The sequence below is a fragment of the Carassius gibelio genome, chromosome B7 (genome assembly GCF_023724105.1).
Source record: "Carassius gibelio isolate Cgi1373 ecotype wild population from Czech Republic chromosome B7, carGib1.2-hapl.c, whole genome shotgun sequence".
Taxonomy (NCBI): Eukaryota; Metazoa; Chordata; class Actinopteri; order Cypriniformes; family Cyprinidae; genus Carassius; species Carassius gibelio.
Genome location: NC_068402.1, coordinates 23,494,953 through 23,783,310, shown reverse-complemented (window position 1 = coordinate 23,783,310; position 288,358 = coordinate 23,494,953). Strand labels below are relative to the sequence as shown.

General features: G+C 39.0%; 1 protein-coding gene across 6 annotated transcripts; it reads right to left on the bottom strand.

The window, feature by feature from the left end:
- Window positions 1–105,789: 105,789 nt before the first annotated feature.
- On the bottom strand, window positions 105,790–284,094 carry znf536 (zinc finger protein 536). 6 transcript variants are annotated; one of them, XM_052561464.1, is made up of 9 exons: window positions 283,549–284,094; window positions 276,341–276,374; window positions 222,622–222,736; window positions 215,123–215,223; window positions 195,189–197,440; window positions 164,227–164,385; window positions 155,258–156,967; window positions 141,318–141,417; window positions 121,163–123,359 (listed from the first exon to the last, which is right to left on the bottom strand). In XM_052561464.1, exons 4-9 carry the CDS (start codon window positions 215,182–215,184, stop codon window positions 123,302–123,304), a joined length of 4,341 nt encoding a protein of 1,446 aa, XP_052417424.1. In that variant the 5' UTR covers window positions 215,185–215,223; window positions 222,622–222,736; window positions 276,341–276,374; window positions 283,549–284,094; the 3' UTR covers window positions 121,163–123,301. The 6 variants fall into 6 exon arrangements, with proteins under 6 accessions (XP_052417420.1, XP_052417421.1, XP_052417422.1 ...); XM_052561460.1 differs by lacking the exons at window positions 121,163–123,359; window positions 141,318–141,417 and adding an exon at window positions 105,790–108,348; XM_052561461.1 differs by lacking the exons at window positions 121,163–123,359; window positions 141,318–141,417; window positions 283,549–284,094 and adding exons at window positions 105,790–108,348; window positions 282,865–283,410.
- Window positions 284,095–288,358: the final 4,264 nt, after the last annotated feature.

Sequence of the window (288,358 nt, the reverse complement as noted above, 5' to 3'; positions counted from 1 at the left end):
TTGCTGCACATTCCTGCTGATTGGCTACAAGTTTGTTTTGGTACTTGGCAGACTCAGTACATTTAATAGGATGCATTTTATATAAAATATTATCATAAAGTGTTGACATAGGATCATTTTCTCTAGTCACAAATAAGCAGCGTTGGGGAAAGTTACTTTCAAAGTAATGCATTACAATATTGCGTTACTCCCTAAAAAGTTCATGTTCAAAGTAAATGTTCATATATAGTCTAGAACTACAGTAAGCATCATGTTCACACAAGCGCTCACAACACCTCTGCACTTACTCCCTATTTTCTCTCAACTTGGCAACACGTGAGCTGTTAGTAATGACAAGGAAAACAAAGTAACTGATGTTACTTATTTGAAAAAGTAACTCAGATATCTCCTTCTAAATGTTACTTTAATAGTTATTTTAAAAAGTAAGATTACGTAACTTTCTAATACATTGAGCTGCATGTGATGATCATCTGGATGAACAATTGAGAGGTCAACCTGGAAAGTTTTTTTTTTTTTTTTAATAAAAACCTTCCCACACGATCCCACATCCTCATCAGCAAGAGAAATACTATAAAAAGGACTGCCGCTGAAATCCTTCCTTCCTGCTCCTCTCTCTCCCTCCCTGTCTCACTGCTCTTAGCCCCACGGAGAGAGCCGTCAGATGTAGTTTGTCCTGACGGCTGATGGATCGGCCAAAGACACTCGTCTCTGGGCACTTCTCTATATATCGTTAATTTAATGCATGATGACGTGGCCAATTACAGGGCGGCTGCACGCTCAAATAGCATGTCAAAACCTGTGTATCAATCTATTAGATCTTGTCTCTTCGTGGCATGAGTAGGCACCTTAAAGTAGTGGTGAGACGCTGGGGGAAAAGAGAAAGTGCTGACCTCATGGGGATCCAGCCTCTGATCTCACACAGAATAAAAAACAGCTTTAACAAGATATGCTAGCAGGTGAGCTTGCACCTTCCATCTGAATAGAGCTCTCATGTTAATGTGTGTGTGTGTGTGTGTGATATCTAAGAATAATGAACTAAGAGTCAAGTTGTGTCTAATGTAGGCAAATATACACTACTGCTCAAAAGTTTGGAATCAATAAGATTGTTTTCTTTGGAAAATTTTCTTTGTTTTCTTTTATTCAGCAAGGATGCATTAAATATATCCAGCCTGATCTCACAGCAATTCTTACATATTTTATGAGGTGGCTAATTCGTATGGATTTGTACGACCTCATTCACACAAATTCATATGATTTGTGCTTAATCGTACATATTTTGCGAGTTGCACAATTTGTATACATTTGTAAGAATGACCCCTAAACCTACCCATCACTGGGGTCTAGGCTAATTGTACGAGTGAGGTGGTACGAATTCGTACGAATTAGCCACCTCATAAAATACATAAATGCTGTTCTTAAAACTTTCTGTTCACTCTTCAATAAGCAGCACCCATTTTTTTTAAACTAATTATGACAAGTTTATGTTACACCGAAGACTGAAGACTAATGTTACACTTAATAGCTGCTGAAAATGCAGCTTTGCCAAACACAAAGATAAATTGCTTTTTTAAAATAGACTAAAATAGAAAACATTTATTTTAAATGTAAATGATATTTCCCAAAATGTTTGTTTTTGACAGCATTTTTGTAAAGTGAACATAAGACAAAACTTACTGAATTTTTTAATGTTACTGAATGTCATGTTTGATTACAAGGAAAATACATGCTCTTTGAATAATTTGTATTTTATCATATATTGATAAATACAATGAATATTATAAATACATAAAAAATATAATACATTTATTACATATTTTATAAATATTAATGTGTAAAAAATGAAAAAGAAAGTTTATTCATTATGTCACTATTAAAATAAAGACATTCCTAAAAAAAGACAATGCAATAGGTTGCACAAAAGAAAATATATGTATACATTAGATCAAATTTCTCTGAATCAAGTGTTCCACCACACCTGTCCTTGGTATAAGGGCACAGACTCCAGGGCTCTGGCACAGTCATGCCCCCTAAGAAGACTGGCATCTCGCCCCACTGTCATTCCACACGGACGCTCACACTCTGTCTGGGAGCGATGCCCCTCTGTCACACTGATGAAAGTTTTTAATAAGTCCAGCACAGGCTGATGAGATGCTGTTGATTGAGGTTGATCCCACTGGCACATCTTAAGATGGAAGCTTCCTAGTGACTAGGATGGATTATTCAACCTTCAATATATATTTAGTTTTAAACAATTTTAGATGTTACTATCACACAGGATGAGCGAGAGACACAGAGGATAGGATCAGCACTGAGCTTTTTTTTGATGAATGTCAGAGGCAAGAACTAAACAGAAATGTAAACAATGGAGTAAGGTAAGATCTTCAAACTGGAGGGTAACAGACTGGGGAAGCTCAAGGAAAAGGAGTAACAGCAGGTAAGTATAGCAGGTGAGTCCTTTACTCACTGGATACAGAAGAGACCAGACAAGTAGTGTTGTGAGAAAGTAGTGTTTAAATACAGTCCATAACTTACATGTATACAGCATGCATATTCAAAGTGTTCATAAACCTGTCGCTTTTGTTAAATATACCATGTGTCTATGTGGGCCTATCTGCATGTGCAAATTAGGGAGTCTATCCCACAATAACCCTCAAGCTCTTTTCTTGCTCGTATACTCTCTCTCTCTCTTTAGTCTTCCTTTCCACCCTCTCTTGGGATTTCATATCTGATAGAGAGGCTGTAAAGTTTGTCTGCTTTAGCTCACTCTTTGATCCTGTCACATTTGATCGGCTCAGAAAGTTCTGGCCCATCAGCTGCTTGCAAATTAGCATGTCCTTGTACATGGAGTAACAATTGTGCAGCCGTCTGCATCTTGTTTCATACCCACCACAAAGAAGCAGGTCCAGGCCCCAGTATTTTGTGACACTCACCTAGACTGGAATTGACCAAGGTATCAAATAGGGTAATCAAGAAAAGTAATTGCAAAAATGACAAAATTTTTTGGTGCTGGTCCCCAAAGGATGGTGTACCAACAAGGTTTCTTGACCAGCAACACTTACTACATTGATATTCGTTATGGTCTAAGCAGGATTGTGCCCAATTCAGAACTTAATTAATAATGATAAAGATTTCCAGCTGAATTTGTATTTAGGTAGCAAACATGATGTAGAACTGCAATTCAAATTTAAATATAAGGAAGTAAAATTCAAATGAATTCAATTTCTTGTAGCTGAAAATTTGTCTAGACAATCTTTGAATGTTGGTTTGACAAACTTCCCAAAACCATAAAAACAAAAATACTTGTGTGAATGTTATACAATTTTTTTTCCAGTCACTCCTCTGATGTGACCAGTTTAATTCAGTTTCCAACCCATGAACTGAAAAATAGCACATTTTTCAATTCTGAACTGAATTCAAGCCTGGTTATAAAATGGTCTAGACAGTCAAGATATATATTCCCCATGCTAGTTGCTAGGAAAAAGTGCTACATATGGGAGAAATGTATGAATGCTGAGAAATAATGCAGAACTGGCAGTCTACTCCACACTAAGATAGCTGAAGGTATTGTTCTAAATATGTGACATTTGAAAAATCACACGATTGCAGAGCATGAAGCGCAAATTGCAGTCAAGATCCGTGAAACCTTCAAGTCTTTCTAAGCTTCCACTCATTTTCCATCCATAGCGAGACTTCTGTCTTTTTCTCCAGTCCCAGAAGCCTGTTTGCATACAGTGCTTGTAGCAGTGGCTCTTTTCCTCAATCTTGTCGCATTAGCATATGCTCGTGACAGCTCTGGACGCCAGTGGGTGGATCTCTGCACCTCTCGTGTGAGGTAGAGGGTATCGCTCGTGTCTCTTATGTAAACCGTAGGCTTTAGATGGAGCTCGGCTGACGATGTGACGTGGCCCTCGCCATCTTCCAGTGAGGGAGTGGACCCGACAGGCCCTGATCGCTCGAATGACAGAACTAATCTCCAGACCCGGTGCCGTGCTCCGAACTGCGCTCTGATCAGCTCCCATTAGAACTAAACACTTTGAATGATTTGGAATGAAATCAAAATCAATTTGCGCAGCCCTCTATTCCTAGCCGTCCCCCTGGGCAACGGGCCTTGTCACATCCTGTCGTGCCGAAATTGACGTTTTGACACACGCATGCAGGGGAAAAAAGCACGAGAGTAAGCGAGTGGGGGTAGACGAATGAGTGAAGATGAGAAAAGGCAAAGCCCGATGAAGACGAGGCGCTGGTAGTTTAGGAGTACTCCAACGTGTCACTGCTGAGGAAGGACAATCATGAGCTGTCAGTCAACTCATTTGCAGGACTGGAAGCCTTTGGCTTGCTGGAGAGTTTCTTTGACTCATGGGGTTTGCGTCCACGCTCTTGTCCGACACATGCTTTAGCTCTGTAGGCTGAGATTGACAGAGTGACAGGAGACAGGTAACCATATGGACAGGTCTGTGATGCCAGGTTTGAATGACAGGATTTGTCATAAGGTTGGACATGGTGAAATGTGATTGGCAGGCCAGCTTTTGCCTGGGAACACAACTTTTTTTTTTTTTCCCTTCCCTCTGCCTGTGACATTGTACATCTGCCAGAGACATGCACGTCTAGGCAACAAGATGGGGAAGAGAGACAGAACGAGAGATTCGTTGTGTGTCTCTCTGCGTATCTGCATGAGATGTGCGCTCGTGTTTGTATACACTCACTTTCGAGCGTATATTTGCAACGTGTTCGTGTGTACATCGAATCAGGTCACTGTGAGGTGAGTGCCCTTATCAGGCACGCACAGAAGATGTCGTCCATTTGCAATGACACGGGCTGCGATATCAGGGCTCTGCTTGCAGGGGAGATGTACTGTTTGTCGTTTTGACAGTTTTGGGTGGGCTCAGTGCATTTCACGGCGCACACAGTGTGAACTTTGCTGTAGAAACGTCAGTCTCTGGGCTGTCTTGTGGGGATTTCAATCTTAAACAAAACAGGGAGAGCGTAAAAGAGTGTGGATATCACAGACAGGATCCTTTAATCAGTCCTGGTACTGTATCACTGCAAAAAACAGATGTAGTTTTTTTTCCTCCTCTATTGGAGATGTTATAACTACAGAAATGTTCAAAATAACTTCATAGATTGTAGGGAAATTAATTGACGCCGACACCCACGGGCAGAGGTGCGGTTAGCTGCCACCTCCGTTGTTTTGCTAGAACACGAACATACGAATAATAACAATGATGTTGTTTACTTACCCGTGCGCTTGGGTTGAAAATAAGTAGAGTGTCTTGGAACCACTTTGGTGTAGTGAAATTATTTTCAGGTTGTCTTTAATTAATGATATAATTAGTCTGTGTTGTAATGATAATTAATTACTCCAGAATTAAAGGTCCATCAATGGACATTAATTTAAAGTGTTGGCTAATTAATCTTTTCTTTGACGATTGCACCTGGATATGTGCTTTGCCTTAAGCAGATGTGCAGCTCGTGGCCAGCCAGAGCAGAAACATCTGGAGCCACTTCATGTGTGATATGATTCCTCCACTGGTCAGTAGCCAAGTGTGGATACGACACTCTCACTAAACAAGCAAATCGGAAATGTCAGTTCATTGTATACTCACTGACATTGAGGGCTTGGCTGGCTGGTTTGGGGGTCTGCATGTCACTTTTGACCCTGTGGAGACACAAGGCCTTCACTGCGATTAGTCACAGACGCACACTTGACTTTAACATCCACTGAGAGGCGGAAATGTTGCTCTGCCTGATCAAAGTTGTCTGATTCTCTGGAAACATCTTTAGCAATTGCACTGCAGCCAAGAAGGATTTTACAGTTAGATGCAAGGTTCAGATGCTAATGTCATCCACTGGTCAGAAGGTCATTTTTTTAATATGTAGAAAAACAGGGAAGAACATTACAAGCCAGTATTTATGCAGAGTGTGTAATATTGTCATATATCTATCTATATCCAAGGCATTATCTGAGCACACTACACAACTATGCCACTTCAAATACATACGAACCCGTACACTAGTGTCTGCAAATCACTATGCACAAAGTGTTCAGTTGAAGTACAGTCGTAGCAGTGTTGATGACATACGTTGCATGCAAGAAAGCCTAAAAAACATGTAAATATATGTCATCTTTGCATTCAGTGTAACACATCCTAAAAGATAATGATGTAGGGAAAAAAAACTTTATCTGCGATGTGTCCCTCGAGATGAAATCAGTCACTTTTTCTTTGCTAATGTTTACACGTTTCAGCTACAATGGGCAGGTGATTAGACAGGATGGGGGACAGTGGCAGCGGAGACCTCTCTCTCTCGCTCTCATCGCTAATGACGAGTCACATGTGTGCAGCTCTCCAGCTTTGACAGACACAGTGTCAATCATCACCACGGAAACAGACCCCATGATGTCACCCAGCTGGCCCCACTCGACAGCTGATGGGCATCAGAGACAGAGCTGATGCCTTTCCTGCACTCTGATTGGCTGGATTATTCTGCTGCAGTGCTAATGACTATGGTGCAAAATGGCTGTAATCTCATTATGGCTAAAAAAGCACAGGATTTATTCCTCTCACATGTACATGCTCCGATATGGTTTTTCAGTTCTGATATTCTTATTTATTTCATGATTTTTAATGCAATTTAATTTCAATCCATTGTATTATTCTTTATGTTATGTATTTGCTAAAGACGTCTTTCTTGTTTATCCTTTCCCCCTCAAATTTCAGGCTTGTGGATAAACCTATACAGAAAGAAATCCACACAGAAATCACAAAGGCACACACAATCCTACACAAACTTAATTCTTAGAGTATAAACAATTCAGTTTACAAGTGCTGCTGAATGTCAGGAGGCTGTAGTCAAGCAGAGAGGAGAAGGAGAGGGGTGAAGGGTGTACAATAGACTGCACACTCCCATGGGTGTAATCTCGCTTTGTTTACGCTACCAGAGTGTTATTTTAGCTGTCTGTTTGGGCCACAGCATGAGTGACGTGGATACGGATACACTGTCTGAGAAAGGGTTGGCTGCACATCTTGACTCTCTTGACTTAATGAATCAACACAGATTTTACATATTAAAATACAGAAAAATGCAGCGGGTAAAATAAATATTGAACACCTCACTATTTTCCCAGTAAATACGTTTCTAAAGGTGCTGTTGACTTGAAATTTTCACCAGATGTTGGTAACAACCGAAGTAATCCATACATACAAAGAATACAAAACAAATAGGCTCATAAATTAAGTTAGGTGTAATAGAATGGAATGACACAGGAACAAATGATTGAAATACTGAACTTTATGTAATACTTATTATAAAAGCATTTTTTTTTTGGGGGGGGGGGGGGTATGGGGGGGGGGGGGGGTATTTAGTTCTTATTTTCTATTGGATTCAAGTCTGATTTGGCTAGGCCATTCTAGCAGCTTTATTTTCTTTTTTTTTTTTTTTGAAACCAACTGAGAGTTTTTAAAGACTGTGTTTGGGATCATTGTCTTGCTGAAATGTCCACCCTTTTTTCATTTTCATCATCCTGGTACTGTAGGTGTTGGGACTGAACCAGCTAATATTAATTCCCACTGACTAGGGGCAGGATTGTTTTCTAATTAGTGACAGATTTCAGCTAATGTCTTGGCTTTCCATGCCTTTTTGCACCTCCGTTTCTTCATGTGTTTCCATGCCTTTTTGCACCTCCGTTTCTTCATGTGTTAAATATTTTCCCCTGTGTCATTCCATTCAATTCTATTACATTATATAACTTAATTCTTAAACGTGTTTGTTTTGTTTGTATGTATGGATTGCTTGGGATTTAACGACATCTGGTAACAATTCAAAGTCAACAGCACCTTTAGAAATATATTTACTGAAGGAAAAATGCTGACATGTTCAATACTTATTTTACCCACTGTATTATCTGTTTATGTTATCTTGCAATATGGTCATTTACATTATCATTGTACACTCCACATGAAAATAAAACTCTTACCCTTACAAAAATAGAATGGTTGTAAAAAAATATTTATACATAAATTGTACAATAGAATCTGTATTTCCACTGTATTACACAAACACCTGCTTGCATTGTTGCACAGACTTTACAGTTTCAGTCCCATCTTAATGTAAACACGCACATTCTCTCATATTGTTGGTTTGACCATTATTTAAGATATACAGTATGCCTTTCTCAGATGTATATACAAAGATTGTATGTTATTTTGTAGGTTGCACAATGCAAACACCAAATTGCAGGTCTCTGCTTGCAATAGCATCAGTGTAAGCCCTGTGAGCTGAAAGCAAGGATTTGTATATAGCACTCTCGTTCCTGGGTGGGAACCTGGACTAATAGAATATATTAGAAGATTATATTTAACAAAGTGTCCATCTTAAATAAGGTCCATTTTTCATGTGACAGCCATTCCAGGGAGGCCCAGAGAGGAAGAGAGGGAGGAAAAGATGGCTGTCTAAAAAAGCTGGTTTGAGATTGGCTTGGTATCCATTAAAGTGTGGAGCATGGTGCATATTTTCATTATTCACACAAAGGTACGTGTCAGCTAATCACGGCAAAATCGCAAGCGTTTAAAAAGCCAACAGACAGACTCCATCCATTACGTCAATTATGAATTAGCACCTCTCCGCCATCTCACTGCACGGAAATGTCTAGTGCTGTCTTAATTAGCCAAACACAGGGCATCAATTCCTCCCAGCCAATGCTGTCTCCTCCTGCGCGCACACACGCGCACATACGCACACTGAGCCGAGATTTGAAATGGCGCATGGGGACATTTAATGAGACAAGCGCTCGTGTTTGTCATGCTTTGACGATACATTACTGATCTGATATCTTCGCCCATTTCAAGTGTAAAATACATCAGCTGTACTAGTCCTGAGCCAGATTTCAGAGGAAAACTAAACTGCCAGACACAATATATCATATTAATGCACACACCTGCTGCAATCACATCCTTTCATACATCTAATAAATAAATAAAAAAGATACAAAAAGAAAAAGAGAGACCGTCTCGCAGAACACCTCACAATGATGAATCAAGTATAAAGTCAACAAGCAGAATGGGTTCTCTCCATTGTCCAGCTTCAACCGTGTCACTGTCTCTTTAAATTAGCCCCTCCCTGTCCCTCCCGCTGCCACGGTTACAGCCAACAAGCATTGTGAAGTGTGACATGATCATGCTCACTTTCCGTAGTTAAGCCCTCGCCGGGGGTCGGCCTCTCCAGCTGCTCAATGAGTCATTTGATTGTCATCCACCTAGTGCACTCACAGAGAGAGGAAAGAAAGAGAGGCAGACAGCGACCGAGAGGGAGGGAGATGTGGAGGGAGGGACACATTGGAGGCAATGGGAGAGAATGAGAGGAAAGGAGGGGAGTGAGTTGAGAGGAAGAAAGACAGAAGTCAGTTTGAGAGAGGGAGAGAGAAACGGAGCCCGGAGCATCGTCTGCCGAGGATGACAAGCAGTCACAGAGTCTAAACCCCCGCGCAGAAATAAGTGAGTTAGAACAGGGCTTCTGGCTCTGTAATAAACCGTTTAATGGACAGACAGCCTCTCCTTTCCTTCCTCAGGGTAACACTAAATCCCTCTTTATTGTAGTTTGCACAGATGTTAGTGAGTTATCCATTTCTCTAATCACACTGGATGCTGGCACATCCATCTCGAGGTGAAAAATAACCCCTCGCCTTTTCTCCCACAAACATCCCACAATTCCTCTCTCTTGCTCCATCTCTCTACCCCTTTAATGTCGGCAGTGAGTCATATAAGGGTCAGTTGCACCAATACAAATAGAATTCAAACAATATTGTGTCCCGTTTCGAGGCTTCATGCGATTACGAACAGCCTGCGGTCAGGTTTGTTTTATAGGTTATGGTGCCGTTTCAGGGGTGCGGCATCTGGACATGATATTGCAGAGCGCCTCGTCATAAAGACAGACATTGTCCCGAGGCCTTCGTCGCAATAACGCGATTCGCCACCATAGAGCAGAGACAACAATGTCAGATTGTTTTTGAACTGCACAATTTCATAACGGCCTCACAGTCTCAGCCAACAGCAGCAAACGCAATTAAGTCATTGATAAACAACAAAGTGTGCTGGAAAAGTAAGTTTGGATTACAGGAGTCTATGTGAAGATAAAACGATAAGCAAGGCCATATTCGATTTCACCTGATGCAATCACGTTTATTAAAAATCAATGCAGCAAGGGAAGTACAGTCATATCTTTAACAGAAAATATTTGGAGCGTTTTCCTAGTCTTAATGCGCTCTTCGGCTATTCTGACCTCTCGACAGCTGTTTTTGTGTGTTCATTTGATCGTTTTAGGTGATTTCAACCTACACAATATTTAACCTTCATCAGACCATTGTGAGAGATGGACTGTCTCTGACACCGACCCGGTGAGATATTTTTAAAAAAGAAAGAAGAAAAGAAAGAAGGCAGAGAGAGAAAAAAAAGAAAGAAGCGAGACCGATTCGGCATTCAGTGAAACGCAGACGGGTTAAATCTGGAAGCGTGACAAAAATGTGTCCAGCCTAATGATGTCAACTAGTGTTCACTCTGCAGAATGTGCCTTCCTGCTTTCTCTCTCCTTCTCATTTTCCTAACTGCTGAGAAAAGCAAAGTTCTGACACAAACACAGTGTCATGTAAACACATCCACTCTACTTCTTCCACTTATTACTGTAATCTCACTATCAAACACAGACATGAAAATAAACTGCTTTTCTGAGAGATGAGGTGAGAGTATGCGGAACGAATCGAGCTACACCGACATGTTGTGTCTTTAGGCTCTAACTAGGTGTAGAGGACTGTAAGTTCTGGAGAGGAGCGTAAGGGAAAGGTCACATGGAGTTCAGACTGAGCGGATGAGTGATGGCCATGGAGTGAGGGGCTCTGTTGCCGGGTCTTGTACTTTTCTGTGCTGGCTGATGGGCCTCACAGCAGTAGCCTGAGTCTTGATGGATTGGCAGGCAGTGAAAGGAAATGTTGCCCCCCTCCTCTTTTTTTTTTTTTACACAAACACACACACACTCCACCATCCCATCATTTCACCTCCCACCGCTAGAGTGAGAGATTTGCCCTCATCTTGGTTTCCCTCCTCCCACCTCCAGCTGCCCCAGGGCTGCTCAGAAGTCTTGGGGAACGAGGGGTAAAGGGTTTAGGGGTCCGGACATCTCATGACCAGGTCAGCGGAGGAGCGCTGGCCCCTAAAGGCAGCCAGACTGGCTGGGGCTGAGCTTGAGCTTGTTGTACCTGGCTGGACACAAAAGGACCTGGAGCAGCAGGGGTGGGCTACTAAAATAAACATCAAAGGAGTGGAGGGGATGCGTAGCGGACCCTTTTGTTGCCTGGAAATGGAGGGCTCCCCTGGGGGGTGTCGGCACTAAATGAGATGGTCTGTCTCGGGCGCGCTTCCTGGTGAAATATTTTTGATAAATAAATCACAGGACCCTCGACACGTTAACCGCTTAGCGACCAGCAGGCCAAGAGATAATCGGAACGACTTTTTTAAACCCCTTCTCCATCCCTCTTTTTCTGCAACTGGAAGCCAGCGTGTCATTTGAATAACAGCTTGCGGTGTTTGCTTCCTTTAGAAAGCATCATACACATTCGGATTGTGTTCCACCTATTGTTTGCCGAGCTCACTCCCCTGAAAATAACAAATCCATTCTGATGTGTGTCTCTGCCGTGTCAAAACAGAGCCCTGATAATGACATGAACCTAAACCTCTGGAGGTGTCTCTAGGGCTCCGGTGCTCTTCCAGCTATTAGGATTTGTTTGCTTGTTTGTTTTCTGTGTGTAGGGTCCCCATGGATGTGTCTAATTGCTTGACGTGATTGTGTAATATATTCACAGTCAAGGAGAATAGACAGGGTATAATGTGTGCGTGTGTGTCTCGAGTTCCTCTGTGAGTACTGGTATAAGTGTGTCTCATTTGTACCTTGTGTTCTAATAAATGTTAAGCTGTCAAATAATGTGTCGTGCCACACAACGTGCTGTGGACTTTGTGCAAAAGAAGTGACGCTCTACAAACCCTCTGCAACAATAAGACAAAGCCATTCAATGAGATTTGTGTACTACTGTATGACTGTTTCCACATATGTCGAGTGGGAGGTTGTGTTTGTGTGCGTGCATCTGCGTGTGTGCACTGCACCGATTTAAACTGCTTTGCTAGCAAATGATCGTGAGCGTGAGATTGTGTGTGCGTGTCTGTGTATGTGTGCGTGCACTCAAGCGGTTGAGATGGTGGCGGTGAAGGGAGGGCTTCTGGGGAAGAGATGATTATGCCCATCTGTGGTGGATGCCAGGTGTGTACTCCCCACCCCACCTCTTCCCTTCCCGTTCCTCCCCTCCATCCCGGTTACGCTCAACTCCACTCATCACCCTCCATCAGCGCGCTCCAGCTGCCAGCCACCATGCTAACTAGTACCAAGGGGCGCTAGCGTGCCTTCACAGATCGCACTTACTGGTGAAACCAGAGCAACTCTGCAGTCTATAAAAGCACAACTGGATGAGACGCGGTCCAACAGGGCCTGACACCTGCTGCTGTCATGGACTTCCTCTCAGCATGGCTGCCCTGTGAAAACTCATAAAAACGAGCCCAGGACTCTAGTGCACTGATATTGACCACTGCATCAGATTTTGTTGCTGTCGATTGCTTGTTGCTTTCTAGTCAATTTAGATTCTCCTCACCTCCAGAAGCTGCAGTTTGTGTTTGGTCACAAGGGTGATTTCTGTGATCACTCCACCGGCGTTCGTGTGAGAGCTGCTTGATTTGCGGCAGCACCCAGTTTCTGTGAGGCTGTCACCCACATAGACACACACATGTTCACACTACGGTGCCACCCCACACAGAGAGGATGCGCCTCGTAAAACACCCCGCGATGGGCTAGATTGATCCCCTGGTGAAAATGGGCAATATTCCTACTGCATCGATATCAATAAAGCGTCTCAGGCTGGAGGCTGTGCAGGCCTTCTTTTTGTTTCCCTTCTGTGGTGGGTAGAGGGAGGAAAAAATCCATAGACAATTGATGGTGTCTGGAAGAAAGGCTCTATTGGAGTATATCAAATCAGGGTATCGAAGAGAGGAAAGTTTGCCCTATAAATTAGATTGTTTGCTCCAAGTTCAGTGATAAAGAGAATGGAATAGGAATGTCTTTTTTTGCCTATGCCAAATGGTGAATGGTGTGCATCTGTACCCTTCCGTCAGACATGGAATGTTAATATATCGAACAACATAGGGATTTGCGCAAGTATCATTGAACTTTTATAGTTGATTGACAGTAAAAGGACAATTTTGATATTAAAGGGACAGTTCACCCTAAAATAAAAATTAAGTCATTGTTTACTCACTCTCATGTCATTCTGAAGCTTTATGATTTTATTTCTTCTGTGCAGCATAAAATGAGTTAATATATATATATATATATATATATATATATATATATATATATATATATATATATTAGGGGTACGCGTATTCGTATTGAACCGTTTGGTTTTATGTTATGTTTATGTTTACGTTCGCATTATGTATACCGAACGGTTCGTTGGACTAATTAATTATATTTGAAAAAAAAAAGAGAGAAATATAATGATATGCGTTCAACAAGGTAGCCCAATAACCCAAACGACATAACAGGCAACGCCCCTGACACTCCCGAAGAAGAAAAAAACACCAACTTATATGTTTATGTTAGGCTACTCAGTCAGGCGCTCGCTCACGAGCAGTTCATGCACGGTACGCGGTGGCCAATGCGTTTAACAGACCAGAAATAGAAGATCCTCCAATAACCAACAGGTCTGGTGTTTAGGTGCACTTTGGACTCCAACTGTAGTCTGTTTAATGTGTATGCTTGTTGGAAGAAGCTGAGCTACAATCATATTAAATATTGTAGTAAGTGTATTTTAGTCAATTTTATTTGGACCACATAACATTTAAAATAAATGTTTGCTTTATTCAGGTTGAAATCTAACTCTTAAAGTGCATGTTAAAGCATATACTGATTGTTGACGTGATGCTCTTGTTGTGAGCAAACCTATTTCTGTCATCTCTCTTTTTCTGTTTGCTGGGTTAGTGGTGTGGAGGTATGGTGCCCTTCACAGAATGCTTTGTAGATGAAATCAGGCCAATCAGTAGCATAATGAGAGGTGTAATATGTCCCCTGAGAGAGAAGAGAGGGAAATGGGGGTTTATCATATTGCCAGAGCCTCTATAATCTCTATTAATCTCTCCACAGATACTCACGTACACACTCACACAGTGTGCCATCCTCAACAAATATCTTCTAATTTTCATACACTTTTACCTTTCTGCATTATTCCATGTCTTTCAATTTTCAATCCATGTTGTCCCTGTTCTGCTATCAGAAGTGCATCTACTGTATAACCAGACAATCCTCATGATAATTATTCAATAGCAGTGAAAACACACAGTCTAATTGTAGTCTAGTCCTAATTACACATGGCTTTGTTTTCTAGGAATGCATTTCAAAGGCACATCAAACACTTTGAGTTGGGTGAAAAGCAATATAGCTGGGAAAAATGCAGACCTACTTTAGACCAAGTAAATAAATTCATTGTTGGTGTATGATAACAAGAAATGGAAAAAATAGAACCAGAAAAAAAGCAAACAGATATATATGTAAGTGAGTCATGTTTATTATCTCTTATCTTGGATGTATTAGCATATGCATGAGATTATATATATATATATATATATATACTCAAACCAGCTTGCAAGAAATCCCTCATTGACAAGAATAAGAATTCAATATCAGCAGAATTAAAAGTTTCCAGCTTTAATATGGAAATGACGCATTTGAGTCCAGTAAAGCAGACCCCTGGATTACTACACACGCAGTGATGTGCTGTTACTGACAATAGAATGTACATATGTGTTCTATGAGTTCCGATAGGTAAATGCTGCACACATTTAGTTATGAAATACATTAATTTGCAGTGACTCTCTGCTGCGAATGAGGTGATTTTATTATTCAGTATGTTTTCATATGTTGGGCCACCAATAAACTTCTGACAACCCACATGCACGATAAACAGGTGTTGAATTTTTCTGAATCATTACAAATGTGTGGGACTATCTTACAAATAATGTAAGATATTTGCAACCCCCCCCCCCCCCCCCCCCAAAAAAGGAGGGGAAAAATTACAGAAAGGTAATGTTGCAAACAAACACAGTCTCCACCAATAATATTTTGACATTTCTATGCTTGATGCCACATTTTTAGACGTTTCATAGAAAGGCACCAAAGTACTTCAGCGGCTGCCTTTCATTTCTTTAAAACCACATAATGTCTGAAGCGACTTAATTGGATTGGGGAAGGCTGTCTATTTCCAGTTTCTCTCTCTTATTCTTGTTATTTTCTACATTCCCTCAGGAACGTGGAATCCACAACATTCACTTTTGTCTGGTGTCTGTCAAAGAATAAACATCAGATATGAAATTGGAAAGAAAAAGTGCATTCCATCACTGGAAGGATGTACTTCGCTCTTATCAGATATTTGCATCTAAATTGGAGTCTTGCTCTGCCTTTGAAAAGAGCACCATATTGAGCACACACACGCAGTGTTTCGACTGGAACGTAACACATTGTTAAATGTCCAGTCACGAATAGTTGTTAGCTTTATCCTGGCCATTCATTCTCTAGAAGTATTATGTCCTTTAGCAAGACTTCTCTGATGACATGCATGGCCTGCAAAGTGACCTCTATAGCCTTTTGAATTAGCAATTTAGTTGTCCATTCTGCCTTTCTTGCTTCTAGTCTCTTTTGTAACCCAACTATAGATAACTGATAAAAAAAAAATTGTGCATGACAGAACTTTTAAGCATTTTTCATTGATTTGATTGATTTATTGATTAGGTCTCCCTAGATTTATGGATATGTCTCATTATTATCTTGAAATGCCTTTATCTTATTTTTTTAATAATTACTATTTTAATAAAAAATGTTAGTCTTAATGCACTGTAAAGGGTCTGCTGAATGCATACACTTATTTATTTGAATATATATATATATATATATATATATATATATATATATATATATATATATATATATTCAACAGTTTTCCATGAAACTTCAAATACTATGTTCACGTCTGAATGTAAGTATAGTAGTTTCCCCCCAAATTCATGAACAGACAAAGTGGATATGTTTTGAAATTAAATGCAGAATCCATCCTAACACTTTTGACAAATGAAAACACTGTCAATTCAACTGTAAAATTATTTTAGTCAGTGTAATTTAAATGGAAGCAAATGCCGTGGTTCAAGTGGACAGAATGGCATATTTGGCAGCACCTCTGCTCTTCCCCTGATGGAGTTCATTAGAATTCTGTCCTTTACATACATGTGTGTATGTGTGTGTGTGTGTGTAGTGTGTATATATGTGTGTTTCTGGTCTTCCTGGTCCAGTCCTTCTTCAGATTGATTCCATCAGCACTGCCTCTAATCCACTTACTTAATGAAATACATAATTAACATATTATAATTGCAGTGAAGATGGTTTTGACAGAAATCATTTCCCGTATCTAATACCATAGTAATTTAATCTGTTCCCCACTCCCTAACACGACCCCTCCTGATTAAGTTTCATCCCTTCATTTTTCGATGTACAAAGAGCGTGAGTCGGTGTGTGTGTGTGTGTGTGTATGGATGTGTACTTTCTCCTCTCTGCCTAGTTTGTCATGATTATTATTCTGCATTGTCCCTATCTTTGATTGATTGACAGGGCTGTGGTGTGCAGATGGGTCATGTGACCTGGCAGATGGCGGAGAGGAATGAGTGAGCAGTTTCCCTGCTTGTGTGGTCTCACGCTTCTTTTCTTGATATGTTTCATAAACAAAGTATTACAGCAAGAGCAAAGGCAGCTAACAAACGAGAGAGAGAGAGAGAGAGAGAACCTCTTGAGTTTTTCCTTTATTCTTGTTCTGTGTTATGAGGGTGAGATAAACCTTGTGTGTTTCATTGGAAACTATAAACTACTCCTCTAACTCTGTCAATGGGCTTTGTGAACACCCAGCACACTCTGGTAACAACTTGTAATCATTTGTATAAGATGAAGAAACGGCAAGATGTCATAAAAATTGGGCTTGTAAGAAAAAGTATGACTTTTATTATTTCTGTATGAGTTTGTTTGTTTTCAGTATTGGTTTGTTTTTGTACAATATCTTGTAATTCCCCAATTCCGGATACACACACACACACACAAACACACACACACACACAAAAAAAACTACTAATGAACTCTATATAAAGAGTTTGGTTCCAAGACGCTATATATCCATTTTGATTAATTTGAGTAAAAATTTGCCAAGAAAGTTTCAAGATGAAAACCACTATTTTCTGTTTCGAACTTTCACATAGCATCTTTAAAAATTCAAATGCAGATTTAGATTTTCAAAGATTTATTACAAAAACTGCCCCCCCCCCCAAAAAATACAAAAAATAAAGATAAAAAAAAAAATACACTAAATCCATTTAATCAATATAAAAGTTAGTTTTCATATTAAAACTGCTGAAAATACACAACAAATTTGATCCACATATGACAGCCTCTGAACTTGGTCAATACCAATCTTTATTAATATCTTACGTTTCTTCCCCACCGCAGAAACCACCACAGGTTCATCAATGCCGTCAAAATAATTTTTTTTTAGGGCTGCATGATAAATCGCATGTGATTGTCATGTGCATCTCTTCAGTAGGGACGGTTCTGTTTGTAATTAGTAGTAAAAAAACTCCATCATGTGCTTTCAGATGGAGCAGCATTTAATACACAGAGACCTAGTTCACCAACAAGCTATGCAATATTGGGTTCATAATTGAAGGTGATTCATCTGTGATTATGAATGTGATATTGCATAGCTTGTCAGTGGAATGGTGCACTGTGATTGGTTGAGAGGACATATCACATTCTGCAAAAAGGGGAGACTTGCGTTTATTGCAGTTTGGAAAGAGAGGGAGAAAATAATCAAATGTAAAATAGCACTGCATAGTCTTCACTCTAAAAAATAAATATTCAGCCAAGCCAAAATTTATTCAGACACCTTTAACATATATCACATTATCACAGTTTATTTGCTATAGTTTAGAAAATGGTAATAAAATATGAGAAGAACTTATTCCTCTCATTCAACTAGAGAAAATTCATATTGATAATGTCAGATACTGTAACTTTGATAGAAAGTTATGTAATGGATTGCAATCAACCAACATGTAATTCTCCATAACTTTTAGTGTGACAATATTTGCACAACTATCAATACTTTGTTGACAATTTACAAAGCAATGTTTAATTTTGTTCAGTCTGTGGTGCAAAAAAAAATGTGCATTAGCAATTAAAGAAATATGGTTATAATATGTCACAGTGTTCTTTATTTTGCTAATCACTGCTAAAACATAAACAAAATAAATAAATAAATAAAACCTGCAGCTTGTGATGATAAATTGATGTGTAAAGACACAAAACAATCGGTCTGTGAAGGAAACTGAACAGTATTTATATAGTTTTTTTTTTTTTTTTTTTTACCTCTGATTCAAAAAAAACATTAAAAATACTGTTCAGTTTATTGCACAGACCGATAGTTTTGTGTCTTTACACATCAATTTATCATCACAAGCTGCAGGTTTTAATTTGGTTTTGTTTGAGTATGTTTTTATTTTTTTATTTGTATTTTTTTATTGTATGTTTTAGCTGAGATTCCCATTCACCTCCATTATAAGACTGACAGACTACAATGTTGTAAAAAAAATCTTTGTTTGCGTTCTACTTAAGAAAAAAAGTCACCTACATATTGGATGCCCTGGGGGTGAGCGTTTTCATTTTTGGGTGAACTGTCCCTTTAAGTACACGACAGTAGCGTGAATTAGGCGCTGTCACTTTAAGAGAAAATGCATCCATTATAATGATACACATCTTTCTCCAGTGGTTACTTTCAAGGATAATCTCCAAGATGAGTATTTTGACATGCTTTTGTTTATATTTGTCAGTACAAGAACAAGAGCGATCCCAGCTCTTAATGCATGGTTTTTCCTTATGGAGCATTAGTGAGCATTTGAAACTTCTGTAATAGTTGCACATGAGTCCATCAAAAGATGGATCTCAAAATCATAGAGTCAATTTTGGCAACGGTCCACATATGCAGAAGCTGGAAAACCAAAAAATGTGCAGGAGCTGGAGTATTTTTCTGATGAACAGTATAGTTAAACTGCTCAGAACCAACACAGGACTCATGAAAAACTATCACAAAACAGAAAAACAGCCATGGATCATTCAGGAAACGACCAACAGAATTAAGATTCGAAGGTATGCAAACTTTTGAAAGTGGTTATTTTTATGAAAAAAAAAAAAAAAAAAAAAAAAAAAAATATATATATATATATATATATATATATATATATATATACATATACATATACAATATATACATATATATATATATATATATATATATATATATATATTTTTTTTTTTTGGAGTATATATAAGCATCTGTTATGTAAAATAACTTATTCAGGACCATAATAATAATAATTTTGTTAAAATTATTAACATTTGCATATTCTGCAAGGGGTATGTAAACCAATGAACACAACATATATAGTTCAACAGTTGTTTTCGTTGTGTGTGTGTGTGTGTGTGTGTGTGTGTGCTGTTTATGTCTATGATGTGTTATACTACTAATAATAATGTTGTTGTTGTTCCTATTGCTGTTAACAAAAAGAATACTTATACTAATACACTGTGTGATTAATAATAATTTAACTGTTAATAATAATGTTTTTGTCAATGTCCATTTGAATATTTTGATATTATTATTATTATTATTATTATTATTATTATTATTATTATTATTATTATTATTATTGTTGTTATTGTTATTGTTGTATTTTTAGTATCCAGTATTAGTATTGTTGTTGTAACCACAGCAATACTAATACTAATACTAATACTAAAACACTGTGTGCTTAATAATAATTGAACAATTAATAATAATGATTTTTTTTTTTCATTTGTTTAAAGATTTATTTGAGGATTATTATTATTATTATTATTATTATTATTATTATTATTATTATTATTATTATTATTATTATTATGTTACAGTGAATTGTATTGTAGCAGCTGCTGTGGGGTATTGTAGAGATGCCAGAGTTCAGGCAGAGAATGGGCTTAAATCTTAAAGCACAGATAGAGTAACAATGAGTGATTATTGCTCTAAAGAGCCGCAGGCTCCAGGGATGTCTGTAATGCCATTACCCACTACATCATCTATCCCAGCCAATAGGCAACTGACCCCACACTGGCCCTAGGTCACAGCAAGTTCAGGAGGTGGAAGAGCCAAGGCGTGAGGTAACACAATCAAAACACCAGTCCTCCGGTTCTTTCTCCCATAAACACATACAGTACAACACAAACACACCCCTCACATACTTCACTGGCTTCAGACATCAGCATCAGCATAAGGTCCAGCCAGCAACCTGAGACGCATGATGAAATGTTGGCCTGTTGATCAAAAGGCCTGTTCTCATCTCCTCTTCATTGCACGTTTGACAGAGACTGAATGCAGTCAATAATGACATTAATCTAATCCAGTAAGGCACCAGACATGCATTAGTTACTCTTATGGAGATGCAGAACAAAAGCAGGGGACTGATAGATGGAGGGGTGGATCCGACTCCATGCTGAAACCAGAGACTTTGCCGAAGAAAACAGAGAGGGAGGAGGGGAAAAAGAGTGTGTGAATGTGTGCATGTTGGTGAAAGAAAAAGAGCAAGAGGTGGAGGGACTCGGAAAGAAAGAGAGAGAGAGAGAGAGAGAGAGCAAGAGATTGTGTTGAGTAATGAGCACTGTGCTCCCAGAACAATCACGCTCTCCATTTTGTAGTGTGTTTTCACCTGATGTATTGTCTCTGTTGAGGGAGGCCTTGTAATAAGACCATTTGGGCCCCTCATTTGTGCGCATTAGAGGCAAATATCTTACAGTGCCCTTAAAAGAGCCTGGAGGCCTGGAGAAACAGCAGTCCTGAAGTGCATTTGGAGCAGGTGACGTAAAGAGAACGCTCCTGATTATCTGCTAAAAACAAGAGCACATTTACCACAGGTCTCCGTTTTCCTTCCTCTATCCTTTAGACTCCTCCTGCACTTATTTTTAGCAGGTGTGTAACTTATGACTGCAAACTAAGGAGCTGATAATCAAAGCTCTGTGATTATTACAGTATATATGATATTCTCTCTGACGTCTATATCAGAAATGAGAGAGGAATAAATCCTGGGAGATTTGCTGTGTCGTCTCTTCACTGACTGCCATGTACTCCTCTTTTGATTACGCACGTGCTGTGCGATCAGATTGAATTGAATATGTGTTTGTGTGTGTAAATAGGCCATCCGGGCACGTGAGGGATATGACAAGATGAAGAGGCTTCCAGAAGCATCAGTAGATGCAGCGTGGAGAGTGATTTTAATCAAACTCACACCACTTATCAGAGCCAGCAGATGGAGGAGCCAGATTCTCTTCCCTTAAGCTAAAGATGGCCACCTGAGAAAAAGATGTGTTCTGGCAAAACTTTCCTGTATGGCCATGCTCGATTTTGGCTGTAAATATATCTTTAAGACAAAAGAGCTATTTAAACTGAACTTAGAAAAAAAAAAGATAGAATACATAAAATAGGTTGAATATTAGTAATTTATATATATAAATACCCGGCACACTCATAATAAAAAGCTATATATATATATATATATATATATATATATATATATATATATATATATATATATATATATATATATATATATATATATATATATATATATATAATTGTTAATGTGTTGCTATGTTGTATAATTATATTGTTTTGTTTAATTATTTATTTTTGAATACTAAATACAAGACACTGTGCATTTCTTGTGTTTGTTTTCTTGTTTTGTTGATATTTGGGGTATGAGAAAAGTGCACAATAATTAAAATAAATTGTTATTATTAGTATTATAATATACATAATTATATAATATAATATTATTATAATTAGTATTCAGGAGTCAGGTTTGAATTATATAAATATAAATATATAATTCAAACCTGACTCCTGTGTAAGAACATGAAAACAGGTATCTGTTTAATATCTATTTTGAAAGTGAAATAAAATACACACATTTTTATTATTTTAATTGAATATAATAATTTATACATATATTCCTAATATATTATGAATATATGTCACTTGCTGAAGTACTACTGTGCATATTGTGGCCGATCTGAACGTACTGTAACTGTGATATAAAAACAACACAACAACCTACGGGTTCCCTTTCAAACGTGAGTCACTCTGATTCACTCGCTGTGCCGCATGCACACACACACAAACATATTTACATAGCACCTCCTATGTCAGGGTCACGCGGTGTCTTTCTCAGAGACAGGCCGACATGTGTGAGGAGACACGGCAGTTAAAGCAGGGGGTGGGGCGAGCAGGATAAGGATGGACTGAATGGCAAGCGTACACGAATACCGCCACATCAACTGCCAATATGTTTGGAGGCCTTGGTAACAGCATGTGGTCTCTGGGGAGAGCTGCAGCAGTTCAGGAGAATATCAGACGGAGGGGGAAACAATTTCTGGTGCCAATAATGCAGCACAGATGAAAAATGTTTTAATATTTGCTGCTGCTTTATGGCAGCCACTGTGACAGTGATGGAGTCAATGTCAGCTTTTTTCTTTTAAATGTCATGCTCTCTCTCTGTGTGTGTGTGTCTCCCCCACCCGTGTGTGTGTGTGTGTGTGTGTGAGAATGAAAATGTTTGTGCGGCACGTGTGGATGTGTGTTATTTTTATGCTGTGTGTGTGAGATATCCAGCTGGCAGAGTTCACTCTTCCTCTCTCCATTGATCACACTGTGTTTTTCCCCTCATCATTCAGTAATAGCACACATGCCCAATGCCCAAATCCAAAAATGCCTTTTCGTCTGTAATGAGCGATTTACCCCCTAAACGCCCTCATCACCTCCCGTCTCTCACACGCATACACACATTTCTCAGTCATAACAAAACTGCTCTTCACTGTCAAAGAAGACTCAACAGCGTGGTTTCGGTTTATTATTTATTTTTAATTAGCTTTACATGCAATGACGATGGAAGGAATTAATTAGAAAACACAGCATGGTTAATTATGTATACTATAAACTGTGCACATATAATAACTACAGTATCTAAGTAACCATGTTTAAATCATTACATCACACACAAACGGCCGCCTGCGCATAACCTCGTGACCTCATTCAGATTTAAATGAAGCATTAAAAAAGCTTTGACCCCTTCATGAACTGTGACTCCACCCAGTCCCGCATGACCCAGACATGCACCCAGTCAGCGGGAGAAGGAGTGAATTAGTTTTCTATTGTCATTCAGCCCACAGCGCAGCACACTAAAGAGAAGCAGTCATCTCCTAATGACAGGCGGCCCGGGGAGCGCTGCTACACTAAAACCACAAGGTCAGGCAGAGATCACAGACAAACTGATCTGAGCTCACTTTCAGCATTTACATGACCCTTATCGCCAGGGGTGCACATTTCTCAAAGAGCAATGCTTCTCTAACATTCTGCAGTAAAGAAAATGATATATAGAAATGTTTTTGCATAAGTGTAAAAGCTAATCTTCAGAAAGACAGATTAATGAGGTAACACTTTATAGTGTGAACAATGCAAATTAGGACAGTTTTTTTTAGCAAACAATGTTTAACAATATTTTATTTACAGACTTCTGAACACATTTAGCACTATTTCAGCAATTTAAGCACTGAAAAAAGTTAAATTGGCTTCTATATGAAATATGGGATTTATAATGTATGCCTGCTGTGGAGGGGGAGGGGATCATAACAGTATCCTATAAGATGTTCAAATTGATTCTGTGAACATTTTGTTTGGTTTGTTTCTGGTTCAAGTTGTTTTACCACCTCTAACTTAACAAAGATGGTCTACCAGCATGTCTTCAGCCCCATCATCTGGCAGTGCGACTGATCAATCATCTAGAACAGCTTGGACCAGCTAATTACCACAAATGACCTGCTTAGTTCAGCTGGTAATAATGTCATTATATCATCAGAAGAAAGTTTAACTGGATTTGCCTGTAAGATGCAACCAGATCACTTACGATAGCTTAACAATTGTAAAATCTACATGTATTGACTGAATAATACACCTGCATGCTTTCTTATTGCTTCTGCTTCACATTGGGATGGGGCAGGTAAATTATCATTCTGTATGTAACCTCATGTTTGTGTTTTAGTACAGCTATGGCCTCTTAGCAGATGTTCAGACTTTAAATGTTGTATGAAATAGTGTATGCTGTGAACATACTAGTATGATTATTAATGAAAACAATTCATGACAACAAAGACAACTATTTTCCTCAAACTTTACCTATGAGCCATAAAAGGTAAATGTACAAAAATGTATTTACAGCTGTTGGAGCTGTATATATTGATTGCTCGCTGTACTATTATACACATGCATCATTGAAATCTCTGAAACCCCAATAAATCAATCAATTGTTTCCTAAAGCCTTTACATTTATGAAAGCATTGTTGGTGAATTTTCCATGTTCTTGTTGAGGCTTGATTAGATGATGAAGCTTGATCACATATACTTCAATAATGTCAGGGAAACTAAAACATTTCCATAATGACAGAGACCCTTGTGGTAATTACTAATGACTGTTACATTTGATTGTCTCCTGATATTTAAAGGGCAATCAATCATGAGACACATTTGTCACACTTTACCTGATTTCCCACTTTTGCTGAACTCACTCTAATAACTTTCATTAACAAGTCGTTAGCAAACAGTATGTTATTCCTATGAGATAATTAGGTCATGTACATTCAGACATGAATGTGCATTTAATGAAAATATATGCATAAAGTTTCATCACATTCATAACTATTTTATAACTCATGATCTAAACATTATATGAAGTAATAATGTTTGTTTTTGTTATTAAATAAAGTTATTATAAAGTGTTACCATTACTGAAATTATATACAGTATATATATAATTTCGTTTTTGTTTTTTATGTTCTCGGTACTATTTCTTTGTGGTCTATCTAAAATGTGGGCCCTCACAAATGACTAAAAGAAAACCATTGTTGTTCTAAACTCACCCTTTTCTTCTGAGCCCAATTAAGAGCCTTAATCAGCTAACGACTTTGGCGCGGCCCGTTAGAGGGGAATTAAGCAGGTAGAAATGATAGGGTGAGGAGGAAGGCAAAATGCTGAGGAGACTGTTTGTGCATCTCTGGTGTAAAATTAAAAAAGAAAGAAAAAGCGATTAAAAGAGAACAAGCTGGAGCAGAACGAGGGCTAGCACTCTTTGGAGGCGCTGAATTAGCCAATCACACACACACGCACTGTCGAAAATTAATATGGTGAGCCGCCTCAAAGTGGCAATATTAAAACTGGCCTGTTTATCAAAGCAAACTTCTTGAAAGAATAAATAAATACATGCATATATACATACATACATAAACAAAGAACATACGTTGAAATAAGGAAACAGATTTCCCATTGGGAGGTTTATTCTGTTTTTGTGCTTGTTTGCCTTTGAGACTGTTTAAATTTTGATGATGCATTACTTCCCCCTCCCGAACATATGATCTCAATTTCAACTGACTAGAAAGTTCTCTTGAGCTCAGCTGAACTTCTTCAGCAATTTTCATTCATTGTGAATGCATATTTCGAGCAGATGAAGTAATAATGTCATAATCACCACTGTAAAACACAAAAAGACTGACATTAATTAACACATACATGAAAATATAAGAAAAAGCAAAGCATAATACATTCTAGTCTAATCTCCACACACACACACACACACACACACACACACACACACAAATGAAAAACTGGTCGCCATACACAGCTGAATGAATTCACAGAATGACCAAATCATCTGTCAATCAACTGACAAATCACAGAGCAATTCTTTAATTTCTGTCATATCAAAACGCCAATTACAGACAAAAAGACTTTTGTAAACTAAGCACAATGTTAACAACTGACACCCGTTTTTAATGCAATGTTACCTTATATTAAAAAATACATATATTAATATATATTTAACAATTGTACTTTATATTATTGATCACATTATCACATATGTAAAATGATTCCATGATATTATGTCTGCAATTATCATTTCTGGGCCATGTTTGCAGCATTAAACGGTCTATTTAAATGCACCTCAGGATATCTGAAGACATTTGACGAAATAAAGCATATCTTATTTTGAACACAACTGATATTTCATGGGAATTGTGTTAGTTGTCATCTTTCTGGGTGTGCGGTTTTATATTCCATTGAATTCGGTTATGCTCGCAACCCTGTTATGAAGACTTTAATGCATTGACGACGAGTGTAACTAACCCGTTTTCTTCCCTCTCAGGCTCGTCTTTCTTGCGTGTTTGCGAGCGGGAGGAGGCAGGGGGCTGCTGGAGTTGCTGAGAGTAGCTTTAACTTTTGCCAGAGGCTTTAGCAGCCATAAAAACGGGCCCGGGTTAGAGCAGCGGCTGGTTAATCTCTTCATATCTGGTGAGGCCCATTCTGCCTGACGCCGAGGGGTGCCACGCTCTGTATTTCACTCAACCTTTTTTTCCACTTCTCCATTTCTTAGCCTTTCTCTCTTTTCAGTCTATTGGATGACTCCCAAAACAAATCAGGCTCATCTTCTGGTGACTGCATGGGAGAGGAAGAGAGAAGAGGGTGTGATGCTAGCGCTCTGTGCCTACCCCTGTCTTCAGCCTATCTTTCTTTAGGCCTCAAGCAGTCAGCATCTGGTAGCCCCCGAAAGGGGCGAGCGTGTGTGTGGTGCCGCAAGCTCAAGACACACACTGGCAGCGTTTGAACGACAATAAAGACGCACAGCCTCACACACACACACACACACTAGCTAGCTAGCGGTGTAGCGCTGTCTGAGTGATGGCTAAAGAGACAGCTGGTGTGTACTCAGCCAAAGTTCCTCAGCCAAACATAAGCTTGTCCGACCTTCAGAGGTCTGGCAGAGGAGGCTGCGTTCTGGGCATTCTTTACTGACAACTCGCAAAGACAGGTTCTAGCACTCACCTATGCTATAATAACTCAAACCATTACTCTCCCTGGATCTATCATGTCCTGATGAGGTTTATGGCAACTTTGTTTATTTCTCTGGATGTGTTTGTATGTTTGTCATCTCATTCTCCGTCTCAGTTCATCAAGTTTCGACAGCATGGAGAAGACAGGTAGGCTATGAGTGTAAATCAGCGAGTGTGTGTGGGTGTGTGTTTGTGAATATGTGTGTTCTTTCATGTCAAAGCAGGTATGAGGTTGTGAATGTGTATGTGCGCTCGTGTCCAGGTGTGTGTGTATGTGTGTGTGTGTATGAGACATCGCGAACGCTGAGAAGGGCTGAGTGTTTTCTGACGCCTGTCGGACTGGGCCTGTCACAGTGGAACAGGAAGGTGTCATCAGCCCAGGCCTCAGAGCCGGAGCCCGTCAGCCAGCCGGACCTGAACACCCTGATGAGCTGACAGCCGGCACAGCACAGGCCTGTCTCAGGCCTCCCAGAGAGAGAAAGCACCTGCAACCAGCCATCTACCTGTCTGTCTGACTGACTATGGGATACACTTGATACAATGTACATCCACAACTAACCGCGGCCCTCTTTGAGTTTTCCGGGTGTGTGTGTGTGTGTGTGTGCGTGTGTGTGCATGTCTCGGCTCCTACCTCTTCTGAGTCTTAACTTCTGAGTTCCAAGGTGCACCTAAACCTCAAAGTGCCAGTTTTACAAATATGTCAAAATAAATATGAATAATATGCACAAACAACAAAATATTTGGATGTTAAAACTGTACGAACGCCATTGGATTAGGCAACAAAGTATAAATCCAAGTGAAATATGCAAACAAATAATGAGCTTTTTCCAGAAATGAGTTCAGTACCTTCACTTAACCAATTTGTTAAAAACAGCTAGTTCCAAAGTCATTTTAATTGATAGAATATAATAAAATATTTATCCATCCATGTTGCTTTATCCTTTATCCTTTATGCTTTCTGGAGCATATATAATAAGTATAATATAAACTGATATGATATGATATGATATGATATGATATGATATGATATGATATAAGATTATATAATATAATAATGTATAGAAATAAAATTCTGAATGTATAAAACTGTTTTTTTTTTTTTTTTTACATTTTTACATTCTAACTGGCTCCAGGCGATTTTAGTGGATGCAATATATTAAAATAATGTTCATTAAATATATATTATATTTAAAGCAAATTGTGTATGTATATGCACACAAACACACACACACACACACACATATATATATTGCATTTACATTTTCATCATGTTGTCATATGTAATCATATGTGTTATATGTGTTACAGTTACATATGTAAGTGTATCAAATCGTATGTTATTTAAACCCAATGCACTTGTTTTTGTGAAATGTTCTGTGTTCCTTTTAAAATAAATGACATGTTTTGAGATCACTGTAAAACAAAATACATCGAACACAATCTGACAATTTCACATGTTGGGAGAAAACTCAGGTTGTTTTTCGCTTTGATGACTGAAATTGTCACATTACAGATGTTCAAGCCCATTGACATCACACATGCACGACAATTTTTGTACCACAAGCCAGCAAAGTCAAAATTTAGGAATCAAAAATGCTTTATGGCACCGCCGCGTTAAATTATCAAACAAGATGCTTTATCTCGCCGCAGCCACGTTCCCTTGGGTCTTTGTTAAAACTGACATTACCCACGACGCTCAGCGTTGCTGCCTCTGCTCGCCTGTATTACGCTCATTTTCTGGGTGGCAATAAATATTAGAATGAACTGTGCCAAAGCGAGGCTGGTCAGGGCCTCTGTTCCCTGTCTGCTCCGGTTGCCACGGCAGCTGAGTGACAGACAAGCCTAAGGGGGCTGGATTAGATGAGGTGAAAGAGGCTAAGAAACCAAAGGCCTCTTTTTTTCTCTCTTCATCCTTTTTTCCCTCTTTTTTCCTCGTCAAGTAAATTTAGCCTGCAGGAAGGATGAACATCATAAAGATGCGAGAGGAGGAGAGAGGCCCTCTGTGATTGTTGATCTCTGCCAATAAATCAGATTTTTAATTATCGGACACGCGACAAGGAGCAATGGCAGCGTGTTTTGCCCCCACCTAAGAGACTCCTTCCAGCCGGTTCACTGGAGAACGCTCTGTCAGCCGCAGTCAGATTGAAGAGAACTGACACCATAGAAGAATACGGCTGTATTCTCACACCCTCTTCACCTCCTCGGCCACACAGTCACACTGAAGACAAGTGCTAAACAAACACTTACAAGTGAAATCACGTGTTGCGGTATGGCCAGTGTACAATAACTGAAAGCGAGAGACCTTTTGAACTAAGTGCATGCTGGGAGGGGCACTGCAGGACTCGAGCATGCTGGGTACGAGTATGCTTCATGACCAGCGAGCGAACATGCGTTTGACATTTATTCCCATATGTCTATTGATTATGTGACAGCAGTAATTTGTTTTCCCTGAGGAATTTCATTACTAACCATGATATTGGCTAAATCTAAGGAAATGTGGTTTTAGACTGTAAGCTAGCAGCAAATATGATCTCAGCTGCGCAAGCTTTACTTCTTTGTTGCTCCCGCAAGCGGGGGGTTCACCATCTACACCCCTCAGAATGTGACTTTTATGTAAGTCGTTCTGTGTAGATTCAATAACTCTTGTAAAAGCCCACTGGCTTGCCATTTTATCTATTTCACTGTGGAAAATAAGGCACATTTGCAGCAAGTTCAAAACCACAACACGGAGAAAACATTCGGCAGTTGAATAGCATCCAGGTATCTGTCACGAGCCACATGTGTTTGTGTTTTTGCTCCGTTTTACATTACCTCTTTAAGAAAAGCTTATCATGTGGTCCGTGTGCAGTTATGTCATGTCAAAGTAATGTCTGCTCAAGTGCAGACATGTCCTCATGTAGACGTCTTTGTAGAGAACAACATCTATCACTAATCGGGGAGCAGATTTCAAACAGAACTTGATGAAATATTCCATTAATCTAAGTGTGCTGTAAGTGTCTAGTCCTCACCACAACAATCTAATATCTTCTGCGATGGAGCCACTAAAACTTAATGAATCAAGCAACGTTCGAACCACAGACATCATTACGTGTTTTTTGATCACATTTGTCATTGTGGTTTATTCTGTTTCACACTGAAATCCATATAGATAACTGTGTTTTAGCCCCTTTGGACTGATGAGCTGCCACTGTCAATAAACGCTCCCTCAAAGCTCTCTGTGACAGCAAGACTCAAGTTCCATCAAGTTTTTTGCAGCACTTCTATACTGTACGAAATAAGGTTGTAAAAAAATTATATGGCAAATTGGTTGCACTTTATTTTACAGTACGTGTACTAACATGTACTTATAGTGTACTTACAGTGTATTTATCTAAGAAAGTTCTGGTAATACAAGGTAACTACATGGGGTAGGGTTAGGTTTAGGGGTAGGTTCAGGGTTAGTACCTAGTTATTACATAGTTATTGTAATTACTATAATAAGTACATAGTATGTACATGAGGAACAGGACTGTAAAATTAAGTGCTACCAATATTTTTATATTATATATATTAATAATAATAATAATAGCTATTATTATTGTTGTCGTTGTTGTTGTTATTACTCTGTGATTAATCACAATTAATTGCACTTGACATTAGCATTTGGAATCATGGTTGCACTTTATTTTACAGTACGTGTACTAACGTACTTACAGTGTATTTATCTAAGAAAGTTATGGTAATACAAGGTAACTACATGGGGTAGGGTTAGGTTTAGGGGTAGGTTCAGGGTAAGTACCTAGTTATTTCATAGTTATGGTAATTACTATAATAAGTACATAGTATGTACATGAGGAACAGGACTGTAAAATTAAGTGCTACCGGAATCATACATATACTAAACTGATACCTAATACTAATACTAATACTGATACCTCCTAAGTTTTTTTTTTTTTTTTTTTTTTTTTTAAAGACTATTTAGTTTAAGACTATTTTAGACTATTTAACATAAAAAAAATTACCATAATTGAGGCCTTAACTGCAAATGATCAGACTACTATGTTTGTTAAACATTTATTGATAACAATTGCATAATAATAATAATAATAATAATAATAATAATAATAATAATAATAATAATAATAAATAATAATAATAATAATAATAATAATAATAATAATAATAATAATAATAATAATAATAATAATTTAAATACTAATTGCAATCATTAGGCTCATTGCAATACTAGTAATGTTACATTTCTCTTTGCCTTTAAAGCATTTTAAAGCTAAAATGCCTTAAGATGCTAAAAATACACAGTTTTCATATCATCATATCATTTCATATCATACCAGCTCTGTTCGCTGTTATTCTCACTCCGCTGTTGACACAATCTTCTCACACTATATCACCTTTCTGGATTTCCCCCAGATGATGGCATATTACTTCAGCCCTGCACCCCTAGACCTATAGACACTCCTCCTCTTATTCCTTCACTCAAACCATGCTGAAGTCCAAGAGGTTTTTTTTTTTTTGTGCTCAGAGCCACAGGAAGAGAGAGCTACAGCGCTGTGATTTACGAGTGCTTAGCTCACTAATTCTTGCTGGCCCGAGCAGGACGCATGCATGTTTATGTTGAGCACATGTTTGACAAATCTGAATGTCTAAAGGTCCTAAATTATGAGACCATACACAAGATGTTCTCCATGTTATTATTATTATTTTTTATTATTATTAATTTTATTTCATTTAATTATTTTTCATATATATTATGAATTATTATTTTAATTCCATTTAGTGGATCAGTGGTAGAGCATTGCTTTAGCAGCGCAAAAGGTTGTGGGTTTGATTCCCAGGGAACACATGTAAGGTAAAAATTGTTAACATGAATGCACTGTAAGTCGCTTTGGATAAAAGTCTCTAAATGCATAAACTTATTTAATTTTATTTATTTGTGTATACTTATGTATTCAGTTTTAGATAAATAAAAAATAGTAATACTAATTACAAGTAATAAATGTAATATAAAAAAGCATTATTGTATTATTATAAATCATATATAAATCATACACACACACACACACACACACACACACAGAGAGAGAGAGAGATAGAGAGAGAGACTTTTGTACTCCTTTTTTATATCTGACTCTCCCTCTTCAACATTTTGTCAGCTGTCATGACTACTTGCACACATCTACTTTTTAGCAGTTTTAATACATAAATGGAAATTGAGTGCCATCACTTCACTTCATTTGTCCTGTAGGGGGCGACAAGCTTTTTTGGTGAGTTACATTTATTTTATCCAAAACGTAAAAGAAATACACCCTTACATACCATATATATATATATATATATATATATATATATATATATATATATATATATGTAAATCAAATAAAAGCCATTTTATATATCTATGGAGTCAAGCATCAATGACTTACACGTCTGTTAGGAAAGAAGCCCATGTCAGTGCAACACATTCTGAGTGTTTTTGATCAGCACTCAAGAAGCTTAAGTAGTTAAGACATGCTTTAGCAGACTTGGAAGGAGTCCAGCAGCCATAGATGAGACAGAGGGAGAAACAAAGAACTAGTTAGAGAGAGAGAGAGAGAGAGAGAGAGAGACATAATGTGAATCACAATTTTCCAAAACAGAACTTAAAAACATCTCTAACATATGTCTCGAGCGACAGGCGAAAGAGGGCGCGTTAAAAATGTGATTTTGTCCGTGATTGCCGTTGCAGAATTTAAAAGGGCACAAGAGAGGCAGCTAATTTTGCACAATGGACTGGATAACCTTTTAAGATCAGCGGATTATGGCCTGATTAATCAGCCATGATTAGCATTTATCAAGATCTGTGGAATCAGCCCTGTCATGACTGTTTTAGAAATGCCATTTATTTATTTAGTCCTATTTTGAGAAAACATTACGCCAGGTTGTCATGCTGACAGGAGCGCTATCACTATTCATTAAAGCTTTAAAAAACGAGAAGAAAAAGTAGAATCAGTCTCTTGGCCTGTCACAGGTTCCTTTAATGGACTGTTTTGATGTTTGGGATGTGCGGAGCAATAGCTGAGCTGTTATAGAGGAGTGCGGCCCACGGTGACGGTACAGTTCCCTCTCAGGAGTTGAGCGGCTCTGGAAATATGGACGTCGAGAGAGAATGTGGCAGATGGCTGACAAGGCATTTTTACCCATAACGCCCCAGTAAAACTTTAACTCCCGAGATTTAGTGCTAGCGCTCTGCACTTAGCAAGCTGCAGCCAGGGTCATATTTTTTCAAAAGTCCCAAACTGATGGTTCTGCAAGGTTTGCATAAACATGCTTTATTGATTGCATTGTTAAAAGATTCAAAGGGTCAGTATCATTTAACGAAAGACAGTTTTAGAGGACAAATAAAAGCTAAAAATTGCTAAACATTTGGGTGGGGAATATTGTTTTTTTTTTTTTTTTTTTTTTTTTTTTGCGAGTCGAGGAAGAAGTAATTAAATTATTCATTGTGTTATAATTATGATTGATGTAGGGATTAAGGAGTCGTTTCCAAAAAAGAAAAAAAAAAGTTTTTAAATAATATAGTTTATGCAAGCAAGATTATACCTTAAAGACCCCTAGTCGACTCCAAAAGAGCGAATGCTTAAAAAGACGCATTAAGGGTAAAAATAAAGAAGCCCAAATCGCTTGAACTGAAATATCGTTTGACGTGTTCATTCTCCTCATGACAGCCTCGGCAGAAACTAACAGCCGGCTTTGTCTTCATTGTAGCAAGTTTATGAAAACATTTCACTTCCACAGTCATTTGTATTCGACTATGCAAAACAAGCTCCCTGATAGGATGTGTCATCCTAATTGGGCCCATGATGCCAGTAGGGCGGGAATTATGGGAAGGGGCTGATGTGGAGACCGGCTGAGCGGAGGAAGGGATGTGCCGAGAGAGTCATCCCTCTTACCACGCCAGACACCAGCCGAGTCTGAGGGGCACACAAGGGGGGCTGATGAGAGCGTGCCGGGGGGGTACGAGGGGGCATTATGAGGCACAGGTGACAGAGTCTCACATCTGCAGCTGCCAGCATTTGGGTTGGCTTGTTTGTTGTAGTTTGAATGGATAGGGGGTGGGGTTGCTGAGGCCGTGGAGACTTGGTGAGGGGGTAAAAGAGAATTTTCTTTATAGTGCACAGCTGCTTGTGTCACTTCTAGGGACCCGTAAAAGCAAAACGCAAGAACAGCTGAAAATCAGCAAAGAAAACTGGATGCTCACTTTGTCTTTCTCATCCTCCCTAATGTCTCATTTAAATTCAAAGTCACAAGAAGTCTACAAGTGCATTTATATAAATATTTAAAAGTGTGCAACAGTTCGCTCCGGGACTCGAATGTGATCTAAACTGTGTTCCAATATACAGTGTGTGTCTGTGTATTAGTGTTTAGAGATATTTCAGTGACTATGTACACTATTTAATCTTTATGCCATTAGGTGGTGACAAGTGACTGTTTTTGAAGTGAGTCACTGAAGCATTCACTCAGGTGATTCATTCAGAAACAAACAAATGAGTGGTCCTTACTATGTCCTTACTATACTGTATGGCAAACAGTAAAGAGGAGTGAAATGAGTAGCGCGTCTGACTTCACAGTATTCATTAAACAGTAGGCAAAAAGTACCCGGATGACTTCCGGCAGGATTCTGAAGTGCACATCCGGTGGACACTTCACTATGCCATGAGGCCACAGAAGAGGAATGACAGTAAAGAATTTGCAACTGTCGCTGGTAAGTCACATGACAATGATAAAATGGTTACTTTAATACAGTTAATATAGGATAATACTCACTCTACACATGTAGAACTACATTTTTAGGAGTCACAAAGTAATTACTTATTACTTAATTCAGTATTTGAGTCATCAAATCATTAACGCAACTGATTTGTTCAAAATAGTAAGTCATTCAATTATTTAGTTGTTGAATCATTTACTTAACTGATTCATTCAAAACTGATGTATTAAGGATTGAAACAACTGACTATGTATGAGTGAGTTGTCAAATTTTTCACTCAACTGATTCATTCAAAACACTGATTTATAAAGGAATGAAACATAATAATAAAATAAATAAAACAAAATAATGTATTTACAAGCGAGTCTCCACTGATTCGTTCAAAATACTGATTCAGAAATAAAACACCACCATTGAGTGTTGGTAGAAGCGTGCAATGGTACAGACAATTTTATCGACTCCAATGTTATCCCATTAGTTAACAATAAAAAATCTATAGTTTATCCATTGACTCACACAATCTCAGCAACAACTGTGACTTGTAAGGATGACGCTATCAGATAAAATGTCATATTTAATGTAACATATATAACAAATATGTTTGTTCGAGAACTACAGTGGGTAAGCATGGATTGTTTTTCCCTAACAAAGTTAACGACAACTCATTTTATGTTGACAAAATTACATTTAATGTGTTAGTGAAATTTACCATTTCAAACTGTAATTTTACTGTTTGTACATTTGTTAATTGTACATTACCTTGTTATTCAGAAATATGAAAATACTAAACCATAGTAAATCCCTGCTTACATATAAAACATTTTTAACAAAAGTAGTTAATAATAATGTACACATCCCTTTTCGTTTTGGAAGAAATTTCTTTCATTAGTAAACTCACCACTGTATTCCCCATCGCCAAGCTTGACTTTTGCCCAACAATTCCCGCTCGTAGTTTTATTATCATCATTTCAGTAGGACCTTGGTCCAGTGTAGGCACGTACCTGACATCTACACCCGGGAGCAGTGCCATCCGTTAAGCATGACGACATAGAAAAATGGGGCAACTGCGCACGGGCCCGAGAAAACCACTGAGGTGGACACTGGCGGGACCAGCTCGGTTTATCTTCCAGCATTAACATGATGGAAAATATGAATACTTGAATCTTATCGCAGGTGTGCTTTATAACAACATTCATCATAAGACGTATTATGTTTTTATCAAGTCGGGTGGAGAGATGGGAAGCCACTGATTCCATTTCCACTCTGGTCAGCACAGGATCCTGCTTGCCTCTATTATCCTGATTTCAAGAGAAAGAAAAAAAAAAGTGTAGGGAAAAGATTATAAATCCTGCTGAGGCTTTTTTTCCCCCACTCTTTGTTGCCAACTCTGTCTTGAAATTAACTCAGGATATGCGGGCCCAGGGCTTTAATAGCAGAAAATAATAAAACAGACATCGGCAGGATCCGTTACATTTATATATTAAAGGCTAGAGAGGGTGTGATGTACTGGCCGATAAATGTAAGGAAATCCTTCAAGTCTTTCTCTTTTAATAATTCTGTCAGCCTTGCAAACCTTCTGACCATTGTGCTATTAAAGTAATTTTTTAGGTAAAAAAAGAAGAAATATCATCAGTCATTACTATCATTTAATACATCTTTTTGTGCTCTTTTACTTTCCTGCTTTGACTCAGAACCCAGAAGAACCGAACGCATATCTAACCGTGTTGCAGAAATCCATTAAAAGGGAGAGCAGGAGAATGGGAAGTTTGCCACCGAACAGTAGGAACGAGATTCGATGATGGCTGCCTGTTTTACTGAGTCTGTGGGGAACTTACAGATGGTGGATCTGTATCATTAATTCACTGTGGCTGGAACTCAGCTGAACTGATTCATTGTCTGTGGCACAAGTGAGAGTTAATGATAGTTTATTCATAGTTTTAAAATGTCTTTAGTCAGAACATGGCTGTCCACTTAAATTTCTGTTAATACATCAGATTGCTACATAGCATATCTAAGCATTTTCATGTCTTTTTGATTCAGGGTACAAACGAGCCGCTCGTCCTTTTCACTGTCAATCAGGCCATGACAGTTTGGATACCATCAAAGTCATAACTCTTGTCAGAAATCATTTGCTAAACATTTCTATGTCTTAATGCCTTCTGAAAGCCTACTACAATTAAAATGTAAAGTTCAACAGAGATTTATGATGGAGGAGACTCAGGATGGTTGACATCAGGTAAACCCCCTCTTTCAGTCAATTTCTTGGTTAAAAACACTTAGATTTTTATTTTTATTTTTATTTTTATTATTATTATTATTATTATTATTATTATTATTATTCAGCAATTGTATTCAATAGTTTATTCAGCAAGGATTCATTCAATTAATAAGAAGTGACCTATATATAGCAACTCAGCATATTACAATGTTTTCTGGAGGATCATGTAACGGGTTCTAAATATTCAGCTTTGCCAACACGTTAATATATTCAGCTTTAACATATATTCAAATGGAAAACAGTTGTAAATTGTAACATTTGTAATCATACTAATAATAACAAATATTATTTTTTGGCAGATGGGCAGGGTTTCAACACTGCTTTCCTTATTTACTTCCAAGTGAGTGTGTCTATATTTTGTTTTTCAATTGTTGGTTCATGTATTAGCTATTGTTCAATGACTTTTTTTAAAGAAACATTAAAACAAAGTTTCACAACCATTTCTAGTCTTGCATTTGCTATCATGACTTGTACTGCAACATGATACTGTCCCATCAAAATACCATGTCATAAAAATTTCTCCATGTCAATTTTCTGACCCAGTATTCCGTATGTACTTTTATTGTTCATACTATAAACAGGAACAAAGTGAGATTTAGCTTACTTGGCTAAACCTGCATTTCAAACAAAAGTGAATGAAACACCAAGTTAAGCTCACATTGTATCCCCCCTCGGTTTAATTGTGCTAGCTAAATACATGGGACTTAATCAAGCTTAAAAAATAACAAACAAACAAATAAAAGAGGTCCTCGGAGAACTCATTAGAGGCCTTGTCAAACTCCAAGAGACTACATAATTACTAACCAAAATAAAAATGCAAAGCTATTTTGTTTGTATTCCCTTCTTCTTTAAAATTACTGCTGAACTAAGGTCAATGAAAGCCAAAGTTTCACTTATTTGAAACATTTGATTGAGTAATGGAAACTGTAGCACGTATGATCCTCCCGCTCGAAAGAAAGAGAATTTCTTTTCTTTTAGAATAGACTCAGACATATGTATGTGTCTCAAATAGAATATGAACAACCACTTATGCTGATGCTCTAGATCTCACTGTGAGGAAAAAGAAAGGAAAATTACATTTGCTGACTTCTCTCATTAAAGCAGAAACGTAGGCCTGCTGACAGCGAAGGGAAAATAGTTAAACATAATTTCTATAAATAAATCTTTTTTTTTTTTCTTCTTTTTAGTCATTTTAATTACTGGATCAACGGTGCCTCAGATGAATGGTCATCCCATCAATCTTTAATTAAAGTCACGCATTGCAGATTTAGCACGATGTTGTGGCTGATTGAAAAATAAGGGAATGATATTTCTATTAGAGACTTTTTTATTAATAACATGTCAGGGCTCTAAAACACCAATCCAACAGAGAGTCAATCAAAAGGAAATGATAGACAACCTATACGTCAGGGACGGCATATTGCATATGCCTTTTTCTCTTTTTTTATTTATTTTTTTTATTTTGCTCCTTAGATGTTTTCCTATTTTTGCCTTTCACTTTTTTGTGCAGATGTCAAGTCTTTCTTTAACTGTCAGGTCTAGAAAGACTTGTCATTATGCATTAAACTCAACAAACAAACAGCAAGCGTATGAATACTTACAGCTCACAAACTATTTAAAAAATGAATTTTAAGAAAATACAATGGCTTTAAAAATTATTTGGATGTCAATAAGCATACTTTTGTACAATTTAAGGATAGTTGCCATCTCCAAACCTTTCTATCTCACTCTCTTTTGTTTCTATCTTTCTTTGGCAACTATAAATGAATTTAAATGAATAAAATATAATAACAAAATGTAATCATTTATAATATTTCATAAAATGAATAAAAGTTTAGACATCATTAAAATCGACATTTTTAAACTCCCATAAATCCATGCACGCTCAAGCCAAGAACAATGAGGTATTTTGTGGATGCGATTGCATCAGCCCGAGGAAAGTTTTATAACTTTCCCCACTTTCCAAAGTGTTACTTCTCTGTCCCTGTTTTAATCTTTAATGCTTCCTCTTCTAAAGAGAGAAAGAGTCAGGGAGCTCATGCTATGCTCTTGACCCCAATGCTACATGTTTGTTGTGTTGGGTAATTCTTCTTCCTTCCCTCCCAAGATGAGCCCTCCGGTTTATTTTTAAGTCATCAATTACTCAAACTTCAGCCCAGCTATCTCTCCCCTACCATCTGGGTTCCATACCATGGTCTTAAATGTAGCCCGGATAATGACAACCTTCTCCCGACTGTTAATTTACGAGGCCGGGGAGTCGTATTTCATGTGTTATCATGCCTCTCCATTTGATCTCGCGTATCTTCTTCCCCCTGCATCTGTGCGCCCGTGTGCATAAATCTCTTCGTCTCACACCTTGTCACCAGGCCAAAAGATGCTCAAGGCACAAGGAACCCTGTATTAGCTCTTTTAAACTAAAAAAGAGATGGGGCAGCAGAAAGAACAAAGAAGAAGAAGGAAGGAAGGCAGAAAACAAAAAGCAAAGTGGCCGCAGGTATTAAAAGCCGAATCAGATGTGACAAAACCTGGCCGGCGAGCTGATGAATAAGTTTCTACCTTCGCTAATCACCCAAAAAAATTAAATTAACAGCACTTTGGATTGTATTTCAAAACATGTGTTGACTGGATCTGTGCATTTAACAGTTCTTTAATGAAGTTCAAATCTACCTTGCTTATGAGTTTCATATTTCACACGGTTTATGCCATTTCTCTACGGCTTAGTTTTATTTTTATGCTCCAAACTAAACGTAAAACACAATGTTCTGCTCCAGTTTGGGAGATTTGCTACTTTTGTTTATCTCCACTGTCTCTCCTAAGTCTTTCTTCCGTGCAACACTTTCCATGGTCTATTTTCATCTTCATTGTAGTGTTATTTTCACCCCTAATGAAATCACACGCAAATCGCCCAAAGTGCTGACGGAGGCTGCGGGCGTTAAAAGCCAATCCTCTGCGGGCCTCGTTTAGAAAGCAACCATTTTATTTATTGTGCGTCTCATCTCATCTCATCTCCTCCTCCTTCTCTTCTCCTCTGGACTCCTTAGAGAGATCACCAAAATGTCCCCGCACTTCTTAAAGCTCACTGGCCACAACAAACTAAGAGGGCTTAACCTAAGCCAGGCAGAAAATAACAATAATAATAATATAGTGAAAATATCACACACGCATGCAGACACATATATATATATGCTCGCACAGTCTCGTAAAGTTCTTTGTATCTTTCTTTGAAGGACGAGCCCCATATTTCCTCTCTGAAATGACACTTTAATTAAGCAAATTACTCTAGTGAGGGTAGAGGAACCGTCAAGAGCTTGATAAGGCTGTGGAGATAAACCCTTATTGAGAGTGTTTATCAAAGACGCCGGGATCTAAACCTTTAATAGGTAATACCGAGATAAGTAAGCCTTTGTGATGTTACTAGCGCAGGGATATTTTCAGAGGGGCTTATGGAAGAGGGTAAAAGAAAGGGATGAAATGTTGTGAGAATGAGTCAGTGCTTAAGAAAAAGAGCGGACGATCACATCCTCACCCCGCTCGGAGCTCTTTTGTGTGAGGGACTTAGGTTTCGGGGAGCAAGAGTGAAAAATACAACACACGCTGTTATGACTTCCTCAATAGCAGAGCTTGTTTTATAAGACTATTAGCAAGTTTCATGGATACACTTTTGGGGAAACATTTAGAGGTGAGTATTTTTAGTAGTATTACCTGTCAGAGACTAAAACTTTTCTCTTTGATTTGAATACATATTGCGATGTTATTCTGAATCACGTTTACTTTACACTATGAGGAATTGCAAGTAAACTGACACTAAAGTAAATATTTGGTATTCAAGATCTCATACGCTTCAGATATGTAGAATATGAAATCTCCTCATGTGATATTTCTTTATGTAACCATGTTAAAAAAAGTTTTTATATCCATGGGTGATCAGACTAGTAAAACACATTCCCAGCAAATAATTAGTTTGATGTACATTTTTCATTTATTTAACTCTGTCATCAAGCTCCTATATTTCATAATAAATAGGCAACCCCTTTTAATCTCCCTCATTATTTTACCAAAGTTACAGGACAAAACCTGCTGGATGGATGATATAGTTAAGGACATCCACATAAATGTCTCCAAGACAAGCAAAGATGCAGTGATGTAATGTTTATATGGCATTTCTACAAACAAATACGCTCGAGATGAAAACCCTAAGATCCCCATCCTGCCGTCTACCTTGTAATTGCCTCCTTACTTGCTCTCTTTTCTTTTCTCTCCCTCACTATCTCTCATACTCTCTTTCTGTGATCTACATGTGGTTTAGGTTATGCGAGCGTTTTATACTGCCGTGTGGACACACTGCTGCTGTAAGTGTAGGGCCAGTAAAGGAGTGAATGAAAGGTAGACAGAGAGAAAGAGACTGTTCGGCGGCGAGGAGGAGGTGCAGCGTTGTGCTACAGCAGCACCCAGGCTTCTCTCTGCAGAAAGTCATAAAAACCTTACAGGCACCCAGCTGGGCGACCATGTAGGAGAGCCACAGATCACTTCCTTTTACATACTTCAGCACTCATGTTTCTCTGCAGGAGGAGGCCTCTGCTTTCCCAGAATTCCTGTGCAGGGTTCAGGGACCACCGTGGTGTGTGTGCGGTCTGCGCATAGTTACGGCTAATAATGTGTTTCTGAGAGAGAGAGAGAGAGAGAGAGAGAGAGAGAGAGCAGGGTGTATGCTGTGCAGTGCGTCCTCTAACTGTCTCGCGTGGTAATGCTTAACAGCTGTAGACTTAGTGTTCTACTTAAAAGACATCAGCAACACAAATCCTATCTTTTTGATTGTGTGAGCTATTAAAAATGATCTAACACAATATGTACTTAGCATGAAAAGTATTAATTTTCTACACAAACCGGATGTCTGCATTCTCACTTAAAAGTGTGATTCTGTTCTTACCTCTTGACCATCCAAACATAATTTTAATAGAAATAGTAAAAACTATGTTCAATTACAAAAAAAAAAAAAAAAAAAAAAAACATAAAAAATTAGAATAGAATTTGTGCCGCATTTACATCAAGCATGATTTCATAAAAAAAAAAAAAATCAATTTTTACCATTCAGACCCAATTTTATAACCTATCCATAGAAAGTGATGCTGTTTTAAAGGATTTTACTTGTAGATTAAATCTTTTTAGATGAAAACATCTGTAAATGTTTTCTTTAAAATGCCTTTTTGTATAACACATTAGTATAGGCATCCATTCTCACTATTAACTAGTTGTTCATTAGCATGCCTATTATTAACATATTGGCTGTTCATTAATACTCATAAAGCACTTATTCTGCATGAACATATTCTACATCCCTAATCCTGCCCAATACCTAAACTTAACAACTATCTTACTAACTATTAATATGCAGCAAATTAGGACTTTACTGAGGCGAAAGACATAGTTAATGCTTTGTTAATTACAAATTGGACCATGAAATAAAGTGTGTGCAAACTCTCTTACTATTTTCTAATCATTACAGATGTGGAGTACAGTCATCTTAATGCAGACCTTTTATCTTTCTTGTTATCTGAAATTAAATTAAAGAAATGAGCTTATCATCATTGTGGATGAGCCCAGGATGCTTTAAGAAGAACAGCGTAGGGGGAAGAAAGAGAACTCTCTTCATCAATATCAGTCTAAACCGCTGTTAGATCTCAGCCTGTCACTTACCTGAAGCTGCCACTTCTCCTTAGCATAAGCAAGCGTGAAATGTTTACTTGAACACATTTCGGCGGGAAAGCGTGGAATAGAAGATGGCACAAGCTGCATAGGAGGTATAGGTATGTGACAGATATATAACACAGAGAGAGAGGGGGAATGAGGGGTAGAAAAACAGAGAGAGAGAGAAGGGAGGATGAAGAGAGAGGGCTGACACTTGTTATTGCGGCAATGCTCAGCTGAGGTGTATCTTTTCTGAGGAGGATAAATTCAACGTGATGTGCCCGTCCTTTTGCCTTCAAAGCACTGACATTGGCATGCAGTTCACGTCATGGGACAGACACACATTAGCTGTCAAACACTTCTTTCATCTTCTGACTTCAAAGGGACCGATTGATTAGTCTAAATGGCCATTACCAAACATCCGCCACTGCAGCATGAAGCAGCAAGCGTGACAAAGAAGAATACAAAATCAAAAGCTGCCGAATATGATAGAGAAAGAGGTAGAGAGAGGGGGATGAAGACAGGAAGAGGGCTGCAACAAAAGAACAAAAACATGCTTTCCGTCTAATTTGCAGAGGGAGATGCTCTTTTCTTCCGTAATCCGCTGAGATTAGCAGCAGATTATGAGCGTTCTCCACTGTATCACTAGCATTCCAGTATAAAGAGCTTTTTGTTGCTGCTGTCATCTCTTCGAAGCGTGAGGTGTGTTTTGCACTCTACAAAAGTGACTCGACTGCATCAATATACAATACAGGACTGAAGTTGACGAAATATTATTAATTATTACTAGTAATATGGGTTTTATGCATTCATTTTTTATTTCAACTAACACCTATAGTGGTGTGGGTGTGTTTGTCTGGTCATGTGATCTACATAAGGCAGACCTCAGCTTCATGCTTCAAGTACTTTCAAAAATTTGAACCTGTTATTTGAGTTTAAATAGATTTTATTTATTTATTTAAATTTCAAAACACACATTTAATTCATATATGTTTATATGAATATGTAGAATTTCTACATCAAAGCAGGCACATAGCAGCAAATAATTTCAGTCTAATTCTACAAATATTGAACACAAATATCTAGCAAATTCAAACACTGAACCTTGCTATTTGAGTTATCTTTTTTTGGCAAATATATTTGTATAAATTGAATTCATTTAAATGTATACAAATATGCAGCATTACCATTTCTACAGTATGGAAGGAAGACAAGTAAAGAATTTTAGATACAGAATACAAATATTTGTATAATAAAACTGTAATTCTGTCACTCGTCAATAGATATTTTTCTTCAATTTGTGGTAAATACAAATTTATCAACAATAACTTCAAACATGTCTTTAATTTAGAACATTTCTCTCTTTCATGTGTAACACTTAAGGATCATTAGCTAACATTAGTTAACTAAATCAGTCAACATGAACTAAGAATAAACAATACTTCTACACCATTTAATTATCTTAAAGTTAATTTCAGCATTTACAAATGATTAAAATCACAAGCTGTGTTTGTCACCATTAGTTAATGCACTAACATGAACAAACAATGAACCGACTGTATTTTTATTAACTAAAATTAACAAAGATTAATAAATAGTTAAAAAAATGTATTGTTCATTATTAGTTCAGGTTAGTTAATACATTGCCTAATGTTAACATATGACACTTTATTGTAAAGTGTTACCCTTTCAAGTATTGTTTATTGCTAGAAATTTGTAATAAATCATACACCTCATGGATATAACTTCACAATTTATTTTTAATTAAATTAGTTGTAAACAAAAGTTTTTATTTTATTTTATTTTATTTTTTTATCATTTGTTCATTATAAATTGCTTACATTTTGCTTTGTTCATGCAACTGGACAAGTAGTGAGAGTTAGCAAACAAAAAAAACAAACAAACAAATAAAAAATCTAAACATAAAGTCTTGTGATTCCTCAAGAATTCCCCCAAGTCTCAAAAAGCTGTTGATGGGCGCTTGTAGATCCTTGTTTTGAGTCTCTGACGCCTGTTTCATAAAGAGCAACAGCGGAAGATATTAATTAATTTGCCATTATTTTTAGCATTACAATGCTAATGGTTTCACTGCCTAGTCAAAACATTTCCCCAGCTTATCCCCACTCAACATATGGCTACACGCGTGCTCCCACCCACCCACACACACACACACACACACAATCACAGCAATGAAAAATGAAATCAAAAGCTATGCCCTCGTAAAAGTGGAATAAAGCCTCTGTTTCCTTGAAGACGGCATGTGCGTGTTTCTTGGAGACAGATGGTGGTGTTGCTGGATATATTTTACCTCTCTTCTCCCCTCACACTGAGGCTGGGGACACTAAAAAGCCCATAAAACTCAAAGATGAGCGGATAGAGCTAATAATATAATCATTGGAAACACCTGCAAAAGGCGCAGATGGGCCATCACGGCCCGCCTGTCCATCAGCGGTGCGAGGGTCCGCCTCCCCATATGGAACAGAGGGGTCCACACATACACGGCCTCTCACTCAGTTGTGTCTGTATCTCTCTAACTCATTCACTCTCTTTTGCTTTTTTTTTCTCCTCTACCCAAGAGAAGAGCATATGCAGGCTTTTTATAGCGCAGGGCTGGGCTGCCGGGTGTCACAGTCAATCCTGTCCCTCTGCAGAATTGGTGTGCCGCTCTGTGAGGAGGTTGTGAGCTGCACGATGCCAAGGATGTGTCACCCGTACACTTCCTTAGATGAGGACGCACACACACACACACACACACACACACACACACGCACGCACATACTTTCCAGACACACTCTTCCTCACGCTTTGTCTCTCTAACTGTATTTCGCATGCCCTGCGAGAAGCTTTCTCTTTATATTGAAGGCATCATTCTAATGGGCAGGTCACGAAGATGAGTCTTGTTGACATCTAGGACATTGGATGGTGCTGATAGGAGCCGAGCATCGATGAGTATGTCACTGTAATGGCTTTACAGCAGATAACGGCTAAAGACACTCTTCCTGAAGAGTCTGGGGGGGGGGGGGGGGGGGGGGGGGATTCTGATCCCAAATCAGGGGCTCAGGGTAACTCCTCTTTCCTCTGATCTCCACCTGAATTTCATTCGTCTTGACAATAAGAGATACTGCTCTCTGACAGCCTTTAGTCGACAAGCCCTTTACAAACGGACTGGCTCGCGCAGGTTCTTCTGCTTCAGAGTGTCTGATTTAAATATTTAGTTAATCATCTTTTAGAAAGCAGATGGTTGTATGTTTTTCCTCTAGTGTACGTATACATTCGCACACACGCACACAAACAGCCAACAGAGTCAAAATCTCTTTCCCCTTCCACGCTGTGAAGCAGCGTTCCTTTGAAGATATTAGAAGAAAGTGAACACAACTCAACGGCGTCATCAATTTTACTGTGCAGCAATATTTTGTTTAAAGAGTCGAAAGAGAGGAGACACTCCTGGCTGTTGCTGTCATGATGTGATAACTTTGCAGAGCTCTCTTAAAGTGTCTGACACTGAGGCGCTCTTTAAAGGAAGGATTGGGCTATTTACTCTTCTCCCTGCTACTGCCTCTTGCCTCTGTTTAAAGAGGAGTGCTGGTCCCTCACAAATTATTCAATCATGCAGGTCAGTGACATGATAATCGGATTTTTTTTTTTTTTTTTTTTTTTTAAATATGCATTACAAATGCAAGACATGAATGTATCAGTTTGGAAACAGGTGAGCATGTTTTTAACTACTGAATTAAAATTCATTTTGTCTGTCCAGTCTAAGCCATTGTGCAGAAACATTCAGAGGAAAAGCACATTTTAATAGGGAGGATGCCTGCAGATCCTCATGACTTTGTGTCTACGTCCAGAAGTCTCTTTAAATACCAGGTACTCTGAAAAAAAATATAATAATTCACTCAGAAATTGTTGTAAATTTCATAAACAATTACAAAGAAATGGAAAGTTACAATTGATTAAACATTTCATTCTGAAGTAGAACAATTGAAATAGTATTTTCTTGTCAAATGTACTCTAATAATCTTTATTGTATTTAAAATATTCAGTCTAATCTGACTTTTTTTTTTTTTTTTTTTTGGCAAAAATAGTTCTCATTGTAAAATGCTATGCAACTCCCCAAAAACGCAATGATATATATCAATTAATAATATTTGTTCAAGTATTTACAATACTATTTACAATGTTCAAGTATTTAAAATACGTTTTGAAATTACTTTCCACATTTCTATTGAAAAACATCATGGCCAAACATTCAAAAATAAGATGAAGAAAAAGAAGCAAATAAAAAAAGGAAATGATTTTGTAAAAAGGATACCTGCAGACCTTTTATTTCTGCAGGTGCCTAGGTATCCTATGCCTAGGTCTCTTAAGATATCAAGTGATCTGACTTTTATTTATTGATATGGCAAGATTTCTTCATACTGTTATGCATCCCCCCAAAATGTAATGATATTTATGATTTACTAATTATATTATAACTTATATTATACAAATAAAAGTAAATTTAAAGTCGGGTCACACTTTATTTTGAAGTTCAGTTGTCATTATTTGCAAATTACAACTTTTGCCTAAATAAACTACTAATTTGCTGCTTAATAATAGCTAGTCAGTTTGTTAGGTTTAGGTATTGGGTAAGATTAGGGATGTAGAATTGTCACAGTTATGGAATGTTTGTGGTGTTTTCTCCCTCATGTTCCCATATTTGGTCGTTCCTGTTCTCGTTGTGTCATTATTAGTTGATCCTCTTCAACAGTCTGCCCCTCATTATTAACCCTAGTTTTAGTCAAGTCTGTTCATTCTATCTTTGTCCTGTATTGTGAATGTTGCCGTTTGTGTGTGTGTGTGTGTGTGTGTGTGTGCGTGTGTGTGTGTGTGTGTGTGTGTGTGTGTGCGCTCTTGTTTTTTGTGACATAGCAAGACTCAGCTTTGTATAATGACATGGGTATGACACAGGTATTACAAGGAGAGGGTGACTTATGAGGACAAAGCCCATGTCCCCATTTTTCAAAACACTTATAAATCATACATAATTTGTTTTTTTGAGAAAGTAAAAATGCACAAAGGGTTAGGTTTAGGGGTAGAGTTGGTGTAGGGCGATAGAATATACAAACATTTCTGTGTGTGTGTGTGTGTGTGTGTGTGTTCATGTTCCTACCCTCTCTGGAGATTATCTGTGCTGGAATTTTTAAAGTGTGTTTGAACTTATTTATCTTCATCGTCCTGCCTCCTCCCACATGCTATAATTGTGACGTGGGTGCCACTCAAAGGTTAGCCGCTTGCTAGCAGTAGCCTGCTGCATTACAGTACAAGAAATACACACATACACAGAGTAAGGACAAATGTCTGATAGGATGACAGCAAATGATTTGCAGATCCTGAGCACCAATGACAAACATCTAATTTTGTCAAATGTGTGGTAAGCACTGCAGCTCCATAGTATAGAGTCCTTGTGATTGCAAATCTCAAAAGTGAAAGTTTTCTCCCTGAAGCAATCAGGATGTCTGCTTAACATTGTGATGTCTGTCAGCCATCAGCTGGACGCATTGTCTATCGGCCCAACCCTACTGAGGATCGCCCTGGAGCCAGAGCCTCAAACGATGTCAGTCCAGGGGTGCAAGCTGACTATTAAACACGTGACAGTGGAAATTGCAGTAGGAAGCAAGCGCATGGAGAATTGCCCCGCCCACTGCACCACCGCTAGTGGTGAGCTGAGGTTGTACTCAGAAGATATGCCTTGTCTTCTCCCATCATCTGTCTGTCCTGTCACTACCACATAATTTGTGATTGAATTTTCTGTCCTGAATTGACCACCGAGGTCATATTTGAACTGTCTGTCAGTCTGGAGATAATTGTCTGCCCTGAAGTATCTGCCTGTACTATAATGACCATGGTGGTCGTTACCCTGTTTTTGGTGCTCATGGTGCTGGAAGTGGCTTCATGGTGTGTCTGGGCAGCACACATCATCCCTAAGCAACCTGAGCATCCTAAACTCCCACCACCTCTGCACCAGTCCTCACCATTGCCTCCACTGGCAGCCCCTCTGTTAACCCTCAGACCACCAACTGTGCGGTCGGATCACCGAGGTCTGCAAGTCTCCATTGGCGTCATTGGATCCATTGGATCTCTTGTCTACACCTCTAGTTTCTGAGTCCTGGATTCCATCTCGGCCCTTCGACCCAGCGGCTCCACCATGGCTCCTAGCACCCTCATCTCCACCGAGGCACGTCAGTCCACCAGCTCTACTGGGCTCCATCATCCCTCCAGCTCTGCCTTGGTCAGTCGTTGACCATTCACCACCTTGGGACACGAATGGTAACACCTCCGGCTACACCTTGTCCCTCTGTGCCTCTGGCTCTGTAAGGTTACTCTTTCTTTCCGGCTCGATCTTGGTCCTGTTTCACTCTGGCTCCACCATGGTCTTCCAGATTCCCAACAGTTATAGAATGTTTGTGGTGTTTTCAGCCAATATGGTAATAATAGGCTTGCTTATAAGCAATTAGTAAATAGTGAGAATTGGTCCCTATACTGTTACCTAAAACTTAAAATTATCGCCACTGCTCTATGTATTTATTTCTGTATTTTTTTTTTAATCCCAATATAAATATTTCAATACCATATGAAATGAACATGAATATATATATATTACAATTGCTCACATACTAAATTTGCTATTTGTTATGCATTAGTATTGTAGACGTTTGTAGAAAAATCCATCATGTTATGATCAGCCCCTCCCCATGCAAATATGGGTGTGATACAGTGGCACATCGGTCCTTTATAACACTGTGGGTGGCACACACCCACACACTTGCACTTCTTCCTCATATAAACTCACTTGCTGTTGTTTCTGAGTGAGGCATGCAGGAGTTGATTAGTACCTGCTTGCAGTTTTGATTTCGATGTTATTTTTTCTGTTTTGACAAGGGGAATATGAGGATACGATGTGACTTGGCCCTGTCATTCACGGCTGGCTGACAGGTGTACTTGTCAAGGACGGGCCTGTCTCTGCCCATTAAGTGACACGTAAATCCTGGGAGGGTGGAGAACAGCTATTTTGGAGGGCTTGGGCTTGACATAAATCCAGTGTGGAAAAGCTTCCATCTCCTGCCTTCCTACCCGTCAAACATACAGATCCACTCTGATGCCTGTTTCAAAAAAATGCCCAACCTGCACGCAGACACACACACAGACACACACACACACACACACACACATACACGCACATCAAAACTACCTCTGCAGACTCACGATCTTGTGATTAGACAAGGGAAAAGGCCAATAACTACTAATCCTTCTTTATTAGTATACATATGATCCTTGTATGTATCTGTATATATATATATATATATACACAGTGCCCTATTGTCCTAAGTATTGGAACAGTTAAGACAAATTTGTTCTGTTTGCTGTGGAGTCAAGAAATCTGTAAACATGATTCAAAGATGAATATGAGACAAAACTACAGAAAGTCATATTTAATTATTGGGTGGATCAACACAAAATGTTTCACCAGCTAAAAAGATCAGCACTTTTAGAGTTTCATCTCCCTATCTGATATGAGCATAAGTATTGAAACATTGGCCTCACAGGTCTTTCTAAGTGTTCAGCTGTGTCCTGTTACATTAATTCTTTAGATATTAAAATCAGGGAATGTGTCTTATCAGTTATATCCATTGCTTCTGCATTCTAAGTCCTGAATTCAATGATGACACACACAAACCAGGATGAAAATGAGGAAGCCAACTCTGAAAGAAAAGCAAGCAATTTGGATGCTAAAACAAAAGAGGAAGTCAAGAACTTTAGGAAAAACAAAGGGTATGGAGAAATCAAGAGTTTGGAAGCTACCGTCGACATCAGCAACTGACGACGACCTGATCGGCTGAGAAAAACAACAGTAGTTGATGACAGACAAATCATAAAAGCTGTGAAAATGAACCCTAAAATACATGTCTGTAAAATCACCAACAACCTCCAGAAAGCTGGGGTGATGCTCTGTCAATCTACATTACGCAGGAGAGTTTGACATGGAGTTACAGAAGCTATACAGCAAGATGCTAACCTCTGATCAGCACAAAAAATAGAAAGGCAAGACAGTGGCGTCATGGCATGAGCATGCATGGCTGTCTCTAGAACAGGACATCTTCATTTTAACCCTTGTGGATTGTTCAAATTCACTACCCTTTCGAGTTGTTCGTGGATGAAAACATCCACTCAATTAAACTGCAGTAAAAATTTATCAGTTTAATATTTTTTGTATAAATCTGTTAATCAACTTCAGTCCTGATCAAAACTACCAAATGTTAAAAAAATCAATATAAAAATTTAACTCTTTAATTGCCAAGTTCATAAATGATGTCACTGATTTGGGGGAAAAACACACAAAATGACTTATATTCAATATAAGAGTAATTGTGGCTGGATTTTTTTTAAACTTTTTATGACATTCTTGGGCATGTCAAAGATTAGTAGCAGCATTGGCTTTGATGCATTTTTAGTTTTTGTGCAGCATTAGATTAAAATTTGTTCTCCCTAATTAGTTGTTGGTGGCTGTTTTTGCCCCATTGACTTCCATTATAACGACATTTTTTGATTGCAAAGCCATGACACCATATAATCATGCATTCTTGATTGTTTGTGGTTTTCCCTTTTGGGAAGAGGTAAAATTTGTTATTTTTACAGTTGATAACTAGGTGGGACCATTAACCCTTTAGATAGGCATGTGCAAAAAAAGGCTTAGTTTCTGGCTTGTATATGGAGTTATATGGAGTATAACAGCAAATTACAGTGTTTGTGTGTGTGTAAGATTCTTGATTGTCAGTGGTTTTCCCTGTTGGGAAGAGGTAACATTTGTTATTTTTACAGTTGATCACTAGGTGGAACCATTAACCCTTTAGATAGGCCTGTGCCAAAAAAAGCTTAGTTTCTGACTTGTATATGAAGCTATATGGAGTATAACAGCATATTATATTGTGTGTGTATGTGTGTGTGTTTGAGAAACCAACAATCAAGAATCTCACACACACACAAACACTATAATTTGCTGTTATACTCCATATAACTCCATATACAAGCCAGGAACTAAGCCTTTTTTTGCACAGCCCTATCTAAAGGGTTAATGGTCCCACCTAGTTATCAACTGTAAAAATAAAAAATTTTACCTCAAGAATCAAGATTATATGGTGTCATGGCTTTGCAATAAAAAAATGTTGTTATAATGGAAGTCAATGGGGGCAAAAACAGCCACCAACAACTAATTAGGGAGAAAAAAAATTAAATCTAATGCTGCACAAAAACTAACAATGCATCAAAGCCAATTTTATTACTAATCTTTGACATGCCCAAGACTGTGATAAAAGGTAAAAATAAATATCCAGTCCACAATCACTTTTTATATTGAAAATATGTAATTTTGTGTGTTTTTTTCCCAAATCAGTGACATCATTTATGAACTTGGTAATTAAAAAGTTAAAATCTTGGAATGTTTTTAAACATTCAGTAGTTTTGATCAGGACTGAAGTTGATTAATAGAGTTATGCAAAAAAAAAAAGAAAAAATTCAAAGCATTTTCACAAAATATGGGTCAAAATAAGATTTGTCACCAAAAATCATTCCATTAGCTCAAACACAGAGAAAGTTGTGGCCAAAATAAGACTCAACTTTACCCCCTAGTGGACGAAAACGTCCCCAACAACCCACGATGGCAGTAGCAGAATGAATTTGGAAGGTAACAAAATCATCTTGGCTATCAATACTCAAGAAAATGCCACCAAACTTATTAGAAAGCATTTCGTATTGGATCAGGATACTGATCCAAAGAACCCTGCCAGTTCAGTCAAGGACTTTATCAGGGCAAAGAAATGTAAAGTCTTAGATTGCCCAAGTCAATCTCCAGATTTAAACCCGATTGAACATTAATTTCACCAGCTGAAGAGGAGACTAAAGACAGAAGCTCCCCAAAACAAGAAACAGCCGGAATTGGCTGCATTTAAGGCTGGAGAAAAGCAATTCAAAGCATAAGACCAAGAGTCTGGTGATGTCTATGGATTGCAGACTCATTGCTCTGGGAGAAATTGGAAGTACAGAGGCATTGTGTTGGTCATATAATTAGAATATAATCAAAAAGTTGATTTATTTAACTTATTTCATTTTATTATGGAATTATATTAATTGTATTCATTCATTACAGACAGACTGATATATTTCAAATGTTTATTTCTTTTAATTTTGAGGATTATAACCAGTGGTGTCAAAAGTATTGGCTTTCATTACTCAAGTAGAAGTATAGATACTAGGTCTTAAAAAGACTTTTGTAGAAGTTGAAGTATCAACTCATGCTTTTTACTCAAGTAAATGTGTAAAAGTACTGGTTTAAAAAACTACTTAAAGTATAAAAGTAAAAGTAATGTAAGGGAACAAATGCCATTAAGAACAAAAGCTTAGGCCGCACGACAGGGGCCTATTGTGAACTACCCCATCTCCTAAAAAAAACATTTTTCTAAAGGCCATAATGAATATAATGTTATATTAAATGTTCATGTTGAAAAATTTGGGATGCACTAGGCTACATGTTTCAGCAACATATATGCCCATTGAAAATGAACGCATTTTAGTACAATGCAAATACATTAAAGGACTAGAGATATGATTACTAGTTGCCAATAAGTATTGTTATGGTGCAAAAAGTCAAACTTTAGAGGCATGTCATCAATAACCTTTAATGGAATGTAAATGTACATCCAAGCTTAGCTGCAGGAATCTGCGAGGGCAATAGACAAGAACATTGGTGCAGGCTTAGTAACAATTACTCTTGTAACGTTGTCTATTTACAATAAGCATTATAGTGCTGTCAAAATTAATGATTAATCCAAGTGATTAATCAATAACTAAAAAGGAAAATTAACTCATAATCCCGATACCTTCTTGATTGACAGCTTCCTGTATTCGGTACATACGTATGCTATGTTAAGTTACAAAGTTGGTATAGCCTAGATATCACAACATTGTCAATCGCAAACGATAATTTATTAAAACGTCTCACTACCGAACTACCAACAGTAGCTTTATTTGTGGAGAACGAAGATAAAGCAGCCATTTGGTAAATGAACCAGTGAGAAATAATAACTTTTAAATAGGGTCCAGTGCCTTTTCGATACTTTTAAAACAGTACAGGCGCCTAAATGGTGCCTGAACCTATACTTAAAAAAAAGAACCTAAAAAAAAAAAAAACTATGGATAACTTAAAAGAACATTCCAAATATTTTAAATAAATCCATAGCTTTCACCTTGGATGCTCTCACTTTCCAAGTTGTGCTTCCCTTAATCTAAGGCTAATAAATGTATTTCACAATCTGGGTCATTATTTAATATAAAACCACACATAATTCTACTGTATATCTGTCACTCACTCTGATATTTAGTTAAGATGAGTGCTGTCTGTCACTGTCTTAAATCAGTTCTGTGAATGACTGTATGCTCATTCTTTATAAAGTAGCAACAATGTCGTTTGTAAAGTACAGTAATGTGCAAAAGTCTTAGGCACATTAGTATTTTCACCCCAAAAAAGGGTTTTAAGCCAGTTATTTAAATCTTTTGCTTTAGTGTGTCCATAGTAAATATCAGTTTGCCATTAATTTTAATAATAATCTAGTGCGATTTTGAATACACAAGCAGTTTGACAACGGCAAAATGAATGTTTGGAAATGTAAACTGATATTTTCTACCGACACACTACAGCAAAATATATAAATAGCCGAACACTATTGTTTTAAGTGAAAATACTAACGTGCCTAAGACTTTTGTACAGTAGTTAGTGTATGTATAAAGTACATATGATTAAATTAATATTTAGTATAAGTATATTTAAATAAGTGTAATTAAAGTATTTGTTCGGTCATATGTGTTAAGGGCTAGATTTTCACTGGAGGAAACGGCTGTGACAAGCGAAAACTTTACAGTAGATGAGAAAGCGACAGCTTCTTCGTGACCTTTTGTAAACTGTATTTATGACAAATAACTTCACTGATACAGATTCTAACAATCTATTGATAAACACACACCTTGTGTCCTCTGTCTCTGTTTGAGCTCGTGCTGCTCCGCCGCGGTCTGCGGATTGAAGAGCGCGCTGAAAGACGGGGAGGAGACCGGTCTAACGCCGGTTTCATATGAAATTTAAGCCGACTGACTCTGAGGCGATCGGATACCGGTTCCATACCCAACCCTACTTTTAAGAAATACATTTTATGATAAACGAACCAAAAACTGTCTATGCCCTTGCTGGAGGGTGATGTAATTTGTGTCATGTGCAGGTGCGATGGATCGCATACAAACCAATAGGGTGTCGGGATGGTATCTGTTTATACTTTTCATCCAACCACAATCAAATTCACTCCATCCGGATGGCGCGATTTATCTGGATAGGTTTTTTTTTATATATATATATATATATATATTTTTTTTTTTTTTTTTTTTTTTGAGTGATGACAAGCCGGAATGAAAACAAGGCGAAATGAAATACCAGTAACGAAGCTATTTTTAAAATGTAAGGAGTAGAAAGTACAGATACTTGCGTGAAAATGTAAGGAGTAGAAGTAAAAAGTCGGCTGAAAAATAATTACTCAAGTAAAGTATAGATACCCCAAATTTCTACTTAAGTACAGTAACGAAGTATTTGTACTTCGTTACTTGACACCTCTGATTATAACTGACAACTAAGGAAAACCCTTATTCAGTATCTCAGAAAATTTGAATATTGTGAAAAGGTTCAATATTGAAGACACCTGGTGCCACACTCTAATCAGCTAATTAACTCAAAACACCTGCAAAGGCCTTTAAATGGTCTCTCAGTCTAGTTCTGTAGGCTACACAATCATGGGGAAGACTGCTGACTTGACAGTTGTCCAAAAGACAACCATTGACATCTTGCACAAGGAGGGCAAGACACAAAAGGTCATTGCAAAAGAGGCTGGTTGTTCACAGAGTTCTGTGTCCAAGCACATTAATAGAGAGGTGAAGGGAAGGAAAATATGTGGTAATCCTGGAGAGGATTGTGAAACAGAACCCATTCAAAAATGTGGGGGAGATTAACAAAGAGTGGACTGCACTTGGAGTCAGTGCTTCAAGAACCACTACACACAGACATATGCGAGACATGGGTTTCAGCTGTCGCATTCCTTGTGTCAAGCCGCTCTTGAACAACAGACAGCGTCAGAAGCGTCTAAAGACAAAAGGGACTGGACTGCTGCGGAGTGGTCCAAAGTTATGTTCTCTGATGAAAGTACATTTTGCATTTCCTTTGGAAACCAAGGTCCCAGAGTCTGGAGGAAGAGAGGAAAGTCAGGCACACAATCCACATTGATTGAGTTCCAGAGTAAAGTTTCCACAGTGAGTGATGGTTTGGGGTGCCATGTCATCTGCTGGTGTTGGTCCACTGTGTTTTCTGAGGTCCAAGGTCAACACAGCCGTATACCGGGAAGTTTTAAAGCACTTAATGCTTCCTGCTGCTTGCCAACTTAATCGAGATGCAGATTTCATTTTCCAACAGGACTTGGCACCTGCACACAGTGCCAAAGCTACCAGTACCTGGTTTAAGGACCATGGTATCCCTGTTCTTAATTGGCCAGCAAACTCGCCTGACCTTAACCCCATAGAAAATCTATGGGATATTGTGAAAAGGAAGATGCTATATGCCAGACCCAAGAATGCAGAAGAGCTGAAGGCCACTATCAGAGCAACCTGGGCTTTCATAACACCTGATCAGTGCTACAGACTGATCGACTGCATGCCACGCCGCACTGGTGCAGTAATTCAGGCAAAAAGAGCCCCAACTAAGTATTGAGTTCTGTACATACTCATACTTTTCATGTTCATACTTTTCAGTTGGCCAAGATTTCTAAAATTCCTTTCTTTGTATTGGTCTTAAGTAATATTCAAATTTTCTTAGATACTGAATTTGGGATTTTCCAAATAAATATTTAACATAAACACATCTTTAAAGCATTTATGTGTCAGGTTCAACATGTCAGGACTTTTGCTTTATTCATAATTTCTTGTCAGAGGTGGAATACTCAGTGCCCTATTAATAAAGCAGGGATATTGTGTTGGGTTTGCAAATAAATAAAGGTGTAAAATAATTGTGACTTTCCCAGTCACTTTGGGCAACTGTGTCACCAGCTGATGATGAGATGCCATGCATCTTGCCATCTGTGATGTCACTTGTGATATGCAGTGATATTTTGGTGTTATCAAGCATCACTTCAACTCAGCTGGCTGAAACATTACTTTCTGTCTCAACTAGGAAAGGAGGAAACAGTCACAACTTTTTGTTCTTTATATGCTGCCTATGCTACTCCTATTAGAGTTTTCATAAGCATATCAATACATTTTCAAATATTTGTTAAATCAATAGATGTATATGGCGAATATATATATATATATATATATATATATATATATATATATATATATATATATATATATATATATATATATATATATATATATTAGTGCTGTCAAAATTAGCGCGTTAACGCATTCGATTAATTTGAAATATTTAACGCGTTAAAAAAAAATAACGCAATTAACGCGGTTGCAGTTTTTTTTTATTTCCAGTTGTGGCCTATGTGTGTTCAACGTGCAAAGAAATATGGATAAGACCAAGGAAGGACTTTTAGACGGAAAGTTTCAGTATAAAACTCTGCCGGATTACTCTTCAGTCTGCCACAAGAAACAGCAACATTAAAATCATGAACTCTAATGTCATTGTTTAAAAAAAAAAAAAAAAAACAATGACTGTAACAGTGCGTAAATCAGACCTTTCTGTAACGCTAACGTTAATAAGCTTAAACAAAAATAACGAAATAATTGTGTAGCGGAGTATTTTTTGTACACAGTGCCGCGAACTGTCAATCACTCCTGTACGCGTGCATCACTGTCCTCCTCAGCTGCAGCAACTTGCGCTCTCTCTCTTCATCAAGCTTTAAAACAAAAAGGGAACAAAAAGATCATATTGTCTTTGTGCATAGGCTATAGATTAATTAGATAAATGAATATCTAAATTTGTGCCTTGCCGTCTACGGTATTTGTTTAGAACTTAGAAAAAAGATGCTGCAGCCAATGAACAGCCAGCGGGGGCTGCAGGACGACTCAACCTCCGCAGACAGTTTTTAATGTTTATCAGACAATAAATACTCAAGATTTTGCTTTAGTATAACTCACAACGAGTTTCACACACCTTCTCCGGCCACGTTGAGTTGTTGACACTTAACAGTGGGAAAAGCGACACATGCGCTATTCACTTGTATAACTTAAGGGTAAATGGGTAATGTAGTTTCTGCTCTGGGTGGGATGAATTAAGAAGCTTGCATTGTGAAGGGTGCTCTGAAAATCGGCAGTGCAGGTAAAAGATTAAAACCTCTATTAAAACAGATGTCCAAATGAGCGTACCGGTACGCTACAAGCACGTTCTGGGCGCACAGAGAGGTGGCGGTAAGCTCAAGAGCTATATTTGGAAGTGGCGGTACTGAGTACCGGTGCATACCGGCCCACTTAAAGCACTGGCAATGACTATACTTTGGAATTTTTTTGCAGTCCACTTAGAATTCAACATGGAAATCATTTTTGTTTTTTATTGGCATTGATTGTTTTGAAATTCAAATGGTACTTACATGCCTGTGTTTTTATTTCTGTAATAAATATGGCTTTCAAGCCAACAGTTAATTTGGAGGATATTGATGGTTTATTGCAGGTATGTTGTTTACATGAGAAAATCTGTGTTACAAGTTAAACAAAAATTCCAATAAACAATCATATTTTGAATTTAAATAGTTTCTTTGTCTTGAGTTTACATTAATTATTTACATTTTACATTTACATATCCAAAAAGTTTCAGTCTTTTAATTGCGATTAATCGCGATTAATCGCGATTAATTTTAAAAAATTGTGCGATTAATTAGTTAATTTTTTTTAATCGATTGACAGCACTAATATATATATATATGGCGAAATCAGGAATATTAAACAAAATGAATAATTAAATTACCTTATACAAATCAAAAGAGTAGTCAAAGCTCTAGCCTTTGCTTATAGTTAATATGCAGATGTTAATCAAGCTGTTGTGACTGAAACCATTGTTGCAAAATAATTAAGTCTAAGACAGAATTATACAATATGCTTCCTCAAATTATAGCACACAGGAATGAAAATAACAAAAGAAAAAAAAGTAAATGACTTGACTTTCTGAGAAACAATAAATTAAACCTGACTTCTATTTAAAGTTTCATTTCAAAAGTTTGTAAATATTGTTACCCGCTTAGCTCTAATATGGAAAAAATTACCTCTTGTGACAATTTAAACATTTCATTGTAATCAGACAGAAAGGGAGCCATCATAATGTTTAAAATTAGACTTTAATATTTCATCGCATCAGAAGGCTGGCTCTTATTAAAGATGTGGGCTTTTTTCTCAAAGCCTAAATGTCATGAGGAGGAATGTGTGAAGATGCTTCTGTTTGCTGAAGTATTCCGCCTCTGTGCAGACAGCGTCCAGTGATCATATCGACTGAATGATTTAGATATTAAAATACATATGTATTTATTTAAATGAAGCCATTTCAAAGAAGGCATAATACCAGAAATGGTTACATAACCAATATATTTTTACCCTACCTTTACACATTTTTTTTTAAACCTAAATGTTATTACCAAACCAATACAACCTTAAACAAGACGTGCATATATACAAAATCTTCTATTCTACTCTGAGATTGTTTCCTAATGTAGAAGATTATACATTGTATGCTATGAATATTGTTGGATCTATGACAAATTCCAATATTGTATGTCAATAAGTATCTCCAAAATGCATAAATCAACGAATAGAATAGAATAGAATAGAATCATTATTTGTGCAGTTTTTTTCAATGCCATTAGGGGTGTAGAAATTATTACATACTTTAATCTCATATTATTACTCTGTTTAGATTCAGTTTCATCAAATGCGCTTTCAGACAAACAAAAATGAATAAATACATAAATAGATATTAGCACTACTTGCAGTACCTGGCCTACAATGTATCCCTCTCTGACGTTACCGGAACCCCACTTCGTAAAGGTCGGGAACAAAGAAACTAATTTCATCATTTCATTATGACATGTCACTCACGCCACTACTCCTGGAGTTAAATAAATAAATAATAAAAAGTGAAAATAAGCTGCTAGTGGATATTCATTGATAAAGGCACAAGATTAATGGTAAGTGCCTTTCAAACTACAATTTAGAGTTGTTAAACAGAAAGACTGCATATAAAATAAACCTATTCACTGAATATGCTCTCTGGGGATTTTCGTATATTTCAGCACCACTCATTGTATTCTAATGCACATTCTAATGCTCAATGCATTTATACACACACACACATTTACACACAAACACACACACACACTCTTCTAGAGACCACAGCCCCTGCCCACTCCCCCCAGGGACTACTCTATTGCTTTTGGTTTATCACGGTCCAGCGTGCAGTTGGCCAGAGTAATTAGAAAACCTCAGACATGCATTTGAAGTGTCCTGCTTAGGCCCAGATCACCAATAACAGCATTTATTGTTTTCTAATCAGGGGCCCTTCGGCTGCCCCAATCACTCAGTAAATAATGGAGATGTCAATACTCTCAGGCCCGTGACTCACCCAAACCTCTGCTCCCGCTCACCATAAAAAGCCCTCATTAATCACCCTGTACCTTTGAAAAGAGTTAAAACTGTCAGTCGGTGAAAACCTGTCTTCCTCCACTACTTCTCCACCGTCCACGTCACCCCAACCACCAATCTTTCTAACCCCTTTTCCTCATCAGCGGTCAAGCGGCTCAAATCTTCCTGGGTAACAAGGGCACCTGAATTGATTAGCGCACTCATAGGCAGGTCCCACTGCAGGAATTACTCCACTAATTCTCAGTGAGTAGAGTTTTTTCTTCACACAAGCCCAATCAGCAATGTAAATGCGAGCCCACTGTGGGTTTGCTTTAAGCTTTCTGAACTAAACATACATCCTGTGCTAGTTTCTAAGACAGACATAATTTGAGTGTCCACTCACTAAATAAAGCAGGAAGACATGACTTGTAATTTGATTTGCATCCAAGCTGTACTACAGTACATATTATCAGAATTTCATTATTCTCCTCAGTCACATTGATTCTAATTTACTTCTCATCATGCAATTGTAAACAGGTATTAGTGAACTAATGCTTGTAACTGGCAGTATATACTGAGTTAATAGAAAATTCTGGGCTTTACATCACCATGTGGTTGTAATATGAAATTGCAAGTTACTTGCAGAGGAAATATTTCTGAGAATCTGAAAGTAGACCCATAGTCTATGATCACTACTTTATTTCAGAATAGATTTGATTAGATACACAAAAATCATTGCTAGCAAGAAAAAAAAGTCCTAAAAAATTATAAATAGCACAGTAGCAAGACCTCTCTTTCTTTGGTGCAAACAGGACATAAATGCGTAAAGATAACCGATGGAAGTCAGAATTTTCTCTGCAAATAAAACCCAAAAGTTGTGATCAAAATTCAGGATACTGTAGGCTTATCGTAGTTTTTAATGCACTTGTATTTAATTCATTTTAACCAAAAAATAAATTAAAAAAATTGGTGTGGTGCTTTTAAATTTGAGGTCACAGTATTACTTGAGCATTCTCAAATGTTAGTAAATGGAGCTCGCAACTCCAAGGTCATGGGTTTAATTTCCAGGGAACACATGCCAATAAAAAAAAAAAAATCTTGAAAGCAATATAAGTCGCTTTGCATGAAACATCTGCCAAATGCATAAATAGACATGTGCTCCCATATGCACAAGGTTAGTTAGAGACAAGTCTCTACGGTGGAATGCCCCAACATTACATGACGGCTGGAAGATCTGCTTTCAGTCTGGCCTTGATTTCCCCTGATGAGGTCATGCCTTGCTAGTATTTAGACAAGATATTGTGCAATTTTAATGCCCTTTTTATCTAAACAAAAATGAAATGGTGGATCGGTGTGTGCAGCTGTATTACAATACATTATTAGCGTGCTCCTACATCATTTTATTTAACTTCAAATGACAGAGTGAGTTGTTTGACTGTGACAGAACAGATATTTGAAAACTCACTCGACATGAGACTTGATTGGAGGAGGCTCAAAGGCTGCCACCACTGAACAAGTGCCCTAAATCTCCTTGATGGGGTACATATTCTTTGCCCATATTTCTGTCATGTAGAAGGTAGAATGATGTTGGCTGTGTTCTGCCTGTGACCCAGTGTTAGGTGGACTGTTGGGACAGCTTCAGGTTCAGTCTCGGTATAGTGTAATGCCGGTTTGAGCCCCTCCAAAATGTTCCCCTTAATTAGGCTATGCACCACATGAAAGTTACTGTGTTACTGTACAGGAAGTGATTCAACATTTTCCCCTGTCAAACATTTCCCCCCTTCTTCTGCATGTCTCTAATGAGATTTAGGGTTTTACATAAAATGTTGTTTAGATTGGTTTCTCTCCATTTGGCAAGGCCTTTGAAAGAAAAAAAAGAAAAATAAAATGACTGACTCTGTCGGCAACCTCCCCTCTGTATGTCTAATCTGAGCCTGTAATTAGTTATTGCTCCACATCATGAACTCATTAGATATCTGCCTACGGGACATCAACAGAGCTCTGCGTCGCTGCTTTACTTTACTGTTGTTTCAGACCAAGAAAGGCCCTTAAATCATAATTGTCACTTTTACAAAATAACATAAATTACTAACCAAAATCGTCTTGTTTTTCAAACCGCATGCAGACATACGGGTCATTACTCGAGAATGGCTCCTGAAATCTGTTTCTTTATCATGTGAACTGGCATTCACGTTAGTTGTCTACAGTTTCTAAACAGTTTATGACAGATAAATTACGGCAGGCTCATGTATTTGCGGTTCAGCATTGATGTATAACATGGCCTCTCAGATCGTGGCTCAGACTGATAATGGAGTGCATCCTCAGTGGGACTGTCCTCTCTTGGGCTCGATTTGAACTGAATATGAATCAGGGCTGGGTCTGTCTTAGAGCAGACCTTTAGTAGACACCCCCTCCCCATCTCCCTGTTGCCTATTTATACATTTTTCTTCTCCACAGATAAAGATCTCAGCTATCTCAACTACCCCCTCCCCCCTCCCCCAGCGTGTTTCTGCAGTTGTAACATGCTTTGCAACACTCTACACTACACGCATACCAAGAAGACGCATGCGCCCGCTGCGCGCCGATGTCTAATGGCATCAGGAAGCTGAAAAAAAAGCCATTTCCTCTCCCTCCCGTCCTCCACCCCACCAGCCCGCCCTGATGATGAAAACACAGACAGCTCAAGCAGAAAGCCATTTTTCAAGTTAAATGCCATGTGGTTATGTAGTGTGGTATTCACTCTGAAATTAAACGCCTCGTGCCCTGAAAGCTGTCACACAACAAAGGGACCATAAGAGGCTGGGGTTCACCCAGCATAGCCACAACGTCGCTTAGACGCTGGACGTTCATTTTATGACTCATTCCATCCCATGCAGTGTTTAGCTGGGTGCGTGCCTGTGGCGTTATGATCGCTGCAGGATCACCATGTTCAGCTGGTTTCATGTCTAATTTAATATTATTTGGCTGCTAAGAAGTCTCAGTTATTTCATTATGTCCCGAGTTTCTTTAGAGCAGCAGACTTTGTAATTCAGTGCAAAAGTTGGAAAGCACTCTACGTGTCATCATGTAGCCCAATGCTACATTAGCATAAACCCTTATTATTTTGTGATGACTTTACATTGAAAAGAGACAACATAAAAGCTGGATAAACACCTTGATTAACTATGGACTTAATATGAACTTGGAATTATGAAATCTCAAGATAATTTTTACTCTTATGTCAGTGTTTACTGCACTAATTTTCAGTGGGATAGTTTAAAGTGGTCCACTGTAATATGATTATATATTTTATATGTAGGTTTATAAAAGGTTTATAATTTAATTTATTTTATTCAAATTAAAGTTTACTTTAGTCATCCATATATTTGTTTTTTTTATTGCACTGAATAAGTTGTATAGTGTGTTTGTTAGGCCTTGTTGTTAATTATTTACATTAATATAGATTTTAAGCACAAAATAAACATGAATGAACATCAGAACAGAAGATATTAAATTTCAACCGTGGAAAGACATCAGTACAGAAATGTTTTTTTTTTTTTTTTTTTTTTTTTTTTTTAGTTTAAGTCCACCAAAGTTAATCTACTCTCTGATTTGTTTGTCGGGCAAATGGCATTATGTCAGCATTATCATTGGTCAGATCGCCTATCAATCAAGCTGTTTGTGAATAGTCAGCTGGCTATCAGTAATGCCCATATTGTCTCTTTTTTGTCTAAAGCATTTCTATAAAAAAAGTTCAACCCTTATTTTACCATAACCTCTTCTCAAGCTTGTCACTGGGGCTGTAAAGGGATACATTACCTTTTACCATATCTACTACTAAAATGTGCATATTATTAACTTAGGGTAATATATACACTTAATGTAATATAATGAACCTTCTAGGGGCAAATAAGGTAATGTACAAAGATGTCTGCCCCAAATATATTGTCCCAGTGAGAATGTATTGCACTTCTGTTGAATGACGATAGTTTGTGATGGTGATTAACAGAATCCTTCTTGTAACTTTATGTTTAATGGAGCTATTCAATGAAATTAAAGCTTACATCAGAGAAGGCCCAGACCTCTTCAGCCTTCACAAGGGACCTTTCACCTCAGTCGAGATACTTTGGTGACCTCGTCCCATCTCAGGCGACTGCTGTCCCTGTTCGTAGCTTCGATCGATGGAGGCTTTCAGTGGGCCCTGCCATCCATTCCCTCTCGTTAATGACAGCCATAATTCACAGGAGTGGAAAATATATATATAAATATTTCACCCCCGAGCAGTGACCTTTCTGTCTCCCAGCTGACAGCTGAGGGGGGAAAGGGTGTCAATTAATGACATTTAGAAATTTCATATCACTCTCAATAACCCTGAGATTTTTACTGGGACCAGCAGGTGGGGGGCCACGGGATAGGCTGGGTGCTCACACGGAGCAACTTTCATGAGGTAAGAGAGGATCTGTGGCAAGCCATTAATGTCACTCGCTCCACCTGCAATCATTTCAAACCTGGGTCAGCATTAAATCTAATTGATCACCATGATTGTCTTTTGGGATGATATAGCCCTCATCACATCAATGCCCAGCCCTTTCTGTTCAGGGGCAGTAGGCAAGAAAAATGTCTTTGAAAGGTGATAAAGTTGGACAAAATCTGTATAAAAAGATCTGGTTTGAGACTATTGGCTCCCAAAATGGCTCCTTAGTTATGTTTTTATTAGGTCCTTACTCCCTAATGAGACAGGTCTTGTCATTGATATTGAGAGAGTTTGATGCATTTGATGATACAGGGAATCGTAAAAGACTATCCCTGCAAAGCTTGTTGGGGGACAACATTTTTTATGGCTCGGCTAAAAAAAATACATTTACTAACTGTCAGGTTGCTCCAAACCTGCATGATTTTCTTTATGTGGGAAACATTTTAACTATCTATGTAATGAAAGTTAATGAGTCCAAAACTTAGGTCTAGGTGTAGCATAAAATCAGCTCACATGACCCAACTGGTATATTGTCTTCTAAAACAACACAATCAGTCTGTATGATGAACAGACTGAAATGTATGCCATTATTAAGAGCAAAACATTTATTAACAGACAGATACAGAGGCTACATTCAACAACAATATGTCTAGTCATCTTTGTTTAAGAACCAATGGAGTTTGGCGTTATTTTTTATGTTTGTGTAGCCATATTGGATGTAGTTGTGATGTGTATGCATGAGTTGAGCAATGTTTAGTTTTTTTTTTTTTTTTTTATCTTTTGGTCCCACTCACTTACGTATTATGGACAAAGACACTCTTTACAAAACATTCTTTCCACAGAAAACAGAAAGGCAATAAATATTCAAAATTTCGGGAGAACTATCCCAAAATATGAGCATCCACTTACAGCTGCCACACAAGCTATTTCTTGCCTTTTCTTGACTGTAAAGTTTGTAAAATATGCTGAGTTACAAAAGCAACCAGTGAGCTTGATCGTAATATCTAACGGCACATTATTCCATTGTTCCTTAAATGACAGGCCTCTCAGGCTACACTGTCACGCCAGCATCCCTGAGGATCTGAAACATGGAGCAATCTTGCACGGATCAGCCACACATTACTAAGCAATCATCTTGTTCACATACGAATACAATGACATGGAATCTGGCAATACTTCCCCCTTTCCCTCCAAGCCTCCCAGTCAATCTCGCCCACAATCTCCATTCCACTCAAATGCTAGATCTGTTCCATATCAGTGGTGCTGGGCCTGCAGTTGAATATCAACCCCATTCAAATCGGGGGGTAAATAGCTAAGGGGTGACATAACCTTTCGTGTAGAGCACGGCCGCACCATATACAAATAATTGAAACCCTTGACCCTTTCTCACCGCATACGGCTGTAAGTACAAACTTGACATTTTGATTCAGCTCCTGGGCCCTTTTCTCACTTGTTATTTTTCTATTTCAATAATCCATGACGGGCAGCGGAAAAAGAGAAGGGAGATGGAGGGGAAAGCGTGAATGATTAAGACTGTCAAGATCAAATAATGTCCTTCGAAGGCAGCCCATAAATCTGCTTTTGTGACATTTGCAAACCTGACACACCACCAACAGTTCGCTACCCCCAAATGTTTCACATGTTTTATTTATTTGTTTATTTATCACTATTTGCTCATCTGGTTTGGCCCATCTCACAGGCAGAGAGAAGAATGTGACCTTCCCCTTAGTCGCAATGGCTAAAAATCAGACCGTATTATGATAATGCCAGATAGTGTCAGTGATGAGGAAGATTCTAAGATTGAAAAGTCAATGCCTTTCAGTTACCCAATGTGCTGTGGTGAGCACATACTAACAGTGTGAGTCGTTTTAGACTGACAGCTATCGATAAGGTTGGCTTGTCTAGGGTACTGCACCACACCGTTACTGTGTCCTAAGGAAGGATGTACTCATTTTCCCATTGACTGGCTTCGGTTCAGTCGATGGTCATCGCCTTCTATAGTCGCTCATTATAATATCAGTTTAACCACCTTCGTTCCTTTTCCTTTTCAACCCCCTCTCCATCTTTAACAGCCCCGTTTTAATCATTGCCCCATGCGGGCTTACTGTCTTGTCCTGGAATTTATACCCCATCAACTGCATTTGCATATTGCCTAATATGGACATTTCCAATTGAGAGTGTCACTGATAGCCTGCATGTTTCATGGCTATTATCCGGCACAATACACCGATAAGAAGGATGAGGTTAATTCCTGACCTTAAGATTCACTCGTTTCATCTCCAAATCGTTTCTCATTTGCCTCTGATCTGTATTATGATTCTGATATTCTTGTTGGTGCTCACATACATGCATAATTTACAGTATAATGAAAATCGCATTCGTTGGAAAATGGAGGTAGGTGCACTTGGTTAAATGTTTGATGACATGGAGACTACGGCTTTTGAATAAGACAGAACAAACAGGTTCAAGTCTCAAGGTTTAATAGGGGTTTTACCGCTAAAATCCAAGTCTGAGCAAAACTTTGATAAGAGCTTTAGTAGTGAAAAATGGGGTTGTTTGCGGAGCATTTTAAATGAAGTCTTGAGGCCATGCCACATCCTGGCTCTTCCTTCTTCCTTCCCCTCCCCCTTCCTTCCCCTCCCTCTTGCTTGCATCTTCACCTCTTTAATGCTGCTGTGTTGTGATAAACAGCTGCCATCAGTGTGAAATATTAATAGCGGGGGCTGATTTGGGGTGTTGAGCAGTGTCATTCATTTGCCTTTTTAATCTACCAGCAAACAAAAAAAGGAAAAGAACTTCCCTCGCAGTCTTTCACAGTGTCAAAGTCCTCCCAAAGTCAGCCACTTCCACACTGACAGCTGTATTTTGAATGTCGGCGAGAGAATGAGCATTTGCGTGCCTACCCTGTTCACGACATACAGTAGAGGTGCCACACATGAAAGTTTAAACATGACACAAGGCATCATTGGCATCCCTCCAAACACTGTTGTTAAGAAGGAGACAACTCACCGTGACACATTTTAAATATTTCACGATCAACAGAGGCCTGCTTGCCATGCCGACAGAACAAAATGGCCACAGAGTTGCAAAAAGTTAGCTCCTTCTTGCATTTTGAACACCACACAATTGTCAAAGAGATGTCTTTGCATCTGAATCTATCTCTAATGCACATGATTATAGAGATCTCTGCTTCAGCTTTGTTTGGAGGATTTATTTTGCTTTTCTTTGTCTATGGATTCCGTCTTAACTCCTAATGTGAATGCAGTCAGCGGCGCACAGAGGAAGATCTTTGATTAATGTGAATGCATTTATAATTCTGCTTAATTTCACTATCATAATAATTGCATTAATCATCTCAACCCATTGACAGCATTAATGTTTCTCCAAATGTGATCACACACCAAGCACATATTTAAACATGACGATCTTTTATTCAGAGCCACCGATAAAAATGTCTCTTTGTGACGATACCTGTCTCAGCAGAGAGAGAAAGATTTATAACTCTGTTTAAACTCAAAGAAAATACTCTGTTGTATCTCTCCTTGCCCCTTTGTCTTGATTTTAATAAGGGTATCCAATTAATATTTATGGAATAATTGCCTCTTTCCTTTTTTCGGCAGAAAAGGAATAACAAGGCCAAAATACTGTTGTTGGTAATTAAGACAAATGCATCAATTATTAAAGATGCAAACATGTCAAGCAAGCATAACTAATTATTTGAGCGTGTTAACAGTTGTTTAATGTTAGCAGCTGATGAATTATTTAGTGTGCGCATGCCATTTTTGGATTGTTTGAAATGTGGAATGCTAAGTAGGGTGAAGAAAGTCACGGTCTCTTTTAAAAAGAAAGAAAACAAGTCAGCCAAGTTTTACAGATGGCGCCCACCTATAAATACATAGCTCAAGTTTCTAGGGGTTTCACGGTAAGTGTTTGTGCACATGCAAATGTGTGTGTGCATATGCGTACATGTTCACATGTGTGTACAAAGCATTTCCGGTACCTTGGGGGTACACCAGGGAAGCAGATTTGACACCATTGCTTTGTTGTGGGGCACTGGGAGGATGGCGAGACGGTGGGGGTAAGTGAAAGTGACAGCAAACAATTTATTTTGTTACATCTTAATTGTCACCTGATGCGCTTACAATCTGGAGCCCTGTCAAAAAAAAAAAAAAAAGCACTCATATCCCACTCATCTGTGCAAGGGAGGGGGGTGGAGAGCTGTGGTAGATGAAATAGCAAAATCTTACTAGGACTTTTCACCAAAATAATGAAACCTTTAACATAAAAAATCAAGTCAGTCTTGTCTATTACTTAAAATGGTTCTGCTGTAAAATAATAATAATAAAATAAATAAAAATAAAAATAAAAACAAATTAAAAATATTTATTTTCTTTTCATTTTAAATAAATAAAATAAGGCTCCAAATATTGTTTGCATTATTTCTTTGGCTATATATATAGCATGGATAGTTCTTCAAAATTAAGAAAATGCTGGTGTAAAAAACAGCAATTATATTGCTCTCCTCCTAATGTACCATTCTCAGCTCTTCTTTTAACATTTTGTTTCCTTGCCAAACGGATTAAGCATGCCAAGATCCTTTAATGTGGAACGCTTGACAAAAATCACCATACTGCTGTCCTGCGTAACAAATAAGCATTGCTATTATGGTAAAATTGACAATTATGTTTCATTTTGAGAGGCATACACAATTCATTTATCACTGTCAGTCCTAATTTGGTCCATGGAAATATTAACCAGAAAATCCAAAAGAGATATTTTATGAGGTAAATATCATGAAAGTGGAAGAAAAATCAAACACTGGTTAGCATACTGTCTTTTACAGTTAACTGCTGTGAAGATTTACAAATCCGTTTTGAGACATTGAAATTGCAGGGTACTAGTTTCCATACATAAAAAAAATAGCATTACAAATCTTTCAACCACACCAAATGGATAGAAATTCTACTTTGCCTTCAAAATACACTGTACATCTACTACAATCCTTAGACTCATTTGAAACGCTAATGCAGTAGCTTGCAATGCAAATAGACTGGACACAACAGCTAAGACTTCAAATGATAAATCTCCAACTCTGAGGGGGGTTGAACAAGAATGTGATGCAAGATGTAGCAACACAGTCCATATACAACTTTGAGTACATCTGTTGGCTGGAATCAATCCCCTCAATGATCCATTGATTAAGCAGTACACTGTTGCATCAGATTTCACTGCATGTGTACTGCACAGCCCTCAGTCCTGTCACTCTCAATCAACGGTGCAGTGGGTTAAACATCCCTCTTGCACATGCAAAGAAACCATCCAGGCTCACTTTTAGCCTTTCGACTACCCAAACAAACACACAAAATGTCTTTTGCATCCCCACCGTTTGTGCATAAGCACCCTACAAGTACTCTAATAGATCCTCAAAACCCCTTCCGGTGGTGTGTATAAGGAGAACTGCGTAGGTGTGAGATTTGCCCCCGACCCCTCCCACTCCCACCCATCTCCACCCCACTCCTCATCTTTCTAGCTATGATTTATGGGCTGATTCTGGCCAGTGGGGAGTTGACAGTTGCTTTCATTTTCTTCTATATATTTTCCCTCTCCGCCAAGGTCATAGGGGAGTAGGGCTTCTCCAAGTTTTCCCCCTCCACTCGTCCTCCATCACCCCTCCCTTCCTCTCCTCCTCTGATGGTCCCATGAATCATCTCGTCTTCCCATCGAACCTTCTGACGCCTCCCTCCCGATGTGCCCGCCCCGACTTCCGCCATCCCTCTTCATTCCCACTAACAATTTGGTAATGAAATATCGATTTTTAGTTAGATTCAAATGGATGTTATTACATTTGCATTGATAAATGGCCCCCTCGTCCAGCCATGGAAGCATCTCAGTCAAAAGTGGGGTCCATGCAGACACACCTGGTGGTGTGTTGACTGGGACGGCTAGTTTATGTCCCAATAAACTACATGTAGTTTTGCCAATCCTGACATCCCACTGCAGACTAAACCCATCACCTATCACACATATACTACCGAAAAAACATGACCTCACAAATGCTACAAATGCATGGAAATCCTAAGAAAGTTAACACTTACATTACATACAGTATTAATGACTTGGTTTATTAGTGGTTTTATTAATGATTTGTTTAGTTTTCGAAGAAAGACTTTAGAAAAAAAGAAATGTAATTCAATTGCTAAATCATGAAATACTGTTGGTAATGATAATGATTAAAAAAATAATGATTGAAAAAAAAAAAAAAAACACAACAAACACAACCCAATATTTAGCCTTAACTATATGATAAATAATTACTTTAAAAAAAAAAAGTTATATTTCCATCATTCCTTTATTTTTTATGAAATACATGTAGGTTCATATGAGTACTTTACAATTCAAATAATATTATTAATACAATAAATTGATTTAGAATCTCTTATCTCATGATAATAATTCATTCCAGAATCCGACAACACGTTTTGTTCTGTATGTGTTTAAGGTACTAAAACCAATTTGATCATAAGAGTCATCCATTTAGCAATCAGATTAAACTGGTCACACTGTATGTGTCTGATTATGATCTGGCTCATATAAGTTATTTGTTCAGGAATCCTTCTTTACTGGTTGATGTGTATATTCAGTAGCGTTTTTCTTACTATCAGATTGTTTTAGGGTGTTTTAGTACTGTCAATGGAATGAAATGTCTTTCGGTTCAAGTATGAAAACAGTTCACCTAATCTATATGATCTAAATCACTGTTCTTACACTGCAAAAGAAAGTTTACAGTACATATATGCGTGTAGATGTGTCAGTAATATCAGAGCGGCCAAATGAAGGTGAAGCTGATGCAGGATGATACTGTGTACAGGTGTTTATTTTCTCTTTCACCGCATTTCTCAGAGGTGCAAGGAGACATTTAAAGCTTCTAGAACAAGCTTCAAGGCACTTGGAGGAAATTCCATGATAGGGGAGTTTTCTCTTTTCAGGACAGCTGTTTATTTTAGCTTCACCTGTGCATTTAAACGCACCTGACAGAGAGGTGTGTTTTAAGAAAGTGACATTTCCTCCGCAAGGCCTGCTTTTACAGGCAGCTCCCGTTTTCGTTGTTTTTACATGGTAATTGTTCTGTGTATTTACTCTCCGGGGGATTTAAACACATGCCTTCATACTCGCAGCCTTTCAGTCACAGCTCCATCTTTCTCTCTCAGTTTCTCTCTCTGCGATTTTTCTTTCTTTTTTTTATTTCACAATGCCTTTCCAAACCACATCGGGCAACAGTAGATTCTTTCAGCTAACCAAACAGGACGCCTGCTGGTGAAAAAAAAAAAAAGAAAAAAAAAAAAAGAAGACAATATAAGTGTGGTATTAAAAAGGCAGCTTTGACACAAGATGGACACCCTGAGGTGGGGGGCTATGGATGGGACCCCAGGGTGCATATGAGGTGTCCTTTCCGGGGAAGGGTATTTACATTTTTCTCCAGCGTCCCAGTGACAGGGACACAATTTCCTGTCCCGCCTGGCATGGTTTGACGTGAGCCTGGACTGAAATGTAATCTTGTGCTGAGACGTGGTTCTTCCCAAGAGTATTGCAGAAACCTTGGACTTCGGTTCAGTAATCCCCCTTTTTTGAACCCACTTCCATTTTGCCTGTAAAGAGCAACAAACTAAGGATGTGATGCTTAATTCTGATGGCCTATCATTCATCCTTTTTCCACCCTGTGCATTTAGAAACAGCCAAAACGAAAGAAGATATTGAAATACTTAATAAAGAAGTGCTGTTGTTTTGTTGGGGGGTGCAAGGGTCCAAGTCGAAGTACGAGTGTGTGTGTGTGTTCTAGAGGTCACAGACATTTCTCGGGAGACCACAGCCTGGTAGAGGACGTGGGTTGTTCTGTCACTGTGATTAATGCATGGACACACACATACACACACACACACAGTCTACCGACAAGTCTCACAAACTGGCACATGCGGGTTTGACATGTTCATGACCATGTTCAGCCCAAGTGAGCATGCATGACCTGTGAGTGACACTCCACATAAACATGCTAACATACATGCACTAGACTCTGTGCTGAGGTGTGCTCCTACATCCCAATTGCTTGATTTACAGATAATAAATGAAATACATATTGGGATAAGGCTCCAACAGAACTGAATTTTGGTCAAATCACACTCACCTTCATTCTTGCATTTAGAAAACAATATTGTGCTAAGCATTGCCAACTGAAACTTAATTTTCACAGGGGAAAAAAGAGCCAGATGCAGTAAATTATTATGTTTGTTACACACACCCAAATCCTTTCCCATCCCCCTGAGCACTGCAACCTTCTTCTTCTTTTTTTTCCAAGGTGGATGGAGGACCATATCAAATCCTCATCCAGCTGCTTCAAAGAGAGCAGTACTTGTCTCTTGCTGCATGTAGATAACCCATGTTATTAGCTACCCAATAGCCAATCAATAAAGCACTTCCATGGCCATGGAGATGAACTAAGTCTGCGAGCTGATAAACATCTCTCTCATGCTGTCGCTGTAATTGGTAGCCTCTCAGTCCTGGCCTGTCTGACAAGGACTTTGCATATTGAAATACAGCCAGCGAGGTTCGCTATCAGAATTACTGCTGATCACAAAGACATCTCGGTTTAAGTGCTGATGCAAAGCGCTCTTGGATGGTGCTGTGAAAGAAGCATACATCTCAACACTTGTGTCAGTCACACCCAGAAACATAACTGTCTGACCATAAAAAAGAAAAAAAAGAAAAAAGAAAGTGACTAAAAAGTGCTGAAAATAATTTAGCTGCCACTAAATTATATTTAGATTTATACACAACTGAAGGTCATGATTGCTCAAACACATGAACTCAAAGGTTTAATAGTGGGCAAGTACAAGGTTAATCATCACTTAGTAATTATGATTTTTAATAATTTACTTATTTTTAAAGGTTTCATGAATATCTAAGGCATGTCTCACTATGTGTGTATATAGACACATTTCCCTTATGTATGGCAATCTAATATATAAGTATTACATATTGCCATATATGTTACATATAAGCTAATAAATAATTTTCACATACATGCATTCTCTGGATAGATGAAGAAAAACCATATGTTTTAGCATATGAATAAAATTCATATGTACATGATAACAATATATTATATTTCTATGGTATTACATGTAGCAAAAATACGTCAACGATATTGGCTGGCGTCTAGTAGTGCAGAGTTATTTGGTGATGCAAAAGAGCGATAATTAGAGAATGGACTAGTAGATACTTCATACTGTGCTTTACCAGTGGCCACAATGGGAGAATCAGTACCTGTACGGCCAAAGAAACAAAAAAAAATTAAGACAGAGAAAAACACCAAAAAAAAAAAAAAAAAAAAAAAAAAAAAAAAAAATGAGGCTATGAGGTTTGTGTATACTACTATCTAAAACATTATAGCACAATTTACGTAAACAATACAATGCTGAATCACATAAAAAGATGGCAATGCAATGTCTAACACTATTGTTGTCTCTTTCATGTAAATCTTCAGTAATACATTTTTGTTCAAAGGACCCTGCATTATGTTTGGTGTGTGGATTGCCTTTTGCTTTTTGTATTTTTCCCAATGACTGAAAATACGAACCCAGTTATATCTTTTATTTTAATCCATTGTCACAAATTTTATTTATTTATTTATTTATTTATTTATTTATTTCAACTATTGTGGGTACCACTACTGGAATGCACCATTAAAAATCAATATACTGACTACTTTCGTTACGATACTGACCTGAGTATACAATATAAAGAAGTGATCAATAGCATATGAAATCGAAGCTACTGTCAAGAAATCTATTCTTGCACTATACATACTGTAGCTATACCTAAACATAATATAAAATGATCTAAGATCCCAGTGTATAACTATACAGAATACTAATTAAAGTGTATTCATATTCATACTATGAGATCAGTGAAAACAATCAAACTTTCTTTTCAGAGAAGCACATGAATCTCCGGTGACCTCAGTCATTTTATCAGGCGAAGGCTTGCAATAGACAGACTGGTAATTATATGAAGGAAGACATAATGAGAGCTGGATCCAGAGCGTGATCCAGATGCATGCTAAATGGAGACGTGTACGAGCGGCAGATTGGTCCGCTGATGTGGGGAGGAGATGTCCCAGTCGTCCAGTTCTCTGCGGAGCAGTGCAGTGAGACAAGTCCCCTGTGGAGAGGGACAGAAATGGGGCTCAAATGTTGTTGAAACCAAAACACTCATCCGTCTGTCTAACTCTTCTTTCTCTGTATTTTCCTCCACTCCACCCTTTTCCCTTTGTTCTGGCTTTTGTCTGCAGTACGCAAGCGGCTTACATTCAAAATAGCTTCTCGTGACATCTTCATAGATAGACTGTGACAGGTCTCTTTGAGGATTTTTTTTGTGATTGTGTTTTCTGATATCTCAGTCTGTTTGTTTTGTGGCAGAGGCGGGGACGTTCTCTCCTGAGAGGAATAGGAGATGGAGAGTGTTGACAGCGGTGCAGGCCGGAGGGTGGAAGGGTTGACAGTCGCGTGCGTGCCTGACCAGACTGCTGGTCGTTGGCTTTCTCCTAGACCAGACTCTAGGGGAGAAGAGCGAGTACCAGGCTGGGAGGAGGAAGGCTGTCAGAGTTGGATCAGTAGGCTGGGAGGCCACGTCGGAGCTGGTTTACCCCTTAAACCTCCACTGGGGGACAGACAGCAGTCCCTTGGTGCTGTAGAGAAACTCACCACTGAACTCCAGAGCATTTAGATTCAGACATTAACACACTCTGTAAATCACACACACACACACACACACACACAGACCGCAGACAAACGCAAACAATCTGTGCATCCAGCTCCTCTTTTGGCAAATGTAATGTATACAAATCTTGATTGTCTCACACAAACACGCACTCAAAGTCACACAAAGACAAACTATGATTAATTCACTCTGGAAACACAGGCCCAGTTTTAAAATCCGTTGTTGTTCTACCCCCCCCCCTCCCCCCAATTACGGTGTTTCCATTGTTATTGTTTAATTCAAATGTAATAATCAAAAAGAGTGTCCAATTGATTTAGACATTAAAAATCTAATATTTTACCAAAATGCTAACAACATGTAATTATGTTTTTGTTTTCTGTGTTGTCTGTTGTAATTATTATTATTATTATTATTATTATTATTATTATTATTATTACTGTAAATATACACTTTCAATTTTATTAGTGGTGACAAATTAAATGAATGCATAAAATTAATAATTGAATTATTATTTAAAATGTAATCAAATTAAATTAGGACAATTCCTTTTTTACTGTATTTGAAGTGCTGCAGACAGAGAATAAAAGGTGTGTTATTGTGTGATAATTATTTTAAAAAACAATCCTATAAATTTTAGTATTATTGTTACTATTTTTCTAGTGTTCAGTGGGAAAATATTTCTGTCATGCAGTAATTTCTAAAGTCAAATCAGACTTTCATCTTGGTGGGTTTGTGTAAAGACCTTCGAGTCTATGTGTGTATCAGATGACAATTTGCCATATTCTGTGACATTCTACATGATGTTACACAGTGAATTACACTTTCATGATTGAATTATGTGATTCTCTCCATGTTTTTCACATCGCAAAAATCATAGGGGGGTCAGTATCGCTGTAGGGTGCCTTTTGGTGCCCTGAACATAAACAAGTCATTTGCCATGATAACTTTACATAAAAATGACTATGAAAGGGTGTATTATATTAGGCTAAGTTTTTATATTCAGAACAAGAACATTACTTGGCTCTTTAGATACATGTGTGTGTGTGTGCGTGGGTGTGCGTGTGTGTGTGTGTGTGGGTGTGTGTGTGTGTGTGTAAGAGGATGCGTCATTTCATAATGTCCCATTGACTGCAAATTAAATTAGAATGATAAAAGATTATTGTCAACTAATAAAAAATGTAGACAGATAGATAGATAGATAGATAGATAGATAGATAGATAGATAGATAGATAGATAGATACATACATACATACATACATATATAGATAGATCCTAATTATTTTGTTATAATAAGAGATAATTCAATTTGAATGTTTTGATCATTTGGTAATAAAAACTATATTTTTGTTTAAAGGTTTATTTTTTACTATTTTTTTTAATTGTGGCTCTTCATGACGTAAACCAGGGTGGAACTCCTTACATGGGCATTTCTGCTGGAAAAAACTGCACGCATCGACCAGGGGTGCGTTTCTTGTACAAAGGCATAACTCGCTGATTAACCACCATAGTACGATGCATCGATATTGAAACGCACTAGATAGTCACGACTGTTTCCCGAAACCATGGCACCTGTGTCGTAGATCCATAGTTCAAACTATGTTGGTTTGAGCATTTCATTCTGCTTCTTCTTCGATCTAATAGCTGACCTGAACCATGAGCACATACCTACAGTAACATGGTTTCATTTTCTATTTTCTTCGACTCGAACTACGCTTTTGAAATGACCTTACATAGGAGTCGAGTAATAACAAATCATTCATTTATTCGGCACTACTTTATATACACACACGGAGTTAAAAATTTGCTCTTTTCTGATCCCAATGTCAATAATTTCACAATTTCATATAAATACTATTTCTTATTGAATATTAATAGGCTACTTAACCACAACTGAAAAAGATTGGTTTTAAAAATCTGTGATGTAATGTTGTGGACACCTGTTGCTTATTTAGCTAAATTTTTCCTATTTAAGTCTCGTTACCATTCAGCCATGTGTTAATGAAAATTACACGAAAACCCCAAATTTCAGGAGGTGGAAAATAATAAAGTCCAGCTATTTTCAAAGCTGAAAAAATAGCATTACAAATGCTGACAAAAAATAAATCTGGGCAGAAATCACTCAAAAAATAAATGATGCTGGCTATGGATACGAACAAAGCACAGAAGAAGTCAGGAATAAGTGGAGGGACTTTGCAAATGTGACAAAACGGAGGGTTGTGGCATGTAAGAGGGAAGCAAACAAAACGATGGGGTATCAATACAGTTCCTCCTGTCCCAGAGGAAGAGAAAGTTTTGGCCATCCTGGGGCCTGTTGCAATGGAAGGCCTTTGCCTTCAAAGTTCAGGCCTCAAACATCAGGCCTTTTCAACCCTCGGCCTCCAACATCGGGCCCCCTTCTGCCTGGCCCTTCAACATCAGGCCCCCTTCGAACGAATCATTCAGTTCACCAAATCGAACTGAATCATTTTAAACGGTTCGCATCTCTTCGCATCTCATATATATATATATATATATATATATATATATATATATATATATATATATATATATATATATATATATACGTACATTCAAGCACAAACACATTTGTAGAGAGAATTCTATATTCTAATTCTGTAAACACAACAAAATCACTCACTTATTTATACATTTTTGTTACTTTATTTTGGTACATTCATTTAGTATAAAATACTATGATTTGAGTGTTAACAATACTATAAGTGGAAACCAATATTGTTATATGAGAAATATGTGTTTTGGAATGTTTTTACAAAGATAACTCACTCGACAAATGCACCGTTCCAATCGGCATGATTAATGCTTTCAAAGGGCACTTCGAAGGGAGAATAATTGCGAGGGCCACACTGCTATATAGTTTCAAACTGAATTTGTAATAATAATAAAGAAGGCGAATTAGGTAACTCTGAATAGAACACAGCCCACGTGTGGCACAATCAATGACGCCGATGCCGTTTGCGAATCTTGAATGAGTGGGGTATATCAATGTGACTGAGGATGTAATTATATTATTTATTATTTATTTTTTATCATTATTATGTTCTTTTTTAAAATAACCCTGTTAAGGAAAGGGACATCATTCCTTTCAGAAAACATAATTTGCATCTTAATTTTGCAATGAAAACATATTTAACAGTAATATACTGTATTTGTCCATGACAGGGTGGACAAGTCTTATGGTTTATGCTTCGAATAAAGGCCCTATAATTATCTAAAACAATGTGTGGGAGCTCAGCTATGTTTCTATAGTACCTGAGAGTCTAATATTTATGATATGACATAAAGCAAATGGGAAATTAAAACCAAAATGTTTGAGTACTGTGAGGGTTGAAAGTCACTCTATGGTGATGTTGACCCAGGGCCCTACTTACTGTATACAGCTATTCTACTGTTTGTTGTATGGCAATCCCATCTACATAACATACTACATTCAAGCACATACAGTAGATTTCCATTAAATGAAAATCAAACAGAATGTATCCACTATACTTAGAGCACTGTTTTCCGATTTGTAACTAAGGTGAATCCCAATTACTAAGAGATAAGAATTATGCCCCACTTTCCTAACTGTAAGTTACCACGTTTTTGTTCTGTCAAAATAAATTACGGTCTTTTAAGAATATGGGGTTGTTTTGAGGGGAATGTTTCTGTTAAATCATGTATTAACACGTGGCAGACATATTCTTCATCGCACTGGAAGGAAACAGCATTGAGGTCTTTGCAAAAAAGAGCAATTACAGCTATTAAGAAAGCAAAGCATGCCAATGTGTCATAATTCAACTTCCACTTCTACATTTCTCAAGAACATAAATCTCAAGCTCAGATGAAAAACATCTCATTTTCGCTCTGTGCCAAGGAATCTTGAGAGGCAACTCCTTAATCAAAATATTGCTCTTCCGTTCTTCTTTCATTTTTTACCCCTTTCCTCCTCTGGGCATCTCTTAATGTTAACGCTGTTGGTCTTCACCTCTCTTTCAATCTCTGATCACTTTTCATGCTTATTTGATATTACAGCAAAGTGAGGACTCACAACATCAATCTAGCATTTTGTTTTTCAATGAACTACGCCAATGCAAATGTAAAAAGATACCACTTGTGCACTTGTGAACCCACTACTAGTATTTAAATGATGGGTTTAAGTGCACTACAAGTGGTAACTAATTAAAAAAAAAAAAAAATGATAGAGAGTATGTTAAAAGCTCAGTTTAGTTCATATTCATGTTATCCCAAAATAGCACAGTTGAGTATAATTAGATGTTCTTAAGATTATGTTAAGAAGTAATAAAAAATATTTGTTAGTGTATAAAGTAGAAAATGAGTGCATGAAAATAGAGCACTTTAAGTACATTATGGAAGCACACTTTTTTTTCTTCCTAAGAATATGGCTTTTCACACTTAAACAATGTTTAACCCTGGGTCATCCTAATCCCTGGATAAACAGAATCCTGGGTTATCTGTAATCACGTTTCACACTGATCATATTATACCTGGGGTTAACTGTCAATCCTGGATATTCATTAACAGACGTTTCACACCGTGCATTCCTAAACCCGGGGTTAATGTTCTTATTTGCATATTTATGGTCTCACTGTCACTGATTGGATGAACCGCAAGATACCTGTTTACACAGCTTTTCCCGTGTCTTGAAGGTTATTTAAAAAAATAAATAAATGTCACTGCGTAGGTCATTTTAAAACTAAAGGCAAAAACAAATAGAAACAAATATATACATTTCTTGATTTTCTCTCATTAGCTGCTGTTGCTGTTTACACAACGTGTATTTCTTGTTACTGATGTGGCAAGAGCCTCGTTGCTCAATATCTGATTGGCTGTCAGTTGCAAAGTGTCCAGCAGCAACAAACAAACACCACTCCATTACACCATGAACAATCTTAGCACTGCGATGTGGGGTTAAAACCGCAAATGTACAACTTCACATCCAGTAATATATATATATATATATATATATATATATATATATATATATATATATATATATATATATATATATATATATATATATATATATACACACACACACACACACACACACACACACACACACAATAAAAGTGAACAAGTCCATTATATTTAATTTCATTATTATATATATATATATATATATATATATATATATATATATATATATATATATATATATATATATATATATTAAACCATCAATTCCGATGCATGCCATTTATACCACCCTTTATGAATTTGTTGGTTTACTATACAAAAAAATTATTTATCAATGAAATTACTCCATTTACTCAATTGTTTTTGTTTCGATGATAGATAGATAGATAGATAGATAGATAGATAGATAGATAGATAGATAGATAGATAGATAGATAGATAGATAGAGGAAGGAAGGAATGAAGAAAGGATCATATTTTAAGCTCCCTGATCCTCTGGTCAGAGGTGAACAGGAGGCTACTGGAGCATGCCCAGCGATAGGCCACTACTGATGGGTCTGAGTCCATAAAGTGGCCTCCCATCATGAATCAGCCCCATCTTCCCCCTCCACACACCCCCTTCATATTTTTGTGGAGTGTGTGTGTATGTGGATGGGTACTCTACCATTACTGACTAATGAGCCGTGCAGAAGAATACACCTTCAGCTGCCACATGATGAGGGCTCACTGACACCATATCCCGCATCAGGCACGGGCCGCGCTCACACCACCCGCACATGATAGTGTGTATTGGACTGTGTGTGCATGTGTGCTCATGTACGCTCTCTTATTTTGTCCATCAATCACATCATTAGTCAAAGCAGACAGAACTGTCAGAGTGTTCTGGCAGGAGGGCCAACAGATAGGTGTTAGCGTGTTAGCGGCTCACCCACTGCTAGCATCTGCAGCGAAGCAGCCATCCAGACTACACCCTCACACAATACCATGCTACAGCAGAATGGAAAGAGAGATGGAGAAGGCTAGTGGGCAAAGAGGACAGGTCAGGGACAAGTACAGGAGGGTACTTGAAAGTTACATACTACTGTATGTAACAATAACTTAAAACATACATGAAGGTGAAAATTATGGACATTTCTAGTTCAATAGTGAATATGAACTACTGTTTAAAAGCTTGAGGTTATTTATATATTTTGTTCAGCATTTCAGCTTTTATTATCTTATTTTGTCCATCAATCACATCATTAGTCAAAGCAGACAGACTGTCGGTGTTCTGGCAGGATATGGAGAGCCAAATTACTCAAAATTAAATAATTAAATAAATGTTTAAATATATAAATAAATCGTTAAATACATAATTTTAAACATAAATGCAGAAATGAATAAATAAATATATGAATATTGATTGATTAATTTTTTAATTGATTAATTTATTCATTTATTTATTTACAGTATGTATGCATGTATGTATTTATTTATGTATTTATTTATTTATTCATTTATTTATTTATTTCCTCCCTGATGCGTGGGCACGTCACTCAGTGGGTGGTGTCACCTTTCAAACTCGATTTCTTTGGTCTTTCTAATTTAGGCACCTTTTTCTTGTTTTTCACATCATGAGCTATAGCTGAGGATGGTACAGTAAAAGATCTGTTGTTGAATCTTGCAGATGAAGTTATCAATCAAAACTGACAACTTCATCTCCATCTTCAGATCCAACAGATCTTTTACTGTACCATCCTCAGCTATAGCTTGTAGCATCCATAGAAAATAGAAATGAGCTTGATTTCACCAAGTACAACATGTTCCTGGATCAACATCCTTGTTGATCCTGGAACAACATTCCAATCAACCAATCATAATTCAGATATAACTTTTCAGGAAATATCTGTTTTAGGCTTAAAATCAGGGTTGGGTGCTTCTACACTCTTGTTAATCAGCTATAATTTCCCACTGATTTTAGGAATAAATTATGGGTAGGGTTAGGTTTAGGGGTAGGGATTGGGTTAAATCTATATTTTTAATAACAATGTTGATCCAGGATCAACAAAAGATGTTGATCCAGGAACATGTCGTACTTGGCAAAATCACGGCAACCCCATTATACATGAATCACCCTTAAATTAGAAGTGCAATAAACTAAAATAAAAATAATAAATATATAAAAATTAAAACAGTCCCATGCAGAATCAAAACAAAATGTCAAATGAAAATAAATAAATACAAATTATATATATATTTTTTTCAATAAGAAATCAAGTTCCTATATTTTTCAAACATAACAGCCATATATTCTAAAAAAATATATATAGGGAGAGAGAAAGTAAAAACAAACCGTCAGCAGGGTTTGTTAAGTGGGGAAGTGCTTTAAAGAATGCCCATAGCACGCAACAAAGTGAAGAGCCGCAAATAATATTCTATTATATTCATTGTTTCTCTACCCCGAGTGTGCCGTCTATTGAAATTGGCTGATCTGTAAGCTATCTGTCGGTTGCTTCATGTTTGTGCATTCCTTCTCTTCAGGTCAGTCCATCCTTTATCAAATTTGATATTCGTATTTGGGCAGAAATTCCATTTTTAAAAAAAGAAGAAGAAGAAGAAAAAAAAAGATAGTGTCAACAGAGTGAGATAAATTTTTAAATGAGAAATTAAGTCATATTTGGAGTAAGAATGTGACTAAGCTTTGGGCTCTACAAGCAGCCATTACTAAAATCTTCAGTCAGTCTTCACTGTATTTGAAAGAGTAATCTTTTGCCAGTAAGAGAATAATCTTTTGGGGAAGTCGTGGCCTAGTGGTTAGAGAGTTTGACTCCTAACCCTAGTCTCAGGCTGGCAATACCATGACTTAGGTGCCCTTGAGCAAGGCACTGAACCCCCAGTTGCTCCCTGGGTGACGCAGCATAAATGGCTGCCCACTGCTTGGGGTGTGATATCACTGCTGTGTGTGTGTGCACTTTGAATGGGTTAAATGAAGAGTATGGGTCACTATACTTGGCTGTGTGTCACTTCACTTTCAGTAAGTCTTTACTGTCACTTTTGGTCAATTTAATGCATTCTTATTGTATAAAAAAAAAAGAAAAAAAAATAAAATAATAACTGCTGACCTCAAACTGTTAACAAACGGAAAAAGTACAGAACAACATTCCAATCAACCAATCATAATTCAGATATAACTTTTCAGGAAATATCTGTTTTAGGCTTAAAATCAGGGTTGGGTGCTTCTACACTCTTGTTAATCAGCTATAATTTCCCACTGATTTTAGGAATAAATTATGGGTAGGGTTAGGTTTAGGGGTAGGGATTGGGTTAAATCTATATTTTTAATAACAATGTTGATCCAGGATCAACAAAAGATGTTGATCCAGGAACATGTCGTACTTGGCAAAATCACGGCAACCCCATTATACATGAATCACCCTTAAATTAGAAGTGCAATAAACTAAAATAAAAATAATAAATATATAAAAATTAAAACAGTCCCATGCAGAATCAAAACAAAATGTCAAATGAAAATAAATAAATACACATTTTATATATATATATATATATATATATTTTTTTTTTTTTTCAATAAGAAATCAAGTGCCTATATTTTTCAAACATAACAGCCATATATTCCAAAAAAAAAAATACTGTGCTACACAATTTTCAGCACGGAAAACTTAAAACCAAAATGCAGCAGACTCATATGGCCACATATCAGTCTTCTCAGATGGCCACATCAGAATATGGCTGCCTTCTCAACGCAAGACACAACTTTTATCACTGCCTTCTTGCTTTACAACACTCACCAGTGATAAGGAGTGATTATGACAGACACTAATTTCCTCCATGTGTACTCCAATACTTTTGGGGGTCTTTCAAAATGGGCATGCTCAAAGCTGTCTCTGTTTTATTAGTAGTAGTAGTAGTAGTAGTAGTAGTAGTAGTAATAGTATTATTATTATTAGTAGTAGTATTATTAGTATTATTATATTGTAATGTTTCATATGTTGATGACATAGCTTAAGGCCCAGTGAAGTGAAGGCTTACTACAACAAATTCATCTGAAGTTTGAGAACAATGGAATAGCAGACAGCAGACTCTCATTTACTGTACTGTATACCATTCACTGTTTTGCATATTTATGAAAATAATGAAAAATCTAAAAAACATGAAAAAAAAAAAAAAACATTTAGTTTTTCCCCTTTTCACTGCCAACATTTTGCGTTTTTGTGTTCCGTCCCTGAGGAGGTCAATTTCCAACTAACAAACTTTTGAAAAACTCACAAACTCAAAGAAGAAATAATTACAAAAAAGTCAAGCCTGGCCTCTCCCTCTCAGTTAAGAAGTTGACTTTAATTATGCCTGTTAGAGCCCAACTATAAATCTGGGAAATCTGCTTGTAGCAACATCTGGCATGTATCACTACAGAATCAACTGTCTCTCCAATCAAACTTGAGGTAGAAAGAGTGAGACAGAGAAGAAGAAAGAGTGAGAACCATTAAGACATAAGGAGACAGAAAGCAGAGCAGGAGGGCACTGGAACGCTGGCGTTGATTAGAGAAGCGGATGATTTAGACCTGGATGCTGACATTTCCAGTGTTCCCAGGAAATAGGTTACAAATGATTGAATAGATAATCAGGATATGCTGCTATTGCTCTCAGACTTGCTTTGTTGGCTGCCCTTCTTTCCTGTTCTGATGGTTGCCCAAGGCCTTGAGACATTCCCACACAAACACACACACACAAGTATGCCTTAGAACAACTTGAGAAGATTTCTATTTCTAGCGGATGGTCAATTTATATGTTGCAAAGGGAATGTAAATTTTCTGTGAATCGAGAGACTGTACTCTAAACACAGCCACCTGTCAACATGAAAGAGAGGTGCTCAGAGACTCCTGGCACAAAGACATTTTCCGGATTTTTCTGAAAGCTACGTCAGCATTCAGCCACGGTGGTCCTCGTCTGATTTCATTCACTCATAACTCTGGCTTATGAAGAGTGGCAGCCAAACTTTGTCCATCTTTAGTCCTATTTCTTTCCCTCAAATTCTCATTGTCATATTCCTTGACTTTTTTGGTGTGTGCATGCTTCCTGAAGAAGATTTATCAAGCTAGCGGGTTTATAAATAATATTTAATGTTTAGAGACACTGAAAATAATAAGAAGAACATGAACATGCCACAGCAGCCACACCTGGACTCTCTGGGATAGCTCACATCGGTAAAGCATTTTCTACTTTATTAACCCGTCTTTAGGGTGCAGACACCGTGTCTCCAGCATCCTGCCCTTCAGGGCCTCCAGATTTATGCCAAAACCTTTTTTTTTTCTTCTCCTTTGTTTTATGATATCCTATAGTCTCAGATTTCCCACTATCTATGTCTGCTTAATATATAATCTTCAGCACTTTCGATTGTAGCACTACAATGTCTAGACCAAAATAAGTTTTATTTGGGTTGAGAGTAGGATGCTGTCTTATTGAATTCGGGTGTCTGAACTGCCAGTGAAAAATCACCTCACTATAGTAAGTCAGACATAGCATGTTTGTTTTTAGCATTTGATACTGTGTAGGAAGTTATGAAAGTGCCATAATAAAGAAAATGTGCTTTAAATGATCCTATGTGTAGTAAATGTTAGTCAGAAGCAAATAGAATAAAACACTACCACAATGCAATATCCACAGTTACATTCAAAGCTAAGGATATAGTTGAAACTACTGCAAGTAATAAGTCTACACAGGCTTTTACCATGCAAAGCCTTCTCACCAGTGTTGGGAAGGTTACTTTGGAAATGTAATAGGTTACAGATTACAAGTTACCCTGTTTAAAATGTAATAGTAGTGTAACTTTTTCAATTACTTTATTAAAGTAATGTAACTAATTACTTTTGAGTACTTTTTGATTACTTTTTCTAAATTTGTGAACATTATAATAAATAAAAGCATATATATCAACTCAAATACAGTTATCTAATAAGCATGTGTCATATGCTGTTTAATAAACTCCTGAAACATTGGTGTTTTTTTTTTTTTAACTGCTGTCTCTTTATATATGATATGATGATAGTTTTCTCAAAATAAGCAAAATGCATGAAGTGACAGAGCAGTTCTAGAAATTATGTGTATGTGCTCGTGTACTCATATATTGAGACGGCAGAGGTTGAAAACACTGCAAGCTTCAGTAGGCCTATGTGTAGTAAATGAAACTGCATGTCTTTGCCATTAATTTACAGGAGGGGCAGACTGGGAAAAAAAAATCAGAATGGAAAATTCAAACTCATACAAACAAATTCATGGACAATACTATTTTTTGGATGGACCTGACATAAAAAAGGTTTAAATCTTTAATATGGGGACATGTCAAATAATTAAAAGTTCTCTCCTGAACGGCACCTTCACTTCCATTTTTCTCTTCAGTCTCATTATTTTGCCCCGTTATCCATCTTAATACTCAAGATTGAACAAAACTGTACTTTACAATACAATACTCTACAATACTACAATATATTTATAGAAAAATCCTAATACTGTACACCAGTCATGTTTTTCCCTTACAAAAATTTACCATGCTTTTATTAGCCTATATAAAAGTACAATAACTTTGTATGGTTTTTTGTTTTGCAAATGGATTCGCATTTATTTTTAAATAAATAAATTTGTAAAATAATTTTAAATTTTTGGTTACCACAGTTAAACAATAGTAACCATTTTCACTGGATTTATAGTAAAATAATAAAATGTTAATTTTCGCAAGGGTTGTGTCAAAAAAGCATCTTTACAGATGAAACTGACCTGAAACCCTGAACAGTAGTTCTGCTTCTCTGTTCTAGCTGTGCGCTTCCACAGTCCACTCTTTTATCTCTCTTTCGCATTGATTACTTGGAGTCTGATACAAACCGTTTGGCGGAGGCGCGGAGAGCGCGCGAGTCACGACTAACAGATTTATTAGAGATTTAACTATCAAATGGCGGATTCGCAAATGATCGCTTTAGTACATTCGGCAGGCAATTATACAATAATGATATTAAATTATTGGGACAAGTTGTGGAAGACAGAGGAAGCTGGCAGGCCACCGGGAATTGTCCCGGTTCTCCCGGTGTCCAGTCCGCGCGTGATTTCAACTGACACGCAGAACGTGCTGGGAGTCGTATATTGCGTTTTGGGGGCTTGATATTCACAGACACCAGTCCATGTCATGTTTTGATTCAAGTGTACTGACATACTTTTGATTTAGTCATCCAAAATGTGGCATATTCCGTCCGCGTTAGGCATTCCATTTTTCTGACTGGATTCTACGAATCAGACTGTGTTTCCCCATCCCGGAAATTATTAGGGCGTATGTCTTAGAATAGTCAGTGCAATTTGGGAAAGAAATCAGTTAAATCTGTATGTGGATGTGTGTAAATATTCAAATGTAATCCCCTTTGTAATCGTTAAAAAATTCATAAGTAACTGTAATTTAATTACTCATTTTTTCTTAGTAACTGTAACTAATTACAGTTACATTAATTTTGTAATTAAATTACGTAACGCCGTTACATGTAACTAGTTACTCCCCAACACTGCTTCTCACACACATGCTCACACAGTGAATGGACACCAGAGGTTTAAAAAAGCTAAACTAATGATAGCTTTCAGAGGCTGGATGAGCAGAGCGTCACAGGTGAACAGCAGCTCTGCTCCATACGGCCAAGGCTGCCATTTTTCATTTGCTCCCAAAGGCCTGGATTTACTTGTAAACATTATTGAAAATAATAACGTAATGCTTCCTGAGGATCAGTGGCATCACAGAGACAGTGCAAGTCATCTTTCTGTTCTTTACTGTTTATTATATCTGATAGATACATTTAATTCATTTTTTCTAATTTGAAAGGTTTATTTATATGTGCAAATCACAATGGTCAAATATCACCCCCCAAAAACCCTAAAATTATAACACTATTCAAACGATCATAATGTGATTCCCACAGAAATTTATAGTAGATTTCACAGTTACAAACATATAGCAAGCAACAGTAACATACAAAATGTTGAAACAGTAAATAATTGCCACTACAGTTTATATAGTGTAAACAATAAATTGTTCTTTTTTGTGTGTGTGCTTTTAAATTTGGGCTGCTATTATGTCTTTTTTTTTTTTTTTTTTTTTTTTTTTGAATGTAGGAGAGTTATTTTTGATTTATTTATTTATTTTCTCTGAACAAAAGCACTATGTATTTTGCCCCACTGCAGTAATGGGCATCCCAATAATCAATAAAAGCAGATTAAATTAACTTCTACTTAATTAACTGTAACGGTCATTCAACCTGGATGACTACATTTTTTCTTTTTTTCTTATGCAGTTGTTGTTTTGGATCACATTGATCATTTTATCAACACACGCACACACAATCAACATAAATAAATGAATTAATCATTCATTCCAACAACAAAGTCCTGCAGCATTTCCCACAAGGCCAGAGGGCCACAGAGAGACATATCATAAAAGAATAAACAAGAAGAGACCCGTACTGAGTGATGCAGTCAAACGCTTTGAGGATAGAAAAAAGGGAGAGAGAGCGAGAATGAAACCCACCACAGTGAAAAGGGCAGCATATGAACACATATGAGTGAGTACGCTGAAGTAATTCTCTAGCTAAAAACACAATATCACTTTTCGGCTGGCGTACATTGACAGGTTGGAATGCAGGCAGGGTCAAGTCCTGCATCCTGATTATGCGGCTGATATTCCCTGGGGTTCCGCTCATTGATTTGCACATCTAGTTTACCTTGTTTTCCTATCCATATATGACACTCTACAATGGCTCCTGATCGAGAAATGTGTCATACAAATAAATTATGGCCAACTATATGCTAAATAATTATATAAATGTACTTGAGGGTGAGGTTGACAAAACAGAAGTAGTTTGCGAGCAAGTGTACGTGTGGTGGCGCGCTCTGATTATTCAGCGTTGTCATGTGTAATGAAGCAAGCGGGCCCACCATTAATCAAAGGGACCAATCGGATAACTAATTTAGGCAATAGAACCGAACCACAAGACCAAATGGCCAGTGGGCAGGGGGAAGGAAAAGAGAGAGAGGAAGAGAGAGAGAAAGAGAGAATAGGGATCAATATTTCTCTTCGAGGCAGATGCAGTTCAAAATCAGTTTCTAATTTGGCATATTAAAGCCATAATGGTGGTTGTGGGGCTAAGTTGCGCGGAGGGACAGGCGAGGTTAATTAGCCCGCTGCACTCGTAGTCTGAAGTGGAGTCACACGCGTGCTCCTGCTTTAATTAACACTGAGAGAGAAAGAGAGAAAAGCGAGATAGGGAGAGAGAAAGTAAAAACAAACCGTCAGCAGGGTTTGTTAAGTGGGGAAGTGCTTTAAAGAATGCCCATAGCACGCAACAAAGTGAAGAGCCGCAAATAATATTCTATTATATTCATTGTTTCTCTACCCCGAGTGTGCCGTCTATTGAAATTGGCTGATCTGTAAGCTATCTGTCGGTTGCTTCATGTTTGTGCATTCCTTCTCTTCAGGTCAGTCCATCCTTTATCAAATTTGACCTTCGTATTTGGGCAGAAATTCCATTTTAAAAAAAAAGAAGAAAAAAAAAAAAGATAGTGTCAACAGAGTGAGATAAATTTTTAAATGAGAAATTAAGTCATATTTGGAATAAGAATGTGACTAAGCTTTGGGCTCTACAAGCAGCCATTACTAAAATCTTCAGTCAGTCTTCACTGTATTTGAAAGAGTAATCTTTTGCCAGTAAGATTGAGAGTGGCCTAGTGGTTAGAGAGTTTGACTCCTAACCCTAGCCTCAGGCTGGCAATACCATGACTTAGGTGCCCTTGAGCAAGGCACTGAACCCCCAGTTGCTCCCTGGGTGACGCAGCATAAATGGCTGCCCACTGCTTGGGGTGTGATATCACTGCTGTGTGTGTGTGTGCACTTTGAATGGGTTAAATGAAGAGTATGGGTCACCATACTTAGCTGTGTGTCACTTCACTTTCAGTATGTCTTTACTGTAACTTTTGGTCAATTTAATGCATTCTTATATTCTGTTGCATTGGCTGATCTGTAAATCTGCAAATCTAAAAGATTGGTGCTGGCAAATACAGACTCTGCTCAAATGTAAATCAGGGCTAAAACTAGTGTTAATGTAATTCAGTCATATTCTGCCTCAGTCATATTGACAACTCGATGGTATGGCAGTGATACACTGATGTTCGGTGTTAAAAAAAAAAAAAAGTACAGATACAGTTATACTTATTGTCCATTCATTTTTTGTCTATTCAATGTCTAGTCATTGATTTATTCATCAAGAATAGCGTAGCATTTTTTTCAATTATTTTCACTTTGGGCTTTTCTCAGCAAATAATGATATGTATGTGATTTACTGTTTATATTCACTATCTTATACAAAGATCATACAGTATGGCCAGCCATATTTACATTACAATTAATCAAAGAATGTACTAATATTTTGTCCTGGTAGTATTGTGACCTTGAGTCAAACGACTGTTAAGATATCCAGTTTATCTCTCAGTGGCGTGAGATGTGTCAGTCCTCTGTTTGACATGTGCTGCAGGCTGCTGATGTGATCAGAAGATCTGACCCTGCACAGCCCTTAGCTCACAGGAAGCAGTTGTTAAAGGGAGGACATCCTCAACTGATGTGAGGTTCCTCTCTGTTAACACGACCGCTTGAAACACTATCTAGAGCAAGAGAGAGAAAGAGTGATGAAAACCCTCTTATATCATGGAGTGTGTGGGTCACCTGTCACGTGTCAGACGTCCTGCTGGCGTTGTAAAATCTGCCTGATAGCCCATTAGTTCTGCTGTTATGTGTAGGGGAATTTACATAAATATGTAATTCTTACAGGATAGTGTTTCACATAAAGTCCTCAACAAAGGGTACCGTGCAACTAATTAGGTCTAATTTTTCATTGTTGCTATTATAGAAACAAAAGGGGGATGATGAAGAGAGATTTGTGTGTGTGTTTGTGTGTGTGTGTTTGTGTGTGTTTCTTGATGAGGTCCAATCATGTCATTTATTCTCATTACAGTCGATGTCAGACTGTTTCCTTAACTGATTCAGGGGTCAGTGATTGAACTAGCCGGGCTACACACACACACACACACACACACACACACACACACACTAATGTGCAAAGTAAAACAATGGGAATACTCAGTAGAAGAAAAAGAAAAGCAACAGGAAGGACTAGGTAATGGTTTCTGCAGGTGGACATGATTTAAGTCATTTAGTTCATGGAAGAGTGAAGAAGAGGAAGTGAACACATGTCAATGCATTTCTTTCAGCCGTTTAACAATTTTGAAGAAATAATCATCTGAAAGAGACAAGAAATGCTGAATCATATGATCCTAAGTGAAAAACACACAGTTTTCATTGAAACACAATCTAACTACATCATCTACAAAATATGCAATATTTTTTATTTTTTTTTATTGACTAGAGAAAGGATAGAAAATTATGGGTATTCACACAGCTCCACATGTGAGCACAACTAGCAATACATTTGTTGCAATATTTATTTATCTTTTCAGTGGGCTTTATAAATTTTGTCCATTAAATAATCTTAACAGAACTTTTGATGTTATTCATGTAACATTAAATATAGAATTTAACTTGAACTTAAATTGATAAATGCAAATATCCTATATTACTTGAGTAACTTTAATTAATGTTAACTAAATGAACCTCATTGTAAAGTGTTATCAATTATTTATTGATTTATGGTTCAATTTTAGTTTCAGGCATAATTTGTGACATTAACATGTTTGCACCTTTTGTTTTCTCTGACATTAGGTTGTGAATTCAGCTTATTTTCTTTCTTTATTTTCTTCTCTTTATATTGTTTAACTGCTATAGATGGAATTGTTGAAATGGTTAACATTAGTAAGTTTGGGCTGAAAAATACAAATCAATTTGTAATGTATTGTCATTGTTTTACAATAAAATTACTAATGAATTCATGACTGTCTTCAAGTATACAGTATATTCCTAATAACATCATATACTAGCATTACTGTGGTTCACAAAGGCCATATTTGTATACACAGCATTTGTGTTGAGGTCAGTGTCCAGCTTATTGTTGTGCCCTAGACAGTATGAAGGAAAAACAACAACAAAAAAATGATAAAGAGTTAAATAAAGCAATAAGCCCCACCGAGCTGTGACTTACGGTACAGAGATTTTAAAACAGCAGATGGGATAGGCATTTATAAAATCACTGCAAAGCACAACTTCACTGGGCTTTAATAAAATATTTCCTAAAAATACCCAGCAAGGCAATACAAATAACCAAAAGTATAATAAAAACAAATAATTCCTCCAAAAAGCAATGTAGTTATTCAGCAATGTTCAGCATAAGGGTTGCCAAGTTCACAGATGCAGTGGCGCAGTAACACTGATATTATGAGGTCACAGGTGTGTGTTTATAGAGTATTTTACAAGGGTTTTGAATGCAGCTCTGCCAATCATAATAAAGGACCGGATCTATAAATTAATTAAATATACTGCATTGAAATGGTGGGCTGTGTGTGAGGACCATAGCTCAGTTTTCCTCTTGCATACGGGTTGAAATCTATCTTGTCATCGCTAGTGACATGCGCTAATGAGTGATATATTCTGATGATTTCCCAGTGTGAGTGGGTGAGGGTTATGGTGACGTGGGTCAGCTTCCTGTTTAAAACTGTGCCGTCTCTCGCTTGTCACCGAGCTTCAGCAGGCCATGTGAACCCTGTCTACTGTCAGTGTGAGGAGATGACAGGCCCAGCATTCATCACGATTAAGCCTAATTAATAAAGCCTGCAGCGATCATCAAGAGAGATCCAGGCATAGAGTTTAATCTATCCTTTACTAAAAGCATGGCCTGACAGCCACAGCTGATTTACGGCAGGTATGTGTGCGCATACGTGTATGTGTGCCGTATAACGTAATGATAGTGGATATACGAGAATATGTCACCGTATGGGCTCTTTAGCTTGTGATTGAGAGTCCTTGAGTAGGTATCCGCATGCATGTGCGCATATTTGTGTGTGCGTGCATCTGTATGTATATGTGTGTTGGCCCCGGTCCCCTCTTCGTCTGCTGGATATTGACAGTCTTGACAGCACGTTGATTATCAGACCCACAGGAAGCTGAGGCCTGTCGGCCATCAGGTATCTGCGTGAGAGACGAGTCTCCCTTCAGAGTGATGAGACAATCGAGAGAGGGAGAACGTGTGCGGGAGAGGGAGAGAGTGGGAGGGAGGTTAAGGGTTGTCATGGCCATCATCATGACAATAAGCTGTCTGGTGTGAAAGAGACAGGCAGGTCTAGGATCAGGATCAGATTAACGATCACACTGACCTCCAGCCAGGCTGCGAGTGAAACAGGACACATTTAAACTCCACACACTGAGAGTTTACATCATTAGATGGTCCTGCACTGCCTCAAATCAGGCTCACGAAAAACAGATTCTCTTTCATGCTGTGTTGTTTTCATATTAATTACAGCTGCTATTTACAGTACGCTTTCTGTCTCTACTTTAATGAACTTTTTATAACGGATAATGGTGAAAGAGATTCAGGTTTAAAAGGAGATGCTAATGCTAGGCCTTAAAAAATCTAAATTACTTGCTAAAATTTGAACCATGGGATATTAAGTCATGCTCTGGGGCTTTTGTTTTAAACACATTATTAAATTGAAAATTTTAAATGTTTCATATACTTTATTTTCCTTTAACGGTTTTATATCATGCATCTTTGGAGTATGTTTTCTTTGTGTTGAGTTAACAAGTTACTCAAAGTAACGCTGTTTTCTCCATTTTGTCACTGATGGTGTTTTGGTTTCTTGCCGCTGTCACCTCTGGCTTGCTTAGTTGGGGACACTTAATTTACAGCAAAATTGTCGACTTGATTGGACAGATACTATTTAAACTGAGCTGAATTCAATGATGAACTGCTTTTTTGCATTATTGAAATGCTATTTTTCTTTGTATGCTGTTTAGTTGCTTTGTCACAATCTGTATTGTTAAAAGCACTATATAAATAAAGGTGACTTGACTTAACACAGGATTCACTAATCTCACAATTTCATACTTCATAATTAAGATAAATGAGGTGAAATAACAGTAAGTCAAGTTTAAATTTGTTTTTGAAATCAATCATTTTGTAACTTATATTTGTAACTTTGTAACCATATATATGAATTTATATACAAGCATGATGTGATTCAATTCTAACAAGCAGTTTTTGTTTCACTTTTTCAACATCAGATCATCATTTACTCCAGTGTCTAAAGTTGATCAAACTCTTTGGGTTTGTGTATAGGTTTAAAGTTGACAAAACCAAACAGATCTAATGTGGTTTAGATCACGTTTAGCAGGTTAACAACACTCTCTAGAAACTTAAACTCAGGGACTGATCCAGAGGTTTTGATTCATTATGATTCTGAATCGCATGCACCTAAAAGTGCACAACTGCAGCTAAGACAATCAATCAAAACATGGTGAGCATAAGTTTGATTCACTTCTCTTCTCAATGTAATACTCCTGAAAATGAAACATCTTCTCAAACTATGCTCACCTGGCTAGCCACTAAAACAGCCTTTGTGAAATAGGACTCAAAAATCACACAAGCTGACTCATTCCAGAAATTACACAAGCAATATTGTAATTCTGAGTGACTTCATTTGTGATAGGCACTCATGATTCACTTCAGAATTCAAACTATTCTGAATTCAAAATAGCATACACCTCTTTTCCTGCCATATGAAGAAATACTAAGAATAGTGATGATATTCCAAATTTGAACAAGCACCTCAAATCATTGTTCAAAATTCAAACAAGGAGTTGATTCACCTCAGAATTCACTTTCAGTCTACCCGCGCTCACACAATCGCGACATGCCAGTGATGAGCGCAAAACCATACCCACATATCTTTATTGTATTTTAATGACATCCAAGATGCTTCTCCCAATATTTTTATTTTTAGACTTGATGAATTTGTTATATCCAGTTCTAAAAGTTCCAAAACCAATCTCTTCTTGTCAGTGTATGATGTTAGGAGCAATGCTGCAGAGCTATTCTTGTTTGAGATGAACTTCACTAGCCTATTAACTATCAATATACTGGATTGTAACTTTGTACCAATGAATTCTGGGTGTGGGCATGGCTATGATGCACACCGAGGAACCTACAAAATGTAGTGTATAATTGTTGCATACATACATATACTGTACACACACACACACATATTGTCTTTATATTTACAATTGATTTATATTTGTGTTAGATCTAAACTTGAACTTTATAAAACTTTGTTTCTGCTCTCCTGTTTTCACATTTGTATGAATGAACATGAATTTAACACATGTCCCTGTTTTCCGGGGACATTAATGGTATTTGGTGTCCTATCCATGACTCCATGACAATTGTCCCACAAATACTGTACACAGCAAAAAGCCCCAATGACTTGTAGTACACAAACGATGTACACTCACTTAGAGAATACCCTTGCACTGTAAATGTTACACTGAAGGAAATCTTGATCTTTCCACAAGATGCCATCCGCATCATTTCTGGCACACTCAGTGGACTCATTCAGTGGATTATATTAGTGAAAAAACGTGGAGAATAGTGAATGACAGTATACAGGGGATGATTTCAGATTCCAGCCATAGTGCAGTATGACCACGCCATTAGATACAAGATGGTGGTAACAGTTTTATTATTCCTCCAGTGGTCTCTCTCACCCTTGCCCTTTCACTTTCTCTCACTCTTTATCTCTCATCTTTTCACTGTCTCTCACATTGGCTAATCACCAGTGCTAACATGATAATGTCATAACTCAGTTGCTGTCCAATCATGTGCAGAGCGCTGTGATGAGCAGCAGCTGAGCTGATGATCAGAGGGGGGTAGAGGATGGTCTGAGCGGTGTTAATCAGCAAAGTGCTGAAACCAAGAGTTAAAGATTTCATGTCAAATGGTCTTGTACTCACAACCTATCCAAAGATCATGTATCAACCCTATCAGAGGCCTTTGCATCAGATTTTTTTTCCTTGATGTCCATGATTCTAAGCATACTACAATCAGAAAAATTGTACAAAGCTGTCACATGTATCCTCTAAAAAGGTTTATTAAGGTTTTATGAATAATGTTTTCTTAAGATACTAATACGTACCTTTAAGATACTTATATACACCTTTAGGGGTAAATAAGGTGTATAGTGCCAAAGTATAAAGATTCCTTGTCTCCAAAACAAGACAAAATCTGTGGTGTTTTGTGTTTTTTTTTTTTTTTTTCAACATTAATTCACAGTGCACGTAAACCCTTGGCACAAAGATTTGTGGTTTGATGGTTTAATCAAAGCGAAACAATGAGCTGACATTTGATTGGCTGCTGTTGCAGAGGGCTCTAATTATGATTGGCTGCTGATATCAGTTTAACAGGGAAGGGCAGGCGTTCTGTAATCATGCTCGCAGCTGGTCAGCACTTCTTTATCTCCATATGTCTGTTAGTGTCTGTCCCTCACTGTCTCGCTCTTCTCTTCTCTCTGTACCGCTGAAGGGTATCAGTCGATATTCCCCTGTCCCCCCCACTCTCTCTCTCTCTCTCTCCCCATGTCTCTTGGAACAGGACCCCAGATGAATGATTGCCCAGGCTGAAAGTACATGTTTCTCAAGGACCTCTGATGGGCAGCGGATAATAAAAATGATGTCGCGGCAAGAGGAAGTGTTCTCTTGGCCCCTCCCCTCTCATAATCATGGTCCTCCCGAGCCATTATCCCACCCACCAGCACCGCCAAGCAGCCTGTCGGGGAGAGCAGCACTCCAGCCGTGGGTAGCATAAATGTTTTCAGGAGTGCGTTCGCAACAGGTCAAGGTGGAGTTCGAATGTACTTTATGATGGAGAGTATGTTTGTGTGTTTTTACAGATAGATATTCTGTAATATTGCATATAAGCAGAAATGGAACACTGCAGTTCATGAAAATAATATGACAGTGTATTAAAAGGACAGAGTGCATTAAAAGAGATATATAGAATTAAATGCAAACTAAAGGGAAGGACAGAATTGTGTGTGTGTGTGTGTGTGTGTGTGTGTGTGTGTATATATATATATATATATATATATATATATATATATAATTAGTATTTTTTTTTTATTATTTTATTTATTTATTTATTTTTTGTTATGGCCAATGATAATGATCAGAGATGCTAAATTTGTGGTTACTTTTATAAAACTATAATAATACTATTTAAAATTTTGGAGTTCATTTTCATCTCCTTTACATGTTATAAATACTATTGAAAATGTGTCTTACTGAGCTTTAATAAAAATATTTAATAAATCTGTTCATTTATCATCATGTATATAACTTACCACACCATTGAGCATCAGCAAACAAGTTTCACAGCACAAAAAAAAAAAAAAAAATAAATAAAAAAACAGGGCCAGGGAAACAAACATTTTAGTTATTAGCCTTTTTTCAATTATGCATAAGACAGATATATACGCATTAAAAAGATGAAACTCAAATGCTCATTAAATTTACATAGAATGGCATCTAAACAACATGGCACCAGTGCACAAGCTCTTTTAATGGACTCTGATAAAACTGCATTAAACATCAGGAGCTGGAGTATCTGCGCTCATAGAATCACTCTTTATCTTGCACGATCACCCTTCAAAAGCCAAATTAATATAATTGACTTTTAATTAATCCCCTTGATATTTGCATCAGCACATCGGAGCAACAGGTGTTCTGTTTTGAGCCTGTGCATTATTTAAAGCATATTAAAGCAGCGGGGGACTAAGGTGCTCACATCCACGTGCTAATGTCAAATAAAGGTGATAAAAGTGACAGCCTGTTGTGTTTTTCTTCCTTATTTATTGTTTCTTTCCTTTTGTCTCTGTGCTATGCAAGAGTCTAGAAAAGACATGGTATGCTGCTTTGAAATATTGATTCCATTAGTAAGAGCCTAATGTTGAATGAATTACTATTTGATTCAATAATTTAGACATTAGACAAAGATTCACCCTCAAAATTCCCAGAATTCACCATAAAACCTGTAAGCATTAGCTGTATTTCTATTTCTATATACACTGAAAGTCTTTAAATGCATGTACATTATCTGTTTAATCAGCAACGTACTTAATACCAGCTATGCTTTATTGCACAAACCTGTAATTGAATCATCAGTACCCCATTGTTTACTCGATCAAGTCCTCACAAGGGGCCGAATTTGTGTTACGGTATACCATTGCACAACACAAGCAGCTAGAGAGTGCAATGAAACAGCATTTGTTTCAGTGTATTAAACTCTATTACTACAGATGTGTTACCATGCCAACAAGGTCAGCAGTGTTAAAAGCATCCGCGAGCAGCACTTTCACTGTGATTGACAAGTCAGGGTCAAAAAGTCAATGTTATTATGTTATCGGGGGGTTAATATAAATACCTCAAGTCGGCAGTGGAAGCAGACAGAACGGAAATCCTAATATCACACTCACGAGTGGCAAGAGCTCTGGTGCCATAGGGCGCTATATAAGTTGTCCAAATGTATTTGTATCTTCACCGTTGGTCTGTGGAGGTGATGCCACAGATGGCAGAATGAGAAAGGAGAAAGTGAGAGAGAAAGGTAGAGTCGGTGCTTTGATAGGCACGTCTCATTTCTGTGCCGACAGCTTTGTCAATAGCCCTAGGACGCCTACCTCTCCCCCTCCCCTCCCTGTGATTGACAGCCAGCAGGTGGCGGCTGAATGGAGTTGTCAGGAATGCTGCTGATCAGCCGCACGTTGCTGTTAACGATGGAGGAGCGGCCCGACGCGGCTGCCCAAGGTGATCTCTTCTTTTACGAGCGACAGACGCCCGCTGTGTATCCCAACCTCACCACAGGGTTCCAGTCTAACACTGCCATTCATATCTAAGGAAGAGAGAGTCTATCTCTCCTTCATAGGACAGAAGGACTCTTGCTGTCTCGTAACAATGTTACATGATGAGAAATGAAGGAGACATTATCAGTTTATTCAGCTTAGACACAGGGAGGGAAATGTTAAAGGTGAAGTGTGTGATTTTGGCACTGCTGCTGGCAGCAAATGGAACTACAATCATAATAATTAGAATCAAACAGGTTTCCCAAATACTCTACCGGATAAACCGATTAAATATATATATATATTTTTACTATTAATATTTTGGTTGATTCTGAGAAATGTGAATGACCTTTAACTTTATGAAGACCTATAAAGAACCAAACACTAAAATAAAAATAATTTAGACTTCTAAACATCTTTTAGATTTTATTTTTATTATTTTGTTTCAAAACCATATATACTTTAAACAATACAGTGCTTTACTTTCAGCAAAATATAATACCGCTTTGTGGGCTAAAGCTGTAAAATATAAATGTACTGTATATTTGATTCTAACAATGAAGTGCACACTTTTGACCTTTGACCTTTGTCAGGGACCTGAAAAGAACAAAATAACCTAGACGATATACGAGATATGTGCAAACATTAACAAATTACTTGAGCGAAAACAATCAAGCATCTGTATCTTTCAGCATTAGATACAATCTTTGTTTTTATCTCTCAATTGAACAGCTTTTTTTTTTTGATAACGACAATGAGTGGAGCTGGAGATGTCTTCCTCTGTTAAATGTGTTAACTTGCGTCTAAATGAGTGCATAATTACATATTAATTAGCGGTACTTAAGCACGTGTTTAAGTTACATCTGTTTTAATTACCTTGGCTAATCCAATGATAGCAGATTTTTTCTAGCACTGTATGCAAATAGGAGTCTCTTCCTGTCTACTGAGAGTTTTCTCCTGATTAGCAAGACACCTAGAATCCTACTGCAAATTAATTTACTTAAAGAAGCAGATTCTTTTATGACTCTGTCTGCACCTTACTATCTACTACTATATTGCGATGATAAGAACCATGTAACTGTGCAACGCTGGACTGTGTCTTGGGCCGGCAAAGGACTTTGCAGTAATTATGCAAGTTTCTCCCCAATCTCATGCCCATCAACAGACTTCCTGCTTCTCCATAAAATAGTCATTATCACAGACAGAAATAGGTATATAAATTCAGTGTTAATGAAAATGTCAATTAGCAGGCTGTGCTGTCAGGTGATGCTACTTTGGCCTTACGCACAGTTCCCGAAATCCACATCTCTGAGAAATGACACCAACCCCTTCATACACACACATGCGCACACACAGTCACACTTGCCTTGTATTCAGACAGCTGCTTAGAGGTGACACATTGTTCACTCTTTGTCTATATTAGAATGAGAGAGAATATTATATGTCAAGCACTTTGCATGTATTCACATGGGTCTAACACAAAATGATAGTGTAATAAATGAAATTTAAATAAATAAATAAAGAAACACACAAATAATTGATTGAAAATGATTTGATTTACATTATTTAGCAATCAACCTAACATATGTTTCTCATTAATAAAAAAGAAAGAAAAAACATACAGATGTCATTATTCCCTTTCTTACACTTCATTATTCACATGTTTAGGTCATTAATCACAATGAGACGGACAGGCAAGGAGGGGGCAGAACATGATATCTAACATATATTACCCAGAGCTCAGATCAGTCTAGCCCTCTTCGACACACTGACATCAGACCCAAATCACCGAAAATAGAAGAAAGAAAATGATTACCATTACGGCTCCCACTTACTGGCTTCTCGACACCCAATAGAGAAAATAAATGCTCGAAGCCTCCAAACACGCGCACGTACACACGCGCTGACGCCCTCAAACAAACATCTGTGGAGGCGAGCGAAGCGGCAGAAATAAAACGGACAGATTTGCACCAAAACGTCAATAAAAGGAGGATGTATTAAAAGCACATTTGAAATTCTTAGCAGCGTCGGGCCTCATTTGGAGAAGTCTGGGTCCTGCACTTTTAAAAGCACGGGATATAAATCAATTTTGGTGGCTGCTCATACTGAGACCTCAATAAAAATGAATAGATGAATGTAGCTCACCCTGGACACATTTTTCAAGTCTCTGAGCCATTCTGTAGCCCTAATTATGATTTTGATTGTTCCTGACCACTTAGCACACAAGGACTGGAGGAATGAGTTGGAGTTTGTATGAAATCACAACTACCATCTTATGTCCAAAAAATCACATTTACGTCAGAATGGGTGCCTCAAACAAAAACGACTTTATTTGTGTGACAAATGAGTATTTAACATGCCATGAACACTAAACGAAAAACAAAACTGGGACAAGAGAGGCCATGATTGATCTTTACACCTATTCTCTCTCTCTTTCTCTCTCTCTCTCCTCTTCTCTTCCTCTTTCTGGTCAATAACCCATCAGACAGATGACAGGTGGAATTGTCTGTTGACTCTTTAAGTGATTGGAGCCCTTCAGCACCGTCCGCACACACCTTAACCGAGCCTTAATGATGGACACCTGCGCAATTTCACACAAGCTGGTCGATGTGGAAAAAGGAACAGAGTAAACACATCTATACAGTCACAACTCCACTGCCCCTTTAAAGACCCTCGTAGCACTCCACCAACGCCGATGCATTTCATTTGCCACTCGCCTGTGTTACAGACTCTCCCGAAATCATGCAGTGTTCGACGGATCTGTTTATTAAGCTTTGTTTTTTACCGCTCACGTGGAATGCTAGCATATTAATGGGGTGTAATTATAAATCTCAGACTGCTGTTCCCCTGTGCAGTATACAGACTGCATGCCAGTGAAGCCACAAACTGCAGCATTCTACCCCATTACATCTGCAATGATTAGAAATGGAGGAGAACATCTGGCGTCTGTGCTGTGATAGAAAAGAGCATTCTGTCCTTTAATGGATATCTGCAGGCCAAACAGATCCTATATTTTATCTCGCAGAGTTAACTCTTCACACACCAACTGCTCGGCTAAGTACAAAATGCTGGAGAAGAGGAGCGAGTGGCGTTCTCTTTAACTATGTTGCCGTTTTATAGGCTCCAGAGCACATGCTCCACGGTGGCAACATTTTGGGGTTCTGAAATGCAAGAAATGCAGATAATTATTTCACATTATACATGGAGCGTTACAATAAACGTCTGGACTTTGTTTAGCTTAAACGTACTATGCCTGCGCATATTAATAAAATATTCTGAAAAACACAGTATGCATGCAAAATACAATGAAACATTTTCATCTAAGAACCATACGGAGAATGTCTGTGTTTTAAACTCTCTGAAAATAAGCACAAGGCTATCATTTGGGCCATAACCTTTCAAAAGGTTGTCTAATATGTACACTTTAAGTACTAAATCATATTTTTAAAGCAATAATGTTCATGAATAAATATGGTACAAAGATGTGCCTTTTAGCTTTCATACTTATTTTATTTGTGAGTGGTGTTTCAATTGTAGCGTCTCCTTGTGCCCATTAGTTCAGTCAGGGTGAGAGAGCATGTTTTCTAGTCTCTCTCGCTGGTGTAATCTGAGTATGCTCAGACCGTGCTCACCAAAACAAATGCTACAAGACTGTGTGAGAATATTTCCACTGCCGAAAAAGCAAAGATCTTCACAGAGCTAAAAAAGATTTGCAAATATAAACAGGGACACATATGTGCACTGAATTTAGACTCAAAACTATCTGTGATGGATATCACACTAACACCTCACATGTAGGGCTCTGACATTATCTTTTGCAACCACACTCAATGCATGAATATTACGCGATGTCTGCCATATGAATGAATCGTTTATTTTTATTCTTTTTTTGGTCCTACTGGTGCTAATTATGGCAAGCTGATGAAAGTCTACCTATAAGACGAAGGCGCCTTAATGAACATGAGCGGTAATTAAACAGGCTAGTAACACGACCCTCTCCTGCTGAGGGAGTTTCAATAATGACAGGGGAGCGTGGATATGGAAAACGGCCGTCTTTGCCTGTAATTCGTAAAAACGAATATAATTGGGCAACCGCAGGCTCAAATGATGGCCTTTGCCAACTCCTGACAAAACAGGCATAATTAAGAGCTTGCAGCCTCAGGAGGAGCCTGCAGGGGCTGATCTCTGAACAGCAGTGGAGGATTAGAGCAATGAGAGACCTGCTCCTACACTGACGCTAACATCACAGATCACCTGCTTAAACTCACAGAGCTGGGTTGAATACAGATACATGAGGTCAAGGTAAGATGAGAACGCTTAACACTGTATATATTGTACTATAATATTCAAATAATAAAAAAAGTTTTTTTTTTTTTTTTTTTTTTTTTTTTTTTTTTTGATACAGTAAGTCATTGTAAAAGGAATTCTGCATATAGTATATAAAGTGGAAAAAATGTGTAAGTTGTAAATAAAGATTACTGGAGTACAGTCTACTTCAGTAACAATCCAGTAATCCAACTGCAAATGTTTAATGTTTAAAAACATTTTGACTTTACTTTACTTTTCATTTAAGTACACGTGAAAGAGCCAGAATCATAATATTCACCTTTTTCCTCCTTGTTTTTTTCTTCTTCTTTTTTTTTAGAATGACCTATAAATTACTAACATATGACTGGAAGGTTTTATTAGTTGTGATGCAGACCTCCCAACTTTGTGCGAGGAGAGGGAAAATATGAAGGGTTATAGAGCGAACAATCTCTCGATAATTAACAGGAGGATAAACAAAACATAAATTTGGATATTGCGTTTATTTGGACTACCACTCAAATATGCGTGAACCACGCAATTTTAATTAAAAGATAAATCTATGTGACACTCTGCCTCAGAGTTAATTATTCAGTGTTGTATAATAAAAATAAAGCCTATTAAACATGCCACACACTGTATTTCTCCATTAACAGTAAAACGAGCGTGCATTGGGGAGATTTTAGATTCAAGGGCTGTGTGTTGTGTTTTCTCTTGTTTTCCATCATTTCTAGCTCTGGGTTATCGTATGTTTTCTAGGATAACTAGGACAGATATATGCAGTACATACATACACATTGAGTGTGTGAGTTTATATACTGTATATTTACTGTATGTCACTGATACATTTTAACCATCATATGTTTGCACGTGGCCAGTCTTGATGATTGTACTGTTCTAAATGGTACAGGTGGTAAATATTACAACAGCAGCAGCCATGATTTTACGCAGTGGTCTGCAACTTCATTCCTTAGAATTATCAACAAACACGCAAAGCTCTTACTGTTAAAAGAAGTGTAAACATTCAACATATGCACATATTTCAAGCCAGATTCGTTAAATTTAATCAGTTAAATATGCTTGCATGCTGAAAGCTTTCAAGACAACACACAGTGTTTCCAAAAAAAAAGGAGGGGGGTTTTGAATTTGAATTAGCCAGACACAAATGAATAACTCACAGTCATTGTTTTAAGAGGTAGAGGTTTTATTGCGTAAAACACTGGATAAAACTGTACTGCTTCAAAGACATCAGAACTTCTAAACAGCAGAAAGAAAACAGCCATTGTTGAAATAAAAACAAATTATTGATATTCATTTTATCTTCTTTTGTCAGACAGATGTATGACAATAAATAATGACTAGGAATAGTCTTTAAATACAATAACAAGTCATCTACTTGTTAAAAGCATATACGTAAGTAGCAATATAATCCTCTAGCCTCCTTTTGCACCTCCTCTGATATAGAAATATTCTTCATTTAGGAATGTTGGACAGTATAATGTTCATGATCACATACTATATAAAGTATTATAAAGAGAACTGACATGATTTTTTTTTTTTTTTCAAGAAGCACAAATTAAAATGGCATGGTTACAGATACTTTTGAAGGAATTGTCTATATATATATATGTGTGTGTATATATATATATATATATATATATATATATATATATATATATATATATATATATATATATATATATATATTTTTTTTTTTTTTTTTTTTTTTTTTTTTTTTGGTAGGGGTCGTAATTTGAACACATTAGCACCTTAACTTAAGGGACTGACAACCACTATACAACAACAACAACAACAACAAAAAAAAAAAATGCAAGGAATTAAAAAAATAATAAAAAATCTTCCAGTGTCACTAAAATAATTATTGTCTGTCTCAGAGCTCCAAACATGACAGATTACTGAAAAAAAGCAAAGAAAAAGTGCTATACTGTAAATGGAATGTTTGTTGTTGTTTTTTATTATTATTCTAATATACTTGGAGTGTGCACACTTACATACATACAAGAAAAGCAAGCGGCTGACAGTCACCAGAAAACACAGTAGTGCGTTGAAACCTCTAAAGCTCAATGCGGTCACAAACTATATATTTAATGTCAAACATCCCCCCCCCCCACCACCCCCATACAGTAGAGCTTATACAAATAGTTTTATTAAATTCATCAACTTGATTTAAGGCAGTGAGAACTATCCTAATAAAAAAAAATATATATATAAAATAAGAAAACCACAACAACAAAGAACAGACCAAGAAAAAAAGTTTTGATTATCTTCTTGGGTTATGGTGAATTTAAGAACCCTTGCTTGAAACCTTAGTTTGTTTGAACTTATAAAATCTCTATGCACCACTTCTAGAACACTTCTATCATTTTTTTTCACCCTCTTTCTATCTTTCCTTTTTTTTGTCAAGATGTTGTGGTCTTAGAGCTATGATAAGGGTTTATGTTTTTATTTACTGCTTAGTGAGGAGTGTGGCGGGTATTTGTGAGTCCTCTAAACTCCTTTCGGCGTGAATAGAGCAGCCGTAAGGCCCTGGGGTTTAAGTGCTGAGCTTCCCTGTGCTGAGCGGGAAGATATTGACTTTCTTAAAGTCTGGATCATTTCTGTTTATCACAAAACATTAATATCCACTCCTCCACCCCCACCATCCATGCATCTCTTACCCCCTACCATTCTTATTTACCTTCTAACCCCTGCTAGCCTTCAATAAAAGGATGTACAATGAAAGTTGATACACTTTATTTTGTTCTTTAAGAGGCTTGATTTCATAGGATCCAAACTGCCTGTGTTAATCTCTTTTAGTAGAGGAACATTCAGGACAACAAACACACAAATAATGGGGCCATGATGATGCATATTCAAACATAAAAAATAACATTTGTACAAAATCCATTAGATTTTTTTAGGGGAAAAAACAAACAAACAAACTCATAAATGCCATCCTGAAGTTTAGATTACAGACAGGTAGCGGAGAAGTGATTATCTATATACTTCATATCTACACTGCCTTCATAGTGCTACTTTTTCAAGAGCTCCATAAAGACGGTAGTCTCACTGTGGGTCAATAAACCCCACAAAAGAGCTATACGGTTCCTTCATATTATTTCCAAGCTACATTTAACAAAATAACATTCAGCCTCTTGGTTACATATGGTCAGTTTTTGCCAAAAGTCCACCAGTTAGAAGGGAAGCAGCTCCTTCTTCCAGAACAACAAAAATACTTTTTCGTTAAGAAGCGCTGAATGGAAGTCACATTTAATGTATCTCTGCCATCCTGTTTTGTCACTTTAAGTGATATACAAATAACATCCTAACACTGTGAACAAAGCAGTGAACAAGAAGGAAACGATACTATCCACTGATTATTATCCAATGTTATTGTTTTTTTTTTTTTTTTTTTTTTTTTGATGGAAGAAAGACAAGAATGGAGGGAGGAGGGGAATGAAAGCGGCTGATAGGAAGTGCTACTAGTCTGAGGCTGACCCTTCTGCGGCCCAGCTGTACAGGCGACTAAGGTTTCTCTTGACGTGTTCTGAAAGAGTGAGGAGAGGCAAAATGGGAAAGAAGTGGGGGGAGTGAATGGAAGTAGCGTGGGAGGGGGTTGAATTGATTTCCTCTGTGATGACAGCTCCAGTCAGGCTGGCACCAAACGCCCCAACCCCCCCATTTCACCATCCGCATCCCTCTGTCCGCTCACTCCATCCCTGTGCATCAGTGGCGCTGGGCAAATGGCCACTGGTGGTGTCATGTTCTTGAAGGGTGCGCTCAACAGCTCCCCTCCATCTTTCTCTCCCTTCCAACTGTCGTGAAATCGTTGGCGCGGATCGTTTTTCTGATAAAAGCATTATTTTTGGGACAAAAGTCACTCTGAGGAAATTAATGACAGTCTTTTTTTTTTTTTTTTTACGTTGTCATTTTTTTCCTCTTCTGTAATGTCTCTTCAACACTCAATTCAGGCAACTCCAATAAGAGCCGTGTATTTAGTTTCCGACTCATGACAAAAACGGTTCAGGTTTCTCTACTTCATCATCTCTATCCTGCGCTTCACAGAATATAACTGAGACTGAAATTCTCTCAGTTTGAGAGTTAATGATCCCAAACTTAAGGAATACCAGATTTTTTGGGGAGAATTTTGAACTTCTTCATGTTTCATTTACAATGATTCAATGGGAATGCTTGTATGGTTTGGTTTCATTGTCATTTCAAACCCATGAAGGTTGTTAGAAATCCCTGGATTGAGTTTTACGCCGCTTCACTCAAGAGTGCGAGGAGTATCACCAGAAATACCTTCTCCTGTGGACTGGCCAGAGGAGGAAAGATTCCCATCCTCGGAGTTCCCGGAGACATCAGAGTCTATGCGGGAGCGTTTGAAGCGTCGGTCAGGGTACTGGCTGTTGTCAAAGGGCATGCGGTGAACACACAACACATGGGTCTTCAAGTTACCTTTCTGAGAGGCGCTGTAGGGGCAGTAGCGGCACTGGAATGGCCTCTGACCTCCATGACCTGGGAAAGAAATCGACAACATTATCATCCAGTAAAGCCTGTTACACATGCCACACACTTTACATCAAAAGAATTCAACATTCTGTGTCTGTTTTTAATCAGAAGGCCCAGATAACACTTGTGTCTAGTATTTAGTTACAATCAGCACAAGATGGACGTTTAATCATCTGATTCATCAGTATGTATCAAAAGCATTTCCTCGATCCATCCGTGGACAATCTCTGCTCTTCAGATGAAGACATTTTCTTTGTGTGGTATCCTACAGAAGTTCGAGAGTGCTCTTTTCAGCTTAGAGCAAGTACAACTGTTTAAGAGATTGGATCTGATCATCGGTGCATTGTACACAATGGTCCTTAATAGCCCACACAAGTCTGTTTGAGGAATGCAGATTACGTGCCTATCATATCTGGCTCTCTTATCGGGCCCATCCACTTAGAGAAAAGCCAGGCACTTTCAGCTACGCGCTACTTTAGAACATTAATAACAGTACATTTGCTCTCCATTTTTCTCAATTCAATTTGAAAAGCACTAAATCAAATTAACATGGCGGTTTAAAATAGCAGCCGCGTTGGTGCGGAGAATGTAAAGCGGCTGCATTAAAGGTGTAGCCATGACGCAACGTGAAAAATGTACGCATCCTCAAAGTAAGTGTGCGTACTGTCGTCTGCTTGCATATGCGTGTGTGGCACACAAAAAAAGAAGGATTTATAAGCACTTTGTGTTTGGCTTTGGAGTCTCAGCGGCTTTCGAATACCACAATGTCTGCTGAGGCCTCGCTACAAAGGGGATTGCTACAAGTTTTAGAGCTTTCGATGTTCCAGTTGTCTGATAAGCAAGCCGGCGACGCACAATCCCGGCCGTTTCATTCATACGCACTTTAATTTCACACTCCCTTACATTGCTCTAAATCTGAGAGGCAGCATATTCTCATGCCACTTTATACTCAGAGTGAACTAGCATCACCAACTGTAAGTCAGCTTTCTTTCTCTTTTCTTCTCCTCTCTTTTCTTTTCCCCTATCTCGTCTCTTTTCCTGAAGCTGGAAATGTTTAGGTAAACGCAAAGGGAGCTGGGAGCTGTCACAGATTGGTCCAAGTGGCTAGAGAATGGAGTAGTTTTCAATCAATTTTCAGGATAAACACAAAGAGATAGACAAAAATAAGGAGGAATATGGAAAGGAGAGCATCATGCGCACTGTGGCCATGACAGGACCACAGGTAAATGATTAACAGTGCTCAGAAAGAAACACAAAAGAAGAAAGCCTATTGACATGTAACCTCCATCACAGCACTCTGTATTCATCAAGAAAGCTTCCTCCAGATTCTCTTTTCAAAGTGAGATAATACTGCCCCTTTAGGGTGCCTATTTGGTGGTCAAAATAATTGGCAACAATGAATCATATTTCGAGGGGTGTTCTGTGGCAGGGCACATTTTTTATATCAAAAAGGCTGTACACATTTGAGCCCCTCTCAAAATGTTTCCCGTAATAGTTGCCCCGATTACTTAGAAACTAATTGGGCCAATTTTGGCTTGTTGCTGCTATAGTTCCTAACTGACAAGAGAAGAAGGGGCAGAGCTGGAGATTTTATGTACAAAGATTACAGTGTGTCATAGTGTGGGTGTCATAGGAAAACACTACAGCATGTTTGTTTTTGAGTGCTCATAGCAAAGCATGCAAACATTTATGTTAAAATGTATTGCAAACATTAATATTGCTATGTATATTATAGAGTTAAAAATAAAAAATATAAGAGAGAGAGGAAGGGTTAACAATGGATAACCCTGGACAATGGATAATATGTGTCTTAGTTCAAATCTAAAAATGGCATTTTTAAAAATAAGTGAAATAGTGGTGTATAGATAACATAGCCATGTGCTACTTATAATGTTAAATGTTAAACAGACATTAATGAGAAATATGTGAGTACAAGCCAGCATATATGTGTTTTCATACTTCCAGGACATCCAGGGACAATAAAGGTAGAAATGATTTATTTATACAGTATATAGATATTATAAGCCACTATATATATAACGACAGTGATGGCATCTTTCTTTTTCTTTCTTGTTCGCTTTCTCTCTCTCATTCATCTTTTCAAAGCTCTCCAGTGATTCACATCTACTGCAATTGAGGTGCCCGGTGACATGAAATAGTATAAAGAATTTTATTTCTCCCTTCTCCTTCTCCTTCTCTCCAGTGTGTCAATCCTTTCCACATTTTTTTTTCACTCTGTTTCCCGAAACTGTGAGTCCTGAGTGAGTAAAAATTCCAATGTTCTTGTTACCAATGGCCAATAAATCTTTCGAATGTCCTGTGGCCACAAACCACACCAGAACACATTTGTACCTCTATACGTACTATAAGCTCTGTAGAACAACATATGGGAATGACAATATTCACCCCTTTCCATCATTTTTTCAAACGTCTTAAAATAGAGAATAAAGAGAGAGAGGAAGAGTTCTATTATTTTCAGCCGTGTGCCATTATCACGCCTGCCTAATTAACCCCTGAAGGCCTCATATGTGGAGATCAGAGGGTGATGGAGAAGAGGAGGAGGGAGAACCGATGACAACACCCACTTCCTGCAAATTCCCCAATTTCACTCCATCGTTGTCCTTCCCGCCGTCCATCATTTCAAAATGAAAACAGATCAGAAATAAACAAAGGATTACATTTATTCAATCAGTTCTCTTGTTTTCTCTGTTCTAGATACACTTTCTTAACATCTATTGCATCTACTCTGTATATTTTTCATCTTCATCCTCCCAGAAGACACGTCTAATGCTCCCTCTTGTGGTGCCTCCTGTTCTTGCTCTCTCACGCTCTTCTTTTCATTCTCCTTTTCTTATCTCGCTACTCACACACACATACATACATTGTAAAAAACAAGAAGATGCGTTTGAACAGTACGTGGTATGTAAGCAAGCAGACACAAGCTCCTTCACACACACACACGCTCACACAGATATGGAGGTGCTTTGGCATGTAATCAAAATCGGTCTTATATAAATTCCATCTGATGCCAGAGCTACCATCTGTGAAAGAGTGCTGCCTCTCACCTCTGTCTGTCTGTGAGAAGTCACCCTCTCCAACGCTCAGCAACAAAGAGTGTGTGTGTGTGTGTGTGTGTGTGACAGAGAAAGAGCGGGAGAAGGGTGTTGAGGAGGAAAAATGATTAATTTGCAGAATGCTTGTGATTTGCTCATATATTATTATAACAGCTCATCAGCACATGACGAATCCCTTGCCCCACGCAGCAGAAAGAACCTGCAGGGCTTCAGCACTTTTACTGTGTGTGTGTTTACACACTCGAGCATGTGTCTCTGTGTATGTGTGGCATGTCTTTGAAAAAATAATAGCTCATGAGCAGGTCATAAATGTCTGTTTCTGTGTGTGTGTGGCTTTGTGTGAGGGGTGTATAGCATGTTTGGACGTTTGTGTGCATGTGTGTGTGTGCGTATGTGTGTGTGGCTTTGTGTGAGGGGTGTATAGCATTTTTGGACATTTGTGTGCATGTGTGCATGTGTGTGTGTGTGTGTGTGTGTATGGGCTGGCACCTGACAGACTGCAGAGCCTCTAATGACTTTCAGATGCTCACTGTGAGTAGCTCAAACCTGAGAACGAGCGAGATAGGAATACTGAAGGAGAGAGAGAGACTTCCGCTCCACGGGTGATTAAGAGTTTAAACACTCATATCCTTTCAACTCACACTGCAGATATGAACAAGGTCACCAGTTAAACACTTCCGCTCCGTGTCAGTATCACACAAGCAAGAGTGCATCATGGTATTTACAACAATAATACGTGTCATATTGCTTTACATTTTGACCCTTATATTTTCATATTTAAGACAAAAGATATTTTAATTTTGGGAAGGGAAAGAAAATAGTTCTAAATGACACCATAGTAGTGGTGCTCCTGAGCGAAACAGTGTTTTTTGAACATATCAATTAAATTAATGATTCATTGTCGACTCTTAAAGAATTAAATCAGAGATTTTAAATAAACCTGTTAAATGAATCATTCAATGACTCTCTCAAAAAGACAATGGCTACATCCAAACTTGCATAATATTTGTGATTCCAGAGATACTACTTTTTCACCTACAATATTGTATGGAAATAGGTAAACCAGTCTCTTGATTTTTTGTTTCTGTTCTCATATGAATCAGAATTTTCAAATTAATTGGTTCAATGAATCATTCAATGACAGCCACATAAAGAGAGTCTCTTGTTTTGTTCTTGATTGAATCAGTGTTTTGAACAAATGGAATCAATAAATTCATGACTCACTCATAGTCACCTGTTGCCATCTACTGGCATAATGATGTAACATGCAGAAAGGGTCACAGGAAAAACCTCACAACTTATACACACAGACTGATGGATCTAAAGACAGAGACAATCAGATTCCAGGGCTGTTATAAGCTGTTTAATGCATAACGGTGTCAATTTAAATGACTCAGAGATCACCTACAGTATGTCTGACTCATTTACTCTCCCTGAGAAATACTGATTTCTGTACTTCAAATGTTTCTGAACAACACATAATGTGCTTCTGTAAGCAAAACCACGCCTGCCTATGAGATAAAAAAAGATACTCAAAGCCATTATGATTTTTAAAGAATATCTATAATGAATCTGTATCTGTAGGGATTACACAATGCTGTGCACGTGTATGTTTGCGGCCAGGTTGTTCTGCTCTCTGCAGCAAGTGTTGCATATCCATTTGCTTATATCTTATATCTGGAAACTTTTCTTCTGTGTGTGTGTCTGTGTTTGAGTGTCACCTATATGGAAGAGGAGGAAAAGATAAAGAAAAACAGAGGGAGTGTGTGTCTGGGGAGAACGCAAGCCACAGAAGGTGTGAGCAGTAAAAAGTGATGTACCATCTGTCGGCCAGTAATAACCTGCGTGTTGTAAAGGCTGGGAGATTACTCAGCAAAGAGAGCTTCCAAACACCCAAATCCCTCCGCAACGTTAGTGCGCCATGCACTATCTCTCCCCACCTGCTCCCAAAATCCTGCTGAGGAAGATTCCACCCTAAAACCGACATCAAACCTCCAGATCCACTCGCTCTGATTCGGTAAACACGAAACAAGTAAAGACGCCGCTACAATAGACAGGCATCAAGCTGAACATCTTTACACCTGCACTATGCTCAGCTTTATTATCTACCGACCGGAGTAAGTTTTATCATTATAAACTTTAAATGCATTCAAATAAACATCGAGAGAATTCCACACAGAAAAAAAGGAACAGTTTGGACTCTTAATGAGCGTCTAGTCAAAACATTTCTTCAAACTGAAAGAGAGATTTTATACAATCAAACGCAGCTCTAATGGAAATCGGTTCATGGTTTGGAGAACTGATGCTGTAGTCTGGCTCTCTGGGAAAAAAACAACACAGAAAAAACTTGGATTTGTATGTATCAAAAGCAAACTCTAAAAGCTCCACCGGGGAAGCAGCTCCCATGTTAAACACTGAACTAGATTACAAACTGCTGCAGCAGACGTACCTCTTAATACTCTCTCTGTTCCTCGGCTATACATTTCCCAGTCTGCCTGCCACTATATCTCTTTTCAATCTTCCTTACTTGGCTTCATTTCTCTCTTTTCTGAACAAATGGAATTCGTTGATGTGTTCCAGAACATTTCACTTTGTTTTTCCACATGGACATGTCTGAGTAACTGTGTGCAGAAAGTTTCATGGAAGGAGTTTTGGGATAATATACCACTTCCTTCACTGACTGCATGAGAGGTGCTGGCAAGGGCCTGCATGGAGCCCCGCGATTGGTCAAGAGTTAGAAAGGCTCATGGGTAAAAGGCAGTATATACATCATGTGATGAGAGCGATGTGTCAGGCAGTCTCAGCAGGACTGTGTGTCTGTGTGTGGGTATCTGTGTGGCCAGGGGAGGAAGAGTTCATGAGTACTCATCTGCAGTACTGCTCACTTCTCTCCTTCTGTCTCTCCCTATAGAGCATATTGCTGCACATTCTAGTGCTGACCTGTCACAACAGACACATAATAAATGTCTACGAGTGTGTGCAAGTGTGCCGTGTGTGTATTTGTGCAAAGCAGAGAGAAAAGAGACCATCTTGTACCTGACTAGTTTCACTCTGGAAGTGGTCACATTGTATAAAAAGCAGAATTGCCCCTTGCAAAATAATAAAATAACATAAAAAAATAAATCAGACTGTGTCATAACTGAGTGAAGGAATAAGCACTTTGATATGTACAGGACAGCAGGGATAATAATAACACTCAATATATGGAGCTTTGTTAATAACTTTCAAAGCTTTGCAATGGAAACCTCTAATTTCTCCCAAAATAAAGACAGTTTAAACAGTTTATAAACATGTACAAATGTCTTGTGTAATTTTAATTTTAATTTGATTTATAATCAATCATTTTAAACAGTCATCTTCCCTTTAAAAGTTACATTTGCTTTTGCGTTGTTTGTGAGTCAGCAACAATGATACTTGAAAAAAAGTAATGATAATAAACAAATAAAATAAAATGAATAAAAAATAGCTGTCACAAAGTAAGTAGAAATGAATGTCTAATGCTTGAAGAACACAGAGAACCAAAACTTGCATTTGCCATAACTGTATAGCCTATATTGACATATATTCATTCTTTAAAAATCAATTAAAATACGAACTTCCATTTCAGAATATAGTCTGATATCTGATGTTTATTAATATTCATCCTTCACAATCTTACAATTTGGCCGTGTCTGAGCATGTGTTGAATATAGTTATTCACATTAGGGCTTTTTTCATTTGTTTATATTCATCACGTACTGTACCAACATAACTATGAGATATAAAATCACGCTTTGTGTACGTGTGATTTTACTGCATGAGACCCAGTTAAGTTCATGAATAAATTCAACTTAAGCAGCGCAAAAGGTTGTGGGTTTGATTACTAGGTAACACGTTAGGTAAAAAAAATAATAATAATAAAAATGTATAGCCTGAATGCACTGTAAGTCACTTTGGATAGAAAAGTGTAAATGTACTGTATCACGGTATTATCATAATGATAGTCTCCCCAAAAAATAAATAAATTGACTAAATGTGTATATAGTAGTATAAAAAAATTAACTAAATACAATATAAAAACACAAATGAAATTATCAATAGAAGAAAACACAGAGTTAGCCCCTAAAGTTCACATTATTGCTTGAGAAACACTGTTACGTTCAAATGTAATGAAAGTTTATTCAATTTTACAATGAAATTGAGTTTCTATATATGTAATGAAAGTGAATGCATTAACATTCGAAACAAATCAAGCAGTTTTTTATATATACAGTAACACTGTATTGTGCTTGACAAGATTAAATGATCATACGCCTTCTAAGCCTTCTTTTATTTACAACTTCGTGTCTAAGAATAATAGTCAGAATACCATGATCTATCAGACCACTGCTCCTCAAGGCCTCCACATTTAAAGACAATCCAAACATTTCCTTTCCCACAAGCCCAGAACTAAGCAGACAGATATACATGGATAGGAACCAAGCCAAAGGATGAAGGTGTGTGTGGCCGAAGCTCCAGCACTGGGTCAAGCAGGTGTTGTTAAGCTGGCTATAACATGATCCAGGCCTTTCTAATGGCTGAGGAGCAGGGCCGAGCATCAGTGCTGGACATAAGTGCTCATCTGCTCAGGTATCAATAACATTTCCAGTCAGCTTTTATATACACCAATACTGATCTATTCTCATGCAGACATAGAAATATCGATGAAGGCAACTCGATGCAGACATGATATGTGACTGTTGGCATGAAAGCTACCTGGAAGTATATAAAATCGAATAAATTATCTCGCTCTTGTGTTACAACTCTTTCCATCTCTTTCTCTTGAATTCCCCTTCTCCGTCTTCTCATCCCTTCCTTTCTATTTTGTCCCCAGGATCTATTTGTCTGCCGTAAGAAAAATCCTTCAGTTCGGAGGAGTCAGTGGAGAAGGCTTTGGCGGTGAGGGGAGGGCCAGGGAGGGCCACCTCCAAATAAGTTCCATTAATCACCCAACACACTCTAATGTAACTAATATTTTACAATTAGAGGAGACAAGACTGAGCTCCGAGCCATCTATCTCTCTTATACCACATGATCACCGATTCATAAGACCCTGCCTGAGAGCTGAGCAAACACACGCGCGCACGCACACACACTCTTGTTAAGTTGCATGTGTATGTGAGACTGTATGTGCTCGCTGATGATGAGCATTATGACACGGTGTGTATCCAGACGCACAGAGAGCTCTCGAATGGTGACAGATGACTGTTGTCTGCGTGCGTGTAAATGAGAGAGGAAGAGTGCGCAAAAATGTGTAAAAATGTGAAAAGCCTGTCAAAGAACGTCTGATAAGATTGATTACAGATCGACTGCAGATTGAAAATGGAAATAGAATGCAGACAATGCCTTTCTCTTTCAGATATCATTTAGTTGGCCCTAATGACAAGCTATGCCACTGTATAAACAGGCTATATGTGACTGACTTAATGGCAGAACAAAAAATATAAGATTTGAGTATTAAAATGTGTGCCACAAACTCTCACATCATTTCTATCAAGATTTACTGTGGTAATATCCATTTCTTGAGTGTAATCTTTAATCTGGCGTGTGTTGATCTTCAAAGATCAGAGTGTTAAAGCTTCGATCAGTTGCAATGGCGCTATACGTTGTTTTATAGCGCCATCTGGTGGTCTGAATGAGGATTGCGTTTGCTGTGGTATGTATCCTTCCTGCTGGCCAAATGAAAGCCAGCTGAACAAATGAGAGAGAAGAGAGGTTCAAGCGCAGGTCACCATCTGCCTGGCTACAAGTGCTGGCACACAGCAACCCAACCGCGCTGCCTTCTTAAACACACACTCACACAAATATGACACCATGACGAGATGAGTGAGTGACACTAAAGTGTTTTTCAATATGTAAGGATACGATTTGATATACACATGTAAAGACTGATATTACATATCAGTTTTTCTTAAATACTATACTGATACCTCGGAATAGTGACTGAAAGATCACCATATTCATTCTTTAAATTGTAACTACAATATATATATATATATATATATATATATATATATATATATATATATATATATATATATATATATATATATATATATGCTTATTTTTTATCCTTCATTTTCTGTATTTTCAGTCAAGACTAATGGCATAAATGAAGCTAAATATAATTGTCTCTTTTATTTTCTGTCTGTCTTTTTTTTTTTTTTTACTTTGTAAAACAAACATGAAGGGGCAAAAAAAGCAAGAAAAAGAAACGTGTTAAATTCATCTTTTTACCGCAGTTATGAATTTAAGTCATGTATATATATATATATATATATATATATATATATATATATGATGATCAAAAACAGAGAACAAAACAGTAATCTTGTAAAAAGTTATTACAATATAAAATAATGTCTTCTATTTTAATATCCTTTAAAATATAATTTATTTCTGTGGTGCAAAGCTGATTTTTCTTTTTCTTTTTCTTTTTTGGAAACTGCTAACATGTTGATGAGTAAAAAGTTAAAAATATCAGCATTTATTCAAAATATAAATCTTTTTTAACAATATTTTTTTTTTCCTTTGCTATCACTGTTTAACAGATCCTTGCCGAATAAAAGCAAAAAAAAAAAAAAGAAAATAAATAAAGAAAAGAATAAATATTTACTGACCTCAAACTTTTTAAACGGTAGTGTATGTTGTTAGAAAATATTTCTCTTTTAAATAAATGCTCTTCTTTTTAACTTTTTATTCATCAAATAATCCTGAAAAAAAAATTAATCACAGGTTCCAATAAAATAAAATACAAAATATTAAGCAGCACAACAGTTTCCAGAACTGATAACAAATCAGCATATTATAATGATTTCTTAAGGATCTTGTGACACTGAAGACAAAACAGAAAAACATTATTTTACATCGTAATGATATTTCACAATATAACTTTTTTTGTCCCTTTTCTTGAGCAAATAAATGCAGCCTTGATGAGCATAAGAAGCTCCTTAAAAAACTTTTGACTGGTAGTGTATCCAGTAAAGTGTAGTATATATGTATTCATACAACATGTTTCACACAATATTTATCTATCTATCTATCTATCTATCTATCTATCTATCTATCTATCTATCTATCTATCTATCTATCTATCTATCTATCTATCTATCTTGTTTACGCTGTATTTAAAATAGAGAGAAAAAGTCCTTTGACTTCCATCAGTGCTCCACAGTGCTCAACAACTACACCCATGGAGGGGGGGAGTGGGGGGGGGTCAGGAAAAAGAAACTTTTTCAGGATGTGAGTTTTATTAGGTCCAGGCCTTTCTCCATCTGGTCTAGTGTAGCTGATCCGTTTAAAAATTAGTCAGGCGTTGACCTCAGACACCTCCCCTCAACAGGGTCCCGACGGCAGGTTAACACAAATATGGATCCCATCAGACTAAAGGAGATCGGGTTTCCCTCCGCTGAGACCCCACTAACTCACAGGAAAAGGTTAAGAAAAACATGAAACACAGACCTATAATGGGAAAATGTTCTCTCGGTCTGCGGTGGAAGCGGTGCTCGTGTGTATACGTATGAGTGAGGATGGTTTTCATGTGTTTAGAGAGCAGACTCTTATCTCTCTGAGGTATAGACACAACAGGCCCCTGTGCCAAAGGGTGTCAGTTATCGCTTGTCACTGGCCTACGCTGAGAGTGTGTGATGGGGCAAATCCATCTTTAAAAGAGTGCTGGGGAGAGGGAACGTCCTTGAAAGACATGTCCTGTGTTTATATGTGTTTCTGTGATACAGTTCATGAAATCAGAGAAACAACAGACAAGTCTTCTTATTGTATTTAGATCACACGACTGCTTGGAAAGTACAAAAAAAAGTCATTTAATCTCATTCATGCCACATACACTGAATTTAACGTTCACATGGACTATAAAAATTATTGTCTTGACTGAAAAAGGCAGAGAGAAAATTGAAAAAGGGCGGATGAGCATCAATTGGCAGACTAGTCTCCAGCTCTCACAGGTTTGGGGAATTAACACGGCTATAGCCCAAGGGTAGAAAGCCACAGTTAGCAGGAGCACAGCTGGTAATGCGAGCTGTCATAATCCGCACTGCTCCCAAGTCAGACTCACACACACACACACACACGCCTGTAACCCTGCAGCTAACACCGTGTACTACACTTAACATGGGAGTCGGGGTGGAGAGAAACAGGAGGAGAGAAGAGTGTATCATTTCTGCTGTCTATCGTACAAAGTCCTCAGCTCACAACAGTACGATGAAATGTTGCCCTGTATGTGTCTGTGCAATTCTGTTTGAAAGAGTGCTGGGCTAATACTCAAACGATTAATCGCGATTAATCACATCCAAAATAACTTAATTAATATACACAGTACACGCACATATATTATGTATATATAAAAATACACACACATTTATGTATGTATTTAAGAAAAATGTTATGTTTACATATTTAATATATTAATATGTGATATACATTATATGAATATAAATATATACATGCAAATATATGTAAATATTTTCGAAATATATGCTGTATGTATTTGTATTTATATAGGCTACATAATAAATATACAAAATACTTATATATTATGTAAACAAAAACTTTTATTTTGGACGCAATTAATCGTTGGAAAGCACTAGTTTATAATGATTTAGTTTTACAATAGATTAATTTGTTTATTTCATCTTTCTAGTAAAATGTTAGCAGGTTTTTATTTTTATTTTTTTTATTTTATTTGTATTTTTTACTCCAAAAGCATGGTTACAAAAGATGTCACTGACTTAAATTACTGAATATATCTTTGGTGTTCATTTGTCTTTTTGTGGCAAAGTGTCAACTGTTTTAAATGTTAGTCTTATAAATGTGAGAGTAAATTTAATGTATTAAGGCTGGAAAAGAAAATGCTCAGCAAGAGACCATTTATTCGATCAAAAATAATGTGATTTTCAATTTTACAGTATTTAATTTTAAAATACCTTTTGGTCACACTTTATTTTAGGGTCCAATTCTCACTGTTAACTAACCATTAACTATGACTTTTGCCTCAATTAACTCCTTATTTGCTGCTTATTAATAGTTTATAAGGTAGTTGTTAAGTTTAGGGTATCGGGTAGGATTATGGATGTCATGCATTACATGTACTTTATAAGCACTAATGAACAGCCAATATGTTAATAATGGACATGCTAATAAGCAGCTAGTTATCAGTGTGAATTGGACCCTATACTAAAGTGTTACCTAACTTTTCTATTTTAAAATATTTTAAACGATAAAGTTGGCTTTTCAACAGCCTTCATTTTAGTCTTCAGAAATCATTGTACTATGTTGATTTTGTGCACAACAAACATTTATTATTATTATTATTATTATTATTATTATTATTATTATTATTATCATTATTATTATTATTATTATTATTATAAATGCTGAAAACGGCAGCGCTGCTTATATTTTAGTGACCCCCCCCCCCCCCATGTATTAAATGATACATTTAATATTTTAATGGTCTCAGGTGGATGAAAATAGTAGTTGATTTTAAAAAGTTTTTACATTAAGCAAAGAATGGGGGAAAATGTAAAAAAAAATTTATAAGTTTCATTTTTTTTTTTTTTTTTGTATAGTGTTAAAGACAAAATCATACATGGTAGGTTAACATTTATTGCACCCTTTTCATTTTCACACAAAACATTTTGTGAGAGCACAATTTTAATAGCAAATATCTGGTCAAACGGCACAAAAAAATGCTCAAGTTGTTCACGCTGGTGTTTCATAGTTTGAATACATTTTATTTCTCATTATAAGTACAGTTCAGTAGTTACAAAACAAAGCATCTGCCATGAGGATACAGCAACCAAATGAAAATCATACAGTCCACAAGACAGCTCAGAGGTGTGGAATGCTCATATATTAGTCCAGAACGACTGAAAGAGAGATAGATGCTCAGTTATACTACACAGAGGAGGTGTGCTCATCTAGAACCAGTGTATATAGGGATTGGTCAATACATATCCTATCACTGACCCTCCCTCTCATAATTCCTTTACCTTACGTAACCTGTACTAGTTTACTCAAACTAGTTCACTAAACAGCTTCACTTTGAGACTTGTTTACATTTTTTATCATTCTTCTTCTTTTTTTTTTTAATTGTAGTATTTAAGAGAGGACATAACCTTGCATGGAAACTATAAAAACGATTTAAGAAATATTTTTTGGAAAGAGGACAACTAAAGTATATATCGGAAGAGAACAGACTCGAACACGCACACAATGACTTACAGGGAAGTTCATTGAATTGATTCTCAAAGCAACAGAGATGACCATCATAAGATGAGATAGTTTGAACTACACAGACCAAATCAGCAGAGTTCACGAAAGAATATCAGTTCACGACGTCAAGGGACGCACAGACACGCACGCACGCACACACGCACCTTCATTTTCCATTAGCGCTCTGCGTACTGTATAGACTGCTTTTTCATTTACTATCACAGTGCAAAATACTTCGGGGGGGGACCTCGGTTTGTATTTGCTTGCATGAGGCATGGGTATATATACTGTATGGATTTATATGCTTGCAGCAACAGAAGAAGATTGTCGATCTTTCTTTTTTTTTTCTTTTTTTTTATGTTATTGGTATTTTACAAAGGTGAAAGGCAAAAATTACAGTACTAGAGAAGAAAACTCCAATCTAATACCTATACTCTAAAACAGCTAGCTTTGTAAATGCAACAACGCATGACTGTATCTATGGCTAGACAATACTTGTTTCTTGTTTGCATGTTTCTTTTCTTTCTTTTTTTTTTTCTTTTTTCTTTAATAATTGAATACATCAAACCATTTCAGTAGTCAGTAACACTTTGCAACACTGATTGGTGGCAGTATATTACAAACACAATCTCATAACCAGAGTACTTGAAGTGAGCAAGACTGAGATCAAAGCATGGAGGGTTAGGGGCCGTGTTTCTGTTTGATTTCTGCAGGCTGCACGTTGGCAGTCTCCTTGGCTCGTGCCGTCTCTTCAGACACGCTCGGTGTAAACTAGTTCTTCTGTCACCTCGGCTGGTTTTTGTCTCGGATGCTACAGCGGAGTTCAGCTCTGAACGTCTCACAAACACATCGTGAAATCACATCGCCAGTTCTCAAAGGAAAAGGCGTAGCTTCCCTTTTTTTTTTTTTCTCTCGTTTCCTGAAAGTACTGGATTGTCGTTCTTCTGCTTTGACGTCCAGGCACTGACTGCTGAGAGTGTGCTGACTATGAAGGAGTTTTTCCACAAGAGTGTGCTTGGTCTCCAAACGTGTAGTGGGTTGGTCCAACCGTCCAGAGGAAAGAGAGCCTCAGACAGATAACACTGGTGAAGTTTCAGTGGGCAGTGAGAAACACCGACACACACAGAGAGAGAGGGGGTTCAGTTTCTCGCTCTCTCAGTCTGAGACTGGCAACTGGCCGCCATCTTGGCTCAAGGAATGTGTTGCTCTGAGGGACAAGCACTTCAAAGTTTCCTCACTAGGTCAGAGTCAAAAAAGCTATTAAAAACACAGAAAGTATTTATCAGCTACACAAGGGAGGATTCAAGACACGTAAAACACAGGAAGCAAAAAATCTTATTTCTTTTTTTTTTTTTTTTCCTTGTTTCCAGCTCACTAAACATCAACAGATCTTCTCTCCTTCATCCAGCGTGAACGCTCAGGGAGGAAACCATCTGAGCTGTCCATTTTATTAGTCTTTTTTTTCCCTCTCTCTTGAAGTCTTTTACGTTAAATAATGCTTTTGATAAGATAATGTCCTTCATAGTCCCAGTCCTCTTCCTCTTTTTCCGCCGCCTGCTCTTGGCCGCTCAGTCCAGTAGGGGGAGGTGATGTTAGTTTCTGATTAGTCCTGCATCTCTGTGTCAGTTAGGCTATGTTCAGGGGTAAGAGCAGGGCCAAACCGTCGGGACGCCTCTTCCTCCGCCCACAGATGAACTACGGTTAAGAGAACAAACGCAGATTAACACCACCGCCTGTGTCCTTCCTCTCTCTCTCTCTTTCACACAAATGCATACAACTTTGACAGACCATTATTAACAGAAAAAATAAAGAGTTTGTTGTGATTCATTTTGAATTGACTGGGATTTTGGTAACACTTTGAGGACATGAAATTCAAAGAACTCTTATGGTTATTATTATTAGCCTGTATTGGTTATTATGATGACTAAGACCATCAGTAATGACTCAAACATGTTTTCTAAAGAGTCCCAGTGATTTAAGGTCCACTTAAGTGTAAAAGCAAAATGTGCATACTTGCCCTTGAACAACACACGGTTTTGAAACAGCAATAATTATTGAAAGAAATTTTTTTTTTTTTTTTTTTTGCTTTTAATCACTTAATAATTATTACAAAGCAGTTATTATTATAGTAATAATAATTTAAAAAAAAAAAATGATTTAGGACCCATTTGTTAAAAAAAACAATGAACGACCACTGTAATGCCTTTGTGTTTGTGTGTGTTTAAACGTCCCTCCATTCATATGTACAGCTAATGGCACTAAAGAAAACACATCTTGTGAATTATTAGATAAAACGTTAGATATTGGAGGAGGGTAATTTGAATACTTTTAGATTCTTCCAGCTCTAATATAAAGATATAAATATATAAAGTCTTCTAATATAAAGACAATAACTCTCTGAACACTGCACTTGTGCAATTACTGCTGAAGTTTGAATCCGGCGAAAATGCTTACTGCTTTTTTCCCCCCTCTATTTATGTGCTATCGCCGTTTGAACTAAATAATATGAATGTTGTTTAATTCCCTCTACAACCCCTAAGAAAATTATTTGGCAATAAAATCTACAGAGTGCATTTCCGAGTCGTGTTCTTTTTTAAAGTGCCTCTATGAAAATGACAAAATGAAATTAAAACATGCATTTATTTGAGTGTGCTCTCGCAAGAAATGTTATGGAAATGAAACGAGGAGTCAGTTCCCCGCTAATAATGGAATAAAACATCGTCATTTAGATTTGCCAAAGAGCAATAACGCTGACGCCCACTCGCTTTGCATTATGCGCACATCTGAGGCGTGCACTTCTTTAACAGACACACTTTCCACTCAGATGTCAGACGCTTCTGAAATTGCTGAAAGAGATTAAGAAAAATAATTAACCACTCTTGCATTCTCAAATGCATGTTTTTTGTTTTTTGTTTTTTTTCACAAATGCCACTGATCTACTATTTGAATTGGATTTTACGGTCATCTTGAATTTATACTGATAGCAAGTGTGGCTAAAACATTTTCTGTTACTGATGCCATTTCAGGAATACCTCCCCATAATGAATTTATTTCACAAATAAAAAAAAGGGCCCAATAAAACGGGTTATCTGAAGATTTGACTGCTCCCAATAAAATAAAACAGCTTTTACTATTGTGTCTGGAGTCTCCATCTTATGCATACACCATTAAAACTTATATTTGAACATTTTAAAATGTACTATTAATTTATTCATGCTTAAAAAAATGAAGTGCGTCTTTAAAATGAATACCAGACTTGCCAGAATAAGCTAATCAAACCAATGGTTTCTTTCAACTGCTCAGACTGAAGGATGCAGTGCACAGTTTGTCCAGGAGATGGCAGTATAAGCCGCCGAATACGCAATCCACCCGAATTCATGCTGAAAATAAGATCTTGTTACTCAATGTCATTTTCCTTTAACCTGCTGATATTTCATGTTAATCCACAGATAAAGTGGCTGTTATTTATCAAATCAGAAGTGATTGGCAGTGTTTTAAAGACTATACTGCGGTCACAGCTATACAGCTGGCTGATGGCATTTTTTGTGTGTCCGTGAGGAAATTAAGATAATCATAACCATAATGATAATAAATTACATTCTCGAGTTTTAAAAGCGCTTGGTCTCCCAGGGGCCAGTGCTCTTCGTGACTCCCTCTTAAAGAAAGTTCTGGTAATGAGTTACAGATTCCGCCCCATATTTGATTTTCACTCTTCATTAACTAAGCCACCTGGAATGTTATTATTTAAGGACGCCATTTCTTTTCCCCAAACAACTGCCACTGTGATCTGGAGACTAGCACACCAACTTTATGATCTTCACAGCTTTTTTTCTCCTTCTGTTCTGATCAATTTTGAAGTCTCCCTGTCTGCATGTGGAGTGATTGCTTAATTATTTCAACACCCTAGAAATCTTCATCATACTCTGGCCTGTCACATTATGTTGTTATCGGTCTGTTTTCTCTCTGGTTGAATCATGAGCCTTTGATATCCAAGCATTCGTTTTCTTTGACTTTAGGTTCAATTATTTTTGCATGATCAATATTATAACTTAATGAAGTTACTCCGTTTAAAACGCTAGTGAAAACGAACCGCTGTCCTGCATTGAATCAGAAGCAAGAGAATGTGGCGCCCTCTACTGCTCAACTCTGATAATACACGCTCGCTGTAAGACAAGAGAGGGCCCTGGAAAGTAATACAAGACATATGGTAAGAGGACACATAGCTCCAGGATCCATCTTATGTTAATACATGTGTCATGCTTAACAGAACGGCTAAATGAAAAGGCAGACAGAACAATAGCACAGCACAAGGCTGGAAGCGAGCTCAGTTAACAAGGGCCAGCACACTTGGGGAAAAGAGGGGCTGTCTGGAGTCAAAGTCCTGACATTTCCTAACTGCTGCTTATTATTCCCGGACCACAGAGTTAAGGCGAAGAGCGCTCCCATCTAAAACACTGGGCCGCTTTATACCCTGACCTCCCTCAGGTATTCTATTTTTACCATGAAATCTACTTAGTGTATATTTGTGTTTCAAAGGCCCGCTCGTTTTAGGTTTCCTGAGAACAGGGGTCATTTAATTGGAGGAAAATACGAGGATATGAATTTCTGAACTATTGAATACATGTTTAAGCAATCAGGTAAGGCAGAACATGCATTATGGAAAGGAGTAGGGAACATTTCTTTTGCACGTGGCCTCTTGACTGATACTTTTACCACATTAAGTAGCTACTAAGTGCTTAGCCCATTCGCAATATCCTCTGTTTAAAAGAAAACTTGAGTTCGGCTGTTTTTGGGAGCTGTTTTTCGAAATGAATGAAGTCTAGATGTAAGTGATGTGGTTCTGCTGAGCACAAACACAACACACACTGCACATTCTGCCACGGAGGGTGGCTTTGTTCTCTCCCAGGCATCCGGTGCTGCTGGAAAAGAGTTGTTTTTGGCAAAGGTAGACCTCATTGTACAGCCCAGTATTTATAAATATGTAAATACGAGTCAGCGTGCGAATACACACACATATAAGCGGGCCGAACGCAAGGAAGTGCACCCAACTCATATTTTTAGAAGGTTTTAATGAATACAGGATGTTTATGAATACCATTTGTAGCGATTCACAAAGACTAGAAGAATCCTCGCACACCACCCCCTCCTCTCCCCTCAAAGCGTAAAAGAAGCCCAATGTTTCTGGAGGAAACGGCAGAATTGAACGTTTCGTTGCTTGTGTGGGTTCAGATTGCCTTTAGCTAAGTATACGGCGGAGCACATAGAAGCAGGCCACCTCGTGCATGTGGCACACTTGAAAAAGTCCTCGGCTTTTTTCATGTTAAAATGCACCGCGAGGAAAGGCCGACTGTGAAGGTAAAACAAACAGTGTGTTTGTTACCCCGCCGGATGACTAGGCAGCGAGTAAACCTGCCTCAGATGATAGAGAACGACACCAGATCTGTTTGTCTTGCACGTATTAACCAGAACGAGAGAAACATCCACACGCAAACCAGACTCTCAAGAAAAGGAAACGAGGCAATAGCTCTCAATTCCGGAGAAAACGGAGGGCTGGGGATGTGGATGTGGATGTGTCTTGCTCTCTGACTCAGTCTATTTCTGGGGCAGAGATTCTCACACTGATACTACCTCCACTGAGCAATTTAAAGCCAAACACTGATGTTGCAATCTGTCTTCTGTGCCTGATAGCGCTTTTCTCCCTCTCTAACCCAAATTACTTTCTTTTCATATCTAATTATATTTGCTAATGATCTTATAAGGGGATAATGGAATGTGCTTGATCTATTACCTTTTTTTGCAATACATAAATACAATACAAATGGCTATGCAGCACTTTTCCATCATCCATTTCGAGCAAAGCGAAGAGAGGATATTTAAACAACGTCTAAAATTTGACCACTCTCTCTTTGCTCGTTCGGTGCTGCTAACAGGGATTCAGATTCAGGAGCAATTTGTCCGACTTCACTGTGGTCTTTTCATGCCTGCTCACTCGTGTGCTCATTCACTAACAGGTTGTGAGGGGGCGACCATCGGGCCACGACCTCCGCCCCTGGCACGTGAGGCATACTGAATGCAGAAAACTCGGCTAAATAAATGAAAAGACGTGTTTTAGGATCAGATACGAGCGCTTTATCCAGCACCCAAGCAGATTTGAATGTTTCTTCCGATCTTTCGGTCTCTCCAGAGGTCATCTCTGTGTTTCTGTGCACTGTTGTTATGAATATTCCCGTCGGCCAGGCCCCGCCCTGGTTTAAGCCTCGCCCCATTCTTCCCTCAGTCTTTTTCCCACAGGCCCGGCGATGGCCACGGCATGACAGCCGCACTAAACCCCCCCCCCGCATTAATGGAAGGAAATGGCATTCGATCTCCATTTGATCTCCTAATCATTTCTGCTGAAATGATAATTAGCCGTCCTCGCAATCCTCTGACTGTTAGAGAACAGTGTAAAATAAAACAGCGCTCTTGTAGCAGGAATGACACTTCACTCAACAGCCGCTAGTATTCAATACCAAATGCGTTCTTCCCGTACGTATATTTACGTAGCCCTCCGAAAACGCGCACACACTCGGGCCTCGTCCGCTGGCGACTGCTGTCTGTGATTCTTTTCAACTGACATAATCCTGATTGATTCGTTCAGCAGATAAAAACTCAGTCCACTTGTGCCCTTTACTGCTGGAACATAATACAGCTCTTTATTCTGCAACAATGTAACATAATGGCGTCGGAATGTGAGGAGGAAAAAAACGTTAGGGCTGCGTCTTAAATGACTGTGACACTCTGCGGTTCAAGCTCAAGCTGTGGTCTAATGTAAAAGAGAGAAAGGAGGAAGAATGAGGGAGAGGTGAGGGGAGGGCGAGGGAGAAAAGAGAAAAATCATTAAGCGCAGATTACCAGAGAGCCTCACTAACAAGGTCGAGGCAGGGCTGCTGGTAAAAGTTGTCATTGTCTGTTTCTCTTAAATGTGTGCGCCTCACATTTCCCTCTGATGAGATTTGTTTTAAATTCTTTGCTTCATCTCCGACCCCCCCTCTCGTGCGTTTTTAAAAAAGAATCTTTTGTTTGACAACAGGAAGACGTGAGGTCATTTTTTGTTCATCGGGACGACTGGAGAATGAATCATGCTTTTTATTGTGCAGGGCTTGCTTAAATAGGCCACACACACACACACTCGCTGCATAAGGTTTGTGTGCCATTTCAGTAGAATTGAAAATGTAAAATATTTAGAAAATGTAAATTTTAATTCCCCGATTTGGATCGAGGTTGCAAACTCGACTGCAGAATGAAGCTACACTGTGATTTTGAAAGTAAGGAATTTAAATTAAACCAAATTCAAATAAATTCATATGATTGCAATGTTTAAAGGGAAAAGCAAAGTTCAAGACAAATTTTGAAAATGTTTTGAAAAAGTTTTCAGACCTAGATAGATATAATCTATTAATTTGTGTTTCTGTAGCTTGATTGGTAGAGCATCAAGCTATCAAGCGCAAGGTTGTGGGTTCGATTCCCCGGGAACACATGATAGGTAAAAATTGATAGCCTGAATACACTGGATAAAGGTGTCTGCTAAACGCGTAAATTAAATTTTTTTATTTAATTTAATTTGAAAGATTATTTAAACTAAATATAATATTATGCAATTATTTATTTAAAAAAATATAAATGTAAAACAAATAAATATAACTTTCAACTAGGATGGAACAATACTTCACTTCTCAAAATAATTAAAAATTATAATTCAGTAAATTCAGTTGATTGAATTGTCTGTGGGGCGTGGCCATTTCAATTAAAAACGACATGAACGATGAATTTGAGGGCAGCCAATTGTTCAGTTCAGAATTTCGCACGACCCAGACCTACACATGAATGCTAAGTTTTGCTTTTGTTGCAACCACTTCCTACATGGCATACACAAAAACAATGAGTAACAGGAAACAAACAGATCATTTTATGTGCAGTAAGAAAATGAAAAAAACTTAAGCTCATCACAAAGGAGACCAACAGACACAGCCTCATTCATAAACATTCAGTGTCTAAGTTGTTCCTATAGGATTGTGTTCAGCAGGCCTCTCTCTATCTCTCTCTGTTTTGAGTATGTGTTGTATTAATTGTGAGTCCTAATCTAGAAGAGTCGGGGGTCCCTGGAGCTAGCGGCACTATTATTCGCGCAAGCATCGCGCACCGCACAGCTCTCGCTTACTAATTTTGTGCGACGTCGCACCGTTCAGCCGAGGGAACGCACCGCCGAACGCTGCGTCTGAGTCAGTCAGACAGCTCCAGACGAGGTCCCTTTAGTGCCACGCTGTCAGTCACTTCATATGTTGTGAAATAGAGAGAATGAAAAGAGAAAGGGAGAGAACGAGCGAGGGAGAGAATGTAGAAACAGAACAAGTCCTTTTATCCTGCTCGGCGGGACCTGTCAGTGCCACCTTCTCTCTGGTTTCCCAGCAGTCCCAACACAGCAGCTATCAGAGGGAGCCTGACATCCACACACCGCGTTTTCCAGGGGGGAAGGAAATCATGAGAGCGGTCCCACACAAGCGAGCAGCTACTACAAACTCTCCTCAGATCAAGCAACAGTCTCTCGTAAGAGAAGAAAAGAGAGAGAGATTCGGATGTTTTAAGTGGGAATGTAGGCTGACAGGCTTTTGCTGCTTCTGACATGTGATAGAAAGTAGGTTTGCGTCTCCCTGTGTTCATTTTGGAGTTTGGACGGAGATGAGAGAGCGAGAGTGTGTCGCAGCTTAAGCGCTGATAGTTCTGTCTTAACAGCTCTTTATTCTCGCACACACGTCGCAGTTGTGACTCCAGGCAGCTCCGGAGTCACTTCTATTTTTCTCCACATTTGCAGGCCTTTTTTGTTTGTTTTTAGAGGAAGGAAACGGCTCCTAATCCATACGTGACACACACATGCATGCATGTGCGGCACATTTCATGGATTGCAGTGCGGGAAAATAACCAGCACCTGGCTGAGTGTTCTCTTTTTTTTTTTTTATAAATATGATTTTGCCTGCTTCCCCACCGGTCTCTGATGATTCAACAGTTCCTGCTCTAACATCTGCTAGTTACTCTTACTGGGTCTCAATTAAGACAGCAGTATTTATGAATCTGCTCTTATTTACATTTCTATTTTTCTGCATGTGTGCACGAACGGCGGCCAAAACAGCCCCTCTGCCCCACACAGCACGCAGATGTTTCTTCAGCGAGGCCAAGAGGTGAGCGCTCGGATTGAGAAGAGCAAAGCAAGAGTGCGAGCTAAACAGAGAGAGATTTAGGAGCGCAAGATTTGCAGCCTCACTGTCACACAGATGAGAGCTCCTACTCTCAGGTGATTGTAAAATATGGGAGTTTGATTGAGGGATTGTGGAATTGCTGAAAGCCGTTTCCCCTGTTAAAGAGAGCTGGTTTGGTGTTGGAAAAGCCTACCTTTGTGTGTATGTGTGTGAGAGGAGCGTGTAAGAATTTGTGAGCCGAGGGATTGCTTTAATTAACTACAGTCCTTTTTTTAGTTTTTAAGTGTTTGTTTGCTTTCAAGTCAAGGTGTTTTTAATTAAACCATCATGTTCTTCCTATTTGGCAATCACAATGTCCTTCAAAAAGCAAGCCTTTTTTTATGTTCTACAGTATAGAGAGGCCCATATAATACATACATATCTATACATACATCCACACACAATACCGTTTTAAAGTTTAGAGTCAGTAAGATTTATTTAATGTCTCTTATGATCAAGGTTTCAGTGTCAAGTGATCCTTTAGAAATCATTCTAATATGCCGATTTGTGCTCGTCCAATAATTAAGCCTTAATGAGTTGGTCATTCGTCCTACACTCTACTTTCACAGCTTTCCCCTACATGCTGGAACATGGAAACTGGGATTTGCTCCCATTCAGACCTAGTGACGTCAGGTGCAATCGCGTGCAGTTGCCGTTCCAATTCATTCTGATGGCGTTCAATGGGATTCATGCTTTGTGCAGGCAAATCAAGTTCTTTCACACCAGACTTTTCCCCAAAGGGAGTCTGTTTGTCAGAGGAGATTGCATGGCTGTATCCTGGATTCTGTGCACCTGCTAGTAATGAGTGGAGCTGAAACAACCAAACATGTTCATTTAAAGAGGGCGTCCACATGCTTTCGCCCAGTGCTACATAAATCTTCTACATAGAATTTATGGATTTATATGGTTAGTAACAACTATGAAGAATGGTCTTGTAGGAATACTAACTATAAATGACTGTAATGCAAATGATTAACTAATAAAACATCAGTAATTCATTTTTCTAACATCTGTTGATTCTTGGTGTGGCCAAGCCTTGGGCTCTGAACTCTGCTTTTGTTGTGTTTAGAGTATCTACTTGAATCAAGAGCCAGATTTATGTTAAAGAAAGCCATGCACACCTCACAAAGGCTAACAGTGAGAAGTGTCAACGTGTCGGTTTCAACAGACCACTCATGTCTTTAATAAACAGTAATGTGTTTCCGTCACACACAAGTGCCTAATCATGCCAACCTAATGATGCCATTAGAAGAAACAAACATGAATGACATAAAAAGCCTGGTATTATTTAATAGGCTCCATCTAATAGATATATAATCATGGGAATTCAATGCGAAAATACACCTGAGATCATTAAACACAGAGCACGAGTGTATCGAGATCCAGGGTTATATGCGCACCAGAAACGAAGCCATTGTTTACCTTTTATTTATTTACTAGCACAAGTAAAGCGCTGTTGAATATGAAATGTCAAACTATTTATGTGCAGTGTAAGCACTTAAGGCAAGGCTTTTTAGTTTTTGACACAACCTGTAAACAACAGAAGATCTAACGTTCTCTGTAAAGACCAAACATGAGTTGGCAGATATGAAAGCATTTATCCATGGAAACAAGAATATGACTATTTATGCAGACAATAGCAGAGGGGGGGGGGGGGGGAAACAGCACTTTCGCTTCTCGAAATCCACTTCACACTCTTAAAGACCTCTTCTGTTTAGATATGGCAATTTTATCAATTACAAATGCTTTTCAGTCTATTTCGACCTAAATAGCTGCTTCCATGGGCAGTCAAGGAACAGTAAGTCTCTCAAATGTGTTATTAATAATTCATCCGAGAATGCTGTTTATGAAGTTCGGGAGGCAGGTCTAATAAGCATTGACAGCATCTAATACGCCATGTGCTGGACAAAGCGCTTTTGAGAATCATTACTCTGTGTACTTGTCTAATTGAGACTTCATAAAGTACCCAGTAGGCCTCGGTTCTCCCTGCCTTCGCTTGAACGATACGCCACGCATTTTCTCAAGAGCCAAATCATTTCTGAGTGCACGTGAAAACAGTAATGGCAAATACGTAAATACTAATACTAATACTAATACAACTGTATCAAGTAAAATAAGCCAAAACGGCGAGCGAATAAAGGTCCTTTCTGTTTAACATTGCAGTACAATTGCAACAATTATCTGCTTTTCCTCACTTTTCTCCGCTCGCATTGTTTTTTGGCAGGCCGATCCATAACATTCTTTTTGTTCCACTTTGGTCTCCTCCTTTTTCCCAAGCCTGAGAAACTTCAGACATGAGAACCCTTAGCCGCCTCTAATATAAAACCAGTGAAATTTACCTAGGATTATAAGTCATTGACAAATAACCTTGCTGATAGATGCGAACTAGATTTTGTTCAAAGCACTCTGACAGCCTCAAAAGAGATTAGCGGAGTTCTTATCAGGTCAGGGGTGTCACGGGGGAAATGTGTTTAAAGTCACATTGATTTATTGAAAGATTTTCCAATAAGAAGACTTCTCTGGACTCTCAGACGTGTGTGTGTGTGTTTGTGTGTGTGTGTGAGAGAGAGAGAGACTCTAGCGCAGTCATTGTGAACTCTGCTGGACTACAAAGGGGGAAAAAAATGTTAAAAACTATTGTAAGACCAACACACAGACCCCAAATAAACACAAGAGGTCTTTGATGGCCGGGTAAAACTACACTGTATTTCCTTTCCCTTTCCCATCATCTACTGCATGCTATTCTTCAAGACAAAATAGCAACAGATGACCGATATATACACACGGACGTTCACACGCACCCACAAATACACACTGACAAGCAAGCATAATAAGATCCTTTGTTCCTACAGGCATTCATTTGACACTATTACCTTCTTAAGAGTAATTATGAATCTTTTCAGAAAGCTGGATTGTGGGAACCGTTGGGTTTGGCCCCGGATCCACCCACCAGCAGCGAATGGATGAGAGAGAAAACTCAGAGTATCACTCTGCACCCCTGTCGGGGAAATGTTATTACCCCTGTATCTCTCTCCCAGTCTCGCAGTCTTTCACGATCCCGTCTACCCCCCCCCCCCCCCCCCCCAAACAACCCGCTCTTTCTCTCTCTCTCCCTCGTTCTCTCACACTCCCGCTGCTTCGTTTGATCTCTGAGGTCCACTGGAACCCTGGAAAGCTATTCCAGCATTTGCGGTCCGTCAGAGTCCTGTGGAGAACCTTCTGGATGTGTTGCTGTGTCCAGGCTGTAACCCTTCCTGCTGACATGGCTCTCCACCACACAATCTGTCAGAGACTTCAGGTTAACAGCACACCACAAGCTCAGATAGTGGACAGCACTTCCTCGAACGCACCAAAACGAAACTCTTACAATTCTGTAACACAATTTGTATGTCTGCATTGTATGGTGCCTTTTAAAAGACTCATGATATGTTACAACTGTTCTGTTTTTATTTTTTCTCCCTTGATTATGCGTCTACTCTATCAATATATTAAATATCATGGGATAGTGTGACACTCCACAACATGTTCATATTTACACTCCATGAAATGGTAAAGACATAAAAGCAGCGTTATAAACAGGTCACCGCCAGCTTATGATACTTAACCTGGGCTTCAGATAACACACTGATAAACAGAGCAAGGAACCTGAGAAGTCTTGAGAACTCTGAGACAAGTGTTTGTTTGTGTCTTTATCGAGTCCGAAATCAAAGCCTTGCCCCAGTTATGTGTCGACCCATGGTATAAACTCACTCTTTACTGTACATCATCACCTGATCTATAGTCACTGCTCTAATGGCTATTCTCAAAGGTATTATAGCGGTCGACAACAGGAGACGGATAATATTTTTATGTTATCAGTAACACTCCCACGTTTGGTTTTCGCAGCCACTCAATGGCCAGAGCTCGGGGATGACAGGAAATGGCAGCGTTTGTTCTGATTTCGACCCCCATCCCCTTCTACAATACAAGACCAAAGAACGTGGGAGGACCCACAATGCACAATGATCTCTTGTTCAGATTGAAATGCTTTGTGCATTCATCTATAACTGCCCAACATGCAAAGATAACCAGCCAGTCTGATGATCAATAAATAAATAGCAGACAGCATAAAAAAAAGAAAGATAGAAAGGGGAAAATAATGACACAAAGGCAGACAGAGAGATGGAGGGTTGTTTGCCTTCTGTTTTTTAATAGTGGGAAATAGAGAGGAACAAGAGGGAAATGCTAAAGGCACTTTCTATGAATATGGTGCACTTTAGTTTCCCCTTTTATACTACAGACACAAATTCAATGAGAAAAGCTGATTTTAAATATATAAAACATGCCTGCACTCTCCAATTTAAATTGTGATTTTGGCTAAACCTTTCCCTTTCCAGTTCATATTATATAAAAGCTTCATCATTTTAATATGCCATTCAAGCATACAGTATCAGTGTCATGAAAGTCTTTGTAAAAAAAGAAAAAAAAGAAAAAAAAAGAACTTTAAATATTAGCTTATTTTAATTAATACAAAAAACATCTATTTTTTACTATTACAAAAACTGAAAAATTCCCTAAAATTGTGAAATTCAAGAAGTAACATTTGCACTAATCATTCGGACTATTTTCATGTGATAGAATGATAAATAATAAAATATTTCATAGTAAATATCAGTAAATAATAAATATTTTCAAATCCCATATTTATTTGTTTGTCTGTCCATCCATTCATTCATACACTATTTTTGGTATATTATTTATTTATTTTTTTGTTTGTTTGTTTATTTTTTATAATATAACATTCATTATAAATTTATTTTTTCAAGTTCAGTCATTGAAGTCTGTTAACCAAGTCATTAAAAAAACAAAGATAATCACACAAATATTTTCATGCCATTTTGGGAGGAAATATAAGTTTTTCATTAACCACAATAAAATAAAATAAATACAATTATAATTTGGTCTGATTATTCTTAATTTTGTATTTCTATTTAATTTCAATGTTTATTACATGTTAATTGTAAAAAATAAAAATAAAAATACATACAAATCATAGTTCAGCTGTTTATACTAGTCCAAGTTTTATTAATAGCGTTTTAAAACAAATTAATAAAATACAATAACAATCATAATAGCAATAATTCATAAAAAAAAAAAAAAAACACCTCATATAAAATTTTTAAAATAAATTTTAAATATAAATGAAGGTTAAGCAAATTAGCAAAATAAATCAACAAACAAACAAACAACAACACTTTTTACAGGGTAGATTTTGTGCATTATTCATGAAAGTGCCTAAATAAGAACATAAGTGATAATGCTACAAGCGCTATATAGATTACATTAGTACTGAATTAATTCTAAGGCTGCTGTAAAATGCAAATACATTTAAGAACTAAACAACTAAAGAAACTAAATAATATCCATAATTTATGTCACAATGGATATTTATTCATTTCACGCTTCTGTATAATTGTGATTCAGTAAATCTTGTGTGATAAAGTAAATCAACAATCTTGAGCTCACTCTATGCTACGCTATTCCTTTATTTCAGTCAATAAATGCATTGGGTCTCTGATCAGATGCTGGACATCATCCTCTCATGTTAGCTTTGTAGCAGAGATCTTAAGAGCAAACGCAAAAGCATAAGGAGTGAATGTTAGGGCTTATAAAGTGGAGTGATGAAAAAAAAAAAAGGTTCACGTTGGGGTTATCACAGCCGGGCAGCACTGGGAGCCATGCACACACACACACACACACACACACACACACACACATACGAGCGCAGCAGAAATGACACTTGCGTATAGCTGTGTATCACAGAGTAAACAGCAGCTCTTTGCCTCAAAGTCTGCCAGAGAGCGGATCAAACGCAGTGTTTGGGTGAAACCATATCGACAGAGTGTCAAGCACAACAGGGGCTGTGAGGAGGGGCACTCTCTGTCTTCCTTTCTTTATTCTTCCTCTCTCTCCCAGCCTCTGTTTTTCCACAAAGAGCCATTGCTCTGTGTGTCAGTCACGTTGTGCGATGTGTGTCAATATCTAATTGCTCTGATGGCGGAAGATGGACGGACAGAATGGAGGAGTGCGATGGCGATCACGTAAGTCGGACAGAAGAAAAAGAGCCGTTTTATTACAATTCCATTACGGCTCTTTCAGCATTGCGACATGGATGAAGGAAAACTATTACTCAACCTGCACACGCTATGAAAAATGAAACTAGTTCTGATATACAAAACTGCTTTGTTCTTGATGAAGATAAACAGTCTGGGTATGTTTGTATTCGTTCATATAAAGTCCATAGCAAAACCATACCAAAATAACACGTCAAAAACAATCAAAAGAAGAAAAAAAAAAAAAAAAAAATCTCTCAAAAGCCATTTTAAACAGTGTGTCAGTACTGGACAAATGACTCTGTGGTAACACCCACCACCCTGCCTCCATACACAGGAAGACAAATATTGAACAGGACTGCACACGCATCAAACAACACTGTGGGGCAGGGCAGAGTAGGCCTGGGTCTCGTCTGTAATCACAAATGTCCAAATCCTCTAACAAGGTCCAGAGCTCTGTCCCCCACATCAAACTGCGTCTCTGCACACTGGGTTTCCATTACGTTACTCATTGTGGTGATCAATTAATGCTGTCGGGTGTATATTGTTTTTAAAGTGATAAAACTTATGTGAAAAATTAGAGTGAAACAACTAATTAAAACAATATCACATGTATCCGAGAGTTGATCTTGTTGTCCACACTGTCCTCTGCACGTCCCTCACTTTAGTTTCAGTCAGTTATATTGAGTGACCTGCAGGGGGAGCTGCTCTTTTATGACTTGGGGGGTGTATTTGTGTAAGACAATAAAAACATTAATTTGCCCTGAAATCATTCCTGACGTAAATGTAAAATGGTGCCCATTGGAACCCAGTAATGAAGCATGCGGCATCTCTGCAGCTTCTAATTTGACTAGTTAAATGACTCCATTACGTGTTTAACAGACAGAGGCAAATCATTTCTGGTCAGTTGAGGCTCACTTAGCCGCGTCACAGGGCTTGGGGAGAAATCGGAAGATAACTGGTCCCGCTTCTTTTCCTTTTTGCACTCTATACTATTGCAGGCCAAAAGTAAGAGGCTGAAAGAAAAGCCCATGATATGACCTGCACATGTTTCCTCTCAGTCTCTCTTATATCTGTCCATCTCTCTCTCTCTCTCTCTCTTCCCTTCTGTGATGGGGTTTGCATTCCTCTGTTAATTAGGTGCATGATCAAAGTCTGTATAGTGAAATACATAAATAGATGCTCATCAGGGAGTGTGTTTTCAGCACAGATTGTACATACTGTAAAATCATGCTTCTGTCCTCTAACTAGACATGGTTAAAAGTTTGACTGGTTAAGATATTACTTTTTATAGCTTTGTGGAAGCAATAATTAAAGAAATTAGATAAATACCATTTTAACAATGTCAGCTTTATGATTTTAATTATTTTATAAAGTAGAGAAGGCAAAAATAAACTGGGCAAAAACTGACATTTGATTTGTATCTAAAGAGTTTACTTTTCATTTAAGGTTAGGATAATAGTCAATATAGTAGTTTAAGTTGAATAGTTTATCTAACATACCTAATGGTTTTCATAGGACAAAAGAAAATGGATTTTGCACCACTATTTTTTTTTTTTTCTTCATTGGGACACTAAAGGCCTCCACATTGACACATGCTTTCACATATCATTCATCTGTAGAATGTGAAGCCAGTGTTGAGAGAGAGAGTGTGAGAATTAACAAACCCACAGGGAAGGACACCGATTACTGATAGCAAGTGGCCATTCCACAAACACAGGTGGGTACAGACAGCCACTCTTAAGGGATATAGGGCTGATTAGAGCAGGTGCGTATGTGTGAGTCAGACGGGCCTCTCACCTCTGGCTCTAAATGGAGTGATTAGGAATGGAAAAAAGAGTTCATTCCTAGTACACTCTCCCTGGCGTGCTGCACGGAGGGACAGGAACTGAACCCCTCCGCACGTGCAGGAAGCAGGAACAGAGAGCCAATCACAGACTGGCATCGCTTGTAAGGATCACAGCCACATGCCGAAGGATTTCAACATATAATCTGCAAGATTTAAAGTTTCTCTTTGCCGTTATTAATAAATGAGTCACATTTTAAATGAATTAACTATATTATTTATCTCATGGAAACACAATGGGCTTCTTTCAGTGAAGCACTCAACAGGAAAAAGAAAGGTCATCCAACAAATAAAATTATGTCTGCTGTATAACTTACTTTCTTCTGAAGAACATATTTTTAAAGACCTTACGGTAAAAGTCAGTGTCCAGTGTTGTATTAAACAGCTGAAACATTCGTAAAATATCTTCTTTAGTGTTCCACAGAATAAAGACACTCATACAGTTTGGGATTAACATAAATGAAACTTTTTTTTAAACGCACCGTCCCAGCTGTTCCTACGCAGGTCAGTGTGAGTATGCAGGGTCCCGAGTCTCCCACGTTAATGGGATAGGTAATTATACAGTCTGATCTCACAGACGAGGGATTTAAGAACTAAGTACACTATGTGACACATGTCTGGGGTTATTAATAGTCATAACTGAATGGACAGATGGACAGGCCTGAGATAATGCCATCAGATGCCATAATAATCTGCACTGCAGGCGTCTTAAAGTACAAGCAAACCAAAACAACCACAAAAAGAACTCGGTAAATGTCTCTGTACAGTAACAGGCTCTATCTCCTCATTGCCGGTCTCAAAGCAGATGTCAAATGCTGGTAAAATGCAACGGCGCGAGATCCTGAAGAGCAAAGCTCTCTTTATCCCTTTAGCGTCCGTGGCTCAACTCTTTGTAGTGCGACTGAAGTGAAGTGAAGTGGGCCGTTTTCACCCCCCTTCCCAAACGTCCGAGTCCTAACACCCCCCCACCGCCCCCTCACGTCTGATTGTTGATCCTCCTGAAGAGGACAGATCAAATATTCCACTCCAGTCTGCGAGCGGGGCACAGATATGATTGGGGCTGACGGACGGGGCCCCCAGTTTGAAGTCTTAACAGACAGTGCGACTTTGATATCTGTACTCGGCGCGTATCACCAAAGACACAGGGAATGAATGAGAGTGAGGGGGAACTGAGAGAGAGGCAATGAACAAAAGCATCTGTGGAGTGGTCAGGGCCAGCGGCAGCATGTGTCAGAGGCTTTTTGAAGTTTAACCCCCTTCCTCTCTCTCTTCTCCTCCTCCTCCTCCTCCTCCTCCTCCCTGTATTCCTCCCCCCAAAGACCCCTCTTCTCGCTCACACTTCCTGCTTTCTGGGAGAGCCCGATGGCGACACATATACACGCATACACACCAACAGCCTCATCCAACCAATTACCAGCCCCTTGACTCGCATACGTAAAACAGGCTGCTTCAAGTAAAGGCAGGAAACTGCTGTTTATTTGCTAAAAATGAAGTGTGTTAAATTGTTCAGATTGAAATATGAATGAAAATATTATATGGAACACGTGTTGAGGAAACAACATGTGTTCGACACCAAGAACAGTAAGTATAAAGATAATTATAACAGTATTTACTTAATATTAGCATCCAGACAAATGAACAATACTGTTCTGTTTATTATAAACACACTCTGGAAACATGAAATCTGCCACTCGCTTGGGCTCTTTACAATCGGGTGGATTCTGATTGGCTTTCAATGATTTTAGCATTCTTCGAAATGCAAAAAAAAAATTGTTCAACGATAATATGTCGTTGGCATTATAGTGGACTATTCTCATCCTCTCACTATTGTCTTGGCGTGAACGGGCCTTAATTCACAATTACAGTACCAACAGGAAGTCTTTCTGAAGGCCTGCGAGCGAAAACTGAAATCCGAAAACAGCAAAAGTTCATCTAATAAGAGGAAAAGAGATAAACGTGCGCAATCATCATTTTCTTAACTTGTGTTTCCGCAGATTCAAAGCGCTGAGCTTTAGCATAAACAGCAGGCAGGAAAAGTGGGTTTTTAAAAACTCCGTCTTCCTGGGATTGAGCGTTCGGAGCAGAGGGATGAAGAAAAGACTAAACAGATGTCACAGCTTGGCGGGAACGAGGGAGTTAAATAGCTTTATTTTTTTTTTCCTCCCTCTTTTTAAATGTCTCACGTATAAACAGATTTTGTTGCTTCTTAAAGTGGGCTCAAAATTAAAGCGTATCGTTTTACACACATATTGCATGCATATTAGTGAGCCCCAGCTGCCCGTGTCCTGTTCTTAAGAGCCATATGATTGAGTTAGGGGCCCTGGTATCAGATAAGATTTAAGCCTGCTCTCCCTGTGCGCTCCCCCTCTGCATTTTACTGCTAACTTATTAAATGGAGAGAAATGACATTATTTTTCTGAGTGTATGTGTAATTATTGTCACACACCTGTGACTCCTGCCATAGACGACAAGAGGAGGAGAGGAAGGAAGAGACGGCGGCGAGGGGAGAGATGTCGCTCGGAGCAGCGGGAGCTCTGGGTTTTTTCCTTTAAATGGTGGGTGAGAGAAAAAACAGCGAGCTTGTTAATCACAGAATCTCTGTCGCGGGGAGAACAAGGATATTCTAACAACTTGAATGGCAGGTATCGTTGTGAATTTGATCTGAAATTAAGTGTCCTTTCATGTTGTTTCCATTAGACAATAAAATTCTACATGCACCCTGAAGTTTATGGAAAAGTTTCCCTTTTTTTTTTGCCTGCCAAACAGGCTTTCTTTCCACATACCACCAACAAACTGTTCTGTGTTGGCAGTTCTAGATGGCGAACAAAACGTCTCATCTGAAATTCTGATGCATGCGCCAAGCGCACGTTCGTTCCTTTCTTTCCTTTCATTCTTTTTTTTTTTTTTTTTGAAGGGGCCACCCCGTGGAAGGCAACATGTGAAATACAGCTCTGAAGACAAAAGGAAATTACCTATTAGAGAGGGAGCAATGATCTTCTTTTGCCCCGACTCCAAAAAGTGACTCAGAATGTTGTAATTGTTTACCTTTGACACTGACCGTAATTCTTCTCCGCTCCGCCGTAACAGAATATTTCAGCTTCGCCTTTTCAAAAGCTCTCCTTCTCGCTCTCTCGCTGCACCGGCGATGCCTCAAATGTCATCGAATCACTCGGTTTAACGTATTTCTTTTCAACACCCGCTCTATGCTTCACAGGAGGAAGGGCCGAGCGAGTGAGAAAACGACAAGAAAAGCAGCAGATCGGCTTGTTTAAGATATCCCGGCATTGTTCGCCGTCAACTAGGCCCTTAAAATGTGACCTCCGCTCCGTCTGCGACTTGTGCAAATACATCGGGTGCCACTCAAAGCCTTTTATTCTGACACTTTTGAAAGGGCCGTTGATAAAAGCTAAGCACGTCAGGAGGTTTTACACTGTCAGTCTCGCTTTCCTGTGCTGATCTAAAAGCATGGAAATAGCAGCGTTTTTTGGTGTAATGTTTTAATAGAAAACAGATGGCCGCAGATGTAGGGCTGCACAGAGCTGGGTGACATGTCTTTAATATTTTAGAGTGGTCTTGCTGTAAATGTAGAAGCAGCTGTTTCCTCCCTGTTGTAAATTTGGAGTTTTTAATTTGTGATTGACAGCTATTGGATTTGCTGTAAATTACAAAAATGAATATGGAAGCGATGGAACCGACGGCCAGGAGGGGGGGAGGAGGGGGGGGCATTTGATGCCGTTCATGGATGAATAGATTTATGTGAGGTATTTACGTTCTCTCTCTCTCAGCAGCTGATATTTAAATGTACATGAATATTAAAATATAAGTGCGGGTGGAGAGGATGCGAGCTGGGGTGGGGGGGGGGTGGGGGGTTGCTATCACTGGCGCGGGGCGGATGGTAACAGAGTTCTATTTCGATGTGTTTGTTTAGCTGCTGTTCGTTTAGTTTTAATGTCAGCCGCGAGTACAGCTCCCTTGACGCTTATGGTAGAGGTGATTGTCATCAATTCGCATCTTGGCATTTAAACCACCTGCTTCAAATATGCGTATTTGAAATGCAAATAAACTGCATATGCCCAGACAAATTAAAAAACATGGTGAGTAAACACTTTTGAAGTCATAACTTTTTCTCTTTTTTTGTCATCAGGGACTTGCACTGTCAAATGTTCTTTTACTTGAGAAGGCAACGCCAGACAGATAATGCCTCTCAGAGCAAACCTGCATAATACTAACTGATTATATATTTATTTATGGTTTTGTTCACAAGGCATAGAGAGCGGTTATGTTTTTATCTCGGCCTCAGCTTGATTCTTATGCCTCTGGAGTGTTTTCGATTAACCGTTTCTGTCTCTTTTTTTGTCCTTCTGAAAAAAAAATGAATGCATTATATTTTCTCTCCTTATTTTCCACCTCTCTCTTCTTCATCGCCTGACACTACCGTTATTCAAACATCAATAGCTATACGTCGTCTTTAGCACTGACTCTTGCTTTCATATTGATATTTATATGTGATCATTACTTTTCTTCCCCAGGCTTTGTCTCCGAGTGTCAGCTCGAAGGTGCAATATCCAATAGTGCATTCAGAGCAAAACACAGAGCAAATATGCCGCATCAGGCTAATACCTTTCTAAAGAACCCAGTACATAATTCTTCTTAAGGTGTCAATTGAAACATGATCACGTTGTGCATCTATTTTTTTCTTTCTATCTGCTTCATCTGTTTCTGTCCAGGCCGTGTGAGAGGATACTACGATAAAGATGATTTTTTAATCAGGCAGATGGCTGACACGCTAAACACTCTTCCTGTATATGTGTAATCATTGCCATCACTCTCATTAATCATCATCATCATTCTGGTCATCATCATCGTCATCATGTTTTAGATGAAATAGGAACACGTTGACAATGACAATCCGAGCTTCAGCAGGGCATTATTTTTCTTCCACGTAAAGAACAAGGTGAAAAAAACCGAAAACAAAACCCCCGCTAAAACTTCTGCACCACTGCTTCCCAGCATCTCCCTGTTCTCCCGGTTTTGATAAAAGTTGCTGAATGTTGCTTCTCAAATTAACGAGCAGCCGTTTCATTTTGTCAGATGAAAAATTGGAAGTAAACAGGGAGGGAAGACGCACATGAAACGGCTTCATTAGCGTGAAGGACCCCTTTCTAAAACGGACTCAAACGCCGGGTTCACTCGCCACACCTCATCGAGTATCGATTGTGCCGCCAATCGGGCTCTCAGGAAAGCGTCTGTCAACCGTTTGACGAGCAGTTGTCAAGCACGCACAGTGGCTCGTGCACCACCAATGCCGCCGCCGCTAACGTTCACGCACCTGTCAACCGCAGGCAGGCAGAGCCCCTGATGAGGTGTTGCCTAATTGTGTTTTAGAAAGCGATGACACCTCATCTCTACCTCTCTCTCGCTCCACTATGATATGTCTCTTAATGCAATTAGGCATAATGAAAAACTAGAAATGGTGAACACTGGAGGGCTGCTGGAAGTGATGCGGGGTGGGGAGGGGGGTTGGACTTCCTGCGGAGAGCAGGCATTCAAATGAGAACATAATAGGAACATCAGAACAAGAGCAGTATTTTCTGTGAGATGACAACAACATTAAAAAATCCAGGTAATTAAAAACATACTCTGTGTTTTGTCAAAGTGGCCGTCATTGTTGAAGTTGAAGCCTACCCCCCCTCCCCCAACGATTTCAGCATAAATACGTATAATGATCTCGGGAAGGGAAAAATGAAGAAGACGGTCAGAGAAAAGCAAGAGAACAACAACAACAACGGGAAAAAAAAAATAATCAATCAAAGTATTAGACTGAAAAGTTGTTCTGTTCTCAAGGACATCGAGTTCTCGGGCATTCTGTCGGAGCTGTCCAGTAGAAAAAAATGAGACATAACTTGGATGAGACGGCAGCGAGAGGGGAGGGGTAACGGAGGTGGTGGGGGGGGGGGACACAGAAATAAACCCAACTCCCATCTGATGACCAGCTTGTCTATAATACTGAATCCCTGCGCCGTGCCAAGATGCAGAAACAGGATAAGTCCAGATCGGAGAGATTTGAACCGGTCTCTGGCCTGTGCGAGAGCGGAGACAACTTTCAAGCATGAACGAAATCTCTGTTTCACCTGCTTAACAGTCCTTTTCATAAGCCGATAAGAGATTTGAGTGTAAAATCGAGAGAGGGAAAGAGAGGGGAAAAAAAGAGAAAACATGATACATGGCATTCATCTTATCGTTTTCTCCCCCCAAAAAATTACAGGACAGATGATGTGGCCATCTTGAGATCGTTTGTCAACTGTCAGCCTGGGTTGACCTTGCAAAAAAAAAAATACAAACAGGGAGGTGGCTGATATCATCTTTACCGAAAACAAGGAAGAAAGAGGGGAGAGAAAGAACCGTTGTTTTTTGATAATAAAGAGACATTTTTCTTTCCATTTGAAGCGCCAGTTAAAAGCGCAACCAACATGGAAATCCATTACAGAACGCTACTTAAAAAGTGTGACCAATCCTTGTGCAGTCAATTAGGGACTGGAGACAGTCTATGATGTTTGTCGGTTAGGGTCTGGCGCGTTCTGATCAGCCAGGATTTAACGATGAGGAGGAGAGATTTGGTTAGCTTTTTATTGTTTTTGTGTTTTTTCATCCCCTGTTTTTTTCCATGGGGAAGGATACATAGATAGACGGATGACATGGATGGGAGGGGGCAGCCAAGCTCTGCTTATCTGTTTTCTTTCTCTCTCTCTGTCTTTCCATTTACAGAAGCATTAATGTGCACAGCTATGTGCTCATCCATTGTTCTGAGTTTTACAGCATGAAGAATGTGTTTGTGAAAAAAAAAAAAAAAAAGCTGTGTGCTTAAACTGAGTGAGGAAAAAAGACACAATATGTAATCTAAAGTGTGCAAAAAGAATGATTGGCCAGAATAAGTGGGGATGAGGTTTCATATTAAAAAAAGATTTATCTTAAAGTATGGTGCTAATCCTCAGATTAATCCCCCCCCCTTTTTTTTTTTTTTTTTTGCATGCTGGCTTTCATAAAACCTATAACCCATAAAGTTCTTACATTTTCTGGAAACAGGCACGCTAGGCCTGATTTTACAAGAATTGCTGCCCAATGAATCATGCAGAGAATTCATCCTCTAGTGGTGTGCGACTCCAGATCTGATAATTAAACAACAAAACAAGTTTTTCAAAAGGAAGTGCAAAGAAACAAAGAACTTGTTACATAAATGCAGGGAATTTCGTTCACTAATCAAAAGAAAGAATAATGGCGGTTATCACGGATAAATGCAAGAATTGTTTCCAAAACTGCTGGAGCAAAATGTTTAATAAAATGTATTAATATGAATAATTATTATCATTGTCTTTCCTCTTTGTGTTCTATATAATTTGTAAATCAGTGTTCTTTGCTTCAGTGGAAACTCATCACATTAGAAACTGCCTGTAAACTGCTGTTAGGCTGAAACATATGGGTGCATGCAGTCGTTAGCCCACTTCATAAATATTTCATTCATATTTCCTGTTTGTGTGCGTGGAGCTGTGTGACTGAAAGCCTATGCATGTGTGTGTGTCCGTGACTCTCTCGCTCTCTCTTTTTTTTCTTCTTCTTTCTGTGTATAATTAAATCTCAGCAGATTTCCTTTGAAACGGCTAATCATACCAGTAAATCAAGGCTGAGATTTATCTTGATGAAGGAATAGAAAATAACTTCTGAAAGTAACAGAAACACCACTCGAGAACAAACCGAGGCAGGCAAAAGGTGAGCTTGATTTCAGACTTTGCCTCGTAACTGTCATCAGCCATCATTCAGCCTCAAACGCGCTCGAATCGCAATATTCTCCACGCAGACAGTGTGTTATAGTGCGCGAGAGCAAGCTAAAATGGGATCACAGGCCACTTATTGAGTTCTGGTGGACACAAAAGGCCTACTGTTGAAGACAGCTAAAGCTGAGGCAGTTACTGTACCTTTCAAAACTAATATGTAACCATATCTGTTTTAAAAGGACGATTCACATTACTGTGAATGCAGGAGGAAAGTTGTTCCCATCTCCTAAACCCTGGGAAACTCGAGTCCCGACCTAATGGCCCTCAATCGGAAGGTGGCCTTTTGTGGAACGGGCATCGCATTTGTAGAAGAAAAATGACAGATGAAATTTTTCCGGTGATGTAAAACATCTTCAGCTTTTTTTGACAGCACAATGGCACTTACTGTGCTTTATGGTCACAGTGGCGACACAAAGGTCATTCCGTATATGACTCAGTGGACAAGGGCAGCACTGAATGAAAATTAGGTTATATGTGATCAACCAAGTTATTAATCTGATTAAAATGGATTCTCTTTGCTTCCTATTTAGCAAGGCTTGCGAGAGAGAGAGAGAGAGAGAGAGAGAGAGCAACATACACAGAAAGAGAGAGAGAGAGATGAGGGGGGAGGAAGGGAAACAATAGAACATTCTGTTTATTTATCCACAGAAGAGTGACGGCGCAAAATGCAGTGTAAATTCGTTAACGCAAAAGACAATATCAATGGCGCGGAATGTGCATTTTTACTTTCCACATGCATCAGTGTCCTTGCGCTGCCGCCTCATCCAGGTAACCTTTCTAATCCTGATTAAATTACTGCAATTAGAACAGCAGCTCTCCTACCTCCCCCCATATTTCCCTAATAAACAATACGCCATCTTAAATCCATTCGATGGGATTTGCATGGAACAATGCTCGAGCTCGTGCGATTTATTTCCATCTCTACAGAGGAATTAAGTGCATTTTTTAACAGCTAATGGTATAATGTGGGCTTATTTCTCATGCAATGCTTTTCTTTTATGTCGCTCCTCCACTCCTTCTATTTGCAGGAACTTTGCTTCCACCCTTGTTTATTTGAAGTCTAAATCAAATGTGTCTTATTGGACTGGCTCTTCTTTTGCGCGGCAACTAGAAGTACGTGGAAGATTCCGACAGATTTGTCTGTAATTGCTACACGACCTCTCAAAACACACCCCTGTTGCCTCCGCCTCAGCCAGACTGTGTTTTCTGTATTTGTTTTATTAACTTTAGCGTGTTGTTTGCCATTGATGTGGAATAAAGGAGCAAATAAAAGTTGACATACTTGTGCTTTTTTTCTTTTTTTAACTCCAGCGCCTGCCAGCCGGAGTCGGGGCATATTCTCTCATTACGTTTGGAGTGTATGTCATACGCTGTGTGTAAGCATGATCATTATATTGTGTGTATGTGAGGTGTGCCCTTGCGCAGGCACAAAGTGTTGTTCTGCCGGTACAATCCCTCTGAGAGCAGCTCGTCACATCTGAGGGCACCTGGGGAACGCAAGCAGCACAGCTACGAGGAATACCTCCAATTGAACAAAGTCGGAGAAACAAAACAAAACAAAAACAAAGAAATTAGATCAAATATGTGAGGAGAACAAAACCAAAATAAAATAAAAAAAAACTCTGGGTCTAGTAGCAAATCTATTAAGTATTAGCTTAAGGGTTTCTGTCATTAAATGCAAACTATAGTGGGCTACAGGGGAATAAAAATAATGGAAGCATGCCGTGATTACTGCGCCAGTGAGAACACTTCATATTCTCCTCTCCCAAGGTTTTCTCTAACAAGATCTTTCTTTCTGTCTAATATTATGAATAGCATAATTGTTTTGCTGTCATTAGCATTGAATATTTCTCTGCCTTTGTTGTCATACTGGAACCCGATCCTTTATTCAGCGACCACTCGTTCTTTTTCTCCACGCTGGAAACGGCGAAGCCTACTGTACTGTACGTCAGCAAGGTACGAGACAGGAGTGAAAGAGAGTGAAATTACGAGGCCTTTCAAAAGCTTTCAGCTCCGCCAAAGTTGATATCGGAGTAAATTAGCGTCAGGAAAAATATTTTTAGAGATTGCACAGCTGCTGGATGAGAGCAACAGGTACTATCCAGTGGGCTTGACAACAGCTTTTACAATTAATTGCTCTTTGAAACCAGAATTTGCGTCGCTGAGTGACAAGGCGCTAATTCACCTAGGTTGAAGTTAAAATGGTAATATTGAACATGTGAAATAGCACCTCGCCTTCACCCGACGAGCCTTCATCACACACACCGCACAATGGAACAAGTGGAGATGCACCAACACTGTCTGTCACCTCAGAGACTTCCAAGGAGAGCGAAAGAGAGCGAGCAGTCTTTCATTGTGAGAGCGCTTCCCTCCGGCAGTGTGCTCCGAGACGGAGAAGCGTGGGACAAGGCTCAGAGAAACTGAGTCTGATGTGTCATGTCAAGAGTCTACCTTTACTCTGTAATAAGACTGTTTGACAGCTCTTAAATGTACCACAACCGTTTGCTCGGAGGCTGACAGCATTTAACTCCCGGTGACAGGTTAAACATCATCTGTCAGAGATGAATGATTTGTCTGAGAGTCTTTTACAAACCAGTCGTATGTTACATCCCAGTTCGTCGCAGGTTCTCTGGCCCCGACTTTCTATGGTAAGGAGCTAAAGATTACGGAGGGCCTCGGCGCTCCCGGGGGAGGGATTAAGTGTGAATAAAACACGGACCAGGCGACCCTCGGGCCGAACGCATCATCAGAGTGTGACGGGTTCTCCCGCCTCTCCGCGGTCGCCCGAACGCAGGGGCTGCGTGGATGCTAGCAGACTAACACGAGCCATATTACTGTTAATTAGCCACCTGATGAGGACAGCATTACTGGCAATTACCAAGTTTCATCCCGTGCCGCTTTTAAAGTGTGGAGATCTCTTTTTACCGAAAGGGAGAAGTCAGGGGCAAATAGTGAGAGAAAAAAAAGGGAAATCAAGTGATGTTTTGTCTGTTCTGTGTTATATTCACTCTCATCCGCGCTCAGCGTTTCTAATAGTTCTAGCTGTCCGTAAATTAGGAGACCGCAATAATTACTTAGTAGTAATTGCTATGTGGTAAACGAGCATGTCATTGAGGTGACATGCAGTCGTGTGTTTGTGTGTGGAGTAAATTGTGTTTCCAAGAAAAATATTTCATGAATTTGAAAACTGCACACTGCATGGCATTGATTCTTAACTGGTGGGTCGCAGGTCTGTTCTGATTGGGTCATGGACAGTACAGATTTCTTTTTTTTTTAACAAGATTAAGTAAAAACATATAAATTTTTTTTTTTTTTTTGAAAATGTAAGAATTTATATGTGTTATATGTTATATATTTATTATCTGTAATCATCATACTTAATTACATTCCAGATAATTTTATTTAAAAAAATATATAATATTATCATCATTTAAAAATATAATAACAATAATAATAATAATATCTAAACTTAAACTTCTAAATTATATTTTAAGTTTTGTCACTTTTTGTCCATTGATGACAACTGCTGCTTTATGTTATTTGAAGTACATAATGTGATTTCATTTTTTTGTGGAAAATAAGAGCAAAGGAATATTACAGTGAACAAGAAATATCTGATCTATACTAAATGTTACTTACTTGGAAGTGCAATGTGTGTGCAAGCATGTGAGGCCGTATCATCATGTTCCTCAGTATGAAAGGAAAGTCACAAGTCGCGTCTGTTCCTTTACATCTGTGGGGTTCACTGTGCGCACTGCAGGCACCATATGTTTTTAATTATCATAATAGAACCTGGTCAGAGAACAACACACACTCACACGAGTGCTTTATTACCACACTCACTGGAGAGAGACGGATTGAAAACAAGAGAAAGAGTGAGGGGTAGAGAGGCATATAAAGTTAGAAGAAGTTAGCGAGGATGGGGAAAGAGGGGAAAGATTAACTTAAGGCTGACAAGAAGACAGGAAGTAGTGCACTCTCTCTGACCCACACCAGACTGGGGTCAAGACCCGCCCAAGAGAGGCTCTGATCCTACACCCTCCTGACAGTGATAATTGGCCACTGGTGACTAAACACCATTTACATTTAACTACCCACTCCTGTCTGCTGGGCAAGATACACGCTAACATGCACACACACACACACACACACACAGGCTAGCAGACAGGCGCTAAAATGAAACAAGTAAAAATAGTGGGAATTCACACGTCTTCTTTAACTGCAGCGTTTATAAAAGCTTCTTTTACTCTGAGTTTGTAAGTCTGCCATGACATATTAAGGAGGACACATTGTAAATTGATAAACCCAAAGGGATTTGCATAGAAGGAGAAAAGGAAAGACATAAACCAATCCTCCTAAGCATACATCTCTTTTCTGACTTACAGTTATTCACTCGCTTTCATACACTCAGTCCCTATTTCCTTCCATCTTTCTCTGTCTCCGATCATCTGTCATTCTCATTGAGTGGTTTGGAGTGAATGGGGACAGGGTTCACTGCTTTTCCACCAGGGGGTGTCATGGCCTTATGAACTAGGACGGTTGGGGTGAGCAGCCCCCTCTTTCAGCAGTCCTTCAAGTCTGATCTCTCTATACGTATGTTTTTTTTTTTTCCTGTTCATCTCTCGCTCTCTTCCCGTGGCTTGAGGAATGTCTTGACTGTGTGGTAAAACTGGATTGCCGGTGGTGGCTGGACGGCTCTTAGCGGTAAACATCTGAAACCTGGGCTCCTAAGCACCATCTAGGGCCTCAGACACTCACACAGATGCACACTTTATACTATTAAGCAGGGTTAGAGATGAAAATTCACACACTTTAGACAGGCCGGGTAACTGCGCTCTGTACTACAAGCATGCGCTCGCAACTGCTCCTGTGAGAAATCTAAATGTGGCCATTTTTCAAGAGGGCTAATGGAGACAGCGCGGGTGAATCAAGATAACTGTTTACACTGCAAGCTACGACGACCGCGACAATGAAAACATAAACAACAACAAAAAAAAGAGAGTAGAGTAGAGAGGGTAGAGAGTGTGCGAAAAAAGCTTGGTGAGAGTGATGGCGGCAGACGGAAAGGACACTAATAATCTCATTTCTCTCGTTCTTCCTTTTTTTTTTTTCTTTGCTGTAAGTGGTGCTTCACAATAAATGAAAGCACTTTTTCTGGTGACATGTTTTGATTCTTATAGCGCACCAGCAAACATTTAAAAAAATGTTGAAGGCTAGGTTTTTACTGTCTGCTGGCCTTAACAACATTTCGCACAGGTGCCGCTGATAACCAGGACTGATGTGTGGTTATTATAACACGCGTAGCTTGTGATGATATGTTGTTAAATTAAGGGGAAGACAAAGAGGAGCAAAAGAAAGACAGACAAAGAGCACAATGCTTGAGACATGTGCAATGTATAGATGAAGATATGCCACTAACAGACCTAGTATTGATTATGTGATACACTTACACAATGGCTGCCTTGCACAATGGAACAAGGCCATTAAGCAATGTGAACAATACAAAGCTAATCCACTAGACTACACACAGTCTGAGGTGTCTGACAGAACTTGGCACTACATCGTAGATATACTTCACGATTAATATATGCAATGTTGTTTTTTTAGGCCTTTTTTCTACAAATAATAAGAATCTTAACGCTAATGATTTCCAACTAATTTCAGTTGGTTATAAAGAAATAGCTTTTTAGTTTTAGCTTTCTGGTATTTGTTGTGAATTAGGGAAAAAGTGCATTGTGTTTAAATATTGGAGAGGGTTATTCTGCAATGCTATGAATGTAAGACACTTGGCATGCAAGTGAGGGTAAATGTGTTTGTCTTATAAAAGCAGTATAATAATGAGGGTGTCACTTTAAAATGACTTTCATTCATTCCATCCCGGATGTCAAGGCATAGCATATTCATCTGAGATTTCTAAATATTAATGATTTATGCGCTATTTGCATACAAACCTAATGCCAAGCCACTTCAGATAATCGTATTTTGCCCTGAATTAAATTTTCTGAGGGATTTTTGCTTCATCTATGCCCAGCCCCAAGGAATTGTGCAGAATGTGTTTCACTCAATTTTGTACATGAGACCCAAGCACAAAATACTCCAGATCAGATAGTTCCACCTGTATGGTATTTTATATCTGAAAAAAATATATCTGCTGTTTTTGTATTTTATTTGGGATATATGCACAGTACTAACAACTATATCTGTCTTGTTTTCCAGTAAAAATATCTAAACATCCTTAAAAAAATAAAGCTAGACTTTTTTTTTTTTTCTAAGCATGCATGTTCCAAGGGGATAAAAGGGAAAAAAGTCTGCCAGATCTATAATAAATATATATTTTTATTATAAATAAATATTTGCTTGTTTTTTTTTTCTTATATTTTTCAAGGATACATGCATATTCTAGTTTAGCAGAGTATCTTCCTCGGGTGTCAATATCTCTCTTTCACAAACACACACATGCACAGAAAGTATGTAGAACAGGTTCAGCGGTAATACTAACACATTCCCTTCAGAAAAGAAAGAATAAACTGTCTGTTGAGTTCTTCTTGTGGTCATTCAATGGTTTAACTGTATGTATTACTCAAACATGCCCACACACTGTCACAGCGTATACATCAGCATCCACCAGCGACAAACTGATGGAGTCATGCTTTAAAAATGCCAAACAAAAAAACTTTTGTTCTGTAGACAAAGCCTTATCTCTAAAGGTCAGTCCCTCTTCACAGCAGCAGGAGAGGAAGACGTCACAAGGGCACTTTTCAAATGCCTTTGATTAAAGAAGGATATTACAATACGATACATTCACTACGATGACAAAAAACTAGCATTCATTTTCAGCCAAGTGAATGACCTCCTCTAAATATTAAAAATGCAACAGGTTCCTCCATGACAGACATATTTTCCATAATTGAAAGGTCAAAAGCACCATTAATTGTTAATGTAAACCGTTTTGAAGGGGGAAAGTGAAACACATGGCAGTCTTGAGACTTCACTTGTCTCTCTATTGGATCTATAGTCTCTCTTGTATGGAAGATGGTGGAAAACGGACTAATGCATTCCTTTCTATTGTAACTTCAAACCGTCATGGTGGAAAGATGCTCAATTCTTTAACACAGCTGCACAAATATTGTTCATCTTTTTGACTTTTTATGTTTTTCCAAGGTTATGACTAGATATTTAGCCTTTTTTCTTTCTCCAGATAACTGACTCACACTGTCGACTAGTTCAGCTGATGGTGAGTGTTAGTTGGTAATTAGACAAAAAATACCAGATGTAGTAGCCTACCTATAGACAGCTTATATTGAAATAACTACTTAACATAAAATAAATACTACTAAAATAACTAACTGACACCTATACAGACTTTTTTTCATCCAAATCACGGTTGATAAATTAGTGATTAGCACAATACACAACATTACCTAACTGGATTGAATAGTTTAAGTTAAAGGTACAATAAGTATTAAGATCTGTGAGAATGAAGCAGCTCAATAAAACATGTCTTTTAAAAATACTTGCAGTGCCAGTTTAAACCCTCTGTTTAATCCTACACCTATTTGCAGTAAGATTGTTTTACTGGGAGCAAAAAAAAATTATGTCTGCCTTGCTCCTCTATGTTTGCCGAGTACAAGTAATAACACCAATGTAAAGCACCAAGCTAAGAACGCCGGTCTCAACTCCAGAATTGAAAATTAGTTGTCTCCTTAATGAATAATATATTAAGAACAAAAGGAAGATGAAGGATACATACGTTTCATTACCTTTATTGCTTTTATCTCAGCTGTGAGAAATTGCCTTAAAAAGGACATCTAAAGGCTGTGGTACCCACTCACTTTCTACTACAGCTGCCCAAACCAAACTACAAATTCAGTTCTTAGAGATTTACTCTCTTTTTTCATTCACAGTTACTCTCTTTTCCTTTTTATCACCAAATTTTCAGAAAGGGCAGTGTGAAACACAGTAGTCTCAAGGAGCACCAGTAACCTTAGCAGAATCATGAAAGCTGACAGATCATTTTTCACAAGGCCATAGATCCCGGGCTCTTATAAAGTAATGGGCTTTTGGGAGAGGCCTTTATGAAAGCTAAGATAGTTAAGTTTCTGTGAGCTAGAGATGACATAGGGACCATCAGCTCCTGGTCTGTTCCAAAGCAGATACCCTTATTCCCAGAAAGAGGAGGGAAAGAGAGAGGGTGGGACTGGAGCTCTTGTAAAATGACAATATAATAAAGATTAATATGTTACTTTGTCATCCTGATGGTCTCTAAACTTGCCCAAAATAAGATTGAAATCACTCAAAAGCAAATCTTGCCCCTTTAGAGAGTTTGTGTATTGGTGCAGCTCTGACAAAGAGGGGAGCATTGAACAAATGTCTCAATGTGTAATTGCTTCACAAATAAGAAATAGAAGATGCTGTAGTGATAATGTGTTGCTCATAATGCAGTGTATACCATGTGTTTACTTGTCAGAGAGTGTGTATATATAAAATTAAGCCATTTTTAAAGTCACTGTTCATTGATGTATGACACTAAAACAGGGCTTTATGTTGTCATACTCACCAGAGGGGTCATTTCTTTTCAAGCTGCTGTTGCCACTGCTTCCTCCATTGGAGCTGCCACCAAGGCCTCCATTGAACGCTGCGAGGTTCTCTGAACTGTATGCCCGCAGCACAGATAGCATGTTCATCTGATGCTCCAGGTGGGCTTGATCAGGCTTCACCAAGCCAGGAAGACCACCGCTTGGGGAGAGAAGACCAATGCCTGTCTGCTGCTGGTGCCACTGCTTCTCAGGGGTTTGAGGCTGAGGAGGAGAAAGGCCAGAGCTTTGGGGGCCCATAGTCAGCTTGCATCTTTGGATGTCCTTCCCTGACAATGGAGATTCAGGAAGCATTTGCATGGATCCACGGTCCTCCTCCTCAGCATCACCCATCTCCATCTCTTCTTCTTCCTCTGCCTCCTCTTCATCATCAGAACCCATATGCCTCTCTGTAGCAGTGGGGTTAGTCAGTGATTTGTCACGACTTACTTCATCTTCTTCAGACTGGCCGCCATGTTCTTCAGATGCCTCTATTTCGCTGCAGGATGCCTTGTCAGATAGATCGTCCAGGGGGCCCTGACCACCCATATCACTGGGCTGAATCTGCTGCTGGTCCAGGAATCCAACAGGCCCTCTAGCAGAGCCATCATACACAGGACCAAAGGGCTTGTAGAAGTCACTGGAGAATGTGCCCATGGAGGCTCCATGCGGGGGCTGCTCCAGATGGTTGGACCAGCCTGCTTGTCCCTTCAGTTCCCCAGACTCAGTCTCTCTGTCCCTGGACGGGGCTCCCTCATGGTGATGAAGAAGGCCTGGTGGTGGTGGAGCCAAGCCAGTAGCTTTTCCTGCATGGGAAGGCTCCCCGAGGAGGTGCTCCTTAGCATCTTTTCCTGGGCCACACTTGCCTTTACCCAGGTGGTTGGCTTGCAGGTGGAGGGCCATCAGTTCCACAGAGGCAGTTGTGAAGGAGCAGAAGAGGCAGCCATGCCAGGCGACATTGTCCTGGATGGTCATGGAGGCTCCAGGGAGAGACCCTGCTTCAGGTCTAACGGACAAATCTAGAGGCTCATACTGGGAGCGGCCACCCTCAGCTGGCTTGACGTCACTGGTGGGATTCTCTTCCTGGTTGGCCTCACTGGCTCTTTTGTTCTTGGCCTCGGCACTCTCCTGGCTAAAGTGCTGGCCATGCAGCTGACTCTCTCTCATCTCTTTTTCTTTCTTCATGGAGTTGAGGACAAAGCTGTCCATGAAAGCCTGCAGGGAGCCCTGGAAGTTGACGCCGTTTCCAACCATACTCTGGTAAGCTCGGCCCAGGTCGGAGAAGCTGGCTGGACTGTCCCCTGCAGAGGCTGGACCCTCAGGACACTTCATGCTCTCCGAGGTGGGCTCTGACCCCGGGCCATGGCGATCACGTTCCCTCTCACGGTCTCTGTCTCTGGGTGAGAGCATTCCTGGTGATACCCACTGGTGTGGGAGCATTTGACCCCCTCTGAAGTCAAGACCAGAGGGCATCACCCCTTTGAAGACCCCGCGAAGGACATCGGGTCGAGCAAAGACCCCACTGCTATTGCTGTTCTTGGTGTGGTCATCCTTGTGTTCAGAAGATGGAGGGTGGTTGGCTGAGGGGCCACTTCCATTCTGTCGCTCACGGTGGTGGCGCTCCAGGTGGTACTTCAGAGAAGCTGATTGAGTGCCTGCATAGTCACAATGAGGGCACCTGTAGGGCTTTTCACCTACAGTGAAAGAGTGATAGGAAGAAACAAAGACAGACAGGAACTGATGTCAGTACAGCAGTAATAATAAAGGTGTCAACAAGCTCAGCGGGAACCCTGGGCTTGTTCCACCTGTCAGAAGAAGAGGTAAAAGAAAAACAACATGTAAATATTTGACAGGAATCATGTCAGGGATTACGTCAAGTCTCTTTAAATCTCACATTCTGCAGCATTCGACCACATTTATCACTTAGTAAACAGTCCATCAGCCTTTTTGAGAGGAGGGAGGAGTTTCAATACGGGTCGATCCAGCTCAATCCAGATCCTAGGAGTGAGCCATCACTCACGTCAGCGCCATAAAAAACATATCACCATATGGTGCCTTCAGTCCACTACAGAGATCATATTTTCAACTGACAACAAAACTGTCTGGATGTTATCTCTGTTCACATGGGGAACTGCAGGCTTGTGGTGCTGCTGGTTGCTGCTGTCTTTCGCTCCCTCACTTTCTGCCTCCCTCCTGGCCTTGTCTGCTGTCAAGCCGCTACCTTGGTGGTGGAGCTGTTCTGTGGACATTCTCTATTTGCAGTTTATCACTGTGAGGATAAATCAAGTCCCACAGAAGCTCTTTATTCCCCCTGGAGGACAACTGTGACCCCTCAGTCCAAAATGCACCCAATAAAAGGGCCTCATTTGAGAGTGAAGATAGTCTAAATGATATAAACACACCATATGTGGTGCACATGAACATTCCTCATAAGGCAGCCTCACACTGTGGATTACAAAATGCTAACCAGCATGAAATGTACTGTAAAAGAAGGCATGCAGGCAGTTTAGAAACACATGCAAATGTAAAATAATTCTTGTTAAAAGAAAAAAGGGAGTAGCTTTTAACAAGAGAAAGAGTCTAAATTGCATTTGCATGATCCGATCAATATCGATATAAAATACTTTCTGACAACAATTAGAATAGGCTTGGAATGAAAGCTAGATTTATAAGATCAATAAGCAATAAACTAAATGCAAGGCTTGATTTTTGAGACCCCACAATGTTTCAGGAATTAAATGATGACGCGCGAGGTGAAAAAAAAAAAGACAGTGAGAGAGGGAGTTTCGAGAGATATGGGAAAATGAAAATAAAAGCATGTTTGTCGATGTGTGTGTGTGCGTGGCTATAAACGCTTAGATTATACACATGGAAAACATTTTTTAACCCAGAAAAAATGTTGCATTGTTACGCAAGACTGAATTGAATGATTTAAGTCTGGCTCTGTAGTAAATCATGGATATAATTAGCAAATGGCATAGTGCTCAAGTAATTTATCATTATTTGGAGGGCGCCATTCCAGAAAAGAATGGAAGATCTGCAGACCCACTGCACAGCTTCCTAAATAAAGGATCGCAAATATAAACTCAATACTATATTGATAAGGAACAAATAGAAAGAGGGACATATAGTGGCAAGGGCAGGAGAGGGTGAAGAAGAAAAAAAGAAAAGGGTCTTTTGTTCTTTTATACAAGAGTGTATGAAACGCATATTCAAAAGACGTCATGCAAGATGAGCTTTTAACCCAATAAGTGCTTATCCTCTGAGCAGGATAACAGAGGCTTGGTGTGATTCAATAAGGAAACGTCCTTGATGCAAATGATCATTTTCAGTTCCTTTAACTGGAAGGAATGATATTCTGTACCCAAAATTAGAGTACAATTAGAGTGATCTGCTTTTCTCCACCCCATCTTTTGCGTCTGCTTAGGAAAATACTAATGACATTTCATTTTATTTTTACTTTAAAAATCATTTTAGGACAAATATTATGCTGATAAATTATAAAATGCTGAAATTCGAATTCAGGCCAATCGATTATTATGCATATATAAATAATTATTTATGTATGCATATTTTTTGTTTGCTGCTTGTATGTTTATGTGAGTGTGTGTTCGAGTGCCTGTGTAAGTCTCTGTGCATGTGGCATGTTCTTTGTGCACCATTTGGGCTCAGTAAGACATCTGTTCCATCATACGTCAGGGGCACGTGTGGCATCTGGGGAATATACTGTATCCTGCCTTGCAACATTACACACAATTTACTGCTAAAGGTCATTATGTACCCGTTAATCCACTTTTAATTGATATCCACACAAACAACACAACCTCAGGGAAACAAAATGGATCGCCAAGGCAGAGAGGTAAAGAGATTATTATTTTTCATCTTTTGAAATGAGAGTGCAAAACTCCCAAAAAAGTTTCCAATGCTCACTCTTATGGCTGATGGACTGTGTTAATAAAAAAGGAAGGGAAAAAAAATACATATCAAATTGCCATCTGGTATAGTGTGACAGGCTTTATATAAATTACAGAGGCCTCTCACTGTGAGTAGTACATATCCATTATCATTTCGCAAGTTCACTTCTAACAGAACGCTTTCAGTCTCAACACTTGAAGAAGTCCAGCGCAAACTGATTTCATATGGATTTGTGTGATTTGTCATGACTCCATAGTAACAGTTCAGAATAAACACCCACAGCCTTTACAGAAGGGCAATTAAAATAGTTAATAGATATGACATACTTTAAGATGAATTTCCATATGGCTTTACAGAATGGTGAAAAGACAGCCTGCATTCCACAGGGGGATAGAAAGAGAGATTGACTGCGCTGGAAAAATAAATGTTTTTTTGTTTTTTTTTTCTTCCTTAAGCTATGCTTTATCTATGCCAAATGTAGAAACAAGAATGTCAAGGTGTTCGAGTTCTCAAGCCCTACACGTAGTACCCACAAGTTCTATTTACATTTGAAATTACCCTTTACTGTATGGCCCATTACTTCAATCCTTCCATTCATCTTACTTTTAGAGAACTAACCCACCATGTAGTAAGCAAATAAGCATTACCAGAGAGAACAAAAACAAAACAAAACAAATACGAACGAAACAAAACTACAAACCGCGCACCAGGCAGCACAGTCCAATTTTCTACTGGGAGTCTGCTGAGTGACCTTTGTAATTTACAATGCTTACGGTTTGGAACAGTAGCAACTGACCACAGACCTGAGTTTAATGGCTCTTTCTCCCTCTTCAAAGTAAACCTTCAAAATGTTGCTTGATACAACCATAAACCTCCATCCAGCCGTGTGAGCCAGATCTCCTGCCAGGTCCGGTCCAAGTCTCGCTCAAGATGCGTAATGGCTCCCAATCACCAAGGTGAACTCACACGGCCGATGCCTGCCTGTCCTCTGTCTCTCTTCAAACAAAGGTGATTCGTCTGGTGTGTTGGTTCCTCTATAGCCTCAAGTTATGCGTAGCCATTGTCAGGAGCAAGGACCTTTTTATTTTTTATCTACAGCTGCTTACTGCTAAATACTGCCTTGTCCAGAAGGGGACAATCTGTGTCTCTAATTGCTGTCACTGAAGCCTAGATTCATTATGTGACTTTCCCATTAAAATGTGAGCATTAATTTGTATAATGAAATATCACCCACTGCAGTGTTCATTAGCTGTGGCCCCACACTATACACTGCACAATGTTAGCTACCTAGAAAACTGTGCTTAATTTCACTAATGGATATTTTCCCGCTCACTGTTGGAGAGGAAATTAATACTGTAACATTAGCTCTTTAACTTTTGGAGAAATTTAAATTCACTTCATTCCTTTCAAGCCGATGTTAGAGAGTCATTAATCTAACATTGTGTCGCACAATGCCCTGGCCTCCTCAGTAAGCAACGCCATTGTGATGGGATAACGGCATCGGGATTGAGGCCCGCTTTGTGTCATCCGCATGTCTGATTGCTTTAAATCAGGGCAGGATATTTGTTTAATGTCAACGGCATAGTTTCAGCCTGATTGGAAGGGCCCGTTGTTCCTGTAAATTATTCGAGCAGAGCCAGACCGAGAGCTGCGCCGTATCTCCGATTTCTGTCAGCCGGGAATCTTTATGACAAACCTATAACCGATCAGCAAAGAGTCACACATCTTGCAAGTACATCAGGGCCAGTGTAAATTGCTGCATCGACAGAAAGCGAAGCATCCGCGTGTAAATGCGCTCGGGCCACACCGCACACACGTGGGTCATCCCGGCAAGCGGAGTGAGTGAGTGAGTTAACGGAGGCTTGGGACGAGGGCCTCTGTTTCCTCTCGGCTGAAATACGGCCCTACTGGGGACCCTTACCCCCTGCTCCGAGCAGGCATAACTCAACCTCCCTCAGCTAGAAACATATTTCCCCACTCCATCCACTGCTCTCCTGCTAGGAGGATATAACCAGCCTGTCTAAAGCCTTAACCTCTCGGTTCAAATGTACGTTTGACACTCTCGTATGTGTTATATTATCTAGCTATATGCTGCATAAGATTTTAAATTAAAATATATTTTTCATAAAGAAAAAAAAAATGTAATCATATTCCCTACTTAAGTCATTTCAAGGAAAATCACTCTTTCCAATTGCCTCCCAGTCCATATTAGATAATAACAAATGCAGATGACAGCGTTCCGCAGACTTCATATGAGTACTGTATTGAAAAGTAATAGTATTTCATGTGCTTCTGGTACAACGGAAGATGAAAATACTGCAGGCTGAGAGAGTTACACATCAGCTCCATTGTTAAGCATGCCTTATAATCAACCTTAATGCTCCAGAATAGCACAGCTATGTGCTTCCTATTAAGTGGGACAAATACCATCTGGGTGGTCTCCGCTCTTCCTTGTATGCACATACCAAAAAATAACAACCATTGATTCCCTGAGCTGCGAGTGATTTCCATTTACAGTTAAGGAAAGAAGCGGGACTGGCCTTATTATTTGCTGAATATAGAAAGCTGTTTCCTTCTTTCCTCTGTCTTACCCTCTTTATCTCTTCTTTCTATTTTTACGTCTGTCCTTTTTATGACTGAAGCTTCACTGTGAACATGTGCAGGTATTTCTGATCTGACCCATAAAAAAAATAACTTTCATCGGTCTAGCCCAATGTATTTAGATATAATTATCATTCTTAACAGAAGACTTAAAATGGCTTACAATTCAGTTTCATATATATATATATATATATGTATGATGTATAATTCAGTTTAATATATATATATATATATATATATATATATATATATATATATATATATATATATATATATATATATAGATTACTATACTCTATTAAATTACTGAATAATATTATACATAGTAGTGCTGTCAAACAACTTGATTAATCGCATCCAAAATAAGTTTTTGTTTACATAATACAGTATGTATATATACATGCATGTATATATTTCGTAAAACTATGTTGTTTATATATTAAATATATTTATATGTAATATAAAGTATATTAATAACTGTAAATATACGTAAACATTTTCAAAATACACTACTGTTTAAAAGTTTGGGATCAGAAATATTTTTTTTTATGTTTTTAAAAGGAGTTTCTTATGCTCATCAATGCTACATTTATTTTATCAAAAATACAGGGGAAAAAATAATAATGTAAAATTATTATTACAATGTAAAATATATTTTTTCTATTTTAATATACATTACAATTTAATGTATTCATGTGATGCAAAGATGAATTTTCAGCATCATTTCTCCAGTCTTCAGTGTCACATGATCCTTCAGAAATCATTCTAATAAGCTGATTTATTATCAGTGCTGGAAACTGCTGTGCTGATTAATATATTTTTGGAGCCTGTGATACCTTTTTTCAGGATTCTTTGGTGAATAAAAAGTTAAAAATGTAAATATATAAATATATATTTTTTTAAATATACATCTTTTCTAACAATATAGACTACAGTTTAGAAGTTTGGGGTCTGTACATTTTTATTCTTTCTTTCTTTCTTTTTTTTGAAAGAAAGAAAGTAAACCTTTTATTCAGCAAGGGAATATGTTAAACGAATATGAAGTGATAGCAAATATTCATATTGTTGGAAAATATTTATATTTTCAATAAATACTGTTCTTTTTAACTTTTTACTCAGTTTCCAGTAATAGTCCAGTGGATAATCCAATGTCTCCAAAACGCTTCAAGAAACCTGCAAAGCTACAGTTTTGTCAAAGTTTTAGGCACTTGTGTAAAAATGCTGTAAAGTGAAGATGCCGTCAAAAATGCCATAAATAGATTTTATTAATTTACTTCTATTAACATAACTAAATTGAATTAACATTTTGTGTGATCACAATGAGCATTACAAAAAGCTTTTGTCCTAGGTGCATTTGTGCATTGCTTTTTCAGGCAGCTTTGCAGGTTTCTTGAAGTGTCTTGGAGACGTTGCCACATTTCTTCTGGATTGAGTCTGTCTCAGTTTCATCTGTTTCTTCAAGTCATTCCAGACAGACTGATGATGAAGAGATCAGATCTCTGTGTGGAGCACTGGCTGTTTTCAAACATAAATCTTACTTGATTATTACAATTAATGGCAAAAATAATGTCTGGAAATGTAAACTGATATTTACAACTGACACACTACAGCAAAATATAGAAACAACTGACTTAAAACCATTTTATTTTGTTGAAAATACTAGTAGACTTTTGCACAGTACTGTATATATATGTATATATGACCCAGGACCACAAAACCAGTATACATTTGTAATATATATAATGAATAAGCTTTCAATTGATGTATTTTTTTGTGTTTTTTTAATATTTGGCCTAAATACAACTTTTTGAAAATCTGGAATCTTAGGGTGCAAAAGATAGATAAGATAGATAGATAGATAGATAGATAGATAGATAGATAGATAGATAGATAGATAGATAGATAGATAGATAGATAGATAGATAGATAGATAGATATTATTATTATTATTATTATTATTATTGTTACTTATTATTATTAGCATAATAAAATGCTGTCATTGTTTACACACTCACATACAAAAACAGAGACAGCAGTGTGCTGAATCTAAGGTGACCTCTGAGTGCTTATCCTGGTTATCCTGCATGTTAACTAGGCCAGCTGTGCCTGCTAGTGAGCCTCAGCCTTGCTCTTGGGTGGAACAGCAGGGTCTCCTGACAGCCACTGGACCAGCACTGCTCACATCATTACTCTGCTGGGCCGGGGCGTCCTGCCTCACATACCTGAAGTTCATTTATAGGCTCAGAGTTTTTAAATTCCACTAACGTGGACTGTGAAAATGTGCATCATTAACGCCAGGAAAAACTGTAATTAGGTTTATTTGACACATACATCAATATATATATATATATGTGTGTGTGTGTGTGTGTGTGTGTGTGTGTGTGTGTGGCAAATAAATGCACATGCCTAAAATGTGCTTCTTGGACTTCTCACTCACCTGTATGTATTCTTAGATGGACCTTCAGATGGTGGGATGTGCGGAAAGATTTGCCACAGTAGGGGCAGTCCTTCATGCTTGAACCCACACTCCGTTCCCGGTGCTGAGTGGTGGGGGGCTGGACAGCACTCACAGGTTTCGCCATCTCTTCCCCGACATCTAAGAAACAGAGAACCAGAGAGACACATAATTCACAGACTGTTCTGTTTCACTTCAAGCCGGCCGCACGCCAGAGAGGATTCTCCCGTCTTGTTTCTTCTGTTGTTCTCCATTCTTTCAGCTTTTGCCACCCAAATCTGCTAACGCCACACAAAGTCAAACACATCAATGAGTTCATAAGCACCACTTTCCCCCACCCCACCCCCCGCAACCTGACAGAACGCTGACAGTTCAGAAGCTTTCTTTAGAGATATCACCCCGACCCCCACCCAAGTACACTCACGTCCCAACGTTTTATCCAGCCTCTCATCATCTGTAGTGGGAAGCATATGGCAGATTGTGTTGAAATGAACAATACAGGGAGGGGAAAAAATGAGAAAACAGCCATGTCAGCAACAGGGTCTTCGTTTCACCGCTGCACCCTGGTTTTGACAGGTGACGTCGGCAGGGAGCTTGATGGAAAACGGTGATAACGAAGGGCCGCTCTGATTGAGCAATTGTCACACCAATAACGTCTAAGAGTGTCAACAAGTCCACACTTGGAGATAATTAGTCACTATGCTTATATGTGAGATGTCAGCAGTGTTACACCATGGTGAGTTACAGGGGGATCTCATATTGTGTGAAGCGTTTGACACTACAGAGAAGTTCATGTGATACAAGACCAAGTCAGGATCTTTGAGAAGTTACAGTTGCCAACCACATGTTACTTTATTCTATTACCCTATTCGGTCCCACTTAGTATTAAGTGGCCTTAACTACTATGAACTTACGTTTAAACAAATCATTTGGTGTAATGCACTTACTGTGTACAGACATTGTACTTATACATTGTGTGTGTTTGTGATTGTGTAATTATTTTACAGTCCTGTTCCTAATGTACATACTATGTACTTATTATAGTAATTACAATAACTATGTAATAACTAGGTACTAACCCTGAACCTACCCCTAAACCTAACCCTACCCCATGTAGTTACCTTGTATTACCAGAACTTTCTTAGATAAATACACTGTAAGTACACCATAAGTACATGTTAGTACACATACTGTAAAATAAAGTGCAACCAATATTTGCTGTTAAAACCAAAATATAGGACCAGGTCAGGTATTTTAATCATATATGTATACAGATGGATGGATGGATGGATGGATGGATGGATGGATAGATGAGCTGTGGTGTTCAGCTGGGCAATTTAACTCTTCATAAATTCCTCTGTAAAAGTTAGGAGGAAAAATGCTTCTGTTAAAAATCAAAAACTGTGTTGTATAATAAAAGGGGGAAAGGAATGTTCCATATGCACATATTCTGACCCTAATAACACATTTACCCTATAACAGCCATTGGCTTTGTGCCTTAACTTCAGCTCAAGCCGGTCTGTGAGCGTGTGACCACCAGCCACAGTCCAAAAAAAAAAAAGCGTTTGTAAATGCGTTCTTATTTCTGTGCCTACACATGATATGGTGTGTGTGTAGGGAGAGACGTCGTCTGAATGGCGCAACCCACTTTAGCAACCATTTGCCTCAATCAAAAGCTTTTGTACGAGCAATCTTTCTTTCTTTCCGCGCTTTTTTTTTTCTCCTCATTTATCTACCCTCTTTTAAGAATCAAATGAGATTTGAGAAGTTAAAAAAGAAAGAGTGAAGTCAGCATCTCCTTCTCTCTTGTGACTGATCACATTCCTGCAATTTGCTGCCTCCGTTTTGCCTACACGCGTTACATTGTGATGTGTGCCCCCATTTTCTGACCCAAACATATACTCACAACGAAACAAACACAAACACTGACCCACTTTAGCATGGTACCCAGACACTTACAAATATTAGTCCTACTGGCAAATTTTACAGGCTTTTAGTGAAAAGGGAGGACGTTATTGCCACCCCCCCCCCCCACCACACATACACACACACACACACCGTATATTGTATATGTAAGTGTGAATGTGGCATTTGAGTGCCAGTCATTACTCACACAATATTAAACGTTCCTTTAGATCCAGATTTTAACGTAAACCATCAGTCATGCAGCTCTCATTCTTACTTACATACTAGAACATCAGACCGACGGATACATGAGCATACAAAGCCTTTACAGGTAATACTGTTCTTTCATCTCTCTCTCAGTTTCTCTCTCTCTCCACACACACACACACAGACACGCAAACACACAGGCCAGCAGGGCCGTCTTTAATCAGCTGACTGCTCCCCAGCTTTTAATACGGCTGTTCCAATTACTGTAAAAGTCATCCTGCACCAAATAACCACAAATATTGACAGTTTATTGCACAACACATTTATGACATTTGAAGGTCACCCCATATATTACGCATCATCTCTCGGCCCAGGGTGTCTGGAACAGAGAGATTCTCGATAACCCGCCACCTATAACTATTTTCTGCATATTGATTTTCCATTTCTCAGCCCTTTTTTTATGCAAAAGAAAAATCTGTAAGAGACACGGCATTAAAACGATTGTCACGAGCGAGCCACGGCCTTCATATATTATCCTGTTAAGCCTGAAAACAATAACTCTTTAGTCCAGGGCCTAGACAATGCAGCAAAGCATTATGAAATGCTACAGTGTTCTTTTATAGATGTTTACAGTCTGACTAATTAGACATGGGGATAATGAAGTTACATCTGTAATTTATGATTAACTTGCTTATTGAAACTACGCTGCTATCAATCATCTCCATCTCCATAAATATTTCATCGACCACTGGATTCGCTTATGAGGTTTTTGCTGCCCTAACCAATAATAAAAGAGCATCTTCAAGCGCCTGACACGACATATCAATATCCATATCTCATTGTCCATTGAGTTTGTTGCAATAAACCATGGCGGTTAATGACACATACGTGTAAAGTGAGGTGTTTAAGGCGATTTACTGGACCGCAGTTCTAGAACCTGCCAGAACAATAGACTGGAAGCGGACAGGAGGCCACTGGGAAAAGCCATCTGGGAGGAGGTGTGTCGCTCACCCTGCTGTCTGCTCGGTCTCTTTGACATGCACACACAGTTATAGAAGCTGCTAAGTTGCTGTGTGTGTGTGTCTATAAAAGGAAGGTAAAGGAAAATTTGTTTGCATCAATGACATTAAATGCATGTGTGTGTGTGTGTGTGTGTGTGTGTGTGTGTGTGTACAATCTCTGCAGATGGACCACACCCTGTTCCCACTAATAAAAAAGAAACAACAACAAAGGCCCACTATGACAACCCCCCCCCCCCCCCCCACAACACACACACACACACACCCTTAATGGATCTCTCACAATCACACTTCCACTTTAAATCAGTCTGTGGTTCTGATTACTCGCATATCACTTTCAGATGGAAAAAAAAGAGAGAAAAGACGCAATCGTAAAAACACAAGATGTCTCCCCTATCCATTAGAATAATGTGTCACGTGCCACAGTCAGTCATTGACCTTCCTTCCTCTGTAGCACCCGAGGAAAATGTGAGAGAAACATTTGGATTTAGATAGTAAAAAGCAGAGAGAGAGAGAAAGAGAAGGTAAAATGTGATGACATCATTTGAAAGGCATTAGGCTTTTAAAAATGCGCCCGGGGGGAGCTGATTTCCTTACGCTGGAGCAACACAACACCATCCGGCTGATGCGCACACTGCACTCTCTCTTTTTTGATTTGGACCGGTGCCATCTTTGTGAACAGTCTGGTTCAGGCGAGTTAATCAATTTGAGGTTTAGTTACACTGCTGAGGCTAGCATTCCGCCGACTGCTAGAAAGTAATCGGAACTCGCAGAATTTATTAACCAAACACCAATTATCATTAAACACCACTGCATTATCCCCTCCTTTTACTACCTGACAAGGACTACTTAATGAAATTTTAGATTAAAGTTATTTAGCCTGCTGATTTATGGTGGCTAAAACTCCTAATACAGCCCCTTGGCACAGATGCTCGCACAAGCACTTATTTATTTATTTATTTTTTTAGGAGTACACCAGGGACCCTGAACCCTCTGTGGTACCACCGCAAGTCCTGCCCATGAATACAGACGGGAAAAGAAAAAAAAACAAAAGCACTGTCCATACGTTTGTAAGATTCACTGGACCTGAGAGCAAGCCCTATCGCTGACCTGCGTGACAATGAGGTAATAAATTCATGGAGGCAAACTAGAATTTAAATAAATAAATAAATAAGCACTAAATTCAAAAAGTGTTTACCCCCTTTCTGTTTGTGAGATGAAACAGCCGCAAAATGTGCTACATATAAGGCATGTGGGTAAACAGGGGCACCAGATGTTCTTTGATGTTAATAATGGCATTTATTATTAATATTAATTAGACTGCATTCAGCAATACATTTGGGCCATTTCCAAGTCAATTAAGCAAAATGGCATTCGGGAGATGTTGAAACGACATTTTAAGGCAGGTGTTCGGCGGTCCCCTAATAAAACATTTTTGCTGTGACTGAAAAACAACCCATTTTCAACAGATTCAGTTTTTTTTTTCTTGGGCTGCAGGAAAGCAGCATTTTCTCGCTCTGAGCACTGTCGTTTTTTTTTTTTTTTTTAAATCAGTTCATTCTGGAAATGTTTTTGTGTACCCCATAAATGATGCTAAACAGCTTGAAAATGTTGTAATTCTCTTTATCTCTGTGCATTTTTATCTATACAAATGTAAACATATATTTACAATAACTATATATGTATGGTAATATTACATTTACAACCTACTAAATGTAGTTCTGCTTGGTAGCAAATGCCAAAACAGATAACAAGTTATCCATCTAACCATCCATCCACACAGTGAAGAGCCAAACTCCACAGTAAATATCAGTCTAAAAAACACACACACAAAAAACTAATTACTGCCCACATGGCAGTGAAAGATCAGATGTGAAGGCGAGTGTGGGGGGAAGCTATGTTGTTGTCTATATAATCCTTACTATATCCTATGTGTAAGTATAATCACACACACTCAGGCACACAACATGCAGTTTTAAAGCTCCATTCTCTGTAATCTGGACCATGAAAAAAGGGGCCGCTAGCACATTACCTCCAGCTAGCACTGATTTGGCAAGAGGGCCCAGTGTTTTTTTTAAAGCTTGTGGAGGCTCAGCCATACAATGGCACATTAACAATCTGTGCGTTCATTTATCAGCCCATGCGTTTTTGGACTCTGTGTTTATGGCGCAGTGCACTTTTCATCGCTGAAAATTAATGAACATGCCTCTCCTCGCAACAAACATGCACCTGTGCCGCCGTGATGCTAATCACAAACATTTATATTTATTAGCGGCAGCCTGAGTGAAAGTAGGATTACAAGAGGAGGAGGAAAGATTGTCCTTTTTCTGCTTTGTGAACAGAACGCTGCATTTCTCTCTCTCTTTCTCGTTTTTAGAGCACATTTGTTATGCCTGCTGGCGGAAGGGTCAGGTGAAATTAAGCTTTAAGTATTCTCCCTCCGACTGTAAGAAGTTAGAAATCTTTCTCGTGCTCGACTAAATCCCCTCCACCAATAACATCAATAGTTCAATAGTTTAATGGGCGACATAAAGCACAAGAAATTCGACATGAATCTAGGATCTCGGCCAAGTCACGCGCGGTTCCGTCACAACTGAAATCCGATGAGTGCGTCTCGGGTTCTTGAAGACGTGCCCTTCACAAACAGCGAGCCTCATGCAGCAACACAACAACACGGTAGAGTCTCGGGAGGTCAGGGAGGTGAAAGTGGCAGAATTGTGCAAATGAGCCACATTGACAGCACTCTTGACTGGAGAAACCCTCTCCCTCCCTCCCTTTCTATCTCTCTCTCTCTTTTCCCTCCCACCATCAGTGACAGAAGGTGCGCCTCTCCCTCTTTAAAGGCTATGCCTCTGTCGAGCTGAGGGAACAGGAATGGTGCCATAAGTTTCCGCCTGGCACGCGCCCATCTTTGTTTGCTCCTCTCGAGTTGCTTTCAGGCTTCAAAGAGCAGCAAATTAAAAAAAATAAAAAATATGAGGAAAAAAAGAACGAAAGAAAAGACAATTAAGATAAATAAATTAATAAATATGCAATGAAAAGAAAGCGAAACCCGGGCTGCTGAGGAGGCAGTGAGGTCTCACTAACTTTATTATTCTGCAAGGTGATCACAGCATGCAGAGGATCGGAGAGGAACCGCCGTGACCACTGCTGGCCTGACGCATGAGAGGAGAAGTTCTGCCATGATCAGAAGCCACAGTGAGCTTGCAAGTGCCCTGAGGGTGGCCATCTTATTACAAGCCCCACTTCAGGAAGGCTGGCTGCTCTTAATCGTGGTAAATATTCATTGGACGCCCACTTTTTTTTCTGTAAAATGGGCAAGTTTGTCATTAGTGAAGCCTGGGTGCATGTTGTCTGTTCAGGGCTACTGCATTCTCTATGGTGGTTAAACCGTGAGAATTCAGACAGTATGATGCAAAAACTGTACAATGTTGTCTTAAAATGATAGTTCATCCCAAAATGTAAATGCTGTTGTCTTTTGCTCACCCTCACATGAAAAGATGATATTTTGAAGTTTAAAAAAATCTCAAGTGTTTTGGACCCCGCTGACTTTCATTGTATGGGTAAGACTGAGACATTTTTAATTTTAAATATCTTCTGTGTTCCACACAAGAAAAAAATTGGGGGGTCTAGTAGTTACTATTTCAAATGCCTTTTTAACTTACTTTTAACAGAAAAGAAAGAAAGAAAGAAAGAAAGAAAGTGTTGTGGAGCTAAACAACATTTCATGCATTACTTAAGCATGGCACTGTACCTTTAAAACTCTTTCAGGGTGGAAAAAAACCCTCCTCGCCTGACATTGATTTCCTATTCATTTTTCCACCCGACCAAATCAACAACAAGTACACCAGGCAATCATAAAGCTGACTTACACATCCCTTTACAGCACCTTCTAAATCCATTAGCATCCCTCTAAAGCCATGCGCTTTGAAAAGCCATTCCTCCATCGCTTTCATTAATGAGAATTAAAACAATACTGATGTACTTGAAGATATTAAGGAAATTACCATATGGATGGTCTGGTCAATAAGAACATCACCGAACTAGACATCCACAAAGACTGACACTATAATGTGAAGATGATGAATTACACGCAGGACAACATTAACAGTACTTCCTATCCTCACGTATCACTTTAACCAAAAACCTGCGTCTTGACAGGAACTGTAAAACGTGGCTTTTTCGCCTCCGCCACATGGACTATAAATTGTGCGGTCAAGGACATCCCCGGTTTTACTCTTATATGCACTTGTCCAGCGTCTTGGAAAATGAAATAAAAAGATTTATCATGCCGCCCTAAACACAGGAGAGTCTCATGACTGAGCAACTCCATCAGAATACATTTCAAGATGCTGAGAGCTGGGCAGAGAAGCTTTAAAACTGTCCCTCCCACGCAAGGTTACATCATCCATCAATAATAGCACTGGACATCTTTTATTTAACCCACATTAATCTGAGCGAGATGTCTGAATGAACTCTGATAATTTTAGAACAACAACAAAAAAAAAAATATCTACAAACATCAAGGCAGGATGAGAAATATTGAAACACAGACCGTGGAGCAAGACTGATATTAACAGGGTCATTTCTGTGCTACTCTTTTTTTTACTAATTTTTCAAAATAAATAGATAAATTGCATCACTTGAATACACATCTTCTAACAAGCACATTTTTATAATTTCTGGAAAAAAAAAAATAGTTATAAAGAAGCATAATTTTTCCTATTAAGCATAATCATCTATATCTATTACTATAAGAAAAGAAAATGCATCATCACTGCTAAAATTTAAATTCAAAAACTTTGTCTGCCAAATCAAGACATGTAAAGGGGAAAGAAAGAAATCATGAAAGAAAGAAAGAAAGAAAGAAAGAAAGAAAGAAAGAAAGAAAGAAAAACCTTAATGATATTTATTAAATAATAATATATATATATATTTTTTATTATTATTATTATTATTATTATTATTATTAAAAATAATACTTTGAAAAAGAGATATGATATTTGAAAACACAAAACAAAACAAACAAACAAAAAACACTTAACATGCCATATGTTAACACAGCCAGAAAGCATTAACACAGTTCTGACATCTTCACATGCCTCGTTTTTATTTACGCCTTATTTCTTTCTCTCTTCTTCGTCATCCTTTCACTGTTGACTCTTTCTACAACTCCAGTCCTTCCAGTTGACAGTGCGTCACCCCTCGCACATGCCAGTGAGAAAGCCTGCTCCTATCTCCTCCACAGACCAAATGTTCATTTGTTATGAAGGTCACTGACAGAGAGCAAGAATCACCATTGAGGAGCTAACAATTTGCCATTTCAGAACACTGCTGCACTGATGACTCAACTATTAATAGACTTCCCCCTCTTATATGACTAAAGATATTCTGCCGATTGCACAGGCCACCGAAAAGATGGAGCCTTATGTCTTTATTTCTGTCTGTTTTATCTGAGGAAAGATATCTGACATTTGGAGCAAATTAATGTGAACCTAAGCCCGACGAAAAGTGCTGCATGACAGGATATTGAAAATTAAATCACAATGTTACTGAGAGAAGGGCTTCAGATGCCTTGCTGCCCTATTCTTGAGTTTTTTTTTTCTTCCCTTCTCCTTTTTTCTCATCCACACTCGCATCTTTAAAAGACTGTGTTTGTACAATACCACCAACACGCTGTCACTTAAGCACGACCCTAGATTCCATTACAAGGATTCGATGTTTACAACTAAACAATAACTGTTTATTTCAAAACTCATTTACTGGCAGGCTCACTGTTGCCAGGGCATTCAGACATACGTGTCTGTATTTGTCTGAGCACACAATCATTTAGGCTTATGCTATTTTAGTCCAGCTACCAGCATTGGCTTTTTTTTTTTTCTTTTTTTTTTTTTTTAGATCCGTGTTTCTGGAATGAAGCATAGACTTTGGAAGCCTTTATCTACAGAGGCTCAAAATCTCAAGACTAATTACAAATTAATCTGAATCTGTACATCTGAAATAAGAGGGCAATAACTCAGCGTAATAAGATCTATCTTTTATATATTTATAAATAGCTTCACATAGCTTGGTCCGAACAGCGAGAAGCATGACATAATTGCTTGTCGTCTACACCCATATGGGGACATTGGGGCTAGAGATTGTGAATATTAATAATTGATCATTAGCTTGATATGTGTGAGTGAGCTCAAGTTTGGCTTTCAGAGTTGACTAGCTCCATTAGGACTCGCTCCTGGGGCCACAACGACTGTGCTAGAAGGTCACCGGAGTCACTACCGCATCTCTGGTCTGCTACCGCTATTAGCACGAAAGCGTTTTAAGCGCTGACTACAAGGTTAACCTTTCCATAAATCATTGTACATCAGGTTGACATAAAAAAAACGCAAGGATATTTCCTAGCACAGTGACAAAAATCCTCCAAAAAAGACCCCCGCCCCCACCTTCAGCCGGGGTCTGGCGTGCTCCCCCAGCAGGGGAACCTCTGGGCACCTTGACTTTTGTTAACTGCTTGTGGCACGAGCTGAGGAAATGGGTCATTAAATGAAACGAGCCAGGGCCAACCTCCCAGACTCCCAGAACTGTTTCCAATCAGATTGCTTCCTTTAACAGGAGCCAGAATCTCACACAGCATTAGCGTCATTAGAGCCACCCCATCTCCTTCCCCCATCTCTCCTGGACTACCTCTGCTCCAAAGGCACTAACATGGATCTCCTCGCTTTGGTAAAGGGCAGGCACCTTGTTGTTGGAGCAAATGCTTCAAATGCTATCCACAGCTCACAGGCACGGCGGGATGTCAGACACTCGATTGACATCCCCTCATCTCTCCCTCTCCCTCTCTCTCTCTCTCTCTCTCACTCCCACCCATTCACAAGCAGGTCTTCGCACACAAATCTAAAGACACATTGAAAGCTTGCGTGCCAAGGCTTTTCTGATGAGGCCCTATATTTACACACCTCGAAATAGAATTAACCGGGGCTGCCAATCAACGTTTAAAATATGTAACCGAGAAGCACATTATTTACGGCGCTAAAACTCGCCGCGGACTTGTTGCCTCCCCGTCTGTGTATTGCGCTTCTCCCCTTCATTCCGGGAAACAAGATAAATGAGCGACGTACATCTCCCGCACCTGTCCCGGCATCCTGCTTCTCTCCAGGGTGATAAGGGATTTCATTAATGGCAGAGCATTTGGTCTGAAGGAAACATAATTGCCCCGGCCGCTGCCGTCGCTGCCTCTGATGACGCCCTTATTTCCCATCATCCTTTGCTCTTGACTGTTAAGTGATCATCATATCAACACAGAAGTGGGTGCAAGGTTGAGATATCGACACTCTGTGGTCATGTTGAAAAGCAAACACGGGTGTGGTGCACAGAGAGAGAGAGTGCTGAAAGGGGAGGGGGAGAAATGGACGGATGAAGTGTGGTAACAGAATGACAGTGGATGTGAGCGATAAGATCAATCGGGAAAGATCACAGCATTCGGTAATGATTTAAGCGCCCGGACCGCTCCCTCTAATAGTCCTTGATGGATAACTGTATGAGAGATACATAATTTTTTGACTTGCCATTTACACAGCATTGCACCTGAAAGCCGGGTGGAATAATAGACAGTTTAAAATGTCAGGGAACTAACTAAGAAAGAGAGACGGATCGGCCGGCGGAATCTTAATTAGGAAACCCAGCTAATGGCCCTGGCAGCTCGAGAGGGGGGGTGCATGGGTGGAGGGAGGAGGGGGGCAGAGGAAGTGCCGCTCTGAAACAGACAACACTTCCCGGCAATGCTTTGGTTCAATTAGCCGAGGCCTCTCCTTCTCGTTTGTAGTCCTCCTTTTCCGCCATTTCTCGTCTCGATAGGCTGACCAGTCACATTGCAAATATATATCTAGTAGCGAAGCCCATCAAGAATATGCTCTGTCTGGAAAGGCATGTATAGGATTTACCTATCTGTCCCAGAGCAGACCTGCGTGTTGAGCTGAAGCCAGCAGCACATGATTGTGTTAATTAATCTGCCATTGTAAGCAGGGGGAACAGCTGCAGAGGCTCTCGTGGCTGCGTTGTCAAAGCAAAACAATGCCGTGTTAAGCTTCCCCCACTGAATCTTCCCATTACAAAAGCGGCTCCAACACAGGGGCTAAATTCATAAAACCCACAGATCAATTTTTACCAGCACTAATGTCTGACCTTTAAAGGGAAAAGGGTTTTAACATGCTTAATTTCGGCTTGAAATATGGTCAGATATGTGATACCTAGGATTTGGGCCAATTCCCTGGGCTTTGAAAACAAACAGATTGAGAGAAAAGGGTGAGTCGAGAAATAGGGGTTGAGAAAAAGAGAGAGAGAGAGAGAGGGAGGAAGGTGGGAGCTAAAGGGGTCTGATCTCTTAAACAGGGACAAACAGAAGAGCACCAGGATTCACCAGCTGAGCGCTGGTATTTTAAAACAATACGTCTAACGCGATTAGGGGGCAGCCATCGATCTCTGTTATGTGGATTTAATTTACAAGTGAGGGGGAATGGGTGGGTGGAGGGTGAGGAAGGGCTGTGTTTGCACACAAATTCCGTGACAGAACCGGATGTATCCCTAAAAGGCAAGCGTGCAGTGTGGGTGGAGATCAGGAGGCCATTGAAAAGCACAGACAGGTCAAACACTGTAACAATGATGCCCATATAACATTGACCCTTCGTGATAATAACAATGTTCATGGACGGGTTGCAGAATATTTTTGGGGATAGATCACCCAAAAACGAAAATGCTGTGATTATTTACTCACCCTTACGTCTTGAAAACCTGCATGACATTTTCAGCATTGCAGCACAAAATAATATATTTTGGATTTTTATTTATTCTTTTTTTTTTTGTCCATAGAATGAAAGCAAGAGGCATCAGCCAAATGTTTTTGCATGTTCATTCTAAAAAATAAAAGAAAAGAAAAACTTGTACATAATGGCTTATTTTTATTGTTTGCATGGTTACATTGACGTTAAAGTTTCCTCATGAAGCCATAAATGCCAATAAATAATGTCAAACAGGTTTTTGGGTGAACTCTCTTTTAACCTTGTAATCGTTTAATAAAATAAATAAATAACAATCTTTATTTGTACAGAAGTATAAACCATTATATACTGTAATTACAATTTGTATTTATTTTGTTGCAGCTATATTATAGAAGAACCATTTTGATTTCAGAAAAAAAAAACATTACGTTTTATAGTGAAAGCACATTTTAATAATCTGAAAATAATAATAATAATAATAATAATAATAATTCTACTATTAAAAAAAACCTTATGCACAAAAAGGCAACATGGATTTTAAAGTTTGCTCATGAAACAATGGAGCCAAAAAGACTGCCACACAGGTTTTTGGGCAAACTATCCCTATAACTATGAATATATGAATGAATGAATGAATGAATAAATAATTTAATTAATAATTAACAAGAAGTACTGTTCATCCTGCCCCATGGCTAAATGTTTAAGTTTAGTTGACATGGCATGATTTATAAAAAAATTAAAGTTGAAAAAATTAGTTGACACTTTTGGAGTATGTTATATATCAACTTAAACCGGAGAGTCCTCGTGCCCCCAGCTCTGCATATTTTGTATGTTTCTCTATGCTAACACTCATGATTCAGAAAATCAGCCTGTTAGAAGTGAGCTTCGTGCATGAACTGTGTTCCCATTGACATGGTCTCTACACAGTGTCCATTGCTCCTACTCAGCAGGAGAAATCTGTTGAAGTTTACCTCACTTCGGAACATTCATTCATTGATTTGCACTGCACAACGTCTTCACACACGGACAAGTGTGACATATACCTCTGTAAATAAATACATTTAAATTCACGTTTCGCACACTTCAATGCACTTTGAAAGGAACATATATGTTCACTTCAAACTGGAATCACAGCAGAATATCCTTCACAGGGCACTTACGTTTGAATAGAACGTTCAAAATTTGGAGAGCAGGAGGGCGAAGGACTGAAAATGAGAACCGCTGATCTAAACAACTCAAATTACAACAACAAGTGAAATGTTGAATTTGGTCAGTGGTCATGTACGATTTTACAGCTGACCATGTTACAACCATACAAAATTTCCACTACTCCTGTAAAGGAAACATGACTAAGTGCTGGATTCACAGCACTGCAAAAAGAGCTGTGCATGCGACACCAGTACCTTTTTCACTCATCATTAGGAGATAATTTCAGGAAAGGTTGTGTTGGGCCAGATAAACAGAATGAGATACATGAAAAAAGTACACTGAGAGCGAGAGACATTACATATGTGCCTATGGCGGGAGGAATGAGGACTCTGTGGGCTATTTCTGTCAGGGACACCGAAGGGGTTAGACAAACAAAGTGTTTGAGGGGAAGATTGTGGCGAGATTCTCTGGATGCTCTGTAGGGGGGAAAGATGGCACTCTGCTGCTTTCTGGTTTCCAAAGAGATGGGGCTACGACGCAAAAAAAAAACTCAGGGTGCTCCCTGGACCTCAACCCACTCTGCAGTGGGAGACCGTCTGTTTCTGCAAAGCTCCTCCAAAAAGCCCACCAAGTGTGTCCTGCTTTTAAAGGGATAATACTTCATAGAGAAATTCAGAAGGCGATGCTATTCGCTCTCAAGGTTTAGTGTGGCGAGAGGGTGAACCTGTTGGAGGTGAACCTGTAGACGTGGCTGTAACATTAGATCTCTTGTGCAACTATCAGTATAACGGAATTCATTACAATTTAATTTCATATTTCCATATTGCTTTGTTTGAAATTGCAATTAAATGAAATATTTAAAAAAAGCTATTCAAACGGAGCCAACAAATATTCAAATTTAGATAACGACTGTTTGATGTTGCTACAGTGAATTCTTAACTAAACACTGAAATTTGTCTCGCCGCGTAAGTGAGAAACAATACTAGTGAACAGTGGCTGATAAATGAAAGCAGAATGTGAGGCAGCTCTTGTGAGTGTGTAAGCTTGGCAGAGACACACTAAAGGGAAATTTTTCTGAAGGCTTGCAGATGGAGAACGGTGACATGGTGTGAACATGCGTCTCCAAAGTGTCGCTCGCTCACGCATCTCACCTGTCCGCCACGCTGCATCACAGAGAGCCATCAGATGTTCAACTTACCGCTACAGTAAGCATGAGATAAGAAAAGCCTGTCTGTTAGCGCTAACGGCATGCCGTACTTTTCAACACTGTTAGCTACGTTTAGGCAACGTTGGGCAACCTTTCTGTGATTCATTATCGTGTCTCGTGTGAAGAGGATGGAGATTTGACGTCGGGACAGTGCGCTCTCATGCGCCGTGTGCAGAAGAACAAGTTTTTTGTTACAATGCTAGCTGTCAGAAATATTTGGAATGAGGATGCGTCGACTTAAGATTCCTGCCTACATCCATTTAGTTGTTGATGGTGCTGGTGTCTTACTGTGCTGAGCCTTGCAGGGTGTAAAAATAAACTTTATGGAAATAGACATGCATTGACATAGTGCCATGTTCAGACTGCGAGCAGCTTGTGTCTCATGAACATAATCCAGAAATGTCCTCCAAACTTTTTCTCTTTCTAAAGTTCAAGTTGCTCCTCTTCATCCCCTCTTCTTCTTGTTCTGCACCACAATAGACTAAACGGGTCTTCTCGAGCCTCGCTAGATACCCATGAAATGTGAGGATCAGAGAGGCAGAGATGAAGACGAAACGAGAGAAAACCAGCTTTGACATTCTTTCCTGAATCCCCATCTCGGAGTCTTACAGGAAATACCTGTTTCTGGCAGAGGAAGTGCTTCAGTGGCAAGATTACACCTCACCTGCACCCGGAGCCAGGAGAGGTGGCATTTGGGCGATCCGTCCCCAGTGAAGGGCTCGCAGGGGCTCAGCCACGGTTTAGCCACGCTGAGGGAGCGCGCACGTAAAACCAGCGCTAAACCTGCGTCCTGAGGGAAACGATGGCACAACTTTGCACGCACGAGGCCTGCGTGGTGTCGAATCAATCTCTATGCCTGCGGTACTAAATCACGAGCTGATATTGTTTTTTCTTATTTTGTTATCTGTAATATGTCAAATCTGTCACAATGCCCAGAGTCTGTTCACAACATCACATCTTTTCCATAACGTCTCGAGTGAGAATCCCCAGGGAAAAGTTTGCTGAATCGTAAAAAGGATATTATGCGCTTTGGAGAGAATGAAGGGACATGTGATGGAAGCCAAACGCAGACTGATACGAGCACCTTTAGCAATATAACAACACACAGGGAACTTGTTTAAAGAGATAGTTCACCTAAAAATTGTGTTGTCGTTTACTCGCCCTCATATCGTTCCAAACCTGTTTGACTTTCTTTGTTCTGTGGAACACAAAAGAAAAAAGTCTTTTTTCCATACAGTGAGAGTCAAATCCAAAAGAACACTGAACCCCACTGACTTTCGATGAATGTGGAAGGAGAAAAAAACTTTTGAAGGTGTCCTTGTTACACAGTGTTATTATATGTTTAAGTACTGAGAAATATTAATTAACTACATGTCCTTACTATATGGTTAGGGTTAGGATTAGGATTAGGGTCACTTGCATGTAATTATGCATAAAGTGCTATCATTATAGTAAATACATGTAAAATGTGTAACAAGGACACCTTCAAATAAAGTGTTACCCAATATTTATTTTTGGATGAATTCTGAACAGATACCAAAAATGGAATGGAATGGAGAAAAAAAAAGAAAGAAAAGAAAATCTTAAATAGGATGAAAAGTAAAATTCTGGAAAAGTAACAAATACGAAAGCAAGTCTAAATGATTGTGAAGGTGTGAGGTTAATGAAGCCCATGTGTTCCCTCATGTTTGGTAGAGAGTAGGAAAATCACAGATGTAAGGTTTTGCACTGTTCTTTAGTTCCTCTACCGTGAATTAAGAGTGTTTGCTAGTTTGTAAACAAACTGTGCTAACAGCTCTTTTCACATGAAAGTTAAACTCAAATAACATATGTTCTTAACAAAAACAATAGGTGTTAACCATCTAAATTGCAACTGGGGTAGATCTTACACAAACAAACACCGAGCTTTGTTTCCAAGACAACTAAAACAATGCGAATCCTGTGGCATGCTCGATGCTGCCACTTCTAGCTTGCTGTGCGTGAAGCGCCGTTACCGAGACTGTGGGAGTCTGCGAGCAAACGGCGTCCTTTGTGGCAAGCTGCATTCGGTCAAACCAATAAAAAAAGCATGTACTGAGGGGGAATCAGACTAGTTCCCTACGTAGTACGAACAACTGAACTTTTGCTTTGCCTATAATTTTCTACTCCCTTTTTAATCTCTCCAGTTCTCTCTCTCTCTCGTTCTTGTTGTATTGCAGAGCAGCAAAATGAATTCAACTCCAAACCTAATTAATCCACAAAGGTTTCATGTCTTAATCCCCAAAGTCAAGGGGGTTATTGTCCTCACAAATGAGGTCAATGTTTCTCCCCGTGGAAATACAGGAACAGCAGTGAGACTGATAGAGACGAAAGGAAAGAGAATAAGAGTGAGAAAGCCAGAGCGCTCCCTTGGTGAAACTTACAGTAGGAGTTCTGAAGAGGGTGACAAGGGCTACGCAAATAGGGTTAGAGGTGCTGGATTGTGTTTTTAATCATCTCAGTATGGCCCAGAAACTGCTTAAGATGAAGGATAGTGACCAAAAAAAAAAAAAAAAAAGATAATTCAATCATTTCATCACCTTTATATCCAAATGTCAATTTTAAACAGATAACACTATGCGTGCTGTGATTACAAAGTTAGCATTAGCAGCATAGAACAATTAGAAAATTTAACTTTACTCTCTAATGCAAATGCTTGGAGGTGAATATGCAAAACAACAAAATGGAGAGTTCATGACCTCCTCTATCAAGGAAAACATGAAGACCCGTGAAAAAATCAAAAGGAACCATCTGCCATCGAATGTATGATACAGTAAAGAAAGAGGCTAACAATAAAAAGATAACAAATGAAACATAACGTAAAGGCACAGTTTCAAATTGGTGGAAAAAAATGAAAAAGGACCACCACAGGCAGAACAAAGAGCTGCTTCTTCTACCCACACTGGTTGCAGTGAAGAGGGGGCTCTGTATGAACCCAACATACAACACAGGCTCATTAGCAGGAGCTCCGCTGTTTATGATTACCCATAATTACCAGCACTCGAACGAGACCTAAGAAAAAAAAAGTAGAGGAAGGAAGAGAGAAAAAAAATAAAGCGAAAGAGAGAAAAACAATGTGACTGTAGCCTTGTTACAGGCATTTTCATTTCAAAGTTCTTTTAAGCTGAAGAAATGAAAGCGGTTTACATTGTCATCCCTACCGCTGTGCTTGACACTTTAGTTTAAACTGACAGTGGGAATTAAAATCTGTAAATGGCTTTTATTTTTGATGCACAATGTATGAATCAGCTGTCAAACTCAGTGTTTGTTGATTTTTATCGGGAGGGTTATTACATTTTGAGAATGTGACAATTAAAAAGCCCTCGATCATTCCATAACTTTGCCTCAGGGTGCTAATCTACAGAGTAGGAGTAGAGAGAGAAGGAGGCACAAACTCTGTGGCGTAAAACTGATTCCCAATCAATCGCAAAAAAACAAACAGGCCTTATAAAACACACACTGTTTATGTAGATTTGAAAAAAAAAAAAAAAAAATGAAAAAGATGGATTTTGACAGCAGATACGCTGACGTGCAGCTGCCACGGGAGGAGCATGATGGTTGAACGCGGTTATGATGGGAGCCGGTCTCAGGTTAGCCTCAGGCCACTGGAGCGCCGCAGGATTGGACATAACTGGATAATGACACGGGACACAACAGATCAAGACGCGTGTGCACTAAATTGAGTGCGTTTTCACAGACAGGTCACATCGCCGCTACCTGCTGCCGCCACAGCTGGGAAAGAGAGAAAAAAAAAGTCTGATATCTGTTTCTCCTCACCGATTGCAGAGGATATACAGAGGAGAAAAAAGATTTAAAGGGGAAAAAGGCACAATTGTTTATTGATTTTATAATAGGCTTAATGCCAGAGAAATAAAGTGGAGGTCAGTAAGAGAGCTCAAATGTGAGGAAATGGCATGAAAAACACCAGCCACACTTCTGCACTGACAAAACATTCTTTCTTTCTCTTTACCACTCTTTTTCTTCTTTCCTCTCTTTCTTCCTTGTTCTTTCATTCTCATTTCCTTCCTCCTTGTTCTTATATTTTTACTTCCTTTTTCTTTTTTCTCATTCTTTTTCCTTATTCATATTCTTTAGTTTTTCTTTCATTCTTATTTATCATCTTCCTTCCTTCGTTCCTCTTTTATTCTTTTCCATGTTCATTTTTACATTTTTCTTTCCTAACTTTTTATCTCCTGACTATTTCTTTCCTTGTTCTTTTACTTTTTTTCCCTTTCCTATCTTTTTTCACCCCTCCCCCATTTTTCTTTTTCTTTCTTCCTTTCTTCCTTCCTTCTCTTGTTTTTTTTTTGTTCCTTTATTTATTTCCTTGATGATTGTTTTATTTTTCTCCTACCTTACTTACTTTATTCCTTCCTCCTTTTTCCTTCCTTTTAATTTCTCAAATTTCATCGGTTTTCTGTTATTTTCTTCCTTTCGTTTTCTTTCTTTATGGCTTTTCCATTCATCCTTCCATTCTACCTACCTTCCTTTCTTTCTCATTCCTTTTCTTTATTTCCTTCTGTCCTTTCCTACATTCCTTCTTGTTTCTTTTCCTCCGTTCACAGATATGTTCATCACTCTAGTACTCTTTTAATAGCTTTAGGAATGATCCCTATAGACATTTAAGGCACTTTAAGAACACTATCATATATCTAAGCTGTTTGCGCTGAGAGACATAAAAGGAAACCTGATCGTATTTTCCAGTGTGCGAGCTATAATTTTACAGTTTGTGGCTGTATGTAGCAGAGTGTCAAAACATTACATGTGAATTTGAGTCGTTCTGTGTAGCAAAAGTCAAGGCAACAAAGGGTAAATAAAGATAATATCTAAATTATATATAATTCCAAAAGTCAACTACACCTCAATCACAAGTGATTGCAGAAAATGGGAAGGATTCTAAAGACAGGGTCATTTCTTGAACTCAAGTGCCCTGTAATGTTAGGGCACAACAAAGCCCTGATCAGATTCTCCTATGATGGAAGAGCGGCATGATGCTGTGTGTGTGTGTGTCTGAGCGTAGATCAGTGTGTATGCGTATGGCCTGATATATGGATGATAACACTAATTAGCTCATTTTGTTTGGGGCACAACACTCATTAAAAACCCAGTGGGACCATTAACGTTACCGTCCCTCCAAAATGCTGCAACCGCCATATTAATCTCCCCAGCTCTCACTCCTAATGGCGACCGCTTCAGGTTGGGTTGTGGAATAAAATAAATAAGCGAAATAAAGAAATATTTGCGAGTGCACATTTCTTGCATTTCTCTTTCCTTTTGCAAGAGACACCCCTCCTTTCACTGTCAATTAATATCCATTAATAGTGAAATTCACAAACACATTCTCTCCCAGCACCAATTACTCTATGTACCTTCTGCTCAGGGCTAAACTCTCAAACGGTGTACGCATAAGGACGCGGGATTCACCAGTGCCGCTTTTGACAGTGTTTTCAGCCTTACGCGGTTATGTACCCATAATTCCAGTGCTACGCCGCAGCTTGCACGGCCATAAGGCACCACTTACGGCGAGACAGCGGAGTCTGATATCTCAGGCCTGTTAGGATTAGGAGAGTAGACGTAGAATCCTGCTAATAGACCAAACGCGGAAGCCGAACTCTCAAGGGTCGGTCACGCGGAATCTTTAATGTGTCTGCTTTTCGCACCATTTTTCAAACACCACAACCTGTTCAGGGATTTTCGTTCAGCTGCGCTTTGCGCAAGACCCGCGATGCGAGCTATCAAAAATCAAGTCACAGTGCATGGCAAGCATCCATTCTTAAATGCCTTCCAGAAATGTGCTCTCCCCTTTCGGCCAGCGAAGAGGAAGCGGCAGTTCACGCTAACTGGGAACCCGCTCCTCGACCGAGTCGGGTCTTGATGGAGGAGGGTGAAAAGGCTAATATTCTCCATCTCCAAGCTGGATATTAGGAGTGTTGATGAGATCTATGAGTTTGCCATTTGCCCGTGGAGCGGCGAGGCTGCGGCAGAGCCGGGTACCATATGGCTGGTGAGAGATTTCCTCCCTCTTTTCCCCCTCTCTGCGCCTGACAGCTGGATGCCTGCTAACAGGGGACGAGGAGCTTGGCAGCTGCAAGCTGAGAGCAATGCTTTGATGCCGTGCCGCGCAACTAACGCAAACTTTCCACAGGTAGGTGAGGGGAGGATAAGACGTATAGACGGAGAGTGTGAGAAAGGGGCAAGAGGGAGATGGTGAGCCAAGAGAACGGGGAGGAGTGAAAATGCTTCTGGGAGCACATTAAAACGTACACCTGGCAAGTACAAAAGTGAGAGAGCTGCTTTTTTATATTTTCTCTTTTTTTTCTTTGAGTCAAAGGGGCTTTCATCATCTGAAAAAAGCTTCCCTTGGAAACAATGATGCAGGTATGAGGATGTTTTGAAGAGAATGAATAAAACACTTCATCTCCTCTTTTGCTGTTTTAATCAATGCAGAATAAAAGGCAGCTGGTAGAACATCGAATTTCACATGATAGAGAAGCTCTGCGTAGACATCTGAATTGCTAGATTAAAGAGCGAATGCAATGGTGTTTTTTCTTCTTTTTTTTGGGGAAGGGTGGTGATATTTCAAGTGTCTCTGCGTGGAAGGAAATGGATACCTCCACCATGCTGATGAGTCAAATGTCCCTCCTTTGGGGGAGCTTGTCAGCCCTCTCCTGTGAGAATGGAGAGGGGTAAAGCATAGACATACTCCAGTGAAGATGCCACAGTGCCCTCCACTCCAGATCAAATAACTCACCTCTTATTAATCACGAACCGCTCACTCTGAACAGGAGGTAGTCATCTTCAAAGTGCCACTTATTGTCACTGTCAGCGGTCACAAAACAATGTGGTGGCCTGCTTTAGTTTGTGAGAAACTAAACTACTCTGGAACCTTAAGTATCTAAAAATGTGGAATGAACACTGAAGAAAGGAGGGAAAAATCCTTCTCTAGATAACAAGACTGCACAGATTGGCTGCTGTCAAGTAGTCCAGGTGGTTGTAGCATATTGGTGTTGTTTAAGGAGAGACACAAACCTGAGTTTTTCTAGAAGAGTGCTAAACATAGCAAATATTTCATTTAGTCCTTCATTCATAGTCAGTTCCACGTTCATTCAAACTTTACTTGAGAATAAAGACAGGAGACGCTTAAAAAAAAAACTGATTATTATATTATCACAAGTCATTTTAAAGGTAAGATCAAAAAAAAACTTTTAAGGTAATTATGGCACAATTAAATTTTTACAGTGTATAAATAAATCTGATAAGAATTATTCAGAAAAAAAATAATAAATAATTGTTAGTGCAAGCTAATTTGTCAGTTTGATGTAGAGTTTAAATACAAAATTTGACTTAATTTACATGTAACCACGTGAAGCTGGTTTTCTAGGTTACCTTAAAAAAACACACTTTTTACAAAGTAGCCAGTAGGGTAACAAGATTTCAACAGTTTTACTACTGCTTAAAGATAAAGTCACCTTATCCATTATGCATGTACTAGAATATATATATATATATATATATATATATATATATATATATATATATATATATATATATATATATATATATATATATTTATTAATTTATTTATTTATTTATTGTTTATATCAGGATAAATGTGATTTTACCAAGCACAACATGTTCTTGGATCAACATCCTCGTTGATCCTGGAAAAAACATTCCAATCAACCAATCAGAATTGAGATGTCACTTTTCAGGAAATGTCAGTTTTAGGTTTAAAATCGGGGTAGGTTCTTCTACACTCTTGTTAATCAGCTACTGGAAATCATTTCCCTCTGATTTTGGGAATAAATTATGGGAAAGGTTGGTTTAGGGGTGGTGATTGGGTTAAGTCTGTATTTTTGGACAGTAATGTTGATCCAGGATCAACAAAAGATGTTGATTCAGGAACATGTCTTACTTGGCAAAATCACAGCGACCATAATGTCAGATACATCAATCTTCCTGAACAACTGCTAGTCAAGTCACTGTCCTACTTTTTTATAAATATTTTTTTCTTTACAGAGAGAGATTTTGGAATTTAGAATTTAAGTACTATAAGTTAATTTGTTTTAACTCCATCAAAAACTTATTTAATAATCTGGCGGAAGAGCATGCAAACTGCATGATGCAATCCGTACTCGTCCTAATGGAATGTGAACAACAATGAGAACTAAAGTTTTTCAATGAGCAAAAAAAAAAGAGAGGGAATTGATATGCTACACTCAAATGCAATAATAAAAAAAGGAAACTGTATTATTATTACATATACAAGTGTGATGTATATATCCCCCATTTTTCAGTCCAGTTTTCCCTTCCGTTGTTTTCGTGTTTCTTTCACAATCACCCTCTTCACTCCCTCGTTCACCATCATTATTTTAGACATTCATGAGCTTTCCTTCCTCATAACACATACAGTGTTTTCACTCATTTAGAACTGCATTCATTTTCACCCCTGCCTCACTTCCACCATGTGTTCATCTCTCTCTCACTGTAGTTACTCTACAGCAGACAGGATGGCTTCGCTGGGGCTGCTCTCTCTTGCCCCTGCCTGCCAGTACAGGGGTCTGTTGGGGGAGAGGTTTGCCCAACCAGAGCAGTATGTCATTCTGGATCTTTATTTCCCTGAGTTGCATTACCATCCAAATCTTTTGCCTTCATAATCTCAGCGTTCAGCGTTCGGCTCCAAGAAGCGTATGACTGATTTTTTAATTCCCTCCAAGCGCCGTGCATCTTTCCTTCTGTTTCCCCATCCCCTCGCTCTCTTGTTCTTTATCCCTGTTTCCTCCTTGCTAATTTCATCGCTTGGTGTAGCTGTCTCTTTCAATCTTTCTCTTTAGGCTTTATTAGCGTGATCTGACCATCATTTGCTCGTCTCGGCCCTCCCAACCATCCCTGCGTTTCATCGCAACCACACTTTTCTTTAGCATGCTACCTCTCTCTTTCTCTCTCATGCCAGCCCTCCCTTCTTTCACTCCATCTCTCTCTCTCTCTCTCCAGGCCCCCTGTTGCTGCCTGCTACCAGAGCCGTGGTGTGGAGTTTGGCTGAAGCCGAGAGGAGCAGCTGGGCCAGGCTAACGGGGAATGATAATGACCTCAGAAATCTGCTCCTCGCTCCACAACAATAGGGTGCTCAGTCTAGTGGAAAATTGTGTTCATCAGCTAGCTCTGCTCACTTACTAATTGACATTGCCAAATATTTTAAGAACAATTGGAATGCACATGCTAAAAAAAAAAAGAAAGAAAAAAAGAGAAAATGAAGATCTTAATCCATGGACTTTTTTGCCCAGTATTTTTTTCTACCCTTCTTTCGCATTTGATTAGAAGATAACTATCGCTAAAATTAAGATGGGGTGGCGGGGGGTTTGGGGGGGGGGGGGTGCGGAGAAGAAGAGGCAAACTTTTCATGTCATTATCTGCCTCATGTCACTGCCATGATGTTGACACAAAGGCTTTTTTATGTGGCCTGTCAATGGGGTTAGGAGGGAGAGAGGGAAAGACGAGGGGAGAGATACTCATCAGTGCATGATGAATGCCCGTAACCCCCCCCCCCCCCCCATCCCACCACAGCATGGCTGGGACTTTGACACATGTGTCTTTCTCTCTAAATACTGCTTTTAATCTACATAATGTTCCTGCTTTACACCTCTGTAACTTGTGTTTACGCAACTGCGCGAGAGAAAGACGGGTAAACGAGAGAAAGAGAGATCGAGACAGCAAGAAGGGGAGGCAAATGGGGAAGGAGGATTCTTCTGTCATGGTATCATATGGCTGGTCCTCCATATTTAATGAGACAAAGGTCAATGTATTCACTTGCTCTTTCACACGGGAGGCACCCCAATCATGCCAAAGTTAACTTGTTCAAACAAAGCGCCCTCCCACCCAGATATGCCATTTATATGCACTGGTTTGAGAGAGAGAGAGAGAGAGAGAGAGAGAGAGAGGCGGTTTCATTCCAGAGGAATTCAGCTCTGACAGAGTAAGACAGCTGTCGCCCTCCACTCACAAAAACCGCAGCACCATCCAACCTTTCAGCAAAAAAAAAACTTTTTGTTTTCTCCAGTAGAGAATGTGATTGTCAATAATGACACTTTGCATCTACTTTATTGCGTACTAATTCAAAACTCTTCCATTTAAGAAATGAAAAGTGATTTTTTTTCCCCTTCCTGTTTTCCTCAGCAGCAGCAGATGATGATATTTTCATATGCCTCAGTCAAGATTCCCCCTTTTTTTCTGACAAGTACATTTAATAGTATACAAGACCTCATTATCTCATTTAAAGTGAAGACACCTTTCCAGTCGGCTGAAAGACGTCGTATTGATGCATTTAAAATATTAATATTCAAACTCTCTGCCTCCCCACAGTACGACAGCCTTCTGTTGGGGAAAGATAAATATTATGTTTTAATTATAAAAACATAAAACAGAAAATGAAGAGACTGATGAAAAAGCGCGGCCCTGCCAAGGAGGCTTGTATGCAAAGGTAAGCAATGTTTTGGCAAAGACACGGAATTAAAATCTGGTATACTGCATGCGGCTTATGCACCCTCTCTCTCTCTCTCTTTTTCTCTCGCTCTTCTTTTCTTTCTCTCTTCCTCCGAGCGGTACATAGCTCGCCGTTGTCTCCATAACCAAGCGGGGAATCCTAACAGGATCATTAAGACATAAAACAGACTGATAAATGTTTCATAAGGACTGCCCGTTGATAGCCTCACAGGGGTACGGTGAGCACAGAGAGACGACACTCACGGAAGCTCTTTCATATACACTTCGGAACACAATTGGAATTTTAAATATAGTGGAAAAAAAGCAATGCTAATTCCCACTATGGGTAATATTTACAAATTGAGAGAAAGGGAGGAAAAAGGCGAGAAAAGGCGAGCGAGAGTATAACAAGGGAAAGAGAGAAAAAGTGAGCATGCGAAACAGAGAAATCAAATGAGCTGCTGCTAAGGGGAAATAAATTGCCCTTTTATTGTTCAAGCGTGCACAAAAATACTAAGTCTACATTTATCTAAGACACGTCAATCAACAGAGCACACTGACAATTAGCATGTTGAATAGAACTTTTATCATTTAAAGACGCCAGAGTCCTGACCCACTGTACTGAAATAAAGCAGTATAATAACATTTTTTTTTTCTCACACACCATGACATTTTTTTTTTTTTTAATTATTAAACTTCGAAAAGAGATGACAGATTTAAGAGAAAGAACACTGAGCTGCAGAATATGCATAGGAAGACTGAATGCAACATTTAAACGAAATACAAGAACTGTGCAAGGAAGAAAAAAAAAGTGTGAGAGAGAAATGCATGCTGGGTGAGAGGGCAGAGGGCGTGAACTTTAATGAAGATGAATGATAGGAATAAACACTGACATAATTCTTCCAAGGTCTACAGTTCCTAATTAGCACTGGAGAGAGAAATGTAGTCTGTCCTCATTTTAAAGATTTGGGAGAGCAAAAGAGAAAATTAAAGACAGAGAAAGAGAGAGGAGGAGGAGGAGGAAGACAGAGAGAATATGACAGAGATTTTGTTAATGATAAAGAATACTCTTTTTGTCTCATAAAAGCTTCATTTCATGTCATTTCAACTTATTTTCACTCACAACAGACTTCAGATCAGACGTGTGGATATTTAGAAGTACAATCTCAAATATAATGAGTTCTTGACCACTCAAACATACAGTAGTTTGTGAACTAAAAACTAAATTCGACCGAACTTGAGCAGCAACATTTCTCCTTCTCTAAATTGAACAAGTAACGCAATAAACATCTGAATGAAACTGATGCCACAGGTCAGAAAGGATGAACAGGTCTGCGTCTCTGTGGATAATTGTGCATTTTGCATAGCAGTTTGGGTTATTTCGACTTTAATTACACCACAATTTCATTGTACAGCAAGTCTGCATATGTAATTACCTCAATTTGTAATTGTGTAATTAGATGAATATCCATGCTTTATAACCTAAGGCATCCATTGGCAAATCCAATTTCAATTTGTATGGAGCAAGTGTTTCGCCCAAAACGGCGGCAAGATGTAAAGACCTGGGGATATACTGATAATCCTTGCCATGTTAAAATGCTCTTCCTCTTAACAATATTTAGACATGGGGGATTCTCAACTGGAGGAAAAAGACAAGGCAGGTTTGAAGCCTTGAGCAACAGAGATCCGGCAGTAGAAAGACAAAATGCTTTTCTCAAGTTAGTAGTACACGAATCGTGTTTAAGAATGTCTTGAAATAAAAACAAGTGAGGAGCATGATCCTTAATAAAGCAACCATGGGTGCCACAAAGGTCCTTCCGTAAGAAATGTCAGTATACTAACTTTATAAATGCACAGTAAAATTATTATTTTTGAAGTTGAAAACTTGAGTATGTTTTACAACACCGTTGTAATACTACAGTTTTTAGTATCAGTATTAGTATAGGAGTGTACTATTTGTTTTACAGTCAATCTATATTCAGTGTCAACCTATTTAACTATTAAGCTATATATATATATATATATATATATATATATATATATATATATATATATATATATATAGCTTACATATATGTGTGTGTGTGATGTGTTTTGCCATTCATTGTAAGCATTTCTGTTAAAGACTTCCTTTTCTCTTTCCATTGCTCTCTCTCTTCCTCTCTCTCTCTCTCTCTCTCTCTCTCTCTCAGTTGTCACTCAAAGTCCCACAATAATGAATTCAGAAACACTATCAGGAATGAACCCCCCTTGTTTATGAAGCCCAATTCAGACTGCGGAATCTGAAATAACAATAGATCCCCTCCTCAGTCAAGCCAATCTGGTAATGGTAATAAGAAATAAAAGAGCATAGGGAAAAATGTAATAAACTAAAAAAAAAGAGAAAGAGAGAGATGGGAAGGGAGGGAAGAAATGTACAGAGGCTGGAAATTCTATTGCACAAGAAGCATATTAAGGTTGATTATTGAGAGGAGAGGAGAAAGGCCTTTAAAGGACATTTCTGAAGCAACTTTTTTATTTTTTATCTGTCTCTCTCTGTGTTTAAACAAGTGCAGTGTCAAAGACAAAAGCGATTGTGTCGACCTTCTTTCACAGTTGAGATGTTATTGTTGATTACTGTAATTCAAGTTTAACTCAAAATTGCAGTGGGTAGATGGTTTAGAGGTTGGGTGAGCTTGCTGAAGGGAGACAGCAGATGAATCGGCCGTACATTAAAGACAGGGTAAAGAAAAAAAAAAGAATAGAAAATCAACACGTGAAAAAGGAAGTCTCTCTTTGGGTTAGAGGAACGTGCAAGATATTAAAAGTAAAACAGAGGTATGACATGCCACATCCTGTTGCATATTACATAAACATACACCCTTCTTCCCCCCAAAATGAAAATAAAAAAACGCATGTATATATATAAAATAAAAAACAGACCATAACATGTATTGTCTTGTTTTATCCTTGCTAATTAAAATAAATTAAATCATCTTGATGGGAAAATACATTTTTTTCTCCACCTTAAGCAAATGCTGGGCTAATAAAGATATGCTGCATTAAACATTAAAGCACCAGTAGGTAAACAGACAGTGCAACACTTCCTTCCCTGTACATCACACCTTTAGTTTGTAAAGGTTTGTGAAGTACATGTTTTGTGTCATGGCCTGAGAGCACAGCCCCTTGAGCATGTGCATGCATACTTTTAAATGAGTATGTCAGAGAATCTGCCAAACTGCCTGCCCCTTACTATGGCATCATTCCCCAATAAACACACGCACCTCCCTGTGCTTGCAAGCAAAGAGACCTGAAGGTCAATCTCAAGACAAGAGGGGGGGCTGGCATTATGCCCGCTTCACAGTGAGAGCTCCCTGCCTGCTCCAACTGAGCTGGGCAGCAACGTGGGATTTCAGCTGGTGATCACACTCTACCTTGACACTACCTCACACGCACAGGAAAGGGGGGGGAGGGAAGGAGGGAGTGGGAATATATATGAAGAAAAAAATTTGTAGGCCTATATGGAGTGGCCATTACAAGTAAAATTATGAGAAAAGTGACATCAAAACACCCAGATGATGGAAAACTGTGCAAACCAGAATGTAATCTACAGAGTTTCAGGCCACAAAGTTCAGAAGCTGTAAACTGATTATACTGTAGGTTCAAGAATCACTCACTTTACGAGCTCAGCTACCTCTGGGTGCCACATACTGTATCTGGGAAAGGGGGGGAAAAGAAGTCAGATTCAAGAATCATGTGAGAGGATGTTTGGACTTTGCCAAGATTTCCAGCCAAAAATGTAAAACAATATGTGAGGCATGAATGTAACACTGCCCACACCTCAAAAACACCATACCTACAGTGAAGTACAGTAGCGGTAGCATCATGCTGTGAAACTGCTGTAGGCATTGAGTGTCTTGTTAAAATATAAGTAACAGAGGATGGGCCACGATATTGGGAAATTCTACAAGGGAACCTGTTTCAGCCTGCTGAAAATACTTGGGTGAGAGTTCATCTTTCAGCAAGATGAAATTATCCAAAACATATGGCCATATCTGAGATTTAAAACCAACTGAGAATCTGTATCATTATCTAAATAAATAAATACATCTATTATATATTATGTATCATATCATATCATATCATATCATATGTTATATTATATTATATTATATTATATTTTTTAAATAATAATATTTTTGTAAAATGTCCATAAATGCCACCAGACAAGCGAGAGGAAACCTCAGACAGAAAGAGAGAGAATAGATTATAGCAAAAGAGCATGCAAATGGTAAGATGGTAAAACGGAGAGAAAAAAAAATAATTGTAACATTGGCAAAACATCACATAACCAATTTTTCAGATTTGTGTTTATTAAAACTGTTCTACTTATGTGCAATAAAAGCTATGAGACTGCCTAAGAATCAATAAATAAATTGTATTTTCATTCTCTGTCCCATGATTCAGTTAGTGCTTAACATTTTTATTATTAAACACTAATCACTTTAATCCCAAATACCCTGCCAATCTAACAAAAGCTTGAGAAGAGTTTGTAAAATGCCATGAGCTAAATCTCAAAGTATAGTAAGAGAGATGCAAACGAAAGAAAACTTCCTGCATTTACATTCACTGGATAATTACTTCCGTAACATACCCTCGTTTCTACTGAGGAGTGTTTAGGTTTAATAGTCTCTGTAAAGAAAATAGGTTTTATCTTCTCATTTTCATTAATCCCTAATTGGGGTGGGGGTTGTCTGTTATTATTCCTTAGATTAAAATAAACATAGCCCACTGCATGTTCAAACTCATCTCACTACATGAGGGTGATAAGGACTGGGAATAAATAAACAATTTCTTCTTTGCTGTTGAAATTGAGTTGCTTAAAGCCTTAAGCTAAGCCACTTTTTCCATTTTTTTTTTTTTTTTGATGACTTAAAAGCACATTTTACCCAGCAAATGAAGTTCATTTTTTGACCTGCTTTATATGTATATCTTTAATTAGTGTCTTGTTTAGCTTAAGCTAACTGATTATCACATAGACGTGACCTAATTAACAGCCAGGCTGCTTAACAGTGGTGTACCACCCCAAGGAATGAGAAAGTTACCTTTAAAACTTCTGTAATCATTAGCTGCAGCTTCACTTAATCCCACTAAACATACATTTTATCTCACAAGCTCTGAGTTCCATGGATGGGGCGGGGTTTGCTGTGCCTCTCCCTTGCAGCAGGATGTTTTAATCACTCATTAACATGTCCATACATCCACATAGGCATTTCATTATGAGAATGCAATATGGATTCTGTCTTTGTATAGTTCATAGTTAACAGAGAATTTAATGGATGCCAAAGGATAGCCAAAGTACAGAAACCTCACTAATGAATTAGTTTAAGCTCACAGTAAATAAAGACACTAACTCCTCATACCGTGCTGGTGTTTGATTTGAACAGTGACATTACTTGTCAAAGTTGTGTGCTGAATGTGCTGCTAAGATTTGACATTGCTACATTGCTAGCGCATTTGATCACCTACCCACCACCTAACAGCAACATCACAATCAGCCATTTTCTGTAAACTGAAAAGAGTAACTGTGAAGAATACAAGAGCGCAACTGCATTCATTTCCTTTTCATTGGTTTCAGTGGTGGCTCTACTGCATTAGCTGTCTATTGTTAACTATCTCTAAAGTCGACAGTTAACTTTGATAGCTTTAAAAGGCCTACTGTCACATATTCTGAAAGACCTTAGCATTTCCTTTACACATAGAATATAGGCATCGTGCTGAGGCTTGAGGATCAGTGTCTCACTAAACTAGCATGCTAGTGCTATGTATGGATCTAAACCCCTTGACATGGCCATCACATCAATTTGCATCCCAAAGGTTCTTCTTCAGTTGTTCTTACCCACTGTGAAATTGCTCTCTTAGGGTTGTAATTCTGCTACTTTGGAAAGCTTCCATTAGATAATTGCTATTTAAATGTACTGATTTAACAGAACTGAATCCTGTGAGCATCACACAAATTTTATTACTGTAATGACAGATAGTTGACCGAAAAGCATTAAGGCATTTAAATATATACAGTATGTTCAATAATATGGTCTTTATATATATATATATATATATATATATATATATATATATATATATATATAAAAATACCTTAATTCCTAGATTTGCTTATAAGTCACTCAAGTTGACTGATACTTTTCTTACCTGAAGATGGAGAAGAAGGGTGGGGACTGTCATCCTGTACACTGCCCGTTTGGGAGTGTCCACCTCCAGCACCGCTTTCCTCCGTCACATTGGAGGAGCCTGGGGTGGTTGATCGGCTGATGGACTGAGATTCAGGGTCGCTAGCTGAGCCACGCCTTTCATCCAGACCATGGTGGGAGCTGTCATCTAGGGTTCGACGGTCCTTGCTGTGTACCCGGGAGTGGACCACCATCTGGTGGTAGGTTCTAAAAACTCTGCCACAGTCGGGACATTCAGTCGCTTTCTCTTTCAGGCCAGCCAGGCTGTACTCAAGCCCTTGGCCCAGGCCCAGACCCCCATGGTGAGGCAAGAACTCACGGTGGCTATCAAAGCTTACACCCTCATCTTTCAAGGGCATCATGCCTCCACTTGTCTTCACTCCATGAAGAACATCAGGGTGTTGCTTTTGCTTGGAACCATCACTAGAGCCTAAGGTTGGGTGATCAAGCTTGTCTTTCCCAAAGTGAACAATCCCAGCTGCACTGGCAAGTTCATCTTCTTGTCCATGCCCCTCATGGTGCTGCTCTTTTGGCATGAAGGATCGTTCCATAGCCATTCCACGTGCCATGATTTGCCAGGCTTGATAGCTGTTCAGGGGGTCCATCTCTGCCACCTTAGCTGCAGCTTGCAAGCGCTCCATACAGCTTGACTTCAGAGGGGGCACCAGGTTCAGGCAACCCAAGAGTGAGCGCTTTTCATTTTCCCCTAAGCCATGGCCCATGCTGGCCATTGGGCTTAGGAGCTTTCCAAGCATTTCCTTTTCCTTCATAGCTATACCAGCCTTGGCCAGCATCTGGTGCTGCTGTTCAGCCAGGCTTTGCTTGTCGGGTGTGAGGAAGCCACTTCGTAGACAAGAAATGTAACGTGAATACAAATTGGCGTGGGCTTCTTGAGCCAGGCTGCTCATGCTGTTCACAGAGGGTCCATCTTCACCAGCTCCTCCACCAACAGGAGGCTTGCTCTTTATAGCCAGCTTGTTGAGATGCACCTTCATGTGATTTTTAAGGAACCAGGGCTCCTTGAAACGGCGTCCACAGATCTGGCAGCAATGCTCGAAGGAGTCTTTGTGCTTCCGCATGTGGCCTTTCAGAAACCAAGCTTGACTGAAAACCTGGCCACAAACCTCACAGCGAAATTCATTGTTGGGCTTCTCTCCATTGCCAGCTCCTGTGCCTTGTCCCTGGGCTGATTCAGCTGTGATGTGAGTTTTTTCCACATGGGAGATGAGGTCCTCTTCCTGGGAAGCAGCAAATTCACACAGGGTACACTTGTAGGGCTTGTGGAGAATGCGAATGTGGCGCTCTAGCTCCTCACGCTTTTTAAATTTACCCTTGCAAAAAGTACATCGAAATCCTTGGGCTGGATTAAGGGGTTGCTCATCTTGCAGATTGGTACCTGCAGGCTTAGGTGAGGCAGACGGCTGGCTCAGTCCATCAGGCGAGCCACCAATACTGGTTGGAGTGAGCAGGCCACAGGCAGAGCTAGGCTGTTGCTGGTTGTGACCCTGGATACCCAAGTGGGGTGGTAGAGGTTGAGAGGGTTGCAGCAAGCTGTTCCTCATTTGCTTATCACGTAGAATGGCCCTCTCTTCAAGTTCATGAAGCAGCCGGTTTTCCTCACGTACGCGACCACGGCCCTTACCAAGATTTCCCAGCTTATGGGTGCGGAGGTGGATCTTCAAGTTACCCTTTTGAGCAGCTCTGTGGTCACAATAAGGGCATTTGAAGGGCTTCTCTCCAGTGTGTGTGCGCATATGAAGGGACAGGATGCTGTTGAAGCGGAAGCGCTTGCCACATAGCGGACAGGGGTATTTGCGGTTCTTGCGAGCATCATCTTCTATGTCGTTCATCTGGGACATGATTCCCAAGTTCTGCCCATTGAGAAATTGCTGCAAATCAACACGGCCATTGAGACCACTAAGGGCACCCACATCCATGTCACGGTTAAGCTGGTTGGCCAGTAAGGCCATCTGACTGCTGATTGGCTGACTAGCTAAGGCAGCGTGGGTTTTCTCATCCAGTGGGGTGGCTGCCTTTTCTTCTGGGATCTGTTGGCGACTCTGTAATTCAGGAAAGGCATGACCAAGCTGAGCAGTCAGCTGATGAAGTTTCTGACTGATTGGGTAACGGCCATTAAGTACTGCATTGCTGAGATGGGTGTCAGCATCTGGGACCACCGAGGATACACCAAGGCACAAACTAGAGTCCTCCATCCTAAAGGACAAAAGACACAAAACAGGCATTAAGTAGACTATTCAAACGCATAAAAGAGCAGGTACACAATCAACACACACCTCCTTGTAGCATTAAGGCATCACTAGTAAACATATTATTATCACTATGCATAATCAACAGGAAATACTACACAATATATCAATGAAAGTAAAATGATACGCGGAACATCACGTACATAGTAACAAACATCCACAATAGGAGTAAACGTGCAACAATTTGAACAGAACAGGTCACAGCAGACTTATGTTAACTTCACCATTGTCTGAGAACTGTTTGTGAAGAACACCCACTCTGCTCTCAGATTTCATGAAAAAAAAATACCTTTTCTCTTAGACCTTTAGAAATACTGCATAGTGTGGTGAAGGTCATATTTCCAAGTTAAATAGCATCACAGCGTCAAGTCTGTCTTAGGCATTAGCACAAACACAAAGGTGTTTCATTTTTTGCTGAAGTGGGGGTAGGGGTGGAAACAGAACAGTAGATATATTCTTTTATGTGGATCTACAGTACATCTCCGATTATATATTGCATTGTCTGGCAAAAGAAATCACACCATATGGTAGTTAATTCAGTTCATTCTTGAGTACCCCTTTGTGTGTCAGCAGTCTGACTATGGTGTGAGGAAATGGTTAACAACGATGACTGCACTTCAGTGACAAGTGTGAAGAAAAAAAAGAGTGAGTTCATCTCCCTCTGATTTATGAAGTACTACATGTACTCTCACACTTGGGGAGAGAAGCTGCAACTCTCAGAACTTTTTCTCAAACAGTAACACAATTTTGGAGGCAATAATTACCCAGTAAACACGGCAAGGCGCCGCATAATTAAGCTACTTGGTCCCATCCTATCAGAATCCCTCCAATTACACGCCTTAATGAAACGGAGCAATGGTATTGTCATGAAGCCGCTGCAATACTACAATTATGATATTAACAATAGCACTTAAAACCAAGGGGTTACTCCAGTAAACACAAGCCCTTATCTCACTGCTGCGACACTTGTCTTGGCGTAATTTTCCATTAAGAGGCACATTACGTTTGATGCAAATCATTCTGTGTTCACCTTCTTTTTTTCCCCTCTCTCTCTGTTCTCTCACTCTCGTATGGCTTCCGATGAGAAGAAAACAACAGTTGGCGTTATTGACAGGGTTCCCAAATTATCAGAGGCTTCCCAGTCATTTAAAATGGCCACAGAGTGGCCCAATGAACTGTCAGCCTAAAACGAATACATGAGCAGTGTCTGTTGTCATCTGGATAGCTTGTGCTTATTTTGCATGCTACTCACCATCTTAAGGAAGGATAATGATGTTGCTGCATTCCCCTGCAACTGACAGGGTCAAGCTTCAGAAACAATAAAGTGAATTTTGCTTTGGTCAACAAAATGTTGTATAATTTCTCATTAAGCTGATTAGTATGCTGCCTGGTAACGGTGGTTATGTGCTTTAACACATGATTATGAATGTGAAATAAATGCACTGTGGTCATTTTAACAAAGACAATGGCAAGAGCAGGTGTTCAGGAAACTGCGTCCACAATAATGGAGATGCGAGCTTTCTTTTCTCTCCACATTATTTGGAAACACACGCTGGTTTGTCTCTCACACACTCATCGCCTGAGGAAGGGTAAAGTGTTCTGGGCCAGGAACCCACACCCTTTGGTCATTAATAAACCTTTTAAATGGTGCAGATTGACCCAGTTTACTTATTAGAGAGGGGCTACCTAATGACTCAGCACCTGAGCTGCTGACACATTATATTTCACTGTTTCTTGTGGCAGAATGACAGCATCTGTACATGGTTTTCACATGGCCTAATGCACAGGAAAACAAATAACAGAACAAATAACAGAACAGCAATTCCGACAACCAGTTGAAGGAACCTACTGGGCTGGTACAAAAATCGCATTTCTGGAGAAAAATACACAAAGGCAAAGAAACCAGCACACACACACACACACACACACACACTCAGTCTGCAGTAGAAGGCAGTGGGCTTGGAGCACATATTTGCTGATGCTCTCATAAGAACTCTAATAAGGGCCGCCTGTTCTTTAGCTATTTGCTCTTCCTACGCCATGTCGGTTGAAGTCTTATCTCTCCAACATGAATAAAAACACTGAGGCCACTTCCAGTCGCTGCTAAACACACTGTGGGCTGCTGCTGAATGCCATTCCTCTTTTGTCCAGAGCTATAACTCTGAGGAATTTAAAAGAAAAAAAAAGGCTGGAATCTGGATGCGAACAATACACTGTAGGTGTATTATGTATTTAAAGACTGGGTGTGTTATAAACACACTCACGAGTGTAAGCACGTGCACTGCAAATTATACATGGCTAAGCAGTTCTGTAAGGATTTCTGATATTCAGCAAATTGTAATACAGGAGTAAATGCAAGACAAATATAAATCACGGATGGTTCGCTCTGCCAGGTCATCTAATTAAAGCAACGGTCCTCAGACAAAGGCCTAAAAGTGCTGGGTGATGTTTGGGTTTAGTGCGATGCCTTATGACTTTGGCGTTTCTTTGGGAAGCGAGTTGTTCAAATTGGCTTTGTCGACGTCGCAGTAATGGCAGATATCAGACGAGGCCCTTTTTGAATGTGGCTAGCATGCCTTCTGCAATAGAAATCTATGATTTAAGCTAGGCATGATGAGCAGTTGCTCATTTGGAGAGATAACTGCTTGCCCTTTTCTTCAATTTGATTTCTTTCTTTATCTTTACCATATAACAAAGGCAGATAGACAAAGGAACAATGTGAAATGAACTGACAAATCCAGTTTGTTTTTGAACATAGTCTCGCCTGACGACTGTATGCAAATGAAGTGCATTAATATGCCTTCCTTGCTCCCAAGTCATTTCGTTTTTTTTTTTTTTTCTGATTAAAAAGGACATTTCATATGGTTAAAGAGGTGTCATACACTCTCTCTTTCTTACACACACACACAAACACACACACACACACACACAAACACTCACTTCTGCAGAGGCAAAGTATTAAGTTCATATGTGAACGAAAGCGCCTGACACAAATACCCCCACAAACAATAACACACACATTCTGCAATATTTTAAAGAGCATCTATAAATAAATTAAGAATTGAATACATTAATAAATAAATTTGATACTGGGAATACTTTAAGAGAGGCATCACTATGGAACAATTATCAGTAAAGTGCATATTTTCCACAGTATAATTAGCAGAAACTCCAAGCCAAAAGCCTTATCTCAAACGAAACAAAGTCATTAAAATCTAAATAAATCTGCTCTTAAACATCGCTATGCTTAATGCATATCTGAAAATGCCTCTGAACCAAATTTGCAGAGCAGCAAGCACATTTGGGAATGGGGGCGGTGGGGGGGGCACTTTGTCAAAATGCATACACTGTCATTTTAATTCAAAATAAAGCTTAAAAAAATCTATGCGCTGTTCGCTTCTTTATGTTTTCATGTGGTTGCTCATTTATAGCTATACCTAGAAGCAAATCTAAACCACTCAACTTAATCTACAGCACGTTTAAGGTTTCAGCGTTCTGCCTCTTAATACATTTCTTCAGCAATGCACGTCTCTGCTATCTGCATTTGTAGAATGCCCTGCAAAGTTTCAGTACCTATCCTTCCTCTGTTAGAAATGCTAATGTCTCACCTATTTGGATCAGTGCCATTGAGTCGTGGCCCACAGCATGTAGGCCTGACAGCAAACACAGTGGTGGCTCCTTGTCCCAGACCCCCGTCTCCCTCTTCCCCCTCCTCTCTCCCTCTCCCTCACTTGCACTCTTCAGGCTGGGGCAGCTGGGTTAGCCACGAGCTAGACGAAACGATCGAGTCTCAGCGGCCTGATACTACCTGTCACACGTAGTGTAACAGCAGCAGCGTGCTCTAATTAACGCGTGCACCGCCGCCGTGTCTCTTGAAAAGCCACTGAGACTTCCTTTAGTGCACTGTCACACAGGGCCCAGTGGCATGCAGCTTTACAGTCTGTGGTTAATACTGAGCCTTTCAAGCAACATGGCAAAACAACCGGATTTATGTCTTATCTTTACCTCACTTTACATCACATTTTGCTCCTTTTGCAAGCTCTGCAAACCACATTTTAATTAGAGGGTGCACATGGCATCATCAGAATGATGTCCTTCTCTTCTTTTCTTTGCTTTGTCAAGCTGGCCATTGTTTCAACACCAGAGAGCACACAGTGCGATTTATGCCTTAGCATAACATGCTATGAGCATATAGCATGATCTCTATAACACCATGAGAAATGCAAACACACCAGTGCACTTTGTGATTCAAGTGGCAAATGTGATGCACTGATGTTAAACAAAGGTGCATCTAAGATATTTGAACTGATTGTGGTTTCTGATAGAGCCTGCAGTAAGAATTGCAAAGTGCATGAATATATTTTGCATTATCTGGCAGTTAGATAGCTTTCGGGAGAGCTAGGCTTTGATTTTGGAACGTCAAGGTGAAAACGACTAAATTAAGGCCTCTGTAGCGACAAAATATTACATTAAACTTGAGGTACCTGTGCGCGTTCACGTCCTTGAGCTGGTCCTCTAGTGGCTTCTCGCAAATCAACATGTAGGGCAGAATCAAGGTTTCCGTATAACACACACATACGCACGCACACAGGTAAACTTTAGCCCTGAATGGACTCTGAACAAAGAGTTTTTAAGTGTACAGTTAACCTCAAAGAGGAAATTAAATCCATTTAATCCTCAAATGTTCTAGATCACACAGCATGTTCAACCCCTAAATCAAATAACGGGTCTTTCGGGCTTTGCGTCTTGATATAACATAATTTTGGTGTCCTTCTGCATCCTTGTTTGGGAAAAGTATGTGCACGTTTACAGAAAACTGTGGTTTGGAGGGGGGAGAAGGCAGTGACAAGTATAGCAAACTGAAGTCAAAGTATTCACAAGTTGAAATGAAAATAAAATTATCGATCGCGATGCCATTAGCTGCTCTGTTATTGTGAAGCTTTATCGACCAGAATCCATCGACTAATTATTATGCAGTAGCTGATTAATTAATTATGAAAGAGGTCATCGTTATTGATAAATCAATCATTATTTACAGAAAGTGCAAAAGTCATTTTTATTTCCCCGAATCATTAGTGGACCCCGTATAAAACAAAAAAGAATGAACTCTTTGATGTTTGAAAATGGATGCCATATGCTGCATATTTAATGGATGGAAACAGCACTACATGCTATGCACCTATGGGAATATGGCCAGAAATGCACAACAACAAAATCATAAACTGATAGCGATTGTTAAAATCATTGCACGTTTATCAGCGAAGTCCGATCTGTCCTTCTCTCTCTCTCTCTCTCTGCCCGTGTTTAGTCTGTTGCAGGTGGTCTTCAGAATAGTTCTAATTAATCCAATAAAACGTGGCTTGTTTTTCTTCCTCCCGATGCTCTTTGACTGAACTGGATTATTAGTGGCTGTAATGAGGCATTAAGCAAAGGTTCCCAGCACAAGACCGAAACTGAATCAAACAGAAGAAATGCACGCAGCCTGAAAGGACGAACTTGTTCTCATCCAGCAAACAGCTCTCTGCATGATGCAGGTTGTTTTCTTATTTGTGGTTAGACAGTATGTAACCTAATTATACCTAGTTCATAGGTTGCAAAGCCACCACAGACAAATTGTTACAGTTACAAATACACATGGGTCGCATCGCCTTCCTCTCTACACAGCTCTCTTCTGTTAGATCAGCCTGCAAAACTCTCTCAGTCTCTGCCGGTGTCTGTCTGGCACAATATGTCATTGAGAGCGTCTTAAGAGAACATTTCAACAGGTAGTTCAGCTTTCAGCTCATCTCTACAGATCAGTATGAGCCCTTGAAAGGATGAGCAGAGAGAAAAATGCTGCTGCTTTTATCCTGTGTGTCTGACAGGCTTGTTGGGATGCCAGGGGAGGGAAGATCAGTGGGAGAGCAAAGAATTCCCACAGTTCATTGTCCTGGCCTGCTGCATCCTCATCCTCATCATCATCCAGAGCCGGCCTGAAGCTCAAAGCCTCCCTTTATGTTAAACATGTGCAGCATTATCCCGAAGACCAGCAGATGTGCTCTGTATGTACGTGTATGTGTGTGCGAGAGAGGTACAATGGTAGTCACAGCATGTCAAGCCTCCTGCCTGTAGATCTCAGACTGTGAGAGGGGAAAAAAGATGGATAACTGTGAGCATTTGTTAAATTGTAGAGGGGGTCTGTGCATAAAAAGTGGGATAGCGACAAAGAAAAGTGCTACGCTGTTCACCTCGCTCGCAAACAAAGAAAGAAACAAAGTCAAGTGACCGGCGATGGAGCCTAAAGTAGCGTAAAACATACTTTACTAAAGGTCAACACGTGACGATTCATCACTAAAAATTTCCCTTGTGGTTTCCGCCCACAACTATGGAGAAATTTCAATTGTGCATGAGGTTGCAGACACCAAAGGCAGAAAAAGAATCGTTTAACCTTGTCTGACCTGAAGATCTTTGGGCAGCCCCGTCAGAAACACAGGGATGTGTCTTCGTGGCAAGGCCGAGCGAGTCGTGTTGGAACCAGCCGTCACGCATGACTACACCTCAGCACAGAAAAGCCGAAAAACAATGAGCGCAGTGTGGCGATGGGCAAAAGGGCCATCATCCAAACCTTACATCATCTTTCCTTCTGCCCAGGACAGCAACTCTGGAACAATGCTGATGGATACTACTAGAAATCATTAAAAAAATCAGGCCTCCATTGTTAGGACTGGGCGCTACACCCCTCCACCAAAACTGCAACTGTTGTGTTGTATCAAGCTCTGAACTTTTAAAGATATAGCTGACCCAGAAATGTAAATTATGTCATCATTCACTCCCCCTCATGTCGTTCCAAACCTGTATGCTTTATGTAGATCACACACACACGAATATATGTTAAAGAGCATTCTGAATGATCAAACCTGCAATGTTTGCTTCTTAACATGTAGACAAAATACATTTTTTATAATATCTTGTGATGTGTTTTACAGAACAAAAAAAAGTCCTTATTTGGGGGTGAACTATCCCTTTAAGGACACCAAAGAGGAGCTGGCTTAATGCGATATGAAGCTGTATCACAATCACTTATTTGACTGTCTGAAGGTGACAGTCTGTTTTCTCTCGACACCCTCTCTACCTCTCAGCTGCGGCGAACAAAGATTACCTTTGTGGAAAACTTAAATGTCAATGTAACCCCCAAATAAGTGAATATCAGAAATAATTGCTGTTTTCTTCTCGCACATGCTGGTTTTGTGCGTATGAGTTTTGCATAATGACTCCAACAAGGGGTGTTGTTTTGACAGGTGCTGAAATCGAGTCGAGAGGAGAGGGAGACAAGGTTCAATTTAGTTTGTGAATCTTTTAATTGTTGCATGGCTAATTAAAATAAAAGAGAAAAAAGGAGAAGAGAGAGAGAGAGGTAGAGAGAGATGTGACTCAGTGTTTCATGCTGCATGTGTGCATACATCGGTCCCGAATTGTGCTCAACCTAAGACAGACAGTACAGGAGAGAAAAATCTGCTGCTACTTCAACATACTTACCAGCTCTTCACAACCGCAGCCTGTAGTTTGGAGTTTTCACAAAACAAATGTATGGCTAATTAGAGATACTCATTAAGGGAGGCAAGTCAAGTAATTATTTTACATCATGCCGCTGTTAATTGAATGATTCTTCAATGTCTTTTGAAAATATCTCCTTTTTTGTCTCTCCTTTTCCCCCCACACAGAGAAAGAACGGCGATAAGACTATAAACAGGTACCGTAGCCATATGCTCTTGAATGAAAAAGCACTTCTGTCGCAGTAAATGGGCTTTTTAAATATTGAACCGCTGCATGTCTTTTTAATATGGCTGATGTTAAATCTTCTTTATTCTGTCCCTTTGATAAACTCCCAGAGCTATACTGAGAGAAAGTTTCACTTTTGTGAGAAAGTCTATGCGGAGACGTACAGTTACGCAAGCGTTCTCTGTCCATAGCACACGTTTTTAAAAAGCAGCCCTCTCACATCCTGTTTAAGAAAGCCACTGATCTTATCAAAGCCATCAGGAAGTCAGAGTTGACTGGAAATGCTCACGACTCCTTGTATATGTGAAAATATTTAGTTTTTTTTTTTCTTTTACTTCGTTTTATTTGTAATTCTTTTTGTCTTCTGCTCTATTGTTTGACTGGGAATGGTAAGACGAGATAGGCCTACTAAAGCTGTGTTTCTTCTCTCCACGGTCGCTCATCACTGCAAGGAGAAGAGGAAGACCGTGGTGGGAGAGAGTATGTTAAAAAGCCTCTCTTTATTAAGAGAAAAGTGTGTTTTATTGTGGGCTAATTGTGAAGGGAGGAAGTGTGTGTGGAATGGGTGGACTCTGGAGAGAGGGTGGAGGACCTCAGGGAGATCAGGGCACATGTTTATTTATCAGGATTTATCGGAAATGGTGAGGCCACAGATCCCAGCAGGATCAGAGACAGAGAGAGAGAGAAACGCTGCTCGACCACAAACCGGGCAGAAAACTTTTACCTCCATGCCAACGTTACGCTGTCGCACAACTATGATTAAACGACCAAAAGCAGAGCTGGTCAAATCTCAAAGGCTTTTGTTTATATATATGAAAAAAGAGGGTTTGATTCATGCAATAAAAAAGCTACATTCACTGTTTCTTTTAATGCAGATAAGTAACAGAAAGAAGCAGGTGTTGCACAGTCTGTAGCTTAACTGATATTTTTCCATGCAAATTGACATTTTATACTCAATGTTTCAAGGACCCATTTAGGGTAACGCACTGAGCAGAACTTAAAGATCAAGTGTGCGATTTTTTTTCAATGCTATGAATAAATGAATAAATAAATAATAAAAATACTCAGAGCCATCTATGAGTAGAGCATTAGTAGGCTGATATCCCCTAAAAGTGTAAACGCTATCAAAACACTGCTATTGAGTAGTTTTAAACCTTCATGGCCAGCATGACATAGCAACACTGACTCAACCAATAGCAAGTTTGGGACTATTGATGTTTCTGACAAAGTGTTTGGAAAAACTTATCATTACCTAATAATTTATTTCGATCGCAGTAATTTTCAAGAAGAATGGTTCCAGTGATAACATAGAAGAGAACTCGTGATCCACACTACACTACAGAATATATATAAGTTCTTTTAGAACACTTTAAAAGTGTTACAATTTTAGTTTGCACGTTTTTTTCACTCATAGCACCTCAAAATGATTAACCACTGGTTTAAACACCAGTTTTCTACAGCATTTAAAAAAAGAAGGCATAACTCTTACTTTCCCTGCATTTAAACAATCCACTGTACTAGCAGGAATAAAAACCTGAGAACAAATGACCAAATACATAGTACCACTGCATGGGGTTGAAGCCAAGCCCACTTGCCCTGGAGATCATAGCCTGTCAGCTGAAGCTCCACCTGCCGCATTTGGGCATCAGAGTTTAACTGATGGGGAAGAGACAGAGGCACAGTTTGAAAGAGCTCTGGGTTGGCCAGCACACCAGATTCCACACATCTCCTCACTCAGCCCCTTGTTCTTCGATCTCCTGGCCAGCTCAAAACATTCTTATCCTCCTCTCTGCCCTCTGTGACCTTGAACATGATAACACAGTCCTCCTCTTTCAGGGGGGCCTGCCACGGTGACCCGCCATCAACGGGAGAGGATGCAAGCAAAGGGAGAGAAAGGAAAGATAAGTTCATAAAACCGAGGATGTTTTAGTGAAAAACGACCTCCTGGTATCTCTCAGTCCCGGGAGACACGAGGTGGGCACGTGGCTCTTTCGTTCGGGTGGGGAGGGATTACACATATTCCTCCCTTCATCTGTTTTGGTTTGGTTCGAGCTGCCATGTTAACATGTTGTATGTGTTACCATCGCTCACCAGCGCGCCTTGCGTGCTGATCTCCCTATGAGCATTGCCGGGGAGGTCGTGACCTCTATGCGTAATTTGGCTGTCAGAAGCTACACAGCAGCTGGGTGATAAGGTGGGGGGTTTTTATAGTGCTTATACGACTGGTTTACATTAAAACAGACATAAATGTACTCATATTATGAAAAGGGAGAAAAAAAATATTAATGAAACTTATCGTTCAATAAAAAAAGAGGCAGACGCATTTTCTATATTCTTTGATTTTTAATTAGTTTATAAAAAATTGAACCAAAAATACATTTAAAGTTTACTATATTCGTTATAGCTTTATATTTAGGCTATGTTGATTATAAAATATTTTAAATAAATAGCAATTGACCTGCAGCATGTTTGGGTACTGTTATTCATTTAAAAAAATGTATATTTCCATAAAAGAGTTTTCCTGCCTAATTTGCAACAATAGCTGAGTCAGAATTTCTTTCATTTGTAAGAAAAATGACCTTTGTAACTCAACTATACCAAAATAAATTGAATAGAATCAAACCTAATCCAAAATTATAATCAACTTAAATTGAACATTTGTGAATCAGAATTGAATTAAACAAATGTGTCGATAAGAAGCTCTAGTAACCTTGTGACACCTGTTACCCTAGGTTGCCTTACACGGTATTGTATTGTAGATCATCAGGTCTCTTTCACTTGATTGGCTGTGATGAAGCCAATCACTGAGCTCTGCCTGTTAGAAACACTTAATATATCTCAGAGAAGAGGCCTCCATCATCTCTGCCTTCTGCTTAACACACACACACACACACATATACACTCCCAAACCGAAATGCACACACAGACATGCATACCCTTAACCCCTTACAGGACCTGACACCGGCACCCCATAAACATCATCCGCATTGGTAAAGAGGTTTAATCTTTCACTCTCCGCCATTTCAGAAGACCCTGACTCTTGTTTGTGCAGCCCCCTCCCCTCGATCTTGCCTTCTCTCCATCCCTCCTCCCTTCCTCTCCCCTCTCCATATTTTCTCTCCTGCATCTGATTAAGTTAACAATGTGGCGTTATTTGCATGCTGATTTGGCGAGGTCCCTCTCCTCCCTGCTCGCTCTCACAAACACAGGGGCTGGATCGCGGTAATGTGATAGCACAGCAGCCAGCCGATGCAATCTCTACCCCTCCTCCAAACCCAGGTGTGTGCTATCCACTTCCCTCTTAATTCCCTCCATGCTCATATTTTAGTCCCTCTTTATTTTTTCTGTCATTCTCTGCCTTGTAAGGGTTGTATTATAATCAAATCTGGTGCAAAAAAAGGTTGGAGGAGGGGGGGGTATCCTGTCTTTTTTTATTAATTATAGACCGCGGCTGATGCGAATGTATTCCGAAAGCATCTTCAAAATAGGTCGGCATACAGTTTTCTATTCTTATCACATTTAAATGTCAACATGGTGCAAAGCTCTACAAATTAGTTCAGGCAGACTTCAACCCCCATTTAACATTTAAAGCTCCGCTCAGTAAGCCCCCAATGTGTGATTCAAATCAGTTTACACACACATAAAAAGGAAGCGGTGCGTCTTTCAAACTTCTCATTTCAATACTGATATTATTGCCAACCTTTTGCCAGAGAATAGGCTGGCGGTGGGGGGGGGGGGGGGGGGGGGGTATGAGAGCCACGAGATGAAGCAACAGAAACAATGCATTAGCTTTCATGAATTATATATCCGCCTTCATTCTGAGCAGAATCGAGGATTTTCTGAGCCTATGCATATATCCCAGACAGGAATGAATAAATCACGACGGTGGGGTCATTCCTTTTTACATGCATTGAGAGCCATATCGGGATAATAATGTCCACATAAAACACTTACTGTGGCTCATTTGGAATGCAAGCGATGCAAAAATTTCTCCCTGATTCTCATATGTCAATGGAAATGTCCCGAGGAGAGCTGCTGTATCAGGACATTTATTTGTTACAGAAGATGGCAGAGGCGAATATTGAAGGACTGGGCTATTTCTGATGACACCGGAATTCTGACTTGATTTCTGAGCTTAGTTTACTTTACAGCCACAGGTCTATGTCTACCACATAAAACGAGGGTTGTATTATTAAACGCCAGAGAGGTTATTTAAACACCTTAACATGTTGTAATTCAAGCCAATTGAGAAGCACATCGCGGCTACTCCGTAACCATTGGCGTCTGTTCTCAGAAGGCTTCCCTATGCTAGAGCAATGATTCTGTCCCAGCGCCACGGATCGGAGCAGACTGCCCTGTCACTCAGTTGACTCAGCATTATAGGGCGAAGAGGCTAAAGGCCCCCGGGGATGAGTTTCACACCTTTAGCTGTTTTATGCCAACGAGCGCCATGCATGACCCTGCAAGTCTGCTCCAGACAGCCCTGAAGGAGCACTCGCTAGGCATGTGAGGATAGGACATGCTCCTCACGCCTCATTACCCAAACGTCCTATCTGAGTCCCCCAGTTACCATCGGCAGAGCGGAAAAGGCTACGGACGTGCCTCCGTGGCCTTGTATACCCAACTCCTTCGTTTTAGCCTAACGCACTTCCTCTACACCAAGGGGTGCTTTGCTATCCAAAGTCCTTTGGCCAGGATAAGTGTTCATGTATATTGTCTCAGAGCTGCCGTTACCCAGCTGTCTTTGAAACACCATCTTATAAACCTTATTGCCTGACATGCCTGTCAGATTGGAGGGGCGCCAAAATATTGAATCAGCTACAAAAAACATTTACCTGATCCAATTCCCCATTTATTCTTCCATCCGCCTCCAACAGGACATCCCGATCCTCAGTCGCCCTGTTTGGCTGTAAGTGGAACAGGTCTTTTAAACGTGCTATAAAGGCTATTCGCTCTAAATGTGCTCTGGGTGTGCCTAATATGTCCGCAGCCAAATGTCAAAAGAGTTATATATCCCTTTATGCACAGAAGGACCCTGAGGGCTTTAATTGACGACGGTCTAAAGGGAGTTGAGGAGGGGTGAAGGAACATGATGAAAATGAATACTGTTCATTATCAGACAAACAGAGCCCAATGGCGCTCCTAAAATTGGCAGGGAGCGAAGATTTCCCAATGTTAAAGCACATTTGTCCGCCGAGTAATTATGGGACTGAACTTTCCATGGCATTGTTTCAAAATTATGAAGAATTATGCATTCTTCACATTTAATGTGTGTGAGTGGCAGAGGGCTGCCAACTGAAGCCCGTGTGAGTGTGTGCGTATAGTCGGTCTAATATAAGCCTACACTCTATGTAATTGAGTTAATGCAGGTATAAATGCAGGTCTGCTTCGCTAGGTTACAAAATCGAGTCCCAGCAGATTAGCTTTTAACTTCAGAGGTGTATTACTTTAAACTAGTTTGTCCGCGCAATACGCTGTCTCCGTATCGTCTGCTTTCCAAGCCCAACGTCTGTGATATTCCCACTCTCTGCGCTGCGCTCAAATATTTATCAAACAGAGGAGGGGAAGAGAGAGCCCTCTCCATCCCGCTACAGTCATTTACCAATTATTTTGAGTACCTGCTGACAGGTACATGTCACAGTCAGCTACCCTTCCCCAGTCCTTCTCCTCACATGATTTACCTTTCCCCCTGCTGAGGAGGAAGCCGCCAAGCTACAGGCAGGGAGACAGAGGAAGTGTGGCAGAAGAGGGCTGCTGTGGCATACAGCTGAAGTTCTCACGCTTTGATTCAGGGAACGGTTGATTCAGAGGAGGGAAAAAAAATCTCTTTGTCAATGCATTAGAGGCAGAGAATGACAGAGGAAACATAGAGGCAAACTGACAATTGGGTCGGAATAGAAAACAAGCTCATTAAACGAGGAGAGCGATATACCAACAAAACACCTATCAAGGTCTGTCACTGGATATTCTAGCATTTGAAGAAAGAAAGAAACAAAATGCGCAAAAGCGTCACACACACTTTTGGCAGTGTGCATTTCAGTCTACATTAGTGTCAAGTTGGAAAGCTGAGGGGACTCAAAATGTCTTTTTGTTGTAGGGCTAAAAAAACTATGTTCTCTTTAAACAAGAACAAAATCAATTATGTTTCTTTTGATTTCTTACGTATGTGCAGGTCCAAGAGACTTATGCATGTATATAATCTAATCTAATCTAATATAATATATATATATATATATATATATATACAAGAGTGTTGTGTGTGTCAGCCACAAAACACTGAAGTCACGAAGCACTGCTCTCATCAGAGCAAGGAATAAATGAACAACTCTCCAATGTGTGTGTGTGTGTGTGCGTGCATACACCTCCTCGAGGGGGCACTTCACAACACTATCAACGTTCTCTGTGCTCCAAATTGTCTGCTTTCTGTCTTTTGAGAAGCAGAAATACTCGATGAAGTACAAAAAGAGAGGGAGAGAGAGAGAGAGAGAGAGAGGGTAAATGAAGGTAAGAGACTGGTTAAATTGGTATTCTCTCTCTCCCTCTTTAATTTTTAGTGTCAGTGGCTGGATTATGACATACAGGTTTGAGATTATCAGGGGAGATATGGCGTACAGCAGTGCTTCTAAACTGGTGGGTCATGACCAAACTGTGTGAAGTGAAAGTTATGTTTAGATAATATAATGATAAGCAAAAATAATTGTGCATATTTACGACAAATAATACACAATACCAACCTTTAAAAGGGTACAAGAAAACAATTCACAACTTCATATACTTCATACAACAGCCATACAAGTTCCTGGACCCTTGATGGAAAAGACCTCAATAGGAACATTTTATATATAATATATAATATTTATATATATATATATAAATATTATATATAAAGGCTTTTATATCATATTATCTTAGAAAAGTAGAACAAATATAATTATTAAAATAAAATAAAGTACTTATTTTTTAATTCATGGACTTTTTTTCTGTTTTTATGCACATAATAGTGGAAGAGAACAGAAAGTGCTGTGAGCCAGGTTTAAATAAATTTTTCATATGAGCTCAATGTAAAACTCCTAGGGCCCTATTTTAACGATCTAAATGCAAAATGTAAAGTGCACGGTGCAGGTGCACTCAGGGCGTGTCCAAATCCACTTTTGCTATTTTAACGACGAAAAAATGGTCTGTGCGCCGGGGCGCATTTTTTGAATGGGTTGTCCCTATTCTATTAATAAGTAATGGGCGTAACGTTCAATAAACCAATCAGAGTGTCATCTCCCATTCCCCTTAAGAGCGAAATGTGCTTGCGTCATGGCGGATCGCTATTTACATGGTGAAATTGGTTGGCGGAAAAGCTGAACGCTTCTCAAGCGAAGAAACCGATCAGCTCTTGCGCAAAGTTAAAGCACGCGAGCAGATCATCTACGGGATTAAGCAGAAATCCACCAAAGCTTCCTGAGGTAAAGAAGGCGTGGGATGATGCGTGGGACATTGGATGCAGGCTTTCAAATAGCTCTGCGTGATGAGTCAGTTAATGTATGTGTGTGTGTATTGGCACGATTTTTCAATTAATTAGTCAATTTCATTCATCATTACAAGTAGTAATAGGTTGAATGGTAAATAGGTAGCCTACTTCTAATACACGCAATGACTATCCATCATTGCATTTTTATATTTATGTAGCCTACACAATAATATTATTTTACACTGTTATCCTTTTGTTTTTAATATTTGGGATGTTTATGTGTAATAAGCAGAGTCAATGTGCACTGTGGACCCGCCCAGAGGCCAACGAATTCTTAAAATAACAAAAGCATATTGCGCCATTGACTTTAGACTTTAGACCAGGTATATGCGCAGTATATTTTCAGCTCCTTAAAATAGCATTGAGCCTGAACACACCTCTTTTTTAGACCAGCACGCCCATGTGCACAAATGCATTTGCTAATTAAACGACATGGCGCTGGACGGTAAAATGCGAACAACGCCGGACTAAAACTAGCAAACATACTTGCGCTGCGCCTTGCATTGCATTGCGCCGGGTGTATGATAGGACCCATAACCTTTATAAATATCATTAAGTTATCTTTTTTAAAGATTAGACATTCATATCCAATTCATGTTGTTCCGAACCTGTATGACTTTCTTCTGTGGAACGCAAAAGATGATATTTTGAAGAGTGATAAACAATAACATTTTCACTAAATGAACAAACAAATATTTTTTTTTTTCTGTCATTCCACAGAAGAAATATTCATATAGGTTTGGAAAAACATGAGAGTGAGTAAATGATAACAGAATATTTATTTTTGAGTGAACTATCTCTTTAAAATGAATTTATGTATTCTCAGCCCCATACACTTATACAGTACTCTGACCCTAACAGTACAGAGAGAGAGAGAGAGAGAGAGAGAGAGAGAGAGATGCAGGCACTCTGTGAAGCTCACTAAGACATCTCTATTATCTAGTGTGTGACTTGCAGATATGAAGGAGATGTGTCTGCCAGCTGTGATGTTTTCTGTTTTTCTGCACTTCCAGAACTACTACGTGGTTCTAATCCCACATCCTACCAGTGACCCGGACCCGCAACATTACGATCCTATCGGGCTGCACACGATACGCCTCTAATTGAAAAAGGCCCTGCACCATGTCTAAACCTCTCCTTGCAACTCCAGCGCATGTTGTGTCTGTATGCGGAATCGGATCTGTAAGAGGCTTACGCGCTTGTGTGCATGTCTGTGTGAGTGTGTTATGCTAAGCGTGCATGTGCATGCATGTGCGATACCTTTAAAACAGAGTAGATTGATATTTGAAACAGCCAGGAAAGGGAAGAAATTAACCACCTTTACTTAGTTTTAATTACAACGAAGTCCACCTCTGTAGCAGAGAACTAAATATTCACGCAGGGTTTCCCTGTGGGACTGAAGTTAGCATGCCTTACGGCTGCTCGTACCTCAAACAAACACACACACACACACACACACACAGGAAAGCCTAAACCTTAACACCAGAAATAAAACAGGCCATACATCCTTACTGTGTATTTCGGGATCTCAGTCTAATTCAATAATATAATGCTACAAAAAATGCTACATTAAAAAAGAAAGAAATAGACGAAAAGAAGGAGAAAAAAAATCAAATTTGAAAAGAGAGAGCAAAAGGCACAGGGGAATATTAGATGAATCCAGGTCTTAGGGGTGTTCCAGCGAGTAAAATAAGGTTGAACCTCAATAGGATCAACATTCAGGGCAAAACTGCAATAAAAGTAGAAATGTGACAGGGAAAATGATCTGTAATTAGGACAAACAGCACTAAAAGCAAGTTCAAAGATAATTGTTTTTGGAGGGGCGTGTGACTGACTGCCAGGATTCCCAGGGTGGCCAGTTTGCTTGCATGAAGATTGAAAGTGAGAGAGAGAAGGAAAGGCTACATGATAAAAGCAAGAAAAGATGAAGGACTCTGCAAAGAAAAAAAAAAAAAGGTTAAGGAGGAAGGAAGAAACACTCAACAGCAGGACAGAAAGGGAAAAATTGAGAACGGGGGTGAGGGAAAGTCAATGAAGGTAAGATCAGTCCGTCTGAGAAAAAAAAAAAGAGTGTGAGAGAAAGTTAACAAAGACACCCTACCGAACAAGCACCAATCCATCATAAGACCAAGCATAAAAAACAACAAGTGTCCCAACACCCTTATCCCCACACACATCTCCACACAAAGACTGCTATTGTTGGCGGTTTTCACAACACTATGGCCTTTGATGGATTCTGCAAGCTAAAGAATAGCGACACAATAGATGGCAGGGGTCAGGGTATAAATGTATTATGAATTAGATCTTTTAATGTTTGTAAAACAGCCCAGGCTGCACGTTTGTATTAATCACCTGAGGTGGGTGTTGCGTTCCCAAGGAGTCAAGGGAGGAGGGACCTGCAGGCCATCCTTCATAACTTTACATGTCTCTCTGTCTGTCTGTGTCTCAGGAAGCTGAAAAGCAGCAGGAAATCGTGACAATGTGAAATGCAATAAATGATATAGTTTTATTTTATTTGCAAAACTGCCCGGACAGCTTTCTTTTTTCTCCCGGTTCCTCCCCGTTAGATGAAGTCACACTTGGCGTGTGTGAAACAAGCATAATTGTGCTTGAACTGACTCAGGCGAGACCTAAAAATACACACAATGGCAGAGAGATGAGCAGAGACAGATAGAGAGAAAGAGGGCCGCTTGTCCTTTAGCAGTGCGTGCTTTCTCCTTATTTTCCCACACATTCCAATAACACAGTAATAAACGGATGCGAGAATTAAACCTCATTGTCCGCAGATATGTCCTACTATATTTAGTCCGTGTTTTTAGTCCGTGTTGAAGGATGCTCCGGGGTCGCTTTATCGACAAAATATTGTGTTGGCAATGCCGTATCCGTCTCTATCTGTGCGTGTTTGAAAAGAAAAAAGGGCAGAAAAACAGTTCATCCGTGCAATTTTTGCAATTAAAAAAGACACAAAAATAATTATTCCGCAGCACACTCGAGCGACACATCCTGAATCCACGAAGCACGGATCACGTGTTTAATAAAAAGGTTAATCAGTTGTTAATCAGAGGATTAATAACTTGTTATTTTCTTTACAAAACCATTAATATTATGCCATAAATATTTAATGCTGATGGGTGTGTGTGTGTGTGTGTGTGTGTGTGTGGGTGTGTGTGTTTTTCATTGGGCGAGGAACAGTAGACTGTGAGAATTCGCAATCCACACGCTAATGTGCATTAATCATGCTTTGTTAAAGACAAATAAATACCTTCATGTTTATTAATACAACCTCGGAGACAACAATACACTTTACATTATTTAGAAAGTTATTAATAAAGTATTTATCAGCAGTGCCACTTCAGGACTGAGAAGGCTACAAGCAGGCTAATGCACGTATCTCACAGTCTTAGACCCTCAGGATAAGGATTATTATGATTTAAACGGTGGTATTATCAATTTAGGATGGGGTTGAGGTGGCTGAACCTGAAGTCTTTTAGGTAATACAGGAATCCAAAAGTTTGTATTTGAGAAAAGATGTTTGGTTCTCTACTGAACAACAACAACAACAACAAAAAATCCCTGCCAATCTGCTAATCAAAGCAAAACAAATATTGCATTTCTCTCGCTCCATTTGTTTGAACGAATATATCACATTCCCAAAATACTCATTCTCGGTTCAAATGTAATTAAATTGTGCCTTTAGTGAAAACATGCAGTGGTTCTCCAATTAGTTCTGTTTTTGTCATTCAAAAAAACAAATAAATAAATAAAAATAAAAATACTGGACTTGGGCACGCCCAAGGCACTGTCGCTTCCCGGAACTGTGCGTTCGGTAGGTTGAACATCAACGCAATAGTTTAGTTTTTGGTCTTAAGACTATTGATGGAGAGCGCAGAGTACACAAACAGTGTGGGTGTTTTGATTGAAGTGAGTTAAAAATACAATTCTATTGATTTCAACTGTGATAGTGTTTGAACAACAGGAAGCGTGAGGGGTGCATTATGATGGCACAGACTCCGTGATTGACTGATTAAAGAACTATACATGGTGCTTTGTAAAAATAATGATGTGAGTATGTAAGGCTGGAAGTGTTTGATTTAAATTGCCCTGAAACTGTTAAGTACTGTAGTTTAAGGTAAATTGCTAGACAGAAAGATAGCTGTCAAGACGAAGGAAGATGTTTCTCCGCAGTTTGTTTTCCCCTCCTTACACACTTTCGTTTTGGCTTTGATATTTTTTTTAACCCTCAAGACCCTTTTGATATAAAATTTATCCTTTTTTGAGTATCATTTTGAGCTTTAATCTTATGAACAAAAACTGAACAACACACTTAAACTGCTGTTTAAAAAAAATATATATATATTATGTTAATGAAATAAATATATAACTAACTAAATAAATAAATAATCAATCCTATTCTTTGTAGTTTATTATTTTTATTAAATGTGATTAACAGGAATAAAAATAATTAAAGCCATGATATGTTTAAATGATGCATGAAATTATGAATAAAGAAAGATTTGATTTGGCCAGAGAGAGAGAGAGAGATTGTGTGTGTGTGTATGTATGTGTGTGTATATATATATATATATATATATATATATATATATATATATATATCTATACACATATATATATATATATATAAATATATATATATATATATATATATATATATACATATATATATATGCATGAGGGTTAAGGCTCAAGACATGTAAGAGACCATCACTGAACTGACTTAAGAAAAATTGTTTATTTTCAAACAAATATGGGTTGTACTTCAATCAAATAACTGAATGGATTTCTCACAAAATGCAATCCATCTAGCTGTCAATGCATCCATCCATCCATTCTCTCAGCAATCTAGTAGTGGCCCCGTGCCGTCAAAATATAAATAAATATAAATAATGCACATCTACGTGTCTTTAATGGATATCAGCTGAGAACGACTTGAGTGAAACCTCTACAAATCTATGAGCCTGAAGCCATTGGTGAATAATTGTTGAATAAAATGTTTGCTGTGCTTCACACTCTCTTTCACATTAATAAATGGAAAGCGTGGCCATGACTCCATCCAATCCACCAGCTTTTATAGAGTACTCCGGACCAGGCGCCCAGATGGAAAAAAAAACATCTCCACATTGCCACCCCACATGGCATTTAAACCACCTTCACCCCATTGTCTCAAACCAACAGAAAACCACACAGAAAGAGAGAGCCAGTGAAGGAAGAAAGAGCAGGAAAAGAGCGAGCCGCTGCCAAAAAAGAAGCCTGGAGAAAGTGGGAGAGAGATCCATTTTGTGTTTCGGTTAAACACTGATTTCATCACTGGACTAAAACACATAACTTTAAAAGCGAAATCAAATATTAAAAATGACAGGCGGTATAAGTATGGTGAGTGAGCCGGGGTCACGGAGGGAGGAGGCGCGGGCGGCTTGTCAGCCACTATCTGTCAGAGTGAATTAGAAACAATCAGGGGCGACTGAAAGGGAAGGTGATTGTTATTAAGCAGCGGGGCTGCGAGCAAGCTCCCCCAGATGTGGCCATGCATATAAAAGAACAGGAAGCCAGCAGTTTAATTCAGGAAGCGCTAGCGAACACGGCCTGCACAAAGGAGGAAGGAGGAGGGGGAGGGATGAGAGCAGGAGAAAAAGGCCTTTTGTTACTAATAAGCTGGAAGTTACTTTGATAACAGGCAAGGGTTAGGCACCGGAATAAAGGCGGCCCCCCTTCCCCTATGCGAGCGCTCACTTGTTTCATCCTCAATTCATATTTTCAGGAGGACAGGCTGCACCAGTCAGTCAATATCTGCGGGGGAATATAATGGGACTGGAGAAATAAGGGGTGAAATGTAGATAAGTTGACCTTAACAAGGGTGAGGAGAAGAGACAGCCACAGCCATATATCAATTACCCAGCTGCGATCACACTCTGATGATGTGGGAGAGGGTTCAGGACGGACAACCCCTCCCTCCTCCATCTCCTGACGATCCTCTCTGTCTCTCTTGCTCACTCTCTCTTTGCCACCAGCCCGTGGAAGCTCCTCTGAGGCACCCATCATGGTCGCAGATTGTCGTCAGGGGCGAAGGGGGGGGATGTGTACAATATGTTTTTTCAAAGGGAGCGGAGGCTTGATTTGAATGATAAGAAAAGACGCTAATCTGCCACGCTACGGCCTCAAAGGCACATCCACTCTGACAACACGACCCTCCCGCCACATGAGGAAATGCACGCTCGCACAAAGGGGCCGAAGGGGCCGAGGACTCCGTCGCACATGTCCAAACACAGCCGCCGAGCAGCTACAAACATCCGGCGCATCAAACATGGCTACTTTCACGCAACTGTGACAGCGGTGACACCGGGCTGCCAACTTCTCTGCTCAGAAACAGAAGAAACAGAGGACTTCGGATAGACGGCTCACTCTGATAGTTAGCGATCGTACAACGCGCTGTTAATATATGTAAGCTTGCATCACCCTACGTGGCGGAGAGAGTCTCTAGAGAGAGCGGTTTTGTTTGTTCTCCCCAGCCTGTCAAGAGAGACTGCTAACTTCAGCTATGCAAATACTTCACCAGCCGAAAAAAAAAAAAAGAAAAAAAATGAAGTGTCATTCGAAAAGTCTCTGTCTTTCTTTAAATGACGGCAACGCTTTGATTTTCAGCTTTCTTTGTAGTGTGAGATATCTATGGAAATTATCCTTGCCTTGAAATTTTTTCCTCTTGCTTTTTTTTTGTGATCCTGTAATAGCTATAACTGTTAAATAAAAGCCATGTTTTCTTCAGAGATAGAAAAGCAGCAGATTCAGGAACATGTCACCCGTCTCTGCTTTTTAAGCGTGATGTGAGGATCCGTGACTGGAGGGTTGTGGTGTTAAACATGCTATTGCTAAATATTACCTCAGGGAGTAACAGTGTATGTATATACAGTATATAACACCTGAGAGAAGGAGAGAAAGAGAGAGGGAGAAGTGAGGGGGAGTGGAGCATGTTACGAAAATCCAGGCGAGACACATATGGACTGATAGCGAATTAGCAGAAGAAAGGAAAAATGTTGGAGAAGTTTGGAGAGAATGAGAGAACAAAAGAAGGGTGGTTAGAGTGATAGTTCACCCAAAAATACAATCCTACATCCTTAACTCAAACATACTCTGTGGAACGCAAAAAAAAAGGAAATGTAGCAGAATGTCTGAGCTGCTCTTTTCCATACAGTGAAAGCAGGCAAGCTCCAAAAAAAGAGCAAAAATGCCTAATTAAAATGTATAATTCATGTTCTATAAATTTGGTCCTTATGGCTAATGTGCTCTACATCAAGTATTCTGAAGCTATAGTGAGCAACAGTTGTCACTATAAAGTCATTCACAGTGCCTCATGGGATTGGGTGGATTTTTTTTTGCAATTTTGTGATTGGTGGATTATTTTGGGGAGCAAAATTTACCAGGAATTCCACTAATAAAATGGGTATATATATATATATATATATATATATATATATATGAAGAAAATGAATGGGAATTTACCTTCGAGAACCCAAAGGCTTCATTCTATAAAATATATTTCTGTGAAGAACAGACTATTCACTGAAAATCTTTATTGACAGCTGTGGTCACTGTAAGGAAAATAGCAGCTAGGACATTTTGCTATATACAGCAAATATACTTTTATTAGTTTAAAAAAATTAAGAGGGTTGTTTATTCATTTTGGGTGACTGTTGCTTTAAGGAAAAAGAAGCAAGATTGTGAGATTGATAAAGTTACAATGAAGAGAGAGAGAGATGGTCCATGTAGTCCTATCGTCTCTTCTCCTCTCAGGACATGTCTTAGATTTCAGTGTGATTAGATAGTCAGGGATAGAGAGATGTTCTGAGGGAGTATTAGTAATTAATCACTACTGAAGCTGGGATTTCCACTCTCACTCTCTCATCTACACACACACAATGCTCCTTTAACCATTCAAGAAAACACAAAGAGAAGGAAGAAATACCAGAAAACTAAATAAATAGAAATAAAAATAGCAAAACAATACAACAAAAAAGCATTAAGCAGAGGCTTAAGAGGGAAACGGTTCGCTTTGTGCCATGTGCTAATTATTACCATGCACATAATGGGCTCCAGTCTCCTCCATAGATGATGTCTTAACACCTATCATTACTGAATGAAAGGGTGACCATAAAAAATAAATAAATAAAAAAGTGGCCTCCGCTTACAGCTCTCCTACCACCCCTTCACAATCTTTTTTTCTAATTTTTTATTTTTTTTATTTTCTGTACTATGAATAAATTTAGACCGTCCCGGACATGAAAATGTCAAATACCTAAAATACACCTAGGCTAAATAGCATATTAATTTTTAATGCTCCTTCATCCTATGCTGCTATTCTCATATCTAGTATGTCTGCCAACAGCTGTTGCAGGCTCTCTCGTAGGGGGATTTATAATCTATCTAAAAGTGTGCTGGAGCATTGTTCAGGAGGAGGAGGAGAAGACTTTATACACATAGGCTGCTTTTAGCTCTTATTTTCCCCTTAAAAAAAAAACCTAAATCATTACTGCATCTTTTCATTCTTTATTTTGATTTAAAGATCACACTTGTATTTATTTATTTTTTATTTTTTTTTATCCAAATATGCAAAGTGCAATACAATGCATGGAGATTTTAATCACGCATTTTAGCCCAATGATAATTTCTCAGGCTGGTTTTATTATTTAAAGTCAGTTTATGCATTCAGTTTTCCTTTAAACCCAGTCTTGTCATCAGCTTGTCACAGTAAGCTGTCATAATAAAATCTGCCATTAATTAAGCAAAGTTAAACAGTAAAACAATGTTGAAAATCAATCCATGAAATATTACAAAATATGTACAAGGTAACATAAAAATATATCCAACACTTATTCTGGGCTTATAAATATTTTAAATATCAAACTGAGAAGATGTATACAATTTAAAACTTACTCTGTCTTGACATATATGAGAACTGAAAACACATCAATCTTTCAGTTCAAATCTTCTGCCACTATAGCTTACTCTGGTCTGAATACACACTACCATTCCAAAATTTGAGATGATTGTTTATGTTTTTGAAAGAAGTCTCTTGTACTACTCAATATTTGTGGAAACTGTGATACACTTGTTCAGGATTCTTTGATGAATAGAAAGTTCATTTAAATGCATGTATGTGAAATATTTTGTAAATGTCTTCTTCTCTGTCACTTTTGATCAAATTTAATGTGTCCTTTTTTAAAGTAGTGTAGACCATATGTCACATTGTAACTGTAATTTTGTAACAAATTTGTATAATAAAATGTATAAAAATAATTAGATTTGATTTGTACTTACATACAAACCACTGCTAGTGAAAACACCCATGTAATCATCCTTTTATCTCAAAATCTTAGTTACTAGTTCTAGTTTCCTCTACCTATCAAATATAATTTATATGTATTGAGGCCTTTAAAAAAGAAAATGCATGGTGGCCACATATGAAACATGTCACTGTAAAGGCTTGAACCAGACAGAAGAGCAAATTGGAGAAGCAATTGCTCTAAATTGGTCTTTTATATGTCATTTAGGTGTTCGGCTTAAAGACACATCGCAGGAGAAGATTACAACTGTTCAGCACAAACCGTGCCACTTCAAATGGACTGTCTGTTAGGGATCAGACTCTGGGATCAGTTAATCTCATCCTGACACTGATGATTTGAGACCAGCGGGTAAGTGAGCATGCTTCATGTCTTATCTAAGGACCGCTCAAGCGCGCAGATCTGGGATCAGCGAGCTAAACGTATGTCCCGTATCTGGTCCAGGAGCGGTGTCGCGTTACAACTACTGAAGTAAGGGCCGTGAGGTGAATGTTCGCTTACCTGATCACTCTAACTGCATACTGGTCCGGGGCCCGTCAGGTTGAAGAGACCGTGACTCACCCCGCCACTGAGTCTGTACGGCAACAAGCGATGACAGCGGCGATGTGTCTTCACTCTGTCAGCAAGAAAGAAAGAGAGAGAGAGAGAGAGGATGTCAGGCCAAATGTAACAAATTCACTGAATCACAGCATTGGCGCAGAGGTCAAGGAAAAGCAGCCGAAAAAGGTTAAAGATGAAATCAAAGCCGCGGCTCAGAGCGCTGCTGAAAATCTATCCCAGCGAGGCAAGGCCACCGCTGACGCGCTCGGCAGACAAGAAGCTAAATACTGCACGCCACTCTGGGATCTTTCATTTTCAGCCGATCAATAAGGACTTATATTTATCAGGATTCCAAGCAGCTGCCACATCTGACAACCTCCACTTCATTTTCGCACTCCGCCCTCCCTCCCTCTTTCTCTCTCTCTCTCTCTTTCTCTAGCCATCTATCGTCCAGCCCGTCTTCAGTGGCCTCGTGCTAAATCGGGACCTATCGACCACCAAAGCGAAAAGGGGGGCCTGCAGTGTGGCATCAGTCCTCCCGTACTGCCACGTCCCCCTACTAATATTGGGTTAAGAAGCGTGCGTTTTGTCATTAGCCTGTTGGCTCGGGCCCATATCCCTGCACTCTTTGTTCCGCGGCACGCCATTGAAGCCTGCCAAGAAAATGGCGGCGTAAAACACGTACACTTCACCCCTTCATTTCCCCTGTGCGAGCGCTTCGAAAACGCAGATATATTTAGGGCAGAAAAGCAGGGGGGAATGAAGAAACTCTCCAATTGAAATCATTCACAGAAGCAGAAGATTTGCTGAGAGGGCGGAGAAGGCCGAGTTAAAATAGCTCAATCTCTAATCATCTGTACGACAATATTTGCTGTGAGGCATTCTAAATAGATTATCGCTGGTCCATCTGCCTCATCACTGATTTATAAGGCGTTAAGCTGCTTTCCAAAGGCAAGGACTTCCTTTGCAGCTACAGTGGAAGGATTCTTGTTCGAATCAGGGCCAATGGCAGCTAAACAAGCCCGCCGCTCACAGTAAAGGAGTTTCTGCTTTCAGCGAGTGAGAGAGGGAGAGGAAATAAAAATAGGACGGCACTATCCGGTTTGGAGTCGCCACATGAAGCAGTTTGAATCCAAAAATGTTCTATCTGAATTTTTTTTTACAAAGAGACAGGGAGGAGGGGAGGAAGTGAAAAACACACACACAAACATACACACACAAAACAAGGGACATCATTAACATATGAATACTGTATGCAAATGGTTAGAAGAGAGCAGATGTTGGCGCATTTAATTGACCTATATGTGAATTGCATCCAAACCTTCTACACAGAGTATGCTGAGTGTGACACTGGATGCCCGGCACTGGCTTCCTTACACAACACAAACAGGGAGGAAATGAGGGGAGGGAGCGTGCTTGAGAGAGAGGAAAAGAAAGAAGAGAGATAGAGATGTGTAAAGTGAGGCAGAGACAGATGAAGACAAAGAAACCCATGTCAGTAGACGGCACGGCCACAGAGATGCCCAAACTCCTTGCGTCTCTTACGGATGACATCACTGCGCCATACAGAAAATCGATCACGTTTTGGCCTTTGGGGAACATCAGCGTCGCTGACAAGTTATGAGCTGCAACCTATGTTTTATCCAGTTCATCTTCCTTAGCTCTTACTTGAACTCCTATACTATACTGTCGCTCTTTTTCGTCAAGAGACAAGGAAATAAAAAGAAACGGGGGGGAAAGGGGTGGAGTCACAGCGCTTCTGTTGCTAAGTTTTGCATGGGTGAACTATAAGAACCACAAATGCTAATTTAATCTGGGCTTTGCCCTTTCTTTCCCCCCTTCTCCCTCCTGCTCGGGAATGTCATTAAATTGTATTAAACAGCCTTTTGTCCACAGGGCAAGGACCACCCGATATATGATAATACATTAATGCCCTGGTGCTACAGCCACTGAGCTGAGACGCTCTTTAAGGCCGCAGGCTGAGCGGCAAACACATGGAGCGCTAGTCTGAGTGTGCGAGTTTGCATGTGCACAAGTGTGCACAAGAGAGAGAAAGAGAGAGGGAGGCTGGCTAACAAGTGTGACACATACTAATAGAAACATACCTAATAAATTACAAGCTTTCAGGGTCTGGCAAGCTGACATTTTCTCTGTGAGCGGGACAATTTCATATCTGCGGAGCAGGGGAGCAAATTGCATCACGTGGAGATTGGTGGAAGATTAGCATAAAAATTAACACTTAAATTTCAGCTTATTGTCAAGCCTTCGTCTGCTCTTTCTGCAAAACCAACAATCAATTCCTCTTAGAAATCTGATTAGCTTCCATGATGCTTATTATCCTAGTCATCTTCCTGCATCGTCGTCCAAGACTCCTGGACTATTTGTTAGAACAGAATTAAGAGGCTGATCAATCCATAGGTGTCTCTCATACTCACATATCTTTTTGCACAATTTATTTTTGTCCAGCCCTTTTATCAGCAGTCTCTCATTAAACACGCTTTTTAATATGCCATAGATCGCAGAGGAGTATTTTACATTTAGATGGTTTATTATTTACATGTTAAGCCCAGCTGATGCAGCTGAAATAAAAAGCATTGAGTGCAAAAAAAATTTAAATAAATTTGTTCCATTCTGTTTCGACATTTTTCTTTCTTTCTTCCATTTTAAGCTTTTCAGTGAGATTATTACATTATTTTGCATTCAAATAGCTCCAGAATTTAAAATATCTGAATTAAATAATGATAATAATAATAATAATAATAATAATAATAAAGATTTATATTAATTTATTAACTTAATATTTTAATACTATTAATTTAATATTTTAAGAAATATATCAAGCTATGTCGTTTTCGTTAAATAATAATAATAATAATAATAATAAGGAAGATAATTATTATACATTTACTACTAATTTATTTAATGTTTTAAGAAATGCAGCAAATGACATAGCTTAAATGTTTGTGCTCAACAACAACAACAACAATAATAATAATAATAATAATCTTAAAATATTTAATAAATGAATAATAATAATAATAATAATACATATTGTATTATTATTATTATTATTATTATTATTCATTTATTAAATATTTTAAGATTTGCATCAAACTACATAGCTTAAATATTTGAGTTCAACAACAATAATAATAATAAAATAATAAAGACAATTATCATTCATCATTTATATTATTAATTTATTTATTATTTTAGGAAAAAAAGTAAATTATATACTTCAACACTGTAACAGGACATGATGTTATTTTTTTATATTATTTTTATTATTATTATTATTATTATTATTATTATTATTAATAATTACAGCATATCCTGTTTTTAATTTGTTAAAGCCCGATGGTATAAGTGCTCCATTTTCATAATCTCCATTTCCTCCCTCAATTCCGGCATGTGTAAAGTCACAGTATTCATGTTGACTCTTTCGGTGAGAGCTGTGAAAGTCATCATGCATTTTCAAAAGCGTTCATACTGCTGTAGTGAAATATCTGTCAATACAGTCCTATTAAAATCACTGCACAAGTATGTCGTGATGAGCAGCGTGCGCTCTGGGTGGCTTTCCAGGTGGAGAGAGAGGGGCTTCATTTTGTTTAAACAAATTCTATTTCATCGCATCCAGATGTCTTTAAGCGCAGTCCGTTCTCCATGTGCACACTCCAAGATCCACAAAAAATGTATACAAACATTTATTCATAACGGCATGCCTCTTCTCAGACTGAAGAGTTGTCATGGTTCCCTTGACTCCGTTTCAGGGGTAAACTAAGTATAATGTGCAGCAAAAACAGTGTAACGTGATTAGCAGGAGCACGCCGCTTCTGTGACCGGGTTCCTTGTTCTCTAGCCAGGCGTTTAAGCTGGGAACGTGTGCTTGTCGTGTGGCCCACAAAAGCTGATTGGGCTCAGACCTTGAGGAGGGTCAAGACTGCTCGGACATCCCTGTTGCCGTATTACCTGGAATTCTTGGACTTTATTAGGAAAAGTAAGAAGTACAAGTGAACATATGACATGGATGTCATCAGCTCCTGCTATGCAGAGGTCCGTTTAAAGCAGTAATCCCCCACAAACTTGTTTTGTGTCTCTCTTTCTAGTCCTGCCTCCTCCCTGTCCTCTATTCTTATGTTAACATGGATAACAGGAATGGGCCACCCAGCAGTGAACTTTAAATCTTAAGTCCATGCTCAAGGAAAATAATAAATTTCTCGCCATGCCCTGATGAAACTTAACTCACTTCAAACTTTATGTGTGGGCCCTCTATAGCTCTACCAATACATCTGCTGACTCCTTAAAGAATATTACTTTTCACATGGTTTAAAAATAATAAACGTGCACTTAGCCGAGCTGTTTTCTCATCCTAATGCCACACAATGGTGGGGAATAATTCGAAAGTCTTTAAGTTCAGAGTAAACACTTTGTTCCTTTGTTGATTGTACAGCTATTTTGGCTTCTTTCTTTCTCTCTCTCTCTCTTTATCTCCTTCTGAGCTTGTTGTGTTTTTAGTCTAAACAATACACCCTTCCTTCACATCTGAGCAACACACCTCACTGCCGTTTAATAGGTTAAATCCCGTAGAATGGAGAGTCATATTTTAAACCGGTGGTTTATTTTTATGAGCGGGTGTAATTAACGCAGCATGTCCTATCTCTTAGTCATCGATGCCAAGGTCGCTATTTAAACAACTTTATTGTGAAATGTTTGCATTCTCAGCATTCGCCAGGCCACACACAGATTATTATTTCATACTTCTCAGCGATGCTCCGAAACGTTTATGCTTTCCAATGGTTATTGTTTTTGATTACGGCTCTGTGGATGAATCACTCTTGGGGAGGACTGACTAGAAAACATGTTTACACAGGGCCGAGTATGAACCTGAAGGCCTCGCTCAGGCCAAATGAACACTCACCACCTGATTTATGAAGTAAAGATTAAACTATTTATGTGCAAGCAGCCTGAGTTGTTTAATTTCTCTGCTTTAGGCCTTCGCTTTGCTATTTAGATTTTAATTTTTTGTTGTTGTTGCAGAAGTACACACATTAGACTGTCCAGTATATTTGTTGCAATGGAATATGTGAATAAGCATTAAGGAAGAATTGCAAAAGCCTTGTTAGTTACCAGAAATGTAGTTTTAACTAATATCTTATTGCATATTATTATTATTACTACTACTACTACTATTATTATTATTATTATTATTATTATTATTATTATTATTATCATGCCATTACTATACTGTATACTAAAAATATAACTTAATAATAATAATAATAATAATGCATATTATAATACACATTATTATTTTGCATGTAACAACAAAAACAATAGTAATAATAGTAATAATGTAATAATAATAATAATAATAATAATAATTGAAGGAGGCATTATAATGATGATTTGCTTTTAAACTAAAATATTGCGAGAGAGAAAAAATCGAAAAAAAAAAACAATTTTATTTATACATGAAATACAGTTGGGACAATTAACAAAAGAAAAAAATCTGCCCTCATTTTATGATGGATTTAAGTACAGCAGAAACTGAAAACGTATGAAATATCACCAATTTGTCCAATATTTAATACAAGTTACAACTGGTGCCAAACGTGCAGGTGTATAAGAAAAAGTCTACAAATCTTTCCAAGTACCCCACTGGAACCTGATTAAGTACCCCCTGGGGTACGCATACCCCTGGTGGGCTTTACATTGTTAAAGACAGAAATGAAATATGGCCTTGAAGCCGCAACACCGAGCTAGATCAGATGGCAGAGCAGATGTGTTTTAACAATGCCTCCTCAATGATGCGCCCTGTGCCACCACAAACATTTGAAGACTTTCATTGTTACACAGGTGCTTTCTCAGAGAGCACAAGACAACAGAGCACCAGAGGCACGCGCCACCCCGACCACACCATTCACACATAATAAACCTCATGCTCGAGTCTCCAGGGTGATGAGGTGGGATAGCTGAGATGGACGCGACAATCTGTGAGCTAACCACACTTCGACATATGGTAAAGGTCCACAGGCCTCCCTTAATCTGTCTGTCAAACCGGCTGCTCTGTTTCCCCGCTGAAACATGAGAGCATTGCATGTACCAGCAGCAAGACCAATGCTGGCGTACACTATTAACTGAGTATAATGATAGTTTATTCTTTCACGCCTAACGTTTTTCCCTTTTCAATGAGTTTTGAGGTCCTGCCGGTGGGAATTACCTCATGAGAAGCCCTGAAAACCCCAGCACATAGCCTCAAAGCATGATATCCCTTCATCGCCTTGCCCGTTCAGAGCAGCTTCAGGCTGTGCAGTGGCGTGCAGATGGGACTTCAGAGGTCTGTCATCTTTTGATTAAGAAAAGGAAATGATTTCACTTTAAAGACATTCCTCATAGCCACCACAGCCACAGCATAGACTCTCTGCTACTCTCATTCAGTCCGCATGCTGTGCTTCTTTCCCATGCACTATATGCTGTTAAACTTTAGGATGACTGTTACCTGTCCGCCTATAGCTGTCAGGAGAAGGACAGTAAAAAAGCAAGCAAACCATTTCAGGTTAACATGAGAGAGAGCGATTCCATCCATGCTTTTATTGTCAGGCTCTTACGAATCAGCTCAGGGACCTGACCTTGGGTTAAGTGGGGCACTGTGCCATTTCTTCATGACCTCAGGCTTGTTAAGCGAAGAGATAGGGAGTCTGGGAGCACGGGGGGAGGTCTCAGAGATTGAGACGCAGACATGGAGCTCATCCATAAACCCGCCGAGACAGACTGAGAAGCGTCTCGCCCGTCACATTAAAACGTCTCTCAGCAACACATCTGCACATGAACTACAAATCACGCCTGGCCAGTGCTAGAGCTGTCGGGGAACTGTAAATGTTTCAGGAGACACAGATAAAAAACTCACTGACCCATCGCTAGGGTCCCTGTGTGAGTCCGGTCGTGTTTCCAGACTTTGATTTCTCTGACTGCATATGAAAGCGCCGGCCAAGCATCTGCTGCCTGAGCTCTGATCTAATACTTAGCGATGACGTCTACATCATATGAGGATTTTATCGCAGATATCCGTGGATTGGTTTACATTACGTAGTATGAAAAATAATTATATAGCCCATTAAAATATTAATGTCATATTCATCATAACCACAATATTAATCATAAAATTACAAATGACTTAGCTCCCGACACTTCATAAAATTGTGAAATATTATTACAATTTAAAATAATGGTTTATTTATATGTATTTTATTAGTTTATTACTGCGATGGCAAAGCTGAATTTTCATCACATGATCCTTCAGAAATCATTTTAATATGCTGATTTGGTGAGTTTGTGCTGCTTTTGTGGAAACTATAATGTACCCCAAAACATTTCTTATTATAATGCATTTTGTAAATTGAATGTTGTGCTGATTAATATTTTATTTGTTTGTTTGTTTGTTTGTTTGTGTGTGTGTGTGTGTGTGTTTATTTATTTATTTATTGTGAAAAATAGGATGCATTTTTTATACAAATATTTTTATAGTTATTTGTATTTATTTTACATTTATATAAAATGACATTATTTGCAGCCACATTTGATCAATACTTGTCAAATATAAGTGTTAATTTAATAAAAGTATAACGGTTGCACTTTATTTTACAGTACGTGTACTTCCATGTACTTATAGTGTACTTACAGTGTATTTATCTAAGAAAGTTCTGGTAATACAAGGTAACTACATGGGGTAGGGTTAGGTTTAGGGGTAGGTTCAGGGTTAGTACCTAGTTATTACATAGTTATTGTAATTACTATAATAAGTACATAGTATGTACATGGGGAACAGGACTGTAAAATATTTTATTTTACGTAATACAACTGAAAAGAGAAAAAGGAACTGGGAAACAGGAAATGTCATGAGCCGAATTCAAACTCTTGCTGCCTGCACACACACTACAGTTCAATGCACATATGCCAATTGCTATCATCTGTCTACTATTATACCTCACACTCCCTCTATTATCTAAGGGATCGAGCCATGCAGGTGTCAGAGCTGAAGCTGAGACCACCGGCATGTTAGTCCCTCACCTCGGTCCAGGAGAAACAGATCGAAGTGCTTACCTGCCTGCTGCCGACTAGGCACTTTACACACCAGGACAACATACTGAAACCAGAACCACCTCAACAAGAAAACTCAGTGGTGTTGAGTTCACACACTGATTGTTGTTTGTCTAATAACACATAGCATAGTGTTAGCTGGTGAAAATATATGTTTGAGGCACATGTCCAGCTCACACTAAATGACAGACCAGCGTGTCTTTGAGTCACTTGCTCGTGTGCCCTATCGATTGCACATATTATTCAAACATTCTCAATATTTAATCACGAGCACAGACCACACTCTGCAGTACACTCCCAAACAAACTGTCCTAAACAGAAAGGTTTCATAAGTACTCTCCCTTGCAGAAACACACACAGGTGTACAGTACACTTGTGAGAAACACTCCCTCAAACTCATCTTTCTACTGTTGAGCGACCCACAACACACACACACACACACACACACACACGGTTTATGAGAGCAGGCCATCTAAGAATCATATAACAGGCCGCACACACATGAAACTAATTAAACATTATCGCACTTCCTGTGACAAAACATTCATTAAAGCTGCACACACACCCATGCAAACACACGCGTGCGAGTACACACTTCACATGCCCACCCAACCCACGGCAGCTCTGTTTGACCTTGCGCTGCCATATTCATTACATCATTAAGTTACCTCTTCATTAACTTTTCATTATTTATGGGGGCTTTTGGGGAGGGGGACCTTTATCAAATACTATCTTTTGTTGAGCTCACAAAGTGGAGGCAGACCCCCTCGAGAAATCGTCTGCCATGCCTCACTGCCAACAGGAGTATCAGCCTTGAACTCCAGCTTAAACCCAGCTCCCCAGACCAGGGACAAACACAAACGCGCAACAGAGATGGAAAAAGCGTTGTGCAGAAGAATTCCCTTTAAGATTACAGGCACAAACAAAGGCCAAAACGAACTGCGTAACTTCTTTAATAAGCAGCGAGGCTCTGGAATTAAAGATGGGTTTGGTTTGTTTGTTTTCAAATTAAAACAATGTTTCGCTTTTGCTGTTGTATTTCGGTTCCATTGTGTCGCCGATGTTTTGGAAAAAGAAATCAATAGACAATGCCATTTGAGTCATGCAAACATCGCTGACTACAGATAAACATATTTGTGTTCCCTACCCTTACACGAGCACCATTCTGTTCCCCAAGCGTATCGCGCTAGCTGTCATTAGCAAACCATCGGCCCCTCCACTGCCGCAGATTGCCTTTTTAAAAAAGTCTGGCTGCCGACCATTTCACATCGTTGGCCAATTATAAATGGCAAATCACAATCAAGCCGATTTTTCCCTTCCCCCCAGAAACACTCTACTCTGGCCTGGCTCCATGGCTGCTCTTGAATAATAGGGTGATAGCCCTTTGTGTGACAGCCTGCACGGGCGTTGGGTATTTTACACATTCATGTGACGGATCCTGGGCTCAAACAGGCCCGCTCTTCAAACGCCGCGTCGCCTCAGCCAAGTCTCTAGCCTTTCGCCGAACACACATCCGAACGCTAATAAATGGCTTCCTTCCCCAACCTATCCCTATCGGTCGGTATTAATCTGAGCACACCAGACAGGTGACAGCAATAAATGCTGCGAAAGTCTGCAAAGCCCCCCGAAAAAAGGAATAAGAAAGATGATTTCAGATCAATGCTGAAGAGGGATCGGAGACAGCGGAGGAAGCTATTAAAGTGTATTAGGGCCAAGCATTAGGCTTTGACTGATAGGGCCCTCACTGACTCCCAGTATCGTGGCCGTACAGCGCAGAGCGCATGTGTGGGTGTGCGTGCTGTGAGCTCTCTCTCCATCCACACTCCATCCCATGATCATTCGCCAATTACGGATAGCTAATGCATCCAGAGCCTAGAATCCCACCCCAAAAACGAGGGGGGAAACTCTCCAGAGACCCGCTAATAATATAACTTAAAACATGCTGAGAGAGAGCATTATGCGCAAAATGGAAATCAAAAAAGAAAAACAGTGTAATTTAAACTGGGGCAAGGCTGGAATGGGTTTAACTTACAAATGGTGAATTCTGTATCTTTTTATCTCTCTGTCACTCACTCACTCAGCCTCTCAGTAACACTAGCACCATGAACCAACACATTAGCCGTAGAGGGGGTCTGAAGGCTGCAATAGGAGTCCAGCTGTTGGCTGTGAAAGAGCTGAGGAGCAGGTTGGGATGAAGCGCTTTGTGTAGCTCACATGCATCCATTAAACACTGTAATGTCATTTAAAGTCATTTGAAAAGAAAGAAAAATACTGGGGATATCCTGACTTTTTTCTTCCTGTTAGGTGTTATGGATTTAGTCTCTCTCTGAATAATGTATTCATAACTAGATCACTTTAAATGACACTTTACGAACTAAATATCCTTATATTTTTATATATTCTTGGTAATGGTGTTTTGAACAAATTTTGAACATTTATTTCTCTATGGCTGCAACATTCATCCAGAAAATGCCACCGAATGAATAAATATTTTCAGTTATCAAATTCAAAAGATTTGATCTCCTTGCGATTAATCAAATTCTACACCATTAATAGCGCACTAATTGTGAAATTCGATTTCGCAAAGAGTTCAAGCTGGTCGAGCGAAATTGCCACACTGACCAACATGAAAACTGCTTGATTTGACAATATTCTCCCCACCCACAAAAAAAACAAAACAAAAACAAACACCACATAATGATAAACAAAGGCATACTAAAGGCTATACTAGTATCATATTAAAACTCAGAATACGAAAGTGAGAGTATAAACAAATTATACCTGAACAAATGTTTACTTTTTTGAACAGCTTCTGTCCTCGAAAAGAAATAAATAATAGACTGAGAAACAGTTAAGTCCAGTGTTATTGAACTGTTGATTTGTTAATTATAAGCAGTTAAATAGAGTGACAAGCCACTGTTTATATTATCTGCCCTACTATCAGAAATGAATAGTGTAGAACTTCTAAAGGGCCAAGAATAATGAATTAAAAAAGTCAATCTCTCACTAACACACTCAGACAAAAGCCCTTCTCACTCTGCTTGACGATATGCCCTAAGACTATGTTTTCCAAGCATCCGGCTTGCTGAGAAGAGGTGTGCTGATATATTCTAATCAGTTCTTCAGCCCGTCTGATCCAATGGTCTGTGTCCCTATTTGTCGTTTTATCATCAAATTGCTCAGTAGAACAGAATGTTACCGTCCTCCCTCAGAATGCCTGCGCCCCTCGCTCCGATTTTTCCTCAGCAGGCTGAATAATTATCTGTTGTTATGATTTTTCTTCCTCTCACCATCATTCTTAGTTTCTTTCATCGGTATGAGTTTCTGAATTTTTGTGGTGCTGTAGCTTTAGGACATTAAATCAAGTGTTAAATCCAAATAAGCAGGTGCAAATGACAAGCAGAGAATGTAAAGCATGTGTGTGCGTGCGTGTGTGTCAACCGCAAACCGTCCCACGGTACGCCTTCTCTCTACACTTCATCTACAGCATTATAAAGTCACATGAGGATTACTCATCTGCTTCTCCTCTTCCATCTACCTCTCTCCTCCTCTCCTTCTCCATGTCTGCAGAGTGCTCAGTCATATTCCGAGACATAATCCAAGTGAATATTGGAGAGTGGTGGCGGAGTTCAGATTGGATCTGTGTAGCGCTGACAGACTACATCATCCGGGAGGGCCTCTAAGCCCCAGTGAAATAGTTGTGTCTGCCGCACAGTATTACTGTCATGCTCCTCAATGTGTGTCCCCCTCCCTTACAAGCAGATGCTCCCAGACCCATGGACTGTGTGAATGTACAATATTTATATAGAGAGACATGTATTCTGAATATCCATTTATATATATATATATATATATATATATATATATATATATATATATAGTAATATAGTTCAGAATATATGTTCAGATTATCATTGTTTTTTACATTTTATATTTTTATATCCTAAATTAAAAATGAATAAAGACTGGATCTGGGGCAAGAATACAACAAAATAATTTAAATACAAAAGGCAAAAAATATGTAAAAATTTTTGCAAAACAAAATTACAAGAAAAAAGTAATAGCAAGTCTGCATAGTTGTCTTTGACATGACATTCTAATTGAAAGTGTATTGTTTGTGAAGAAACAAATGTTTGGTTATATAAACACAACCTTTAGTACACTGTAGGTGTTGCTAACATTCTTATGTCTCTGGGATATGATGAGGTAAGAAAACCACATTGCGTTAAGACCAATAGAAGCTCTATGTCTGTTACCCGAATTACAAATGTTCTCTTGGCTTACAGAGTTTCCATTTCCTCTTTGAGTCAGTTTGATCAGTTAATAACATTAGATCACTTCAACTCTCCAGCGCCTGTTCCCCCACTTTGAATCCCCTCAAGGTGGAACTATTGAAATGATACGGAGTCACTTTGAAGGGAGGCGGTTTGCTGGAGTGGGTGTTACTCCAATGTACGTGATTACTCATGAGCGAGTGCTGAATATGTATGCATGAGGATAAATGATGTCATATCACATTAGTATAGAGAAGAGGGACAAGAGAGGAGAGAGAGATGGATGGAGGAAAAGAATAAAGCAGAAGGAAAGAGGGAGGGGGTCTGTAGGGAGAGTGGCGGAGGCTCTTGGGAAAGAGGACAGTGTGTCATATGAGCTTCAGAGTGAGAGGCCTTTATCAAGCGAGGCATGAGCCGCAGTTGAGACTGTCCCGCGCAAATATGGCAACCACCTGCTCACCATTGCTCTGTGTCTGCAAAGAATTAATTTGGAGTTTAGGGTAATTGTAACAAAAATACAAAATCTGGCCACGTCACATTCATTTCTCTCGGCCCGGCGGCGTTTAATTTGAAACAGGTCTTTTCGAGGGATGCTCGTTCTTTTCTGCGGGGGATTGCAGCAGGTTATTTGCTCGGGAGAGACAGCCAACAAGCGCTTATATCCTGTCCGAGTCGCCTCATACCACTCCGGCTTCACATTCCACACATTGCGGATAAATGCGGAGGGCTGTGCCAATGTTGCAGCTGCGTGCAAATCACAAACCTTTAAGGATGTACTTTAAGGAAGCAACTGGCCTATCGAACAGTTGTCCACATCTGTGTGTGTGTGTTTGTATATCACTGTGCGATATTCTTCTAAACTAAGCACCATCAGTGTCTCTCTGTATGATTGAAGGTGTTGACGTGATGCTGTGTGTGTGCATGCATTGGGAAAACCAACTGAATATTTCATCATGCATGAGCGTGTGCGCGTGTGATTGAGTGTGTGTATATCTCCTGATTGAGATTGGTTTGACTGGCTGGGAGGGAACAGATGTCAGCATGTGTCGACTGCCAGCAAGACTGAACAAAGCCAATCGCATCGTCTCCCTGTCCAAGAGCACTTAAACAAGGGACCCGCAAAACCATGGCCTAATATTAGCTGTCAACAAAACATACAATAGCACACATGTGTGCTCACACATAAAAAAACTAGCATCTAAACTTTTCCATTTGCCCAGAATGGATTTGGAAATGCAATCAATTGGCATTGTTCGCGGAACCAAGCTCACAGCGCGCAGAATTTGTTACCGTTCCCTATATTGTTGTTTACTAGGTAGCACTCCTGTGTGACCGCATGATTAATTAACATAGAACCACGAATTGCGTTAAGACCCAAACTGGTAATTTATGGCCCTATCTCATACACACACGGTCAAAACAAAGCATTTAAATTGTTATGGAAAATATGAGTCATTCGATGAGGCATGTTCATCGGATATATGAGACAGAAGTTATGAGAGGACTCTGCAAGGACAACATTCTGCTCACTGATGCAAACGGTTAATATTAACACACGTGCAAATACCGTAATTATGCGCTATTTTTGTGGAGATATCACATCACATGATCAGTTCTCATAAAGCTTTGAGGGGTATCAAGAAAATGTCAACGTGGAACGTTTCAAATCGGGTGAGCGCGGAAAGCAAAGGAAAACTGAATGACTTTTGTTTGGTACTAATGTGTGTTGACAGCTTATGTGGTATTTTTATTCTTTCAGGTAAAGCTTTTAATGACAGCTCTTACAAGGTTGTGCAAGTTTCTTCTTGGTCAGGTTTTTGAATGGTTCTCATTGTATCGATAATGACACCTCTTCTTCTGCATCAGAAGACATGCACACATAAATATACCCACACTGCGAGAGGAAGAGAGCGAAAGAGAGTTTCTGATGGAAAAAAATAATAAATAAATAAAATGACTGTAAATACCGGCTTAGTTTAAGGGAAGGCGGTTTTCATCTCTTAGATTTCAGAGTTACCGCTTCACGAGGTCGTGTGAGTAACATTTGGAAGGATGCATTACGGAACTATTAGCTTGACATCCAACACCAGAGACACATGCAGGGGCACGGAGGTGATGGAGAGAAAGAAGAGCACAGAGAGGAACAGAGAGAGAAAGTGAGGGTGTGATGCGCCATGGCAAGAAAGCATCATGGGACTTGTGTGCATGGAAGTGTGCACGACAATATGTCATGCCTCTCCTCTCTCCTTATCGCCTTTAATTATTTATTTTTGATCAGTCAGTCTGTCTTGTTGCTGAGAGGACAGCAGAGGTTAACTGGTAAAGTAGGTTTCCCAGGTGCACACGCTGGGACTGGCGAATTAAAGGAAGCCCCTGTTAGAGGGGCTGTTGTATCGACTGTTGTGCATCCAATCGAGCATGTTCGTAATGACATGCTGGAAGAACTGGAACATGAAAAACATGAGAGACAAAGGAGGAGACGTAAAGAAGTAAAGCATACCAGATGCCTTGGATGACAGCTTGCTGGAGTGCAACCCCATCAATGGCGTTTCATTATCTAAGACTGCTTGTAAGAGAATGGGTGACTGTTTGCAGGGGTGCAAAATATTCTGGTCGAGACCACATGCAATGGATTTGGGGTTTTATGGAGTTCCCGTCCATTGTGGCAGACGTGAACGCGGCCCAGTTACACACACGTGTTCCAACTCCGGTGACCTCTTAACTTCACCACATTGTAAACCGCACTCCATCTCCCTTAAGACTTTTACAGCCTGCTAAGGGTGCATAACCCGGGGGTTAAAGAGCAATTTGTAACTAATTAGCCATTTGACTGCCAGTGCTGGTTGCCGAACAGGAAGAATTAAGTGGACTGAGGTAGGACGGTGGTGACGGGGAAAAGGCAGCAGGTGGAAAGAACCTGGGACGTGGTTTTTGATTTGGATCTAGATTATTTTTAACCACAGAACCTGGTTACAAAGGCATCGGCTGTCGTTTATGGGCCTCCTGGTGTGGTCCTTCAGTAATGACTGCCAGACCTGGGGCAGACAAGCTTTTTAGTGTTCACCAGTGTCTGAACCATTCAGTATGTTTACATGCACAGTTATAATGGAGCTACAGAGGGTTTTGTGCAATCAAGCTACAGTCTTCAGTCAGTCCATATATGCATGACACACTTCAAATGCTATTATAAGCCATTTGTAGTTGAATGCTGGATGAAGCTAAGCTACAAATCACAAAATCTAGGTCTGTTAGTCAGACTTCATGATAACATGACTTTTGTATAATAATCGCACAAAAATTCAAACCTCAAAATCTTAATCAAAATAAAAAAAATTTGACCTCTCAAGTAGACGGTAAAGCGATATATCATGATAATGGATATGCACGGTATTGTTATCATGGGCACTTCAAAATACAGAGAATAATTATTTAATACAAATTATTAGGAATTTTGAATGCACTGAATACTTTTCCCATTAACTGGTCTCAATGTACAACACTGCTCTATGCTGCGTCAAAGATGCATACGCACTGTTATGTAGCCTAAACAAGCATGGAAGAGAGGTGAATGGCGGAACGCGGGACAGACGCTCTGGATAATTTCACTCTCTGACAGCAGATGGCGCTAAACAATGCAGCAGAACCCCATAAACAAAGCAGCTTTCTGTTTCTGAAAGGTGTTTAAATGATTTAAACAGCCATTTAGATTTGTGTATTCCCTAGGTTGTTCATCACAGTTCCAAATACTTAAATATTTAGACTTAAAAGGCAAATAATTTTTATTTATTTATCTGGATTACAACATGCCCTAGATATTAGCTGAAAGTGTTATGATTCTTATTGATCGATCACACTTTACTTCATTAGTTAACATTAGTTAACTAATGAGATCTTATTGTAAAATGATACCGGTTTTTATAATTATTTTCCACTTTAATCGCTGTCAATTTTTTTTTTACTTTGTACATTTTTGTGTATTGCTTTATTGTATTTAAATGTTCAGTTAATTTTGTCATACATTTTTTTATTAAACCTGTAATACTGTATTATTACTTTTTTGCAACTAAATGTATCACTATACCGTGATAAAAGCATTATCAATTAATCGCAGCATGAAAATGTTATACTGGCATATATCTCTACTGTCTGGTAATATATTACAGACTTTTTTGAGTCATTTAGTCCATTTAAACCCACCCCTTTCTTACTGTCAGCTTCATTTTCACTTGGATGTGCATTCCAAATCAGAAGAAAAGAACTGTCTCAACTTCTTGTTACATTGCAACTTTAACATGCACACTGACAAAAGAAAAAAAAAAAAAAGGGAAAAAAAGAAACAGAAAGAGCGGGTCAAAGAAAAACAGATAAAAAAGCCTCTATGCAGCTCATTTGCATGAACACATGATCTGCTCAAATGTATGATTGGACTAAAATATTTACATGGCATTATAGAAAGACAAATTATTCCTTCAGTACAACCTAAATCATACTTTTAAAATGCATGTAAATTTGCCAACTGAAGGAAAAAAAGAGAGATCAAAAGAGAAAGAGGGACAGATAAAGATAAGACAACATGACAAATGGAGAATTTAGTGAGGAAGAGGAAGAATGGCTAGAAGAGATATAAGGAAACCGAGACATGACGGAAAAAGACATTTGTGTAGAATGGAAAAACAAAGAGATTAAGAAAAGGGGAAAGGAGGTATTGTTAGGAAAAAGAGAGAGATGAATTATACCCTCTTTAACAATAAAGGGGCTTAAAAAGTTCTTCAGAGCGATGCCATAGAACAGGGGTGGGGAACATTGATCCTGGAGGGCCGGTGTCCCTGCAGAGTTTAGTTCCAACCCAAATCAAACACATCTGAAGAAGCTTCAGGATACAGGTAGGGTTTATTTTTCAGGAATGGAGAAAAAGCCTGCATCCAAAAACTTAACCTTGCAATGGATTTGAAGGCAGCTTTTTTTGCACAAAGACACATCATCAAACTGATTTCGGACAGGCTTCTGAGGAAACGTAATGGTTTAATGATCTACAACAAAATAGAACAAGTTTTTGTGATAACTAAACAAATATTTAGTTACTATAATGCTGATTTCTTGCTAGAACTAACATCAAAAGTGCAAAACGTTAGTCAGAAATATACATTTACACACTTTTTATACACACGTTCTTTTAGATGCAATCTTCTTTTTTCTTTTTTTTTACTCAACAATCATGGAATGGAACGCACAGGATTGTGGGATATCAAAGGCAACAAAGGATACATCTATGCTGCCTTCAAAATTTGATCAGAAGAAGGTACCTCCGGAGAGAGGAAGTAAAGCAGAATTTGTATTCGAATGTGCCTTGATGTCTTCCTACCTTGGAATGCTGCCTCCGAAGACAGCATTTTAGAGTTTTCGGATTGCAGCCAAACTCTTTAGGGACAACAGCAATCCAGGATCAATGTTCCCACGCCTGCCATAGAAGAACCATTTTTTTTGGTTCCACAAAGAACCATTCAGAACCATCTCTTTCTTACCTTGTTATAATATGAAGAACCTTCTTTCACCATAAGAACATTTAGTAAAACAGAAAGATTCTTCAGATGTTAATGGTTCTTTATGGAACCATTTAGAAAAAAAAAAAGGTTCTTCTATGGCATCATGAAGCACCTTTATTTTGAAGAGTGTGGATGGAAGGAGAAGTGAGAGAGAGAAGCGCAGTGCAGGCCTTGTTGGGGCTGGGCCCCTGTCCCTCATCCATCAGCGTATCTGTGGAGGGATCAGGGCCGTGCAATGAGCCGTGGGCACCCTTACACATGTTGACACTCCTCAAAATAAGATCCATTTACCTCTAGCCTGGCGTTCCAGCTGCAAGCACACTCCTCACTGGAGTTTAAGACACCCCCCTTCCACCACCAACCCCCACCCCATGTCTCAGATGGTCTCCGCTGCCAGGTTATCTACGTTAGGTGAGATAAAGAAAACTCAGGGAAAGTGTGGGGCACAAAAACTGTTACTCTAATAATCTGCAGATGCCAATACTGCAGTCTCTGGTTTGAGCTACTTTCCAGAAAGAGAGGAATACCGTGATTCCATCTAGGCGGCCCCACTTTGGCCCTATCTGCTCAGAATATAATGAGAGCAGAATTAGCTCTGGACTGTTTCGTTTTGCGTCCATATTCAGGGCTGATTACTTTCATTATCATAGATCTATCAGCCTTTTATTTTTCCTCATCAAGTTGCAAATTTGGGTCTTCTTGTCCACTGTCCAGCCACTTTCACACCACCCTAAATGACTAATGATGCATTTAACTGGAGAATTAGCAGCAGAGTGGAGAGAGAGAACGAGAGAGAGATGGCAAGAGAGAGAGGCATATAGTAACGCAACGTCATACCTCCATGAAAATGGAGTGCCTAAGGAAAACAAAAGAACAAATCAGAAAGAGAGGGAGAGAGAGAGAGAGAATGAGAGAGTTGTTGGGCGAACAGGAATGCGTCAGATAATGAGACATTTCTTTTACCCACCAGCCCTGTGTGTGTGTGTGTGTGTGTGTGTGTGTGTGTGTGGTACCATGATGATATGCCTGTTTTCCCCTGGCCCCCATTATCAGTGCACTTGAACCCAGGCTAACAATGAGTTCATAGAGATTGAGAAGTGCCGAGCCCTTAATTGTATGTATTTAGTCACGCAAACAGAGGCAATGGCCTGAGAATGGCTAGTTAGCCAATGACATCATTTGAGCTTTGGAGTCGACTCAATGGACCCGTAGCAAATTTGCACAGTGGCAAACGTCTATCCATAGCCGCTATGGAGGAGCAGCATGGTGTCTCTCCGGATCAATGTGGTCCTGTTGGTCGTGTCTTGAGATTTACCACACAGCTTTGCTTTAGGTCTCAGATGTCTCCCATGTGACTTTCTACTCCACTTCTTAACCGTCTCTGTCTTCTGGCTTTTTTAAGTACCTGATTCGTTCTGTTGTGTGTGACGGTGTGTGGAGTGCGTGATCTGTCAATCAATGGCTCTAGTCAGTGGCGGCGGTATGGAACCGCTGATCGCATCATGATGTTATTGTGCCTGACTTGCTCTGCACAAAGGAAGAGGAGCACAAGGCTTCTCAAGCAGAGATGTCAGCACTCGAAAAATCAATCACCATCTGGGCTCTTCTCTTCCCAGACTAGAGGGAGGGAGAGAGAGAATGAGACGAGAAAGAAAGAAAAAAAATGGAGGAAAAAAGAAACGGAAAGGACCAGCTGAGAGGCGCAAAATTGTGGCAATGTTGTGGCAATGTGGCAATCCACCCATTAGGCATTGTGAGAACAACGCACATTAGCCGCAAGCAAGGTCACACAAAGCAAACACAGATTAGCAGAAAGAAAGCAGCGATTCGTCTGCCTGACTAACACCTTGGGACCTGGGGGTCATCGGGTTTACCACCGATTTTTTATTGGGACTCCTTTTACAATTTATTTCCATTTTTTTTTGCACATTTCTTTCCCATCTGCTATGCAGCTACGCTCCTTTATCAGACGCTTTTAAATGTAAACTCCTCTCTGTTTCCTTATAAACACAAAGATAAATACTTTAGGCAGACGGCGCCTCTTTTAAAGACCCCTACGGGTGGTTCTGCATCGCAGAGGGGTGTTGGGACAGCGGCGTGATTTTTGCAGCAGCGTTGCCTCTTTTCAGTAGCACAGCTGTGTGAAAAATACCAGTTAGAAAGGGTGCTGAGGCAGCAAAAGCATTTAATACTCAACAAACAGTTATCTAAGCCCATGTCCAATAACCAGACACCACTGTAATGTGACCTACATTCTAAGTGAATAAGAATTTTTAAATCAGGGAGGGGCTGAGGAGAACAGCACAGAGCAGAGCTCATTCAGCTGACAGTAATTAAATAGCAAGTATTCCTTTTCACTGCCCTTTTGCCTCTCTCCCAGCTAAGAAAGTATAATGTAACGGAACATATTGTGCCCTTCTCTGTATACTTTTTTTTCTCTCTCTCTCACTTTCTTACTACTTCTTTCTACGCCTCCCAGCTTTCTGTCTCCTGCTTAACCTCAGCCAGATTTAATTAAATGAAGAATTGGAGTTTGATTGTTCATTTGATCTCTTGCTTTGTGACGGTATATTGAAGATCATAAATAGTTGCACAGGTGCATGTAACATTCCGATTTTTTTGTCATCTCACCTCGTTTAGATTTGTCAACGTAAATACAGATGCATGCACACTCGCTCACTTGCTCTCTCTGGAAGATGGGTGGCAGAGTGAAACCTCAGCCCTGCTGTAAGATCAGGTAGGCCCTTTGCAGACAGACCACTGAAAGATGATGAAAGAAGGGAAATGTACGTACGGCGAAGAGCGGGCTGCCAGGAACAAAGCAGGTGTCCATATTAATGCTCGGCGCGCTCTTGAAAGCCCTGACGGTGAGGCGGGAGCAAAGAGCAGAGTCAGGGAAAAGAAAGTTTTACCCCCCAATTAGATGAACAAGAAGTGACTGGGTTGTAAACTTTCAGTCTGAGTGAATCATCGCTAAAGAAAACTCCTCTATTAGGTTCTTCCAAACAATGACACTTATAGTCTGTTCTTTAACATTGTATGTATGATGCTTTTGAAGAGTTTTTGGTGAAACGTTGAAGGGGAGATGGGGCAAGGAGAGGAATAACTCACAGGCTTTGTGGTGCAGGCTATATCGGACTCGAGTTCAAAGACTAAGAGTCAAACATCTCCAAATACAGCACTGAGTGATGCAAATGATGCGTTTAGCACAAGGAATAACGTGTTCCCATTTGGAAAGACTGAAGATTATATAAATAGCCGAGCATGAGTCAGACAGCCAGTCCCTATTCTGAAAAAAGGATTTTGTTTTTATTAAACAAAAGCGCAAAAAAAAAAAAAAAAAAACTTTGAGGCAGAACAGGTTGATGAGATGAAGGGAAAATGAACCAAAAACTACTACGGATCAATTTCTGCATGTCAGGAGTGATTTAATAGAATTCTCGTCTACTGCTGCCACACTTTTGGCTAGACGTAGGTGCGCCCATTAACATTTGCCTGGTCGCGTCGCCTTCAATTGCATTCACAGACACATTCAAAGGTCTGCACAAAACAAGACAAAAGAGTCAGGCCGACAACAAAAACATTGCAAATGTACAAAAAAAGATGAAGGAAATAAAAGTGCGATGCAAACACCAGATCAAGTCTCAGCGTTCAAATGGGGATTAAGCTAAATCTTTGAGTAAACCCAAAAGTTACCGGTGAAGGAGGAAGAGAAGAAGGGAGGGCCGGGAACCACAACAATTCGCTTTTGCCGCAGCCTGAGGAACTTTGATGCTAAATATGTACAAAGAATGAGACAAAACAACGTAAAAATGGCGTGAGATTTCCTCCACGGCGTGTTTACACGCACCTTCGTTCTGTTAATTCAATTACAGACACTCCTGTGTTTTCTGCTTGCCTTCCCCTTTCCATCTTTTTTACAGTGTGGTATTACAGCACAGCCTCACATTTCTGTAAAGCCCTCATAAATATAGAGAGGATAGAGGTGAAGAGGAGAGGAAAAACCATCACATTATTTCTCCTTCTCCTTTTCAGATTCGCTCTCCGAGTGCTTTGTCGATGACCGCTGTTTCTTCACACTACTGCTATCTTTAAGCCCCCACTGATTTTAAGCTTCCATGTAGAAACCAGTCTCCATTGAGGAGAAGTCCTTTGTAAACTTAAATACACCCCAATGTGTCCCTCAACAAAAGCTTCTCCAATTCCTTTCTGTCTGGCCTTAAGTTTAGGTGGTCTGTGGGTGGTAGATTTTTTTCCTCTCTCTCTCTCACTCTCTCTCTCTCTCTCTTTTTTTTTTAATCAAGCATTAGCACTGCTCCCCATTCAGCACCACAGCGACTATAAAAATTCATCAGGATTAAAATGACCTCACAAGCAAAATTAAAGTTCCTATAGTACACAATGGGGGCTGTATCTTTTTTAACATGTCCTCAGGGCCTTGGGAACAGAATTGTTTCCTGACAAAGTGCTCTCGCTTTGACAATGGGCACCTTTCAGGCCTTCTACACCAACTGCCTTTAGAGAGCAGGAGAGGGACTTATTTCACATATCAATCAAAAAGAGGATGAAAAAATGGAGTGAGAGAGAGGGAGTGAGGGAAAGACCCTCATCTAGTGCAAGTGGTGCTTCAAAATGTGAACGGATCAAAATAGGATATATGCTGCATTTATAGGGGTCATTGACGGATGTTTAGAGGTGGTCGGAGGGTGAGAGCGAGATTCCTGTGGGAAGGGAATCGTATAAAGATAACATATCTTATACCCAACCAATTATGTGTGTGTGAGTGCTCAATAGTGTACTGTATCAAACCACAGAGGTTTTACTTCATATACATTCTCAAAAAAGCACAACCATCTTAAGAGTACAGTGGCACACATACACGCTCCTATTACGCCGGCCTACCCAGAATAAGACCCCAGCGCCTGCGCCGTGTGCCACCCACAGCGTCCTCCGTGTGGCTGTGTCACTAATCACGCTGGAAATGAATTGGGTGCCAGCAGTGGTAATTCCACATCGTATTTGAGCACCTCAGCCCAGATCTGAGGGACACATATAAATATAGTATTCCTGGACAGGTGGATTAATGAGGCTCCTTAAAGGCCTTCTTTATAGGTCAGTGCCTGCACCGCACAGCTACCACAGTCTAATCCCCCAAAAATCGTCTCATCTACTGCTCAATTCATTAAAGCACAGAAAGCTATGGAGAGGGAGAGAGAGAGAGAGCGGAAGTGGGAAAGATGGAAAGGGCTAAGGAAAATATCTGAAGGGTATATACATGAGAAGACTTGGAAGCAATGGTTTACTCGTAATTCAAAGCGCTCTGATTTGAGAGCACCTACACAAGTAGTTGGTAATAAAGTGTAGTTGTTCTTTGCCACAAAGTACTCTGTTTCAATGATATTTTCAATACCTTCTTGACATTGAATAATATAGAGTGTGTTTACTTTTCATGCATAGTCCATGGCTGAAAAAAAAAGAAACAATTTAGCCTGTGTCATCAGTTCAGTTGATGTGGTTTTAGAATTGGGGCAGGGCTTTTTTGGACAGAGCTTTGATAGGATATCATATTAAACCTGATTAGATCATAGTAATAGCTTTAGGGCTCTTATGATAGATGCTAGCCTTAGGACCTGACTGTTTTCTTAATATTTCTTCTTGTGTGCAGAGCTTGAATTAATCTTTTTCTTATGTGGGTACAAACAGCTGAGCACGGCAAACTCTCTTTACACCTGAGAAGCTGAGGCTGGAGAGTCGAAATGTGTGTGTGTGTGAGAGCACACAGTACACATATGTAAAAAACAACGCATCGTTGTATAATCAGATTTTTTTTTTTTACTAACTAGTAAAGTAGTGCATTACTTTTTATTTTAAAAATAAAATATCTGAGTTACTTTTTCAAACAAAACATAACGCCAGTTACTTTTTTCCCATTTATTGACTGACAAGTCTCCTGTCCACATATTGGGAGTAATCGGAAGTACAGAAGTGTTATGTGTGCTGTGTAAACATGATGTAGTTCTAGACTAAATGTTAATTCATCCCACTCGCAAAAAAAACTGATTTATTATTCAAATGATTTAAAACTGCAAACTCAGAATATGACGCAAACCTGCAATAATTAAATGTTAAATAACACAAATGTATCTAATCCCATTTTATTAACTAATGTCTTCACTGCTGACCTTTGATGATACAGTTCAACGATACTAACAGATAAACTAACAATTGTGCTTAATTGTTTTTTATTTTTTTATTTATTTTTTTATTGCTGAAGAGTGTTGAACCTTCTTCTCCTGTGTTCTACTGTACAGACGTGAATTGACTTTTTCTTCAGCCTGAGGTTTATTCATTACACTTTTTGGTGTGAAAGGGCTTTTACATTTGCTATAAATAGAACTTATTATATTAAAAACAATCAAGCCCTGCTCATATTTAAAAAGTAACGCAAAAGTAACATAATGCATTACTTTCCATAAAAAGTAACTGAGTAACATAATTAGTTACGGTTTTAGGGAGTAACACAATATTGTAATGCATCACAAGTAACTTTTCCATATGCACTTATGTTTGTGTTATTAGAAGTGATTATATATACAAACTGTACATAAATCTTATGTGTGGCCTTGGACCACCAAACCAGTCTTAAATCGCTGGGGTATATTTTTAGCAATAGCCAAGAAAACATTGTATGGGTCAAAAATAAGAAAATAATATTTTCTTTTATGCCAAAAAATCATTAGGATATTAAGTAAAGATCATGTTCCATGAAGATATTTTTTACAGTACATTTCCTACCGTTAATTTATCAAAACCTTTTTGATTAGTAATATGCATTGTTAAGAATTAATTTGGACAACTTTAAAGGCAATTTTCTCAATATTTAGATTTTTTTTGCACCCTTAGATTCCATATTTTCAAATAGTTGTACCTCGACCAAATATTGTCTAATATTAATAAACCATACATCAATGGAAAGCTTATTCATCCAGCTTTCATATGATGCGTTGCATTTTTTGTGGTCCAGGGTCACATATTAGTTATGTATATTTTCTATTTTTATACTTATACTCAGTGTTGGGGGTAACGCATTACAAGTAACGTGAGTTACATAATCAGATTACTTTTTTCAAGTAACTAGTAAAGTAACACATTACACTTTAATTTACAAGAAAATGTCTGATTTACTTTTTTCAAATAAGTAACGCCAGTTACTTTTCCCCCATTTATTGATTAACAGCTCTTCTGTCCCCAGGTTCAGGAATAAGATGTCGTTGTAGTTCTAGAATAAAAGTGAACATGCATTAATTAATGAGATTAATGCATTAATCTCACTTAAGAAAAGAAACTCAGAATGTAACGCAAACCTGCAATAATTAAATGTTAAATAACACAAATATCCTTTATGTATTCAATCCTATTTTATTAACCAATGTCTTTGATGCTGACCTTCAAAGATTCAATTCAACCGTACTAATAAGAAAATATTACTCTAGATAAACATGTGTGCTTCTTTTTTATTTGCTGAAGTGTGTTGAACTTTCTTCTTTTGTTTTATATTGTAAAGACATGAATTTACTTTCTCTTCAGCTTGAAACTTATTCATTTAGTTTTTCGTGTTGAAGGGCTTTTACATTTACCAAAAAAAAAACTTTTTTATATTAAAAACAAACAATCAAGCCCTGCCCAGATTGAAAAAGTAATGCAAAAGTAACGTAATGCATTACTTTCCATAAAAAGTAACTAAGTAATGTAATTAGTTCCTTTTTTGGGAGTAACGCAATATTTTAATGCATTACTTTCCCTAACACTGATTATACTTAACGTGTTGGGTCATTCTGTCGTTTCAGATCCTGTCACCAAAGTCCCAACCCTGGTCTCAATCTCCCCTCTGACTTCACCCAATATCATTCCTCTCTCATTTTTTATACATAAAACACAGTGTTCATCATAGGTGTACCTTCTCTCCCTGTGCTAATTCAGGGCTGGGTGACATCTATCTTGCATGCACACCTTGAGGGCATCTCTTAAATGGCAGAATTTGGTCATTATGTGACATTAACCTCATTAGAAAACACTCTTTAGAGGCTGAGAGATAAAATTGATTTACAGCTGCCATTTCAACCACTGCTCAGCCGATCAATTGTTAAACTATCCTTTTTATGGCCCGCAATGCTGCATCTCACGCTGCTAGCTCCTCTCCACCCAGCCCTCTGCTGTCGGCATGCCAGGTGTGTGTGTTTGTTTGTGTGTGTGTGTGTGTGTGTGTGTGTGTGTGTGTGTGTGTGTGTGTGTGTGTGTGTGACTCAGTGAAAAAGGCGCAACGCTCAGTGTGGTTGAAAATTGAAAAATACCTTCCATAAGTGAGAATCTGCCATCCGCTCACAAAACAGCAATGTGATAGCTTTTTTAAAGCTAAGTGTGTGCGTGTGTGTCAAGGTAAACCTATCTGCTCAGAGGAAGTGTATATAAGACTTATTTATAGTACATATTTAGCTGTACGAAATGTGTGTGTCTCCATCCATCTCTCCTGTATACATATGTGCATGTATCTGTGTTTGTGTGTAAATGTCAGCATGTCAAGTCGGTGACAGCTGGGTTTAGTGTGGCCATTTAAAGCAAACACATGCTATATTCCACTGATAAATCGATAACGCCTCCCTCTCTACCCACTGGCTGCCTTGTGCAATCCCTGAGATTGATCTGTGGCTAGCACTCATGGAGACCAGGACACTTTTGAAGTATGAATAAAATATGTCAGGTTTGTGTTTCACGTCTTTCCTCAATGCTTCTGGTCATGTGAGGCCACGAGACACACACACAAGATGGACTTGTCTGCATCAACGCCACTTCTGTGACAAAATCCCACCTCTCGTGTCAAAGGTGCCGGGATCCCGGTTTGCACCAACCCTTCACATTTCCCAAGGCTTCTGATGCCCTCTATATCAGAACCGCTGATGTAACAATTGAGAGACAATGGCATTTCAAAATAATGTGCGCTCTCAATTATTCAAACCCTTACAGTACTACAATGCAGGAGTTCATAACCACAGGACTCTTCGCTCTCTCACACACACGTGCATAGACATACTCTGCGTATCTTCCCACTCTGCTCAGAATTATGACACATATTTATTTCACATCATCCTCCTGATTTTGGCAAGAGGCAAAAAGAGAGAGAGAGTGTGAAAGAGCACAGAGAAAATGGCTTTGCACTACTGCATTTAGGTGTCAAGCTCGCAGGCCATCTTGACTTTAATATAAATAGATACAAATCATGGCAGCAGCTTTTTTTATTTATTTATTTGATAATTTGTTTTTAAAATGTGCCATTAACAGATGAGCGTCACACATATTCATAGCATATTGCAACTCGCCTGCACGGGCCTTTCCACTGGCTCCGTTAGAAATAGCTTTTAGGTGAGTTAACCCACCCGATCGAGTCCTCCAATAGGGACCAACTCACCTCAAGCTTCCCAGGTATAGCTGCTTCCAAATTCTTTGTATTCAGGCCACATTTTTTGGTTCTGCCAAAAAAAAGTAGGGGTCCAACTTGGGCATGACCCTCAAAGGGACAACTTTGTTTCTTATCAACCCCTAAAAGGTGTATATTAGTACCTTAGTAAAATTTAAATACTGTCACCATTTTTGTCCTTACTATGGAAGTCAATGAGACACCAAAACTGATTACCAACATTCTTCAAAATATCTTTGGTGTTTCACAGAAAACCAGAAATGCATACAAGTTTGTTTAACATTAGGGTGTGTAAATGATGAAGTATAGTGTGAACTATTTCTTTAAGAGTACTGACCCAGTGACAAGCTGTTGTACAACTAAGGACAAAATTTTCACAAAAAAAATAAAAATAAAACCTTTTTTTTTTTACGAATATGGCGTGACCGGTTTGTCCTGCAATGTGTTATTTAAAGAGCTGTTGCTATGAGCGTCTCCACTATGGCGTAACATTTAGGAGATTAAAGGGGAATTAGCTTCTGCGCTCATCCACATGTATGGGGACAGATGATATAAAGCCACAAAGTGGGTAGTCATCATAATCATCTTCATCATTATGGTCATCATCATCACCCCATACGGCTTGCATCATGGGAATTGCAGACAGGCGGTGGTGCCACCAGGCGTGCGCATAGTCACAGCTTATTCAGCGGGAACATCTCTCTCTCTCTCTCTCTCTCTCTCTCCTGTCTGCTTAGCTCTGGTCTGGGCCCTAGAAAATGCTGAGCTCACAGCAAGCAATCTCTTCTGCTGTCCCCCCGTCTGCCCACCCCTCCCTCCCCCACCTGCCTGAAGGGTTTCCCCGGTTAAATAGGGCGGGGGGAAGAAGGAGATGACTCACCTGACTCACAACCACCAGCCCCCCACCACACACACACACACACACACTCTGCTGACCCGACTGAGAAGCACATGGTCATGAAATCTCTCCTCTCTGTCCATGCAGCCTATGTTTTCTCTTTGCTTTGTAATTTGGATCGGATGAAATAATAAATCGTACTGATAATTTGAACTGATGAAAAGTTATGGAGCTTCGGCCCGGCCAAAACAAATGTTCTTCTTTTCTTATTGTCTCCCTCCCTTCTATAATCCATTTGAATTAATACAAAAGAAAAGTACTAAAGGAAAACATACAGAATGTTTCAATGTGAAAATATATGACAGATTCCCCATCACATATCTCTGTTTATCTGTCATTTGTTTTCCGTCGATGAAGCTCAAACCACAGGAATCACAGCTCTTTTTATTCACCTTAAAGGACCTCAGCTCTCTCAGTACTCATACACTTTTATATAATACAGTTTGATTTTACTATTTATTTATTTACATATGTATGTATGTATGCATGTATTTTAATATGTAAATATGCATTGCATATCATGAAGTGGAAAAAAAAAATTGATGTAGAATTTATTTTTAAACTATTTTTGCTCAGAAACTCCTAATGAAATAAACGTGAAATTCTGAAGCAGAAAGGCAGGAATATTGCTTTCTTGTAAAACATATTAAAGTTATATTTGCTTTAGTTACAACTTCAGAAAATAATTTTTTTCAGTGTACACAATGCATTTATCTTCTGTAATAATAAGCATTTATGTGTAAAACAATATATTTAGCTGGAAATAATATCAAGCAGAGGCTGAACTTGATGTTATTGAGCAGAATTGGATTGGGTTGAAGGGAGTGAAACAAACAAAAAAAGTAATTTCTTTTAAATTAAGTACTTTTTAAAAAAATTAAATGGAATTAAAAGTTAATACATGAAAACCTTTTTTTTTTTAAGTGAAGATAGTAAAGGTGATTTTAAATTTCTCTCACAACACAGCAAGAAGCAATTTAGCAGAGCTTGGCAACAGACATAAAAGCTAGTTCTAAGTAGGAGAGAGGGAGATGGAACTGTTAAAAGGGAAGTGCTGACAGCTGTGGATGCTGATCGGTGTGTGGGGGTCACAGTGTAGTCTTAGGGGTCAACTGCCCCTTGCTAAATGAAGACTGGATGTGATATTGTTCCAGTCATCATGACCATCTGATGTCAATTTCACACAGCGGTGGGACCCTCCGCAGGCCAACCCTCACCACCAACCACATGGGTAATAAACCAAACCATGACAGACACACGGTTCCATTACAGCACAGACCATATATAACACATACCAGTACTCCGTTAAAGATGTTGCAAAAAAATCTGATGTATTCATGAATGTAATGACTGAGAGAGAAAACGAGAGAGGGCTTAAGAATGATTCTTCTGAACATACTCATAGCACCGAGACACATAACCTGGCCAACACTAACTCGCCGGGACGGTACATCACTCCCATCACACGCACACAATCACATCATCTCTTGCCTCAAATGATGCTAAACATGAGTCCATGGTATCCTGAATCTCTCCACAATCATCCCCTGTGCAAAAATAGCAATCTTGTCTTTCAGCTCAAGCAGGGCGAGAACCATTCTAAGAGGCAATGAATTTGGTTGGGGCTGAATAGGATGTTGGTACATGTTTTACTAAAGGAAATATAATGGCACACTATTATTAGATCACATTAATCATGAGGGTGCCAAAGGCACTGACAGCAGCCCTGAAAAGGATTGAAAACGTTGGTAATGGATATAAATTACCCATTGTGTGATAAAAGGATTTTTTCCACTAAGAAGGTGGGAATAAAACAGAGAGCCTCCGAATGCGGGTGTGTAAAATACGAAATAATACAGGTTATCACGTCTGGATTAAAATTTTAAGGGAATCAGATAGTGACAGCGAGGCCTAAAGTTAAAGCACGAGCTATAAAAGTATAGGAATTAAAAGCAGATTAATATCAGCCTGACTCTGAGAGAAAGCGAGCGAGCGGATGAGAGCGAGAGAGGGGGCAGGAGGCACGAGAGTAGTTTTGATAGAGGTCTGTCAGTTGGCACGACGATAATGAGTCGCGTCTCTGTTATTCGGTTATTTATTGCCGACTTGGCTGGCAAACAAAAGATCAATAATTTTGAGCAAATCTAATGTTGTCCCTGCTGCTAATGTGCTCGTCCATCACTCCTGCCATCCTCACATGGGAGAGACACCGAATCCCGGCTTATTCCACATCAAATGCAATTATGTCATATGGCTTTAATAACACGCCAGCCCCCCATGAATACGTGGGGACAGTTGATTATGTGTATGCATATGTGCCCAAGCATGTCACGTACTAGTAAATCATAATATATGTTGAAATATCATATGCATTTTTTTGCTTTTTTGTCCGAATCAATCTTTATTTGCTGCCTCAGATTTCTAATATGAAGCATCACAAAAGTCCATCAATGCGATGACAAAGAACACGCTTGCATCCAAATACACATGCAGTAGACATATGGGTCAATGACATTGATTTTTTATTTATTTTCTGGACCAGATCTATTAAGTTATTCAAAAACATATAGATTTATGAAATAAAAAATAAAAAAAATACATTGACTTCAATCTAAGATTTCGGTAACACTTTATTTTAGGGTCTCTTAACTAGTTGCTTATTAGCATGCATATTACTAGAATATTGGCCATTTATTAGTAGTATTCAATCATATATGAATGCCTTATTCTACAGGACCTTATTCTACATCCCTAATCCTACCCAATACCTGAACTTAACAACTACCTTACAAACTATTAATAAGCAGCAAATTAGGAATTTATTGAGGGAAAAGTCATAGTTAATAGTGTATAAGTGTTCCCTATTCTAAAGTGTTACCAAATTTTCATATTTACTATAACATATAAATTACAGTACTTAGTACTGAGTGGGGCTTGTAAAAAATGTCAAATTAAAAAATATGTAAACAAATCAAATTGAATCAAATAATAATAAAAATCCTCACAAGTGCATTAAAAGAAGAAAATATTTTCACTTTAATTGATAGTTGCACCAACTTTTGCAATAGAAACAATAGTATAAATGTTTTTCAAAATGTTTACTACTAAAGGTATGACTTTTTTCCCCTACAGATGTATACAGACAGATAGACAGACAGTTGTTCCTACAGGTAAGCCCTTATTCCTCGACACAAACCAATCAACAGCACAATCCGCCACCACATCCCATCCAAAGGCTTCATCAGAACATATTTTATCTTGATTTTAAACATTATGCGAAAAATCTTATTAGTATCTCTGCTTGTACATCACGTCACCTATGCGTCTTCACCTGCGGTGTTTACCCCAAGAAAGTCTAATTGACATCCGGCTCTCGTTGCCATTGTGCGAGAGTAAACTGGAGGCAAGGCATGTGTTAATGACTGTGGCGGGGTGGAGCATGGGAGAGACTCATCGGATATCATTAGCACTAGCTCGCAGTGTCAGATATCACAGCTCATAAAGACAGCTTTAACTGAAAAATGAAAGGGGCTTCGGCCCAGAATACACTTCCTGAGAAGATGTATGCTGCGAATCATGGCATCTCTACACTGCCGTTCAGAAGTTTGGGGGCAGTAAGAAAGAAAGAAAGAAAGATTGATTGATTTATTGATTGATTGATTAAGAAGTCTGAATGAAACGCATTACTGTTTCCACATACTTAATCACCACAACTATTTTCAACATTGGTAATAATAAGATATGTTTTTGAGCACAAAATCTGCATATTAAACTGATTTCTAAAGGATCGAGTAATACTGAATACTTGAATAATTGCTGCTGAAAATTCAGCTTTGCCGTCAGAGGAATAAATTACATTTAAAATGTAAAAATGTATTACAATACAAAAGGTTTTCAATTTTAATAAATTTAACAATAATTAAACAAATGCAACCTTGATGAGCATATATATATATATATATATATATATATATATATATATATATATATATATATATATATATATGTATATGTATATGTATATATATATATATATATATATATATATATATATATATATATATATATATATATATATATATATAAAACACACACACACACACACACACATGTCCTAACAACCCCACACTTTTGAACAGTGGTGTATATCATGTCATATAATGTTACAGTCACACTGTTTAATGCTCCTTAAATGGTGAAGTTAAGATATCATCTTCTATAATAGTCTGCTTTCTTCCTCTGAGCATCGGTGCCAGCATCTTTACTTTCACCACACACACGAAATACTCGCGCACCCCCACCGAAGACAGCGAGTGCTCCGCGAGTCTTTAAAGATGTCATTTTTTTAAACATACACATCAAAGTTGTGGAAGAGAGGCTTTCTTTACTGAACATCTGCCTTTGTGTTCAAGTACAATCTAGCTTTGAAAAGAGAAGGAGGGAAAGCGAAAGACATCCAAAGATCGCTTTCCCATCCACATCCCCCCGCGCCGACTGGCAATACATCATTTGTATTGATGCAATATTAAATTTCAATATCGCATGTCAAAAGGTACAAAATGATAGATCATAGCCTAACTAAATGAATTATTAAAGGGGCCAGACTGCACCATGCTATCGGCTTCTCTCCCAATCAACTGTGTCTGAAAAGTACAGTTTGATACTGGCAGCATTTCAAAGCTCGAGCGATTCTCTCTCTTTGTCTCCGTTGCTCTTCGCTTTCTTTTCCTCAAAGTTTTTTTTTTTTTTTTTTATTGTTCCTCATAATGAATCTGGATTTGTGTCACCCCCAAAATCCACCCACAATGCAAAGCTGCGTGAGCGTCGCTTCCGATTGTGTGGAATTTTTGTTTGTTTGTTTTCTTTTTTCCGTCCTGTTCGCTCCGGAGAATGCCAAACGTTATCAGATTACTCTAATCTGTTGCTAAAGAATTTAAAAGCAGGGCTGAAATTGTTTTCAACAGCCCAACAGCCTACAGCCCTTCCTTAGAAAACAAAGACTTGGAAGGATCTTGAAACATATCGTTTAAATGCAGTAGCTTTCGAGAGGATAAATTACTTAAATAAATACTAATCAAGTAAAAAATAAAAACATCAAAGTTAAAACTTTGTTTCTTTAACATAAAAATAGCTTCAGTGTTTCACTGTGGTGGTTTTGTTTTTCGACAGCTGACCACAGAGGCCCTATTATTTCATTTCATAAGCTGTTGGTCACCTAAACAAGAAACAAGTACACTATGTAATTCTGAAGTCCAATAATTATATTCAAATTTTAAAGTCAAAAACATGATAATAATGCATGCGTGTGTGTGTCGGTGGTAATGATGACTCCAGGGGGATTTAATTGGAGAGACCAGATTGTCGGACCGGTGACCCCACACAAGTCAAGGCCACCATTAGCGTTCGGCTCGCATGTTAACAAACACAATCCCTTCGCCTTTTACCGTGGCGAAAATTCAATTTGAGCTCTTTGTCTGCTTGCTGCCTTTGCCCTAACGATGGTCCCCGTCTCTCTCTTCCTCGCTCTCTCTCCTGCTTTTTCCCCTTAACCAACAGAACACAGAGGAGTCGTTAGGACCCTCTCTTCATTACTTCAAAAAACCAATCATTAGACACCAGAGTATATACGTAATTAGAAAATCACTTCCTTTGCAATCCTGGCTAAGTAGTTTACATACTGTAATTACAGGGACAAAATCAATTTTTAATCATTCTACTGATTGGGCTCATCAGCTCAGTAGGAACATTGTATCCTGCTTGTTGTGCGAAAGCAACATCTGGGCTAAAACAATTACCCTTTTGTGTTCCAAAACTATTCAGCGCAGGGCATTCTCCAGCACCCGACGGCTGCCACTAAGCCCCTGCGTAGCCATCTCTTTCTTCTTCGTTCTCTCTACCTCCTTTCCATTTTCTTCTTCTCTTTCTGCCCTTGACTGTTGCGTGGCGGATCGCATTTAAAGCCTTATAAATCAATACGCTATAATAAGATGCTCTTGAGAAAACGCAGCATATTGCTTTTTTAACACCTATTGTTTCCCCCCACCCTTTTTTTAGACTTTGTCGTGTTGCTTGTTGTTGTTTTATAGCGTCTCAATCAGGCAAAAGGGAACAGATTTTGTTTTGCCTGAAGAAATATCACCTTATTAATAATACGTGTTCCACTCAGCTAACAATTAGAGTAGTATTTAATGCACAAGTACAATATTCACAGAGCAAAACTGTGACTGCATTTTAATTATCGTTGTTTTAAAGAAACAACACATGAACAGCGCGCACGACGAACAGCGGGAGTCATGGCCATCGGCTCTGGAGAAAAGAGATGAAGAAAGATGTTTTTTAACGCGACGTATTGAACTTTGAAGTCAAAGCATTCCTAATATGTTCCTACCCCTCGCTGCATAATAAAACGCTTTGTATTCGTGTCTATGCGATGGCGGATCGATGGGCATTAGGCCCGACTCCCTTTCTCTCACTTTGAAAACAGAGGAAATCAGATTTAGAGAAAAAAAAGGGAGATGAAAAATCAGTTAAAGCATTGATCGAGCCTGCTGTATGCAAATCACATTTGCCTCTATTTTTTGACTGATCAATAGGGTTAATTAACAGATTCGTTTTAACTGCACTTTGTGACACCGTCGACCTCAGAAATCATCGCACCGTCTCGTTGCCATCGCAGTAACGAATGACGGAGTGCGTGTGAGGGCCCATAAATCCAAAAATCCAATCCATCTATGAGCACAGGCATAACTGTAAAATATGAGCGTGCAGACAACTCTCAGGTAGATCTTTGAACATCAAAGGGGAGGGACAGCAAGGACCGTCTTGAGTAGAGGATCAAGGCCCATCGGAGTTGAAAGAAGGAATATCAACATCATCCATTTTACATGTTGTTTTAGTATTTCGGAACTCCGACAGCCAGCGTTGCATGCGTGTGGTGGCACTAGAGGTGGCATTTTTTTGCGTTGGCTCTGGTGATGTTCTACTATTTTGGATTAATAATGGATGCTTTTTGAAATGATTATTATTCCCAAAATGCTCTTTTGTGATTTGCTTTGAAGGGGAAAGCAGTGGGAAGATTGCACTTGCGAAAGGGGGCCGCTCATTTGGAGAGCTTTTTCCAATTATACAATTAGTCAGGAATGTAGGGCAACAGCCTCTGTGTACCGATCACTCCGACCCTGGAAAGAGAGAGAGCTTTTGCTTTTGCTTGTCGAGTCGAGTGAAAAAAAAAGTAAATAAATAAATTAATTATTTTTTTAAAAATTAATAAAACAACACTGAACAACTAGCCCAGAAAACGGTACAGTGGGAATGTACTGTAAAAAATGGGATAAAAAAAAAGAAAAAAAAGTCCTGACCTTGCACCTTGCTAGTGTTGATTGCGTGCAAACACCAAAAGCAATACATTGTCTACTATTAGACAGAGTAACGGGGTCAGGCAATTCTGTTTAACTATATCTCTTTGTTTCTGAAGGGCTTTTTGCTGTTACATAGGGCCGGGTTGATTGGCCAGTGTTGGCACCCAGGACCAAAAAGTCCTAATTATGCCACTGATTATATATTTTTTTTCTTTTAGATGGTGAAGAGATTTTAATTTTATCATTTGCCCTTTCCATTGTCCTCTTGCCAAAGCTGGTATAATGTCTGCTAGTTACTTATGAGTGGGGAAGAGAAAGAGAAAAAGAGAGAAAAAAAAAAAAAAACACAACAGCTACCATCTGCTTGCCTGTGGATTTTCTGTAATCGCTCTTTACTGATTACACTGCTGACTACATGAACCTCTTAAATAATTATCCTGCAATAAAAAATGCTAAATAATTATTATCATTAACTCCTAGCAAGACGGCTGCCACTCCAACTAATGCTGCCTAAACTGTCAGAGACAGAGCGCCTATGTGCCATGTCAATCAACGGATGGTGAAAAAACGGACAATTTTTAGGATGCTTCACAAGAGAGATGAAGGTTTGATGGATAATGTCTGCCTATATTACAGATTAAACTCAAGAGCGAAGGGGTTTGTAGGCGGAAGCTATACGACACGCAAAGCGTCTTCGGGGGCTCCGCAGAAGTCTGTGTTTTGTTTCTCGCTTTGTTCTGCGTGTTTGATTTTGTCCTCTGGATATCGAAAAAAAGGACAGAAAGTGAGCAGTGCCTGACACCGGTACGTGGTTGTATGGTACGTGATCCTCTCTGAAGCAGAGGCCGTCCTGTAGGAGTTTATTGAGTTATGAGCGTACGTATTTACAGAATTGCTTTGGACGACACATGTTTATGATGGATCCCGTATGGCTGCCGCGAGTCATATAGAGTTCAGTTTAGAGGAAAAGCCAGTGATTTGACAGTAGCCTTAGCAACAGAATTCTAGTGTAATATTCTAGTAATAGTGGCGCTAAAACACTATTTTTCTTTTTTTTGTTTCAGTTAAATGCAAGGAATTTCATTGATTGTGTCTTAAACTAAAACTAACTTCTAAACCTTATCCAAAATCCCACAATGATCAAAATGGTGTAGGATTTAGTTTGAAACTTTTTTCTTTCAGAAATAGCTAGTACATTTCACAAAGAATTACAAAGAAATGGCAAGTACAAAAACAATATTTTAAAATAGGAAGACTGAAAGAGTATTTTTCTTGCAAAACATATTCCAACAATCTTTATTTACTTCATTTGTACTTTTTATAATGTAGCCTTAACATTATTGTTTGTGCGGTTTGGAGTCTAAACTGAAGTCTGCACTTTTGGCTGTGTGATTGAGTTGACCAATGAAATCAGCTGTGAGGCGGGGTTTGCATTTAAGTGGTTTTTCAAAATAAAAGTTAAAAAAGATGCAAAACCAACACACCTTCAAAAAAACAGCATTAAATCAAAAAAGGCTGAAAAGTGGTTTAGACGTATCGATTTTTGATCAACATCGTTCTCCATGGCCTACCATTACACATTACCTTCCTTTACTGACGTTTCTCTCCATATTTTAATAAAAATGTTTTGCATTTTCAAGCTTCTAGAAAAAGGTTCTCATTGATTAGTACTTTAGCGCCAAACAATCAATTCCTACAAACCGCTCTGACCTTGCGCGCGGGACGACGACCTATTACGGATTAAGAGAAAGCTTTGTTCACTGCAGGAAAGTGAAAACTGAGAACAGAAAGATGCGAGGAGGAGTCCGGGACCAGAAGAAAGCAGAAAACAAAGAATACGCGAGAAGCGGCGCAGCGAGACAGATGTAAAACTGAGAAGTGTAGGAGCGCTACATCCCACCCTGTGAGCTTGTTGTGGAGCCATCATCCCTTTTCATCTCTTCTCTTTTTCGGAGGACAGAAGATGTTGGAGTAAAACGGCAGGCAGACCCAATCAGTCGAGCCCTGATACAGACAGATAATTCACCCCTCCTGTCACATGATCCCTCATCAGTCTGGGAGATGGGGATATATCGCCAGCAGCTCCCGGAATAATGGCTGCACCTGTTTACCGTGTCACCTCTGTTTGCTAATTGTCTCCTTGAGCTACATTGGGGAAGTGAATATGTCTCCTGCTTCTGACAGGCGGGCGTTTATTTGGAAAATATCATTACTTCCAGCATGATTGTTCTTTTTGCTGCTTTTCTTCTTCTTATTTTGTCACTTTATGCTTTTCTCTCTCTCTTTCTTTTTGTCTTAACTGTCTTCTCTCCAGCAGGAGGGGGGAGCAAGTGGTAAAAGTTAAATGACTATGCTTGGATTCAGATTTCACGTCCTGATTAGGCGAGGTGACAGCGCGCGGCTGAAAAGTTCACATCCACTTGTTTCGCTGAGGAGGGGAGCGTGACAGACATCTTTAATATCCTCCTGTTTTGGTGCCATCAATCCCTGTGCCAAGCAGTCGTACCTGCAGCCGGGTGCGAACGAGGGAGGCGGCACAGGAAGAACACAGACAGGTTCACGCGAGGGGGTAGACAAGCGCCTGTAAACAAACTCAGCCCATGCAAGAGATTCAGCAACCATGCGTTTGATTTACCTGTAATTACAACTTCAGAAAGTTGCGCCATATTCGCACAGCTAAGATGTGGCAGCTGCAAAAAGCGAGGGAAAAAAAACAAAAAAAAAACTGATAATCGGTTGCTTTTTCTAATATAACGCTACACTTTGTAGCATTTGGGTTTCATTTAGGGGTCAGTTGTGTGTAACTGAAGCCTATAATGTTGCTCCACACTGGTTCAGGTGTAATAAAGACATGTCCTGAGACAGACCATGAGCTCTGTATGTGGTGCAGGAGAGAAGGCCACTTTGATGACGGGGTAAAATATGATTCCTGTCCAAGGTGCCACTTTCCTGAGAACAAAACCTCCTTCCTTCCCTCATCCGCATCATCAGCATCTGTGTCTCTGTCATCAGTGTCATTGATGCTTTTTTTGGTTTTCCTCAAAGCAAAGCAAACAGACAGAATTTCTTGTGTGATCACAAATTCAGTTTGATATAAATATATACCGATTTAAATGCAACTTTAAGGAATATTATCACAGCTTTTGTGGGGGGGGGGGGGGGGTCCACATTTTAGAGAAGCGTTACAAAAATGAATAAAGCCAGTTTACGTGATAGCACGCACTTTAATTAAAAGATAGCAATTTATAAATGCTGCAAAAAAAAAATATATTTACATAATGTTTACTAAAAGAATTTGAAATAAGTATTTAGAAAATTTTATTAAGCCAAAATACAACTTCATAAAAAAAATAACTGTGTGAAATGATATATATATATATATATATATATATATATATATATATATATATATATATATATATATATATATATAAATAATTATTATAATAATTATTATTATTATTATTATTATATGTAGAATTTTACTTCTACATATCTTCTAGAATAATACCCAACAATAACAATCAATTTAATCAGCCAATCGGGGGAAAAAAAAGCCAAATATCTGCCAATGGATCACAAATTCACAACCGTTTCTACTTTATATTGGAGCCTTAAAATTGAACAGGCTGTTGTGAGTTGCTATAATTTTAAGAAAGCCCCTTTCCCATCAAATGAGTGACAGTGCCTTTCTCCGATAAGACACAAGCTGCTCATTCAATTTAGCTTTTAACTGCCTCATCCTTCATTACTAGCCTCTCTGCAAATCCTACATCACACTGTAACAGATACTGCACCTTAAACATGCACTGAAATGTTTAGGAATCCACTTGTTTCTATTTAAATCCTGCTTCACAAATTTGCATATTCAATAAAAGCACCCACATCCTAAACACACTGGCATGGAATAACTCCATTTATTTGGGCGTGTTTTTTTTTTTTGTTTGTTTTGTTTTGTTTTTTTGTAACCTTAACGGACATGTAGGCTAGTACAGAATCACAAAAAAAAAAAGAAACGTAAAATCTGACATAAATTTACAAAGTATCGAGCGTTACCCAATCCTGCTTTGAAAGACTCCTGCTCAGCACTAAATAAATAATCTGGACGGCATAAACTCTGTGAACTACATAACCTGACCTCCCTTTAAAGTAGCACAGAACCCTGAGAATACAGGCCTCCCAGAGAGAGAAGGAGAGGGGGATAGAGAGAGAGGGCAGCAGTGAGAGGGCAGGGGCACAGATGTGGGGCTCAAAGCGGGCCACCCCCAGAGCCTGCAAGGGGAATTCTAATCACCCTGTAGTATTTCAATGGAGTGCCAAGACGAACACACTCGCTTACATGTATACACACACACACACATGCAAACAGATACACAGTCACACGCACACATTCACATACTCAAAGGCATGCTTGCCTTAAGACACATTCTAAATTGGATCCCAGGAGCTTTTTCTCTACCTTGTTCACCAACGGCATTGTGTATGTTTTCTGAGTACTCAGCATATGCTGGGTAACCTGAGCACTCTTTAACATACACACACACACACACACACAAACATATTGTTTCCAGAAGTAGTAGTTGATGTGTCTTTTTTTTTTTTTTTCCTAAAGGTATTTCCCATTAGGAGCTTAATTAAATTCAAAACTCCACAGATATATCTATTATGTCTAAACTAAAAAAAAAGAAAGAAAGAAATATATCAATAAATAAATAAACGCCCACCTGAGATGAAACCATGAAGCCAGGCTGTGTTTGCATGCTTATTATATTGTTTTTTTGTTTTAGTTTTTTCTATGAAATTTTAAGAAGATTTTCCAAAATACGTTCCTCCATAATAACATGCACAGATGATTGATGACTGACACTGATATCCTACAGTTTTGTTTTATTAAAACTTGTTGTGGGATGCCAAAAATTCCTCAAACTGCACTGCTTAGAGCTAAAACATATTATTAACATAGATTTTCTCCTGCCATACGCGGATCTATAGTTTTTACAACTCTTTGAAGAAAGCATTTTCTTAATTTTTCGTTACACTGGATATTATAAAAGCAACAGGAAATGAAGAGGAGAAAAATGGAATTTGGAGCCAAATTCAAACTTGGATCGCCCGCAAAACATGTCAGAGCATGTGCGCTACCTGCCACAGTCTCCAGTAAATGAGCAGAAGACTCTTGGGAATTAAAAGAAATGATGCTCTCAGTTATTTATTCACAACATTTACCTGTTAAAGGACCATTTTTAAAGGACTCAACAGACAGATCATGGAACAACACTGTCTGTCAGAGCGGCAAAATGGTAAAAGTAATCGCGAAACCAGTGAAGTGTTGACTTTACAAAGGATATGAGGAAAAAGCAGACCCCCTCTCCCACCCCCTCTTCATCACCATCTCTCTCCCTCTCTCCCTCTCTCTCTCCGGCTGGCAGCCGAAGTTAACATTTTCAGAGAGAATATTCCTCCCTCCAATAGTGGAGCGTAATTCATTTTCCATCTCTGTTCATTAATCATTGTTAAAATTAGTGATCCATTTCTTCCACTCTGCCATCTGCACTCAGCTTCGTTACAAACATGACACCTTCCCGCATAATAAAAGCTGACAGGCAAGAGGATGCCTTTCCAAATAGCTTTCTGCATATGTGCACCTCTACAACTGATGCTGTTGTCAAGACAAAAGTAGGTTATTTAAGCTCCCCACTTTAACAACGCACACACACAAACGCAAACATACACACATCTTGCACACGCATACAATCACACTCCTACCAGATGTAGATGTCCAACAACAGAGCACATATTTACATTAAACGGCGAATGGATAACATTCGCAGATTCCAGCAAACCAAGTTTCTTAGTTTGTTTCTCTGGCTCACTCTCATGTGTGCTTGCATGCTCGCAAACATAATCTTATCTGGAATGTGCTCAAATCTGAGGGGAAAAAAACACACACACACCGAAATCTAAGCTATTGTCCTTATGACAAGTAAAGTTATGAAATATCAGTCTTTAACACAGCCATCAGTGCCAAGACAACAAAGAACCTGTTGTGAGTTAATGTGCTGTTTACGTCCTCTGGAGTTTTATTTCACCTTTCATTAACACATGCTTGTTGTTTGTCCACCAGGCCTTGAGAAAAAAAAAGGCCTTGGCCCTCACCCGCAGCATGTGTGTGTGTGTGTGTGTGTGTATGTGTGTGCGTGCGTGCGTGTGTAATAGGATTCTCATTTATTGCATTCTCATTTCTCACACATGGGAGACAGAGCTTTGACCTTCTCTAGGAAAATAATAATGATAATGATGATGATAATAATAAATACATTATATTATACAAAACACATAATAAATACAACATATTTAATACTCACACCTACTCTTGACTGGTATTTGTCCAGAATATTACTAGCAGAGTCTCCTATTCTCCAAGCAGGTGGAGACAGAGAATCGCTTGCTTGGTGAAAGGCTGCGTTATGTATAGAAGCCTGTTTCTGCACCAGAGTAAAAAAGAAATTAAAAAATAAATGAAAAAGGTAATTGTGAACATTTTAAGATAAGAAAGTCACAATAATGACAATTAGCAAAAATTTTGAGATATAAATTAAAAATTATTAGAAATAAAATAAATGTTAACACTTTAGTTTGGAAGCTATTAATTAGTTGCTAATTAGCATGCCTATCAATAACATATTGGCTGTTTATTTGTACATATAAAGAACATATTCTGCATTACCATATTCTACCCAATACCTAAACTTATGAGACAAAAGTCGTAGTTAATAGCGAGATTTGGACCTTAAAATAAAGTTTAACCATAAAAACTGTTAGATATACAGTCACAATTATGAGACATAATTACAGTTTACAAAAAATAAATTCAATTATGAAAAGTAAAGTAACAACTGTGGCATATAAAGTCAAGTTCTGGTGAATAAAATTGAAATTGCAAGTTATAAAATCACAATTATGAGCAGTTGTTACCATTGTGACATTAAACCTGTTAACTGTCACTGGCCCACCGGTGGGCCTACTCATCATTACATGTTTTTAAGTCACAATTACAAGAAATTGTTTTATTTACAATTTACATATAATTTACAATTATATATATATATATATATATATATATATATATATATATATATATATATATATATATATATATATATATATATAAACAGTTACATTTATGACAAAAAAGTCAGGTGGAACGTGATAACTGTGATATGTAAAGTCCAAATTATGAGATATAGCCATAATTCTGAGATTTCTTGCTGACAGTTGTGAGAAATAAAGTCACAACTGCTGTTAGATTTTTTACTGAGTTGAGAATTGGCATCCATATGTCTGTGTTTCTGTGACGTGTGTGTGAGGACGCTTACGTGTTGGCGGAATTTGGGTACCAAATGCGAAAATATACGAGTGGACTGTGTCATCGACATGTGACTAAGTGTGTGTGTGCGCGTTGGTGAGTGTTTAGTGTCTTTGTTGGCGATGAGAGGAGGGTCGTGCTGATATAATGAGCAGCTTGGAGCAGATGATGCTCCGACTCCATCCCTCCAGATCCAGACCAGAAGCCTGTGTTTGCTTTCAGCAGGCCGGGGCTCCAGTCTCTCCGCTCCCCCTTCCATCCCAGTCGAGTCCAAGGCTTCACACTAGGCCTCCCAGGAGCCCTTGGCCCAAACCATTAATCTATATAATGCCCTCAAAGAGCGAGCTTTTTCACACCACAGAGAGCCAAGCCGAAACAAGGGCAACGGCTACACCGTCGAGTCAGCTGTTCGCCCTGCTGTCAACATACACAGATATAGACACAACACGACAGCCACAAATAAACGATTCAACTTCTAAACATATCTGAAGGACCGTAAACAAGAAGAAACCTTGAATCTTGTACGATGCCCATGAGTCGAAGCCAGTCAGCAGACGGGGCAGCAGCTAGATCGTGTTGACATTCACCCAACATGACCAAGAGAACGCCAGAGCTTCAGCAGTTTCCCCTATCCGCTAATTTGGTTTTCCTTGACCCGGACGCACACACTAAAACACACATCTCAACACCTCCATTCACAGCACACACGCAGACATGTTTAATTTCAGGTTCTCACCACATCTGAATTACAGAAAAACTGATGGTGGACAGAGGCCAGGTCCCGCCGGACTGATTAGCATCATTTAAGAAAGCGCGCAGTGCTGAGAAGACCGCCCAGCCTACGAGATGGGTGGCCTCTCCCAGCACTAGAAGTCAATACCTAGTAAACTCATTTGAATTGAACAGAGAGAAAAAGCACTCCAGCGCCCTGGCCACCGCATACATTTCCCTTCTCCCCCTTGCACACATGTATTTATGTATTCATCTGTCCCTCTCTCCCTATTTACCTTTGTCTCCCACTAAGTGCTTTTTACGTTGGTCACCATAGACTGCCGGCAGAGGTATGCATATACATTAAGAGTGGAACAATGTACTTTTTCAGAGGTATGAAAATAATAGAAGGGAGAGGCGTCCCCCTCCCTCTAAATTAGATAAGCCATGCAAATGGCTTAAAATTTTGTAAAGCTTTTGAGAAAATCCTACTTATGGTTGCGATTCTGTGCCAAAAAGTTCATCTGGCCTGTAAATTTAAGCATGGATTACAAATATTCAAATCATGAGCTTACTGTTCAAATAAACATTTCCAACAGGGAGAAAAGTTGCAAGGCATACACTTTCAACATAATTCCCTGTCTGGCATCGCCTGCCCCTCACTCCTAATAAAACAAAACCTCTCCAAAAATTCAGGAGAGAGCGGGAGGGGGGGGGAAACAAAACAAAGGAGTTAAAAGTTCGCCTTTTCATTTTTCGTCAGACTGAATAAACACCGCTGATGAAATCTGTAATGAATGTAATTGTAACCACCTATACAATTGCAATCTGCTGGGTAAGAGAGCGAGACAAAAACGGAGGGAGAGAAATCACAGGCGCAGCACAGGCTGGGAAAGTGGAACAGATAGTAGAGTTTATATTTGAAAGAAAAAAAAGAGAGAGAGAATCAAATGGCTTAGGCTGGTCAGCTGCTTGCCACATGGTAGAACTAACAAGAACTGAAGTCACAATGATTCCAGCCTGGCTTGAATGTCCTACCTCCGCTCTTACTACTCTCTCACTCTCTCCAAAACAGTGGGACCGACTTCGACTCGAACCTGGGTGCTTCTTACCATTTCAACCTTGACCTGGACGTCAGGTCTTTCGCTTCTCTTCTTCCGCCGAGAGAAGAAAAGAGAAAAGTGAAGATCTTTTTTGTGATGACAGCCGGTGCTACCCTAGGATTAGAATAGCCTCTATCATTCCAAAGCAAGAGTGCCATATTAAAGTCTTCCACATTTGCGAAATTGCAAACAGATGCAACTCAAGTACCTGCAAATAATCTGCCAAGACCAATTTCAAAAGGGAGATTTCCAAATATGTGGAAGTCATTAGGACGCGCATTATTTTTGCGATGAGCAGGAGGCTGGAGCTGGTCTAGAGGCAGATGGGTGCTGCTTTTATTAAGCCAGAAAAAAGGACTACGTGTTGTTCCATCCTAAATGAAGATATATAACGCCAACAAAACAATTATACCCCAAATATTGATGATTCAAAGACAACAAAAGAATGTACGGTTTCCTTTTATCGTTACCGACCACAATCTTTCATCTTTCTCGTTCCTTCTTCATGTTTCGCTATTCACTTCTGATAACACGAGACTCAAAGAGATCCAACGGTGATGTAAAGAGAAAATATTAAAGGTAAAAATCCTCAGATATCCGATTTCTAACTGCTGTTGTTTTCTTTCTTCCTGCTCTTTAAGAAACTGAATTGGTTCCTCTTGTTGACTCTCTCTATCTCTCGTTTTTCCTGTGTTCTCCAAATAGCGTTTTACCTCTGCATGCCTGTGCCGCATTCTCTAATTAAAAATGATTTTACCACCATGCACTGCAACAGACTACGTTAGGATGTGTCGAACAGCCACTCTGCTTCATACTGCATGGGATATCCCAGTTACACACGTTAGTCTCTACTATTTTGTTTTATGATGAGTTCTAACATTAATTAAACAAATATTTCAATGGGACGAAAAAGTTTGATTAATTGATCAAATGTTATTTTTTTCAGTCTCTTGAAAATGGTGCTTTAATTCAGCCTATAAACAATATTAAGTACAATTTATTAACCAGTAAGTCACATTATAGGCTTCACACCCACAACTAGTAAGTGTATGTGTACCAGTTTGTAAATGCTTTGGGTTCGAGAAGAACTGAGAAATCAAGACATGAATATTCACCCTCATGTTGTCCTTAATGAATTTCAATGAATTTCTTCCTTGTGTGGAACATAAACGATGGGATTTTGAAGAATAAAGTTGAAACAACATTGAACTTTCAATGTATGGACACAAATATAAGTCTCTTATGCTAACCAACAATGCATTTGTCTAAGCAACGATACAGTAAAAACACATATTGTAAAATATTATTAATATAAAATAACTGTTTTCTATTTTAATATATAATCAAATGTAATTTATTTGTATGATGGAAAGCTACATTCTCAACCGCCTTTACTCAAGCCTTCAGTGTCACATGATCCTACTGTATATAAGAATATAAATTCATTTACTGTCAATTTTGATCAACTGAATCCATCCTTGCTGAGAAAACGCATTAATTTCTTCCATCTTACTGACCCCAAACTTTTGAACTGTAGTGTATATACAGAGACATTCTTCAAAATATTTTCTTTTGTGCTCCACGCAAAGAAAGTCATACAGGTTTGGAACGGCATGAGGGTGAGTAAATGATGAAAGAATTTTCCTTTTTGGGTTGAACTCTCCATTTAACTGGTGAGGAATTGAAGAATGCAAAATGCAGTTTTTATCTCCCTCTTTCTCCCTGCACCGTCCATATTCCTTTTCTGTCTCAACGTGGCTGGCAAAAAAAAGAAAATTCTATAATTGAGCGGTACAGAACATGTGCCCTCCCCGCTCCAAGATGACAGATGGATTATAAAAACTTCAAAGGCGAGCATTTGGAGCACCAAGGGAGAGATGGTAGGTATTTGAACTATCATTCTTTACCCAGGAGACAATGGCTGCCTGACACGGCGTATACATCAAGAAATAGTGCAACCACATAGACATAATCTCCCTCTCTTGCTCTCTCTCTCTCTCCCTCCCTCTCTCTCTCTCTGTGATACATTAAACATCCTGTTATGAGTAACTTTCAGTCAGGCACAAAAAGGCTAAGGAGGGTTTGTAAGATTAAAAACAGTTCACGGCGCACACACCATTCGGAAGACCTTCGTAACTGCTATATAATGTGACATACACAGGCATAAACAGCAAATTAACTTGTCATCCACAGCGAGAAGTCACTGAATGTTGTATTAGTTTTAGAGTCTATTTAATGAAACGCTACACTCATGAAGGCTATAGCTAGAGGAGTATTTGCCCCCCTGAATGAATCCAGCAGCCAGTGAAAGAGAGGTAGTGCTATCCGTTTCTCTCATCCTCTGCCGTGCTTTAGATATGGTTGTGATCTATTAAAAAAACATGGCCATCTGTCCAACTTCCTTCAGCACAGAGGTAGCCTATGGGCAAACTACTTTTAATAATATAGAGACAAGATGTGGGAATGCCACCATGCATACCTAATGAGAAGATCTAGATCCCCCGCTGCAAATCACTACTGATTCTTATCCAAATCTGCCCCGGTGTGAACTTACTTGCTTTTGTTGCTGCTTGAAAACACACACACATACACACTTGTACTAGAACACAATCTCATTTGTTCTGCGACTGTCGACTTTTGGCTTTAAGGATTCGTCTGCAGGATCTAGACAGTAGAAGTGAATTCTCAGTTGTTTTCTTAAGATTTCAGTTCACTTCCTTCCAGTTAATTGGCACTTATGGGCACCTTTTTATGAGACACTTTGCTTTAAAATAAAATAAATATATAAAGCAACATTGTACATAGACACAAATCTGGAGACAATTTGAATCAGACAAAAAAAGCAACAACAACAAAAAACATTCTACACAAATAATTGATAATACCTGAAATCCAGACACGGCCCATTGAAGCAGACACACTTATTGATCCTTGATTTATAAAGCTGGTGGACACTAAGCTTTGAGTTTGTGCTAAGAGGGTTGCACTTTGACCTTTAGGATAACCCCAGTTTGTATGTGTTTCTGTATGAATGCGTGTGGCTTCTGCAGTGGAGCGTGTAGTGACGTTTTTCTCCGACTGGTCACCTTTTCAGTGGCCATCAGGATTTCCGCACTAATCCCAATGGATCATCCTATCAGTGCTTAAAGCATTATATATATATATATATATATATATATATATATATATATATATATATATATATATATATATATATATATATAATATGTATTATTACAGTTATAACTAATTACCTATAACTACTAAATAACTAGTTAATAACTATTATGGAAATAAATAAACCAATAATGAAAAGTTGGGGTTGGTAAGATTTTTAATAATTTTGAAAGAAGTCTCTTATTATTATATTTTAAACTCATTGTTTGTGTGTTTTGTTTTTTGTTGTTTTTTTTTCTTAATTATATAACTATATTTAAACATTTTCTTGGGTGGCACGTGATCTTTCAGAAATCATTCTAATATGCTAATTTGCTGCACAAGAATAAACACTATTATCAATGTTGAAAAGTTGCACTGCTTAAAGGTCCCTTGAAATGCTTTGAAATACGCAGTGTTTTTCTATGCTTTGACGTCATTTGAACTGTAACAGGAAGACAGCGTGGGACATATCAAGAAGCCCCACTCCTTTTTTAAATCGCCATTAGCGTTCGTTTATATCACAGCTTTGTGCTAGAGCCGTTCACAGCCGTTGAGCTCCGTAAAGCCATATTTGACAGGGTATGTCAGCCACAATATCATCCATATTACTATAAAGCATAGCATTCTGTGTAGAATTCAAATAGGTTCGAATCCCCATAAGTTTTGTGGTCTGTGCCGACTAACACAAATGATCCGCTCCGTGCTATCATGTCTTTTGACCGGAGCAGACTGTGTGTGCAGTGCGTTGGTTAACATAATATAGTGCAAAACCAGACTTCTTTTTTCTCAGTGGAAAGCATATATATACACTGTCTGAATCGTTCCCTATCTCCTATATTGTGCATCATTTACCATACAGAAAATAGTAATTCTGTGAACAAGTGACCGATTTCAGCTAGCACTTTAGCATCTATTTATAGAGTAGGGGGCAGGACGCTTCGGATTCTAGAGAGAATTTGATTGGACAGAAAGTTTGATGAGAAGCTGACACTTTAACTGACACCATCGAGAACTAATGTTTCTGATAATCGACCAAGCGGGCACACGTATCAGCTGAAATGATCTCAAAATGGCCAAATATCTGCCAACGTATTAATCATTTACCAGCTGTGATCAACAAATCTCCACATATAGATCTTTGTATTTGTCATAAATGGTGCTATAGTAGTTTTTTGCAACACACCCTCCAAAGGCAGGAATCCAGGTGCAATCTTTTACCTTTAGTTTCTCAGCTCCTCTCAAACACCTGCTCTATTCTTCAACAAAGTCCCACGATCCTGCCTTCTCTCTTCCTAGGCTCGGAGGTGTGCAGTACCTTCCTTTGCTCATAACCAACTGACTACAGTGTTTGATTAAAAGCGCATTTGGACGGTAGAGAAAGAATCCGACCCGGCCTCCATAATTAAGATCATTTCCGAGATTACTCACAACAACAAAAGTGGAAAGCGGGGGTCCGGCGGCCAAGGCGAGGGGATGAAACAGAGGAGCATGGGACGGGGCAGACCCCTTGTGTGCCTGGATCAAACATCCAGTTGAGGAGAGACGGACCCCCACGGCTCCCATCACACAAGTCCTTCTCTGGGATACAAACAGATCCCGCTTCACATATCAGTAGGCAATATATTCAGTGCACGCCGACATATCACACATGTACACGCACGGCAATTTCACAATAAATCCCAAATTAGAGGGAAAGAAATAACAAAGTCCTCCCAAATAAAGGAGCTAACACGCAGACACATAGCACAGGAGCAAACAAACATTTTCGTATGCAATAACGCAAATACACACACTCCATTTTGGAGTAACAATGCTGCAGGTGCTGTTCAAGTCTAATGAAGACAAATAAACGTGCGAGAGTGCCTAGAAGTCACATAATAACAAATAAAGATCAATACTTCTCAGAGGAGAATTATTAGCCAGCTTTGTGAGTTTTAGCCAAAAGCCTCTGGGTGTGATTTGTTCTGTCTCACTCATAACTTCCCTTTTTCACAGCAGACACAGAAACCCCACATCACATTTCTCTTTCTCTCCTTCTCTCGTGTGCGCTCTGCTATGGCTGTGGTTAGGGCGCTCACTGAGGCGTTGCGAGTTAAGTGGCCTGCCCAGAGGGAGCGTGGAGCTGCTCCGTGGCCCACCTGGGCCTTGATCCCAAGACCCCCTGCGGTCAGAGGTCCATCTCCTTAACCGTTCCTCTGTGATGCTTCGCATTACCCCGGCCGTCCTCAGCCTCCAAACCCAGTGCGGGAGGCCATTAATATAATCACAGGGATGTAGTGTGCGCCGGAGAGCCCCGAGGCTACGGCAATCAGCGGGACTGAGTGAGGGCTAAGAGAGACTGAGGGGAGAGAGAGAGAGGAAGAAAAATATATAAACTGAGGAGAAAATCTCCCATAGCTTCCACGTTCTGCGCGCGCCGAAACAGGATCGCGTCGGATCATCATTCCTGGAGACGCGGGACAAGAGGGGGGCTGAGGTTTGCACTTTAAAGGGGACCTCCCACGACGGAAAGAGGGAGAGAGAGGATCGGGGGAAGGGGGGGATCATGAATCTTCTCTGCCCAACCTTAAGCCTCTCTAGTTAGCTGATCTAACGATGACTGGTCACAGTACCATCATCATGCAAATTTAAACAGAGATGATCTTTTAGCCGCCTGATGAGGGGGCCACACATACAGGAAAATTGTTAATGATCAACACCAGACCACAGGCCCCTTCCTCTGCGCCCATCACGTCATCGCCCGCTCGCTCTCGCTCTGAAACAGCCGATATCCATAACATTCTGATTAGCGTCATGAAATTAATTCACCCTTAAGCATCTTAGCGAAATCCAACCCACATTTATGTATAAACGTCCAAACTATAAATATCGTGTTTATATTTAAAAAAGCACACGGAAAATGTATTTTACACCGTTTATGGAAAACACACAGCACACTTTCAGATGCAAGCAGGAAACAAAATGCCATCATGTTTCCCCTGGCACAAAAGATAGGCTGTGAACGTACACTTCCAGTGATGTTCTGAATTCTTTAACTCCAAAATGCATTTTTTTTCTACAACAAACAGGTTAAAAGGTAACCCTTGTACTCGTTCATTTGACCTCGGGAAGTTACGAAGGATGCTGGCGGTTGATCTGACAGAAAGAAGTCATGCGTTAAAACTTCCAGAAGTGTAACTGAACTCTAAGCTGTCCTTTCTGAACATGCCTTCCATTTTTTTCCAGCCTCCAGTCGTGTGGGTTTGGAGTGGATTGGATCGTCCACATTACCACAGACTGATCTATACTGACAGCCTTATTTACAAAAACGTGGGGAAGAGTAACAAGGCAAGTTACCCCACACTCTCTCCTTCACTCACTTAACTTAGCTTTCTCCCAATTACAACGATTGGCACAGACGCCATAACAAAAGAGATGAAACGGGCAACTTAAGAGACAGACAACAACACTTCGTGATCAAGACTGAAAAAAGGGAGCAGGCGAGAGAACAAAAACAATAACAGACAAGAAAGGGGGAGAGGGAAAAGAAGCTGATTTGTGAAAATCGGCGGAGATTGTGGGAGATGTGTTATGGGTACGCGTCAGCAGGAGGGGAGAAACACATCTTAAGACTTAAAAGGTGTGTAAAGTAAGCTGAGCATCGGGGGAATTCTCTCTGAGAGCCCCTTTAAAATTCACCTCTGTATTAATGCAGATAAATAAAGGCAAATTCCCCAAAGTAAATACTGTTTAACTCTCACCTTCAGCAAGAGTTACTTAAAGTGCTTCTCACAGGACTGACAGCCCTCTACAAACAAAGCAACCAGGTGGCTGATTGTATGTGTATATATGTCTACAGCATTTAAACAATGCAATTATTCCTTTACAAAATATGGTATACCCTCCACCACAAACACGATAGTAACACAAATATTTTATTAAAGGGGGAAGGGGGCTGTGTGGGTAACTTTTTATAAGACCAAATAAATAAATAAATTGAAAATAATAATAATAATAATAATAATAATAATAATAATTAGTGCTGGGCAATGACTAATTGTGATTAATCACATCCAAATTAAAAGTTTTTGTGTACATAATATGTGTGTATGTACTGTGTATATTTATTATGTATGTATAATATACAAATGCATGTATATATTCAAGAAAAAAATATGTTTATATATTAAATATATTTTTAAATAATATAAATTATATGAATATACATATATACATGTAAATAAATATACATATTTTCTACATATATTCTGTGTGTGAGTGTGTTTATGTATACATAATAAATATACACATTACGCACACATATATTATATGACACAAAAAAGTATTTTGGATGCAATTAATCGCTATTAATCATTGCCCAGCATTACTCCTACTACTACTACTAATAATAATAACATCAAATTTTCCATCTATTAAATCTGTGATATTCTCCTAAACTCTAAAAGTGTTGACCCTCTGAAATTTGGGCTTGGCCTTAACCTTGGACAGAAATGAGCAGATCTACAAATACTTACATACTTAATATTTGTTCTGGTGGGGAAACTGTAGGAAGGTCTGTATACTCTTATGACACAGAGGGTCTGAAGATGTGGCAATGCTGGTATGGCTAGAGGGGTGCAGGGTGGACGACTGTCACAGAGGGGCATGTGTTCAAAGCCTGGAACACTCATTAGCATTCAGACCTGTTTATTTACTTTAAGATCGCCAGAAAAACAGTGAAACCCTATTAGAGCTTTTGGAGGAGGGGAATATGGTGTTTTAAAAGTTCTAGGTTGCATGGTGTTTAAAGTCGCTAAATATTTGCAAATAGCCATTTGGGTGAAAGATGCATTCATATTTAGAAATATAAAAACTGTAAAATGTCAACTAAATGACTGATAAAATAAATGAAAAGATGCTCAGTGTATTTATAAAATCAATCATTCATTAAAAAATATATATACATAATAATAATAAACTAAATCAGCCTTAAAATAATAATTATTATTTTGAATGGTTTAAAGTATATTAATTGCGAAAGAAATTTCAATATTAAGGTCAGATATTGAATGATACGGCCCTGATGTGACCATGATTCAGTTCAAAGTAGCAGGACAGACGTGCAGAGGCATTAAAGAGCTTTGCAAACAGGCGGTCATGTCCCTGACTGATATCAAGCGGCAGTTATCAGCACTGCCACACACAGATCTCTCACAGCCTGTTCAAGAGCACAGCACAGATATGTTAAATACATCACCCTCTCTCTCTTTCAACATCTCTCTCTCTCTCTCTTTCCCAGTGCCAGTGCTTCCCTCTTTCCCCTCCGTATGCCATCTCTCTCTCTCTCTCTCTCTCTCTCTCTCTCTCTCTCTCTCTCTCTCTCTCTGGTTAGGAGCTGCTAATTCACAGGGTCTGATCTGTCTGTAAGGCTGGAGACGCCAATGCTATCATTATCAGCCAATTCAGCCAGCCGTTAAATGGAGGAATCAGGAGACATTTGCTCTCCTCCACTATCGCAATGACATCATTACCGGGAGAATCAACAGCACAAGCACTCTGACCGTGTGTTAGTGTGACTGTGGGAGTGTGTGCGAGAGCATGTGTGCATACACATTGCATGTGTGTGTGTATGTGTGTGTGTGTGTGTGTGTGGTGTGTGTAAAACATAAAAGGGTCATATTCAGGGGAAATTAGGGGGAGTAAAAATAACATGAGCCTACCTGTGAGATACCAAGGACCGGGACACACTGTCAGCTGAAAGTTCCCAAGTGCAGAGCATGGAGAGAAAAAAAAAGAGGGAGAGAGGGAGAAGGAAAAAGAGAGAGTGAGTGAAAGAGTCGTTTGCACATACAGGGTAAATGGCAGCTCACCGCTAGCTGTGGCACTATTTTTTTTCCCGCACCCTCCCTCCCTCCCTCTTTTTCTGTCTCCTTTTGCCGCCCCTCTCCAACATTGCGCTAATAGCCACCTGTGAACCACGCAGCCATATGATCCACTCCCAGGCCTCTGGAGTGGAGTCACCTCTGTGTTTTTCGGCCCCCTCCTCCAATGATAAATCATCATCGTTTAGCTAATATCCGTTTTTAACCTCTCTCCCTGATTAACAACACTCTTCCCCCCTGGATACAAACCACTCCTGCTACAGTGCAGCTAAACAGCTCGCCTCTTTTCCTTTTTTTCCCCCCTCCCTTCGCTCTCTCTTTTCCGTATTCCTTTGCTCTCGGTTTCTCTTTCCTTCACTTTTTAAATTATAGGTCCTTCAAAGACAGGACAAATAACAATTCATTAACCATGACTGTCACGTTTACTCGAAAGGGTCACTATCAGCATTTTAACCTTCAACTGCTCAAGAACAGGATGAAAAGACACATGCATTTTAATTAACCAATAAAAACAATCCTAAGTCGCAAATAAGCACCAAACAGATGTTATGGATTATAAAGTGTCTGGAAACACGTAAATATACTTGTGTAAAAGCGTCGCGGTGATTATGCAGCTACAGAGATGAAAAATAAATAAAATAACACTTTGCGCTTCTGATACGGCGCCCCTAGTGGAGGAGGCAAGAGAGAAATCCAGTCCGCGCAGATCTGACTGGAAATTGTCAAAATATTTGCAGCAAAGGAATTCCGACATGCAAGCGGCTTGGGCTTCCCTACAAAGGACCCATCTTCCCTGAGTAACAAGTGGAGGGAATGAGTGCCGACAGAGAAGCTAAAATCCCTCAGGCTAAAGAAATCCAGCTATTGTAGTAATAACCCCCGAGACCTGGCTGAGTATGTACAGCTTTCAGAGGTACTTCTCATCCTATTTGTAGCTCCGCCAGTGATGTATGTGTGCGTGCGTGTGTGTACTGGTAAGTGACGGCGTGTACATAGCGTAGGTCACTTCACTGCTCATGCACTCCTTTAAACAGGCTGTTTTTTCCCATGTTCTCTTTAATTTTATTATTATTTTTTTTATATATATATATATATATATATATATATATATATTTTATTTCATTTCAGACAAGTCCAACTTCCCACCACAAATACTCGCTGGGGTTTGCCTATAATACTATAATGTATTTTTTTCATCTCTCTTCTCGTTTTTTTTTCTCCTTTTTTGTTCCACAAGGCAAGTTTCATTAAAGATCCAATTATGCAAATCAGGTCCTGAAGAGCCAGTTGAATATGCAGTATAATAGTGTACCGTAATAGTTCAACACAATATACTGCATCTGAGGCAGATTTACGAGGCAACATAACTGCTACGCCTCCGTCCTTTGGAGAAAACCTCTTGATCATAATTAAAGGTGCAGGGTCCCTCTTTACTTCTCAGTGGCGTCCATTTTAACCAGGCCGCCCTCCAGGGGGCTGCAGTCCCTAACACTCAGGGATGGTGCACCCATTGGGGTCATGACCTGGAAACAGTTCAAGGGTAGGTGTTGTTAAACTCCCCCCAATTATCTGGAGACATCTTGTAACAGAGATGCCCTCCGCTTCAACAGCGGACCACCCAGCCATCAGAGGTATCTGCAACTATCGTTGGTGCTTGTGCAGCCCTGCAAATATTTACCACTATTTTAAGAGCTCGGATTAGAATGCAAAACAACATAATAGCATGTGCTTACGGCCAGTGATTGACAGGAAGTCGCTTGTTTGCGCAAAGCCCCTGTCTGCTGAGATGACATGGCTATAATTTTGTGCTTCTCTCCAACTCAAAAGCAAACTGTCATGTCAGACGGTGCCTTATAGTACACAGAAATTAGTTGTTTGCTAGGTTTTTTTGGGTGGGGGGGTTCTATTAAAAGCGTTAACTCAGCAGTAACCACCATTATTAAATATAAGATGCTAGCCATAAAAAAAAAATAAGAAAAGTGGGGTGTGGTCAGATAAATAGGTGTCCCATTTCTGGAAATCGAGTAAGGCTGTAGCCGAAGGCTGACCGTGTCTCCCAAGGCTGTGTAAACCTGCCCCATTCAACACTCTCTATAATGACCACATGTCCCACAACCTTTCTGTACACACTCGCTCTCTACATGTGTGACAGAGAGTGTGAGCACGTGTGTGGTGTTGGGAGGGCTGATTTTCGTCCACCCATTCCCTCTCCCACAGGAGAGAATTATGAGATCGGGGGAAAAACTTAGCAGGATAAGAAACATCTGCACACATCTGTTCAGTTCTGTCATCTGCGCATGGGCTAACTTTAACTGTAACGTATGCTTCCCTTCCAGTGCTCGATATTCCTCAAAGCGCCATTAGTCTATCTATATATTTTCCTCATGGAAAGTGCCTCCGGGTGGAGTAGAGCAAGGACCCTATCTCTCTCTCCCTCGCTCCGTAGACAGACAGACGCTCCTTCTGGTGGCACCCTGGCATGAGGCAGTGGAGACAAGATCATCCGTCACCACCTCATCTGTCAGGGCACTCTTTATTCTTAGATCACACACTGACTGACGTCTGTGATTAGCCCGCTCAAAAACTTCCACTCCTCTACCCCCTCTCCCTCTCGATCTCTCTCTGTCTGTCTGTTTCGAACGACTACCAAAAGCCTTAGAAATCATCACTCATTTATAAGTGACATGTGCATAACGAAATGTCCTTATTCCACTATAATTATTTGTTAAATACAAAAGTTGGCATCTGTCAGTAACCGAACATTCCCATTTATATTACGTAAAGTGACATGCTGAACTGTGTCTTCGGCTGTACACAGGCGGATATTGAATGACAGGGAATTATGCGCTTAATCAATTGGAGAGGACAGGCATAGGAGTAATGTGAGGCACTCTTCTAAATGTACTTTCAGAGGAGGATGGATTATATATACCATATTCTATATCTATCACTATACGACCACACCCATAACTTTACTCTAAAAAGTTGGATGTTTGGAGATAATTCCATTCCTAACAATGTGGGGAAAAAAAATTACTTCTTAAAAAATAATGGTTAAAAAAAAAAAAATCAAGTTGAAGGGCTATTTTTTTTTTTTTAAGTAAACATTTCATTTAAATGTTACATTAAAATCTATCATTGAAAAAAAAATATTATTAAATAAATTTCAGTTTCACTTGTGCTGTTTTTACATTTCAATGCAAAAATAAAATAAAAACATAACAATTAGAAATTTGTATATATTTCAATGGCATTTTTATCCTCCTCAATAGTCCCAAATCAATAATCATCATAAGCCAACACTGGTTATTCTGCCACTAAATAACCATTTTTGTGTTCCCTAAAGAATGACAGTGAGTAGTTCTTAAAATAGCCACTTTTCTTAGTTTGAAGAATATAAAAAAAATAATAATGCTAATTAAATAAATGAAAAAAACTTTTTCCACAATAAAGCACATTTTGTAAAATGGAAAGGTTCCGTGGATGTTAAATGTTCTTTATAGAACCATCAACACCAATAAAAAAAAGTGAGTGTAATTGTAAAATATTGAAAAATGTCATTAAACAAAGATAGATTCTTTTCTCAGGAGTTAACATAACCTTCCTTATCAAGGTCACTAATGTTATTTGTTAATTCAACAGCATCACGTGAATGCCCCCAACAAATAAACGCCACACTCCTGGTGTTTAGGGGTTCTTCCGCCACGAGGGGAAAGGTCTGAGACTTCAGAGCTGGAGAGGAAGGGAATGAGGGCGACGACGGGGTCGGTGTCTCCACAGCACATATCAATTAATACCTAAACGCCGCGGCCTTGCCTGCCATACTGTCCCCCCTGAGTTGCCTGGCTAGGGTCCGGGCATCTGGAAGACAATTTCCTCCAATTAAAAGGAGCGGGGAGGCATTTAAGTGTGGAATGGCTGTTTGATCAAGTCTCCAAGGCTCAAGCACAGATCCAGCCGGCTAAGCTGGAGACTGACAGGCCTGGAGACAGAGAGAGAGAGAAAGAGAGAAGGCTCGTCTCTCCTGCCCGCTGGCACTGCCCTGCCCTCGGCCGTGGCAAAGGCTGGGGAGGTGCACCTCCACACTTACTGGTTACTGGTGACAGCGGCGGCGAGCACGCAGACCTAGGGACACACTAACGCTCTTGAACGCTGCCAAGTTCTGCCACACAACACACACTTTCCCTGCCGAATGAGTGCAAGACGCATATGTAAATGAGAGCATACACACCAGGGAGGAGACATTTTGACAGGATTGGCTTGGTCTGTTTAGCCCCATCGAACTGCTATCAGTTGCACTGGCAGAGTGTATTCACAAGAGTCTTCATAACACCATCTCTCTCACTGCATTTAAACGAGTTTGATATTTTTCCTCCCCAAAAAAACATTTTGTCACATAGATGATCAATTCCATGTGAGCATGATATACATTTTCAGCTGATAGTTTGTTTGTGAAGAAAAAAATTTATGTATTTTTTTTTTTTTATTAATAATAATTAAAAAAAAAAAAAAAAGCATTAAGCAATACAATAGCAAAACGACATCAACACCTCTACGACTGTGGCTATCCCGTGTCTCAGCTTTTTTTTTTTTTAATTAGTAAAATATTTTTTTTTATGTAGCAGAAAAACAAGACACATTGTTTAGCATAAAAACAATGATTACAAATCAATACTGTAGTCTAGGAACGATTTTAGAATAGTTCATAATTAAATACAATTAAAACTTGCTGTTAAATAAATCAAACATTTCACATGATACGATCACCTGAATTGGGAAGGCCCTTTTAATCGTAACGCATGACTATTTTCTCTCCCTGCCCTACTGTCCACAATAATCCAACATACTGTTTATTGATTTATTTATTTTCCTTTATAAAGGAGCTTACAAGGCTATATTTGTGGTCATGTTAATGCTGGCCTTTCAAGTGAATTGTGTGGGATTCTGAAAAGAATGTGTGACTTGACTACATCACAATGTCATTTCAAATCAGAAAAATGAAAAGAGCTGACAAAAATGTCTACGCCCAGACACTATTACAGACATAATATCCGTTAAACAATGACAGTACATCTGTGCCGCCTGCTATTTGTCCCTTTCTATGAACAATGAACCTGAGGAAAAAACAGTTATCTCATTTCAACATAAAGAAAGATGCAGACAAACTAAAAGTAGCTGGATATGTATGTGTGTGTGAGTGTGTGTGTGTGTTTAATATTCTTTTCCTTAAGTAAAAGTTTGGGGTCATCTCATATAAAGTGACAGGAGAAATCTGCACCTGGATCTGAATCCATAAGACAGCAATTCAATTTTGCTAGATTTATAAATACCTTTAATAAAGAATTAAGCACCTGAAGTGCGCGCAATAGATGCATAATGCAATGTGTCATATTATAATCTTGACCCTGACAGCGTTATAATGTGTGAAGTAGCAAAATATGCATAAAACAATGCGCACAATGATTTTATTGAGTGTCGAAACGCAGCTCACAATCATGCTAACATACAACATTTTATCTTTTCTTCAATTATTCCCGCACTCCCGCGCGCATTCCTATCCCAATCTCCAATTCTTACAACTTTCTTGTTCTTTTTTTTTCTCCATAAAACATCATTTCCCCAAGCGACAATGTTCGCAACAGTCATTCAAATCTCCATTTCCAGGGGAGATGTGCGTGTGTGTGTTTTTTTTTTTTCGCAGATAAAAAGGTTTTTAAGTCTGATATGACATTTCGCCCTCAGTTGTTGAATGCCATCATAAGGCTTCTGTTCATAAGAGGTCGATCACAGCACAAAATGGCAGGTCTCACCGGCTCTTCCATCTCACAAGTTTTGACACATGGCATGCACCGGGTAACTTTGATCCTAATTCTCCAACCGATCTGTGTTCACTTCAGCTGAAATCCTAAACGCAAAGCCCTTGGGGCTGAAGTGAGAAAGTTTGAGCAGAGATTTGAGGAAACTTTCTTACAGCTCCATATCTCTGCTTGGCCAACACGAGCGAATCTAGTGCGCATCCCTGGAAAGCTTCTGTCCACCTTACAGTAATAGTGCGCGATATGTCTTATTAAATAAAGTAAGCCTTGCAAGAGACAAATGTAAAATACTACGGCGTGTTTTATTTTGTTTATTTTCCCTTTAGAGTAAGTTCATCTAAGCGCGTGCAATGGCTTCCAGTAGACGCTTTCGATTATGAAGCCGTTTTATTACGCGACAACGACTTGGACAATTGATAATGCGTCTATTTCAAACAAATAGTGAAATATAATAACACACACACATCATTAGCACAAACTGACTTTTAGAAAGCGAATCGAGCGAAATCCATCCGCGAGCCTACTGCTGATCCAGCCACTTCTTACCTTTAAATTCATCCGGACGTCAAGACGCGTTGCGAAAGATCGTCTTCATTAAATAATGAAGCATGTCCACATAATTGAGCTGATCATTTTCTTATACTGCTCAGGGGGTTAAAGCATATACACGCGTGCGCGTGCTTCGGACCTGTTATGATCGTCCTCCCGCGAATCCGTTTCCCAACTGTTCCTCGCGCATCCCGAGTGATGTAAAAGCGCCTTTGAGTTTATTCTCGCTATAAACGCGTTCATTGATAGTGATCGGCCAGCATCACAAGACATTTCCCCTCATCTGTCTGATCGGACTCCCCCTATCTGGATGGTGAAACGCATTGTACCGTTAAAAAGACACTCCATTGTCGTCCATTCACAGAGAGCGGAGAGAGTCTTGCGGCATTTGATGGGACTCAAAGCTTGAACCCTTGATAAAACAGCCCCGGTGCACGGACTATCATCTCGAATCGTCTGTTTTTCCCACGCGGAGAGACTCAAAGGCGAAATTCACTCCATCGGATCATCTTATTGACCTTGACTTCCTTGTAAACACTTATTAAAATCTGTCTATCCTCACTCACATTGTCAGCCCCGTTATTCAGACGAGGCGTAATTGGCTTTGATGCCTGTCGCCGTATAAAGCACACAGTGGAAAAACACTACAAATAGCTACAATTGCGAAATAAATGTGCTTACCTTTTGGGGAAAGTATCTGAAGTCTTGTATCCTCGAGAAAAAGTCCAGTGAGATAAGCGGAGAGCGCGAGCATCAGTCAGTATAAGAGAGAAGTAATGAGTGATAAAATGACGCTCATCTGCACTGTAACCTTGTGGCGTATTTAATGTAAATAAGCCGGTTATGTTGCACACAATCACACACACACACATGCATGCACACAAACCGAGACTGGCCAAGACGGGAAGCGCTTTTTTCACACTCTTATATGCTAACGCGTCACACAGGAGCGCATATTTAAAACAAATGCACGAGAAAGCTTATCAGTTCGTAAATATGAGATGAAATTGCCACTCAGCGGGGCGCGTAGCCTAACCAACAACCTCCCTCTTCATCACAGAAAGAGGAAAAGGGTCCAGACAGCGGTCGAGACACGCGCTCAGAGACGTAGGAGAAGGTCCTCTGAAAAGGTACTTCGGTGAGGACATGAAACTTTTTTGGGGCTGAACTTCGGCGCTCAGGCCGATGTTGCTTTTCTACACGAGGAACGAGACGCAGAATAACGCAATTGTACATTCAGCGTCCCGGCAGCTGACAAAAGCTACTGATTCAATAAACTCTTTGTTGTGGGATTATATAATGATTATGTTGTAATTATGGGAGCGCTTTGGTAATAAAAACAATAATAATAATAACAACATAAGAGCAGGCTTTCCGGTGGGAATGGGAATGCGAGTGCGCGTGACTTTGAAAAGGACATGGATGCGAGACTGATTGATTATCGATCGGTTATTAGATTGATTAGCCTATATTGATTTTGATATATATCCAGATAAATCATAAGGAGGAGGGGGGGGGGGGGGGAGGTAAAATAATTAAGAACTTCTGTACTTAACTTTATAGGTAAATTTTCCCACATAGCACATAGATATATTATGCCCAAAAATTCTAAATATATATTCACACACACACACACACCTATACACACACACACACACACACACACATATATATATATATATATATATATATATATATATATATATAATAAATAAATAAAAATCCTAGCATGCATTATAATTAGGCGCAAGCTTTAAGAAATAATTAATATATTATTTATGCATTTATGTTTATTATTTGCAGCAGGACCTTCCTAATTAGAAAAATCAAACCAATAAAACTGATTTCTGCATTAGGTGATATCTAATGCTATGGCGTATTCACACAGGCAGGACAAAACGCGCCTTCCTCCTAACGTGATCCAGAGAACTCTGTTTCCCTGTGACAAGTTGCAAAGTGGAAGGCTTTCCTCTTTCTCTTTCTGCTTCACTACACAGTTGTGTGTTTGTGATATTTAGTGTGTTCAAAGGAGCATTAATCGTTATTAAATCCCGAAGGCAAAGGCTCGCCTTCTCTTTATTTTCTTTCCAGACAAAACACACGTTTTAAAAGATAGCACATTCATTATTCACTATGAAAATCAGATTCCCATGCTGCCCCTTAAACGCTTAGGAATTCAGCCCGCATTTTCCAGTCTGATGTGTATGAAATTCCTTTTTGAACAAATTCCAAAATAAAAGTTGTGCCTCTAAAGAAATTAGCATAGCCATCCCATCAATAATATCGCTATCTCTATGGGAATGATAGCGAAAGCAGTAGGGGTGTTCCTTTACTCAATTCTTCATGGATTCTCTGTTTCTTTTGAACTTGTTATAGCAAGTCAAGTGATTCTTTATCGGTGACAGGCCTGACAATACACGACGAGGACGGGAAAGCAGGTCAAAAGGAAGTTGCCATATGGACTTCAACATGCACTTTCCTAACAATATAGGGCAGAGATCTGCTGTTTATCGCGCTCTCTATTTACCGTTTATTTTTAAGTGCTTGGGGGTTAAATGAAGTTGAAGGCATTTGTTGCGGATAAAGTGGGGCAGCTGTATTCTTGTTAAAGTGAATCGCTCGTCTGTGTTTCTTGTCTGTTTACTTCTCTGTGGCTTTTACGCTAACAAACAAATGTGGATGCGTTCGGTTTGGCTGCTATCCATTTTATGGATTATGGTGCAAAATCAAGAGAATAAGGTAAAATTGTCACGTTGTCTGCTGTGTTTGGAAGGGCAGCAGCATTCGAGATTGATCATTTTGTCTCCGCAAATATCAACTTGTAACAGGAATCAAAAGGTCGAAGGATATCCTGACGGCTCCAGTCACGTGACTCCTGGCTGCCCGCGAGCAACAGGTGCACTGGGGAGGAGGGAGGACTCGAGGCATCCTTTCAGATTTCTTTTTTTCTTCTTTTTTTGTAGTCCTTGTCTTGCTGAAAGATGATGCTTGAAGTTACTCAAGTGCAGTCAATTCTGGTTTAATGTGTCTTTATTTGTTTAGACCTATATAGTAATTCTTAATTTATTTTATTGGTGCATTTAACAATATATCATAGGCTACTGTGTATATACTTTAGATACAAGTAATAGTATTACATACTATTGATACATATGCTAATTTACACACACACACACTCCCACACAGACACAGTACTGTATGTGTGTACATTTTATTAATATATTAAAGTCCTTGACAAAAGACATCCATGAGCTGTTTATTCACAAAACAAAAAAAATATTTTTTATATATATATAATTTTAAATCATTTAAGTTTATGTTTATATTTTTAATTATTTTTCACTATTCTTTTATTTATTTATTTATTAGCTTCCAGTAGTTTATTTTAAATGGACCTTCAGTGTGACAAATTCATTTTTAAAGGGGAAAAAAAAATCCATGTAGATTATCAATTATTATGAGATAATGAAGACTCCGTATAATAATTAAGAATATAAAGTTTGAAATAGCGTTAGATGCCACAGGACATATCGACTACCCATATATACACAGTCAAGTCAATTAAACGGTGTTTCGTTATGTTTGTGCAAAATTAAAAACCCATAAGTACTGATATTTCCTGCATAGAAGCAAACATTTTTGGGCCGCTCAGTCTGCATTACTGCATCAGTAATGCTGGACTAGTTATTTTTGTGACGCTGAAAAAAAACTTGTGTGTAATACACTACTCAGAAAGTAACCCACAGGGTTTGTTTATACTATTAGATCAAGACCACACACGTCCAGTGTAAATATTTCAAGACTTCAAAGTACATGCAAACACTGCACATTTTATTTTCAATACACGCTCGTAACTGTTAACAAAGTGTCAGATGCAGAAAAAAAAGAATGACTCGAGGTTTGAGCAGTCATAAGGACAGATAAAGCGATCGTGGCTGGGTATGATAGTTTCTCCAAAATTCTTTCTGACGGGAATTTAAGTACGAGCCTATCAGCACTGCGTCTGGTATCTGTCCAAAACAGTAGGCCTCTAAAACAGACATGCCAGTGTTCAGAAAAAGAAGAGGAAAAGAATACGAAGTTGTTAGTTGCATCCATCTACTTGGACTGAAAGCAGCTATTTAGCATCTTTTAGCAGATGTCCAGATAATTCACAAGTTGATCAAATTAATTCAACGGAGCAATGACCAAGGAAGTGATGTACCCCCAATCAGCCACAAAGAGAGAGAGAGCGAGAGAGATGGGAGATATGTGGGGCGAGTGTCACTTTAAGACAGAGCAAATAAATGACTGCATAAGCATTTTATCCAGGAGCAGCCTGATGGTTTAATGCTGCGCCTAGTTTATATCTACATACAAACACACCAGAATGGTTTTCTCATATGGAAGAAGGGGAGGGGGGGCTACATTACTTTTTAAATTGAGTTTCTCAGAGCATAATCTGTTCCAGGTCTTTGATGAAGAAATGTTCTCAAAGTATCACAGTGACTGATTTAATGAGAAGCGAGTGAGCACAATTTCAAACAATCTGATTTTCTGAACCTTCTGTGACTCTAAACTTTTAAAATTGCACTTAAGAATCACATCAATTACTCTTTAAAGTATGACATCGGCTAACTAGGCGCACTAGCATAACAAACACACGCTATGGCGTATTTACTCCATATCCTCTCATCAGGATCTGATACATTGGTCCCTTATGTGAGCCTTCTGCGAGGCTCTCCCAACTCCATTACGGCTTCCCTTTCTCTTTAGCGAGGAGTGGAATACATGTGTGGCGGATCTACAAGTCTGACGATGATTTAGTCGCATATTACAGACGCAAATATTTAGAGCCGACTTCTAGGTTTTCAGCATCTGATGAGACTATACGTTTGTACGTGCTCCATATTCTTCAGGCCACAGTTTAGATGATGCTTCTGAACGCTGCTCCAAACGCTGCGCTGATGAACTGAGAGAAGTGTAGAATGTCTACGACTGATAACTGGACCAATGCTAATTTAAATCATCTGAATCAATGTCTGGCTGGGACAAAAAAAAATAAAAATAAAATATCTAAACGAAAACATCTGACTCGAATTGATTACTGACAATGCTGAGCATAAGACAAGCTTAAAATATCCAGGCCATTTTGAGAATCCATCACTCGTATATCTCTTAGTAAAAGAAGCCACTGTGTGAGAGTTCGCTTGACAAGAAGGGCAACAACAACATTAGCATTGGGAAAAATTAGCTGGCTAATCAGTGTCTTAGTCGCTTCATTATAACTTTGGCTGCTCTTAAGCGTAGTCTTGAGACCCAGAAAAGCAGAAGACCGAACGTTCACACGAGACTTTGACCTAAACCGTTCCAAAATGACTTCTTTTTTTACTGCACACTGAAAATAAGAACAAAACCTCTTAGCATGTACTCATCACACTCGCTCCAGCTCAAATACAGTATCGCCTCCTCTTTAAGGTCCATATTTCTGTGAAAGCGAGCCATCATATTT

Coding starts and splice junctions, on each gene's coding strand:
- znf536 (XM_052561460.1), bottom strand. CDS start 215,184: ATGAAGGATGGCCTGCAGGTCCCTCCTCCCTTGACTCCTTGGGAACGC. Junction 164,386..195,188: donor CCCTTCTTCTCCATCTTCAG/GTAAGAAAAGTA, acceptor TCTGTTTCTTAG/ATGTCGGGGAAGAGATGGCG. Junction 108,349..155,257: donor GAAAAGAAATGACCCCTCTG/GTGAGTATGACA, acceptor TTTCTTTCCCAG/GTCATGGAGGTCAGAGGCCA.